Source organism: Platalea leucorodia (assembly GCF_965183815.1).
Source record: "Platalea leucorodia genome assembly, chromosome: 6".
Taxonomy (NCBI): Eukaryota; Metazoa; Chordata; class Aves; order Pelecaniformes; family Threskiornithidae; genus Platalea; species Platalea leucorodia.
The window spans coordinates 32,818,548-33,106,905 of record NC_138828.1 but is presented as its reverse complement, the minus strand read 5'-3'; positions in this window follow the sequence as shown (position 1 = coordinate 33,106,905).

The following is a 288,358-nucleotide window of genomic DNA, read 5'->3' as shown; positions in this document are numbered from 1 at the left end:
TAGTTCCCTTGAGGTTCATCTAGAGATTTGAATTCATTGTGTATTGAGCTGTAAGAGGAAATCTTCAAAGTGAGTCTATCTCTGCTCATTAACTTCCCACTTCTTTCTCCATTTTCAAAAGTTTTATGCCCTAGTTATGCAGATAAAGTGTGAGAGAAGACGTGTTTTGATGGGCGATTGCTCTCAGGCTGTGAAAATGAAGAAGGCATGCGAATTCAGCAGTTCTTCAGCTACTCAGATTCTTAGGATGTTTTTATTCATGGGCAAAGGTTTATGAATATGTCTGACTGTTGACCCCAGCTATAGATAGGATGCAGGTATTCTTCTGTGGATTTGACTATGTAGTGTAAAGGAAATTATTACGTCCCCCTTCAAATGGGTATTGCGGTTTCTGAAAAGCTTGGGATCTGCTAATGAAAAGCCATATAAAGAACAAGTATTGCTGTAATGACATGCAAGGTCTGAATTTCAGGCATATTGTTATTGGCTGAATACAATTGTCTATTGCCTCTTTATTCCCTGGATTATCCTTAAGACTGCATTTCTGTTTCAACACTCTTCTTTCTCCCCGTTTGTGAGGCAGCATTTCCATTGGCTTTTTTTTTTCCCCTTACCACTGTGAGGATCATAATTAAGCAGCCACAAACAATTGCTTTTAAATGCCCAGCAGAAAATGGTTTGCCTGATGATAAAAAATAATAGTTTCATTTTACCTGCCTTGCAGATTGGACTTAATTGTAGTTGATGCAGAATAAACCTTTTAAAAGCAAAAAAGCCCCCAAAACCCCAAGCCCTTAGTTAAAATGGAATTATTTGTGCTATAATCCATTAAAATGAAGCATCATTTGATGACAAAATTGCTATCTAAACTAATAACAGATTTCTCTGCTGTAAGTAAGTTTACATCATTTAAGTGTTAGAAAAATTCTAAGGTTAGGAAAACTTGGTACCATCTTTGTGTATAAACCTTCTACATAGCTAGTAGTCTTCAGGCTAGAGAAATAACTTGTATTTTAAATACAAAATCCCATGAGAGAATTGCAGCCACTACGATCTGACTGTATCCAGGATCCATAGGGAATATGTGACCATCTTCATGAAAGTCAGGGTTTTTTCAAGCTGGCGACCTTGTCCTTGGAGCATTTCCTTCTTCCCCCTCGTCATGACTCCACCAAAAAGAGCTACTATCAGAGTGGTAGGCTTTCTTCTAGAGGCTACAAGCTGGCATGGGAATGAAGGGAGACCAAGCTTAATAGTTTAGTAACATTTCATTAGAGTCCCTGTGAGATACTGGGCCTATTTTATAGAGCCCAGAACAAGGAGGAAATGGTGTCCTAGGCAGCTGCGTGTTTTCTGAGTATAGGTCCTGAGGACTGATGATACCTTATTCAAAATTGTCCTGCCACTTTTCTTTGTTTATGGGTGGTTTGTGGGCCAGTGTGAATAATCAAGGCTTACTGTACTCAGCAGGTGAAGTGGGAATTGTGATTGGAAAGCTATGGCAATGTTGCTTCAGAATAATTTAAAACTAATTATTTTGTAGATTTGGTGAACTGAAACTATTCATTTCAGACTTAATCCATTCAAAAGTTAGTTCAATTTTGGGGGCATTTTAAGGGCCAAAGGCAGCTACTGCAGGGGGCTTCTCAGTTCTGTCTTTGGATTGCTCAGGGCTTAGGACACTACCCCATTCCACTGCAGTGCAATTCATTGCCCACACAGATCCTTTCCTTGCCATTGGAGGTTGTCTAACTTCCAAGGAACTGATAATCTGTCCAGTTTAAACCACTGCATTTTTATAAAGTATGAAAGATAATTAAATCTAGGTTGCTCACTGATTAGGTGCGTGTCTTTAATGACCTTCATGTGCTTTCTTGTCTCTCTGGGCTACAAAATGCTTAGTTTATATAAACTAAACTATGCTAGGAGAGTCCTATCCCCAAATTCCCTGGAGCCCAGTGGTGCATGCACAGAAGGTGTGACATGTCAGTTCAAATTGTTGTTGTGGATCAGAGAAGAGTTCTGAATCCAGGCCACCGGCATCCTACTTGTCTCTGAGGTTCCCAGACTGTTATGAATTATTACAACTGTTTAATCTTAACTGTTAAACCAGTGTATTTCAATATTGCCAAAATGAACATTTTGGATATTGTTTTCATATAGGAAATATCCATTCAAAACTATTGGCTGAATTTTATCTGAATTTATGTCATTCTGTGTTGATTAAGTTTAATTTGTTTGGCGGATAGTCTTCCCTCTTCCTTTCCTCCTACCCTATTATAGCTCAGCACTTGTGGTTTGACTCATCAGTCAGCACAGCATGGGTCTTTTCTGAATCTGATGCAAAAGAGAATAGCTCTGTCCATCAGTAAACGGGCTCATCATTATTTTCATTCTAATAACAAACAATTCTTATCATGAGGTAATACTGTCTGCAGCATAAATATTGCTGGTTTCCATATGATCCCTACATAGGAGTCTGGACAGAGGCAGAAACCCCACCTAATTCTCTTGTGCTACAAACGCGAAACCACTATACTAATGACTGGCGCTTCCACAGCTGCTGTGACTTGCGTCAAGTGCTGTCCTGGTGCAATGCCAGGCTGATCTGATGGAAACATAAAGGTTGGTTTAAGGTCCCTTTGCACATTCCCTTTTCCTCTGTCAGATACAGTCTGCACTACTGAGCTGTGATTGAGGTCTTAGGTTTATGAATATATAATATTTTATTTGCAGATGCTATGATTAAAAAAAAAAGGACAAGGAAGGATGGAATATGTGCTAATAATATTTTGTTTCTTCTAGATTAGTAGCAGCTTGCTAAAGTGGCCTGCCATCAAACAGTATTTATAGCAATGTATAAAACATATTAGTGGCATCCCTTTTAAATTCAAAAGCTTTAGCTAATATTACTGTTTGCATTCAAAGCAGAGCTCAGTGCCTAAAAGGTGGTCAATAAACATTTTAGTACTGCTCTATTCCAGTGATCTGAATTCAATAATGTTACCTTTCCAGAAGCTGCAAAATGGAAAGTGAAAGAATGATTTATGAAGCTTAGCTATGCATGGCCAGATAAGAAAGCTTTAACTGATGCTTGCAGGATTATCTTTAATGAAGTACAAGTTGCCAAGATAAGTTTAGGTAAATGAAGCCTCTGTCACAATATGTTACAGCAAAAGAAATGACAGACACAGCAGAGCAGATGGAGGTTATTACAGAACAGTGGTGTCAAGAAATGTAGTCTAGGTAACTGCACAAAGACAGAACAGATGCATTAGGTTTGTTATTAACAATTTCATGATACCAGCGAATATTTATAGAATCTGTTTAAATTAAGCCTAGCAAGCTTCTTTCCTAAAATTGTCATTTAGCCTTCAATGAGATCATATTTCTAAGCCATCACTTCCTTTTAAGTACAATACTTCTCTTTCAGTACCACCCTCCATTTTTGATGTTGTCATTAACTGCAAAGCCCTGGTGCTTTTCTCTTCAAAATGTTTTGGCATTTGGTTTTTTTTTTTTGGTCTTTTTTGGTCTTTTTTTTTTTTTTAATACCTGCCTTGTTGACAATTTTAAGCAGCATTAATTCAAATGAGTAAAATTCCTGTTGTCCTTTTTGAAGATGCTAATTTAACATGTAACAGCCTATTGTGAATGAAATAAGATAGGTGAGTCTATGCTTGACTCTTGGGACACAGGACCTAGAATTAGCAGGCGTGACAAACTTATCTTGAATTATGCCCTTTTCAGGAAAGAACTGGAACTAAGTAAATGCTGAGTCTGCATTTGCATTGCATTCTGTCCACTGCTGTTTTATACTGAGTAGGTAAATGATTTTTAGGGAAAAAGATGAATCAGTAGGGAGCTAATCCTAATGTGAATTTTGAGACTGTACTTGAACATTAAGCTTGTTTGGTGATTGTTTCTTGAACAACATGCTCTCTGCTTCTAATATTCTTAGAAGTTAGGGCATTTAAAAAACATTCCATTTATAAAGGCTCTCAAATTTCAAACCACAGCATCAGGAAAATACAGTTTTGTTCTTTGCATCCTGTCAAAAAAGCTATACTAGCTTCTGAAGTGAGGTCTATCAGACCTGTAGGATGAGAGCTTCTGTGCTGGGCAGGCTGCCAGACAAATAGGTTGGGTTTCTCTACAAGTATGCATAGGATCAGATCTCACATGGTTGTGTCACACCATCCATCTACTTTGCCAGGGTGCTTTGTTCTTGTGTTCACTCTGGCTATTGAAAACCTAGCACCGAAGGCACGTACTATCTGCATGCACTGATAGTAGGTTAATTTCATAGACTATTTTAATGCTGTGTCTTTTCAAGGAGGAGAAAAAAGCTAAAGGAGAATGTGTTATGCGATGTACCCTTTTTACAATTTGAAATACCTCCAGAAGAACTAATATTAAACTGATCAGTGAAGACTTTCTCTTTGATACAATAAGATATAGAAATACTTTTTGTTCTCCTCCTTTATATATCAAAAAGTTTTCCCCTTACCTTCCCACACTTAAGAATTAATGGCTTGGTCTTGTTTCTATGATCACCCCTGTTCCAAGGCTTCATTTTTTCCACCTTCTGTGATGGTAAAGTCTCTTTTCAGCATATTTCTTACATTAGTCAGTGTGGGAAGAATGAAGGAAAAGGAAGAGTGGAGAAGGTGAGAGAGTAAAAGCAGGAAGAAGCAAGGAAACCTACAGACATCAATTTTTTTTCCCTGTGGCTAACAAAATAACAGGGAGGATCTGCATTTGCTCTGGTTAGTTCAGATGTGCTTCTCTAACATTGCGGAGTTGTCATTCATTTATTGAGAAATGGCATTCACCTACCCCGCTGTGAAATCTGTGTATTACCAAAGTTTGGTTTTTGTATTTCCATGCTGTCTTCAGCTCTAGTCTGATAATTTGCGGAGAGCATTGTCTAATGAAACATGAACTGATGCCACAAAACTCACTTAATATAGATAAATTTTGTGTTTTATTTGTTCAGATCTGAAGGTTACTAGCTTTTTTAATTAAAAGTATTTTCTGCTGTTTTTTTTTTCTTTCATTTTAGACAAAAATCTTCCAGCCTACAAAGAACTAAGATGTCTCTGTCTTGGTTTTGCTGATTTGTTATGCTTTTTGTAACAATTTAGCCTGTATGTAAACAAAGACAGATTCCACTCAGATGCCACAATCGGCTCAGTGTTCCTTGTGGTGTTTTAATAATAGTTTCAACAGCAGTACCTTTTTATCCCTGCAAGTCTTCTTTCCTACTGCTGTGTTTATAAAGTGGGGCGGGAGAAGCTTTAGAAAGAGAGTGAGAGCTAGAGACAGCGAGAGAGAATGAGAGCAGTAATTCTGTGAGGCTTAGAATTAGCTTCTTGTATTTTCTTCATACATTATTTGTCTTTAGGACTGTTACAACTAGGAGAGTGTAATAAAGTCTGGGATTTATTTTTTGTGTTCACAAAATCTGAATGTTATCTGGGTTCTCTAGATCCTGGTAAGCTCTAAAAGAAGAAGGGAAATTAGTTTCTGCATCACTTGATCTACACAATGGACTAGTTAGAAATCAATTTGTCTTTTAGTCTTTTAATAAATCAGAGCAGGAATCTGAACTTGCAAAACAAAATGAGAACTGGTATTACCAAAATTCAGTGAGTGGTTGTGGGTTTCTTTTGTGCCTGAGGAGAGAGAAGATGGGTAAGAAGTACAATCCTGTGCACCTCTCCTCCCCCAGCATGTTTTACAGGGATTTCAGAAATTGTTGTCACAATTGATTAGTGAACCTTCGAGGAAAGGAATGGGTGGCTTGGCTGTCAGTTTCTAGCCTTTGTGCTCACTGGGCTGCAATCTGACCAGGCTGGCAGAAGGACCTGGAAGTATTTAAGCATCTAAGATTCCATAAATACAAAACATTTTCATTGTTTGTGTCTTTTTTAAAGCAAAAGAAGTGTGTGTTGTCCCATTCTTTTCAGCTGCCAAATGTTTCCTAGGAGAGGTCTTAGTTTTTGGTAGATGAGGGATATACTGAGAAACATGGTGTGCCTTTGGGACTAAGACATGGCAAATGCATCTGGTAGACAGAACAGGTTATTTTCTTTCCTTCAAGGTTCAGTGGTGCTCTGAGTTCTGTGAAGAAGAGCTACCAGCCCTTCTGTGCTTTGGTGTGGCAGGGACAAACGACGCTCCCAAGCACTTGCTCTGTGTTCCCAGTGTCTGTGTGCGGAAAGAAAAGTTGTGCTTTACTCCTTCCTTCCTGCCTGCCTGCCCCCCTCCCTCCCATCTACCCACGCACCCACCCACTCTTACCCCTATTGGTGCCAGGGGCGATCATGGCACCATAGACTCACTATCTAGCAAGAATGGAGACTTCCACAGAGCTCAGACCCTGCACAGAAGGTTACTTACGCTGTTAACTTGGCAAATCCTAACAAGTTGTTTCTGCCACTCTATAACATGGTCTCTCAAATGCACCTCAGAAATATCAACATTATTCAGGTCTGCCTCAGAGTTTTGACCTTCAAAAGTAAGAGCTGAATCACATGTAATTTTTCATATGGTTTGGTTTCAATGGTTCATGCAAGATGCTTGACTCAATTAAATAGAGAATTAAATCATAATTAGTTCAGAGTTAAGGGAATCAATCTTATATTGTATGGGACACCTAGAAGCTTCAAAGTGAGTAGCATTTCTTTTCAGCTACAAGGGAAAATGAAAGTAAGACAAACATAGCTTTCTTTTGTTTTTATTTTTAAGAGCAGGTAGATAAGATTTAAATAAAGCTCCTAGTAAGTAGTGAGAGTGATAATAAACTAATTCATGATAGATTTACCTTGGGTGTTCAGGCAGCTGTAAGTTCAAGACAAATGCTTCTACTCAGAAACTTATAATTAAAAATATTAATAATATACCAAATACCAAAGGGATAGTCATGATGGAAATATGTAATAAAACAACTTTATTCCATGTCACAGTACTGACATAAAAGAAGGATTCAAATGAAGAACTTTCTGCTTTGTTGAAGTGACATAAGTCTGTCTCTCCAACAAAAGATCTCATCAGAATTAATCCCATTCTGTTCGAATCATCTGTCTCTGCCCCTCTCCCTAGCCAATTTATAAATATCCATTCAAATCTACCCAGGTGATGTTCTTCAATTGTGTGTGTTTGGTGTGAGGGTTTTTGTTGGTTGGTTGGGGTTTTTTGTTGGTGTGGAGGTTTGTTTGAGGTTTTTTTACAGAAATAAATCTAGCTACCTGGAGTATACCATGCAACTATTTTTATTAGGGGAGTTTAAACCTCTTCTGTTTCTTTAACTTTTGTTTGATTAATTTAATAGCCTGAGTTTCTGTGTTCCTCTGACTTAATAAATTTTTATCTAGTCACATTTTGAATAAAAAAATCTTCAATTTGCACTTGCTTATTCGAGGCTGTAATTTAGTATACCTGTGCTAGGGAAACAGATGGAATTTGGGCCCAATTTGGGCAATTAAAAATGTTTCTTTCTGGGTTAGTGGGTTAAGTACATACTTCAGAATTCCCTAGATTTGAAAGGTTGATTGAAACCCAATTTAAAATTTGACCATGGCTGATCAGCTACATTCCTGGCTTCACTAGAACATGTTCTGTTGTGAAGGCAAGCTTTTAGAATAACTGTCTTTTTTACAAGCTAGTAGAAATATCATTAATTTTGTATAAAACAGTCTTTTTACAATCCCTTTCTCTTTACATGTGATAAAGTTACAGTTAATATTCTTCTTCAAGGGTGCTGCTCAGCAGTGGGGAGTAGTCACTTGAAATGAGTGGTGTGTTGCGCGAACTGTCCAAAAAACTGCAGTGCTTAGAACTCTCCTTGTGGCACTTTGCCTTCAAGGGCTTGTGATTTATTCTTTCTTTATGCAGCATGATGCCAAATGTCCAGGCCCAGCACTTCTCTCAAGCTAGTTTGAAAATTATGCAGGGAAATGCAGAAATTTTATAGTACAGTTTTAATTACCTCTTGCCTTTTTTTTTTAATTAATATGTAAGGCTTGGATCTTCAAGATACTGTCTTGAGACTGTATACCATAATCTTTGTTAGACTTCGATCTGCCAGTGCAGGTCTGTAGTCAAAGTTCTGACCCCTCAATTGTGAACAGCAAAAGGTGTGACACTCCATGGTATCTATATGCTTCTCTTCAGTTTGCACAAGCACTAATTTTGTGTTTAACTTTCTTTCACTAGCACTTCCACTAGTTGTGTGAATGGAAAAATAAGCTTTTAGAGGTTTGTTAAATAATGACTCTTTCTGGAATTCTCAGAATTAAAGAAGTGAATAGCAGAGTGTTTGTGAACTTACTTTTTTTTAAAAACATACACATATGTATAAAAATGTCTGAACAGTATAATTGTATGTCCAGACTTCAAAAGCAGATAAGAGTCTCACCAAATGTGAATCCATTTTCCCTGGTGATAAATTTTTGCTGTGCATAAGATAAACTAAGTTATGGTACCTCCTGCAAACCAACATTTTCCGTTAGCCTAAAAGCCCCAGAATTAATTTTTCCCTTAATTTTTAAAGTGATATATATTAATTAAAGTAGTGAAAATTACTAGTAAGACTAGCTCATGCAAGTTTTGCTCTTTGAAGGCATTTGTGTAATGTCTTTACTGGTTAAGAACACAGAGAATTCCTGTTACTGATACCAGGGGTTTTTGGATATAAGCAGATAGAAAGAAGAAGCCATAATACATGCACTGCTGTGGTTTGGTTTCTTCTTAAAAGATTAGGTATTGTGCCTGTTATTTTGAAGAATTTAATTTGATTTTTTAAGAAGCTTATGTCTGAACTACTCTCAGTTTTATTAGGTCCCAGTAGTTTGTGGTATTGATCTTTTAAGTAAATACTAAGTGATTGATTCAAATGGAAGCTTTCCAAAACCTAACTCTCAACTATTTTTTATTCCTTAAAGATAAGCATTTATCTTAGATTTTCAGTACATTGAAAGAGCAGTCCGTCATTCATTATGCCCCTCATCTGGTGACCAGTGAAAGGCTAAATCTGGTGAGCTAGCCCTCTGCGCAGTGGTGCAGCATCAATGTGGGGGAGTCAGTTATAGAAAGACTTGTTCCAGGTTCTCTGGATGCATCTTTCCACATTGATGAAAATTCTCATCAACTTGATGAAGAAAGAAACTTGTCAATGAAAATGAAATTTGGCTTTATTTTTTACTTACATGTGTATTGGTGGTGACCTTATGGTTGGTCGTAAGTGGAAAAGTTCCAAAACAAAAACAGTGGACGTGCTTTTTTTTTTTCTTTTTTATTTTACATTTTCATTGTTAGGAAGGATTTAAGTTCTTATTTTTAAGATATTGGCTACAGCATATCTGGCTTTCAGCATGGTTTTAAGCAGTTCAGTTGTGGACAGATTTGCAAGGGGAACATAGATTTGGTTGAATATTCAGACATTCATAAGTCTGATTCCTCATGTGTAATACTGGGCACGGTAATCCTCCCCTCTTAAACACAGACATTAATTCATTGACTAAGCAGAAGCTTTCACATTAGGCAGGCTAATCTACAAGTGCTGGGTTGCTCTGGGTAGAAAACTGTGACTGTCTCCAAAGCACCTGAGGACTAGCTGGAGAGTAGCAGGGGATAGAGCTGTCATGTTTTCAAACCTGAGTAAGTAGGTGCTGATCTCTGCAGGTTTCCCCAGCTCAGAGCTCTGCATGATGCGTTGTTGCACTACATGAAGTAGTTCTCTTGTTGGAATAAGCAAAGGGACATAGGTGTGTTTTAAAACTTTGTCATGTCAGTTTCTTTGGGGAAAAGAAGAAAATGCTAAATATACAAATAATAGTCACTGGATATCTTTAATTTTTGCCCACCGTATTGCAGATGGAAGGTATTTATTTCTGTGTCCTTTTTGGAACAGCTCCATTAGCAACTAAATAATTTGCTTCTTATGTGTTTACTAGTCAGAATACTGCTGTGCTCTTTAAGCTTTCCCTAACTGGAACAGGCTAATAATATAATCGTAGTGGGCTGATGGAATATAAAGTGAGAAGAGTTTGGCTAGAATAAAGTACTCTTAGCTGTCTCTCTGGTCTTTGAATGTAATAGTGTGATAAATGTATTCTGTGAAAGTGTTACATCAAGGAGGATAAATAATACTCCAAGAAAAATCCCTCACTTCTGATTATTGAAGTGATTTGTGATACCTGTATTGATCTCTATCCCAAAGGCATAACAGATATTTTCTGCTGGATTTCTTACAAAATCAATACTAACAATTTTCAGAGAAGGAGTTCAGATCAGATGGGAAATTTTTGTAAGCTATGACTTGCCTTTTGTTTTCTAGTTATTGTTATTTACACCAGCCTTGGAAAGATTAAAAAATGGGTGGCTTGTGTCACAGATAGTCTTCTCTTTCTATTACAAGCCATACACTATTTTAATTTTTTCCCTTAGGCTCTTCTTTTCTCTCCATTGTTTAAGGATGGTGGATCTTCACATACATTTAGAAATGAGGTTCGAAAGCTTTTGGTAAACATCATGAGGGGGAGTGAACTTAAAACCACACTTCATGTATTAGGTAGGATCCTTTTCCCATGTGGTGAGCAGGTTTTTTTCTATCCTAAGTATACTTCTCTCTGAAATACCATTTTTTGAATGGGAAAGCTTCACACGATATCCAGGATGATAAAGAACTGAGAAAAGCATAAAACTGTTTAAAAATACATCAGCGCCTTTCCTTACCACAGGAGCTTTGACCACTGACTGTTCTGAAAATCTTGTTCCTCACTTTGATAGAAGCTACCTATATACTGCAGAGGGAGCAGAGACGGATGCTGCCAGGACATAAGCTAACCTTTTTACAAGTTCTTCAGGTGGGCACTAACAGTGAACAATTCTGGAAACTGGCACAATATGTTATATTATAAAATCACATGTTCCTTGCACACAGTTGTGATTTTCAGAAGAAAACCAAATGTGTGCCTGTACATGTTTGGACCTATACAGGTTTTGACCTCCTTTATGAGCAAAATGCAGAAACTTGCCTCTCAGATCACAACTGTTGAAACTTCTTGAATTACAGTAGTCTACTGCTACTACAGCCTTAAGCACATACATGCTTTTTTTTTTCTGTGATGCATTTAAAAATTAAGGCCTCAAATATGCTGTCAGATATACTGATTCTCCATGGTCATATCCAGCTAAATACAAATATAATCTTCCCCTTTTTGTAATCACAAAAATCTTGATGTTCCTGGCTGTATGCTCTGACATGGCAGAAGTAACTAAATCTTTCCTTCATGGACAAGAGAAAACAGGTAAAGGCAGGCATGAAAATAAGGGAAGTTGCTCCATAATGAGAACTTGATTGTTTTCAACTGAAGGCAGGGAAGTAGTGCCAGAGCAGGGAATGAAGCCTCAGCTGAAACTGAAGAGGCAGAAAAGTTCAGGGGAGAGCTGTGGGAAAGATAAAAGCATAGCAGATATACCAGCCATGAACTGAACTCTTCTGAAGACAAAGTGTGATTACTTCAGCCTCCAAAATGGTTCCTTAAGACACTTAGGAAGAAAGAATAAGATGTTCATAAAATCAAATAGATATTAGGACACATAAATATCTCCATTTTTGTAGAAAGAAAAAAAATAGAGGAAGGATAAAGTGTTTGAATGCTTTCAAAATGTTCTGAGAGATAGCAGCTCTTTAAATGCTTTTATTCTATTCAGAGATGCTTTCAAGGTAATAATCTTCTTGTATGCTCTTAGAAGAGTTTAAGTCATCCCTGAAATATACTTCCAAAAAAGAATTCTTCTTCCCCATTTCATAATTCGAGGGGGGAAAAAAAACCCACCAGATTTCCTGAAGTTTGATTTGGCTTATCTCAGAGTGCAGTAAGGAATTCTTGCCTATTCTTTTTTAGTTCCCCCTGAGATGGTAAAAGTTTTCTTGGTATTGAAAATCCAGTTTCCTTAGTTTTAATTTTCTTTTTAGTGCCATTTTACTGTCTTTAAGTTATTCAGAATAATTCTGTCTTTATTCCAGGAACTTACGTTGTTCAAAACCTTTATGGGGGAAGAAAAAATACTTCCACTATTTTCTTTCTAGTTCTGTTCCCCACATGTTTAATCAGTCACATTATGTGTCTTGGACTTATTTTTCATCCTAGTATTTGATATTCTGTCATTCATTTTTGTTAGCACATTCTTTGTACAATGATAATTAAGACCTGTATAGGTAAAAACACCACTGAGCTTTTCAAATAAGTTTGCGTTGTGCATCTGCCTCTTAGTGTTTTATTTAATCTTCTGGTATTTTTTCAGTTGTCCGCCTGCAAAATCATATTTTTAACTCTGAGCTCAGCTTAAGTGTTGTTGGAATTGCAAATTCATTCATATTTCAAACTCCTGTTCAAGACTAGGTCCCTAGGGCTATGAAATTTTGTTAAATGTCAGAGCTTCAGTTTATGTTGTATTATATTTAATTTGGATTCCAACTAACATGCTTTCTTGAGGTTAAGTCTGCATGACGACAAGAAAAAAAAAATCTTTTGCGCTAAAACTTTGGTGGTATTAAGCTCCAGAATATCAGTCTTCTGCACTATTGAATTACACGTATGTACCAAACTTTTAAAATTTCTTTAGCAATGAACATTAATTAGGTATTAGCTGAGTCATAACACTACTCTCAACTTAATGTGTCTTAATAGATGTATTCTGAAAACTGCTCCATACACGGAATTACTCAGGTTTACCAATGAATGTAGAGATGTATTTTTTACATTTAAAGAGTGAACATTACCACAGTAGAACACTGTTATTAATTTAGAACTGAAATTCAAATTATGGTTGACATAGTAGTTCTGGGTGTTCAGCATTCACAAAAAACAAGAATGAAGCTTGTCGCCTTAATTAGGTAAAAAACTAAACCAAAACCAAACCAAAACAACAACAACAAAAAAGACCCTATGAAGTTTCAGCTTTCAAAGGTCTTTGTGTGTGGAAGAGTGCTGTTTAAGTGAAGGACTTTAAAAAGGAGCCCTAGTGGCAATAGTTTTTACAGTTACTGAAGAGCTGTTTTCCTTCGTTGCCACTGAAAAATGTATTTTTGAGCACAACTTTCCTGTCATTTGTACCAGATGCATCAGTACAAGAAGTCAGTTATTGAAGTTAGTCAGGTTCCCTCAACTTGTGTGTGTCCTGCAATCAGTACTCATGCGAGCCCGAGTACAAGCCAGGCTCTTTCTGTGGGCTCTTTGCGAAGGCTTGTTCTCATTTGCAATAATTTCTGACGCTATACAAATGCACCTTGGATAGCAACGTAAGGAGGACTTGGTCAATTGGGAGCAGCAGGGCAGAAGAGGTATAGCACTGATTTATCTCCTTGTAGGAAGTGTTTCTCTCTAAAAAGGTATTTCTTGTGTAGCTTATAAGTCTTAGGAAGTTTGTTTTGCCATTTCTTAGGCTTTGGTTTGGTTGTGTAAACTGACCCACACGTCTTACTGCTCTGCAAAGTGTTTGTTAGTTGATAGAAGAAAAAGAGCATAGTATATGTATATATACCATTTGTATGAATAAGCCTCCAAAACAAACAGAATATAGGGATGTAAAGTTCAATTTATCTGTTACAGGATCGTTTTTCATTTAAACTTGTAACTTGAAATGAATTATCTAAATTCTTAGCTAAACATCTGATTTCTGTAGGTGGTGAGAATGCAGTGCTCTGCCTGTGAAGTTGATTGTTGTAATCTAGAGTATGCTGTCGGCACAGTGAGTTCCCCACATCAAAATTTCAGCCATAGAAATACATCCTGCCTTTCTTTTCAGGAAGCTTTTTAATTAAAAGCAGCTTTGGAATTATCTGTCAGTGCTCTGATGAGGTGGTCTGGTAGGTTGAGGGAAGTCCTACCATTGATGCTTCGAATCCTCTTAATTTAGTATACCTCAGTATTCAGTTTCTGTTCCACCTTATCCTAAGAACCAAAGCATTTTTTTCTTTTTAAATAGGAAAAGTGGCACGTTCCAGATTCAAAGTTAGATTGTACACCATTTCAGGAATTTTCTTGAGAATTTTTTTGTGATTGTTCCTCAGCATACCCTGTTCCTTCAAATAGGAGTGCTGGATAACAAATATCAACATTTAAAAGGACAAAAAAGCAAGAGATGGAAAAGAGCATTTATTGTAGTAGTTTCAGACTGAGTTTCCTTTGACATGAATGATACTGGTGCAGGTTCCCACTGCTTCTCTGCCACTTAAGTGAAAGCTGGCAAGTAAAGGATAAGCAGGTGGTGAAGGGCATTGTGTTTACTTTCAGATGGACTAAATTCAATTAATGATAAATTGAGAAACATGGTATTTTCCTTTCTCATAAGGGTATTCTAAGGGTAGATCATTACAGAGCATAAGGTATTCAGGTGCTGAGTGTGAGGTTGCCATAAATGCGTCATCTGTAGCCTCTGTTTAATCCTTTTACTTCCTCCTCAGTCCTCTACGCTTTGAGAAATGCTGCTGTTGAACTTTATAGTAGGATATTTGCTCTCCTCTCTTGTATTCTGATGAAAATAACTATTTGTCAACTGATTTAGCACCGGTTGAAGTAGGCCAGTTGAGATCTCAGAACTTTTCTGACTGGGTCTTTGCAAATTTGTGCAATTGCATTCCTGCACCAAGTAAGACAGTCATGATCTTAAAGGATATTTTTGGTTGGTTTGTTTGTTTACAGCAATTAGAAGCTTACCTTTTATTGAGGAAAATTAAATGTGAGATGAAAGAATGCGGGCGTATCTGTCTGCATATCTCAGCTAGTTTCATGCCTTTATTCAGAAGACAATGTAAAGCTATTTTTGGTAACCACTGCCTTTAATTTTAAACTATCATCTTCTTTGCCACTAAACATCTTAAAGGTCATTCTGTCTTAAAATTACTAATTCTGCCTTTTGTGATACTCTTACTGACTATGCATGACTTCTGGTATTGTCTCTTGTTTTTATCACAAAATCAAGGGAAGAAAAAGGCATCTAGTACTGATATTTAGTATACTTTAATATCAAACAGAATTTTTGGGTTTCCTTTGCTTAGGCACTTTTTCCCCAGTGAATCCACCAAATCTGTTTAGTCCAGGCCAATAGACTGTACCGTCTCTAAAGCTTTGACTTAGTCTGAAAGGAAACAAGCTCTGTGCTTTATTTAAAGCATGGTGTCATCACAAGCTGTTGCAACGTGGCATAGGATTACATTATTACTACAAATCTGTATTGTGCTGTCTGCTGGAAAGCCTCTCCTGTTGTTTGGTGGTGGAAAAATTAAAAAAAAAACCAGTCAACAGGTCTGCAAATGTGGAATGTTTTTTCGTTAGAGAGTATAATGAGAGTTTCCAAAATTTGGTTCCTGAATTTAGGTTTCTATGTTGAGGTTTACGAAATGAACTTCAGAGCTCAAATGCCTAACTTCCATTGAATTTCAATAGATATGCCAAGCTGCACTGAAAATCTCAACAGTACTTAAATTTGGACATATACATGAGAGGAGAAGTTTTTACGAGTGGTGGGAATATGCAGCTAAATATTGAGGACCTCAAGAAATCATTCATTAATGTCAAATTGGTTTAATATCTGTAAAAGTGTTTTAAGAGGCCAAACAATGTTTGGTAATGTTTGCTATGTGGTTGAAATGAAAGAATACTGATTTTAAATTGCTGACTATGTTTTTCCTCATTGAAGAGTCCTAAAAGGATTTGGAAAAACTTAGAAATACGCATTTTGGTAACTGTTTTCCTGTCCAACTTAATGTCAGTTCTGGCTGACTGGGATGGCTAAACAAATGATAATGCTAGAAATTTGTTGGTCTTTTATAATAGTTTTGAATTTTATCAATGAGCAAATAATCTATGGTTGTTGATTCCATTGATAATCTGTATGCCCTAATAACATATATAAAAATAGCTGGGTTTATGCTGCTAATATTTATGGGCATTCTGGTGGTTCTGATGAAAAATTACAAATGCCCATGAAGTAAGTCAGCACTGTGTAGTTGCTTATGTAGAAATAATCTTCCTACCAGCCATAGGCAGTTCATCAGGCGTGAAAGTGCGATAAAGGGTAAGGCAAAAAAAAGAATTATTATGGCATTTATCAGTAATGTGTCTGATATTGAGAGGCTGTGCAGATGGATATGCAGATGTGTGAAGACAGAAGATTATCTTTCCATCATCTGGATTAATCTCCAGAGTAGCTAGTAATTTCCGACAGGGGTTAGAAGTTGCCCCAAGCCTGTCCCTTGTACGCCATCACTGACAGCAGAATAAAGTGACTAGCCACTTCTTTGATGTGCTGCATGAGCAATGAGATCTGTGTTAATCACCATTCAGACTTAGAAAAGATGAGTAAATACAGTATTTTTCTCAAACATTTCTCACTGTGAACTGTCTATTTCTGTACATGATATACTATTCAGGCAGAAAGTGTCTGTTCTAGTTAATGATTCCCATTGAAACTCCCTGAGTCTGGTTAACTAACTTAATGTGGTGTGGGTTTTTTGATGAAGACAAAGTAGATAAATATTTGCCATGGTGTTTAAAGTACCTTGCTTTAGGGATCTCTTTGTACAAATAATTTTTGTTGAAACCCCCAAACAGATTATTTTCATGCTACTGTATATAGTACATATTTATGAAACATACAGAAATTAATATCACTCTATATACACTGTGGGTAAAAACAATTCTTATTCCAGCAGTCAAATTAATGATCTACTTAGTTACCATTTTAGTGAAATTGCAGAAAGCAGCGATTCATATTATAGTTGCTTTAGGCTTCTCATCCATCCCCTTTCATGGATTGTTTTTCACAATCTAATTAGCAGTCAAAGGTAGTATAGATCACAAAATATATTATGAAGGTATCTTACAATAACTAACGCTATGCTTTCCATCTCCATGGAACAGCGATTGGGAATCGGGGCACTGTTCAGAGGGGAACTGTGTGAGAGAGGGCAAATAAATTCACCTCTCAGTTTCACTCACATTTTTACCTTGCTTGGCAAGACTGTAAATTACTCAGAACAAACAGTGTCTTCTAATATGTAAGCATATTTTATACGGTATCAAGTATGATGCAGGTCTGATCTCTGAGGCATCTATAGCTAGAAAAAGACAGCTATGCTGTCTTGATCAGCACTCTAAATTTTCAGTGCAGTTAATATGTTCCTATTTCTCACTTCTCATGTTTCAAGTGCTTGTTGGTACTCTATCCTGTGCAAATAGTGTTTTGGGGTTTTGTTTTGGTTTGGTTTTGGGTTTTTTTAAAGATAAGCAAGTTTCAGTATGGTAATATTTTTGAAATTCACTATGGGCTAGTAGAAAGCCAAGTAATTTCATTAACAGTAGTAGGTTTAGGAATGATTCTGTTAGATACTGTGTGATTATTTGAGGCAGATGGCACCATACAAAGACATTTAAAAGTATTTGCCCAAATCTGGGGACCAATAATGAAATATAATACCTATAAGGAAATGACTTCAATAGGACTACTCTCATATATGTAAAATTAAGCACATGTGGAAGTGTAATCAGGTCACACATAACGGTCAATATCCCATGATATCTTTAAGGTAATAACTCAGATTCTCAACTTTACTAGCAGTAGTTCTGCATACAATTGAAGATATTTATGGACATAGTTAAAACTAAGATTACATTGTTATAAGAATGTACAGAATTAAAGACGCTTTTGGCTTTCTCTGGGTTCTTTGGAAGTCAAGAGAGAAAGTTCTGTAAGAAACAAAATGTGACACACTTGATTGCTAGGCAGTTGCCGCTAGTTATAAGTGTTTCTAGGATGACATTGCACAGGGCAAAGCCTGAGCACACACAGGTCTTTATATAACGGTGAATCAAGTTTTGATACTAGCTCTTTAGAACAAAGACCCATAACTTTTGGTTGCTCCTGCCTGTTTGCGTTCCAGTAGTTTGTAGTCATGCTGCATAGGAATTGGATCCTTGCTGTGACTAAACCTGTTTATTAGGGGTAATACGACTGCACTGAAGAGTATGACTCTCTGGTTTTGAGTGAGGAACACGAATTTGATGAGCATTTCCAAAATTCCATCTTGGGAACAGTCCCATTCCATGATTAAGCCGCTATGGTGCTATGGAATGCAAATACTATTAAGAACTACGTGTGAAAATAATCAGAACGTTTCATGGAGCAAAATCTGCCGAAAGCAGGAATTGAATTATCCGAGGTAAGTGAAAATTGGATTTTGTGCATTTCTAAAATGACATCACAACGGCCTATCTGGCCAAGTGTGTTAAATGCATATCGTAAATTTGATGCCTAATGTTTTCTTTTTCTCTAAGGTGGAACATTTTAAAGACATCTTAAATGTCCCCTTCCTCCCCCCACCAACGTCTTGAATATCTCGTCATATTTAAATTTTATCAGGATAGGCATGAAAAATCACTACTCATCTTAGAAAATCTTGTCCCTGGGTTATAGTTATCTTTGGTTTATATATTAGGTATATAGCTGTGACTTATATAAACTCAATAATTTATATGGAATGGATCCTCATCCTTACTCCACTGAAGCACTGAATGTAGCCTGTTAAGCTGAGATGAATGACTAGTGACATCACCTACATTCCTGTGTAGAGAGAGGGTTGTCACCATCTGTTGTATGAATCATGTTTTCCTTATGATTTTATGGGAGAATAAAAATAACAGGAAAGAGAAAATAAGAAAAAAAAAAAGGAAAAACTGTTGGATATTATGGTCTGCTAAGAGGATTCATCTTGTTAGGAATGGAGTACTGCTTGCCTTGGCTTCTTTTACTGGCACTTTTGTACAGCTAGCTATTTTGCACCAGCTTGGGAAAAAGTGAGAGTAGTGGTTATCCTACTACAGAAGTACAGAATAGTTGAGGTTGGAAGGGACCTCTGGAGGTCATCTGGTCCAACCCCGCTGCTCAAGCAGGGCCACCTGGAGCTAGTTGCCAGGGACGATGTCCAGACAGCTTTCGAATATCTCCAAGGAGGGCGACCCCACCACCTCTTTAGGCAACCTGTGCCAGTGCTCAGTCACCCTCACAGTGAAAAAGTCGTCATGTGGTGAACTGTTTGTGGATTGGGGCTTTTTGTTATATAAAATGTATTTGTTACAGCGAATCAAAACCTTAGCAAATTCAGCCAAACCGCTTTCTAGCGACAGGGAGGGGGAAGCATTACATGCAAGTAACACCCACAAACCAGTAGTCTATACGAACTGGCATAATCACAGTTTACTTTCCCAGATAGATTGAGATGATAGTGCCTTTCCTGCCTTGCCCAGAACAGATACATATGTGGGTGAATGAAGTAATGTTCTAGAAAGCATTTCCCATAAAATAAATTCTCCACATTACCTGAAGGACAAGCTGTTAGCTCATATACAGGTTATTTTTGGTTTCGAACAAATGATGTCAGAAAGAATCAACAGTATTAATCATTAAAGAAAGACAGGTTTTTAGAAGAAAACTGAAGCAAACAACTGGCGTTATTATTGCTCATTAACTGTCTTTGGATCTTAGGCAATTATCAGTAGATGCATATGGAATGACTACTGTCAAAATATAGCAGCAATTAAATCCCATTAGGAGAATTCCAGAAGTCATTAACCCAAGTGGAGGGCAGTCCAGCAGCACTGGCTTTCTGTTCTGTTATCAGGAATTGTTACAAAGGATGGAGTGGCCAGCATGTGATAAAATGAGTTCACAGTAGCTACTTAGAGCTAAGAAACTTCAGAAATGCCAAGCCATTACATTTTCTAGGCAGCAATGTAGGTATAAAGGAGTGAACCGACACTGTGCTTGTGTTGACTGAGCTGTATGACGATGTAGCTACAACTCCATGAAGGACCACACTGCTGGGGTCAGACTGGTGCATGGGTGCTCCAATTCCATGTTGATGGCCCTTCACTGTGTTTGTTTTTCCTACCAGGTTCCTTGTTTTCTCCCAGACCCCGTGATATCCCCTCCGCCTTAGCACTCTCTTCCTCTCTTCTGTTTTAATCTTTATTATTCTGCTTTTGAGACTGCGTATTGCTGGGGACTTCTCCAATGGTATTTTCATAAAGCTCTCTGTTCGCAGTGCTTTGGGACATATGTTAAAAGCTGGCAAGTTAGTAAGGGAACCTGTATACTCTGAGCTGTGTAAGGTACACTGGAGATCGTTTGAAACATCCACCTCTTGCTTTAATCCGGGAAGCTGGCATTCATGGTCTATGAGTGGCAGGATAGAAAGCAAGGTGTGTGGCATTGTACAGTTTTCATTCCTTTCCTTCTCAGCTCCACAGCACCTATTCAGCCTTGTATCTCCCTAAAGGGAGAGACAAAGGGAGAGAGAAAGATGGCAAACATTTCTAGATTTAGAAATTTCCATATCCAGAGAAGAATTTCTAGAAAATAATTTGCCTATTTTATTTTTCCAGTCTCTTTATCTGATGGGTACAGGAGGGTGGCATCAGCTGGACCCACATCGTTAATCTTTATACTAGTCTGGAGGAAAAAATTGCTACATTAATATGCTCAGATCATATTGATGTTAAGTCATATGTCAGATCATGAGACATGATTTCAAATGTTAATGAAATCATCTTTCCACTCACAAATGGCACAACCTTCAACTTTTAATGGTTTTGGGGGGAGGTCATGTCCAGCTAGTCATTTTTATGTATTTGGGAATAGGGAGAAAGTGCATCATTTTTATTATCTGGTTTATCTATCACATCATATGAGCTAGTTAAAGAACACTGAGTTAATTACTAAAATAAATTTGTAACGTATATTTTGTGCTCAGATTATTGTAATGTATTTCTTATTAATGAGGATACTTTTGAAACTGACAATAGATATGAGTAACCTTCATAAATTGTATTTGGATAACTTACTTTGCATTGAAGTAAAGAGGTTAAAATGCCAGCTTTGAATGTGACCTATTCACATCAGACTCCTCAAAATCAGCAAAATCTACCATTGACATGAACAGTCTTTGGATCAAGCGTAAAAGTAATTGAGGCATATATCTTAATTATTCATAATTTTCTTCACAATGAGTCACCTCTCGCTCTAAGATTTTTTTGGGGAGGGGGCAATACACATACAGGTCATACCTATTTGTTTTCACATGCAATATTTTTGTTTTAACATTACAGTAGGACCCGAGTTACAAGGAATTGTTGACTCTAAAGGAAGTCCATAATGATGAATCATGACTTATTTATCTTTAATTTTAGTGTAATATGCAGTTCATTTAATGTTCCATATATGATAACATGAATATGGGTTTATAGAAGAAATTTCTTGTAAGAAATCAGGGGAGAATGAAAATTAGTTTGGCTGCTGTGTTCTGTGTATTAAGCCACCCCCTGTGCCCAGCCCAGCTCTCTCGCCTGTTAAAGATAATATTTTTCCAACTTCCAGTGATGAAAAGAAGAAAGGTCTGCAGCATACAGACTTCAGAAACAGGGAGCGTTTTGGCATACTTATTAACACACTTTGTTTTGCAGATAATGAGAACATTGCAAGCTGTTTGGGTCTTTTGTCTAAAAATTCCCACCAGAGGCTCTTGTAAGCTGCCATGGCTTTCGGTGACTGATTCCTGTGGAGCCTAAGTCTGATTTAGCTGTTGTTGTCAGCTGTTTCTTGTGCCTGTTGGTGCCTGTTTTCCTATCATCAGGCACCTCGCCAAAGTTCTGAGAAATCTACTGGCTTTAAGTGTCCTTTGCTTCACTCCCTTCATAGTGGTTGCAGTTTTGATCAGCTCCTCATCGAAGAGAGCTGTCATTCTGAAGCACATCACATGATGACATAGATTAGCTTGCATTGCCCCGTCCTGGCTAGAAGTGACATGGAACTAATGACTGGCATATGGAAGCAGAATGCACAACCACAGCGGATGAAGTAGATCAGACCTTGCTGTCCCTTGAAATTTTCAACAAGCCAATAATCAGCAGTAATTGAGATTTTTAAATTAATGTTCCAGTATATGTTACAGACTAGAATAGCAGCTTTTTTTATTCTCGATAGTTATTAGTCATGTCATAAATTCCATTTCTCAACGATTGCAGCTTTTTTCTAAAAGCCAATGCACAGCAAGAGGCAACAGAAATTATGTATGGAGATCAGAAAATCACAGTGACTATCCTTTGAATCAAAAGAAAAGAGTGGAAAACTACTTGGGCAGGTTTAACAAACAAATGGAAGGTGGTGCTGTCTCAGCAGAAGACCTGTTTTGGGTTTTTTTCCTTAATCTAGCTCAGTTTAAAGCAGAGAGTCTTGTAGGCCCATAAGGAAAAAAATGAGGGTGGGGGTTGGGGAATATGAAAAGATTTCCCTGTATACCATCCACGTCACACAACGTAGATGGATAGCAATGTTTTGAATCTTGGAGTGTCTTCAATCTCGAGGATCATGAAAGGGCTGCAGGCCGCTAATGAGTAAAGCCCCAGTTTTGAAGTGGAAGCTGCCCTATGTTTCCTGATAGCTGAGAAACAACCTTTCCTAGAATAATAGCTGGGAACTCATAACGTATTTAGAAATATGTTAGATTTGTTTTTAGAATCCTGAGTGTGGATACTCAGGAATCTCTGTGCTACCAGGACTCAGCTGTACTGCTTCTGTCTGGCTCTTCGGCTTAGGTGCTTTTGCAGTCTGGGTCACTTGAAGACTTTCATCTGGAAGAGATCTCTGATCTCTTGAAGATTGCAATAAGCGGTAATTTGGTGAAATACAGAAACGGATCTTTGTGACGGCCTGGTGCCCGGTGAGCACTCTGATCAGAGTGCTTCACAGTCCTGCTCAGTTTCCTCCTGTTTCTGGCACAGTGAATCTTAAATTCTTTTCTGTAGAGTGGAGCAGCTTCAACATAAACAATATAAAAAGGGGACTGGTGGGGTGAAAAAAAAAAAAGTAGAGCAGCAGCATCATTGCTGCTGATAGATTGTTCCCAAAGATAGTATTTTTTTCTTAGATTTTTAAGGAGACAAGGGAGTATGAGCATTTTGGAAGGCACTGGAGAATATGAGAGGGTGTCTCCTTGCAGCCTGAAGGATTTAAGCATTCTTAAGGATTCTTAAGCATTACAAGGAGATGAAATGTAACATGATCCTCAGTCCACAGCATTTCGCATTGGCCAGGCAGTTGCCCACTCAGCCTGTGCAGGGTAGGTACATGAAATCCAGGTGTTTCACAGGGAATGTAGGTTCCACCACATGGACTAGCCCGAAAGCAGATGATGTGGCAGTCAGCAGTTAGCAATGCTAAGTCTCCTTTTGAATTCAGCCCCAAACATATAAACTCCCAAACATGGTTTTTGTGGGTTTTTTTTTTCCTGTTTCCAGTATCTGAGGTAGTGCTGTGCATTCTGATACCGTAAAGCAGTGGCCAATGAATAAGAAAACATCAGCCTAATGAAATCACTTGATTTCCAGAGAATTTTCAGAAACAGTTTTTTATGCATGGTATAGGTAACCATGTGTATTCTTTTCTAAGAATGTGCACCACTGAACTCCTTAGTCACAGAAAGATAAAGCAGTGCTTTTGAACATTGCTTCTGTCACTTTGATCTCAATGAGAGGTCTAGCTCAGTCTCAGATCTGTATTTTGCTTCTGTGCTCATTTTCCTCTCTGCTTACAAAGTATGATTTGTTTTGGTTTATACAATAATTGTCTCCACTAACATTGATATAATTTAGAAATGTCCTTTGTTTTTTTGTTTTTGTTTTTTAAATTGGGAAGAGATATCTTTGTAAGAATCCATATTTCCTTTATATAGACAGTTTTTGTCCTTTACAGATGAGCATTCTGGAAAAGCAGAGGTTGCTTTTTAGACAAAGCCATGTATTTGGGAATAGCAAACTTGAAAATCCATACATACAGTCTCTCTGCCTCTTGCTTTGACAAACCATTTCCACAGTAGAGATGTGTCCCTTACTAGGATTGTCATAGGTATGAAAGATACCACCTAATGCTCTAATCACCACACTGTAAAAGCAAGCAGGGCACAATCTGTAGGAACATGAAAGCATGTCAGTTTTGAAATCAAATATAGCATCCAAACTACAATGTGAGGAAGAGATGCCTGTATTAAAAGCATCTGCTACAGACTTTTCACAAAACAAGTATAATTGCTGGTTTCCAGTGCTATTAAAGGTTTAGAAAAAGTTGTTATTTCCCAGCTCTATCAGTCTAATAACAGATACTACATCTCTCTCAAATTTCGCCTTGCTTTAAGGACAGAACAGTTTACATCTGAGGCTGAAACACAGTCCTTCAAACACACATTGCGATTTACTATGCTCATTGCATAACTAACATTGCAAATTAATGACACTGCTTTTAATGTAGAGTGGATTAACACTAAATTATATTAATGAGCTCAAGACCAGTAGAAAGACATTTATTTTCTTATAAGACTGCAAAAGAAAACTGATATTTAGGAAATTGTCTTTGACAAAGGTCAATCAAAGACAATGAGCATTTGTATTTGGTTTCATGTGCAGATTGCAATTGTGTTTTATACTGTTGAAATTACATCTGGAAGATCACTCAACAGCCCTAAAAGCAAGGCTCTTTAAAAGTATGATAGGTGATGAGATCTCTCATCTATTTGTTTGATATAAAGGTATTTAGGAAATCTTTCCAGCCACAGAGTAGCATATTGATAGAACTAACCTGTGCAGGAAGAGAGCTGATGAGAGCGCACTGGCCTCACCAATGGAGCTCATAGTTAGCAAATAATGTTTCTCGAATCTCTTAAGCATTGTTTAAAATCTACTTTGTAGTAAGATACTGTAGTGGGATTTGTGTTGCCAATTTTTTTTTTTTTGTAATTATGTTTACACTGACAAATTTCACTTTTGAAGGCTGGCAGTAAATAGGGATGGAGGACAATCCACTTATGTTCCCCTAAAAAGTGCAGTAAAGAATGGGGTTGCTCTACATGATGCAAAGACAGAGCAAATCCATTTCAGTCAATATCCTGCATGCTCAAAAAGTATTTTTCAAGTATAATCATAGCTTAATAATCTTCAGTGTCTGTAGTGAAGCAGTGATGTACATTGAAAATGCAGTATATGATGTTGTTTGGAGGTGGGGTGATGAGAGGAGAATAAGAAAACAGGAAGGGAGAAGCAGCAGCAGCAGTCTCATACTAGAAATTTGAAATTACTTAATGGAGACTAAAGCAGTGAGAAAAGGGAAAAAAACAGCAAACCATCTCAAGATTTTGAAGAGAAATTTTCATAAGGCTTCATTCTTTCAAATGGGTATACTTTCAAATTTACATTAACTATATTACTGATGCTAAATATGGTTTTAATCTTAAAATGTCTTCTGATAATCTTATGTGCTTTTTGTAGTCAGATCATTTTTTATACATGAATACTCTCAGTATGTAATTAGCTAGAACCAAGTCCAAAGACGTGAATTTTCCAAAGTGAGAGACTCAACCCTCTCAATATACATGGGTACTAGATCAGACTCTCTCTCAGGTGGGTAATTCGCTGACCTGTGGTGGTCAGATGGTGCTCTGCAGTAAAGGCTATCTAAAGACATACAGTTTGTAACGAGGGACAACATTTTGTATAAACCCAGGTAAAATTATTGGGGAGAGGAAGTGAGAAGAGAGGAGGAAAAAGGATCCAGTGTAGGGAACATGTCCCCAGAAGTTTCTCTGTGTATTGGGGCCGGTCTGTTCATTGGGTCTGCTGCTTCTTCCCTCCCCACCCCATCTTCTTCTCTAACCCTACCAGGCTGTCTAATAAAAGACAGTCTCTCTTCATAGGAACTGTCTCCTGTATTCTTAGATCATCTTGGCCGTAGTACAATTAAGATCGCCTAATGTTTATCTGGTCAGGAAAACAATCTGTCACTTTCCTGAAGCATGGTTGAGGTTTGCCAACAATTAAGTGCAGAAGTTCTTTTCTTTTTCCTGCCATAAGTATTTTTGAGATGGAAACTTTCTTGATGGTGTATAGTTCAAAAGATGACTCTTTTTTCCTTCCCCCCCCCCATTTTCTAGCTCAGAGTTTGTTGTTTGTTTTTTTTCTCTTATGCCCATTAATGCTTCACAATCCAATGTTACTTGAAATAACATAACAGCACTGACAGACAAAACATACTTCAGCCAACTCTCATTAGAATGTGTTGCTTCTGAACTTTTTCACCTGTTTTCAGCCTTCTTTTAAGTTCACCTGAAAGCCACAAGGAAACACCTTCAATTTTAGTATTTTCATCTCTTGATCTCTGTGGATACTGTTGATGAGGGAGCTGCTGTTCTCAGTTGGTGACTGCAGAAAACTGTCATAGTAAGTTAAGACAAAAACTGCTTATGTATTGTTTTCATTTCTTTGGCTCCAACACCAATCAGCTTTGAACATCTTATTAGAATGAAGTATCATTTAATGCTATCAAAGTCAGGTATTTACGTAACTTTCTAGCAGCAAAGAAAATACAACATACCTACAGGATATGCTTCCAGTGAGCATTTTTCTCACTCCATCTTAACTGAGTGGCAACAGAAATAATCACCGATGTACAAGTGTGTACATATTTAAGTTGCTCCCAATGTTTTAGTGGAAACACCTTGAATTTTATTTCCTTGGGATCCGTAATATCTGTAGATTCCAAAAGATCAGAGAGACAGTGTGAAGTTCACTGTGAACATAGTGTGAAGTTAACTGGCCCAGTTAACTGAAGACAGGTCTTCATAGCTACCCTTTTAGAGGCTAACCAAATCTTACCTAGCCTTTCTTTAATGATTATTGTGCACATTTACATTATGTCGGAAGCTCAAATAGAATTAAAAAGGACATCTGCAGAGAAATGCAAGGTTTTTGGTAATGGTACCTGATGATTTTCAATTGAGAGGACATTAATGCATTAATGCAGTGAAAGTCATATGCAAGTAGGTAGACAGAGCAAGTCAGTATTGTACTGCAGTGTGTTCCCCTTGGTTTCCATATAAACAAGTTTTTTCAGGATTGGCAACAGGTTTTCATTTAGTTTTCTGTTTTACAGCATGAGGTTTATCTGGCCTCCATCCCCCTCTGTGAAGAGCAGACAAAAATCTCCCCAAGCTCTGACTTACCAGCGGGTCTCCCCAGGCTGTAGTGAGGCCTGCACAGTGCTAGATAAGAAAAGAGTATACTTCAAACAGCTCGGCATTCATCAGCCAGCAAGGCTTCGAGCTCAGTGTTAGAGCAAAGGAATGCAGTTCAGAGGCTCACTTACATGAAATGAAATTAAACGAGACAGACTCACTTAATTCCTGCTTTTAAAAAGCTCTTGAAGTGCTGTTTTAAACTGGTTACTTTGTGATGCCACTGAGCGAGGCGGTTAATCTGGCTCATCGGAAGGGGAAAGCGGCAGACCCCGTGGGATTCTTTTGGGGAATTGCTGGGCTGGCCTTTGAAACAATTTCCTTATATCTTATTCATACCTTTCCAGCATAACATATTGTATCATCTGTTATCTTTAACTAGAATACTCAGCTCCGCCTTTCGTATCACTGTTAGGGCAATCCTTGTAAGGAATGTAGATGGTACCTTAATTGCTCTATGAGGCAACACTTTGCACCCAAGAACTACACTTGTGTGATTCAAGGGCAACCTTAGCTTGTGACTTTAAGGGAAGTGAAGGAGCTGACAGTGAAACTTTACTTTGTAATACACTGCAAATTGTGCTGGGGAAGGACATTGGAGAATTTGAAGAAATCAGTGTAGAAAGCTGAGCAAAAATTCATCCTTTACCTAATCTTCTCATTTTACAAGTTTCAAAAATTAGAAGAAAGTCAATATGCTCTGTGGTATAGTCATGATAATACAAGATTTTTGAAAACCACATAGATGGCAAGTAACAAGTAGAATCTAAAGTCTAAACAGAATGTGCCTAAGAAAATCCTGTACTTATAGAAACTATTCCAAAATGGTTCCATATTAAGGATCTCTTTCCTAATTAAGTGATTAGCCAATCAGAGCAATCAATTTATGCTAATGATAGGGCTAATAGTGAATTCCCAGTTGGGGTTTAAATCCATGGCTGTAAGCTCAGAAGCATCTGTTCTAATGATTAAACCATTTGCTCTGTATATATCTGATACTAGCTCCATTAGCTAAACCAATGATAACTGTAGCTCTTTCACCTTAAGCAGAAAGTAAAGCATCTAAGAAAAAATCCTGAACTGACAAACTCTTAATAGGTATATATTTTTGTCATTGTGTTCTTTGAACTATGCTGCAGCAAAACCAGGTCTGCAGCACTTAGAACTGTATCCTTTGCTCCAGCAGAAACAAAGGTCACCTACCAAAACCATGGAAGACTCGTGCTGAGCATTGGAGCCTTTCTGGAGCTCATGTGTAAACTTGACACTGATGTATGTATTTGCATTTATAAAATAATAGCCTTAAATACAAATAGTCAGGGGATTTGTGGAGATAGAAGAAAGGTCAGTAGGATGCTGGAGGAGTTCTATGTGAGTGAGAGGGAAGAGGGCTTTCAATAAGCAATGGACATCAGACTTTTACGGTCCCTACCTTACCAGAGAAACACTTTAAAAATTAAGATAAATGAGCATTTATAACTCTCTGAAATGAAAACAACACGTTTTATCTATTTGAAGGCCAAATCTAGATCTTGTCCTCCTGTCCATCTCTTTCTTCTAACTAATATAAGTAACCTCCTTTTAAAAATGAAGCTATATAAAATAAGATTAGATAGGAAATTATATATAATACAATTGCCTACATACAATTTCCCATCTCTCTTGGAGATTTATGCAATTCACTTAAACTATGTTTACTGGCATTTGTATTATGGAGTTGGATTGGTCGATTCAGTCTACATTAAAGCATGCGGTTGTTAGTTTTCCGTGCAGGTGCTTTTTCTGGAGAGCATTAGGTCACTGTTCCACTGACATATTTTTTTCAAATGAGAGAGATTGAAATCAGGCGTTGTTGCAAGAAGAAAAATGAGGTTTGGAATACTATGTTAATAGAAAGGAATTTGTCCTCAAATCACATTCTATGCTAATACCTTGTGTTGTTTAAGTGATGAACTGTTATACAAAAGAGGGGAATCATGCATTTTTTTAGAACTGAAAATGAAATATCTTTATTCCTGAAAGAAGAAAATATTGTACTTTCCAAGCGTGTCCTCCTCTGATGTCACCTACAGGAGGGGAGCGGGCAGTTATGTTATGGGCCTGTTGTATTTGGTTCGGCTACATAGCATCAAAAGAGACCTGAGAATGAGAACTGAGTATGTTATGATGCCTGCTATAAGACTGTCTTCTGTGTTTCATCCAGAATGACCCATTATCATTTGGACTCCAACTAAGCAATGTTAATTTTTCATTTATTATCTTTATTCCAAAGATAAAATTAAAAGGGAAAAAAGGTTCATCGGGGGATTGAGGGATGAGAAGGCTGATGAAGAACCACAAAGGGAAAGAAGAGGCGAGGAGTTCCAGTGAAAACAAGGAAAAGGTGGCAGAGAAAATGTAAGGGAAGTGATGGGAGGAGAAGAGACAGGCAGCAAAGTTTGTGAGGCAGGGGAGGGGCTCTTTTACCTCTGTTTTTTAAGTGAAAATTACCATGTGGTTAGTAAGTGGAACTGAATGCAAAATCTGGTAGGTCAGAGATTAAGGGACAAGCAGGCTTAGAGAAATGCTAGTACATTAAGTGTTTTGTCCTGTCCAGTCACTTCCCCACATCTAGTGTCACAAACTGGAAAACAGAGACCAAAGGCAATTTCATGTCAGACCTGTGCAGCGGTCCAACAAGCTGAGCAAAAGGAAATAGGTGAGGACCATATTTGTATGAGGAGAGAAAGACACAGCAGAGCATAGCACTCCAGACAGCAACAATATGTGGCAGGAAAGGGTGCTGATTTGCTTCCATAGCAATGATCTGATTTGCTTGCATATCCTGCAGATGAGAGAAATAAGGATTTTTTTTTTCCTTCCCTCCCCTCTTATTTTTCCCCCTCCTTTATTTCACATTCAGTCATCTGTTCTGCAGTGTGCTGTTCTCTTCAGTCAAGAATAGTACACCAACTATTGCCAATTCCAGTCTTCTGGGAGATGCTCTTGCATTGTGCAGCTGTCTTCCCAAAGACAGGGGCATCACCTCCCTAAAAACCTCTTACTTTGCTATTCTCAAGGCTGCAAGCTTGAGTTTGTCCCAGAAACCAATCATCCAGTTGTCACTCAGCATGCTATCACCATATGCTAACTTGATGGGAAACTGTCTTCAAAGCAAACATGATTGTCCACTCTACCACTCCATGATTGTGTGGGTGCATATGTGCCACCATGCAGGTAGTGTCTGTGTGTGTACGCAGGGAAGCAGAGTTAGCATGAAATGATTCAAGTGTCAAACAACAGGGAGAGTTTGCTCGTCACATATGCTGTGTGAAATCTGGCAGCACTTAGTGTTTTCCATTTTTACTTACAGAGGATCAGAAGCCCCATAGGTTGTTTAAAAAAAACCCCAAAACACAAAACCACAAGTAAAATAAGCAGGGGGAGGTTGGGGGGAGGGAGGAGGTATTGGGGTCAGTCCAGTAATTTCAGACATGAAGTTCATATAAGTGGAAACACTGATTTATTCACATCTAGCCATTCTCATTTTCAGCAACTGGGATACATCTGGAGGCAGAAACATGATAAAGAGTCCCCAGATACTGGTAGTCTTTGAGAGCAGAAACTATTTTAGAGCATTTAAATGACAATTTTTTTCAAAGTTGTTAGCTACTAAATCAGCTTATTAGGCATGCTTCAAAACTCCACTGGGAATCATGCTTCTTTCTTTCTTTTTTTTTTTATGACACAAAGACACAAATCTTTCTTTTAAAAAAATATGTAAACACAAGTGAATAGCAACATACTCCAACAGTTATATTTTGCAATTCCTTTCTGTCTCACTGAGGACACTTAATTCAGTGGCACTATTCACATCAGCGAGGCGAGGACAATAATGGAAAGAAACTTTAAAAACACCATTTAGGCTTCTGTTTGGAAACTGAAGGGCAAATCTCCCAAGGTTCTGTGTGGAAACAGAAAGCTTTGACAGGTTTCTTTTCTGTTGGATCCAGAATCACTCCTTGTATAATCTTTTTTTTTTTTTCCAAAAGACAAGGCCAGTAACAAGCATTCTTCCTCTGTGACTTGAGAAAGAGGACAAGAGTATAAAATGATGTTCCCTTTCACCTTATATGAGGTGAATGGGTCAGGACAGATGGCTGGTTTTGTGTCTGTATATAGACGTCTGCCGGCCTGCCTTGGGAACAGCATTCCTGAATGAATTTCCAAAACAGGTACGTGGTACATCTTCTCTGTGTGGTCCTTAGGACGCACAAGGAAAGACGTCCCTCTCTGTCAGAACAGCAGTTTCCTACCTGTTTTCTTTCCTGCTGAGCTTAGAGTAACATTATTGGGATTGCTTGAAAGGTTCTGATACATAAGGAAACAAAATGATCAAGCTCAGTTTTCCTGTGGGTTGGACAAACTGTAGCTAGGAGATAGGGATGGTTTTGTTGTTGTTGGCCTGAATGGGCTCTTAAATAATGGATTTAACTAAAATCCCATCCCTGAATGGGATTTGAACGAGTGGCCGTTGCTGAGGAGAGGATGAGCTCTGTATCTCAGGATTCTCTTGTGTGGAAGGGCTTCCCTTTCTTCATGTTAACTTCTGACTCTTACATAGTAATAATGAAAAATAGTTGTTGCTGTTGAACTAAATTTTGCAGTGTCAGTTCAGTGGTTACTGACTTTAACTTCAACTGTTAAAAAATAGAGAAATAAGGAACAGAAAAGTTCTAAAGTTAAAAAAAACCCTAAACATCTTCAAATTCTCAGCTGTCAATGCAATTTCTAGTTATATCACTGAAATAAAAATGTGTTGCTGTAACTAAAAGAAGGTCTAAGCAATACACGGCTTCTTCCAAGAAACACTTTAAAAGTTGATAAAGGTTTGGTTTGTTGTTGTGTGGTTTTTTTTTTTTTTGCACTGTTGTTAGAGTATCATTGAAAAGACATTTACTCCTTTTTGTTATGTAGTTTCCCCTATCAAAATTGGTTTATATGCATACAGATTCTAGAGCTGTACAGTTCTGGACAGTTATTGAAGCCAGATTGCCTAATTTTGACAAATGCACATGGATGCATGGACCAGCATATAGTGCACAAGTACCTATGGAGCAGTTGTGTGTGGTTAGTAAGATGCTCACTTGCCATGTTTATGCACAGGTTGGTGATTATGATGTGCAAATGAAGTAGTAGAGGACATAAATGAGAGGCGTATGCATATGTGCGTAACATAGTTACACCCTCCCCTAAATTATGATCCTTATAAGAAGAAGTGCTAGCAACGGTCTGAAGTCAGCCGGGGACCTTAATACTGATTTTTACGTAGAAGGTGTTCAAATAGTGTGGTGAAGGCAGTGGCAGAAGACAGAGGGGGAAATTGCTGTTTATAACTCCTACAATGGTGGTATAAGATTATAGCTGAGTGAGGAAAATCTAATGAAGCCTCACTGATGCCTGCTGCATCTTCCTGAAAGGATAGCTTCAGCAACAATAGAAACGTCCCAGAGGGGAAAGGTAGAGGCAAGCCTAGAGGTGGCCTGGACGCTAGAAGAGACTGCTGTGGCTCAGAGTTCACTGTCTGCATCTGGAAATCTCGTCTTCTTTCTGGCAGTGAAGTGGAATGTGATTCTTCACATAGCACCAGGATATACACATGTACAGAGCTGTAAGAATGCATAGAAATCCTGAATGACAGGAATTTTCAAGGAAAATTTGCAGTGAAAGCAGTCATTTAATTGAACAGAGGCTGAGCAGGTAAGAACTTCTCATTTAGTGTGAGCTGCTTTTCTAAACCTCTGCTTTGAAAAGGCATATAGCTGTTGCCTGTCAACTAAATTGGACTGGTGTTTTGACACCACACATTTTTATGCACCAGTGGAGCAGAAATGAAAGCTATCAATAATAAGCTTGGCCATACAGGTGTACGCCCACTTACATTCTAATCTTTATAAAAACCTATTCTATACTTCACTGCTGAGAGGTGAAACTAGTGACAGAAAATGTATGAGCCTTCCAGAGCCTGTGCACTACAAGCTCACATTTCCTCTTATCAGGGAAGAAATTCTATTTTGTTTTATATTCTAAGAACAGAGAAGAAAAAAGTCCAAACACTAAACACATTGAGTGTTCCTCTCAGTGCCAGACTGCACTGGAGGACTTCTGTGTGACATGAAATCAAAAGCTACTGTTTTCTGGCAGCCCTGCCTGTGGTTCAGTCTGCTCCAATAAAAGAGAAAAGAATGTAAAAAGTGGCAACTTCTGCAACTGTGCAAATGATGTATCTTGTTGCCAGTAGGCTTGTGGCTGGGATTCAACATATGCACCAAGTCTAGGGCTAGCCAACACCTAGCATGTTTGTTTAGGTACGTTATATACACTGGAAACGTATGGTCTTTGCAGTTTATTGCTTCCAAAGGGACTGGCTTGTGCTCTTCCAGAACTAGATGAAACCATATGAAAAACACCACAGAGGAACTAGAATCTGATTGACACAGATGTTCCACATGACGTATGAAATGCACCTTCCCTCCATAAATTACTAGTTTTAATCTGAACTTTCCTCTTGGAGAAATATGTATTTGCAAATGTAATTACCGTGCTTTTTAGTAGTTATTGTATTATTTGCATGAAGCAGACTTGAAGTACCCCATGCATCTCATTTTCCTGTGTTTAGTGTTGTCATATGTGGCCTTTGGATGGCAAGTGAAGTGCTCCCAACTTCCCAGTAGAAGCCTTTCTTTCAGTAGTATTTCTAGCCCTAAAATGATACTAGATGTCAGAGTTCAAAATGATAAAATTGTGCATAAAGGTAAACACAGTTATAGTCTTCATTTGGCAGGTGAGCTATGATTATTGATAAAATTTCACAGACTTTTAATGCTTTTTTAAAAATACGTGGAAATAGGAACTTCAGCTATAGCCTCTTGCCTTCAGTTTTCCCAAAAGATTTTTTTTCCCTTTTAAAGGATGTAGGAACACAAAATAATTTTTAGTATGAGAGACATAGTTATTTTAAGAGGTTATTTTAAATTCCTGCATTGTCCCTACCCTAGGGATTATTTGCAGAGGGGGGAGAGAGGGGCTCTATGTGTGAGTATATGTGCACGCATGTCTGTATGGACACTTGTAAGTGTACATGCACATACACACACAGTTAGTTGGCCTGTCACAAATTTGTCCAGCTGTTACACAGTATCTCTGTAACTTGAGGTTTAAATGAATAATTACCTGACTGAATGAGGCCTTTTGACTAGGTATGTTTGATATTTCATGTTTCAGGTTTTTTTTTAGTAGTAGGATTCAAACAACTTTGGCAAATTATCCTGTTAAATTACATGACACTGAAGCTGGCAACCAGTTTTATCACCTGCAACTGTTAGTCCAGCACATGGTCACATGCATGTTATGCATTCACCGTGGAGCTTGTTCTAGTTAAGATTCTATTAGCTGAATTACTTTGCAGCAAATTATAAACATCACTATGATTACAGGGACCAAGCGTGTCTCTATTAATTTCTGCAGAACAGTAGCTCTGAGCATCAAAGCTACCATTCCAATTACATCGAAATTGGGTTGCTGCACTGTATTGACAAGCAGCACTATGAATAGCACAGGTGTGAATACCTGCTCTCGTGGGGGAGGTCGAACACAGCAGAAAGGGAGTCTCCACGGATCACACGTAGGCTAACTGGAGGGACTGGTAATTTACACTGGTTTCTAAGTAAATTAAATCAGACAAACGGTGGGGTGAATTTCACAACTCTTTAGGATGCTTCTCTTTCATAATTTGCTGCATGCATGTAAACACCTCCTAAAATGCCTTCACTGATCTAAGGAGCAAACTATGCCCTGCGGAGGCAGACATGCATGCAGCCCCATCAGAAATGACGGCGGTTGTGAGAGTGGCATCCAAAGGCTGAATTTGGCCTGACATGTAAAAACTGACATAACTACACCTGAGATAAAAGTGTTAGGAATACAAAATGCATCACTCTAGTAATTCTGTCTCGCTTTTTCTGCTTCTCTACTGTCAGGGTATCTGCTGGAGTGGGAAACTCCTTGGCACAGAGCAGATAAATACTGTTTTTCTCATAAATGAGCTATTTAGACTGCCTTCTTAAGTTACTTTTTTCCTTTTTTTTTTTTCTTTGGGGTATTTTGAACACTGCTTGCTGCATTGTAAATTATTGCAGTGACTTTCAGCTAAGTTTGCTAAGCATGTATATAGCAGTTGTTAGCTTAGCCTGGTTGGTGTCTCCAGAGTCAAATCTGAGGAAAAAGTCGAGATGGTTGTGCCCCCCTAGCAGCAGGGCATGGCCAGGGGTATCAGTGTCCCCTGTCATCCAGAGGGTCAGCAATTTGTGCCAGCCCTTTTGTAGCTCCTTTTTCAGAAAATGTCCAGTTGATAAGAACAAGCAGATTAGGAAAATCTGATGTCAGAAATAGCATTTCTGCCAAACCTTGTTCAGTCCTTTCATCCCCTCTAAGATGAGAAACTTTTGTTAGCCACTTCACCCAAACTTCTGGTGTTAGGTAGTCATGGCCCATCCCTATATCACTCACCTCCTTGCTTCTTAATTTACTGTCATCACTGATTTTAAATATATTTCTTTTCCAGATCTTGAATTAGGGAGCTGCTTATTGCAGCTCTACCGTTAGGGAGCTCTATGTTGTCTGAGTAGGAATGCAGGGGAAAAACAGGGAAGGGATATTTCTTAATTTTATCAGTCTGTATTGCTATATATTTATTTAATTTTTTTATTAAATTGTAATTTTGAGAACAGTTGTTTTTCATTTTTCCTGTAAGTCAGGAAGCATGATAATTTTCACAAGAGCATTTGAAGTGAAACAGATTATAACAACTCAGTAATAGTAACTGTTATCTGCTGGGTTTAATCATCACTAAAATGCCAGAAAGGTTAAAAAAATCCTCAGACCCTGATACAAGAAAGCACAGATACGCAGCAAACGAGTATAACGTGTTTCTATTTCGTGTTAGATCAGTTACTGTACAGAATTGGTGTTTTAAACTCCCATTTGTACTTCTGCTGATAAGTGAATACCTTAGATGGAGCATTTTGCATGTGGCAGCCGCCTTCAAGGACAAGCACAAAGGCTTGTCATAGGACTCAGCACATTGATGTAATGCTGCAAAAAACATCAGGAAATTGTGAAGAAATAAATAACTTGAGCCCCGTCATTATGATAGTTAATGGCTTCAGGGATGGCACTAAAGCAGCCAATATGGTCAGAATGAAGTCTCCATCTGTGTCTGTGCTGTCAAGGGAAATAGTTTTACATCATTTCTTATCTCTCTTTTGGTCCCTGTGACAAGTAGCCCATGAGGTGTTCAGACCCTGCACTGAACTGACTAATGAAAGATGATAGGATGGGAATTGATAAGTGAATTTAGCTTGACTGTAAACCCTGCAACGTCAGATGGCAACTCCTCCTCTTATCCCTTTTATAATCTTTCTTTTAGTATGGTGCCCCTGAAAACCTTCCTGCATAACTCTGAAATGTCGTTTCACAGTGATTCAGAAGTGATCAGAAAGGCAAGCAAAATGACATAGAGAGCAGGGCTAAATTAATGGGCTGTCAAAAAAGTATTCTCACTTGGAAGGATTTCAGGCTTCTCTTAGATCTGATGCTAACCCAGAAAAAATCTTGACAAAACTGAATTCTATTAATTTTCAATATAAAAGTTGGAGTGTCTTTATTGAAAGTTTTGCAATATACTTTTAGCTCATAACTAGACTGTTTGTGTTTATTCCCCATTCTGGTGACAGGCAAACTAGAATACAGTTCTGATGCCTGATCCCAGAGAGAGGTCAAGAGGGTTACTCATGTGAGTGAAGTCGTATACGTGCTTAAATATGAGCACAGTGGGAGCCACAGTTTAATGATCTGATTCACTCTGAGTAAGAACTTTGTTCATTTGAAATAGTCTGAGCTGTCTGCAAAAAAAGCACAGCAAATTAAACAAACCTCCCTTGACAAGAAGCCCCTGCCTCCCAACCTCAACAGGGGTGTGTTGCAAGGTTGCTAATATATCTTGATGAAAATCACTGCATAAAAAGTATTTTGGAGGTAAGTTGTTATAACTGTTTCAGGCCCCAGTTACAAACAGAAAAGCAAAATCTCACCAAACAAGAAGACAAAACAACTCTTTAAAATTAGGTTTACTTTTTAAAAAACTGTCAGATTGACTAACTCAGTTCATTTTGTTCCAATCTCGCTCTTGTGGCTTGGGAATATAATTCATAATTGTTCCATTTTTCAAGACCACACTCATGAGTGTGTAAAGGTAGTAAAGCCTGATCCTGTTTTGAACTGACTTGACTGTGTCAAGCGATGGCTTAATCCTTCTTCCTCTTCTGGAATCAGTTTTGACTTTCTGTAAAACTTGCACCATTTTATTTTCTTAATTTTCATGGTCTCTAATGTTGCGTCCTCCGTACACTGCAATGTTTAGGCTCTGAGCCAATGTCATTGAATTATAACAAAAAGCTCATACCCTTCTAAATCCTAAAGCCTGATTATTTGGATAAACTTTGACTGGTTGCTTAACAGTTTGAATACTGGGCATAATGTCTGAGCGATGAATCGTACCTTAATCTCTATTAACTCCAGCTACCAGAAGGAGGACCACCCCAAACTTGAATGCGTGTGGATCGTGGATGGGATGAGTTGCTGTCTAGAGTGACCCTGGAGGGAACAGGGAAAACTAGCTGAGATTTGATAGATGCGTAGCATTTTATAACACAAAGTGAGATGAATCCTATCAAATATGAGCAAACAAGTATCAGTTTCTACAGGTTCATAAATACAGACGTAAAACTGTTCACCTACTTGATCTAGGTCACCTATTTGAACCTAATTTAAAGAGGTGGCTGGTTTGCCTTTTCTTCCATAAAGAAGGTACTAACTATGAGGAGGACAAAATGCTGAGGTACTGTCTAAGGTTCTCTTATTTGTTTGATGTTGGTGTGGAGGGGAGAAATTGAGAACAGAACAAAGAGAGTTGTAAACCTGAACATTTAAACTGTATCACTTATCATTTGCTGGAAATCAGGGCATACTACCCAAGGATACAGCTGTTCAGTTTCAGGTAAAGAGCCAGAGCTAGATCTTTGTGATAACTGTATTTTTTTTCTTTTCAGGAGTGAAAGTGAAAATTAAGGGGAAAAGAAGTAAAAGTTGTCCTGAAATTATTTTACTGAAAAAAAAAAAAAAAAAAAAGAAAGAAATACAAATTTATTATTTTGGGGGAAAAAAAAGGCCGTTCTTTGGAAAATGTTCAAATAGAATCCTTTGGATTCACAGAGGTTTTTCCCTATTTTGGGGCTGGATGGGGAGAGTTGGGAATGTGTGCATATATTCTGAATTCCTGGACTAGGGCTTGTGAGAAGTTATTAGTTCTCTGTGCATGAAAACCAGCTCCCCCCCCTTGACTCCACAAATAGAATAAGGGAGTAGGAGTTTATAGTCTCCCAAACCTTTTATTTTTGGAAGAATGAGTCAGTCCTCCTACGGATGTCAAAACAATTAGCTATGAGGGGATTGCAGTAAGTTTGCTGGATAATAAAGACTATATGTTTCATATAAGCATGGAGAATTAGTTTGCACACTTACACATACGGTTTGACTGACCGCAACTGTGCTCTGAAATAATTAAGGAATATAGGTAGGGGTTAGTCCTACATCTGAGATGAATCAGGATGCAAGTAGTTCCTCAGCTGAGTCTGTTACATGTTCTATTCAAAAAAAGCAATGCTTAAGTCAGACCCGGCAAACTTAAAGCAACCTCTTTGCACTGCTTCTAGCTCATCTTTTGCAATATGCTTAAATGTGCGCTTTGTCTCTTTTTAAAATGTATTCCCTCCATAATGGCAGTTCTGGAAGGCAGGAAATAATGAATCGTCCAAACATGGAAGTTATCAGCCAAATTAGGACACCACCACCGTGACCACAAAGCTGCCAACTTCCGCTAGAAAAAACAGATTCTATTGTTGCGAGTTTGAGCTGCTGAAATAAGCAGTTGTGCGCCTGCTTGTATTGCTTTCCTGTCTTTGTGCTTTGCCATTCTGTACTGATTTTTAGTATAAGCCATGGGAAGTTTAGTTTCTCAAGATTCATCTTGACTTGGATCCACACCTCAGAGCTGGATGATGGAGCTCTACACAGGTGTGGTTCAGAGCTTCTAGGAAGGTGAAATGAAACCCATCTGTGTCTTCCAAGTTCTAGCTGTCCCACCCACCCGTACTTTTATACAATATGCTGAGACTGCTGGAGGAAGATGCAGAAACCATGTGCAGCTTCCATCTAAACTTTCCTTCTCTAAGACTTCAGGCACAGGTTCAGTGAAGAGAGCTGGACAATACATGAGAACAGCTCTACAGTCACCTCTGTCATATTGCCTGCTTCCAGTACTGGAAATTATTCTGAGGCCTCCACAGACTTGTATGTGTAGAGTAAGTAAGGTTTAAAAGTCACTTGCTTTCTTTCCACGTGTCCAGAAATTTCAGCCAAGACTTCCATGACCTGAATCTCCTGGTTATGAATAATTATATACTTTTTTGGTTTAACAGTCCCTTTTGAAGCCTTTGGATGCTCTCTGTTTTGTCTTCCAATGCATTTATTTTGCTCAGAATGCTATGCCTACCCTGTAATTTTTCATAACTAATTTTGGAAATTAGATTTTATACCATCTTCCAACCACACACTTCTCCATTTTCTTCCTCCATCTTTTAAATCTTTTTAACAATATCTCTTCATTAGCATTCACTCAAAACCTCCTCTAATGTTTACAGAAGTAGTTTTCTAAGGTGTCTCTGAGGAAGGCATACCTTATATATCATTAACATTTGTAGAATTAGGTTTTAAATATTAGATGTGAGGCCATAGATGCTGATACTTATTTTGGTCAAAACAAAAATTGCCCCAATCTTAACCTTTAGAGCAGTAGAAATTCAGGGATCTTCCTGTTGTGAAACAGTACCACCAAAGCTATCTTGATTTTTTTTTTTATTTTAAAAACATACTTATAAATAATCAATATGTAACCTAGATAAAGATTCCTGTAGTGCGTATTTCAGTTTATGAACAAGATAACCTACTACTACCGTGAAGAATTTCCACTAAACTGTACTGTGCTGGCTATTTAAAAAATACCAGGCCAGACAATGATAACTCAGTGTAAGATGTGTGCATGCATTAAGCATAGCCTCTACGCATTTTTTTAATTACTCTGTGTAGGTGAGAATATTTTTTGAGGTTTTGGATAATAAAAACAGCAATATTTTTAGATAGACAAAAAAAGAAAAAAAATTCACGTAGTCATGTTGGAATTGATTAACACAGAAGACTAAGTTGAGATTGAAGGACCCACTGGGGAAAACAAAATAAAACAAAACAGAAACCGAAGGAGTATATATTAAAGGGGAGGCAATTTATTTTCCATAAGGTTGGGTTTTGCTTGTGATGAAAAAATATCTTTAAAAGATACCAGAAAAAGAGAAGGGATCTGAGTGCATTTCATGGATTATGTTTTTCTGACAGAAAACAGAATGGTCCTGTTGTAGGTTTGTCAAAATAAATATAGAGATATCATTTTATTTTTTGCTACTTAATGTTACTCTAGTGCTTCCTTAAAGAGGTATGTTCTGTTGCTGGATATGCAAGTAGAAACACAATGGCCACATATTTGACTTTTGTAAGAAAAAAAAATAAACACCTGGTGACCTGCTGTTTTCTGTATCCTTTTTGGTATCTGTGAAAGAGATTAGAGATTTCCTCTTTAATTTATAAAGCCTTTGGGCACTGAAATATAGCATAATTAATTTTAATTCTCTAACTCAATACGGAAGTAAAACAACTTTAAGAGAATGGTTACCAGATCTTAAACTCACAACTCTCATTGGTTTATATCTTCTGACTGAACTCTGATTTTTTTATTTTTTTTTTCCCAGTGACATGCTCAAATTTGATCTTGTTTCCAACATCTATTATTTAACTTTGATAAACAAAAATAAAATGTCCTACCAAAAAATGCTTCACATATGTCTCGGCTTCCTCATTCCTGTAATGTATTCATTTGGAAAGCCAACTTTTCTCAAGGTCATGGATTTAAAAACAAACCAAAATATATTAAAAAAAAAAAAAACCACAACCAAAAACAAAACACAACAAAAAACCCCAACAAAAGCAGCAAGCACTGAACAATAGCTGGCTCAGGCTTGTTTTTACTGGGTTACAGAGTAAGTCACGTGTGGGCTTTATTTGTTTTAAATTTCGTGCCTAACAATTTCTTAGGCAAACAACCTTGACAGTGTCCCTTTAACTTATTCATAACAACATGCAGAGACATCACAGTGAATTTATTTACATCTTTAAGTATTTCAGGGGCCTACAGCTTCTTCACAAAATCTTCTGTGCTGAGCTTCAGAATAAGCTTTACTGTCCATTTGGATGGATTGATTGATGGGCCTGTGAGCCCAGTTACTCTTCTGACAAGCTGCGCTCGCAGGAGCTTAGTCGGGTAAATAAACAGGTCAGCGAAGTGAGAAGTATGTAGCTTTGTAGTACGTTTTGTGCAAGCAGGCTATGGTTTCACCACAAGATTACCTAGAGTATATCAGATGGGCAGTTGTTGGGACTGGATGTTGCTTAACCTCGCACGCTCTGGAATACACAGAACAGTTTCCGAATGCTTTGAAACAAGCTTGTGCTAACCAAGCTATTAAATGATAGTTAATACAAGATTCTGAGAAATAATTTGAATTCATGAACTCATCAGGCATTATTTAGATGTAAGTTTTTTCATTAGCATTTATATTTGCCAAGCATCTCTTTTTGCTTTTCATGTGTACTACAGACAGGTTCCATTTCTTTTTCTAAGTGTTAGCAATCATTGGCATTGTGGTTAATACTAATCTTGGATTCATAATGACTCTTTCCATCTTTAGGTCCTCTATGAGCCGTCTGGAATCTTTGACTAGGTTGCTCTGTGAGCTCCTTTTAGGCAGTGCCATAAAAATGTAAAAGTCCTGCTGTGCTTAATTAAAAAAGAAGCATCAGTATCTCTTATGTACAACTAATGGCATTTTCTTTTAAATTGGGAGGAAGTTATAGCAAGGCTGGTCCAGATCCTCAGCTGATAATTTACATTTATTAAGGGTCTGGCATAGGGAGTCTGCCTATGGAATTATGATTACATTTATTTTTTAGTTAATGCACACAGTTTGAATTAGGTACTTCAATCATTGCACTGTGTTTCAGTAATGAACATCATCATTGATAACCACGAATTACAGCTCCAAGTAAAAGATAGGCACATTCATATCCTTCTTCAGGCATTATTAAACTTTTCTGACATTTAGAAAATGCAGTTTGCTTTCCTACTGTTATGCATTAGAGTTTTAGGAGAACTCAAATGGGATATATTTGCACTGTGCATAATCATGGTTTGAGAAGCGATATATTCAGGGAATCCATTTAGAAGTAAGTAATTCTTCTGAATGGCATCCTTCAAATGAGGGTGTGTCTGCACTGTGCATGTCAAAGATCCAGCCTCGCTTTTTCTTCTTGTCATTGCCAGAATTACTCTTCTGCTCTTTTTCTACAGCGTGCAGCATGCTGAGTTTTCGTTGGCAGTTGCCTCCTCTGCTCAGAGCTGATTCCATTTCAATGGGATGTCCACATAACATCGTGAAGCACTTTGGGAGATAAGATGCTGTAGAAATATAAACAAGTAGGGGAATTTCTAAGCGATTGACCCATTACCTGAGGTGTGCAGAGGGACTCTAATGCTGGCTAAGGCAAGCAATTGAGGATCCCTGTGGCATGGAAGATGCAGTTTAAAGTTGATTATCACTGATAGAGGAGAATAACTGAGGTTAAAACTTCATTCGCTGAACTTTTGCTATTTCTTGTGGCCAAAATGCTTTTTGAGGAGTGCTGTGAGCATGACTAGACAGAGCCTAGGGGTTACTTCAGATTGTTTCAAGGCTCCCACCTGATCACAACGTCAAGAAATTACGAGATCACCAGGCTATATTCTCTGTCGTTTTTTGAACCAGAGGATCTGTATTTATGAAAAGATTGTTATGTGGAGACTAGCCAATTAAACCATTTACTTACACAAAAGAGAACTGGGTGAATCTTGAGAAGTCATCTAGTTTACTGCCTCAGAATAAGGTCAGATGCTTGTCAGGTGCTAACAGACGCTTGTCCTACATTTTATTTAAAATACATGATAATGGAGGCTCCATATCTTTCTCAGATCAGCTCTTCTATTGGTTCACTGTCCTTATCTGTAGAAAGCTTTCCTGGAAATGTACTTATACCTTCTTTTCTGCAATATAAGCCCAGTTTTGCACTCTGTTCTGTCTGTCACAGATATCAAGAACAATCCATTCCCTTTTGTTTTTTGCACTATTCATTCACAGTCTATTACCATTCTTCCTTTCAGGCTTTGCTTTTCTAGACTAAAAGCCAGGTCTTTCAGCTTTTCCTTGTGGGTTCATATTCTCCAGGCCTTTGAATACTTTGCTCTTCTCTCGGCCGCCTTCTGTGCATCTGCGTCTTTATTGTAGAGCGTGCCCAAACCAAGGCACCCTGCTTAAATTTAGCACTGCTGGTGCTGGATGGTGCAATAAGTCATTTGAAGTTTCTTACAGCTGTTTGCATTCACACAGCCAATGATGGTGTTTGTCTCACACCATGGCTGGACACTGTTGATTTAGGTTCAACTTGTACCCCACTATACTGCTGCCTCATTGCTTGCCCCCCTTGGCTGATAATTTCTGCCCAATGATATCTTTAAATGGTCCTATCTGAACTGAATTCTGTTTTTTCCCAACCCATTTTTCTAGTTTCTCAGCAATGCAAATCCTGTCCTCCAGCATGTGTGTTGTCACTTAATGTGGTGCAATGTGCAAGCTCAATATTCCACCATTGTGTTATTTAAAAAGAAGACGAGAAAAAACCCTTTGAATTTGGCAGCAATAGGTTGAACAGGTGAGGCTGACTGTTGAATGCCAGCAGTAGCCCAGCCTGCCAGTCTATTTAAACAACTGAGTAAATCAGCTGCTGCTGAGCTTGGGGAGAAGGGAAGCAGCCAAGTGTGTAAGCCCAGTCTGCTGTCGCAACTTCAGTCTGATGGTATAGAAAATAAAATGCAAAAGAGAAGGCAAGGAGATATTTATGGCTTTTGGTTAGAATCAAAGTGATTACCAATTTAATCTTACTAGGGTGATAATAATGAAAATAAATAATATTTTGCACTCATTTGGACATGAAATTAATTAACCCTCTGAAAAGTACGAGCTGGAAGAGGGTTAGTAGAGACGTGCTGAACTGTAAGGATATACCATAAATTACAGCTGAAGTAAATTTTACTTACTGAAAAGAAATGATTGGGGTACTCATTTTTAAGCCAATGGACTTAGTTATAACTGCAGTTCACTTGTTAATTAAAATACCTTTGAGAAAACTTTATCACAGTTTAAAATGTCTATTATTTTCTATTTTCTTTGGCATTTCTCTGTATTTGCATTAGGAAAGGTATCTGCTGATATTTTCTTTGTTCACTGTAGGGACAATAAATACTGCAACTTGTCAAATAACAAAAACATCTATTAGTGAAGAAGGCGTTGCTAATATACAAATCAACAAACATTATTAACAGTGAATTAGGGAATAAATAGTAATTTTGAAAAGCTGCTCCTACTCATTAGAATTAAAAAGATCTTTTGCTTGTCTCATGAAGCATACGCAAGGTTTTCTATGGGGTTTTGCCATATGCCCTCAGTGAGGGGCGTCACTTAGTTGTTCTGGCCAAACTGACCCATTTTCCTCCTGCTCTGTACCAGCACTCCCGCTCCTTCCCATCGGAGGAGGAGGGGAGGAACCCCACGGCAGCGCTGACTGCCCGACATGCTGGCGCATCCATGCAGCCCGGGCTGTGCTGATCCTTTCCCACGTGAGAACGGGCTGCACTGGTGCAGACCAGTGGTCTGTTCAACCCAGTAAGCGGTCTCTAGCAGGGGCCATAAGCAGGCACTGAGGGAGAAGTAATAAGAGGGCAATCATGTACACTTTTCTGATTCTCTCTGAATCTCCAGCTGTGTCCAGCTCAGAAATTTCCTGACCCTGTTGTTGCTTAATTAGTAGCCTGCTCTGGATCTTTCTTCTCATTGCTTCTGCAGTCTTCTTCTGAGCTCTATGAATTGCACCCACACCATCCTTTGTCATAGAGAACTACTGCCCCATGCATGGAACGACCTCCTTCTGTTTGTTTTGAGTCTGGTTCCTGCTGCCTTATTGGGATAGCCTGTATTTTATCCAAAACTTCATAGATTTCTATATCCTCATATCATCACTTTCTTTCCTGATAGGACAGGCCTTGTTCACACCTTGTATGGAAGCTGTTTGTTACATTTGACAATAGCTTTAAAATTTGAGCAGAGTGTATCACCTGGATCAGTCTTGTCCACATGGACATAAATATGTTCAAAGAACTCTCAAGAGCTTTGTAAGGTGGGGTTTCTGTTTAGAGAAACCGTACTAAGTCTTCCCAAGCTTACTATATTTATCAAATGTCAATAAATCTGTAACAGAAACTAAACAGTCAACTAAAACTATATGGTAGCTGAATCGCTATACTATAAATAGCGTCTACCTATCTGCCTTATATACTTGCCAGACTTATAGTCCAGTAGCTCCTCCACACTACCCCAAAAACCTGGTTTAAGACTGGAGTCACATTTGACATCTTCCAGTCTTCACGTACCAAAAATTTGGCCCCATACATTCTCTGATGGAGGTTCTCTAGTGGAGGCTTGCTTAGGAGGTACTAGAAGAAGGGGTGGATGCTTCATTGGAGGGCAGTCACTGACCTATAAAGTTTTTTACCTCTGCTTAGCGTCCCCTACAATGTGCGTATGTTACATTTGCCTTGAGTTAATGAAGATCACTGAAGTAACCCCAAATGGTTGTATTTTCTGCCCTCACACTTGGTCTTTCACTGGGGTCATCATCGAGGTTAGTCAGTAACACAAACCCATTATTATATTCGTATTATTTAGGACTGGAATTTAAATTCATGCAGATTCATTTGTTGAGATGGTTAGCTTATTGATGAGGCTTACTTCTAGACTGTCATAAACATGTTGATCTATTCTGACAGCAGCACGGTTTACTCTTTCTTTACTGAATATTTTGTCATGGCATTACAGTACTCCAGTGATTGTTTTTCTGTCACTGGTTTTCTGATATGCTTAGTAAATCAGTGTCTTCATTTAGAGATAAACATTCCACTTCTCCCATTTTATTTTTAGCCTTCTAGCATTTGTGTAGATGTGTTTACCTCTGTCTTGATTCTTTGCCTGGTTCTCCTTAAGTGTCACTCCATTCGTTTTGTACTTTACTTCCAACTTCTGACCTATCTTAGCTTAGGCATGACGAATTTTTGCATTTTTTTTCTTAGAAGTGCCATCCCAAATCATATGCTCTTATGCATATGCCAGTCTTTCCTCATTACTCACTTTCAGTTCACTGACACCCTTCCTGGGTTCAAGTGATAGCAGTTTCATTTCTTTACAGTTTAGTGTCTGTATCTTCTCTTTGGAGTGTTTTTCCCGCCCCTTTCTGTCCCCAGTGTGCATATAGCAGGTACGAGGTGAAAAGAAACCTGACTACTATAGAAACCAGGTCACATAAATAAAGGGAAATGCTGTATTAACTGCACAATTTATTCAAATTGAGCATAATGAATGTGAAAAATGTGCAGAAGTAATACCATGGGTGTCACCATTTCTGCTAATTCCAGAAAATTTATCTCAATCTGATAAAAGCCTTAAAAAAAAAAAAAAAAGTAAAAGAAAAAAAAGCAAACCACAAAGTTTCTGCTTGTGAAACTGTAGTTATCTCAGCATCTCTTAAGGCACGTACACCCTAATTCAACAAGGTTCTTAAGCTCCTGCTTAATTTAGAAGGACTAGCTGATTTCAAGAGTATTCAACTATGCACTTAAAGTTAAATGCATATTTAAGTATTTAGATGAACCAGGATCCTCCTGAAAGGTAGATAGAGGAATGAACTTGTAAAAATATTAGATAATATGGTCAAGAAGCTTTCTCAAAGTCATCAAAGCAGTAGCTGTATGTTTAAGTCCTGTAAAGGTACTAGTAGATATCCCATTTGACTGAACAAAAACCATGAAGGGAACAAGCTGTAGTATATAAATTACTACCAAGAAATTATTAGGGCAAAGAAAAGGCATTTTAGCTTGTGAATTAGATGATGGAAGAGATATGTAAACTGCTAATTAGTTTATATAGTAACTAATTATGCATAGAGAAGGAATAGACATACAGAAGGAATTTACAGGGATTTTAAGTCGGTGTAGTGTAAATAACTCACATATAGAATTTAAAAAGTAACCAAGTACTTTATAGCATATACACGATGTGAAATATGTAACAAGTGTTTTATTAATTGTACTTTCCTACAAGATGCATAAAAATTTTATAGTATACTGTATTACATACTTCATCACTGTAGAAGCTTGTTTATTCTTATGTATTTTGTTCTCTGAGGTCCAGCAGACATTGCCATTATTTTGATTATGGTCTTATGTGTCCTACTCATAACTTAGTGTCATAATGGGTTTGTTTAAGTGAATCCAGTGAAATCAATGGGAGTTTTGCCTACATCAGGATTAAGTTAGGAGGTGCCTCAAATAATAATCTGAGATAATTTAAGTAATCACAATTAGAGAAGATCTCTGGCACAGAATCTGAACACAGAATAAAAAATAAATAAAAAAAATAAATCAGTGTCAGGTTCCTTATTTTACCAGTAATTCTCACATGACAGAAAACTCACATTAGTGGGTACTAATTTTGCATATTTAATAAGCTCTTTGAATCTACACGTAGATGGGACCTTACGTTCATGGCTCTCTTTTGTCATATGAAAACGTTTTCTGGTAAAACTACTGGAAAAACATAGAGTAAACCAATTTGAGCTTTGCATAAATCACATAAATGCTTGCATTGGAGCAGAACAAAATACACGTGTAATAGTATGAGAGCCTTAGTAGGCAAGGAGACTGCTGGAGCTGGCCCTGGCCTTTAATGCGCTCTTGTCACTTAATCTTCTTCCCATCAGAAAGGCTTTCCCTGAAAAATACAGAAAGTTATGTAAACTGTTTCTTTTGCCCTACTGCACATCGTTGAAGGCTACAATTTTGTCTTCAGAGATAAGACATGACTTCCCACAAAGGCCTGTCTGTCACTAAAGAGCAAATCCTCATAGACAGAAAATAAACACTCGCCTTCAACACAAGGTTATTCTCTGCTGGTGATTACAGGTAGAAAACTGACCAAAAAATCCTCTATCATCTTTCTGAGTAGAGAAATACTGAAGTACCTTGTGTAGTTTGTTTTTGTGATTGTTTTAGATCACACATAATTACCTGTCTACTGGTGGTCTTTGAAATGAACTCCCTGTCACCTCAACCATAAGATCAGTAGGTGAGGGAACTTGTTTTAAAAAAACCCAACACACAAACAGGCAAAGAAAACCCCCAAGCCATTATTTGCTTCAATCATGTAACCAAACTCATGGTTCAAAAATTTCATTGGTAGTTGTAGTAATGAGCAAAGTATGCTGCTGAACCACAGTGGGACGGCTGGAAAGCAGACAGGTTTGGAATGCTTTCTGAACTCCTCGGTGATTTTGCATCAGTCCTTTTACACAACTCTCAAAGGATACCGTGGCAAGATAGTATAAAGCTCAGAAAACTTCAGATACCGTGCTTTCAACACACTACATATCTGCATTTTTTTATTACACACTAGCTATGTCTCTGAAATCTTGAAACTGTTGATACAGCACTCTGAAAAGATATCATCTGTACTTGTAATATGTTTTTCTTATGATCTAATGGGTAAAAGGGAGGTATTTAAATTGTAGATTAAAATGATGGGTTTTTTTCTTTTTTACTAACTTTACATTGGCAACACCTTAGGAATTTGGTGTATGCATTTAGGTATCTCTGGAAGCAGATTATAAGTTGAAGAGTCTGTTTCTGACTTTTTTCACTGTAATGTTAATATTGAGCATGAGCCTGGAAAAAAATTGGAAATAATTGTTGTTGTCATTATGGATACCTAGTGATAGTGGTTATTGCAGTTAACTGAAAATACATTCCCCTCCTGCAGCAGTTGACTCTAATGCTTATCTGTGACTGTGTTATTGGAAGATGGAAAAGATGTCCTTTTATATATTTACCTAAAAAAAGCACAAATCAGATGAATGAAAATACTCGGTGAGTTTTTTTGAGTGATGTGCAATAACAGGTGAAAGAAATGTAACAGTGAGTGGAATAAAGATAGCTGGTGGATGTGTGCGTGTGTCTGACCATCTCTGGGTATAAAATAGTTTTCAGGCAATGTAAGGGAAACCAAAGTATGCGTAGTAGGAAACTTTTGTTGTGACAGGTTTGGACAGGAAAATGAATCTACCACTGTCAGGAGGGCATTGCGACTGACTGGGGCTGTATCTCTGTGTCAGGCAGTGAGACGTCGCTGCGGTGGGCATATTTGAAAGATGGATGAATCAGGCCGGTTGCAAACTTCAGAGCACCCCTCTGCTTGACCGACATTCATTAGCGATTTGTGCTAATGGTTAGCTCTTACTCATTATCAATCATTACCGCTAAGTATTCAAACAGATGGTCCTTAACGATCATATCCCACATTAGCTGTGCATGTACCGTCCCACAGAGTGGATGCTGTCATTAACGCCGGTGGCTGTGGTCTGCACTGGTCTCAGTCACTGAGGCCGAGGGACCAGGCTCCAGCCCTCTTTGAGGGGAGCTGAAGCCGAAGGGCGACCTCTTCCTTCCCCATTTTTAAATGCTCATCATCGTTGTGTTATGCTCTTTGCCCCCTCCTCAAAAGAAAAATGAGGCAGTTCCTGTTCTGGCTCCACCATACATCTTTCCTGCCAGTACTACATCTTATTTTTGTCTTGCAGATTTTACTGCTTACACATGTTTTCCCGTACCCTTTTGTGTAGTTATGCTACAGGTTTCCCTTTCACCCTTTGCAGTTATGTATTACTTATATACATGTCTCTATGTACAAAAAGCCTAGCTGCGGTACAAAATGCTCACGCGTTGTCTCTGGTTATGTTGTTAGTAAGGTTACAGTATTACAAAGTGCTTATACAGTAGTAGCTTCTCATGCTGTTTTAGAGTCCTTAATGTCTGGTTTCAAAGCAAGTAAATATTCATTTTTAGCTTGCTTAGTGTACTACTTTGTGATTAGAATGGGACTTTGCTTTGCCTACAAGGGAATCTGTAGTTCAATACTACAAGCCCAAAATGAAACAGTACAGCCTATATATAGATCTATTTTATCAATAGTCTCACTATCAACTATATCTTTTATTATATTGAATAAGACATACCATATGAAGGCTATGTTACTACCTGCATTAATGAGTGAAACGAAACCTTTTACTTTTTTTTTTAATACAATGTAACTAAAAATCAACATTGGCCAACTTTTGCCTAGGTGACGGAAAAACATGAAATATGAATGAAATACAGTATTTCTGTGCTATATTCTTTATTTTTTGTTTTGTTTTTAAAATCAGAAGTTCAGTCTTCTTTTTGATATAGCAATAGCTGGATTTTTTGGTTAATGACATTACTAACTTATTTCAAAATTTCTGATTGTGGGAAACCAGCAGGTAACTGAATTACGGATCTCTGATTTCAGTGCAGGGTCAGGTGACATAAACTACCACAGCGTTTTATATGCCACCAGAACCGTGGCGGGCTGGAACTATAGGCTCATAACTCAGAGTTTTCTTGGTTTTTTTTTTTAATCTGATGTTATATATACATCCAAATCCCATACCCTGTGCAGCACAGCCTCCAGCTCCTTTACTGCTCCAACCGCAACCCCATTTCTGCTCCCTTTGCATCAGTTCCATGCTTGTATCCCTTTCAGCTTTTGGCATGGCGGTGCAGAGGTCAGCTCCATTCACTGATCCATCAGACGCAGAAAGGGGCAAGGGGTGAGGTGCAGGGTAAGATCTGTTCAGGTGCCACCCGTATCTAGTCACTCGTGGATCCGTATACTTTCTAGGGGAATTAATAGCCTTTTGCTGAGATTAGAGCAGCAGGACTCTGGGGTTCAATTCAAAGCTCTGTGAGGTGTGTACTGCAGCAGCATTAAGCATTTCTGCTACCTCACTCATCCGGATCCTCATTTCCGCAGCCCAGCCAAAGGTCTGTCTCCCTTTTCCCCACGCTCTCCTTGTCTCTCTCCACTAGACTGGCCTTCCGCTTTTGATAAGACAACAGTCTTTTTCTCCCCAGGCCTTTCTGTTCGTCCCTATTGCTCCATTCCTCTTCTCTGTACTCCTTTTGGTTATATATTTACCAGGTATTTCCTCTCTTGGTACCAAGAGTTTAAAAAAAAAAAATCAATTAAAAGTGGGGCACACTTGGGCAGGCATCCAGTGTAGCAGTTTCAGCTTAAATACTCAAGGTTGGAGAAACATCTAAGGAACTAGAAGCTAACATATCTCTTCCAATTGTAGTGAGAGGTAGAGAATATGGCTCTGTTACTGAGAGAAATGTAGAAGCAGGAAGAGTTGGTCGAGATAAGTATTTTCAATGTATAGGACAATGTATAGGAGTACTTGACACCTGGGCAAGGAAATTCAGGAACTGAAGCACATTTTAGAGGACCTGGAAGAGAGGCTGAAAAGTAACAAAAGGTTATTCCAGCTCTTCATAAGCTCATCAGTTCACACAACTTCTGGTAGATGTGAACTGGCTGCTCCCTGGGTTTAGAGAAGGGTGAGAGCACTGAGCTTCTCTTAACTCTCCAGCAGAAGTTGGGGGCAAAACTGGAATTAAAACGGCACTGGAAAAGTTTGTTACGGTGATAATACTTGACATGGTGCCCTTGCAGCAGCAGGGAATGGGACTTGATGATCCAAAAGGTCCTTCCTGGTCGTAGTTTCCTAAGTTCACTTCTAGATCCTTAACAATACTTTTAAGAAAATGTACTGGCAAAGGGTACCAAGTAAACTTTAATACAGTTCAGTTAGCTATCTTAAAAAAAGAATTGGCTGTGTTTGAATGGATGGAACTGAGGGCATTTTATCCTGTTGCTATGTAATGCTGCCTTTGTGGATCCAGGCAAGGTTTGTGATGTTTCTGAGGAAACACCAACATTTTCATTGTTTTTAGGAAATACAACAGATCTGCAAAACTGTATTCCTACTCAGGCTTTTAGAACATTTTCAGAAATGGATAAGGTTTGAGCTGTAAAATACTTCTGTCCTGCTCTTTTTTTGAGAAATCCTTTTTGAAATTACAGAGAAGGGGAAATACAATTTGTATAGATTGAGGAGAATGCATCTTAATGGAAATAGAGAGTAATCTGATATTCCAGGATGAAAACCAGCCTTTGACATACTGCTCATGAAGCCCAATGATTTATACCCTCAACAGAAATACTCTAAGAAAATATCAAACTATTAAGTAGTTAACACAAAGGCATTCATTTTACTGAAAAATATGTTTTTCCTGTCCTATTGACTTGCAGTTAAAAAAAGAATCAATATGTTATTTATAAACAAAGGCTGTTCTCCTGTATTACTTACAGCCTGCTATCATGTGCATTAAAGATATTCCTAAGATTCCACAGACTTTACTGAATTTTAACTTAGGTCTTTACCCAAATGTAAGTCACAAGTACCTTCCTAAAAATCACTGGTGTTATGCTAGTGTGAACCGAATGATAAGATGGACTTTGTTTATGATGGAAGCCAGTCCTGGCTGCCCTAACTTCTCTAACTCTCCTACTTCCACTAAACACTCAGTCAGTGCAGCTGGTGAGCTAACCCCTATATGGGGAAATTACACCATAATAGCATATTTCACCTTTTGAAAATCACACCTAGACTCCTAGTGACTTTAAAAAAAACATTTCACAGCCGTATGAGTATGGAAGTTGCAAGACCAGCTGCCCCTGAATGTGATGGCTGTAGTTATCATGGGCCTGGGAGCTCTTTCCTAAAATTTAGGCAGAGCTTCCAAAGAAGTTCTGTATTTTCAGAGCTGGCTTCTCCATGTAACGGCCTCTCTTTCATGGTTGGATGCAGTGCTGGTAGCTAGGACATGTGTGTATCTTACGCTTGCCGTATTTCTGTATACAGGCAATCTGTTGTACTGCTTTACATAGGTATGATGCTTTTTGGAGCATGCATACAGATAGAATCATTATAAAAATTTCAAAAGCAATGGATACATTTCTGTAATTGTCAGAATTAGTAAAAAAGTGCTATGTAAATTATTCTTTTCCATTCCTGCTATTGTACAATGCTCACTTTCTGCAGGAATTCTTACCCCTTTCAGTTAAATGCCTGCAGAAGCAGAGAGGTTTAAATGTTCCTGAATTACCCAGGGTGCTTCCTGTAATTACATGGGGTCTGGTTTGTCAGTGCAGAGCATTTTGACAGTACATTTCTGCCCAGCTGCCTTCCTTCTCCGTATCTGCCACTTCATAGATTGCACATCCTCTTTGCTCAATGTTTGCACCATGCACAATGGAGTTTTAATCCAGAACAGGGTATAATTTCCTCTGTCACAATACATATCACACTGGTTAATGAACAATATCTTTCTCCAAAGAATATCAGAGAACAAGCCCTTTAATATTGCATTTGTTATAAGAGTTACAAGACTGAAAAATGGAGGTAAGAATTCTTTCCACACTTTATTTCAGTATAAAGGATAAAGCCTTCTTTTAAAAATGAATTCATAGGCTTACATTATTATGAAAATGTATCTGAAAATATTATCTTAAAATGATAGGTAGTGGGTAGTTATTTGGCTGCACCATTTATTCCTGTGCTGCGGTGAGATTTTTCAGAAATAATATTTCTGGTCTCCGAGGGTGAGTAGGACACTGACAATTTTTAATTTCAGTGATCGTGGCTTTTTTCTTTGGGAGTCGTTTGGGAGTTTTGTGAAGGCGGAATTCATTACTTCATGTAGTGGGGTTCTCTCTTGTATGAACTAGATTGTTCCTAAGGCTTTGTAAACATACGGTTTTCCAAAGAACATAATATATTGATGGCTTGAAAAAAAGTATATTGACAAAATACATATACATAGAATTGAAAGCAGAGCAAAAAAAAAATCAGTTCTGTAGTGATTCTAACTGAAACACAGCTTTGATACCTGAATATGAGTTCGGGATGTCTCTACACTAGCAAGAATTTAGTTTAGGACAATGTAATGTCCTAAACTGTCCCAGCCATCAGAGAAGAGATTAAGTGCCGCCTCGGATGTTACTTTACATTTAGATTCTCCATTGAACTGCAGTTACTTTGTGCTGAGAAAGTGTTATAATTCTAAATCTGGCATAGCTGCATAAAGGCAGACTAACTGTGAGGGGGATCTTCATGCCACAAAACCAAGTCACATCTTTGTTCACCCTTCCTCTATTCTGTCTTCATATAGTAGATGGAAAACGATGTATAACCAGTGCTGCCTTCACCCTGCTGGATGCTGGTGGCTTATTAATTTACAGTAGCCCCTGACTTCTGTGGCATACATCTGAGGATTGGTGGTCACGAATGATACGGACAGGTTTTCCTGTGAGTGAATGGTTTCAGAAGAGTAATGGTACAGGTAAGTCAGGTAACATGCAGCTACCGTGCTCTGAACCAATCCAGTCCAATGTGTTTTATACTCTTGCTTTCTGCTGACGGCTCTTCTATTAGACTTTAATCTATTTCAGAGTAAGCATTCCGTTTTTCATGACTGAAAAACAAAACACCATAAAGAAGCTGCTGTGAGACTCCATCCTATCCCTTATTGCTTTTTTTTAAATGAATGCCCACTTCCATTTCAGCAGAGGTTTTTGAAGAATAGAGACCTTTTCTAAGGCAAAGGGGCATTTTTGAAACATAGAAAGTAAATGAGCTGCCTGCTAGTACAGGCAATATGACTGCTCTGTGCTGTCACCCATGTTTTTTGAAAACTGAATGGGTAAAAAGCCGGCATTGTTTAAAACGGCTTCTGACAGAACAACTTTTACATACTCAGCAGTGTGTTTGTTAAGAAGCAAGTACATTCAGATTGAACAGAATGAGCATCTTTATCTGATGTGAACAGATAGAAGAAAGATGATTGGAAAAAAACGTAGAATTTCTCCCACAGAAAATGGCTTCTTGATCTCTGAAAACAACAAGCTTCTTGTGAAGTGCAGTCAAGGCTTACAAACACATTGCCGTGGTACACTGAGTTCGAAATCCCAGCTGACATTTCAAATGGTATTTAGAGTTATGACAAATCTGATTTATTTGGGTCTCTCTCCAAAGCTGCCATAAAAGAAGTGCTGATTTGGTGACTTATTAGTCATAGCACCTTCAGACAGCTTCTTTTTCTAGTTGTGGAAATTGCTAGCAGATCTGTATGTTCTTTCAGTACCATAGTTTAATATTTTTTGTAAAGATGCTGTTCATTTGGCTGGACTCTTCATTTTCTGGTGAAGTCTTCACCAGAATGTATGTCTCCTTAGAAAAATATCCTGTCAAACAACAATTTAGGTGATTGAGGATAATACCTAGCAAAATGCTGATTTGCGTGATTCAGAAGGAACTTCCTTCACCTCTGCAATTAAAAACTGACCCTTGTGGTTTTATAATTTCAGTAAAATGGAATTGAAATGTATCATTAAGTATTATTGCTTGAACAACATTTATAAAATCTCTTTTCAAAAGTAAAACAAAATCATTAATTACAACAAACATCCTCTCAGTAATGAGGCCCTTCTTAACAAACAGTTGCATTTAAGGCAGTATTTTAATATAAAACTTGATTCCAGTTGCGATCTTAGGGTCTGACCCAAAGTTTGAGTCACTAAGGATGCCTGAGTAAAGGTGTCAATGAAAATATTTTTACCCAGATGCTTTCATTGATTCCAGTTAAATGAAGCACACTTTTTTCCTGTTTCACCATACATTTTTTTACTGTTTACTGCAGAATCTTATGCAATCTGAGCTGTACACTGGTCTCTAGACTTGATTTTAGAAAACACTGAAAAGATGCTTTAAATTGGGGAAATCTGGTGTACAGATTAAAATATAATTCTTTCTTGGCGTGGAGGGGAATAAAGGATTTTCTGTGATTTAGATGCAAACATCTTTGTGGATTGTTTCCAAACTTCTCCTTGCAGATAGAATACTTTTTTTTTTTTTCATTTTCAGTCCTAATAGCATAACAGTGAAGTTTGAATGTCCTAATTTTTCATGTAAACAACAGTAACCACTGGCCGTGATCCTAAATATTTCATGAAAACTTAAGAGGCTGAAGTACTGAATTAAGTTCCTATATCTTAATGTTCCTACTGCTTTAGTAAGTTCTGATAATGTATAAATCCTTGTTCCAGTATTTGCCTTTAATTTACGTACTCATTTTTTCATCTTCCTGATGTGTTTGTACATAAAAGATGTATAACTTCTCTAGCATGAACTTAAAAAGTTCAATGCAGTTCATGTTTTCTCTTCCATTTGTTCACTGAAGTGGTCTTGCACAGTGGTAGATGTCCAGGTTGTACCAGTGTGAAGCTTCAGGTGTGCTCTCTGCAGAGTATCTTGCTTGATACAGGTAGATCACTTTCTTTTCCTTTCTCACTTGGGTAGCTCTTGACTGCCTACAACAGCTGTAATTCTCTTATTCTTCCGCAGGTACTTTCCTTTAATGAGATCCAAAGTTACAGAAGATTTTTGTCCCTTAATGTACTACTACTGCTTTCATTAATCCATTTCGTAAGGTCATGAAACTCTTTCTGCCTGTTATTCCTATTTCTTACACTTGGGATGCCTGTTCAGTGTTGAGGGTTGGTTCCCCCCCCCCGCCCCCGTCATCAAGATGGTTAATTATCACAGCCTTTTTTCTTGAAGAACTAAATGAAATCAAGTTGAAGACTGATCCTTGAGAGACTCAACTCTTGTTGCCCTTTTCTTTTCCTGGCACTACACATTGTCACAGCCTCTCATTTTTGCCCCTTGCTGGAAATTCACCTTAGCATTAGAAGGGAAAAAAAGGAATTTCTCTGTCTTGGCCAGAATCCTAGGGTACAGCTGTCTGTGCCATAAAACAATCATACAGCTAGTCCTAATATAATGAAACAAATTTAATTTGTTAGTGTTTAGCAGTGCCAGTGCTCCCAGTTTAGATATGAGACCAATATGTAAGGACTTTAGAAATGGCTCGCCATTTTAGAAAGTCCTGTAGCAAAGCTGCTTTCTCTTTAAAATTGCTCTGCATAGCTATTGTTTGTCCCTTGTCTCTCTAGTATGAGTAACAGTTAACAAAAGCTATTGTCTGCATAAGCTGCAAGAGTGACAATGCCAGTGAAGCCAAGATTTTTGCCTTCTCCACTGATATTATGCACGTTGTCTCTGTAATGCATTGTGTGTGTCGGTTCACTGCTGTACATTAAGTAGACTCCTGACAACAGCAGACTGCCAACTGTTCAACAGAAGGGGACCAGAGATAGTTTGGTTGGTTGGTCAGTCTGTCTGTCTATCTAGCCATCCTAATCTATTCTGATCCCCTTCATCCCTGCCGAGGCAAGAAAGCAAAGGCTAATGTAGATAAGCGGGAACTTCTGTATTTTTGAAAGGTTTCCAGGCTTGTGTCTCTTAATGGATGTGCTTAGAATACTCCTGCTGTATTTTCCAAATGCTGCTAACACTGTTCTCTTCCATCAAAAATTGCAAGTAGCAAAATCTCTATAGATTTTCAGATGAGAGAAAGGAATTTAAACGTTAAAAAAACGTGGAGACTTCCTCCTTTTGCCATTATAGATGTTAATTCTATCAATAATTCTGCATGTTGGGTCAACGAATAAGCTATTACTTTGTGTCTTAAAAATGCAGACAACAGAGATTAGTGATTGCTGCAAATTGATATGTTTAGCATGTCCTTCACAGCGCTTGACCTGACCTAGGTCTGATCCTCATTTATATGGCATAACAAAAATCTACTTAACAGATGCTCAGAGGATGCATTTTCATAGATTCTGAATCTCTCTGGTGTTAATTTGCTTACGTTGCTGAAAGCAGAGGGGAATATGTCTGAAATGAACCATGTGCAACCAAAAAGAAAAAAAAAAGAATGAAAGAATGTGTTCATTTTGAATTAATGAATCAATGAGCTGGTAGGCCTGTTAATTGTAATACTCAATGGAAAATCACCACTTCTGCACCGAGTAGCTTACCAGCGCAGCATATTGGGCTTCACGAGATTGCAAAGTAATTTGAAAAGTCAAGGAAGTAAGGGAGGATAATAAAAAGTCAGAAAGCCTTTGTCTTTGTTATTTCAGCTGACATGGAAAGCGTACAGCTCCCCCATTGCCCTGGTCAGTAAGGCTTGTGAGCACCGAGTGCTGCGTTTGGTAAGGGAATTGTGTGTATTAAATCTTGGAATAAGATCCACTCACTTTTGCAGTGCGAAAGGCACTCATCATCACCCAGTGCCTCTATCATAGAATCATAGAATCATTTAGGTTGGAAAAGACCCTTAAGATCATCAAGTCCAACCATTAACCTAGCACTGCCAAGTCCACCACTAAACCATGTCCCTAAGCACCACATCTACCCGTTCTTTTAAATACCTCCAGGGATGGGGACTCAACCACTTCCCTGGGCAGCCTGGTCCAGTGCCTGGCTACCCTTTCGGTGAAAAAGTTTTTCCTAATATCCAACCTAAACCTGCCCTGGTGCAACTTGAGGCCATTTCCTCTTGTCCTATCGCTTGTTACTTGGCAGAAGAGACCACAGGCAGAAGATGATCATGAACTAACAAAGCCTTTAGAGAGTCAGTTGTTGACATCAGCCATGCTGAGCTTGTGGTAAAACAAGAAAAAAAGAAAGCCACCATGAAATATTTTTGTCAGTTTTGCAGCCCAGCTTGCTGAACATAGCATGGGAAGCCCAAAAAAAGGGGATTCCTTCCGACTTTCTTCAGCAGAGTTGTGGCTTCCCATAGACTGATTATGTGGTTTTTCCTTCCCCACCTCTTGATGCTGCTGATTCTGCTGTGAGCATTCAGATTCTTACTGCATTATTTCAAAGATGGAATAGCTACAGCAGGGCTAGACTATCCGTTGGTGTAAATTGATATTGCTTCACTGAAGCCCTCAGGGGTAAGCCATGTTGCATCAGCTGAAGATCTGCTCCATAAGATGTCTTGGGAGTTGCTTTTTCACTGTTCCATAAATTACCAGAACACTGCTGTAGGAGGAGAAGTATCTAGTGAGACGATACAGTATTTTGCTTTTGCTGAAGTGTTAAGAAAACAAAAATAAAACAAAACACCAACACACAAGTGGCACGATATAATAGGTGGCAGATTCTAAAGACAAAGTATTTTTTTGAAAAATATTCAGGGTAGACATACTGGGGGGGGAAAAAGGATGATTGATATAAAGAACAGCAGATGGACAGCATGTACTGCCTGGGACTCCAGCAGCTATCAAGTGAAATCAATCTGACTTTTGTTAGGTTCATGGCTGTTCACCACTGAATAGAGGGGAGAGAGTTGCAAAGATTATGACCACCATATGTCTTAATCCAGAGCAGAGACATTTCTGGGTGTCCAGCTTCCAGGACCAGCTGACTCGTGAGCTCCCTGATTTGGTAGCTGGCTTCACCAGACTGCAACATGCAGGTAGTCCAATAGACAGCTGTCCCACAAGCCTGAAAGCCTCATTTTTATGAGTCTGTGAGATAAAGTTGCCTTGCAGATTCTGACATGAATGCATGGGCTAGGACTTCAGACTTCTGGATTTTTTTTGGCAGGAACCTGAAAGACTTGAGAATCCAGTCAGATGCACATTGCTTTTAAAACCTGTCACCACATCAGGGAGATGGGAAATCTAACGAGCCCTTATTTGAATTTGTTTTCAGTGCATCCACCCTTATGACGCAAAGCTGGACCTACAGTCTGCTTTGGAGTGGGGCACTCAGGTTTTTGTGTTAGCGACTGCAGAAAATGCCAAGTGCATGGGATGTCCTCTCCCCTCCTGTTTATTTCCCTCCTCACCCAGCAGTGACAGGGGTGCTCAAGTGGAAAACTTAGCAGTCTTGCCATAATAAGACTGAACCATAATAAGACTGAACATGTGTCTCACCAAAGAATGGCATCACCCTAATATGTAAGAAATGCTGAATGCATGAAGAAAGGTACTGGGGATGAGAAGGGGGAAGTATTCTTAAAATGGTAAATTGCTTCTTCAGCACATGTCAAGTTCATACTAATTCCTACTCTTTTTTTCTTTAGCTTATACCCAGCTGAAAGCCATTTTTTTTTTTTCAATGCTACATCACAACATGCAGGCATTCAGCTTCTCATATAAGTATGCCTGCCTGTTCAGTGACAAGAGTGTTATTTGGTCATCCATACCTATGTAAAGCAAGCATATATTGATCTAAATATTTTCACCTTTGTATGATAGTTCCATCTTCTCTTTTTTTTCCATTAATATTTGGCTAATGCTACTTTTTTTTTTTGTATCATATATTGTTCTTCTATCGAGTTTACTTGCTACTGTGACAGACAATAGACTCTTTCAAGAGTCTGTCATTTGCCTACAATGTCTAAGCATTGCCCTTCCAGCAGCCTTCTCCCCAATGAGTTAGTGCAGGGCCAAATCCTCCACAGCAGAGGTGCAGCACTCAGATATTTTTTCTCCTGTTTATCCTTTTACTGAATGCCAGTATGTCCTGATCTCTGCAGAGACACTGAAGCACAGTTTAATGGAGTGCTGTAACATGAGGGTATTTCCCCCCCCCCCCCAGGTGTGAGGAATCACTTCACTCAAGCCAATGAACCTATTGCTGAGTTATGTTGCTATGAAGAAGAATAGATTCCCTTTTACTAGAATGACAACTAAATACTGGAAAGAAGCTGTAGAATCATCATGAAGGGAACCAAGAAACAGCAGATTTTAAGGGATTCTTCCCTGTATGGTTGATAGTGTACGAGCAGTGGTCTAGTGGTACACATGGAAGCTGACTAAACAGAAGGGAGGATTTAAGGCAATACTGCCATATGTGAAATGCTTGAATCGTTTCAACATTTAGCACCAGGGGGGAAAAAAAATATTCCTGAAATGTTGATTTAGCATCAGACAGGACATAGTTGGCTCCACTGCTAGTCATTCAATTATTCTTTGTAATCCTGAAACTGTTATCTGAAGGGCTTATAATATATTGAGATCATCGCTTTGGCACTCTTAAAACAAACTGAAAAGGAGGAAAGGAATAATACCAGAGGAAATTGTCCAAGAAAATTGGCTCTCACAGACCAAGGAGGATTTGGAGGCTCAGATCCCAGTCATGCATCTGACTGCTTTGGGTTGCTCTAGTGACACCAGACAAGTAGAAAACTGGCCCAAATGGCCAGTTCAGAACAATCCCTGGAAACACAGCTGCCTCAATGCTGTCTTCTTCCAAGCACAAAGGGTAGACTGGTGACAAAGCTTTTTATTTTGCTTTCTTTAGAAAAGCTGTGTTCAAGTCAGAGGTTGCTAGCAATGTAGTCCTGCGTGCCTGAAATGAAATGCAAGTTCCGTGCATCACTAAATAAGGTTTAACAGACTAGATGAGAGCTCTGATTGTTAGCTTACGCTTGCAGTAGTAATATTTACTGTTTATTTGTCTTTGGCAAATGAATCGTCAAACAGTGACTATTCCAAAATGAGCCCTGCCTTCCTGTGTCCTGACCAAGTGTTGCAACATCAAGTAGTTACATCAAGATGAATTAGGTCCAGACTAAATTTCAGGTATGTTCAGGGAGGATATAAGAATTAAGCGTTAAAATTACCACAATTCTGTTAATAGGTGAAACAAGTAATCTGGCATACCTTCATCTGTTTTATTGACATTAAGGAACCTATGTAGCTAGGCTTCCCTTTAAAAATAAGGAGAGGATTAAAAAGTGCCTAGTTTACCTGTAGCATCTATGACAGTTTTTAACATGTGATTCACCAACCAGAAGCCAACTCTTTCTTCTACTTTCATTCTGAGCAAGCTGTAACAGTAATGGGACTGATCCTAAACTGTCTATGTCTGGCAGTATCCTACTTTGGAGTCCCAGGCAAGTGTGGACTCTCGGGAAGAGCTGTAGCATTAAATGTGCTGGGATCATCAAGCACAGGTCATGTCCTATTTCCACTCCAACACTAGATGTTGCAGCACAGCAAAAGAACAAGGAAGATATAGCATTTCTTTCACTATGTGCAGAACTTTTGTGATATGTACACACAGCCTGTATTTTGTTTGACAGCATCATCTAGGACACCATCTCAACCCTCAAACCATTGCCAGGCCATTCCAATTTCTCATGTGTTTTCTTTTGTTCTGTGTCTCCATAACACAACACATTGAAGTCTAATCTCCTACCTCTCACTGCAGTAGGCAGTTCAGAAGTTACAATAAGTCTCATAAATGTCAAGTATAATGAAAAATAAGGGAAACACACAGGAGAAAGTTGTTCCTGTTCATTCCACTTGCAGACACAATGTGCACCATCCTCTTGCTCATCAGTCACTGCAGTGTAAGGGTTCTCAGTCTATTTTCTCTGGTACACTTGTAGCACCAAAGACCTACAGTTCTTTAAGGTAACATCTTTTGCAGAAATAGCAGGACTTGCCACATCCCAATAACTAGAGCAAATGCAGCTTCCTCCTTTTACAGATTTCTGTTGTAAATTTCAGATTTTTTGCAGGGAAACCAAAGGCCCCAAAACTGAAATGTCCGATTTGCATCTCCTACTACTTAGCAGTATTTATTTGTTCGCTCAAGATGATTGCTTTCTTTATGGATCTCCATAGAAGTATTAGAGTTTTTCATTGCAAAGTATGCTTATTCTTCTACACTAAAACCTATGTCCCTTAAAAATTGATAATAATAATAATAAAGCCATTGACTCATTTAGGCTCTGTTTTTTTCTGTATTTGAGGGATACTTAATCTCATCCAGCTTCATAGAATGAACTGTATAGCTGTGTTTTAAATAATACCTTTGAGTGTCAAAAGAATTGTTTGTTTTTCCATCAAATGCCGGCTTGAAGAACTGAGGACCAAACCAGTATTTTCTCTAGAAGACTACGCTTGTGGTTTAACCCCAGTCCACAACTAAGCACTGTGCAGCCGCTCACTCACCCTCCCCCCCCCCACAGTGGGATGGGGGAGAGAATTGGGGAAAAAAGTAAAAGCAGTGGGTTGAGATAAAGACACTTTTAATAGGACAGCAGAGGAAGAGGAAATAATAATAATAATAATTATAAAAGAATATACAAAACAAGTGATGCACAATGCAGTTGCTCACCACCCACTGACCGATGTCCAGCCCATCCCCGAGCAGCGATCACTGCTCCCCCAGCCAACTCCCCCCAGTTTATGTACTGAGCACGACGCCATACGGTATGGAATAGCCCTTTGGCCAGTCTGGGGCAGCTGCCCTGGCTGTGCCCCCTCCCAGCTTCTTGTGCACTGGGCAGAGCATGGGAAGCTGAAAAGTCCTTGACTGGTGTAAGCACTACTTAGCAACAACTAAAACCTCAGTGTGTTATCAACATTATTCTCATACTAAATCCAAAACACAGCATCATGCCAGCTACTAGGAAGAAAATTAACTCTATCCCAGCTGAAACCGGTTGTAATTCTGCCCCCACATGCTCTTACAGACTTTTGGTGAATGTCAGAGATCTATGGGTATGAGTTGGGCTATCAGTATCAAGTTTTGGGTGTTATATGCCAAAAGTAGCATGTAATTCCTCATACCCACTCATGTATTCTGCTTTATGTATAGAAGAGAGTTTGCAGATTAAATCTTGATAGATGTTTATGGAGCATTACAAAGTTTTAGTAAGGCTCCTTTTTCCTACCTATTTTTAAAATGTATTTCCCTTATTACCTTATTCCCTTATTACAGTAAGTCTATCTTTCGAGGCAGCAGGGAGCGATAGAAAGATACAAAAGACTTAGTATTTAAAAATGTATTATTATATCAACGTGAATTACATGAGTGAGAGAGCAACTAGCTTTTGATTTTTCAGTTTATGTTTCAGATCTAGAAGCAGGTTCTGTGCATTGCTGGAAGACGAGAATCACTGTTATCTCTTGGCAGATACCATTCATTTCTAGCCTGGCGGTCTTGTTAAATAATGGCATTCAAACCTGTCACTGCTCCAGTGCTGATTATTGCCCATCTTTGGTCACAGGCCAGTGTGATTTTATGGGGAAAGTCCTCATTTATGATGAAGAGAGGAAACATTTTGGCAATTTTTATTTTTAAAACTGCAGTCATTGGCAGCACTCTAAAGTTTGAAATATTATGGGTATTATAAGAAATCTCAGGATTGATGGATTACTGAGCAGCATGAAAGTGAGATAGTTGAAGCTGTGCGGTAACTGCAGTTTATTGAACAAATCTCTGCGTGCATGTGTTCTGAATAGTACATTAATGACAACTGGCTTGGAAGGCATTTAACAGTATCCTTCAATGTATAGGAACTGTATTATGAAGAACATCACTCCCTGAAGCACCGGTGTACGTGCCAGTCTTTAGCAAATATTTTCGGATCCCTTGAACTGTAAGGAAAAAAATTGCTCCAGGCAGCCTGCTTCTTCTGGTGGGGTTTTAGAATAGCCTCATGCTTTCCTGCGTGGCCTTTCTGAGGCTTGGGTTCTGAAGTCAGGTATAGTCTGTGCAGATCAGAAGCACAGCTTCTGTTTCTGTGCACTGCTTGTAAATTGGAAGTACACCTTTATGAGAGGACAGAGAGGTATTTTTGAAGCATATGTAGTTTAATACTATTTTTTTCAGTGTTGAAAATCCATTGATGGCTAAGTGTCAACAGAGAATGTAAGACTTGTGACTCATGAAGATAAAAAGGGATCGAAAAATTTGATTCTGTAAATATCTCAGCTGAATAGAAGTCTCACTCAGGGGCAGGTATCACGTAGCTAAAAAGTAAACTACACAGAGCAAGTTATGACTTATTTCCTTCTCTTTGTATCGCTTATTAAAAAAAACGAAACACAACACACAAATGCCTATAATGATTAGAGTCGGGAGATGCAGTGCTAAGGAAGTAAGTAGTCTTAGCTTTCTATCCAATGCTATCATATTGTAATATGTATATGGCATATACTATACAGTATGCCAAAGATCATTATGTCATCTGCTGCATAAATTGCACACCTAAGGAGGATGGAGGAAAAGCGGTCGTGTCACTGGGAAATGCTAATCTGATAATGGTTTATGCAGCATTATCAGTGTTCTTCCCAGAGGACTCAACAACCTTAATAGCTAGCTTTGTAAGTTTATGAGTTATTCTAGAAATGAAACACAGCTGGTTGTGGGATAAGGTTTGCAAAGAGCTGAAGTTTAGAACAAAAAACAAAAGAAAAGGTAGAATTTCCTTTTGCATCTGAAAGGGGAATTTTGGGAAGTAGAATGCAATTACTGTAATCGAATGGCTGAGCACAAAAAGCCATGTGCTTTTAACATTAGTGGGTTTTATTTTAACCTAAAGCAGAAAAAGAGGAGGCTGGAGGGAGACGGTCCAGCCTTTAAAAAGAAGCACTGCGTGTGTCTGTACAGCATGCCACCTTTAGTGTTCCAAATGCAGCTATTTTTTAAAGATATTATTTTGTAGAAGGTGAGGTGCAAAAACATTACAAAGACCAGTATATAGTACATTTGTTCGCTGTATATCAGCTAAAAATGATCAAATAATATGAAGGAGTGTTTAGGATTCTTTTATAAAGCTGTCAAAGGGAAGGAAAACATTAAATGAACAATTCCTTCATATTATTTTTTATAAAATGGTGATGACTGGAAAACTATAAGTACAAAAAAGGCTGAGAAGATTGAAACATAAGAGCATCTGATGCAGATGATGAGGTATGGTGGCAATATATTGCAGGATTAGATTAGGATTCTTTTGCTACAGATGAGATGACCAGCCAGACTAATGGCATATGGCTTGCTTGCTTGGATGTTTGAAAGTGGAAGATAGATTGGCTTGTGGTGTTGTGATAGGAGCATTTGGAGATTATTGCTGACAGAAAGGAACTTAATCTGCCCCAAAGCAACAGAATTAGCAACTCCAGTGGAAGCAGCAGTGAATAACTTACAAGATTTGCATGTAGAACCAACCCAGAGAATGCAAAGCCAGCTGAAGGCAATCAAGCTCAGGAAAGGTAGTTTTGAAATAGAGGAACTTATTTTTTGTTTGTAGACTTAAAGTGGTCCAGCATTATAACTGCCATAACCTGAAAAAGCAAGGGCAGTTATCAAATTCCATCCCAAATCCAGGAGGTTAGTCCCCAAAACACTGAAAACCAGGGAAAATAAGTGAGCTTTTTTATAGATAATATATATATATAAAATATATTTCCTATTATTCTGCACAAACTGCTGTGCTCCAGGCCTGGCTCTTACATGGGCCTCTCCCTAGCACCAGCTAAAAGGGTCCTTGATCCTCCCTAATCATGGGGTAACTGCAAGAAAGGCTGCAGGTACTCTGAGTCAAGGGCAGCTGACCAAGCTTGTTAGAAGCTGCTAGAGCTTCCTCTTGGGTACGCTGTTGTGGCTCCCCTTACCTTGTCCTCACCTGGCAGCTGGAGGCACTCTCAAGTTTCTCAGAGAGTTCTCCGATGATCTTGGACCCTATGCCCAGAAGATCCAGAAACTCCCAAAGCAGAACCCAGAGCCTGCTGTGCAAACTGCTGTACCTGTTGGCTGCCTCTGTTTGCTGCACTCCTATGCTCTCTGCATTCTCACAAAATGAAGCAAAACATGCCTCTGATCTGAGTGCATAAATAAAGGGTTACTAGAATTAGACATTAACTTCTCAGATTATACCTTAGTGGAAGGCCAACCTTCTGGAAAAACCTTGGACATACCCACTGTCTTTAAAAAGAAGTGACGGGAGGGATAAGGGTTACAGTTTGTGTCCAGGTTGAGGTCCAGCCAAATCTCTGAGAGCAGGAGCAGTTCTCTGTGCTCCCTGAATAAAGATAGAGAGTTGAGGGTATTACGTCACCTGCGCAATTTCCTGAATAAGCTGTGCTTTTACTGCCTTTAGTTAAATCAGACAAAAATATCTATGGTACCTATGATTAATCTCACCCTCCAGTGGAGGGTCACAATTAGGCGCAGCAAGTTGTAAGCCCTGTCAGCACGTGAGACCAGAGGAAGACAGGAAGACATTTACCTCTCTAAAACTATGAAAGGACTATTTGAAATGTAACGGCTTGCCGTATGAAATGTTGTCACCACCTGGAAATTCCTAGAGAGCAATGGAAAATCTGTTGAAGGTTATCTTTCAACACTGTGGTAGAGAGAATTGACAACATTCCCAGAAGAGACAGAAGTAATGTTGAACATCTGTCCACTCTGGAAAAGATATTTCCAAGGTTGGAGACAGTGGGACTTAAACCGAAGAAAATTCCTATACATGAAACTGTGTATTTGATTGTCACAGCAGACAGGGAGAACTTAACCTGCAGGAAGGGTCATAGCAGCTGAATGGACCTCAGCTCCCTCTTACTTTATTGAGCAACGAGTATAGTGAAGTGTATTAAATCGTGATTACACAAATGAATAGGCCTTTTTATCAGTCTTTGAAGAATGACACTGCTGAATTTTGAAGAAAGAGACAAAGCAGAATTTTTCAGGAGTCTTTAACAGTAGCTTAAGGTGTTAGAATCTGTGCTTGCTTCAACCTAGGCAAAGAAATTCATCTTGTCACAGAAAGTAGCACTGTATGGCATGGGGAAGTTTTGTCATATACCCTGAGAAATTTTGGAGAGGAGTCAAATGGATGAGTCTTCTGACTAAAAATTTCTGGGAATGGGATAATTCACAGCTGATGGAACAAAGCAAAAAATATTCCATCAAGCATTGGATGAGAACTTTTGACTTGTATAATAGGTAAGAATTTAAGAATAATTAAAGCAAAAAAAATAATACTATGGCATTTCCCTCTCAGGTAGAGATGGATTCAATATGATTCTGGATATAAAAGAGGAGACTGTATACAGAGAAGTATATGTGGAGTGCAGATCTCTGTGTGAGGTGTAGACGAAATCTTTGCTGAATAGCATAAGACTCGCCCTGCTATTTTTTGCATAAAATCTTTGGCTCAGAGGTATGACTAAAAAAGGGAGAAGGACCTGAAAAAAGTAGAACAAGAAATACACCGTGAAGAAAGCTGGCAACCTTTATACTTGCCTAGCTTGCCAATAGACTTGTGAGTCTTATGAACCCAATGTAGAGGCTCATGGGTTGCTGGGAAAAAACATTAACAGAATTGATTTTAATCCTTTGATGAATGAAAGGGAAAATGCTAGAAGAGCTTGTTTTCTGAAATCAAAACTGTAGCTACTATGTGAAAGTTAGAGTTGGGCCTGAAGACTCTCCCGGAAGTATCAATATCCTTCCATTCACTTATGTTGATTTTACCTTGAACTGAAGTAGAATCCATTTCTTCTTGGCCAGTCAACTCATTAGATCACTCCAAGAGTTCATTCAAAGGGACAGTGAGACACTTAAGTCCAGAGCTGACTTGGGTGGAGGTAAAGCTGAGGGAGGATGGGAGGAAAGTCAGAAAAGAATGTATTTACTGCTGCTGCAGAGAGGCTCTGTCCATTTATGGACCCAATGCAAGTTATCTAGTTAAAAATTGGTATTAAATTTGAAAATTAAGAGAGAGAGAAATGTAATAGCATGGAGTTAAAGAGGTTACTTAGGATATTGCCTACATGGCCACCACCTGCTTGTTTCCTGTTGGTTTCTATGGGAGGTTTTCCCCTGTGCAGTTTATGGTACAATTAAAACAGAACAACACGTTCCTGCATGACTGTGAGTACAGTTTGTTTTAGTTGAAATGATCGATCTATTTGCACAACTGTGGTTGTTTTGTATATATCTGTACTGTTGATTCTGCCTTGTATTGATTAAAAATTTTTTCGTTACATGGAACCAGATTCTTTTCCATGCTTATCATCACATGGAAAAATATCTTAGTCTTGCTCACTTGTTTAGGATTAAGTTTATCTTCAGATTTGAAGTCAAGCTGAATTTTTCCCCCCTCAAGTGAAGCTTGCAGGGATTTCTGCTAGTGCCATTGTTACTTTTTGACTGTAATACAAGGACCAGTCTTCTCCAAGGATCCTTTTGGAGTTTTATGTAACATGTTCCCTGCTATTTCAGGAACCTCAGACATGGTTCATGCAGCCTATGACCTTGTGTATTCTTTTTGTAAGTTTGCTATGGAGTGGCGAGAACTAATTTCTACAGAGCAGGATAAAAAGCAACTGTTCTTCAGACCCAGCTGAATGAAACACTTACTGCCCAGTCCTTTGTCATTGTGGAGTACTAGATTTGATGATCAAGGCGTTCACTTCCAGTGTCTGTTTCTTATATGCAAGATACTAGATTAATTTTGGTAGGAAACTTTGTGGAGCAAGGTACTACTCAGTGTAAACAGAAGTGGCATTATCATGCCTCAGTATTTTCAGATGCACTGGGTAAATGAGTATCTGGATATAAAGGCGCCACTGTTTTTTATGGATGTGATTTATATTTCTTATGCTCTGTTGAAATGCCAGCTTCCCACACTAGGAAGCTTTTTTTGCTACTCTAAAGAGAAAAAAAAAAAAAAACCAACCAACCACCTAATCACAGGTAGGTGTTGTCTCTTCACTCCTACACTGCAATGTTTTTAAATCCTCTGTAAGGCATGAAATACCATTAGTCAATCAAAAATCCTTGGGGAAGATTCCTGTAGATTTCAGCACTCTCTAGGACTGTCTTAGTTGACTAGTGCCTTCCACAGGGGATTTTATTGTCTTGTTTGTTCAGACTATTATTGATCAATGAAGGTACCCAAAAATTAATCAGAATATTATTAGCTGATTAGAAAGGATGAATAAATGTGCATTTTTCCTGTGCTGACAAGATGGTACCTATCCGATTATCCTCTAGCTGAATGGGAACAATGCAATCAAATGGACCTTGGTCGCTGTACATTTTAAATAAAGTGTACTTACACATTATTTCTCCTTTGTTACTAATTCTCCCTATTGCCTCACCTTTTACGCTGTGCTTAGCTTGAACGTGGAAACTTCCCAATAAATGTAGCTTAGTCTTAGCTGGCTATTGAGAAGACATGACTGGCTTGTGAATCAGGAGTGCAACTGCATTTTTAAAAAAATCAATCAATTTTAAGACTTTGATGTGAAGACCGTTAGAATCAATGGAAAGTACTTCCCTGAAATCGAATGGAGTTTGCACAAGTATCTGTAATGATTTTCTGATCTAGGGTGCTTCGATTCCAGAAACTTTGTCAAGCACTTTTTTTTTTTTTTTTTTTTTTTTTTAATTTTTGATGAGCATGTAGTTAGGGTATTCCTTCTTGCAACTTCTTGATAAAATCAGTCCCCACTTTCTGAATGCATGCACTACCAGTAATGTATTATCTAATGGTACCATGATTAATGCCCACTCCCTTTTGTGCATCAAGATATATCTAACCACTTTCGTGTTAACAGGATGGGAGAAGGAGACTTGCTGCAAATCCCTGACTGTGGCCAGGAGCCACAAAGCATGTCCGTATGCATTTCTGACATCAGGATTTGCAAGGAATCTTCATTACCACCTTGCAAATTTCAGGACAAAATCAGGGAGTTCTGGGCAGCTCATGCTGTCATCTGGCTTCTTTCTCTGGCAAGAAAATTCAGTCATGAGCCATGGTAGCATTAGTGGCCTAGCTTGAATTGTTTACTCCCTCACCGTGCATGCCCACAGTGAACACACATTAATGTGAGCAGAGCCAAGAAGCCAGAGGTAACGCATCTCCAATCAGCATTTATTTCAGTGGATTTTCTGGTGGATTATCGACCAGTTTGCCATGGAACAATGCCACCAAGAGGGGCTGCTGCCTGGCTCCATTTCCCCCTGGCTAGACATATCCCCTGAAATTGTGCGATCCCTGGACCATGCTGTGTTCATCCAAAAGAGAATCCACAAGTTCAGAGGGAAGAAGATTATGATGATGTGAAGGCTCCACTCTTCATCTGTGCTTGTTGGACACATTTGGCAAGGATTATCACCAACTGACCTCCCTCATGCTGAGCAGCTGGAGGAATGATGTCATCCTTATTTTGTAAAGGAAAAGATGAGTCAGTCTGTTCTTAGCTGTAATACTTAATGTTGTTTATCTTCTCTTTCCTGAAGAACAGATAGTACCCAGTAGGTTCTGGAAAAGCCATAAGCAAGCAAGCACATCCTTATTTAGTTGGAAGATAGAAAGTCTTATAGCATTGGTGGGTTTCTTCCCTTTAGATCTTCACATCTTTAAAAATTACTGGGGTATGTCACCTTCTGTGGCTATCTAGGTAATTAAATGCTGTCATCACTTCAGTTTTCATAGCAATTATATACATTCGCTTTACTTGTTTTAATTCTGTGTTTGACCAACAGTGAGGAACAAGCCATTGTATGCTATTATGCATTTAGTCTCTAACTTTATCTTTCATCTTTTGTGAAGCTGGCCAATGCTATAAACTACAAGTTCTTGAAAAATATAGACACAAAAAGAAAAATGCTAGCAAATATTTAGTTCCTAACTGGGATTAGTGCTGGCAATAACATAAACTGTTCTAAGCAGAAGAATGCTGCAGTGTATTTTCCTTAACAAAAGCCAGTGTCCAATTTGAATTCCATCTCCTCAGTAAGCAGAATTGCTGACAGAAGCGTTGCAGATTCTACTAAATTGTTACTATCTAAATTCTAAACTAATTGTTACTATAAAACAGTGCTGAACATACTACAAAGTTTACTGTAGCCCTCCCCCCTGCAACCTACAGTGCTAAAGTTAACTTAACTACAGGTTAAGTATTAACCTGTAGTAATAATAAAGTTGTAGAGCACTCCTGATTTTCAGTTGTGACAGGTGGTTATGCTGGGAACGTTGCTGGGTTTGAGGGGTAGTTACCGGCTTATTTGTTTGCTGGTTTTAGAGTCTAAATAATCCTTCTTTAAGTAACATGAAGAATAAGATCTTTGCATGCCATTACACTACTTTATCTTGGCACTTTTAAAGAGGAAATTGGTACTCATTTACTTTCCTTTCTCTCCAAAGTTCCCACCAAATATAAAAGTCTAAATAGAGAAGTCCAAAATCCAAAGTGAAAAGTGAAATGAAAATGTATAGTAGTTGTCTTTGCTCTCTCTCTTGTGCCCCCCAGATTCTGCAGTCGTTTTGAAGACGAAGTTTAGTTACTTGTACAAGAATTAAAGAGCAGTTTTAGCCACATGATGCTTAATTCAAACTTCAGAGCTGGCATTAGAAATGTTGTGATTACGATACCAAATGTTGTGCTAGAGTACATTGACATATCATGCTCATTTATTTATTTTTAAATAAGTTGGGTTGGAAAGAAATATTGATATATCTTTAATAGGCTATCTGTTCAGCTATTACCATGAGAAAGGTGCAGATAGATAGCTGGATGATGAAATAGCAAGATAATAATCAGGAAATGTTTGCAACAATAATGCATTTCTTTGCTCCTCCTACCCCTGCCCCCAAGTTGTTAATACAAAAAAATAATATCAAGCTACTGCATCTTCTTCAGAAGAAATTATGTGTTTCAGGCACTGGTGACAAAAAATTCCTTACCTAATGCTAATCTTCAACAGTAATATTCTGAATTTGTCTCTGCCAAAATACCTGCTGCACAAAAAAGAATTTTTTTTCTGTTGATGTTGCTTCCCAGAAAATAAAACTCCTTTGTGTTGATGCCTGTTTCCAAATACTGTACTTCTAATGGTGGGGTAATAGAGGGTAATAGCAGAAATTTTGTATAAACCATAATAAATTGGACAGCTCATTTTAGAGAGATCCGTTGCTGCGTTGAGAATGTGTGTTTCTCAAATCTCCTGTGTGCATCACCATCTGTTTCTAAAGAGTAATATACCTGTCTAGCCTCAAGCTATTTTGCCAGTGACTCAGGCAATTGGATGAAGCATCCAACAGCTTGATAAAGATAGCACTGCTGTCTACTTTAACCGGAGGAGCAATTTAAACTTTCAAATCGCAGGAAAGCATGAATTTCTGCATGGAAGCCATACAGTCACACCACAATGTTTTGTTGGGTTGGGACATACGAGGCTTGAAAATGAGAACGACTTCTGGACTGTAAAGTCACTGGTCAGTGGTCTGCCAGTGTCATTAGATGTAGCAGAAAATACATGTCTTGAAGGTCAAAAATCTTTGTTTATATAAAGATTACTGGTTAAATTAATCTGTCCTAAGTGGGGACCAATGGATATAAAAATGAGATATGTGATATCTTCTATGAGGCTGTTACAAAAGATTAGTCTGAAGGTAAAATTTACCCCAGCACAAGGTTTACAGAGGTCACTTACTTAAGCCCTGACCCTGAAAGCCACATCTTAGACCTTATGAGGTGTAAAGTTTTGTGGCTGAGCTTTGCATTGGTAGGATTTCATACATGGTGCATTTAAATCCATAGAAATCTCACTGAATTTATTGCAATATTCCAAAGTAAATGAGAGAACAGAATTTGGCCTCGTTTAACTGATGATATAGGCACTGGCCTGTTTGGATTCTCTGTACTGTATTACATGTGAGGTGGCCAAGAAAACACGGTGTTTGCCGATTAATGTGCTGACTTGGAAGTCTAGAGGTCTGCATTCGGTTCTTAATTCTGTCAGGAAGTATTGTGCATCCATGAGCAAATAATTTATACAAAAATGCTTCTCTGGTGTACGTGCTCAAAGAAGCGGATATCTGAGATGTTGTCCACAAACATTTCTGATCTGATTTGCATACTTATTTGAAATTTTTTCAGTTCAGATGGAAATGTACTTCAGTGTTGTCCCTTTTCTGCAGTATTTCTCTACCTTTTATTCCAAGCTGAGATGCTACATGCACAGTCCTCTGGACAGTGGATGCATCGTAACTCCACAGCACACATCCACAAAGATGCACTCCGCAGCATCCACAGTGGCGGATGCTCTCTGTTGTCCACTGTGTACCATAGAGTTCTTCTTTGGTCTCTGTCTGCATGCTATTTTCCAAAGGCACAGTAGTCTCTGAAGAGTTAGGCCCTTCAGCTTGTTGTGACAAAGCTGTCTTTTGCTTGGTGACAAAAATACAATTCACTTTTTCTCCCAAGGAATCCAGTGATCCAGTATATTTAGGTTAAGAGTTAGAACATCCACCAAATCTTCAAAACTGTTTGAGAAACATCCGTAAGTGAAAGCTTGGATTCTTAGCTATGTCTCAGCTGTTAGACAACTCTGAAAGTTATTCCATCTTTGTGCTTCAGCAGCCCATCTATAAAAGGGGGGATTATAATATGTTTGCATCAGATAGAACTAGTATGATTCTTATTTCTGCTACTTCTACTACAACTCCTGCTACTAACAGTATTTATGATACTATTTACAGAATCAAAACTTTTTGTGTCACAACATATACTAGTGTTTGGCCTAAACAATGAACCGTCTAAGTAACCGGTGGACAGCAGCTGAATATAAAGATGAGGTTTGTGTTGTTGAGAGAGAGACAGTGTAAGTTATATTCAGCAGGTCCTGAGCAACGTGATGAGAACAGTATCGAAGCTGCTTACTCACTCTTGGTTTAAATAGGCATCATGAAAGGAGCTAGTCACAAGGAGAAATTTAAAGGAGGACAATACATTGTCTTTGCTTATGTTTATGAGGAACTTGTTCCATGCATAAACAGCAGCATGAAAAGGCAGGCTGGAAAATGTGATATAAAGCACCATTTGCTGGCATAATTGGTAGAGTGTATATCCATTTATTTTCAAGTACAAGGTATTGAGATATTCTTGAAGTAAAGGCTGAGAGAATACTTAGGGAAAAAAATGCTTTTCCTTCCCAAGCACAATGTGAATTATTTTGAACTGCATTATTAGAAGCAGTAGGTCCAGTCAGATACTCTGTAAACTGGAGACTCATGATTTAAAGTACACAGTAGAAAGCACATTTTTTGATTCATTTGCCTTCAGAAGCAATTATCAATCTTAAACAGGCAAGAAGTCAAAACTGTATTTAGGGACCTCTTGCTCTGTGTGGAGTGATTGACGTGGTTTATAACGATGTTGGATGACAGAACTAATATTTATTTTACTCCGTACTGACTGAATTGTATTTCCTTTTTATATTCAGATGCTGGGTTTCTTTGCTCCTAAGGCAGTCTCATAATGCAGTAGTGAACATAAAATCAATAGCCCCTATCTCAAAGCAATGTAGATCTCTCCTTTACTCTGCTCTCCAGATTGAAGTATCAACAAATTATCCTATAAGGATGTCATAAAATCTGTGCCCCTTGCACAGCCATCAAATAACTTGGTGACTAAGGACAACCATTTAAATTTCATGTGCGTCTTTCACCGATCTCACTCAGGGGAGCCTTGAAGACTACTGCATGTTTGAGAAATGTTTTGTTGTCCACAGGTATAGGCTGCTTGGTAAAGGTAAAGTAGGAAAAATATCATATGCTAAGGCACTATTAGGGCTTCGTTATCTGCAGTGCTTCACAGCTGCAGAGAAGCAATATGATGCCTGAGGTGGGGGCGAGCTCTCCCTTTGCCACGGCGTGTGCTGCTCCCCAGGAGCTTCTTGGTGACCCTGCCCAGCACAAGTGTGGGCAGAGGAAGCGAGGGCCAAACCGCACGGGTTCTCACCAGCCCCGCCACCAGCAGCGGGCTCTCTGCCCCAGGAGGCATGTCCCATGTGCACTGAGAGTAATGTCATTACTGGGAAGTAAGGACCAACAGGGACTTACGTTTCGCTTTCTTCTGTACTGGTCAGGTTGTGGCAACCAGTTTTGGGATTTAAGATCTTAGTGTCTTCCATATAAATTAGCAGGAGCTTTAAAATTGGCTTCAGTGTAAAAAAGCCCCAAACAATCAGGCTCTACTTGTACATTATTGAGCTTGCAACTGTGAACTTATTACTGAAATCAACTGAAAAAAATCTGCGCTGAATTTCAGTGGGATTTAAATCTAAAATTTCATGGGTCAAAAGGTAAAAACCAAAAAGACAAACCCCAGTAAGCCGCCAATCAACTGATAGTTTTCTTTAAAGCATCATAATAAATATAACACGTTGTACAAATGCATTTTAGAGGCCTTGATGATGATAATACATGTCTTGGCAAAGGGCAAGAGGAGCATTCCAATTTCGTGAAGTCAGTTTACTAGAGCTCTGCGGTGTCAAACTCTTGATTTACAGCTTATGATATACAGGGCTTAAGTAAGCTTGTTGGGAACATCTATAGTGGAGAATAAGCTGGTTTATAAATCTATACATTGTACAAGTATTCCTTAATGCAAATCAAAACAATATTGACACAAAGTACATTGATTGTCCCTGAGCCACTACGAATTTTAATAATAGAATTGCTGCAGATGCATGTTTGAAGTGGCTTTGTTTAAAGCCCCTGTTTTATTTACAGCACAGATGAAAACTACTCTGCAGTAATAAGCTTTCCCTTCTTAACAGAGTGTATGTGTTTGTTGATGTTGGTTACCCCCAGGTTCCTGATTTTGAAAGCAACTTTGGCTTGATTCATTGAGCAATTTATGCACCATTTACATGCAGTTCCCCAAGTGTTATTTGAAGTAATTGAGTACATATTTTTATGATCTATAAAACAGTCCTTTAAATTTGTACACATGAGGAAACTCTTTATGATGAACCTAAGAGTAACCATCCAAGAATGAATAGCATCAAAAAATCAGGGGCAAAATTTTCCCACAGCACTTCAAGTGCTTAAAAATTCATAGTAATTCTTTCTTTATTGCAGTTACTTACCGTGCATATGATACTTCTCATGTGTAACATTCTAAGTGTTTTATCAGCAAAAGTGGCTATTATTTTCCCTTCCCACCTACCCCTTTTCACATATGGCGAAACCAAAAGTAGAAGATTAGGCAATTTTCTGAAGTGATGTAGAACATCTGCCATGAATATCGGAATAAAATTGCAAGAGAGCAGTGCTGATCCCACCTCTCCAGACACAAGACTCTAGCAAGAAGCCTACATGCTTTGAAGGGGCAGTGTGGAGTGGTGCCACTGGGAAGGAAGCTGGTGGGAGTATAAAAGAAGCAATTTCAGTGGCTGCACGTATTCCCTGAAAGGGAAAATATGACCAGACAGCTTTGCTAAATATTTTGAGAGGGCACAACCTGGCTGTATTAAAGGTTTGCCTATGACAAGGAAACAAAAGTAATTCTCTTAAAAAAAAACAAAAAAAACAAAAAAAACAAAGATAAAATCAAACCCCATACTCTCATGAGCTTTTTCAGTTCAAATTTACAGCCTTAGAGGTTGTCAATGGCTTTTATTAAACATCTGAGTGGTTCTCTGCATCGCCATTTTCTGTACTTGTTTGACCCTTCTGAAGAATTTCCACCACTATGTAGCTCTCATGGTTTCTTTGGGACTCATACTGATAAGCTTCTATGTGCTAGTCTTTTCTCTTTGCCTACTTTATTTTTTTTTTAAATTGCTATCTTTGCACTTATTTTATTAAGAAATACAAGTGTAATATTCTTTGGGAAGGAACTCATTATAAATTTCCACTTCTTTACCAGTCAGATTTCATACGAATAAAGTTGTATAGATGCATAAAGAAAAACGTGGGTGTGAATCCATATAGGGAAGGAAAGGCAGTATGTGTTCCATTATTGATTCTTTTCTTTTATTGCATTTTGTTTCCTCAGAAATATGGCTACCTGATGTTATAATAAAAAGGAACTCTTTCTAAAGTCTCTTTTTTCCCCCCTTCAGAACATCATTTTAATAACCTGGCAATGTTTTCTGAAACTTATTCACTTGTGCTTCTTGACAAAAAACCTCATCCCTCGAACCCATTGTATTAACCTTTCTGTTTCCAAGAAAACCTGGGAAGATAATGTTGCATATATAGTTTTAGGACCCTCTGGTTTTTTTTACAAATTGATGGAAATAAAAAAGAACTTCACCTGCTTCTAGAAGGATCTTTGTTTTGAAGAAACCCAGCTGGCACTGTGAAAGAAAGAAATCCACAGCAGGTTTCTGCACTTCCTGTTATCTGTCCATCTCCTTTCTGTGCCAAATGTGTATGACATTACTAATAAAAACATTGAATACAAACTGAGTGAAGACCTGCTAGTACAGTTCCTACTCAGATATTCAGGGACTAGGAACACAATGCAGAAGCTTAGAAGAGGACTGCATTGCTTAGTAGTCTTGTTGCCTTCGGGTGATCAGACATGGATTATCAGGATGATATCAGATGATCAGGATGCTTAAGACCGAATATTTATGCAATTCCTCAATGTACTACTACTTCAATAATCTGCTACACCATTGTTTCCTTATAAACTGCATGAAGAAGCAACTCTAAGAAACCCTTGCATCTTAATAAGGACATGTGCTTTGCACTTTTATTTTTATGGTGAAATTTTAACATATGTTGATTTTAAAAAAAAGTTTCAGATCTTCATATGAAAAGAAAGAAAAATTGCCCACACTGGGAAGATCTATAAATTAGAACCCTACTGCATACCCAACATTAAATGAAAACACAATAACTAAACTGAAGTCCAGTGCCAGATTAACATTTCATGTTTGAAGTGTATGACAGGTTTATTACTAAATTGCAAATTCAAGAAATTACTCAAGACCACAAAAATTACTTAAGTGCATCATGGAGAGGATAATGTTTTGGAATCATGAATGACAGTTACCTCCCTTACATTAATTAAAGCAAGCCACATTTTCTTGGTTATTAAAAGCGTATGCAAATTACACAGCTCACGTGAAATATCAACATGTACGTTTGTGCACTTATCTGTGTCAGAGGAGCATGAGGGATAACTGCAGCATTAAAAGGAACAATATTTCTCCATCCTGTGGCACTGTCTGCATTTCTGTTCACGTGTACATGCATGAGTATATCCAGTGCTTGTGAATAGGCTTATGGATAGATAAATACCAAGAAAAGCTCCTTCAGTGTGAAATATATCCACTGAGTGCTGGAGATAAAACAGTAACTTCCTATTAATTTTTGATCTAGGGTTTCAACACCAAGATCTTCAGTTAGGAAAGAATAGATTAGGAACATTTTAGATGTTCTTAAATCTACTGAGCTTGATAAACTGGATGATGAAATCTCAGAAATCTCAAAGATAACTATCTTTGAAGTTAGTGGAGTGGATGAGATGATGGACAACTAGAATAGAGCAGATATACTATTAAGAAAAAAGAAAAAATAAAGGAAAAAAGCAATTATCTGTAGTTGCCTAGGATATAAGAGGGAGAATATTAACACCCAACATGTTTTTTGTAAGAATGAATAGCACCATAATCATTGCATGTACACTGTGGGATGCTGACAGGCCTTGTGTGCAAGGAAAAGCAACAGATAAAAAATTAAAAATTTACTAGGGATTTTGTCTCTCATAACATTACTATAAGCAATTTGAGAATCCTAATCTGTTTTAATCTGGTATAAGGTTCTGTGAAAAACTAGCTGGAAAACTGTTCCCAGACAGCAGTTTTCAACCTTGCACCATCAAAACTGGTGGAGCTCAGTGGGATCTCTTCAGATTCCAGTGCTATTCAATATTTTTCTTAATGACATGACTGATGAAATAAAGTATCCTTCTCACAGGTGCAGCTGACACCATCCTAGGAAACCTGTCAAAATGTTCTAAGAGGTGTACTTCCAAAATTATCTTTACAAATTGGAGACGTGATCTAAAGCCACAGTTAGGCTATTTCAGTAAATGCATAATATTACATTTAGGTAGAAATAACCAGCTGAACAAGAATGGGATGGAAAGGATATAAATGTTGTAATAATGTTCTTATAGCTATTCTTGATCATAGATTAAATATGAATTGTCAACGTTATCATGTTATAAATATGATAAACATCTTACAGTGCTGAGTATAAAAGAGTATAACCTGCAAAACAAGTGAATTAGTAACTGATCAGATCTGGTGTAAGTCATGTAGTTCTTCAGTCAATAATTTACAGTCTCATACTTCAGGTCTGTGTTTGCATGATGAGCTAAGAATAGAGGGGTTTGGCTTTTGATATATTTCCATAGGTCAGGGCTTTTAATCTACCTTCTCTCACAGACACACACATAACTAGATTTTTTTTTCTTATTTGCAATGTTATCATGGTATGAAATTGCTTTATTTATTGAACTGCCTCCTTTATTTTAGTTTCAAAAAAATATTAAACAAGTTTGGTAATTGGTAACAGTAGCTAGTTCAGACAAGGTTGAGCCTGGAGAATTGTTTTGAAAGCCTGATGTAACGTTATTGAGAAGGGCTGGATTATAAGCCTCCCACTTGTGAGACTACATACAGATTGTCATTCCCCATCTGGAAAAGTTGTGTTGTGCAATTTGGTGGCCACAGATCAAGCTGTAAAGCTCAGATTGTCTACCTGAAATCATCAGAAGGAGTGGTATTCAAGTAGTACAGTTTCTAATGAACAGAATTTGTGAGGGGACAAGGCTGATAAACTCCATTTCTTGTTAAAAAGCGCTGATGTGTTCAAGTTCAGTATTGTGATTAAATAGCATCAAATTTGGCAAACATTTTGTCTACCTAGAACAAGAACAGAGTGGATCATTTTGCTTTACCTCATTTTTACAAATTAGTTTCATTTCAAATGTCCAGTTTAATTTTGGCTTTGTCTGTTTGATTTGATGCTGGAAAATTTTGTTATCAGGTATGTTTATTCCTTGGTGTAGCCATGTTGTTTTCCACTTGGCTTAGCTCATTCAGTTGCAGCCATATTTTAGCTTCTCAGGGTTTAATTGCTGATACAGTTCCTATTCATATAGTGCCTGTGTATGGCCCAGGAGGAGAATGTATTGTATCTTTTATGGACAAAACAGAAAATAATAGCTCTTGAGCTTCTGTCTCTATCTCCCAGCACAGGACTCTTCCTGTGCTGAGTGGCCTGTGCCATTGTTGTTTTAAGAGACAGCCATCAGGCCTTGAATTTAACTCAGCACCACAAGGCCTTGGTTTGTCCCCCAGCATCCAAATGGACAGGAAAACACAGTTTATATAATTAAAAAAAAAAACAAAAACCAAACCAAAACCAAACACCAAAGAAAAAGAAAAGAGATCCATCTTACACAATTGTTCTACTTCAAGTGCCAACATCTCTGTCTCAAAACGGAAATCTGAGAGTTGAGTTAGTTGTACTAGGAGATCACAGCAGATGGTTGCTCACAAGTGTGTTCTTTGTATGGGCCATTTTAGAAAAAGAAGCAGGTTTCGTTCTTCTGGAAGCTTATTCAATCAAGGAACAGTTGTGGAAATTCTGCAAAATGAACCCTACTAGTAGACAAATGTGGCTTTGCTACAAGCAGAGAATTACTCTGAAAAGGGTCACAAAACTCAGTTGACTATTCCAGGTTCAAGGAGTAATGATACTTGTGTAGGAAGAAGAGTTTAGAGCATCCTCCTTCAGTGCAACAGTACATGCAATTGCTTTCCTTGAGTCCCTACAGCTGCATGCTACTGTCCAGAGACACAAGTTACTCAGGGACTGTGCTTGATTATTTTTAGTTCTGTAGAGGATGTAATTATTCATCCCTATTCACAAGTGGAGAAAAAAACCTCTGTCCCTTCACCTCTAATGGACCTCATTTGGCTACATAAACTAGGGAAAGATTAGGCAGTGCCCCATCCCTGTATGCAGTTCATCAGCAACTCTCATTATGCCAGGCTGCCCCTTGATAAGGACGGTAGGCAGCCTCCTGGATTTTGGACGCTTTCCACTGCAGAGCTAGAAGCATTGCAACTATTTTGTCATCTGGATAGGTACAGAAAACCGTCCTGGAGTGGTGATGACATTGGGTCCTATAAAACACAGAAAACAATCATGGAGAAAACACACTGTAAAAATGTTAGCTCATGAGAGAAGCAAGCAGGCAGGAAGTCCAGTAGAGAGTTAATCTTCCCATTACCACTGCTTTCCACGGTTTCATTATCTTAGTTCAAAAACTTTGCTTTGCAGACTTTTTCAGAGTCTTTTTCAGATCAGGCAGAAGCAGGAGTCATAAAAGCCCACGGCTGCACATATATTTATTGAATGTATGAAGAAGTACACATTGACATGAGCCATTTCTCTGTGTAGAAGGCTTCATCTTCTACATAGCTACTCCCTACTCAGGTTCACATGGCATTGCTACTCCCAGCCAACAGATCCATAGCTGTACCTCTTTCACTAAAGTGCAGTAGTCAGTTTTCTGCTGTGTGAGGACTGCAAGCACACTGAGGTTGCATGCAAGTGCTGGTGTGTGAGGGCCAGGGACCAGACAACCGATGATGTGCAGGTTATGAGAGCTGGATCAATAGAGGAAGACTTAAATGCAGCACTGGCGGTGGCAGCAGCACATGGCTCTTTACTGTTGCGTGTTGGAGAAACAACACAGCTTTAGTAAATCCTCAGCAAACTTAATTTTATCCTCCTGCATTTTGATGAAGTTGTAGAACAGCCTCTTTGCTAAAGAAAGAACTGAGACGTACACAGACCTCAGCTAGGAACAGATGACACTACTGAGGCATCCCTGATACAAACCATGCTATCTGCTATCTACACAATCCCTGAAATGTCTAGCAGCAGACATGCTGGCGTACATAAACCTCAGATGTAGAAGTACCAGACTTTTAGCAGAAAAGAAATAATTCTATTGACCTGAAGCTGAACCCATTATCTGTGCTAGTTCAAGACAGCATCTGTACTTAAAGGCAGCACCAGGTAAAAATACCATGGGTGCTGTCAGGACAGACAGCAGTAAGTCATCTTCCCTTTCAAAATGGAGGGAGGGCTGTCAGCTTGGGCTGTGATCTCTTGAGAAGCAGCAGCCTGCTGCCATTGCTGCTGCAAAGTGCAACAGATAATAGCCTTTTCTAGAACAGGATGCTAGTTTTTACTGATTCCCATTCTCCTGCAGTTAAAGGAGGGTGTGTAGCCAGCCCTGCATTGGCTGGCGCTCATCTGTCTCTCCTGCTTACTGCTCTGTATATATTTGGATGGTCTCTTCCATGCCCATACTGCTCATCAGAGACTGAGAAGAAACTCTCACTTATCTCGGTGAATAGTTGTTGACTTCTTAAGAAATGCATCCAGTGTGACATCCCTTCTGTCAGGGAGATGTGGATGAAAGCTGAAGGGATTTTCATTTACTAAATTCTCTTTATGACACAGAGAGAGATGGAAGAATTTGAGTGAAAAGTACATACCGTCTGTGCTTTGCTTTAATATTTCATTTCCAATGCTGGAAAGAGTTAAAAGATTGGGACATTTCATTTTTTTCAGAGTGAAGTCTCAACTTTTCTTGTCCACCAAGAAACAATTTGAAAATTGTTGTTTTCTCTCTGAGCTTGGGCAAATACTGGAAATGAACTAAAGCCTCCTGATTCATTGTTAGAATTACTAACAATCTCCTTTATGATCTCCAGCGACAGGGCAAATTAGCTTTCTGAAGTATTTCAAAAGGCAAAAAGCGTGTTCACATACTCATCTTACTGCTTGCCTGTTGCTGGGCTACTTGCTTGACTGACACTAGTGCTGTCCTTGAGCAGGTGCCTAGTTGCCTGGCTCCAAGTAGAGCTTATGAATCTCCAGGACATGGCAGGAATTTTCCACTGCCTTCATTTAAGGATGGCCATGCCTCTACAGAGTAAGTGGCCACAGATTAGACAGGTACTTTAAAAAAATCATTATAGTAATGTGGAAATAGAATTAATTTAAATCCAAAATATACTATTTAGGTTTCTGGAAATAGAGGTTCATAAAGACATGAGTGACTAAAGGGAAGAAAATCAATCAATGTAATTAGCGTTTATCTAACGACAAACACTTCACTTTTATTGGCTACTTTTCTGCACACCTAGTGAGGAGAACTGGCCAACTAAATTGCAGAGTGGAATTTAGAGGCAGCAGCAGCCAGCACAAGGAACGTGACCATCTCTTGGAAGTGGCAATGCCCATTTAGTACAGCAGGTGTAACTTTTTCTGTGCTTGACCAAACTACCAGGAAGCCATTAACCCACTGAGAGGAAAAATGCTTTTATCATGGGTAAGGCTATATACATATTTTCAGGCGAAGTTTTTAGTGCACTGGAGCTAATAATTCACATAAAAATTTAAGTCAACAACTCTTCACGTAAACAAGTATTAATGAGGTCAATGCGTGTGGCTCATTTCTGGTTTATGAGTGAGATAAGACTGTTGCCTTTATTTAAGCTGCTTTAAAGTTGATCTGTTGATTTTCTGACCATAGCACAAGGTTTGATATAGATTCTTCTGTTGCCAAGAGCTTAATGACTCCTAAAGATACTGACTGGCATTTAGTGAGTCTTGAAAACAATTTCCTACTTGGTCTCCTCTGAATCAGGGTCTCCAAGCACCTTAAGTCAGTGTGATATGTCTGCAGAAAATGATCTTGGCAATGCAAAAAGAGGCATGTTGTATTTGCTGGCCTTTAGAAACAGCTTTATCTGACTGTGCACATGCTCCAGATGGACAGTCTGAAAGTGCTTGGATTACAGCGCCATTGAAGGTCAAGCACTGAGAATGAGTAGTGAAATTGTATAGTTTACAAGACATAGCTGCATTTATTACTTACATAATTAATTAGGAGTAGTCAGGATTTGAATGTAAGTTTCTTTCTCATGCTATCTCAAAAAAATATTGCTTGATAGGATGCTTGTTTACTGCAGCTGTCTTGGTCTTGATTAAAAAATTGACGTCTGAACTAAGAATAGAACATATATTGTGCTACATGCCACATACAAAAATACTTCAAAAATTGTGTTCTTTCCTTATAGTTGAACTAATCTCATCTTTCCTGGCTTCTGGTTGTATGAAATAGTTTTATAGTTAAAAGAGAATTTGCATAATGCTTTTAAAAGTCTTAATAGCTATAATAATTTTAAGCTACTATGGAGTGTTTATAATATATAGTAAGCTGAAGCATTTAATTGTGTAGAAAAGAATATTAAGGCACATCTTCTAATCAAAAGTAATGAAAATATTAAGTGTGATTTTTTTGTTATTTTTCCCTAATTGCATCTGGACATCCAATTTTATTGTTTTTTTCAAGGCCCGAATAACCGTGAAAAATGAGGCTAAATCTTCACTATCGGAGATACGCTCAAATAAGCTCTATGCAGGTGTTTTATTTTGTGTCCTTTCTGGGATTGCACCAGTTGGCTATGCTGAGATCCGATCCTGCTCCTAGTCAAATCAGTTAATGTTTTGCCATTCACGTTATTGCAGCTAGGTTCAGGGCTTCTGTTGTGATTGGTGGGTTTTATTTATTTACTGGAATATGAAAGAGAAAGAATATGAGTCATTATCTTCAGTGTGCTATTTAGTCAAGGATCAATCTCATCAAGAGGTGCAGCAGATCTGACATAAAGAACCTGCAGCTGTCGCAGAACAAAACACACATTGCACATAATAACAACCCCACACAGCTTTCCTCCCTCAAGTGTCCAGGCAAGATACCATAGCATACAATCAATGCAAATCTCCTAGCAGAATGTAATATAGCCATTTTTCAAGGATTTGATGCAATTCATCTTTTCAAACGGGCTAAATTTTTTTTCTAATAAGGATTTGAATTGGGAAAGTCTTTTCTTTGGTAACTGTATAGAATTTTATGATGACTTTGTCAGGAAAGCATCATTTTGGTTCAATCTTGCAATCTTTGCAAGATTAGGTAAAACCTTATAACTACACAATGAAGCCTTCAAGACTCTGAGGAAGAACAAGAAGATTTCTACCTGGCACAAGCGATGCCGTATGTTTGTGCTGAGTAAGCTTAGGAAAATTCTGCTGTACTGGCTTTGTTTTCAACTAATACGAACTGAGAATAGAATTTCCATTTTATCAGGAATTCTAACATGTAAAAAATATGTTCTAGACTGAAACAGAAAATTGATATTTGTCATTTCTCATTGTGGTGGGTTGACCCTGGCTGGACGCCAGGTGCCCACCAAAGCTGCTCTACCACTCCCCTCCTCAGCTGGACAGGGGGGAGGAAATATAATGAAAGGCTCGTGGGTTGAGATAAGGGCAGGGAGAGATCACTCACCAATTACTGTCATGGGCAAAACAGACTCAACTCGGGGAAATTAACTTAATTTATTGCCAATCAAATCAGAATAGGATAATGAGAAATAAAAACTAAATCTTTAAACACCTTCCCCCCACCCCCCCCTTCTGCCCAGGCTTAACTTCACTCCCAGTTTCTCTACCTCCTCCCCCTGAGCAGCGCAGGGGGACAGGGAATGGGGGCTGCGGTCAGTTCATCACATGTTGTCTCTGCCGCTCCTTCCTCCTCAGGGGGAGGGCTCCTCACACTCTTCCCCTGCTCCACCGTGGGGTCCCTCCCACAGGAGACAGTCCTCCATGAACTTCTCCAACGTGAGTCCTTCCCACAGGCTGCAGTTCTTCACGAACTGCTCCAGCGTGGGTCCCTTGCGGGGTCACAAGTCCTGCCAGGAGCCTGCTCCAGTGTGGGCTCCTCTGTCTCCACAGGTCCACAGGTCCTTCCAGGAGCCTGCTCCAGCACGGGCTTTCCATGGGGTCACAGCCTCCTTTGGGCATTCTCCTGCTCTGGTGTGGAGTCCTCCATGGGCTGCAGGTGGATATCTGCTCCACCGTTAACCTCCATGGGCTGCAGGGGGACAGCCTGCCTCACCATGGTCTTCACCGCGGGCTGCAGGGGAATCTCTGCTCCGGCACCTGGAGCACCTCCTCCCCCTCCTTCTTCACTGACCTTGGTGTTTGCAGAGTTGTTCCTCTCACATATTCTCACTCTCTCCGGCTGCTGTTGCTGTTGTGCAGCAACTTTTTCCCATTCTTACGTAGATTGTCGCAGAGGCGCTACCACCATCACTGATGGGCTCGGCCTTGGCCAGAGGCAGGTCTGTCTTGGAGCCGGCTGGCATTGGCTCTGTCGGACATGGGGGAAGATTCTAGCAGCTTCTCACAGAAGCCACCCCTGTAGCCCCCGCTGCTACCACGCCCAATACACCCATAAAATAAAAAGTTTTGAGATTTTTGGGTTTGTTTTTTTTTTTTAAATTTAAAAGTCAAATTCTTCATTTTAGTGTGATTATTTCTATTATTTTTCCTTAATATTTTCACTACATTGAGGGATAAAATATGTAGCATATCCACAAATTAACAGAAGGAATATTAACTGTATTAAATCTGATTTTGATGCAAAAATAATTTTTTCATGAAATATTTAATTTTTTTATAGAAGACTGTGAAAATAGCCTGAAAATTTTTGACATGATGGGAACAGGTTTTGATTTTAAACAAACGGTTTATCTTTACTCTTTTCACTAACTTTGTATCTTGCTTCTTGTTGTCATTGTGCTTATCAATGTGATTAATTTTCTTCATATTTTAGTACAAATCAATGTATATTGTTGAAGAAGTTTTCTATTAATCCATTGTACAAATTCAGAATCTACATCTCCACAAATTTTCCCCTGGCTCTGTTCATAAGGAAAGATTAATACAAACATATGGGTTTATTTTATTTAAATTATATGCTCTTTAATATGAAAATAATATGATCTATGTTCTGCAGCTAGAATTTGCTAGGTTTCACCTGGGAAATAATATATGTAATTAGGGGATGATGGTCTTGTCTTTTATCACTGAAGGCAAGGCAGGAATTTTTTTTGAGAGACAATGATGATGTGTTTTATAGCATTTGGTATCAGTAAGTCCCTTAAGGGCTGAACATAAATGCAAATAAATTAGGAGCTTCATTGCGTATTTGCAATTTATGAGCTAGTCCAGTTTCACCTACCAGCAGGAATACCATAAGGAAAGTAATTCTCTATTAGATCCCTGGCACTTGCTTTGGGACTGTAGAAAGAAAAACTACCCAGGCATAACAGTGTTCCTGTTTGCTCCAGAAACTTGAGATTTGTGCTTTTTATGAATGTCAAGACTGAGTACCATTCTGAGTTTCTTCCTTCTCCCCCTCTCTTGCCATTCTCACTATGCATTTTTGGAAAGTAGAGTTGATGGGTTCCTGAATACACACATGCTACAGAATTTCTGTTTAGAAAGCTGTTTATTGTAACATCCCTTTATCTCATTTATCTGATAAAATTAAATCTACTTGCATACTTAATAGTATATTGTAGCTTATAGCTCAACATGAATTTTTTTTGTAGTAATTCTTATCTTCCGTAGTGACTCAGATGCTTTGCCCAAGGGCATGAAAAGGATGTTTCTCCATGCCTTCACAGTATAAACAGTCTTGCATATGCTTTGCAGTGGCATTGATGCAAGCGAACACATTCAGTGATGCTCTTCTGTCCATATGGCATTCAGTTCCCTGCTTGTGTGCTGCTGCCTTGTCTTTGTAGACAGAATCAGCTGAGCTTGCAAATCTTTTCATCATTTCGTATTGCACTGATGTCATTATTCAGCAAAGAAAGCTACATCTTGGAACACAGAGAAGCTGGGGTACAAGTGAGGATTCCCAAAGTCAAACTCAGTTGGCTTGTGTGAAGGAAATTAAAACAGCAGCATCCCCTACTGGGAATGGCTTTGTAAAATCAGGTCTTACAACCTGGGTGCTTGGGATTCGAGTATTTTATTGAGGTTATGGTGGAGAAGTTTTGGAGACACCTCTGATAGTTTTCTGCCCTCGCTAACTTTCTACTGTATGAGACTATTTATTTATTTATTTATTTACAGGAGCTGTTTTCCTGCATGCCCATCTGTTTGGCCTTTGAAATACTTACACCAAGCAACTATAACCTGTAAGTAGCAAACCTGTCACAAGCTGCTGTTTTCTGGGTTTTCCAACTGATACAGACCTACTTTGTTTCCTCTCCCTCATCTATTTTTTTAAGAGAAATTACATTCTTGTAGAAATCTCAACCTGAAAATATTCATGTTTACCGTTACATTCAATTGTCAGATATTCCTAAGGATTTTAGTAAACATACCTCTGCTTTGAGAATAGCCATATCTAGATGGAAAGATGTTTTCAGGTTACAAGACCTTTTTAGATTGTTTCTTTGAATACGGGTAACTCAGAAGTAGCTTGTTTTTATTTCTTCAGCCTGCAGCAAGAAGAAAAGTGCCTTTACACTTGGTTAAGACATAACATAGTTCGAAGCATTTGAAAACTGCATGCTGAAAATCCTCCATTTCTGGCTTCCCATTGAATCCAAACAGTGTGCCAGTGCATGGTGCTCCAGATACATGCAAATATATGTGCACCTGTCTGCAGTGGAGCTCTTCACATTGATAGAAATGTTGCTGTTTACTTCAGTGATTGCCCATTGAAATAATGATAGTACATTTATATTTAGATAGTAGCATTTATTTCAAATGATCCTGAAGAACCTTATTATTGGAAGACTTTCTGTCAGTCATGAGGAATCCCTAGGGATTTCAGTGCATCATGTTGTTTGGATTTTATCACAGGAGTGGGGGTATGGAGATTTGGGGATTTGCGTTGAGTCAATTTGCAGTCTTCATCGCTACAAATGGAAAAATTGTTGCAAATTGTTGAACTTTTAAACACATTTTTAGTAACATGAAGCAACTTCGAACCAAAGGGGGTGACAAGACAGGTGAAAAATGGGCTGGACCAGGGAGCTGAAAGGGCAGTGACCAGTGGTGCAAAGTCCATGTGGTGGCCGGTTATCAGTGGCATGCCTCAGGGACTCAGACTGGGGCCAGGACTATGTCACATCTTTATAAACAACCTAGATAACGGGATGGAGTATCCCAGTAGATTTTCAGCTGATACCAGATCATGGGAAGTCAGTACAATAGAAAGAAGGGCTGCTATTCAGAAGTACCTAAACAAGATGAAAAAGTGGGCTGACAGGAACCTCATGCAGTATAACAGAGGCAACTGCAGAGTCCTATCGATGGGATGAGGAACCCCATATGGAGACCAGGCGGAGGGCCAAACAGTTGGAAAGCAGCTTGGCAGAAAAAACACAGGGGTCCTTGTGGAAAGCAAGTTGAAGGGGAATCATCAGTGTGCCCTTGTAGCAGGGAAGGTCAATGGCATCCTGGGCTGTATTAGGAAGGTTGAGGGAGAGAATCCTTCCCTTCTGCTCAGCACTGGATCCAGTGCTGGGCTCACCAGTACAAGATAGACAGGGACATACTGGAGTGAGGCTTCTGTAGGGCCACTGAGACAGTGTGAGACTGCAGCATGAGGTGTATGTGGAGAGGCTATGAGCTGGGGTTGTTCAGCCTTGAGAAGATGAAGAAGGATCTTAGTTTCTGTCTACAGCTACCTAATGGGATGGTGTGGAGGAACTAGAGCCTGACTCTTCTCAGAGGAAATCAGTGGAAGGATTAGAGGTAATGGGCAATGTATGAGATCATTGCAATGACTTCTCCAAAACAGTCATAAACACATACACTTTTGATCCATAAATGCCTTCCAAAAGTTGTGTTTTGAAGGAATTTGGGACTATATGTATCTAAGGAAACTAGTGCTTTCTCATCAAGTAAAGTTGAGACTACATTAATATCACATACATAAATATGTATGCTAAATGAAAGAGTTTTTAAAGTATTTTACATATGTATATATAAAATGTATAATTTTATTTAAATACCTTAAGTACAATTATTCTGCATTTAGAAATTACTGTGCTCTTTTTGTGTGTTGAATGTTCTTCTATTTTAATTTAAAGCTTGCTAATCTAAACCATGAGAATCCTTTTCACTGTCAACTAATCATTTCTAAATATTTTTTCTAGAATATAAGAGATGAATTTTTTAGCAAACCCAATTCTAAGCTTATCTATTTGTATTTGCTCATGTGCCAAATGACTGGAGAAGAAAATATAAAATTATGTTTGTAAAGACAATTCAGAGTTTTTCCTACCTCATGCAAATGGAGATTTTTGGTATAAAAGTGTGCACAAGATTTTAAAGAGAGGGGAAGAGAGGAGCAAATTCTGGGATTACAGCTGTTGGCAGCGATTATTAAAGAGCTTTCCGGAGCGTTGTCTTTTTAATGTTGGAAAAAAGCATCCTCCAGATCCAGCTAATATTTTTTTAGTCTCATTTGCTTTTTAAAAAGGATTCAAATTTTTAAAGTTACAATAAATACTTCTAAAGCCATCAATAGCTGTGGTTGTATTAGCAGTAGAGCTGCAGGGCAGATATTGCACCTGATAGTTGTTCGCTGTAACTCACAAGTATCACTACAGAGGACAGTGAGTGTGGGTGCAACACTGGCTCCCTTCTCCATTGCCTCTAAGGGGCCCTGGACAAAGGTGACAGCTTCCACAGTGTTGATGGAAGTTTGAATGTATTGTACTGGTGGAGAGGGAAATCCATAAGCAAAGGCTGTGTTTTTATTTTGGAGATGCTCTGCCCTGTCACAGCCAGGCCTCATACACAAGCTCTGTGCCATACATAACAGGGTCCATCCTGCCTCAGCAAGAGTAAGGGCTGTAGAAAGCAAGGTTAGGGTAAATAATGCACGTCCATCTTCCATATCCTAACCGTGCCTCTTCCATGATGGGCAGAAGAGCACAGGGTGCATAAGTTAAAAAAGTGGTGATAAAATCTTCAAGTGAATTTCACGTAAGAAGATTACTGGGTGATTTGAGGTATTCTGCTTCATATAATTTACAGAGGAAAAACACCATTTCATTATGCTCTAAAGACCAGTTTCCTTTTGATGCTTTAATTCTTAGCACTTTTTGCCCTTTTGTATTAAATTGCAGCAGTGTTTTTTTCAGGCGACTTTTCCCTGTCTTAGGCCTTCTTTTGGAAATGGCAATATTTCTAGAGAAAATACATGATATGTTTTATTCCTGCACCAACTTCCAAACTCCAAGGAATAGACCACATCTAGACTTTTGGTAGCCTAAAGTAATGATTTCTTAGAGACTCGTTAGCAGAACTGAGAGAAAACTGCAAAATATATCAACAAACAGTTGGCAAATGTAAAAATGAGTGGTTTAGCAGCTCCCTTGCCCCTCTTCTTCTAGCTTTTAGCTAATGACAGCTTACCATTGCCGTTAGCTCTGCAGAAGAAGCAGAAAAATGCTTCGTACTCAATGACATTGTGTTCTCCTCTAAGCTATGCCTCTGAAAGAGTATTTTAAATTCCCAGATTTGAGTGCTTATACCAAAAGTAGTTTGCATGGGACACCACTGGAGAGAAAGTGTTGGGTTCCTTAAAATTTCTGTGAGATTTCTGAAAGGGAACCCCTTAAAAATCCTAGAACAAACATCTTTCTGCTTTCTTTGCATCTCGGACTGCGATATCACGAGACACATAAACAATACTGAAAGAAAATTAAATTTAAATTAATGAATATTATAGTAGCCTATTTTATAAAAAGATGCCTCCAGGAAAGCGTGTAGGTGCTCAGAAAAAAAATAAAACCACTCACACAATATTTATCATCTTCCCTTACTATGTTTGGATAGATCATTCCTTTTAAGTAGCTTCCTTTTCATAGCAAAAACAGATTCATTGGCTTATTTCAGGTCTCTCTCATGGATACATTCATTCATTCAAAGAATAAAAACTACTCTGTGATTCTCACACCACTCAGATACCACTAAAATTGTCTTCAGATACCACTAAAATTTATCCTGCTCCCATAAGAGATTAGGGAGGAAGCAGTGAGGAAGCCATTAACACCCAGTAGCACAAAAAGCACCAATTACATGTTTATGCCTTCAGCATTTGTCTGGCAAAGCCAATTCTAAGAGCAAGGAGCCTTCCGGAATAGACTGCAATCTTCTGGTGTGGAAGCATGCATGCTCTTGCATAAGCTGCGCTTCCAGAGTGATTTCCAATGGCTTTTAATTCCAAGAGATTGGGCAGTCTTTTCCTACCGTGTTCAACTTGTAGGGGAGAAACATCAGGCTAGCTGCTGAGGGACCAAATTGACTATTCAGGTGTAACGCTGTCGTAGGTAAGAAAACCTACCCTCGATTTACAGGGTTGGACCACAATGTACCAACTTAAATGATAAAGGAACCCCTGAGATCTCATAAACTGTGGGGATGGGGTTTGACCAGTGTAGTAGATGGAAAGGCTTCAAGAAGCAACTGTACACCAAAGAAAAGGGTTAATGTAAGTGGTACTTTTTGCATAAATATTCAATACTAAATATGTGCCTTAAGGTGTGTTAAAAATGAACCATATCACCCATTTTACAGCAGCTTTCATCACTAGTGCTCAGTGAAACCCTCCCATGTATTTTTATTTTTCCCTATAGAGCTCTTCGGGCATTTTGTTATGGCTGAACACTAATACTTTGCTACTCAGGATTTCTGTACTCCCTTCCAAAAGTGTATGACGTGATCCATATATCTAGGTCTTATGTGTTGTGAGGGCTAATTAAAGAAAACTTTTATTGGTCATTATAATCCATACTAAAGAACTGCCATATACAACCATCATTAAGGCTGAGTATGTAGTTGAGTCAGAGATCTTCAATCATGACAGAAAGTTTCTCTGCTAAAGAGGGGTGGAGACCAGCACAATCTTTGAGATTGGATACTGAGTGTCTGCTGTATTGAATTGGGATCTAAATTTGCTACATTTTCCTTGTGTGGTATTGTCACATTCCATCAAGTGCCATGAATGCTCATAGGAAAATAGCAAAATGTCTTTTATACTGTACAGGATATCAGTGTACTGAGAGATAATTTTGGGAAAGCTAAGCCTGAGAAGAAACACAACATAAAAGCCAGACCGCCTGTTGGGGAAAGTTGCCTAGCATTCAGAGGTCTTTCCCCTGCTTTCAAAGTTGTCATGCAGTCCCCATTTACTTTGCTATTAGAGGAATCCCTTTGTAGACTCCTTCAACTTGTCAGTATAGTAAAACCGTGTTGGGTTGGTGAGGCTTTTTTTCATTTTGAGAATATGTGAATGCGCGTGCCTAATGGAATAAATTTGGTATGCCAGTTCTAGGGTGCCTATTCATTACTGTCCTCCTGCTGTTCACATTTTATTAATGAAGCAACCCATCACCCCCCTACCAGCAGACACTTAATTCCTTCCCAGAATCCATCTGCTTTCCATGGTCCTTTGAAACCAACTTCTTATGGAATCAGCTTTAACAAAGTCTTATTTCCATGGGTCAATTAAATATCAAATATTGTTATTTCACAGCTACAGCTCCTTTTAAAGTGTCTCTTAGCTGTGATTAATTCTAAGATGATTTCTGGGGAGGGGATTGGACAATCAAGATCCTATTTTAAAAGAAATTTATTCTTAGAGCAGATCGTGATCATAAAGGTGGAAAATGAACTCAAAACGGGAAAACTAAGAGTGTGATCCTGCAGCTCTCCTTTATTTAGGCCCTGCTTAGACAAGTAATCGCACTGGTTGCTTATCATGGGGTGCACAATATTTTAAAGATAGTTTTTAATTCTAATGACGCATATTTCAAAAGTAATTGGAGAATGCACGTATCCATCTATGATGCTTATGTTTGTTACAAGCTTAATAAAGAATGACTATACACATACAATTACTTTAGGCACAATGGAGAATAAGTGTATTTACAATAATACTTTGAGAATATCCATCACTCTTTCAAATACTGAAATAAATTATGCTTATAGTCAGTATGTCTTGTAATGGCTTATGCAGTATGTCAGCTATAAAAATATATCTTTTTAAATACTGTCTATATTTCCAATTGGAAGTAAAATTTTTACCAAGTTTAAAAATCACTTTTTCTATCTTCAGTATTATGAATATATAAAAATACATTTTAAGCCTTTATTAAATATTAAAAGGTGTCACTTGTATGACCTATCTACTTTTAAAGGTCACTTTTATACTTCAGGTTGGTATCACTACTGAGGTAATAATAACACTTTAATGTATAGTGGGGCATCACTGAAGAACTAGCGGCAGAATGTTTAACAGAATGGATGTTGTGGGACCTGAGAACCAGTAGGGTTTGCATTTCATTTGTGCTGAATGCCCAACTTTATCTTCCAGCTCAACATCTGCTGCTGAAGTTGGGGGAATATGTAAGATTTGCAGTTCACCTCTAACTTTATTGAATATGAATTATTAATTTAACCACTGACATTCAGTTTATCCCTCTCACGTGTTTGCACTGTCTGGGATTTTTTTGAGTTGAGACAACCTGATCCATGGTATTTTAGATGGTGGGTAATAGATTGTGAACTGTCTCTAAACCAAAATGAGGTGACCTGTAACTAAAGAGGAAAAAAATTGCTGTACTCAGTAACCATTGCATATGTGTAACTAATGCTTTGATGGAGACTGCTTCATCTTCCTGTAAAATCTGAGAGTCGTGGCATTTGAGACCTATGAAACACTTATGCAGCACAGATATAACTCACAGTTCTCAATAGAGGGTGAAGACATTTGAGTGGTGGAGTTGAATGTACAATTGTGTTTTGTAATACTGCCAGTGGGTTAGGTAAAATTCTCTTCTCAGGACTAGTTTGTATGTTTGTACCTAGACAGGACAGTGACGGTGGTGGTGGTGGTGGGAATTGTTCTGGTTTTTGTTCCTGTGGTCACTTCTGTCACCTGCTTCACAAACTGTAGTGGTTGTCTCCCAGTCTCAGCAAGGAACTACAGTTTGGAAATGCCTAGCCTGAAAAATCAAACATGATTTTTCTTCCTTGAGATAATTCTGTCAGATAGGGTGAATGTTTATCAACTGGATAAAAGGGAAAAATGGTAATTGCTTCTGGTTTTATTGTAAGAAGCTGTACTTGGGCTAACAATTTTATGCGTTAAATTTATGCTATACATGCACACGTGCATACCTATATGCTTTATATAAGAAGAAGAGACAAAGAGCTCTGTTTTTTAGCATCAGGTATCAGTCATGATTCTCTGCTCATAACAAAAAGATACTGTGGCTTTCAGCCGTTTGGTGGAATTACATGGATGCATCTTTCAAGTGCTTTTTTGCTAGCATTTGTCTAGCTATCCTTGCTGTTAACGTATAATTCGGTAAAGCTGTTGCTAAAGTGTTAGAAAGGAGAATGTATTAATTCCACATCAAGATGCATAAGCAATATCGGAAATTCACCGTATCCAGGCCTGGTCTAGGCTATTCTTGTGTTTGTTTAAGCCATTAAGTTTAAAAGTGTTTGGGAACAGAGTATGAGCCATGACCTCTGGTACAAATATTTACATTCTGTTATTACAGTCTATAAACCCAGTTTTTTGTAAGTAGCACCAAAGTGCTACTCCTTCTATGTACACTGCTGCTTTATGAAAAGCTACAACTTTGAGGAGAGCATTCAGTTGAGAGTAAAGATTCAGGTTCTTGACCTTCAAATATATAACCAACATCTCAAGGTAAGCTGGAGGATTTATCACTACAGGAAAAAATAATTTCAACTCCATAAACATTTACAAACAAATCCTGAATGTAGATCTCTGATCTGAATCTGAATTCTCTCAGTGCCAGGAGGCACACAAGGCGCAAACATCGTTCTTCCACTTCGATCGGTCTGCGGCTGCGTGCTCTGGAGTCCCAAGGGCCACAGCGCAGTCTTCTGTTGGTTTTTTCCTCAGGACATGACCGATCCAGTTCCATCTCCTCCTCCTCGCTTCATTACTGATTTTCTCCATCTCCGCCATTTCGTTTTTTTTGAAAGTTGATGCTCGTCGTTTCTGCAACGTTTTATTTTTTTTCTGGGAGGAGGTAGTTGGCCTCCTGCCCAACCCCCATGACTTGGAGGGCCAGTGGTTTTTCTGTCAGGGTGGCCTTCCCTTAGGCTGCGTTGGTTCGCGGCACCTTCTTCAATTTTATCCGGTGCACCCTCCAGAGAGGGATCCCCTATCCAGCACCCAGGGGACGCGCCTTCTTGCCGTGCAGCCCCAGCCGAAGGCCTGAATGTAGATGATAGGGAAATAATGAATAGATAGTCTTAAACAAAGGAAGGATGGGACTTTTGAAACAGAGGGAGATGTTTTGATATGTGCCCAATGTCTAGAATGTTACATTAACATAAACGCATTTCGCTGTACTTTAAGTAGACCTTGATTTTCTACACACTGTGAAGGTCTAACAAAGTAATACCAGGCTGCACAGTATCATAATAAAAATTAGGGTTGGCCATATCTGGGATCCAATGACCATTCAAGCTAGAACACTAGATATTTTTTTCTCCTTCTGTTATTTTTTTGTTCAATGCATTTCTAAGAACATGCTTTTTCTTAAAACAGCCTAGTCCTGGTAAAACTTGAAGGCCCAGCTGCACCGTGTGTCCATACTTCCTTTCAAAAAACAAGTATGTTTATTAATCAGCTATTAACTGATAAAAATTAAAAAGGAATTTCTAGTCTCCAATGTTTCATTCTGGGTTGATATAAAAAGAAGAAATATTAACATTTTGCATTGTCTGAAAAAGTTCAGTTTTTAAACAACGAGGTATGTTATCTTAATGTCATATGTTTCAATTTAATAAGGAAAATATTTCTTTTTAATAATAGGAGACAGTATACTGGAATATAAAATAGTAAACATCATGGTATAATCAATACCTGGAGGTGAATGTTGCAACATAAATCATGTAAATGACAAGCTCAAAATGGTGTGTTTACTGTATTGCAAGTAGCATATAGCATAGTCCCCTCAAAAATTTCAGTGAGATCGTCATATTCCTTTAAACATTTTTTATATTAACAGACTACCATTTTTTATTTGGTTTAGAGGCGAAATACATGAACATTTTAGCATCTAAATACTGATTCATCACCCAGCAGCGATTGGATGAATCTGAAAAGAAGGTGCAAGTGAAGTAACTGTGAACACAGTGGCTTTACTGGTAGTCTTTGGCTATTGCTATGTCACTGGCTTTTGAAATAATGCTATTTTTCCCCAGTTTCCATTCTTTCTTCTGAGAAGACCCTTCTGTGCACTTAGGGGAATGAATGTGATATTTATTCTACAGGTTTTTTACTGATAGCTATCGGACAGATAGTAATTTGTATGATGACTTCTGTGTTGCAGCTCGATAGACTGAACATTTATTTCTGTTTGCGTTTTCTTATTTTAATATGAAAATCATCTTCAAAAAAAATTAGATTTTTTTGTTCTAATCACAGTAATGCTGTTTTCTTTGTAACAAAGTGCTCTACAAAAACTGTAACTTCAAATGTAAACATGACTCCCAGAGCCCCCTGCCACGTACACAAACAAACCACCTAATCATCAACCTGAAATTGCATTTTAACCATAGCAACCTGAACACTTACCTTCTGAAATGCTTCATTAATGAAAATACCAGGAGAATTCTTTGCATCTAGAAAATTACAGTGATTTAGAAATATTTAGTATTTCATTTGCAAGCTTCTAACCTGTAGGGAGTCATTCACTTTGGTCATTCAGCTTGCTTTATATTTGCTTTTAATTCTTTATGTTTCTGCATTGATTTTAAGTTTGCCTTTATAAACTCTGGGCAGAACCTGAGTCTAAACATTTTAAAAGGGAATCTTCTAAATGTTCTGTACTTCAGGGAATTTCGTTGTTTGTGGGTTTTTTATGTCTACAGCTACATGAAATATAAACCTGAAACACGGTACAACCATGTAAAATGTAAAACAGCCAAAATCTTATTTTCCTTTTATTATTATTCAGCCTTTCTTGCTAAAGAAAAAGACCAACTCTGGATTCTTCTCTTGTGCCTTCCCACGAGTGCATGTTCCATGGCGCAGTTGAGAATCGGGGCCTCATGCTCCGGACGGTATGCCAAGAGCATGGTTTTAGTAGTGCAAGCAGTTTGGCAGCAGTATCAGTTTTATCATCTCCCACATCCCATGAGTTGTTCTTACCTCTTGCATCAGCAGCATACCATTTAAAAAAGAAAAAGTAATCCGGTGTCCCCTCTCCCTCTAAATCCCCAAAACAGTAATGCAACAGTTCAGTTTAGCCACTGGAAGGGAAATACTTGACAATGAATTCTTGTAGATTATTCAGCTGTGTTCTGAAGAAGACAATATGGTAGATAATGCAATCAGTGTAAAGTATGCATGATGGTATCATGACAGCACACAAAAATTTCACCACGCGCAGACGTAGCAGTATTAGCTAATGTGTGGACATGGGCAACTAACCACCACAGTTTGTAATAGGATTTCCACTGAAAATAGTAACAATTTTTGTATGCTAGGAAGCTACAAACAAATCCACAACTCGTATTCCTCCCTCAGGCCGTGCTTCCTGGCATAAAAATAAAGCCTCGCTCTTTGTTTCAAATCTTTAGTAGTTTTTCCTTCATAAGGAAGGCTTTTGCGGAGTACTTAGAAAACAGATACCAAATTTTATTTCTTTATCTGGTAAGGTAGGAGGGAAATTCAGTAATATTCCCTTATTGTCCTTGTCCTAAAACAAGCTCAATTCTTCGCTTATTTGAAAATGAAAATAAAAAACATGTGTTAGATGTTAGAGAAAGATTAATCAACTAGTGAGAGAACCCAAATAGTCAGGTCATAGATTCCACTGTTGTTCTGCTGGTGGTGTTCCTGACACTGCAAATGCCTGAAGAGATCACAGCACTCCTGTTCCCTTGTTTTAGGGAGAATTAAGTTCCTGCCTCTGTATAAAATGTGTTTTCTTTGGGAAGGTATCAGGCTCACAGGGCTGGATTTTCTGACTCTTCAGTGTTATGTCTTCATATTACTTTTGATAATAGTGAATGTAAATTGTACAAACCCCATTTTTTCCGTGCTTGAATGTCTGAGGGAGAAAAAGTATTGATACACGTATGAAAAAAAAAGCTCCCGGCTGAAAGAAGCTCCTAATGGAAAATATTTTTTCATGCTCCCTATGAAGTATGGGATTAAGAAATCCCAACTTTCCTTCACCAGCCGTAGTCTGGACTTTTGACACTGAACAGACACATTTCCTTCCTTCAGTTTAGTTTTTCAAATAACAAGAACCTCAAGTGGAGTAGATGAGAAGTAGTTTAAACATTTTTAGGAGTGCTTTTTGTCGAGAAGAGATGTGGACTGCTAGAGTTATGCTGAACTCTGTGCGGAGGAACCGCTGATATTGCAGGTCATCAGTCCAACAGTCTCTGTTGAACTGTCCCACCTGGATGAAAAGTGGTCAAGGGGAAGCCTGGTTACTGAGCACTTGGCAGCGCAGAGCTTGTCGCTGACTGTGTAATGTGACCAGCTTATGTTCATCTCAGTGGTGTGTGCTTTCCTGAATGAGGGGGGAATAAAGCTATGAAGAAGACGAAATTGCTTTGGAGCTATCTTATGAGAGATGAAATTGATAACAGCTAAAACGTGAAAAGAGTGTAATCAGAATTGAATGATGTATCAGGGGGAAATACAACAAGAAAGCAAATACATGTGAAGAAAAGAAATGAAAGTTATGTTTTCAATGGCTAAAGAAAAGTGAGAAGATGATACTTAGGCAGTCTTTCTATGAATTTTTCATCACATCCTGAGAAAGAAAGCAGTGCCACAGCTGTTTGGATTTGAAACTAAGAAACTTGTAATAGCCATGATGCCATGGGTGATGCACGAATTAGATGGAGGCTCCGTGCTTGATTAATACTCCATTTTTATCATGCTTTAATCCTATTCTTATTACTGTTAAAAATAAAGAAATGAAACCAAAATGACAAAAACCAAGCCATCGTAATCTCAGAGGTTCTGAAAAGTATTTTCCTGTGCATCTCACGCTCAGAGAGAAAGACTGCCTTCAATATGGACACCCTATTTTTTAACATCACCTGCAGGTCCTGTGCTGCTCTTCCCCAATCCCCAGTTAAATTCCTTTTGACTCCTAGTAAATACAGACCTCAGGACCCTTATTTCTTCAGTTCTGAACTGGGAACTTCAGACATAAGACCTTTCAAAAGGGGAATGATGGTTATTAGGCCTATTTTATCTATCTTCTGTTGCCACTCATGCTCCTCATGATTCTGAAAGCAACCCCATTGCTCGCAAAAGAAAATGAAGCAAGAATGAAATTGCACAGGCCTTTTTCTTTCCAGTGTATAAAGCTAGATATAACGCTTGTGTTACACAAGTATCTGCATAGGACAGGAGAAGCCAGCAGATTGTGGTGTGTACAGGAATAGGTGAAAAGCTTTCCCAACACAGTGACAGTGCAGAGGCTTTTACACAGCTCAGGAAGCAAGCTCCAAGCTTCTCTTGGAGCTTATTCATGGAGCGTTCACTAAAGCGAAAATAAGTATCCCGGCACATCTTCTTAGAACCTGGAAATTATGTAGAGCTGTATAATGTTAGAAAGTAAAAGATTAGTCCAGTTAAATGCTGGCCACAATAAAATGTTTCCATATGCTTTCAAAACTGAACCATTTTCTACAGACAGAGATGTTCTCTCAGTTACTTTTTAACATATACTTTTATGACATGAAATTTAAAAGATTTAATATGAAAAAGATTTGAAAAGCATTATACAAGTATTAATGGTTCCCCTGACTTTGTTAAACTTATACCTTGTTAGAGGCAATTATGATGTATAATGCTTGATAATTTCTGAGAGAGGACATAATTTTAACTTCAGCTATGTCATTTTATTCTACAAAGCTGCTTATTAGTAGTAGCAGTGGAGCCTTGCATGCTTTATGCATTATAAAAAACAAAAAATATGAGCTGCTGTCCAGGCTCATAATAGTGCCTGACGTAACAAAGTGTAGGTTGTAAGGCTGTGAAAACCAGTACCCATCAACTCAACAGGAAAAACACAGATGCAACAGCTCAAAACACTGATTCATTATCTCTCCAATCTGTAACTAATTTGCACTGCATAAAAATCATTTAAGTTAAATATGAGCCTTGCAGATCATCATAGTTTCGGTGTGTGAGCAGAATTCCCAGTTTCCTGAGAAAACCTTGGTCCTGCTAAGCTGAAAAATTTTATCATAAATCTCAGTTTGTCTTCTTACCTGCACTCCTACACACACATCCAAAAGGAACTCTGGTGAAGAGTGTGAAGTTTTGCTGGTGCAAATGAGGGGCAAATATTGCCTGATGCATTTAATCAGAAAAGCACTGGTTTTCAGATTCACCCAAGGGCGATATGTGTTACTTTTCTGGCCAGTGTGACATTGCACGTATTTTTGCATGCCAAGTGCATCAGGCTGCCACTGAGAGCAAACAAGTGAAAGAACAAGTCCCCCTGGTGTGCCGCGGTACAAAATCTGTGACGCAGATTCTCCTAGCTCTGCACGTAGCACAGTTCAGAGCTAGAGGGGTGAAAAGACAGCCTTCTGCTGCTCGAACCTGGTCTGCTTAAGCCAGATCCTCAGGGAAAATAATCGGGAGCTCACTTGTACTGGGACACAGCAGCTAGGAATCACCAGACCATCAGAAACTAGGCCAGTCCTTTTTGCGAGTGACCAAGGCCACTTTCCCACCTGTGTACCTGTGGGAAACAGTGCCACAGCACATTCTTTAGGGGAACGCCTCTGAGAATAGCAACACCGGCTTTGAGGCTGTGGGGTTGCACAGTATAAGGTATTGCTTCTAAGCCTCAGGAAAAAATGGGGGAAAAAAGGGCATGTGTCATTGCCCTTCTCCAGTGGAGTGCCAGGATACAAGGGATGTATTGCAGCAAAGTCGCCACATTCTTTCCAATAAGCCAGTAGTTTTTTCAGACATGGACATTTTTTGCATCTAACTCCTCATCAAATAGTCCCTACAAGTTGTCCCAAAGTAAAGCCTAAGGGCAGACAGACTCATCCCTCTTGATGTTACCAACAGAAATGCTCTACCTGTGCATTATCATTTCTTTCAGGGAAAAATATGAGAAACCCAGAGAGGCCAGAGTAAGCTCTGGAACGTCCTTGGCAGGAAGGATTGATGTCCTCTGTGTTGTGGGTATTTGCGTATTTTCATCATTATTAAGGTCCTGATCCAGGAAGGTAGGGAAGCCTTTTCATAACTTTCAGCACAAGAGGATGCCTAATTTTGCAGTGAACGACCTCAACTAGAATACCTCTCTGAAGTACTGGAGAGCATCTGCTACTTCTTTGTTATTCCCAGATGGAATAATCTATAACACCTGAAGTGATATTTGTGCTTAAAGTGCCTGGCAGCCCAGCTAAGTCAGCTGTAGTTTAACTTTCAGATTTGGATGCAGTTTGTGTGACTCCCCTGCAGTAAATTTTTAATACGCATAACATATTCAGAGAGCTTTGGTGTTAGTTTTGGTAAGGAAGGCAACAGGCTCTGCCAACATAGCCAAGGTGTTTTTATCACAGGAAGGGGATGATATGAAAGCATGGCAGTATTAAAAGTGCATTGTAGTTAAACCTGGATTGTGGTGTTGGACAATGAGCTTCAGGATTCTCATTGTAAATATAACATACTGTATTTGCCTAAGCTTTCTAACAGCTTAGCGTACAGGTGATTTCAGTTACAATATAAGGGAAATAAAAGCTCTACCTTACAGGTCATTCTATACCTCTGCATACTGGCTTTAAGAACAAAAAGCCAGCCTCTAAAATAAGTCATTCTGAATTGTCCTTGAAAATTGTCAAAGACTAATTATTCTGCTAATGTTGTGTGACTTACTCAAAGGCTATTTTTACCATGAAATTTTCCTCACAATGAGAATGCTTCATTCTGCTTCAGTAGTTAGTGATATGTCCTTGAAACATACGTCCTAGGTTTTGAAATTATCAAGGGCTTTCTAAAGTGCAGACCAGTTTACTGTGTAACTGAACTGGTTCTCTCTCTTTCCGTCTCATTGCATTTAACAAAAGCAAGTTTTCATAAGCAAATGCAGAAAATTACCACAGTGCCTGGATTTGAAACCTTATGCGCTTATAAATATATGTACATATGTGAAATAATAATTAATAGTATTGTATGAATTTGCAAATATCTAGATCGTCTGTACAAGATATCAGAACATAAATGTTCATTAGTAGATCCAAATATAACTATACTAGAGCGTGTTGTCCTTCTCTTCTCTTTTTATTTAGTGCAAGTGTTTGGTTATGAAGGTAGTAGTGCGATGTCTCAATGTCAACAAACACTCGCTGAATGGTGCAATCAAGCATAGCTATGCTGCTTTCATACAAAACATGTTGACTCTCACCAGCTGAAGGCAATTTATAATTTACTTTTGTAATGTGGACATTCTGTAAGATACAGAGATCTTTCTATTCTGTAAAATACAGAGATCTTTCTGGATGATAGAGAGTATTCGCATGTTTAAAATAGGGATTAAAAATTCTAGGAACATTTTGGGAGGAACTTCTGAACAGTGATCGTGGTTGTTCTTACCAAGGAAGTACACTGTTGCATTTGCTTGGACTCGAACGGAGCTTACAGTATCGGAGAAAAGCAGATGCATAGTGCATGTAAAAAAACTTCTTTCTGTTTGCAGGGCTCTAACTTTAGGCAAGGATTTCTAGATAAGCCTCTCCACCTAATTCTGTTGAACTCCCATGAATGTCCTGGCCTTATTTTCTGTTCCTCTCAAACTCTTATTTACGTTTCTTTGTGTATGTGGGCGGAATGGAAGAGTACATGGCTTACCTTTATCCAATAAGTTTTCAAGAAGGAACTCAAGTGGGAAATAGCTGTTGATCCAAAAATTCTGAGTCAAAGTAATTTATTTCATTGGCATCTTTTTCTTCAGGCCTGTTACTTCGTGCCCGTACTACAGGATAGAAAGAATACGGTGGAGAAAGGTGATCCTTCTTCTTTACACTGACATTGATGTTCTTCTGGTAATACAGGATCCCTTGATTAAGAGTTTGTCAAGTCCCTTTTGAAGTTGTACAATAAATCAGTCTCTCTCTGGAAAAGTTTGAAAGGGTGTAAGCGAGGATGCTGTACACAAATACCTGGGAGATATTTACTAACCTCTTCTCTCCAGTCATCAGTCACTTCAGCTGGGCCAAACTGACAATGTCTGGAGGTCACTTGGTTAATGAGACAGCATTAACCCTTTCCAGCATTGCGTTATACCTTCCAGTCATTAACACCCATATCAGATTCCCAGCTACCAATTCTTATCTTTAGGAAAACATCCTTAGAGACTTCTAGAGGGACCAGTGCGAAAGTAGAAATTATAAATGGATGGCTTGAAAGCTTGGAATGAAGAGGAACGATGAATTGCTGTTGCTTGCCACACTTGGTTGTAACTGAACCAGGACTTACAATATTATTACAATATTATTATTATGATATTATTATGATATAATTACAATGGTATACCAAGTTGGAAGGGGCAAGCAGATGTTAGGTGTAAGACCTGTTTTGGAAGGATGAGGATTGTTTTTGCAGGAGGCCGTGTATGAATGAGGACACTTGAGAGGGGGGTTGCAATATGAGTATTGACATATAAAACAGTGGATTTATGGGCCTTAAGTTAAGATAAGCAATATTAAACACCTCACATTCTGCAGTTCAGATAAACAGAGCAATTTTTGTGTTATCTGTTTCAGATAAGCAGGCCTCTGAGAAATGTATTGTTGCAGTCGTCTGTACTGATAGCTTACAGCTATGGCTATCCATTTGGCACTGAACCATGTGGTGCAGCCTGTGGATCCAGAGGACATGTAAAACTGAGTCGCAGTAGTAAAATCTTTCCCATTTTGTCTTAGCGTGGCTCAACAGTTCATTTAGCACTGCGGTCTCATCAAAATGCTCATCTGTCTTTAAGTTGGTTGGATCACTTAGCTCTGTCATGGTTAATGTCTCTGTTTTCAAAGGCTTTTTTTCCGAGGTCAACTGTAGATTAATTTCGTGGTTTCTTACTTTTAAAAATTTTTTTAAAAACACCTCTTCTTTAAAGGTAATGATTTTTGATTGAACTCTTAGTTTAACAAAATGTTTGTAAGGGAATTTCCTTTTTTACTTGTAAAAATCATGGAAAGAGAGGACCCTTACAGATATCCTAAGATTCTCACAAAATTGTAGCTTTGATTTTCTGGCCGGTCATATTCTTAAAGCCAGTCTCTGCTCTGTTCTCTCAAAGAAGTACATTTTGTTCCTGCACACCCTCTTATGCCTGCAAAAAGTGGAAAATCTGTATTTCAAATAGAAGGAGTACCTTAGATCAGTCTTCATGTCCTGAGCAGCCTAGAAAGACAAAAGCACAAGATAAAAAAGCAAACACCTGTAGTCAAGATCAAATGTTTGGGGAGCATCTGTGCTTCCTTTACAAATACCACAAGTACCTAGATGTGTAGTTAAAACTAGCCCTAGTAAAAGTGAAAGCTAGCCTTATGCTAAAAGCTCAATTGTAACTCGCTTCTGCCCATTGCAATCCATTGATATGGGTGAAAAGACTGACTTAATTAGGAAGCTTTAAAAATGAGCCATTATTTAATCATGGCATCCTAGAAGGAAAACAAACAAACAAAAAACAAGTAAGGGAAGGTGTTAAAAATATTCTTCAAGGGTTTGTAAAAGTTTTATCAGCTAGGTGACATCTGTGAGGATGACTTCTATTTGTTTACTTGCTAATTTATGTTGCTTATATTTTAATTTCTTATAATCTACAGTCTTCAGCAATTTCTTCCAATAGAAGTCCAGCCAGGGATCTCCAAAATAAGTTCTGATTTGCTGTTGTGTTCACATTGACTAGCTTCAAGTTTTATTGTACATTATTCAAAATGCGAATTTGGTTGAAAGAGTGGAAATGGTTATAAGCCTTGCTTTGTGTAACACATATACCACTGGCTTCCTTTCCAGTGGATGAGAACTCACTCAAGATTTCTAGAGTATGGATAGTCATCAATACCAATAAACTACTTGCTGGCAATTTGTATGTGGAAGGAATTGGCGTTTCTAAACTCTAATTAAATTTTACTTTCCTTAATCCACACAAGACTAAAGAGAGGAGTTCTCTCTTACTCAGGTAGCAGGGAAGGCTGCAGGCTGTGAGTAGGATCAATCAAACTGCCTACTCATCTTCTGAAAGCTGTTTCTAATTTATTGTAATGAACGTGGATATGAAGAAGCCATGTGGAGTGTGCTGAGCATGCTGATGAAATATGGTCAAATCGTCAGGATGATAATGTTTATGTTTGCAAGAAATATGTGCATTTCTTAATTGCAGCCTAAACATTACAGCATTTATGTGGAGATTAATACATCGAAGAAGAGATTCCTGTAAAGCTCTGGAGGTTCAACTCTTAAACGTCCCATCATCACCATATCTCCATTTCCTCAAATGCAGAATAAGGAGTATCCGAAACCAAAAACCGAAAAGCATCTAAAAGAACTATAAATTGCTGTTAATATTGCTATCTACTCAGAGGAAACCAGTCTAGTTTGACTGTTCAGTGATGTGTTTCCATCATACTCAGACCTGTAGGAAAGAAAAAGGCATTTTATCTTCACTTATTTTTAAAAACCAGAATAGTTAAAGAAGCACAAACTGCATCTATTTGTAAAAAAAGGGGGAAGATTATATGTTTTAATTAGCTAATTTGAAAACAAAGGTGTGTTTTATGGGTTTTACTGATAGAAAGTAAATGAAACCACGGTTTGTCTGGAGGAGGCCATTTTTTACCTCAATAAACTGTTCCTACATTTACATAGAAGGAATACAGTTTGATGCCCAGATAGAATAAAAAATCTGTAGGGATCAAGTTAGTAAACTAAGCTCTTTACTGGCGGATTGAGGATGTTTTGCCCTGTTGTTAGAGGTTCAAAGCAGATCTCACCACTGGTGATGCTCATGCAACTTTGTTCTAAGTTTGCTACACATCCTTTTTACCAGGTTTCTCCTCTCTTTTGAAGTCTTTGTCTTGTCTTCTACTTTTGATTTTGAAGCCTTTAGCAGGAAAGGTACCCCAGAGTTGATGGCTAAGCAATACCATCGTTCAACATAGATGTTGGCATCGATTTTAATATTGTTTAATCATAGATAGCTCTGTAAAGTGACAGAAATCCTGGAAATTATCCTGATTTCTCTCTCCTCTGCCCTACCGCTCCTTGAACTGTACCTTGTGAAATGTGTTGATTTGAACTTTCCTGTGCTAGCTTGCCAAATTGTGTAATCTAACTTAGAAATGTTAATCAAAACCAAAGGTGTACATTAAGGTTTCAGTCCTGCAACTTTCAGTTGTCCTCAAGTCACTCAGCCAGAATATTCAAGGTACAAAACAAAGTGGTAGTTGCAGGAGGAACCTACAGAATATAACGGGCTAATGTTCCTGAAGAAAAGTAGACCTGACTCTGCTTTTCTTGAAATAATTTGAAATTTTGCAATTATTTAATAAAAACATGGTTGAGGCTATGTGTGAATAACTTGGAGCAGACTTTAAGATACTGTAATGGTGCAGTATTGATAACTGGTAATCTTCCCCACCCGCTCCTCCAGAATTCTGATTATTTCTGTCTCTGGTTTTGATTTTTTGCTTCATTTTTAATGTAGCAAGAGCATCACATTTCAGTCAATTACAACAGTATATATTTTGTTTCCTTCTAATGGGTTTTCATATCTTTCCAATGCACAGTAGCTACATGATATCTCTTAATGGCTTGAGGTCATAGACATACAATACCAAGACAGACAGGCAGGACTTCGCATTAAAAATCTAAATTACATACATCCACATGAAATAGCCGAGAAAAGGAAGATCTTATTTCTAAGCTGCATAAGAATTGTCATCTACCTCCTCTTTGTTCTGTTAAGACTTTTGTATGTTGCTTAACACAGAGGTGGTGGAAAAACAGGAAGAGATCAAATAATTTCATAGTCACAATTCACTATGCCATTCAAACTTTCATATTCTGCAAATGTCAAAATGGGTTTGACTCCTGTTTTACATATGAGGTCATGTTTAATGTTCAGTGAAATTAATAAGAGCCTTCATATTAGTTTCAACACGCATTGGATCAGATTATTAGACATTTGACACATGACATTCAAAATGGCATATATGTGATTGCATGCTAGAATAATCATGAAAAATATCATACCTTCTGCCAGAAACACCAGGAAAAACAAACAAACAAACAAACAAATATGCTTCCTAATGCACATATGATTTTAAATGCTCCAAATTACATTAACTCAATCAAATCCTTGTCAGGATAAAAGCCTTGCAGGTTGTGGTTTCGGAGATAATTAATATGTTCAGGGAACTGCTATACTTCAAAGGCAGAGTATTCTCCTGTATTCAGGGAAAATATGTAGTATGTATACACCATGCATACTATAATATTGTCTTAGATGACAGGAATATCTCAAAATATTAAATAAATAACCTTTACAGGAGATGAAACATTCCAATATCATTATTGGAATTCCGGGTTGCACTCAGTGACATTCTGTTTATATTTGCATTTGTCTTATGGAGAGCTCAAGGTCTTATGAGGAGAAGGAGGTTTTGAATCCTAAGTTACCACCACTAGAAATATGTATTTATTCCTCTGGTATTTCAAAACATCAAAGATTTTCTTTTGCAGTGACATACTGTAATGATGTCAAGATCTTAGAAAAAGACCATGGCATTAACAAGACGGAAGGCTGTTTTAATGGAAGAGCCATTGATAAAATGCCATTCTCACATAGCAAGTAATTGTTCTTAAGATATTATGAAGCACTAATGCCTCAGGTGCTTGCTCGCGTGGGCGTAACTAGAAAAAAATCTGAAATACTACAAGTTGTTTATCACTAATCTGTGAAACATGAGAAGTGACTAGCTTATTAATTATTGTAATTCACTGACTGAAGTCAAGAGTTATGACAGGCTTTTAGATTTAAAAATATTTTGAGTAAATCTCAACTTGACATATTAAAATCTTTTAAAATGAACAATTGTATAGAAAAAAATACCACAGATAGCCTGCTCGCTTTGATGGACAAAGAACTGCAAATAATGAACCTTTACAAATAATTCTTTTTCCAGCAATATCTAAAGGGTTTTACTGTAAGAAGTAGCCCAGAGTTGAAGAAAGCTGGCAAATGAAGATCAGTCTGGAATAGCCATGATGATTCGCAGTTTGAAATTCTCCGCTGAAATTCTCAGAGGCAAGGAATCCCTTTAAAAATAATGAGGGAAGAAACATGAAAAGGTGATTTAGAAGCAGGTTTGGTCTGAGGTAGGCATGCATGGGAAGATTAATTTGAGGGAGAGGAGAGGCTTGATTAGGTTTTGTTTTGGAATTCCCAGTATTTTCCTCATTTGCTGCCAGCTGGAAATACTACAGGGAAGGGGCTGCTCTTCCACGGGGAAGCTCTTCCATCCCCACCAGAACCTGACTGAGCATCACCTCTGTAACAGCTCTCTGAGTTGTAGCAGTCGTCTCTTGCAGTAAGCAAGGATGGCGGGGGCTCATACACCAGCACCGTGCCCAGCACCACCGCACACAGGAACTGAAAGTACAGGTGCCTGTGCAGTAGCCCTTGGCAAAGAAGGATCCCCAGCAGCTAAAAAGTATTCGAGCTGACGCTGCTAAAAAAGTAATCCTATCCCTGTATTTTGTCAGTTCCTGACCCAGTTTCAAAGCTAAAACAAATGCCTGGTTTAGGCTGGTAGGCAGAGAAAGGAAGTTATTCAAGTGGTTTAGAACCTTAAAATGAACAGATCAAGCTCAATTAAAAAAGTCATCTGGGATTTGAGGGAAAAAGATTTTACTTTTATTTAAACTTTATTTGCCTTAGAAAAGATGGAAAATTCCTGTTCCACTGCAGATAAGTGGGATGTTCTTCTCCATTCTCATTTATCTCAAGTACCAGAAAGGGTAGCATCACCAAGAGGTAAATATGTCTATTGAAAGAAAGAATATAACTGCTGAAAAATTACGTAAGGAAACATACAATTTAGTCAAAAAGTAATATGCAAATGTTGCTTCTGTACAGCTCCATTGATGAAGAATTTCATCACTCGCTTGTGAAGAATCGCAAATTCTTCATTCTTCCTGATTTGAAGAATTTGTTACAGTACCAAGTCTTTTCAGAACCTTTACAGCACATTTCTAATCTGATCTGGTTGCAGTGCTACTAATCTTAGTCTTAATGGTTAATTTTTGGGTCATAATGCATGTTTAAGAACACTTACAACATCCCAGTAGTGTATTTTACTCCAAATCATAGACATGTACATTCTCCCCGCCTTTTGCTTTAGCACAGTTTCTTGAGGGGAGTTTTTTGGTTCTTGCTAGGTGAAAAACAGTGTCCCTAAGCACAAAATAAGATGGAAAACCAAACACAGTGTGACCACTGATATTTTCAGTAATTTGAAATAAGAAGTATCAATCTTTCATCAACTTTTTAGCATCGTGGGTTCAACAATGCATTCTAATTTTGTTATCCCTGCACAAAGCTGCCAGTGCAAACTTGCTGTTTTAACTAGATTGAGGCTAGTTTTTCACTTTCTTCTGTACTTTAGAATGCTCCTGGCTTTTGACCCTTCTGGCTTTCTTTAATTCGTATACCTGAACATATACCTGTGCAATCATATCTCCACAAATAGAGACAGTTTGTTGCATCCTTGAATTTCCTGTGCAGCCACTCTTCTGTTTCTCTCACCTGCTGCATTTGTTTTTGCAAGTGTACGTACACTGTTTTCTCCCCCCCTCCACCCCAGACGTGATGATAAGGTTCAGTGGATAGCTATTCAGAAATCATAGATTTGAAATGAATGGTCCATTTTTGCAATTATCATCTCAAAAATGGTTCTTTGCACAAGAAAGGACTCCTTTCAGAGTGATCAGTCAGCAGTGCCTTGTGTTGTCAAAAGCTGTATCTGCACTGTTCAGTGGAGCACAGGCTAAGAGCAATCTAAAGCATAGTGTGGTGTATAATCTGCTGTGCATCCACATACCTTACCCCAGCGTCTGACAAGCACGACAGTCTACCTACAGCACGGTATGCTGCTGCACACAACTCCAGGACCTTCCCAGAAAGAAATCACGATCTTACGTGCTGCACCTTTGCCACAATATGGCACTACAAAGCAGTTTAAGAAACACACTGTACTTTCAGGCCAAGGAATTGCACCTATATGTGTGCCCACCATATTCAGAGGTAGAGATGACTAGGAGATACATTACTTGTGTCTTGTTAGGTTTTTTCTGTGCAATCTTGGGTTTAACTTCGGTGTAATGCTGAGCTGAAAGCACAGTGTGAATTTAATCCTAACCGAGATACACATAGGGAGCACAGTGGTCTCCTGAGCTGTGAGGGTGTGGAGGCTGCCATCCAGGCTTTCTCGGGGTGGCTAGAAGAGGAGCTCAGCTTTGGTTTCAGTCCCACTGGGGAAGAATAAGAGATGACAATCACTTTAGAAGAGGCTGTTCTTCACAGTATGATTTGGAGTCGACTATTTATCATTTAGAGTGCAGTGAATAAATAACTTTTTGTTACAATGAATAAAAAAGAATGGAAGTAAAAATGACCCTAACTCTGAAAAACTGTAATGTAGCCTATATCTGTAACATTTCTCTATTTTAACTATATCAGAAGCCTGAAGCTTCAATGTTATTGTTACTAAGATTAGGCTGGCATTGAGTGTTAAGTATCTTAAATTAATAAATTTTAATTAATTGTAATTCCTAAAAGAATTAGCAGATTTCCGATTCATTCTGTACAAAGTCATTTCCTAATGAGTCAGTGTGGTAATTTTGGGAAGGGTACATTTTAATTTTCATGCGTATCAAAAGATAGAGTCCCTTTTAACTGCAGTGCTGAAACCAGTTAATTATAGAGCTATCTGCAACCTTCCTGTACTCTGTGTGTGTTTAGAGAGAGAGAGAACATAAATGCATGAATCTATGCTTAGTGTTACTTTTTACACTTATTATTTGAAGATAACTTCCAATATACCTGGTTTACAAATAAGCAATTACGTATTTTCTGGGGTTGCCAGATGCTTGCCCTTAACTCCCCAAGATATGTATTTCCCTTTTATTTCCCTGTAAATTCATATGTATCTGGATAAAAGCTGTTTTCTAACGGTATATGCATTGTCCATATGGCTAAAAAGCTGTTAAATGTCTGGAAGATTATCCAGAGCAGCAGTGCAGTTAAGCTTTATGTTCAGTGAAGTGTCATTATTTTTTCAGGATAGTAAAAATCAAGGAATATTAAATGGAAACAGATAAAAAGGTGTTATTACAACAGCTCCTTAATTAGCCAGTTTGATTTCCTTTTTGATCTTTTCAATTAGCCAATAAACTGTCTTTAAAGTTATGTTATTGGGCAAGTACATCATGGAAAATCAGTTATTTGAAAGGATTTTAACAAACTCAGCCATTTTTACAAATGTAAATGTACTGTAACCCTTAGCCAACTGGCTAAGTAGCCATCTGCTGTATAGATGATCGCTCTGATTATGTGCAAAGACAGCAGGTCTCCACTGCAAGACTTTATTTTATTTATAAGGCTATATACATTGGCTTCCATTCTAATTAGATTTTGCACAGCTATAGCAATGTAGGAGGCACTTTAATAAATGCTCAACAATATCTATGTCTCTGCCAAGTTGGCTTAGTATAATGAGATGTCCTTTACAGAAATGTTCCAGAAGGGATTATAAAGGGATTGTTTACCGCTTGATCTTATAAGGAGTTAACCAGGATTCTGTAACGGCAGAGGTTTGTAGGTGAAAATCACATGCTGAATTTTGACTTGCATTGCACTATAAAACTCACATAAAACTATCAAACTGTGGAGATACATGGTTTACATATTAATCATCCTTGGGCAGAACTTCTTGTCTCAGATAACACCATCTCAGATTAATTGCAAGTACAGGAAGTGTTTGGGACCCTAAAAAAAATATTTTTGAATGTGCAACCAGTAGCTGCATGACTGTTTTGACTCTTTTACTGCTCCGGAGGTATGCAATTCAAGCCTCCAGAAGTCACTGCTGCAAGAGGTCCTTGCAGGGAGAGACGTTCTGATGACTCTACACTGAAATTGTAATGATTGTTCTGTGTCAAAGCCAATAAGCCTAGACTTCATGTTTCTATTTAGCTGGCTTTCATGCTAGAAATCCCGATTCTTAATGAGGACAATTTATCCATTAACTGGAGTAATTATACAGTTTCAAGACCCTCTATCAAAAAGATTAGTTGTTAAAGAGGCAGTGTCAAGCAGTTGAGGACCTACATGTCAGTTTTGTTAGACAGAAATTTTTCCAGGATGTTTGTTATTCCATTGACAACCATGTTTATCATTTTTCTAAATGTCATTGAAAATTTCAGTGAGGTCAGCGTCATGCTTCTGAATGTGAGGAAGAAAATGCAGTTGCACATAAAAATGGGTAACTGACCAAACAGAATGAAACATCCAAAGCAAACAGTGTGCTGCAGTTATTACATTTTTATATACTATTTGTTTTAGTAAGTAAAGGTAAAAATTGCTAGTGTACTAAAGAAAGAGGATGCCACTTCCACAGTGAGATTCACATGAGTGAATACTTTATAATAGCTCACCACAAAGACATTATTAATGATAATAAAATCCATTCACATAATTAAAGGTGATCTTTTCCCTTTAAGTCCAGAAACAAACAAAGAAAAAAGGTCAAATGAAAATACATGCAAGCCTAGCAATGAGAGGCAGATAATAAACACGACAATCAAATCTATAATCTGAGTAATGCTATTTAAGTTGAACATGTCTAGGTATTAGGTAATAGCCCTAATTTGCATTAAAATAGGTTTTAAAACTATGTTACAGAACTACTACATGATAATTTCATGTAAATTGTCAAGCAGGGAATAAAAAGGTTTAGGAGGTTTACTACTTATTAGGAACTGGCTAAATGGCAGCATCCTCAGTTTGCCAAGAGGGAAGCAACGCCACAAACATGTGATACAGTATGATAGAGTGTAATCATAGCCGAGACAATATGTAAGCCTCTTAAAGTAACAAATACCTGATTGCTTTAGCATTGCTGCCAAAAATAAAGGCAGCGTGGGCTTCTGGGTAATCTGGCTGTGCAAGCAATGGAAAAAGGAATGCATATAATGGCTCAACTGTTCAAAGAGGTGCCCGTTTATTAAATTTTAAAAACCATTATATTGTTTCAAGTAATTTTTCCCTGTACTTTTCATTGTCTTGCCTTTCAAAACTATCATTTTGTGGTAATCATCCCAATCTAATCACTTCTTTGTGTAATTATGCCTTTTCCACTGTCAGAGTTTGACCGCCTCACTCTAGAACGATAAGTCATGTTGGAGAACTACGGAAGAGGGGAGCATGCCGAACTCTTCCATGCTGCGGCACATGCAGCGCGGCGTGACGGCAGCGTGTACTCTGCAGTCCACGGCCTTAAACACACACAACCTGTTCAAACACAATCACTTTATTTTATAGCCCTATTAGTTTAATAGGCAGCTTGACTCTGGGGAAGGAAAGAGCAGGGGAAGAAAGAGCAGAAACAGCTTTCCAGAAGAGAAGTATTTCCCTGGAGATGTTTTTCTTTACATTGTTTAGTTTAATTGTTTCTGTAAGACACCAACAGGCAGATTCAATTTACATAGAACATCTCTGTCTTCTCTTGATTTTTTCCCCCCACATCTGTGTCCTCACCAACTCAGATACCTCTTCAGCTATCCTATAAATGCTACCATGCATTGCAGTGAGGCAATTGAAAGTTACATCTGATATTTAACTGCTTTCTGGAAATAGGCAGAAAGTTAATAGGTTAAATGAGTGAGTATGTTTCAAAGAACAAAAGGGAAAATGTTCTGATGAGCATTTTCCAAACCCCAGAAGCTGAGTGCAATTGCTGATATTATTGCAGCTGAATAGGAGGGTTTTTTAATTGCATCAGTGCTATTAAGTGCTTATGATTAATTTTTTCTGTTTAGTGTTTTATCTCTAAACCTAGCGTAATTATCTCCACCTCTGACATGAAATGCATAAACTCCTTGGAGGGATAGATTCAAATGTGGGCAGCACGGTTTCATCTTTCAGGGACAGGAAATATTATAATAAACAGATTTCACATGCGAATCTTTAAGCTGACACTGTAAAATCAGAGATTTTTGTATGAACATTAGAAATTCCTGTGTGTATTTCATAAGGAGCAAGAACCATTGTGCTGCAGGCCTGGTTTTTAGAAGTGTTCAAAACAGAATTGTAGCTGAAGTCAGTGGGAATTGTAAGTGTTCAGACCTTCTGAAAACTGGCCCTGGGGTTTTATTGTTGGGAAGTAACAGGAAAACTGAGAGAAAATAAAGTTTCTGATATAATAGAAAGACAGCATTTTTTTTTTTTTTTCTCAGAATAGAACATGTTAGTAATTTCAGCAATATCTTGTTGTTATCAAAGGAAATACAACATGTGAATGAAACAGTTCAAATCCTTCACCTTCCTGGGAAAAAGTTACTGCAAGTGACAGTAGATGTTAAATGTTTAAATGGCAGTTTCTGTCTCTGCATTACAACTTCAATGTGCCATTGCTTCTGTTTTCAGTTTGCCCATTAATTATACCTCATAATACTCGTTATGCATTATTATACACATATGAGGTTTGCATACTGCATTTAATCCAGTGTGTTCAGTTAGTTTATAAAAACTGTCCACATCAGCAGTCTTCACAGTGAAGTTAGCAATGCACAAATAGAGAGCTGGCTGAAAACCAGTGAAGAACTTTGGCCCTTGATTATCAAACTAGTCTTTGCAAATGACAGTCTGAGACATGAAGGAAGGACTCAAGAGGCTCTGAGGAATGACAATAAAATTCCCCAGTGAAATTATTTGATAAATAGCTGAAATGATGCAGGTTCTAGAGGGGTGGAAAGCTATGGACTGTCTTCAGTAAAATACTTTCAATGAGAACCCCAGTGACTTTTTCTTACCCTTTTAAGGTACTTAATGCCACATTTTTGTCCAAGGTCCATTGGTTTATATTAAAAATTATTGAAGATTCATGGCGCTACAACATTAGTACAACATAGTGTCAAAATATTTTTCATATACTGGAGATTATGAGATACTTGTTAGAAAAAAACTACTGTAAGCTTGAAGTTTTAAAATACTATGCTTACTGAATATTTCCCCTTAAGATAGAAAATGTCCCCTGAGCATTATGTGGTAAGTGGATATCTCAGAGCAGACCTTAGAATTTCAGCTGCAAAACCTGTTGTTCGAGTTTTAAAACCACACTGGACCATTACACCGAGGGACGATCAATCTAACACGACTGAGATGGGCATGAGTGTATAAACTGGTTGGTGTTTTCTGTCTTCACGTTCTTTGATTCCGTGCTTATACTTATAAAGAGAGAAAGAAATAATATATCAATTTATTTTGGGAATGTCCCAAATAGAACATGAATATTACAGTGCAATTTTTAGCTAACTTGAAATTCCTGATGTATGGCAATGTCCAAGACTAGAAAATAGCCTTCTATCCATTCTGGTGATTTCAAAGCCATTTTGGATATCACTGATTATTTCTCTTGATTTATGACATATGTGTTGCTGAATTTTGTCATTTTGGCTTTGTATAGAAGAAAATCTCATACATGGCATGAAAATCAACATTCCAAAAATAAATACATTTTCTTCTTCTCTTTTTAACTTGCACAGCAGTGATTGATGGGCTAAGTCTGTGGGCAAATTTTGTCTGAAGAGAAACTTTTATTTACTTAGAATCTAAACATTGTTTCTGAGGGCTCTTAGCTACCAAATGCACTTCTTGTGAGACATGCCGTCCTCAATGTACGTACAGTCCTTGGCAAACATCCTGGATAGATTCCGGGAAGATATGATTTCGCTTCACAAAGTCAAATATGCATATAAAGAGACATTTAGGAAATAACTAGACATTTGGGAACATTCTGAAAAATATATTGGTTTAAACTTGTTCTCAATTCTGAGGTGATGTTAAAACCGTCAATTTGGACCCATGCATGGATTGTATAAAAAAGAAAAACTGTACCATGATAATAGAAAGTGTGATACTTCTCGGGTATTGGCTTTTATGAGTCAATTCTGAGAGAACAGGTAATGATCTCTATCTCCAAGGTGCGGAATCACTGAGATTTGTCCACAAGAAAAGGAACTTATTTACATATTTATCTGCAAAACAGCAAAATCACAGTATCTAACTACACAGTGATCTGTGCATTTAACTGATAGATTTGCACATTTAAATAATAAGTATTTTTATTTTTGCTTCCTGATCTTGGTGTTTAGTTTGACAATAGGTATATCTGAACTGAAACATTTCAATTATAATGATGACACCTCATGGTTTCCTTATTTTGACCTAGAATATCATTCAGCAAAGGTCTTCATAGCTGATTCTCCCAGCCATGCTGAACATAGCTGCTGCTTGGTAATACATGCTTCCGCTGATTAAGTAGGGAATGAATGTGAAAAAGTTGTCATAAAAACAATCTGTGAAGGAATCTCTCAGCTCTGCATTTTCTCTTGAGTTTCACGTCCTTTTTTTCCTGTTACAAATCATTTTGCTTGCCAAACACATCAACTTGTAAGCATCTTACAGCAGCTTGATAATGCAATGGATGCCCCACTTTCTGTAAAGATGGATCTAGTTAAAAGGAAACTTAGATTTGCAGAAATGATAGGCTTGACCCTCACCTTGGTCTCACACAGATCATTAACATAGAGTTTGATTTAGTGGCATCAATAATCTTTCTACTGTCCTTCCAGTGTGGAGGGAATTAAGTTCCCAAATCAGCAATTTCTTTTGGACAGCGTACCAAGCTTTTCTCATCTATGTAACATTTTATATCATCCCTTTAAGATCATCTATTAATGGAAAGCGGCTGGCACAGTGATGCATCAGATGTATCAAACTAATAGCTACTACTTTACATCTTTTTTTTGTTAAAGGATTTTTACATTTTGGCACAGCAGTCAGGTGACTTTCGAGTGAAGATGTGATGGGTTAGTGGAAGTTCTACCTGATGTAGCAGATATAATCTACAGTTTTCTCTAATAAAGTAGATCAACCACCGTGACTTAAACAGAAATATAAAAAAGCTGTGGGTTTTATTTTCCTTTTGGTATAAGTATTTCATTTTGGGTAATGTATAGCCTTGCATTACCACTGTTACACAAATAATTGATAAGTCACAAGTAATAAGCTTCAATTATTTAAGCTCTAGTAAAACCCATATCAAACTACTTCCAGATGACTCATATTGTATGAAATTCTCTCAGTAGTTGCTCATCTGTTACTGATAAGGGATAAAATAAATCATAGCAATATGATTTGGGTAAAATTTTCTAATGCACCTAAATGGCAGAAGATCTGATATTTAGGGCATTGAGCTATGCAACTATGTGGTCAGGCATTGACCAGAATGTAAATGCAGATTCAAGTAGGATTTAGCACTTTATCTTCTTACAAGCATTTGAAAATTCTGTGATAATTGCTCTGCAATTTTTAAACGTATAAATACTTTTGTAAGTCTTGGATTGTAGAAGTAAAAAGACATAAAGATCTGCAGAATTATTGAAGAGTATAGAGTTTGATTCAAGAGGAATTGAGGGGCTGAGATTTATGATTAAAATATTTCAGATGCTTAAAACCCCAAAAATGTTAGGGCCAGGATTTCCCCAGGTTCCTGAAGTTCTGTTCTTCTGCATGCACAGAAGACCTCCATCTTATACTGAGCAGCTTAGGTCTTATATTTTTCTTAAACTGCCTTATTTCTTTATCTGCATGATATCAAGGAACCTGAAACATAAAGCCATTAATTCCTTTGGGTTTTAGTTCAGGCTTTATTTCCCCTGGCTGTCTACAGTCTCCTTTCATAGTAAAGCTATCACAGATCCTGATTACAAGAGTATGTTTTCTTTATTTATAAGCTTGCAGAAGCTGCTCATCATTATTTTTCTCATCACCTTTTGGCATTAATGAATGCTGCTTTAATACAGAATATAGAAATATATTCTCCCAATTCTGAAGAAGAAATGAGGTACTAAGAGGTGCAGGGATTTTTTCTGGTCACACAGTCAGGCACCACATCAACAAGATTTTGAGCCAGATGTTTACATGGCCCTCACCACTGCAGCACCTGAGCACCTAACCATCTTCAGTGCGCTTGCCCTTCATAACACCCTCGTGAGACAAGGAAGTACTATAATACTCAATGTACAAATGAAGAATTGAGTTACAGGAAAACTAAGGGTCCAATACTAAAGGTAGTTAGAGGTTTCATATCTTGAAAATTTCCAGAAACCCTATAGGAAGGAAATAGCTGGAGCAGGGAATTAAACTTAAGTCTCCTAAGCCTTGAGCTAAAGCTCAAACTGGTGGTGAATGGAGTCAAATCCAGCTGGCGGCTGGTCACAAGTGGTGTTCCCCAGCTGTGTGAGATTCAACAAGGCTCAGTGCTGGGTCCTGCACTTGGGTCACAACAGCCCCATGCAACACTACAGGCTTGGGGAAGAGTGCCTGGAGAGCTGCCTGCCGGAAAAGGACCTGGGGGTGTTGGTTGACAGCTGCCTGAACATGGGCCAGCAGTGTGCTCAGGTGGCCAAGAGGGCCAATGGCATCCTGGCCTGTATCAAGAATAGTGTGGCCAGCAGGACCAGGGAGGTGATAGTGCCCCTGTACTTGGCACTGGTGAGGCCGCACCTCAAATCCTGTGTTCAGTTTTGGGCCCCTCACTACAAGAAGGACATCGAAGTGCTGGAGCGTGTCCAGAGGAGGGCAATGAAGTTGGTGAAGGGTCTAGAGCACAAGTCGTATGAGGAGTGGCTGAGGGAGCAGGGGTTGTTTAGTTGGGAGAAGAGGAGGCTGAGGGGAGACCTTATTGCTCTCTGCAGTTACCTGAAAGGAGGTTGTAGCAAGGTAGGGGTCGGTCTCTTTTCCCAAGCAACGAGTGATAGGACGAGAGGAAACGGCCTCAAGCTGTGCCAGGGGAAGTTTAGGTTGGATATTAGGAAAAACTTCTTCACCGAGAGGGTAGTCAGGCACTGGAACAGGCTGCCTAGGGAAGTGGTTGAGTCTCCATCTCTGCAGTTATTTAAAAGATGGGTAGACATGGTGCTTAGGGACATGGTTTAGTGGTGGACTTGGCAGTGATAGGTTAACGGTTGGACTTGATGATCTTAAGGGTCTTTTCCAGCCTTAATGATTCTATGATTCTATGAACTGCCGAACAACCTTCCTCCTCCTACTAGGAAAACTCCTGCTATTCCATATCATACACTATCGGGGTCATATCCTGACTAAGCTTGTTTCTTTTTTCTGCTGCCATGCTGCACAGATACCCATGCACAGACTCTTAGTTAAAGAAACTGATTTACTGGGATCATCTGCAAAGGTTAATACTCACATTAGAGAATGCCATTAACAGGTTGGTCATTCACCATCTAGATGGTCATGGGAGTTTCCATCGCAGACATCTTTATGACAGCTTCTTCACCTGGGTCAGGTGAGACTCCCTGAACTGTTGTCCAGTGAACTATTGTAATTTAGCTACCTGTGGTCCTACATGACCACTCTGTGGTCTATTCACTATCTCAAGCTATGTACAAAACATATCTTACGAAAACATATTATGTTATGAAAATATATCTTAGACATCTACAAAAAGTATCGTATCCAGTAATAAATACATCTAGCATAATATAGACCAGGAACCAGAGTTCTCCATCAGGGGGTTCCTGTCAGTCAGCTGACAATGATGCCTGTGTGAGGCCAGGACTGCCTTGCAGGGGTCCCTTATCTATCCATCCAGAACCTCACCTTGGGCAGAAATGGGCTGGGGAGCAATTGTTACTGCCCTGTTAATGACTGAGTGTGCTGAGCGTGTGCACAGGCACAGCCCTTACACCCAGCTGCATTATTGTAATAACTAAAGCATACATTTAAATCCATGGGTTTCACCACAGGCAACACCAACATATCTTTTTTACCTTTTTATCCTTTAAAATTATCCACATTCATATCCCTGGTTTTGGAGGGCTTCCTGCCAGATAGCCATTTTCTTACTCAAGGCTCAGCCGGTCCTTTCTGGGAAGCACTATTTCTGCAGAGCCCAGCTTTTCAGCGGCACCCGGGAGAGCGGCAGCACCTGTTCTTTTGGCAGAAGGGATATGTGGAAAGAACAAGCAGAAAGAAAGCATTGTTTCCTACCAAGTTTCCCCTCATGTTATTGTTTCCAGATGAGTCAAATAAACAGCGAAGATTCTTGAATAACCGAGTGACTTGCATGTGCTTTTGCATATGTTTTAATGTATATTCCTGGAGAGAGGAATCAAGTGTTGTGCCAGCCTTTTGCAACACAACTTTTTTTTTGTTCTTGTTTTTGTGTTCAGCATATTTTATTAAAAAAAAAAAAACAAAAAGAGTGCTGAATTGAACTCATTACGCCTCAGACCTCAGAAATTGCTCTGTTTTCCTGACCAGAAACCAAGAACTTCAGAACTGGGCCTAATGGTTCTGTAATTATAATGTCATATTATCAGTGCATTCTTTAAAATGTCAGCATGAGGAGAAAAAAGGCTATGGGGTATTATTTTCTCATTATTGTGGTGCTTCTTTGAATACTGTAAAAAACATCAAACACGTATTAGAAACAAAGGCGGACCGAGTAAATGAGATCATGCTGAGGTCTTTGTTGCTCTGGCTAGATTGTTTTTGATGTCCGAACGAGCTCAGTAACTGGCTTTATCTCTGTCTGGGACCGCAATGCAGGCTGCAGCCTGCAGCATCAACACGCCTGGCCAGACAGCCCATAATCGTGGCTGAGGTTCTGACCTTTTCAGATTTCCTCACAACTAATAAGCAGTTAAGTGAGAACTGTTTTTCCTCTCCAGAAGACACTTCTCATACAAAGCAAAGTACTAGAAGTGTTATGTTTATGCAAAATTCAACTAAAGTTTCATTTGACTTTTCTTCTTAAGAAATCTTGTTATGGAAAGCCCCTGAGTGCATGAAGAAACGCTTCTTTGTTCAGCTGCTTTTCACAAACCGCAGGCACGGTTGCCTCGCTGCTCTGCATTACAGAGTGGCCTTTTCAAACAATATGTGTAGATTTCCAAAAGCATTTTAGGAAATTTTCAGTGTAGAAATTATGTGTTCAGTAGTGTTATCTCCACTGAGAAGTATCTGGATTTAATCACAGGAATTAATAGATCGTACTTTTAAGACCGACTGATGTGCAAACCAGTTAACCTGTTTCCTCTGGTTGCTGCACTCCTGGTGAACAGTTGTCACTTATTTACTATGGCTTTCAAGGATATCATCTGTCAGTAATTTGGTCTCTCTGTTGGCTTTTAGGTAGGAGAACATCTGTCTTCGATTCTTAAGGATCCCGCTTTGAGCCCTGCATCCTTAAACATTTGCAAATACCTTCCCAGTAATATTGAGCCTCCAGGGTTCTTGCTTTACTAACTGATAAGATCCACTTTAGTGTCTTGTAAAGTATGCGTATAGACATAATAGTCTGGCCAAAGCTAACATTTTTCACTGGATGTTATATGATGCCTTGAGTGCTATAGGCCTAGAGATAACAAGGGTAAAAGCTGGTATGCCAGATTTGAACATGAGAACTGAGAAAATGCATTCAAAATCTTTAAGAAGGGAGACTTGCCCAATTGCATAAGGAAACACTTCTCATGTGCTTAATTCTCAGCTTACAACTTGCAAGTTTACAATGACTTCATGATTAAACGTGCCTATCAAATGCTTTGTTGAAAATCTAAAATGTCATAACTAAAATCCAAGTATCCCTTTCCAACATTATTAACAATAAATGCTACAGAAGAAACCAAAAAAAGCTGTAGAATTTCATTCCACTGTCTGCAGCTGGACCTGCACGTGAGAATGATGCATAAGAATTAAGAGATTTGCTTTGAAGCCTTTTTTCATCTATGGTTGTTTATGAGATGGGTGAGATTTCTTAGACCTTTCTTTACTTGACCGGAATGCTTCATGGAGTAAAACAAGCAACTGAAATACATAAAGCAATCTTTGGCCAACACCATGTATTTTCAAATATTTGTAGATTTTTGTAAATGCTTGTCTTTTCCAAATTTAAAATTCTTTCCATTTATTTCAAAGAATTATTCCTTGATAATGCAGAGATTTTTTTCTCTGTTTCTGTTGATTGCTGGTGAATTGTAGATGTGCATGAGTCCTAGATGTGTTGAAACATTGTTGTTCAACATGGAAAAACTCTGGCTTTGAATAGAATGACTGACTTGAGTTGATGGCTGAGTGTTTGAGGAGAAGGGGAAATTGTGGAACCTTTTTTGCATCCAGACTGGTGGCTTTGAATGACTGTGGAGATTGAGACATTCGCTTCGGAGTAGCAGTTAAGGTACGAAGCTGAAAGAGGAAGAAACTTGCTCTTTTTCTCTGTGTTCATCATTTGAGCTCAGTTCTAGTCTCTTAATCTAGTGTAAATCTGCAGTAACTATGTTGAAGGAAAGGTTGTCTGCCAGTGTGACAGAACTGAGGTCAGGAGCTCAGCATCCATCACTAACGCAGGCTCTCTACATCTTTCTTCCTTCATTTTGACCAGGAAGACCTGTGGCAGTTTTCATCCAAAATTGCTTTTCTCCTTCCTAAAAATTATAAGTAGGGGGAATAGAGGAGAAGTGGGGGGAAAAAGAGAGGGAAGGCCTTGCTTCTGTGTTCTTTTTAACAGATGTTTTTCCTTCTAACAGTGATGAAAGAGATTGTGGTCAGTCAGAAGTATCAATAAAACTTTCATAGAAGATGGATGCCTTTTTTTCCTTCTCTCTGACATTTTCAGATCCTGTCTCCTAACTTGAGAACGAGGGAGGGCTACAACTATCCATTCACAGCAGTGGTGATTCTACGTGATCTTTCCGATACCCAGTACCCATGGCCACCTGTCGAATCTGTGGCTAGCTCCTCTGGGTGAAGATAATGGTGCCAGGAATTGGTAGGAGCAGAATCCAGAACCTTTCCATTAAGTTCCAGAATCATTTTGCAGTTACTGTGTTCAGATACTCTTTTGTTTGCCCTGGGGATATTTGCCTGTACTTAGAGACTTGGGGTACAGGTTGAGCTTAAATCACAAACACACCATGCATGAACCCTTTCCACAGGGCTTCATTTGTGCAAACCCGTTCCACAGGGCGTCATTTGTGTAAACAGATATTTGATGAAAATGTTGTTTGCACACGTGCAGTGCAGGATGGTTTGCAGTTCACACAGTGTTTATCACAAATATCACAATGCCTCTTTGTATGAAATATGTATGTTTGCAAGGTAAGGAGCATGTCTAGTAAAAACAACTTGCCTATTCTGAATTTGTGGATTAAGAAGAAAGGGTGTATGTAAAAGGCACTGGGCCGGGGGGAAGTACAGCGATTATAGAATAGATAACTATTGTATAATATACATTTTCTATAGCGTACCTGGGTATAGAAATATTTTGTATGATGATTGTATTGCATATTTTGATTATACAATGAGGATATACTTGGGGGTACAAGAACTAGCACTGCTAAGAGATTATCCCTTTAACGCAGTCCAGGCACGTTGCTGTAGGAGTTGGCTGTGTGACAATGGACAAGCTTTTGAGTTAGCTAATGTTGCAAGTCATTTTATGGATAGAATAAAGCACCATAACAGTGTAATGTATTGTTATCATTAAAGAAAGAATAGAAATTATTTTGTTTAGCTCTGCCAGAGGAATTCTTTTCTTGCCAGGACAGTCGGTACAAAGGTGAATCTGAGTACTTCAAACTGTGTTGCCATAATGGCAGGCTGTTGTTTTCAGTAGCTGGTTTCATAGCTATCCCAGAATGATTAAGATTTTTCTTCCCTGGTTTGTGCCTCTACTTTTCATCAGACCTTTTCATCTAACTAGGAAGGGTCCTCACTGACTATTTGTTGAATGAACCTCTGCAATGAGGCACCTGTATTTGCTGCACACTGAGAACTCAGCTGTGTGGTGTGCTAATTTTGGCTACGTCTTAGATCCAGCTCTATACCTACCTTCAGGCACCATAGACCGTGTGTCTCCTCTATGGCCACGTTATCCAACATTCCCATTTCTTCTGCAAAGGGGTAATGTGAATGTTATTGTCTTGAGCAAGTGATGCCATAGAGAAATGTAACGGTATTTGCGGATTACAGCTATATTTCGAAGTTTGGTGAAATTCTGTGTTGTTTTTCTGTCCATCCAAGCAGATCATGTAATCTCTATTATGAGAAAAAATCATTTGCACCTCTTAAAGATTCCCCCACCAGTATATTTTTTGAAAGATGACATGATTAAAGTTTCAATTGCTTTTTATGGTTTAATACCAAGATAAGGAGACAGCTTTTTCACTTTCCTCTTCTCCCACAACTCCTCTCACTCATCTGATCTGTCTCTGCAGTGCAAAATGCCAGTTGTTTTAACCTTGTGTAATAAGACACTTCCGATAACAGTGCTAAAGACACAAGAAATGTTTTCCTTGGAAGTGTAATTTTCTTTTTGAACAAAAATTAACACTACAGAAGACATGTTTTCTGGCTGGCTGGCAGCAATTAATCGGAAACTCCTGAGTACTAATTCATTGGAATCAGTTTGGAGTGTGTTATCTGATTTATTTTTAATTGAGTGATCAGACTTAATTTCTTTGCACAGATAAAGTTACTAATGTTACATGTTAATTTTCTTTGGTTTGAAGAGGAACATTTTTAGCGTTGGTGGGGTTTTTATGTTTTGTTTTTTTTTCCTGATTAATTACACCATTGAGGTTCAGGCAGTACTGGGGCTAGACGAGAAAAAAGCCTCTTTTCGTATTTGCAGCATTCCAGTCCAGACAGCTGTGCCCTGACTCTATGTCTGTTCCCTTGCCATTCTCTGCTAACGTGAATGGGAGGAATCACTTTCTGCCTCCTTTGGCTCTGTCTTTATCAGCACTGATGCTTTGAGGGCAGTAATAAAGAAGCGCTATCTTAATGACATCAGGAATGACCTTAATGGACTGGGAGGTTGTTAGAAGTAACTTGCTGCTTGTCATTAGTTTTGGAGTAAGGGTAGGGGATCTCATGCCCGCAGCTGAGAATAAGCCAGGGAACTAGTGGCTACCTAGATGAGGGAGCAGGGGGAAGGGAGAGTGAAAGGATTCAGTAGAGCCTTAGGGAAAACAGCTTTCTTGAATGAAACTAAATGAGTTAATTTTCTTGAAACTTCAGGCTCTTTTGCAGGGACTGCATGTGCAAGCTTGAGAATGAAGACAAACGTTATAGGAGACCTTGATTGATTCCACTAGTACCAATTGATTCTGCGAGTGTCATTTTGGTTTTTATAGTAGAGGAAAGAGATTCTTTTTTTCCTTTCACCTGATAATTGCTTTGCTTGGGTTCTCAGGTTCTTTTACGGCATCTTTTACCTAGTACACATATAGGAATTATTATTTTTTCTGACTAAACCTCTTCTAACCATGTAGATCCTGTGCTGATAGCTGAGGGTGAATTCCTTAGGTCATACGAATATACCAGAATAATATTCAGTCTAGCAACAGATCCAGCCCTCCCTGAGTTGATATATGTCCACCTTTTTCTTATAATTGAAGAGCTTTGGGTTGTCATCACTTCAGTTATCCCCCAGCTTACAAACAGGCGTAGGCCTAATTATTTTGCATCTGGCATGTGATTATTAGAACTCCTGACGTGATGACAAGATTAAAAAATTTAAAAAAAAAAGAAAAAAGTAATGCCTAAGCCATTTACTTTTTTCTTTTCCTATCTGAGCTGCTTTAGAGGTGTTATGCTGTCAGAAAGCAGAAAATAGATCAAGGGGAGGAAGAACACCATTTCAGAATCTATAGTTTCCCTTTTTTAAAAATAAATAATTACAGACAAATAAAAATGTGTTCTTCAGTATAAAGTTGGGTGGCTTAGGCATTTTACAGTGTAGGCATTTATTGGTTTGTTGCCAGTTTAAATCTGGCCCGGTGTGGCAGAAATTGAAGATAAGCTTCGGGCTGGCTTGTATGAAACAAATCAGTGCTGTCAGGTTTGTTCTTATTGCTGAATTGCTTTTAATCAAGAGCGACGATCACGACAAGTAATCTCGTTCATCAGAACATCTGAGAGGGCCACTGTCAATTGCGAATTGAGTACGAACTATGTCCTCCCTCTTGGAAGAAGCCTCTTGGCCACAACTGGTGAGACAAATGAGTGGGTCATTGCAAGGGAACGGGTGCATAAACTCTTGCTGTCTGTGGGTGAGGAAAAGACATAAATCGCCAAAGATCCCAGTCTGGCACCTGGCCTAATCATCCCAACCACTTGATATTAAGAAGAACTCTTGTGTGTTTTTGGAAATCAAATATCTTGTCTTTACCAATGCTACCACTCCAGTGAAAAGCCCTGTAACCTGTCTATATTGTTCACTGAAATAGTTACAGTAGCCTGAGAGTAAGAATATACTTGATGATCAAACTTATTGCTAGCTCTGAAAAATCCTGGAAAATTTCACTGTTGACCTACTTTTCTGTGAATTTGGATATATTTATTTAGAGTAACACTGCACTTTAGAATTTGGGAGAGCTGTCACGTGGTCTCGTATCTTTTCAGTCCGTCAGGGGGATACACAGTCTTACTCATTTTAATATATAGCCCTGTAACTGCTTTTTCCATAGCCGATGTCCCTTTGCATATCACCTTGAAATGTGGCCAACAGACTTGTGTGTATTCTAGAGAAGAGGTTACATCCTAAATTAATCCTCAGTTAAAGCATGGTAGTTGTTATATCATCCTGCACACTGCCATTAGGAGCTACTCCAGCTGCACTGCGATGAGAACTCACTTAGGCAATAGGTGAGCAAGGTAAGCTGTTGTGGCGCAGTAAGTGACTTAGCATCGCAGATTATGAGACTAAAAATTATCTACTAAATTTAATCTTGCTTTCCCCCCTCTGAAATAGGATCTGACTCATTTACTGGCCTCTATTTGACCTTTTGTCAAAGCTGGGTTTCCAGATGCGACAAGCATGAGCCATAACTCCCAGTGTTGGAAGTAGGTCTAGAACATACTCCATCTCTCTGAAAACAAGATTGTACTTTCTAAGTATAGCATGTAAGTCTACAGTAAACTTTGATCAGTAGAAAAAATTGATCTGAAGAGTGAGGTGTTTTTTGCTAGGTCATCTCCTTATTGTACTGACTGTTTTGAAGCTAGCTTTTATTTCATATTTTACCTGGTTCAAACAGAAAAAAATTCATTATTATCTGGTAGCATTATAGTTGTCATCTAAACCTGAAGAACCATAATTTGTCTTCAACATCAAATAATCCACAGTTCAGAATTAAAAACCTTAAACAGTTTTTTGTGTGTTTTCTTTCCCTACAACTTTGTATTATTTACTTATGAAGCAAGAGTAGTTACATTTGTAAGAAAATGGAAACGTTTTTTGCACTTGGATAGTAACCTTCAGATTCATTGGATGAAATTCCAGTCACAGGAAATTTTGCTAGGATTTTCAGCAGGGCCAGGACTTGTTCATCCTTAATGAAAGGCGTATTGGTTTTGCTCTGAGGCAAGTGTATGAAGGCAACAATCATGCACAAAAGAAATTAAATGATGACCAGATTATTCAGCTCCTTACCTTGGCAGAGATTAATCAAACTTTAATAGTTCCCTAAAGCCCAAAACCTTGTTCTTGTAAGTGTTCACAGTTTGCACTTTTGAGCCTGAGATGCAGTCCCTCATACTAAGCAGTAGTAGACATCAGGCCTTTTTCAGGATTACTCCATGGAGTAAAAGAACACAGCATGAACAAGATGCTTTGAGGAGACTGGAACCACTAAAGCCTGGTTTTACTTTGTGGGTATGGTTCATAAATTCGTAAACAGTGTAGTAAGGGGCTTGAGCATGTACTGAATTTTTCTCCTATTTTGGGATCCTTAATGGCCAGTGAGCTTGAGGCCAGGCTGTTGTTCTTCCCTCTGGCAGGGTGGTGACCATCCATCTCCACGCAGCTGCCTATGGTATTTAAACTTGTGTAACTTCATTTATCCTTGAGACCTTTCATGTTCTGTCCTGCTGAGCTGAAGTTGGTCTGTGAGGTAGAAACACACACATGCAAACTCAGACAGGCATGCAGATGCACAGACACATGATGAACACGATCACGTAAGCCTGCTGAAGCTGGAAACCAGGGTAACAAAGTAAGACAGTATGGGCAGAGAAAAGATTATAGTGGAGAACTTCTGGGCTTAACTGCAGTCTTTGTCTTATTTTTGGTATTGGGCAGGAGAGAGTCTAAACGTATTTCAGTCTGGCTCATCACTATATTACCATGATTTTATATACTCTCTCTGTGTCTGCCCTGGGCAGGACTGACCGCCTAGCACAATGACATCTCCCCTCTGATCCGCACTGTGATTGTACCTCACTTGACAAGGGCTTTCATGGATATTCTTTTTCCAATGAAATTGCTCTCTGAACAGCATGTTCCCCAGCATGTGTACAGATTTCTGGATTTTGTCTTCAATGCTCTCTTATTACTGACATTGCCATTGCTTTCATTTCAATTTTTATTTGGGAAAGTGCCAAACGAGGTGGTCTCAGGAACTGCCCTGAAAGTTAGTAGGAAAAACACTTCTCCTGGGTAACATTAAAGAGGAGAACACACACATCCAGTTCTGTGTGGCTTAACATCAAAGACCTGGGAAATCATCAAAAGCCTTTTCCACCTTCTCTAGCCCTAGGGACACTTCTTGGGCTGCTTGTGAGCTTTGGCAGAAGTTGTTAGCATTGCCCTGAATGGTCTTCCTCATACTTGCCAAATTCTTTGGAGTTTAGTAATATAATATCACTGTTGACTATATGTAAAATTTCTTGCTGTCATCTCAGGGCTGAAGTTACAGGAAGCAAGGACTATAGCACTACTTAAACACAGTAACTCCTGCTGTTTTCAGTGTTGTTTCTGAACATTGTGAGTTTGTGTATTTTTTTGCCTTAGATCCGCTTAGCTCTGGGAAGAAATAAAACAATTTAAACTTCATTCACAAAAGCTATAATTCCATAATCTCTTGATATCCAATTTAAGATAGTGTTCTGCTGTAGGTACAGAAAGGGTTCCAGAGGTCAGATGTGATAGCAGCTGTGACTGAAACCAATAAAAGGGAGCTGAAGGATTTATGCACTGATAAGTCACTTTCCTTCAAAATAAAATTATACAAAACCTTTATCTATTGGAACAAGGAATGGATTTCAGAGATGAGAGATTAATAAATGTTGTGTTATACTGCTAACGGTTTTGTGTTTCTATTTTTGCTACACGTTTATTCAAATCTGCTTGTAGATCTCTACTCAGAATTCAGTGATCCTGTGTAAGATTCCATAAATAAACCAATGCAAGTGACATTGCAATTTACCAGTTGTCCTGTGATTTTCATCTGGTTGTAACCATTTCATTCCACTTAATTAATACCTAAAATAGCACATATTACTGCTGCCATTCCTATGAAAGAGTATATGAAGAGATTAAGCTTTATCTTTTGTCCAGAATTTTCCCCAACCTGATAATAACCAGATGAACAGATAAGCATTGACAGAAATGCCAATTTCAATCACTTGAAGAGACTTTCATGTCTTTTTTTTTTCCCCCCTTCATTGTTGCATTTATTACAGCCTTCACCACTGCATTGTACTTTGTGTAGTCACTGCAGTAGACATCCAGCTGGTAACCCAGTCGGTGTGCTCCCTCAGAAGGAAGCACTGTGTGAGCAGAACAGGGGTGAGCTGAGCTGTGGGATCTGAGGAGTGGAAGACATGAAGAAATCAGTGGTGTTTTGGGCACTGGGAGATGAGTTTAGATCACAAATCAATGACCACTTTATGATACCATTGGGGTAGTTTTAACTATTAGAGAGAACTGCTTAAGTTGAGTACGCTACTGTTTGCATTGATCTGGGGACTGACCCAGACCTACTCGAATCATTGGTGTACATCTATATGATTCCTCTGAAGAACAAGACTTCAGCCCTGAGCAGAGGTCAGAAACAAAGTATATGCATGACTAAGTAATATTTTCAGACTAGCTGAGTTGCAATGCAGTTATTAACTGAACTTGAATTAATGGAGGTGGAGGAACCTGCTTGGAAGGTGTTTCAAAGTGAACCTAAAACAAAAAAAGAAATAAAAAATCTTGCATCAGGCGCTCTCCTATGCATCAGGAAGAGGAGGTGAAAGGAAGCAAGGAGAGTGAACACATCTCTGCTTAAATGAGCAGTGCTAGAATAGGGTGATGACGATGACATGACTATAGCTCTTTAGTAATGAGAACATCCTTCATGTGCAGTATATGTTTGTCTGTGCTGGGCTGAAGTCAAGCGTTGCTTCAGTAGGCTTTTAATGCCCTGGCTATCATACAGAATAGAGGGGCTGGGTAATGTGCAAAGTGTTAGATTTCTGAAGTGACTAGGCTTCAGGTAAGTACCACAGGATGATAAAACACAGGTTTACCAAAGAGAGCTATTGATTATTTTCTTTTTACATTCCTGCCTAATTTGCTTTGCTGGTGTTTGGTCTACAAGAAGTTTCACATATAGGCTAGAGACTCCATTCAAGAAATTTTGGGATGTTGAAACGAGTCTTATTTATCAAAATTTCTGGCAGGTCTTTTCTACTCAAAGTGAGCTCACATCATCTGTTGCCTGCTGGTGAGCTGCAATAGGAAAGCTCTCATCTGTGGAGTGTTAGGCATCTGTGCGAAAGCGGGGATGGAGAAGCCCAGTGCACTTTTACTTTTTAATTTGTGGGAGAGTTACTGAAGTCCTGTTCAGACTTGAGGTGGATCACAAAAAGCTCCTTGTGCTGCTTCCCCTTGTTGCTTCAGTGTGTAGCAGACATAGGCACTGTTTTTACGAAGTGACCAGAATTTAGGAGAAGACACAACGTCAGACTTAATCATCCTACTGCAGTGTCACCATGGTGATTTTCATTTATAACCAAATAAATATTAGCCTAATTTTTTCGTGGTTCATTTTTTTTGCCTGCTTGCCTGTATGGAAACTTCACAGTGCCACAAAACAAGTCCTTGGGCTACATATTAATATAAACTTAACATCCATGAGAATGTTTCCAGGCACTGAAGCCAACCAAGGGGGAGTAGTTCAGGTCTAGTAAACTGTCTTAGCCTACAATACTGAGTGGCTTCATGCAAATTCCCTGCTGCGATGGGCCCCTGGACAAGTCTAACTGCCAGTCAGGGCTCGGGCCCCCTCCAAGGCAGTGCTAGTTGTTAGAGCTGGCTAAATTTATGTTGGGGAATATCATCCGCAGTTTGCTAACAGGGAGGTTCCCATGCCAGTGCATTCCAGGGTGTATGAAGGGGAAGCTGAGAAACATCTGAACTCGTTGACTGACTACCCACTGGGTTTGCTCTGTTTGGCATTGTATGTGAGACGCGCATATATTTCTTATTCTGGGTGTCATATGTGAACCTGAATGGACAAATCTGATTCTTCAATTTGGAATATGCACACTTCAGTAATGACGAATAATCGGAGTTCAAACAGTACAGCTACAGACCTTTTTGCTGACTGGATTTATTACTGAAAAATATTGTTCCTTTGCATAGTACTGTTGTCAGCTTGCTACTTGCCTGTATTTGTTGTTGCTGTCGTTGTTGCTGGTTTTATCCAGTGGTGCAGTTTGTACCTGATATTTGGGAGAACTGAACTATTTGAGTCTAGGTTTTAAAATGTAAACCAGTCTTTCCAATAAGAAAGGGGAGAAGACAGACAAGAAATGACAGGCCCCCACAGAAAGGCCTAAGGTCCTTCAGGGCTATCTGCAGTAAGTACGGCTTGCTCCATAGCACTTACAAAACACAGCTGTTAAAATACATCATCCCTTGGGTTTTTCTTTTGCCCATTATACAGCATCCAGTCTCCCATTTTGTCTCTTTTCTGTACTTAACTTACGGCTTTCATGGCTTGTTACAGTTTTTCTCCATTTATACAGACGTTGCCAAATATGTCTACAGAGACAGTAATTGCATTTTTAATTCATTTTAGTAATGCCACTTATTTTTGGAAACCCTTGTGCAGATACCACACACTGGCTTTTCTCTGAACAGCGGGCCTATTTGTTTTATACATGCATTATGAAGAATATGACACAGCGCATAATGGTTTTAGATGTTAATAGTCAGAGATGTCTATAAATAAAAAGCCCTTGCAAGTAATGTTGAAGATCATTGCTTATCCTGCCAAGTAAAAGGCCACACTGTGATGAACACTATTTACAGGACAATAAGATCAGGAGGCAGGTCTTTATTAAAGCCTCAGCTAACAGCTCTTCAGGCTTTTATCAGACCCTTGATCTTTCTCACTAAGTTTTGATGTAGGCTACAACAGGTTTCACATGAAAAGGATTTTTGACCTTTCCATGCATTAAATAGTAACCACAGAATATTTTATCGTGGTTAGCTTGAACTATTAACGCATGTCAGTTCAAATACTGTAGCTCCCTGCTAGCACTTTTATAAGCAGTTCCTTCCCCTGTGTCTACATTATATTAAAAACAATTGACTCTCGTACAAAAACCCAGCCCGCTCAGTACCTCACAAACACAACAGAGGTCGATTTTAAGAGTGTTGCTTTAAGCAAGGTATTTCTTTAACTGAAGTTATGTGTGTCATGCAGATGTCTAGCAAGTCTCTGGACATCAGAGAAAAGTGTTTCTGCATGTGTTCCTGACACATAGGGAGGAAGGTCTGGAATAAGTTTATTCTATTTATTCTGTACCATTAGCACAAGACACTAATTACAGTAATGTAATAGGAAGTATCAGTCTTCACTTTTGTCCCAAGTATGAGATGTGAGTAGGGGTACTGCTGCCTAGAAGGGAAAGGCTGATAGTAATTTATTCATTTTATGAATCTATCTAGAAGTGGAACAAAAGTGTTCATTTAACTACCTGTCGAACCACTAGCACACCACTTTCTGAAACAGATCCAAAAAATGTTCTTTCTAACAAGTACCATTAGAGAGATTCCACCTCCGGTGAGTCACTGTAGCAGACACACGAATATGTTTTGTGTGCTATTTTCTAAAGCGCTGTTCTGCAAATGTTAACTGGGGTATGGTGCCATTCTTAGCAGCTTGTAGAAGTGCAATTATTAGAAACATCCAGCCATGGAAACATGAATGGAGGATATGAGAAAGGATAATGCATGATTTCAGCATTGTTTAACAAATGTAAAGCTCTGTTTAGCTTGGACGTAGGTCTTGTAATAAGTAAGGGCCAATAGCAGGGCTTATGGTGGTGGAAATGCTATTGTTGGTTCTAGCTAGCAATTTTCTTCTCTGCGATGTTGTAGTCTTTTTAAGAATATACTTCCAAACCCATTTCACAGAGCACTATATGTTTAACTGCCAGACATACATGCCAAGAAAGGAGTAAAATGTAGGCAAAATCTCAAATGAAGAATTAGATAAAGAGCCCAGGAAACCTTCGGCTCCGTAGATTCAGTCTTGGATTCGTCTGCATCGATCTTGGGTGTCTGTTGGTGAAAGCCAGCATAGTGTACAGGTATGATTTTCTGTGGCCCCTGTTGAAATTCTCTCTCTCTTGAGCCTCTTTGCTTTCCTCTGTGGCATGCAGAGAAACAAACAAAATTGGGAGGTCCTCAGTGCTGAGTTGGCAACTGGAGAGAGCTGAAGTTGAATTTGTGGCAAGATCCTATCACTTCCTAATTCCATTTAGGCCAGAACTATTGATGCAACAGCCCATCTTGAGGTCTTTTTCAACTCCCATTTCTTGATGAAATAAATCAGGAAGTATGATAACAAATAAAAGTAGTAATAAGAAAGAAACCAACAACCCTGAATTCACGAAAGGGTAGCAAGACTTTCCTGTAATATAGAGCAGGAGAAAAACTGGAAGTTGAGCTTGAATTTTTGAACAGAGGTTTGAAACAGCCCTAGGTTAATATATTGTGTAGACCAAATTCACAAGTGGAGTAAATGAGCATAGTCCCTGTGTTCTCAGTTGAGCTGTAACAATGTGTTGCTATATTTTGACCCGGCTTATTCTCACAGTGCTGTTTTACATGCTAGCTTTCCATATACACTGTTGTAGACTGCATTAAAAAAAAAAAAAAAATCTTCTCTTTTGGTTTCTTAGCGATTTACATCCTCATTGTATGTGTAGAAAGACTGAAAGGCAGATTATCATCAGGTTGGTATCATATTATCATATGGGAGGATGGGCTTTAGGGTCTGTTGTACTGAGACTTGTCTGAAGGAGATACACTTTGGTTTTTCCAACTTATAGTGGTCTATAGTTAATGAACGTTGTCTGTGAAGCAGCTCAACTCCTAAGTTTGAAACAGTCTTCTAATTCACTGCATTGAAAATCAGCTAAGTCATATGCACTTTTGTAAGAGCTTGCTAGTTGCTGAGGTCTTTTGGATTTTTTTTTTTTTTAATATAAAATAAAGTTCTACATTTTAGACATTTCAAGTACTAATTAAATTTTACTGTTGCTTGATGAGCTCCATACTTTTGTACTGTGAGAGTTCTTTTTCATTATGTGTCAAAACATAATCCATTAATCTTTCCAGTGCAAATGTATTCATTACTAAGAAAAAAAAAATCATAGGAAATCTGAGGAGCACAGACTGCCTTTCATCTTAAGCTAAGTAGGTGTTGTCTAAAAATTTTAAAATAACTCAATTGACTTCTCACTGCCACCACTGCCTTTTGACAGAGAATATTGACCATTGTGGTTGAAAAGGAAAGAGGTGAACAAGGGTGCCATTTTTCTGCTTTCTGTCTTGTCAATCATTTCATAATAAATAAAATGATCAAATGAGGGATCATTTGGTGGCAACCAGTCAAGCAACAAGTAATAAACCCTTGAGAAAGTCGTCATGACGAACTCAATATTTGTGAGTACTTTGTCCAGTGTCAAGGGTGAATCAATGTTAATACAAGTCCTGGCACTGAATAGTGGATACGATGACATAATTTTTTGCAGATAGGCTCTCTAAGAGAAACTCATCAAATCATGGCAATCTGCCTGGGGTTAATATTGAGATAATTCAGTGTATCTGTACCAGCTCACCTTCCCAATCAAGACAGGTCCCACTGGGAGGAGAAATTAAATAAGACTTTTATTTTCTTCTGTCCTAAAAGAAAAGAATTGTTTTGTCTTTTATATGACTTACTGATTTAGGTTTGCCTAGTATGTTTTACTTTCAGTAACCTAACAACTCACGTACACAGATAATTTGCCAGGAAACTTGACAGACCTGGAAAAACATCCGCAAAACTCCTTCTTTTAATTATTTTATTTTTTAGCAAATTGTTCATAGCAACTTTGGCACACTTCTGCCTAGAACTTTAAGTATTAAAAACATGCTGTGTTTTGGAGAAAATTGTTGATATTCACTGATATAATTTGACATATCAAAGGGTACTGTAAAGTTTGCTTCATGTCAAAAGCGTATTTCTTCTAGCAGACTGCTTTTGAAACGCTGCACTAGATATGCATGCAGGAGAGGTTTCCAACAGAAAACAAAAAAAAGCCTGAAAAGATTTGACCTAAAAAAGAAACACCTGCCCTGCTGAGACCTACCTGGCCTTTAGCCAGCAGCGCGGTGCACTTGTGAAGAAACGGGGTCTTTCCCACTTCCCGGCTATCACTTGTGCCAGGGGCAGCAGCGGTGCCTGGTGCCTGGGAGAGCTGGGGCTGGGCTTCATCATCCTCCCACTGTACCCAGGGCTCTGCCAGCCTTCTGGGAGGAAAAGCATGGAGTACGCGCAATGCAGTGCTTTGACTCTGCTGCTTGCATCTCTTGGTACAGCATCCAGCAAACTGCTTGGCTGTGCAGGGGAATGGGAAAGGCGAAGATGAATGTGTCCTGACAAAGGAGTGTTGTTTTGGCAGTGTGCAGCCTGTAGGTTCCCAGATGCTCAGAAGCCACTTCCCGCACCCCTGCTGAAGCTCTCTATTTCTCAGCTGCTCTGTACTGCCTTACAGCTACAGAGTGCCGTCTTCCCTTAGATCCCAAATTGTAGGGATGCTGACTCCCAGATTGAAACTCATGCTCATTAGCTTACCAATAAACCTTTTTTTAAAATGAAGATGTAAGTCGGGCATGTGATCCTTTCTTCCATTTCTTTTTCTTTTTGTTGTTTAAAAAAACATCTGTGTGAGAATACATGTTTAGCTGCTAATTAGATGTTCAGTAGCTAATATTGTTACAAACTGCTCAATAGCGAGATGTAAACGGCAGTGATGTAACAATGTTCTGATAATGGAATATCAGTGACCAGCAAGAATATAGGGAATTTTTAGTGTACAAGGGACATGGAGTTGCTGTGAAAAGCAACTTAGTTTCCAGGCTGTCTCATCTTAATGTATGGAGGACTAGAGAGAGTTAGTCTTTTTGTCTTTTCCCTTTGGCTGAGAGTGCACTGGCTCCAGTGACAGCTACACAGGTGCAACAACAGCCAGAGTGGGTTCATTTAAAAATTCAAATCAATATTAACAGAAAATGTATACATTATTCGCTCAGCTCTAGTTATTACCCAGTTCTGAACAGGAGGCAGAGCCCTGAAAGTAGGTTTTGGCAGGTATGTAAATCTCTTGGTCTTTTTGCATGTTTATATGTTTGTTGCCAGAGTACACAAAAGGATGCTGTTAGTGTGCTGCTGTGCTACGTAGGCTCAGCCCAGCCCAGGCAGAGCTGCCCTGCTCTAAAAATCAGGGAGGGGGTTGTAGGCAGAGGAAACTAGGTCTAAGGCTATCCCTATCTGGGGCAGGGCTCGAAAAGCAGAGACTGCAGAGACCAGGGGCGTGGGGGCTCCTATGCACAGTTTTTTGTGTCTGATTTCCATTCTGCACACCATTCCATTCTATGGCCCTAGTCTGGATGTAGCATCATTTCAAAACTTCTTTTTTTGCAAATATAAATATTGCACTGGATGAAAGCAATAGATTCCCATCTCCACTCTAGGTGGGCAAAGGTGGTGAAATGCTTATGCACCATGCAAGGAGATACTGAGCAGCGTGGAGCTTTCATAGGTTGCGGCTACATGGACGGCAATTGCACTCCATGTCATACCCTACATTTTGTTGGCTGCAGTGATGAAAATTATATTTTTTTACCAATTTATCAACAATATACCTGATCATGAACGATTAAATCCTGTGAGACATTGGCTAGTGACTCCCACCCCAGAATGATCAGAAAAATACAAAGTTTGAAGCTGGTCACTGGGCTTTATTATTACTTGATACTCACAGTATTGAATTTACTTATAGTGTAACTGCGACGATATTTAGAAAATATGTCTGGTTAGCACAATAGGTAATTTAAGAGCAGACACACACTTACTGCTGTATTACACAAAGCTACACCATAACTTCAGGCTCCAGAATACTCTCTACATTATTCTGGGCATCATTAATCCCTTCAGCCATGGGATCTTTCCTAGACTTCAGTGACCATGGGATCAGGACTTAGGTGACTAGCAAGAAAGCTTTACTAATGTGTTATGATTAAAGAACACAGTGAACCTTGCCAATATGATGCAAGTCTGTAAGCACATTTCTAAATAACACCCATTTAGCGATACAGAGTCTTCAAGAAATGTTAAGGGTTTTATTTCCCTGTAGCACACTGTGGGATATCAACAAAAGAAGTCATTAAACATCTCACAGATTTCTGTAAGCTGAAAATAAAAATGTTTCATTTAGGCCATTGCAAAGTATTTCATCTTAATTTCAAACTTTTTCCTTCTCATTTCATTCTCTCTCAAGAATGTTCATGTCCAATTAATTATCCTTCCAGGTTTTCATCTTGAAAATATAAAAACGGGATGGTTTATTGGTTTAAAACTCTTTCTCCAGACAAAGAGAAGTTTAAAGTAATGAAATTTATCAAAAGAGCTGAGATCTGCAAATTTCTCAGTTCCAATAAATTGACTTTTTTTTTTTTTCAGTGCAAAAACCTTAAACAGCTTTTATTCAAGCCTCATACTGTTTCTTGCATGCACTGAATTCTGTTGGTATGACTTTTGGGTTGTTGTCATTAAAATGAGATTCAAATTGGAGTAAAAGAATCGTAAGTTTTAGGACTGCTGCAGTTTCACAGGTACTTCACGTACTGTGCCCCTTTTTGAATTCATGCTTTATTATGTTAGGGCGTTTGAAGGCCCATCCTTTTTTTAGCAATACCTGTTCATTGGAGCACAGCAGTAATGCGAATAAGCTTGTGAAAGAGCTACAATTTAGTAGCTAGAATCAGCAGTAAAAAAGAAAGCGTTCCTTGGATTTGTTGTGTTGTAGTGATGCTTCCCTGTGCCTAAATGATATTGACTGTTGTTCTTATTGAAGAGGAAATAAGTATGTGCTCGGAGCTACTCAGACAACTATTCATCATTCTCTCAGGCGACAGAAAGAATCCCCATGCCAAAATGCAAAATCCAGCAGCAGCTACAGTTGCAGAAAATCAGAAGCCTGTATTAGAAAACTCAGAGGCTAATCAGAGCCCAATTTCCAGGCATGATGCAGTTCTTCAGAAATGTTGCTTTAGGACATAACTCAATTCTCAGAACATCACAGTCTGCAACTTAATTCAAACATTTAGGGGAAAATGAGGGTCTTTAAAATATACATTTTGTTCCTTATTGCTTTCTAGTGAAGCTTCGGTGGAGTACTGTAGTGAATAATGATAACCTTCGTTCTTAAAATCTGATGCTGGCTCAGTCATTATGGCAAAATAGGATGAGGAACCCTACTGTGAAAGGCGATGAGATGCCATTAATAAACATCATTTTTTATAAGGTAATAGTGAATATTGTTGCTTGGTAAACCCACTCTTAATATCTGTAGAGGTAAATGACTATTGCTTGGTTACCTTAATTTGTCGAAAATCATGTTGGCATGTAACCGCTGACTTAAATCTGACTGCTAGTACAAAAAAATAGGTTAAAACCTACGTCACTGAATTTGTTGTCCTAATTGGAGTCAATTGGAAAAACTGGCTATAAGAAATAAAGAAAGTAGGTACAGACTGGCAGATTGAGTCTCAAGGGTGTCTAGACTTGCAGAGCTTACACAGTAGGGTCAGAGAATCACAATAGGATCTCAGGGTGCAGGGAAGATAGAAATCATGCTAAACTACATTCTGGCCGTGCCTTGATTTACATCCTTTTGGCAGCATATGGAATATGCTTACTCTTATCTTAACCTAGTGTATCTATATTTACCCCCAAATAGAGACAAATGCAGCAAAGGATAAACAAACACAACTCTCAGACAAGTGCCTTCTACCTTGACCATGAAAAGTAGAGTAACTGGGTTAAGATTAGCACCTCTCTTATGGAGTACACTTTCTGTCATGGTGGCTCAACCTCTCATTCATTTTTCATAGACTTCTATTATTTGAATTTTCTAATGAGAAACACTGTTTCTACAAGATAGTGCCAAAATTAAAACAATAAAAGAATGTAACCATTAAACTATCTCATTCTTAACCGGATTTGAAAACACTGTAAGATACTTGTCATTGCTAGTTTTTGTATATTATTAAAAGCTTCATATTCTTATTGTAATGACTATAGGAAATGTGGAACCTAATCTGAATTCAATAAAACCTGGAAAAACAAAAGCTTTATCAAGAAAAATGAAAACACTACTTGGAAACAAAAGCTAATTAAAAAATTCTTAAAAATGCCCTAGAGAGAGACAAATGTACAGATAGTAGTCACAGTCTGTTTAATATTGGCAAGTATGTCTAATGTGACAGCACATTCAAACCAACCTTTGCCTGTACAATCCAGCATCTGGCATGGTTATAATGATTAGACCTCATAACGTTTATTAGAAATCTTATGCCTATTAAACTACATATTAAAGCATGTAATATTGAAGTATTACTGCTATTTCCATTTATCGATAAATATCTCACAAATTTTTTAATTTATTGGTTTCATGTGTTTAGTCTCATATTAATCTGTGAGAGTATTTAAGTGATATAGCATTAATGAGGTTTAATTCTGTAAAGAAACACAAGAAATTTCTTGTTCCTCCTTGAAAAAATAGTTGAAAATAACTGGGTTAGTGTGAATGGTTCATATTGCTAAAAGAGAATTTTTTTAAAATTCAGATTTTAGGACTTCTCTAATAATTTCTGCTTTGATATTTCCTTCTGCACTGGTCAAAGAATGGTATCTTGCTCCATCTTTTTTCTAGAAAATATACAAAATCACCCTATGGGACTATATGAAATGTATTAACATGGTACCTTACGGCTTACTATCTCCATGATTTTATATTCAAATGTAGAATAAAAGAGTTAATACATTTTTCAATCTCTAGCCTCCATCATTGGGTGGATAGATGTAATAGAGAGCCATATTTTGTGTCTCTAACAAAACATGTTTTCCATTGCCAAAATACCACCCACAAGCTATCATCTGCAGCCACTGTGGCAAAAATGGAGTCTGTACTGTTCTCCTCAGGCCTCTTCTGCAGAAAAAGAAGTCCTCTTTAGAAAAGGAGTTAACATACTCTGTAGTTTATGATGTGGCATCTGCCCCACAATAATATAGCATATCAAATCGTATCGTCTCATACTTCATATCAGTGTAACACTAGCAAGGCATACAGATTTTCTACCCAGTGAAACCATGAGTTGAGGCCCTGAGTGCACTAATAAGCCTTAATGGCCCTGACCAACCTCACCTGGGTTTCCCACACCCACGCCCCCCTGAGCTTTCTTTAAGCTCAGCCTGGGGCTGCTGGTCCCTTCTTGAGCTGTGCCCTATGAGTACTAGTCTGCCCCTTGAGCTAGAGCTCATCCTGTGGGCTGACTTCCCATCTTGACTGCAGACCTGCTTTGTCACCACGATATTGCCTTATGATTTGGACTCTTGGTTGGACCTGGCCACCATTTCCAGGGCTGCGCTCTTTGCCTTGCTTGGGTGCTGTGGGCCGCATGCTGGCCAGAGCGGCCCCTGCCCCACCAGGCACGGGATGCCTTCTGCCTCAGGCTGCCCTCCTCTTAGGGAGCAGTGCTGCTCTGGCTGCCCCCTGACACGCTGAACTGAGACAACTTCCCCCAACAAGGAAGGTGGGGCAGGCATGGGGCTTGAGCATGCTGTCAGGGAGATGCAAGAGGTAATTTTATGTGCTTTTTCTCTTCCCTTTCTCAAAAATGCATTAATAGTTAAGCTGGCAGCCTTTCCACAAAGCAAAGCTGGGAAACCCCTTTCTTTACTTGTGTGCCTCAAAAATACATAACTAATTATTCTAGCTCTAGTACCCATTCTGTAATATTAAGAGATAAAAGTTTCTCCCCCTCATCACGTATCTGATTGCAATCCCAGAATCTGACTGTTAAGTTCTGGAGAATGTTATTTTCCTGTGGAGCACACCTACCTGGCAGTTTACCCATCGACAGATGGGTAGGTGGATGGATCTCTACCTGTCCACCTATTTCTATATATCTTTGCGTTTTTACATCTAACAAAGCTTGTTCTTAAGTAACTGTATAAAATGAGTTTCTTTATTGTTGTTTAAAATCATTTTATGTTAGATATCTTGTGAAGAAGTTGCTTCTGACTTGGACGTGACAGTTCTTTCTGAGATTAATGCTGATAAACATACATATAACAATACATTTATTTGGGACTCTATTGATAATTATTAAAAACCATGAAATCTATTACTGGTAATTTGCTGTGACATTCAATGCATTTTCAAGATTTCCATGAGCTGAAAGTGCTGAATTAATACAACTTGGTTAGTGATGGAAGTTAAAAACAAACACAGAAGTTATTTCAGGCCTTTAAAACTTCAGTGCTTTGATACCTGTGGTATAGTATGTTTTCCACTCTCAGTGGTAAGCAAAAGGCTTATCTGTCCAGACTGTCGAAGTCTGCTCTGAGGGCAATATAGATCTAATTTTAGTTTTTTAAATTTCATTTTTGTTGAAGTGGTTAAAAAACAATAGAGCAAAATGAAAGGTTTTGACTTCAGAGCCAGATATAATGCAGCAAAGAAGGGAAATGGCAAAACTACAGTTACTATCAAGAACTTAACTGTAATCATGGGCTCTGGAGTCTTACCCATAGACCAGAAGCTGGAAGAGGAACAACTATATACTTTTCAAGCTAAAAACCTGATTTCAAATCCTGTATTTAATCTGTAATTCCTGTGCTTGAGGAAGCAGCTCAGCTCTAAAAGTATTTTTCTAGTACAGTAGTGCTGTCAATAGCAGTCCATGCATGCTTCAGCAATGACGTGTACAGACATTGCCACTAACCGATGTGGCACAGATCCTACTGTCAGTCGTTTTGCTCCATCTCTGCAGTGATGGAGCTAGTGATACACATGGGATAGCCACTGCTGCTGTGTGCATGCAATGCTGGAGTGCTCACTGGAGATCCAAGCCACAGGGGTTTTTATTGGTTTGTGTTTTTTTCACTGTGTGTATTATACTCAGTGTTTGGAAAGAAATCTTCTGTACTTTTTCCAGTCCCTCTCCTTTTTAATGAGAGAAGGTGAAATACACTCCCACACTTCACCTTTCCTGGGTTTTATGTGTTAAATTTACTTTTGAATATCAAACTTAGGATTTTACACTGAGCATCATGTCTACGCTGCCAGCAGCTGAAGCTGGGTGCAAGAAGCAGAAAGCTCTGTTCCCAAACTGTAACCTTTCTTCTTTGTAGCACTCAAGTAGGAGGGGAAAGGGATTGAGCAATAACAGGTCACACATCCAAACCAGATTGCAGTGAACTGTGTTCTTTATTTTCAGAGCAACATGGTGACCTATACGTAATAAAAAGAAAAGAATAATATTCATAAATCCAATGAGTTTGTTTCATGTTTTGTCAAGCATGACAACAGACTTCCTTGTACCTTTAAGAGAATATATTCAGCATTGCAAATGTCACATTGTCATTCTGCTAAGGAGTTCCTTCGCAATCTCAAATAGAGGGAGACTGGGAACAGTCTTTCTCCTTCAAGGTATAAAAATGAAAGGAAAATCCCCAACAGTATAGCTATGAACAGCTTGTTCCTGAAGTTAACTTTGGAGTTGCAGTCAAATCGGACGTGTGTTGTCCAGTACCTGTTCTTGTCTATGCTGAGCACTTTCTTTCTGGGTCGTGTAGAAATGATGTGGTTATAAATTAGCTGTAGCTTTAAGGACATACTTCTGCTAAGGAACGTACTTCTTGTGGTTATGAATAGTCTGTGACTGGGCAGGCTACTCTGGGTAGTACCTAAGGTCCTGCAAAACCAGTAGACTTTCAGTTCAACACTGAATGGTTAAGTCTGCAATTAACCTTATGCATAACTACGGGCAAATCACTTCACTGGTCTGTTGTTCTGGGTTTGTTTGTATTTTTCTGTCCAAGATTTCTCTGTATTGGAAGTCTTCTAGAGTAAACTCTGACAGTCACTATGTGCTGTGCATCACAAAGTGATTGCAATTGCCCTTCGAAGCCCGAACTAATACTGGGGGCATAAGCAATATCTGTTTATCCACAGGAGTTATTAGTTTCATGAATATCAAAAACAAACAAAAAACCCAGCAGCTGCCTCCCTCCTAACTTCTGCACATAGTTAAAAAAGAGAAAAATACTGCAGAAAGTAGATTGTTACCTCTCCCTCCCCACTTCCCAGTCTTGTTTCTGTGACTAATAGTCATTAAAATGTCAGAGTTCCTCTGCAGGTAGAATAATGTGGTAACGTTCACAAACCAGGGAAAAATATATGTTGAAAGGCAGTGGATAAATTTAAGTGCTGGCAAGAAGCTGGATCTTGTCAATGTTTAAAATAACCTACCATGACTTGGCAAGCTACCACTGTCATTCATATTCACTACTTCAGTTTCTTGTAAAACCAAACAGCAACAAACCATTTCAGGCAAATGCTTGTGTCCCCCCATCATTAGTAATTACTAGAAGAAAATAGGCAGTAAGCATTGGCAATTACTAGAAGAAAAACAAACAAACAAACAAACAACAACACCAACAAAAAAACCAACCAAACAAAAAAACCTACAACCAAACAACTCAACACTTTATTCTCATTTCTGTTTGCTTGTGTGTAACTCACAGGATTCTTTATAGGCCCAACCACATTTTCCTGATCTTAGAGATTATAATCCCAAATACGACACAGCAGGCACCTGAAGGGAAAAGTAGGGGGGTCCAGTGGCAATACTGGCTATAAGCTTGAGTCATTTAACAACCTAGTGATCAAAGAGCTACTTGACCTCAGGAAAAAATAACCAGACTGTTTCGTGTTGGCAGCCAAGGAACACCTAATAATATGTAGCACTTGTTTTCATTACTGATAGTGGTTTTGGTGCGATGCTTGACAAGGAACAAAGCCAGTAGTTTTATTTGAGTATCTTCTGTTTGTGCTCTAGGAATGGGTCTGGCAAGCAACATTGGTGTGGATGACACGGATGCAGTCTGGAAAGGGAGGTAAGCACTTATGCTTTGTTTTTAAAGGACATGAAATATACTTTATGGAAGGTCACTGGATTGCTGCTTTTAGAAGCTGAGTGTGATTCAACATGCAATGTGATGTATTTTCTCTTAAGCCTGCTTTTAAGTGTAGTAGTCCTGTTTCTGTATTAAAACTATCCATATGCTCAATTATATTTATGCTTAGAACTTCTTGATCAGTTGGAGCTTTTACCTCCAATATTTATCACTAATTCTTAACATTTATGTTAATCTTTCTAAGGTTAAAATATTAAAAATATGAAACATTAATCTCAATCTACTACATTTTTAACATTTTTGAAGGGTAACCCATGATATTTTGAAAATAGTTCTACATATCAAGCCTTTGCTAGCATGTACACAGATGAGATTTACAAAGCAAGCCACCCATTTGCAGAAAGAAATAGAAAATGAATATCCTTTATTAAAGATGCTTCTGTAGATACTTCACAGGAGAGGAAGAAAAAGCACAAAAGATAAAAGCAGAGAGATTAGTTCCACAGATTGGTAGTGAAATTATAACCCTGTATTTACTGCACGGAGTTACAAGCTGGAATGGAACCCAGGGAGCTAATGCTACATTTCTCCATGTTCTTAATGGCATTAGCTCTTAATGAATCAGGAAGCCAGATACTAGACTGTGCAATAGCTTTGTCAAGGCTGAGAGTTTCACAATAAGAATGTTTGATTATATTTGTGAAATAATTTACTCATCAAACAGTGCTATTAAATGTAGGATGCCTTTACAGCACTGTTTCTATTGTTGTTTTCACATCCTATTTTGCTGGCAATAAATCATTTTGAAGCAATTCATTTTTTACACATTGAGAGATAGACAGCAGATCCTGAACTCAGCAGGTGACACATTAAATTCAGAGACATGTCAGTCACATTTAAAGCATATGGCTAACTCCTCCAGCAGATCACTCCAGCGGAAAAAACAGTTTCTATGCAATTCTCTATCCATGTCAAGCTGAAATAGAATTTTATTTTTCTTCACCTAGATAAAGAACTCCTTATGAATATTCTGTCCTTTGTCACATGGTAGTAATAGAAGACTAACTGGTATCCGTATATAAAGTACAGAATTCATACCTTGAAAGGCCAGTCTAGAACTTGTGATCGACGCTACCTTGGTTAGACAATATTTGTATTTCCCAACTAGAAGATATATTGGACAAACGAAAATCAAGAATGTTATTTCTTATTACAATAAAGAAACGTAACGCTGCAGACATCCCCACCCTTGGCATCCACCTTTCGCTATCAACTGGGATGTAGGGCAGCAGCTTCTGAAGCCTTCAGGCTTCAGTCTGAGAAAATGCAGGCAGACTTGAAGTAGCCTGGAGCTCTGCTCTCCTGCAGATTGTAACACTCACTGCTGAACAGGACTGACACCTCCAGCACTGTTCCTCAGGGCCAGATTTGTTTGTAGGAATTCGTTTTGATACATAACCATACATAAACAAGACTATTTCATGAAGTAGGAAAATCCCATCAAAGATAAGCTTTCACCGACACACTATGATGTTTGCAGTTCTCAGCAGGTAAGAAAGTTAGCTGCATCTTCATTTTAACATGTTTAAGGAACTACTCCTGCACTGTGGTGTGCAAGCCTGACTTATTCAGATTGTTCAGTATCTTTTTGTTTTATGCAGTCAAAATTAGGCTGTGGCATGCAGTTGAACTGGATTTTAGATCTGAACTGTCCAAACCAGTTAACATTAAGAGGTAATTTTGCACGTTGGCCTGCAAGGGATGATAAGTAATGTCTGCAGCAATTGCATATGTTTCCTCTAAGTTTCTACTGTCTCTGTCATTTAGTGTTCAAGTTTGGACTGCAGAGGACTGTGCACCTCTGCAAATTTTCTCTGGATCTTTTGCATCTCTTATTTCAGCTAATAGTTTTAAAGGGAAACCTTACAGTATTACATGTTGCAGGGCATCGTCGTTGGAGTTTTTATGAGTATTGGGCAGAAATTCCGAACATTGCTGAGAAGCAGCATGTTGTGATGGTCAGTTGCCATTTGCTATGCATCAAGGATGTTCAGATTTTAATAGGTGATGTCCTGAGTATTTCCTTTACTGTAATTATGATTCTAGTGGGAATGTGCTTTTTTTCTCCAATGCAGCCTTCCTCTGCTGCAAAATTTGTGATGAGTATATTTCCTTTCTTTGATGCTAGTCATTAGATTTATCTACAAATGGGAGTAAAAATGGACACAAATGTGACAGATGTGACTTTCTAATTGACATTTATGGTGGAAGCTCTTTGTACATTTTCATACTAGAACACCACCAGTATTTCCCTTAAGTAACGTGATGGCTCTTGTCAAACACTTACCCGAAAGGTCAGTCGTGTAGGCTATAGCTCTCGTTCTCCCCTGTTGCTGCTGCTTCACATTCCTTCACCAGCTGACATTAGAGTGAAAGCAAGTACCGCAGCCAGGAGACCTCTGCTTCACCATTAAAAGATCCCCTAAAGAGAGTGGGGATGGGACTTCTCGTGTCTGTGGTGTAAGGTGTGACTCAGAAAAGTGGCATAGCAGCCCTGTGACTGCTCTGTTTGTCAGGTGGGCTTTTTCAGCATATGAGGCAACCTGCAGGCTGCTTTCCTTTATGCAGAAAATTAATCTGCCTCTCTTTACGATCCCTCCAATGTGCAGCATATACTCTTTAGCCAGGTGTGATAATCAAGGCGTTGTCCCATGCTGATGCTGTGTGTTTCCTGGGGTGTGTTTATAATACTTTCTGTTAAAGCACATTGAACATTAAGCATAAATCAGAAAAAAACTGTCTGTATCTGTAGTAATTCTTCTATGCATTTGATTTATTGCATGTTATTTAAATGTCATACATACCGAACCTCTGCACAAATTTCTGTATGCATCTTTTCCCATTCCTTCATTAAGTAAAACTGTGCAGGATCTGCGGGCAAATAGGAAGAGAAAGCAAGAAAGTTTCTTGTCATTAAGCTTTATGCACATTATATTATAAGGGAGGCTAAATATCTCTGTAAAATAGTCCACTTGTGGACCCAAAGAAAAGCTTTCATAATTCCATCAGAGAGAAGTAAGAGATTCTGCAGAAGAATAGAATTGTACAATCTGCTGTCAAATGTCCAGAGAGCAAGTAAAACTAATGTGGTCAGGCAGAAGGATCAAGGACATTCCTTAAGCTGTGTAAGTAGAGTAAGGTACATGCAAAGATTTCTAACTGCAGGCCTGAAAAGTGCAGATGGGTGCATCTATATCCAGTTTTTGTGATTTATGTTGACAGGGCATATGCTACCAATGCTGGGAATGATTTTCCCCTGACATAAAGGTCTCTCAATAATTGAAATTTGACCCGAACCTGAGGGATTGGTTGGGGTAGTTCAGTATTATCAAATTTTCCATAAATTTCTTGAATGGATTGACCTTTAGCATCTTTTTGAAACTCTAATGTTTCCCACTGCATCTCTGTGAAGGCCTAAATTTATATCTCTATCCCTGTGTAGCAGGAGATGGGGTTTGAATGTGTGCTCATGCTTTCCTTCTCCTCCCCACTATCCTCCCCAGTCAAGTTCTGGAAACATTTGCTTGTAGGTGAGAGTTTTCAGCCTTCTTTTAACAAGAGAATTGGTGAGATGATTTCCATCTATTGCATTGACATTTTATGATAAAAAAAAAAAAAAATCTTCATTTACTCTCTGAAACATTAAATTCTTGTACTTTCTTTTTGGTGAAGGTGTTGATGGCCCCCCCCCCCCCCCCCCATTGTTACTGTTGTTGTGATATACAGAAGTGTTTTTCCTTTTAATTGGCACACATCTCTCACATGCACGCAAACTATTTCAGTACAGCGCTTCTCCGTTTGTGGAGTTCATGGCACTTTCTCTCTCTCATGGTGAAAATATTCAGTAGGTGTTCATATTTGGATCAGGAATTTCTCCCTCTGCTGGTTTTCCGTGAGTGTGTACATTGGCATCCCATATTTATCCTTGTAATTTTTTAGTGAACTTCTCTGAGGACCAGAAATATGAGTTTACTTTTTTTGGAAGTGATAGTTAATAAACTGACTGCCTTCCCCTTAAACTTTGATCACTGCTGGCTAGTGCTGAAACTGTTTCATCTTAGCTGTATTTCTACACAATGAAGGACTTGCACTTTTGAGAAATTTTAAGCAGGCTCATGCTGGTTCGGATGCAAAGGCATCACCAGTATGATCACTTCTTTGGGGTTTTCTGGCTTCTCGAGGTGTGTCTGTGTGCACATGTTCTCCGTTAGCTTCTTGCATATTGTTGACCTCCGCAGGTACCTTCCAACTTCAGTTTTTCTTGCAATCTGTGACTCCGGTGATATCAGGGCAGTAGGAATGGTATGTCAAGCATCATTCAGTATGATTGATATATATATATATAGCTACATATATATATATATATATATATATATATATATATAGCTACATACATATAGAGAGAGAGAGAGAGAGAGAGAGAGAGCTACTTTACAGATACACTGAACACTGCTTAGGTAATAGCACGAAAACAGTATGAAGCTAAGCCCAGAAACTAAACACACCACTTTAAATGTAAATATATGCTTTTAGAGTAGCCAGTTTTAGAAGGCTAAAAAAAAAAAAAAATGAACCAAATCAGCTGGGGGAGAGAATTTAATCAGAAAGATGAGAATGATAATGGAGAACTCTTTAAAATAACTTCCTGTCGGTAATCGTATGTCTCTTAAAGGCTTAACAAAAAAGAAGTGCATACTGGTTCACGTCTGTTGTTTCTGGGAATGTTCAGTGCAGTTCTTGCAGATTTACATATTCATAGCTTTGGACAATGAAATACATTTTTTTTAATTATGTACTTTTTTCTATTTGTGGTTGATGGTGTTTGGCAAACATGCCATAGTACAGTTTTGCATAAATGTATGTAAAAGGTGTTTTTCTTATCTCTCTGAATATATCTATTACAGTGGGTTTTAATCATTCTTTGGTAAAAATATTTGCGGAAGCTAATGTCTGTATGAGTCATGTATTGTATATCTGTTCATCTTGGCAATATGCATCAACAACTCTTTTCCCATTTCACTTCAAATCTTGAATTTAGGCTTTTTTTTTTTTTTTTTCTCCTATGAGAGAATGCTTCTTTCTTTTGAAGTCCAAAGTTCCATGGGCAGGTTTAGATCAAAATAAACATACCTGGGTTAGAAAGCCTATCCTTCATGTTTGGTGAAATATGGCATAACACAGGAAAAGGTCCATCTGGAATAACTTGAGATTTAAATGTTTACTGTTACTCTGCTTTTGGTGGTGATTTGCCCTCCAGGTTTACAAGATGCTGTAATTACTATTGTGAATATCTGGTTTTCTTGAGAGACTTCTTGGAAGATCATAGATACTTTTTGATTATTTCTGTATCACTGGATAAGTAAATATTTCTGAAACAATCTATGCCCTTTGAACTACAGTATGTTTTACCATCTTTGGTAGCACTCTGGGTGGAAGATTAGAAATGGATTCTTTCTTAATTGTGTACTAGAATGGCCTAATCTGCTTTATGATGAACTGAAAGTGAGTGTCTGTTGAAAGCAAGTGGCATTGGAGCATACCATTATACATGACAATTTTTAACACCTGAAATCATTTAGCTACCATTTATTATTTCAGAGACAAATTTTAAACCTCTTTCTGAAAACTTAGCTAGGTGACTATTAATATATGGAGAGTGTGTGTGTGTTATCTATCTATCTATCTAACTATCTATAAATTGCATTTTATAAGTCTGTTATTTGTAAGCCAGTAAACTAACAGCCTGGTCCAAGCATCATTTATAGTTGCCATAAATTTCCTATTTTCATTAGTAGCACATAATATAAGAAAAAAAGAGACTTGACTGACATAAAAATTTCTGTAGTTTGATTAAATTCCTTGTACAATTGCTGAACTTCAAATCAAACAACAAAAAAGAAAATTTAATATATCTTTGTTGTTCAAGCAGGCTCTGCTCAGGGTCATGAAGTATTTGAGAATTGCCTTATTTGGCAAGCACTGATTAATAGCAGATATACTTCACTTTCCCTATTTTTCCAACTGTGGAAGAATGTTCTCAGTAAAAAAAAATCTGTTTTGTTTTAAAGTGTTAGTCATTGCAACATATAGATTATTTTGTTCCTTAAACATAGACAAACCTTTGCTACATATATGGCAGGAGCGATCCACTGCAGCCATTACTGACTGTATCAGTAGGATGTCCAGAATGTTTTTCAGCAACAACTTTAAGTGATGTAATTCTACCCTGTGAATCTCTTTTACAACTACTGTTCTCGCTTATTATGAACTACGACACAGTTCCAATGGAACACAGTTTTATTAACTATAAATGTTAGTTGCGTATGATCTCCTCCTGGAGAAATAGTTTTTTGGCACACTTAAGGTTTTTTTGTTGTTTTATTTTTCTCATATTTTCCCAGAACCCCTTGAGTTGCTTGGAAAAACAAAGTGGTTTCTTATGTCAGTGATCAAATGTCCATGTAATTGATTTAGATCTTCTTTATTTTATCCTTTCTCTAGAATAGAATTGGGGAAGAGGATGAAAGGAAATAAGAGAATCTGGCAGTTTTCTCCCTTTTGACTTGTATGCAGGGTAATGGTCCATTCTTTTACTATTTTCAGTTCAGTGTTTTTCAGTTGGAGTTTGATATATTTCACATCTTGCTGGCAAATTATCAAAATTAATATCAAAAGTTGTTCAGATTCTCTTCCCCTAACCCTCCCAGGGAATTTGGCAGGCATTATTTTAAGTTTAAACACTTGTCAACAAACTACTGTTTAGACACGTCATTCATTTGCTGATGATGTTTTTTATATCAAACCAATATACAATTCGTGTATTCTTGATTCTTACACACTTCTGACATTTTGTATTCCTGCAGATACAAAAATACTTATTTCAAAGCAGTAAAAAATATTTTACTGTATTGTAAATCTGTGCCAGCTTTCTTTTGTTGTTTGATTTTTCCAATCCCTGAACAGAGTGTGGTTGTTTTCACTGTTTTCTTTTGTTGCTTGTTCTTTCTTTTGCTTTTATAACCTTTTTATGTGGGGCATTTGTATTTGCCTTGGAATTATGTCTCTCTTTTTTGCTTTCTCTTATCTGTTCTGTGTAGTATTGCCTCCATTTGCTCTGTACTACATATTGGTTTTATTTTTTCAGCTCACATATTCCATCTTCCTCCTAGACACTTCTTATCCTATTAAAAAAAGAAGCAAAAAAAGCCCTGTATTACATTAGTATACTATGGTATAACTTTTTTTCATATGATCAAAGTTACTCCATGGCAAGGACTATAACTAAATCTCTTCTCCCTACCCTAATAAATCTCTCTCTAATGTACACAAAAGAACAGTGTCAACAGAACTTCTAGGTTCAAGTCAGAGTGAGACTTCTTGCCAAATTGGAAATGAACTTCACAATATCACTCCTGCATCATAGGGTTTAAAGTAGGAGGTCATCTCTGTCTGATAGACCTGCAATAATGCTGCTTCCTCTGTTGTGGAAAATGTTACTAGTTGTTTGCTGATAATTTATTTGGGGGGGGGGGGGGGGAGGGACGGGAGGGACACCACAAAACAACAAAAAAGCAAATGCCATCATCAATACATTCTTAGTTTCCATCTTGTTTGTTGAATGGAAAATTTGTAAATCTGATAGATAGGGAAAAATGTCAATATCAAAAAAAGGTATACAGTGCCTTATTCAATAAAAGCAGTAGTGTTTTAAGATGATGACTTGATTTCTCAGTAATTAAACATGGCCAAGCAAAGATTTGTTCCTTAAGTAGAAAAGGAAATCAAAATATCAAGCAGAACCTTAATGAGAAACATACATTTAATTAAACTGCAAGTCTTCAGGGAAAGAGACCATTTTGTTCATGTTTGGAACTGTTCTTAGCTCAACTGGATCATGACCAAAGATCCTAGCTTGCTACTGCAATACCTCCCGTGATGGACTTGGTCATAAATAAAATATTTGCAGGCATGTGTGTGTAAATGTCCCAGATGTCTGGAAGTGGGAAGAACAGAGGGCAGTGATAGCTACTTTTCTGTGTCTTTGAAGAAAACAAAATCTCATTAAGACTACCCAGTTTATCATTTAACTCCAGAGAGCTGAGGAAGTGTTAAACTCCTGCCCTGACTGTAATTGCAAGTGTGGACAGGCTTAGAGGTGTGTAAGTGAGGATATAAATATGTATATATATATATACACTGGACCAGTGCTTCATTGCTATGACAGATGACCACTCAGAATCAAAGAGGACATTTAGTCCCTTCATTAGCAATACACACTACGGTATTGCTGCAGTGGGCTAGTTACTGATCCGCATCCACCTCCTAAATGAGTAGGAGAAGGACTCTTCTTAATCTTCCCCTCTGACTGAGAGGCAGGGCGTCTTCAACATCACTTTCTTTGAGTGTTAGACCACTATTGCAGCCTTCTTCACAGGGCTGTGGTCCTTTGCTGAAATCCCGGTAATTTCTTTGAGTATGTGGGTTTAGCATCAGATTTGCAACTGTTTTGCACAAGAATGTCTGGCTAAAATGCTGCCTTGCTCAACGAGGTTCTCTCCTTATGAGGTTATTTATTTCCCTTCTCTCCAAGCCACATCACCGTTTTATACCTGGAGGAATTTACACCAAAGTCCTGCTTGTGATCACGTGGCTGTGTTGCACCATGTCAACACAGTTTTTGAAGGAAAGCGTTAAGTATACTAATACAGAAAGATCTTTGAATTTATATTCTTCTGAAGAATCAGTAGTAAATTAAAGACAGATAGCTTAACCGATTCTTTGCATAATTTAAAGAAAGAAAACTTTCCCCTTTTCATAGCCTTGTTGCAAATGTTTAATTCTACACTTCAAAGTTTGAGTTTTCTGAGCTATATTGAACAATATGAGTAACTGATATTTGAAATTATTGCTATTTTTCAGGTAAAGTTGTTTCTACCAGGACTATCCCTAATCTGGAAAGAAATACATTACGTTTTTTGTACAACACTTCTAAAACAGATTTTGCTATGCAAAAATGCATTTTAGAAGATTAAGCCAGAATGTCACCTTATCTAGTCTTCCGTGACCCTCTGACATGTGCTAATCTGAATTTATTCCTATGATCTCATGATTTTACTAGTCTATAAAAGCAAGTTATTATCACTGTACACATTCAGAATAATAGCACTTAGTTTTTAGGTAATGATTTATCATTTATGTCTCTCCACATTGCACATGCTAATTCATGCGGTCTCATTGTGTGCAGCAGAACAGTGTTATTAAAACCCAACTTACAGGCAGGTAAACTGGGGGACACAGAGTTTGAGAGCTTTGCCAGCTGGCTGACAGCAAGTCAGCTTTAATGAGGGATAGGCTCAGACTTTCTTGATTTTTCAGTTGGTTTACATATATTACCCCATCACCTGAATAGAGTTCACTTGAATTTGAAGTCATGTTGCTAAAGAAAGCTCTCCCATGCTTGTGTGTGTGTGAAAAAATCATGTCTTCTGGATGTGGAAGGTTTCCTTCACTGTGGTGAAGGAAGTCGGGGCTTGGCTATGCGAGGTACTCCATTGAATAACTGGAAAGCTTTACTCTGTTTGTCTGTGAGACTGTAACCTGTATTATAGATGTAACCCATTATATAGTTACTCTCCAGTCTTGATGGCAGTGATTTTCCTCTCTTCTTAAAGGAAAGTTATCTTTCACTAATCTCAGTCATGCTCCATTTAGAGCATTGCTGGTGTACTGGTAGGTTGTGTTTGTTTGGTTTTTTAAAGGTCTGCCTGTAATCTGCACACTGCACAATTTTCTAGGTCATTGAAATTTTCTTGTGGAAAAAAGATAATTCAAAACTTGTACATGCATAATACTTCAGAGCAACACTGCTGCTTACAATCTTACTGGAAGCCTTGATGATAACAGGTTTCTGGTGAGCTAGTTAGGCTGCTGACAAGTAAGAACAGCTATGACCCTATGCAAATTCCTCCCCTATTACCTGCCAATTCCACTTTGTTCACTAAGTCTCAAACCCAACAGCTCTAAAGCAACAATTCAAACCAGCCATTGCTCATGTGGAGCTATTATGTACACCCCGTTATCTGAGTACCAGCGTCGTAGCTCTGTTGTATCCAAAGTCTACTGGAGTAAAGCTGGGCAAGCACATTAGAAATTGAGAGAGGTGGTGGGGAAATATTACATTTATGGTATGATATATCTCACAGTTTTCTGCAGACCGCGTTTTGTCCTCAGTTACCATTTCCCCTGCCAATATCCACTACTAAAAGTGAGAATCATGGGTGAGAGAAGAGAAGGAATTAGAGTGTATTCCTATCTGCTGAATTTGTTTCCCATGGAGCTTTGCTGCAGCTAAGGCAATTGTCAGTTAAACTTGTTCTTTGCTCTGCCAGAAAGAAGGAAACGGATTAATCTGAGCTTTCCAAGGACAGCATTTGACCACTAGGTGTATTGATCTAACCATGTATTGAGTTTACTCAAGGATAAATATCTGTCAAGTGGACTATTATTTTGATAGGATTGTAAAACATTCATTAAAGGATCATATGCCATAGATTTCTTCATATATATATATAAAATAGAATTGCAGGATGAAGTGGAAGTTTTAGCTCAAATCTTCCAGAAAGCATGACAGTTTTTAGCACAGTTTCTTAGGGAAAGAAACACATTGCACTCTTTTCCTCTGAGAATGATGAATAAGGAATAACGCTTTCTGGCCATTGAATACAAACGCTTCTGAGCTGGTTGTAAAAGGGACATACTGATCACTTCTGTACTATAGAATATCTGAGTGTCTGTTCTTGGACGATGTGTAGTTTGAAACTGTGTTCACAAAACGCTGTCCACGTTTCCGTGGTGCGCTGTCCACAGGTCTTGGAAGACAAAGGAAATGCTTTATTCATTTTAATAGTTTTTCAATAAGCTATTTTATGGTCACTTCCCTAGTACCTGTGATTTGCCCTAGGTGATTTGAACTGACTTCATCAACCAAAAATCTAGTTCTTGCTGCAGTAGCTATTATGGAAGCGAAGCAGATAACGTTTACATTGCCCTGGGTCAGTGAATGCCAGCTCGGGTCTGCCTCACTTAGAGGTGGCACAGTGGTGCTGCTATCAATGCTCTTCAGAAATTCTGTTTTCATCTGCCTGAAATTTACTTGGAATTTGACAGCAGTATTATGCATCTTAATCGTTCAAGGCTACTTAAGAAAGTATTTTGGGAGAAAGAGCTTAGGAAGTTGGCATTCCATCTTTGCTTGGAGATACTCTCCTTGTTCATTTGGCTGTGTGATCCCAGGATGCTTTTTCTAACACCTCTGATTTGAGAAAAATATATTTATACTAGACCTCCCTTGTGACTTGCATGTTTCTGCCAGCAAACTCAATGCTTGTAAAAGACATTATGTATGGCACTTTACTCTTGCCTTTGGAGAATACTGTCTTTGCTGCTTACATTATTTTTTTGCCAGGAGTCTTACACTCATTTCCTGTGTCAGTTATAGCCTTCCTGCTTTTTCTTATCTCAGTCATTAACCATGATTTCTGAACTAAGTTTCAGTCAGAATCAGAGTTGTATGTCGCTTTGTAACTTCTGAAAATGTAATTCGGTTCATGTTGTGTTCCTCCTTCCTGATAGCAAAATCAAAACATGAGTTTTCTATTAATATCTCTTACCCAAGATCCACTTTTTTTACTTCCTCTGAACCCCACCATGGTTATGCATTTCTATATTACTCTTTTTTTTTTTTGTATGTATGTTCACTGAGCTTAAGAATTATTTCACAGAATACTATTTTTGGATGAAGGTAAGTGAGAGACAAATACTGCATCTCTCTTGTTCTCATTGTTTGAATTAATGACTGACCTGTAGCTATCCATCTTTATCTTCAGTATTCTGACCCCAGTGAAGCGGTCCTTTTTGTTTTGGCCACCCTGGGGACTTATCATGACACTTCCTTTTCTTCCTAGTGAGGATGGTTCAAGGGTATGACCATACATTCAAGTTTCTGACAAAAGAATAACTATTGGAACGGACCTCAAACTGTGGTCGAATCCTTGAAAACATTTAAGATTTGGAGTGGACAGTTTTGTATCCTAAAAGTATGGGAGGGAAAGTGAAGCCAGTAAGGAACTTAATGTGGCAGTTCTGCAGGAGTCAAATCTCTTCACTGATGTAGAGGGGCTCTTGGCAATAAGTAAACCCCATGAAAAATATACGAACCATATTGGCTAATATCAGCTGGAATACACCATTTCTCATGAAAGAATTGGCTACTTAGCTATTAGCTGTTTACAGGAACTAAATTATCATTTTTTTATAATGCTTTCTACATTTGTGTCTTTTCTCCCCGCCTCTTAATTAGTCTGTGTGCTGCAGGCATGTTAAGCAGAGTTAATCTTATGGTTTATCCTGTAAACCTAAATTCAGAGAGGTAAGGTCCTTCTGCTCTTAAATTCATAATTCATATAGTTCAATCCCTATACTTAATTGCCTTACCTGTCAGTCTGCCATCAGAGCACAGAAGAAGCAGGTTCACAAGCCTTCTCTCTGCAGGTGCATTCTGCACCTTTTTAGTGATACAGGGAAGAAACAAAGAATACTGAGAATTAAATTATGGCTGTGCAAGTCTGAAGAAAGTTTTGTATGCCCTCCACGTCCCTAAATCAGTAGATGGCAATAACTGCAAAGGAGGTTGCTGAAGTTCTAATTGGTATTTCTACTACCATCCGTTGAGGTAGAAAAAGTGCATTATTTTCCTGCTGCTGACACATAAAGGTCATTTGCAAGAGCCACTGACTCAAGAAGTAGTGTCATCACTAATGGAAAGAACAAAGAGGCTGATACTTGGGGATATTTTTAATAGCTTTCCTCAAATTTCGTAGGCAGCTGCAATTTCATTATTTATTCTCAACTTCTGAATCTCCAATTGCGTTTATAGAGGCAGATAAGGATTTTCAAAAACAAAGCTTAAAGCAGACTGGACACATTCTGATTTCTCCAACAAAGTGCCATTTGAACTTTTGAGGCAAGTTTCAGTATTTGGTAGTAGCAAGACCCTGTAAGGAACAAAACACTAGTTAATGAGGTCTGTGTTTCATTTCTCTGTCTTTATATGGCACCCCATGGATCTAAACATTTGATATGTTATTAAACATATAAAACTGACAGTAGTATTCCAGCTCAGTAATTATAAAACACCCGTTTATCTCTACACAGCTCTGAGTCTGTAGCAGGATAAACACTTAAGAGAATGTTTCATCTTCAACAGAACAGGCAATTTAATTTCAGTCTTGTATGATATATTTTCCTACCCATGGAGTACCAAAATGCTTAACAAAACAATCAAATAAAGTAGAAGAGTGTATATATGGACAAACAGCAATTTGTATCGTGCTTAGCAAAGCTAAATGACTGTTTCACTCCAAAAAGTGGATTAAATTCTTCTTGCTTAGTGTTTCAGTGAAAATAGAAAACTCATGGATTTCCCTTCTGTTTGGTTCACTTCAAGCTATTCCTTCTTACTACGGCACAGAATGGCTTGAATTTTTCACACAGTCTGAAACTTAAAGATACAAGGAACAGAAATCAAAAGGCTAATAGTTTGATAGCTGGCTGTATTGCAATACAGTGCTAGAATTATTCACAGCAACTATTAAGTTAACAATTTAAAATATGAAATAAATCATAAAAGCCTTTACCACATTCACCAATAGAAAAAAAGGACCGCATTTATGAGGCATGTTGTCCACCATTATTTACTCTCAGCTCTTTCTTCAGAGACTAGGGGTTTCCTGTGTAAGTTTTAATCCCTTTAAAGCGTAACTGGATATTCACCTTCCATGTAATCAGCTGCAAAGAGAACGGAAAAGGGAAGCACAGTACTTGAAGCAGTATAAATAGGAGTGCTGTTGACTGAGATAACAGGTATGGTCATGAATCCTCAGGCTTAGGGAAGAGACTGGTAGCAATGAAGTACACTGGAAGGGAGGTGAGACCAACCTCAGATGTATTCATGCAGATGTAAGTACCGTAATTTGGAGGAAAAAGTCATAAACCCATGCAGATTTGCTAGACATGAATGTAACTTAAGAAGAACTGGTTGTTACCTTTATATGAAGAATGTGCAACAAACTGTACCAGGAAAAAAAAACCAACCTGCTTCTAGCAGATTATTTTTTGGACGTTGAGAACTGCAGGCTTACAAGTGCAGCTCTGCGAGTTGATCACTTGCAGATGGGCAGCACAGTGCAGTCTGTGGATTGTGTTATTGCTGTGGTGTGGATGCTGCTATGAAACAGCAACAATACACAAGCCTATCTTCAAAACCAAGACTTTATGAATGAGCTGGCATGAAAATCCTTGATTTAAAAAATATTATTCTCAATGTGCCATCCTCGGGGGAAAAAGATACCGTTTGGTAAATTAACAGAACAACCAAACTTGGCACACTTATCACACAAATACTTGTGGCCAGTATTTTTTGCAACACTCTTTGGTCTGAAAGGACTCTCATCAGTTGAGAGCCTAGTTCACAGTGACTTTCAGGTTCAGGTGGCACCCAAAATATAGAGCTTGATTATTACTGAACTATTATGTAACTGATGAAGTGGATTTTTTTTGATACCTTGGTTAATCAGGGACCTCAGCCAAACCTTACATTAAAGTTATTGAATTTCATGTTGTTTTTCTTTAAAACCACACAAACCAGAACATTTTTTTTATTTGGTTGTGTTATGAACCCTTAAGCTAGCTCCTCTGTTGGCCAAGCATGTGCAGCACACCACAGGAGGAAAAAAAAAAAAGGAATATGTTGCTGATTTGTATCTGTATTTCAAATACAGATTACCACTCTCATTTTGAAATACAGCACACATGTGAAATAAGAAACACTGCTAACGCTATATTGCTTTATTTTGGCACTGACCTTAGCGTAACACCCAATATACTAGAGCTGTAGTGTCATCTGCACTGTAGTGTTTTCATTGCTGTTCAGCATCTGATGAGCAATTGTATAGAAGTCCTGAAACTGCGATGGAGAAATGATCTAAGCTTCGTATAAAATTTCAAATGGTGTCACTCTTCTGTGTCTGAGGCTGTCTGAATTTTTGGTGTTGTGCATTGTTTGTCTAGAAGACATTGTGACCATTTTTACAAAAATTTACTGGAAATGAGTAAATAGAAGTTGACCCCAGGGATTAAAGATTAAAACTAATGGAAAATTATTAATAAAGTAACTTTATTAAGGAGCCTGTACCCTCTCAGCACTATTTGAAGGATCTCTTCATATAACTGCATGTACTTGAAATGTACTGCATGTACATGAAAGCTGGAGATGGACTTTTACAAGGGCATGTAGTGACAGGACAAGGGGTAATGGCTTTAAAACTGAAAGAGACTGATTTAGATAGGATACAAGGAAGAAATCCTTCACTCTGAGGGTGGTGAGGCCCCGGCACAGGTTGCTCAGAGAAGTTGTGGCTGCCCTGTCCCTGGAAGCATTCAAGGCCAGGCTGGATGGGGCTTTGAGCAACCTGGTCCAGTGGAAGGTGTCCCTGCCCAGGCAGGGGGGTTGGAACCAGATGAACTTTAAGGTCTCTTCCAACCCAAACCATTCTATGATTCTAATTTTAAAAACAGAGAATAGGAAAAAGGTGGAGCCTTTGCAAGGAAATATAGTCTCTCACATGACAACTGAGAAATGTGCAGTTTCATACTCCTAACACTGTCAAGTAGAATCACTTACTCTGCTTGTCACTATTTAAAATACTTCGAAAGCTACTGCTGTTCACATTCAGGATAAGGATATGAAAATAAAGTATTTAGTTATAAAACAGGATTTGATCTATGCTGGCATCAGAGAAAGTACTCTGCTCCTAGGACAGGTGTTGTAAATTTATATAGCTTGCCTTTAAATTCCAAAATTGCAACTTGTGATTTTAGATGCCCGACTAAAGTATCCAGAGATGGATGCTGAAGTGTCTCCTGTCTTTCACAATACCTACTCTTCTTCTGTAAAATCACTACTCATTTTGACATCTTAAATCCTACTGAGTCAATAAAAAACTATACACCACTGTCCAGCTCTATATATATTTGTAACAACTTTCTCTCTTCTGGAAATGTTTCTCTCCTGTACCGAACTTCTAAGCTGTGCCAGCCTGATTTATGATTTTTATGATTTCTCCAAGTGCCTACAATGGCCTAAACTGTGGTCACAACACTGTTTCTCTTTCATGCTACATCATATATGAATGCAAACTATTGTTTAAGGCAAAACAAAAATTATTTCATCCATTTTAGTACCTAAACCTGTATTATTTCTTTGGACACTGTTTACTTTCAATATTGATAGTTTTCTAACAAATTGTCAGTGTCCACATGTTGAGTTTCCCTAACGGGCATCAACTAGACGCTGTTGCGTGGCAGGAGAAGCAAACCAACAATTTCAAGTTGTAGGAATAAAATATGAGGTAAAATGTGGTCATGCCAGTGATATATTGAATGATAGTGCTGACAGGATGTGCCATTTCTGAACCACTCTTGGGGAAAAAAAAACCATTTTTTTCTTTTTTTACACTACCTACCATGGTTGTGGTAATATGAACTGCTCTGTGGGATAAATAACTATAAAACCAGTTTCACTACATTAATTTTTAAAATGTTTATTGTTCATTTTTGAAATGAAGTATAAGTCTTAGATTAAATCTCAGCCTTTCTGTACTGATATTCAGATCCTGGCATATAGTGCTTATAGCATTACTGTTGTATCTATTAATCAATGATGTATTTTTAAAAGCATTTAATACATTAATTCTTTATTCTTCATCAAGACCTCCTTCAGTAATTTCCTGGAGTGATAATTGTGTAAGCACCTCAGCAATAACAGTAACACTAAAGTGCAATTAATACTGCATAAGAGGTCAGATTAGCTGGTATTATTCCTTCTTGTTTCTGAGTTTTCTAAATATTTTATGAGTTTCAACTTTGCAATGTTTGAATTAATCTATCTCTAATATTCTATATTGCATTCTGTGTGAAACTGTACTTTTCTTCCAGGAAGTTCAGTGAATTTTAAGTAGGTAGGAAATATATTGTTTTCATCTGTCAAATTAATGTGCAGAGAAAAGTTTGTGCTGGGTGGGTTTTTTGGGGTTTTTTTGTTGTTTTGTTTTTTTTTTAAATCCTGAAAATAAGATGAATCAGCATTTTTTAACATATGGATTTAGGATGAAAAATCCTGAATTACTGAAAGCAAGTACCACTCAGGCTTTTGTGACCCTTCCTGACATCCCTACATTTATAAATGGAGCCATCTTGCCCTTGGCTTTTGTGAAGCCTCATAATAAATGTGGTTTCTAATAACAGCAAGTATAGAAGTTAGAAGAAGGGAACTTTCTGTTGTCTTATCAAAGAAACAAAGCTGGTGGCAGATAAAATCTGTGCAAATGCAAGCCTTCACCTTCAATAATTAAATAGTAGGAATAGTTTGAAAACAGCTCCACAAACGATAGGATCCCTGCAGAGTTTCTACCTGCTCGTACTTGTAATTTTGTTTAGGAAACATGTTTCCAGTATTACATAGAAGTGACTTTTCAGCACAACCAGTAATTTTAAGTGAAATGATCACTAAAATGGAGGCAAAGACATACATATTTAAAGCTTCTAGCCAGTATGAGGGGAGGTATATGTCAATAGGAAATGAAAATGGATGCTAACTAGCAAGCATAGCAACAAAAAATATGCTACAAAAGCCAGGTAGTTAATTTGGTATCACACACTCCTTTATTGTCCATGCTAGTGTATTTAATTGCTGCTATTTATAAGTCAATGTTGAAGAATTAAAAATCTACCCACACCTTTTTATTTCTACTAATGTTCTTTATAAAGGAGGGATACAGTCTTAGTTTGTTACTGCACTATCGTCTCGTTGTTCTTTCCTGCAGGTGAAAAGTACCACACCAAAGGCTTTGCACTGGCCAAAATAAGCTTTTCCAAAAAATTATAAACAGTAGAAAAAAGACGAGGAAAATGAAGGAAGCTAAGAACTGAGCTTTCTAACCTTTATCACCTCCCTTTCATAATTCTTCTTCCGGTTCCCATGGATATAATGAAGAAAAAAGCCTAGCAGAGGTTTCTTTTTTCTTTTTTCTTTTTTTTTTTTTTTTTTAAATACAGAAAGAAATCACATTGGTTCAAAATCAATAGTTATCACTGCTGGATTCAAATGACTGATTTCTTGTAGTGAACTCTACATTCTTAATCATGAGTCTAAATGCCTCGCTGCCAAAAGTATGCACATGATGGGCACTGTGCAGCTTGCAAGGAGTTGCATTTTAAGATCTGCAAATGACTGTGCACTTAAGAGAAAAGGTGTCCTCTTGCAATTATTCTTCCTGATTACAAAAGTACTGTCTACCAGGTAGAGACAAGAATCTTGCTTCTATGTGCTGGCCTGTTATTTTCATAAACTATTCGTTGCTTGCCATTACATTAACATGGGCTTAGGATTCAGCGGAGTCAGAGCAGAGTGCCACTTCAATCTGATTTTTTGGTCTGTGTCCTGTCAACCGGGTTAGAAAACAAATGTATGTCTTTTTTGAAATGTATAGCAGTGTACACACAGTATGACAGTCTCAAATTACTCCCTTTTAACTCATGACATTCTCATTAATTTTTTAGTATATGCATTCCATGACATCACTGGGGAATATGTTTTGTTGAGTGTGGTAACTCTTATCTAACTTTTTAAAATGGATTGGTTTGGGGGTTGTATTTTTTTTCCAAAATTTATAGAATTAATAAAAAACTGAGGTAACTTTTTAATGTTCTAATTAAGTTCTCTGAATACTCAATATTTCAAAAAGTTTTATCCTGGTAAGGTTATTTCCTATTAAATTCTCTAGTGATTTCTGTTATCTGTGAAGTAATTCTTACCATGTTGTTAAGGAAAGCATGGAAGATGTGTGGTCTTCAGCTAGAATACACAGGTGTGCCTTTGTTAACTTCAAAGGCTGGTGTTAGTTTACAGTAACTGCGGATGTGCTCTAGTGTCATACAAAATACTTTGCACTAAACTGCTGCTGCCTCTGTAGAAGTGCGGGAAGCAGTAGAAATACAAGGGAAAAGGTTGTATTTCATACAGTGGTGGAAAAGATGTTATGTGAACCCCACAACAGCACTGGTGCACAATGCCTTGCAGGGAACGAAGTAAAGCCATCAAAATATTCAGAGAAGTATTGACAACTGGCTGCGTAAACTGAGTGTTCCCTCTGTGCACTACAAGTAAAAAGTTATTGCATACTGTTTCCTGATAGAAATTTGTGTTTCACCCCATACACGTGATGCCACCTGCTGAACTGCTTATTGTTTTTCCTGGATAGCTGGGAGGAGTAGCGGGGGCTGGAGCTCTTTAACTCGATTTTCTTCTCTCGGAAGTGTAGTAGGATGTGCGTACATATATTTACGTCTACATGCATACCTAACTCATAACCAAGTGAAATACCCGTCATTACTGCAAGGGTCCAATGTTTCTTGTTAAAAGCAAACTGTAAATCAAAGAATTTTATCTTTTTGGATGATACTATTTGCAGCATAGCATTGTGCATATTTTTAGCCCACCAACCCACAGCAGTAATTGACTGAGAAGGTTTCTTTTCTCCCTGGCATTTTTGCCAGTGCGAATGCAGTTCTGAATGACTCGTTTGTTCATGGTTGCAAATGAGATGCTGTAAGAGAAAGGGAACGTGAAAGGCAAAAGCTAAAACAAAAAATCAGAAACAGCAGAAATCTTGACTCTATTAGAAGTCTGCAAACACCCTTGTTGAATATAATTATGCTACTGAAAAACTTTTTTGGTATAGTTCATAGGTCACAAGATAATTACTGAGAAAACTTAGTAAAAGAAAAAAAATTTGAACTTTTTTTCACTTTTCTTATCTGCTTGTGGATTATGCTTATGCTTCCAGGTGCTTTACACTTATAAGAGCTGAAAGATCATTGTGTTAAAACGTCACATGGTGCATTTGCCAAAGCAGTACAGCAATGGCAAGATGTTGATGGGCAGCATGTCTAGGGCAATGCATCATATCCTCTTCCAGCAGGGTAGAATGCCAGGCACCCTTCATTAACCTATTTACTCTTTGGCACTTTGCTGTAGTGGGGACCTCAGAACTGGGCAAGAATGTAGTCCTCGTGACAGGATCCCTCAGACACTGAAATAATTTCTTTTGATCTCCTGTCTTTCCTGTGTACATCTACTGTAGCCTTTTTCTGTGTTTCTCAAACCTTTTTGCTGAAGTGTTTTTTTTTTGTTTTGGTTTGGTTTTTTTGTTTTTTTTAGAAAATAAATAGTACTTCTCCCTCCCAAGCTAATAGCTTTGGAGAGAATAGTCAAAATTATTCTCTGATCTAGCATTATGTAATTCAAACACATAGTTAGGCCATTAAAGACCTGCAGCTAATGAGACAGTCTTGTTACACTCTCTTCATGAGATCCAGGGTCAGCTCACTCAGGGGACTCCCTCTGCTGCACACTCAAGAGCCCAGGTTTTGTACTACTCTACATCCTGTAGCACAGTCCTCTAAATAACGGTGTCTATTAGCATTTTGATCTGACCCTACAGGCTCCCTACTGCTATTTCCTTATACCTGTCTCCAGACGCTGTGACATTCTGTGCCATCACACACCCTCCAACTGTACTGCCTTCTGCACACCGTCTCAGTCCATGTGCACGACTCCAGCAATTCACGGTATCTTTTGACCTTCAGCTTTCATTTTGTTGCACCTAGACCCATGCTTTCACCTATTGTGTAGTTTTCACGTATGTCACCCTAGGAACCTGCCCATCAAATGCCCGTTTCCCTCCTACTGCATGCTCCCAGTTCCGCTCCCCTCCTCTTCTGCCCCGTGTCTGCAGGCAGGTGTGCAAGCCCTGGCTCTAACCCAGGTGCCCAGCAAGCAATGGCTCAGCTGGGGCTGTGCCAGCCTGGGGGCACTTGCTTTAGCGAGGGGAGCGCACCACTGAGGCCAACTTATCACAGGACAGCAAGTTGCTGTGCATCACTTCTGCCATGGTAACCACCCCAGTGCAGGCTGCTGCACTTTGTGGTAAGTGCTAAGTAGCCAGCGTGTGTCAGTTTGACTCTTATGTAATAGAGGCAGGAGCAAGTGCTCAGATGGTTAACAAGATGCAGCTGAGGAATGGTAGGTCATTACTAGGCGGTAGCCTGTTCAGGCTGCCTTGCACAATCAGTGGCTCAAACAGCCCAGTCTGCTGGGGGCGGGAAGCGTGCTGTATGGCACTGCTCCTCTGCTGCAGGAAAAAGCATCATATGAACAGTGACTGAACTGGTACCAGTCTGCTGGGCTACTGCTCCTAACTCTTGTCATTGGCCTGGTGGATGACCTTGGCTAAATCTCTTAATCTACATATACCTTGCTTTCCCTCTCTGTGAAATCTGGGTAATGCTATCAAATTGCTTGGAAAGCACTCTAAGATCTAGTCATAAGTAGGCAACGTAAGAGTTAGATCTTACTACTTTGTCATTAATTTGCTTTCCTGCCAGTTGTAACTTCAGGGGTTACTTTCTTCTCTGTTACTTTGAAGTTTATTGTTTTACTGGTGTCATGCATTTGTGTGGCTATAACTTTAGATGTCGGTGCATACCCAGTATCTAAATATAAATACATGCTTACTGACCTTACTTTTTAGAGTAAACTTCAAGTATTTGTTGCCTGCCTAAGGACTTTTTATAAAGTCTTTAGTTATTGAAGTTGTTAATTTTCACTATGAAATAGCACAAGGGAACACAGAAATATTATGTCCTCGAGTCTCTGCATGAATTTTAAAATATGCCTTCATTTTGTTTTCTTATGAACTCTGTCCTGCAAGGTGATGAACAATTTTGTCCTGATGGTTTCAAATGAACTCTTCACGTAGTTAAGTGTTAATGAGATAAATATGTGCTTTGTTGGATTGGCTTCTGCTGGACGAAGCCCATTAAAATTTAGATCTTTTGCTACACTGAGATGAAATTCATTTCATACTGAAGATAATGACTGAAGTCACCAGGGGCAATACTTAAACACTTGCAAAATGATACATTTAACTTGCACCTATCCAACCTTTTGTAATATAGATGATATTGTGTCAGGGTATTGGTTTTTTTTGGAAGGACTGTTAGCATCCGCAATTACCAAAGAACATACTTAGGAATTTTTTTTCCATAAACTGATATGAATCTAGACACCTACCTTATATGCCTAATTTTAACCTAAAACTAGTTTTTTACGTCTCATGGAAAAATAGAGGTCTGTAGCACAACTGCTGGCACATTCTTAACTATAGTGTTGCTACTAGGAGCTGCTATAATACAGTACATATTTCTTTGTGAAAGAACTGAAAGCTGCAATAATAAAGCTTAACTTTATGGTATCGAAATTCACTGTGTTTGTACCTCCAGGGAGAAAAACAATTAGAGAAAGACAATCTACCTAAATAGGCTGGGAAACTGAATTGCTCTGTCTATGCTTCATTACCCTCCCTCTTTCTCATCTCACACTTTCCACAAATAGCATGATTATGTTTACCTGACATCTTCATGCTTCCCTGCTGAGCAGGCTGAGGAAGCCTCGCAGCTGAGATCAGCAGTGTTTTCTGTGGGGAATGACTTATATTTTTTTTATTTAAAGGGTCCAATTGTTAAGTGATTTCAGCGAGGAGCTTCAGAGTGTCCCTGAACTCAGGTAGGGAGCAGAATACATGAAATGCCAACGGGCATTTTTAAAAAGTGACCTTTGGCAATAACAAGCACTAGCTTGGCTGACATTATGTTGATACATCCTTAGTTGCTTGGTAGAAAGGCATGGTCTGAGATACTAAATGTAAACTCAGTGGCGTTCATAACTGGTAGAAAGCCTGACAAATTTTTCTGGAGGGTATCTCTGAGCACCGAAAGAGTACCCCCTTGGAGTGGCACTGAAATAAAATGCCCTTTTGTGGGTAAAAGCCTTAATAGAAAGGAAAAAGATCTGGAATAAGGCATGCAGCGAAGTTACTAAATGGCTTTTCAATGTCTCCCTTGGAGTACTGAATCATAAATCCAGAACAGCAAAAAGACTCAAGAAATATACAGGCTGCCCTTACAAGGAACAGGTATTTTATTTTTCAGACTTCTCAGGTAATGGAGAATTCAGCACTTTCTTGTTCTGAGTTGCCAAGTTATAAATCTGAATAACTAAACTACTAAATTGGACACAATTCCTCAAATTAGAAACCAATATTACATGTGAGAATTAATGATATTTCATTATGCATTACTGTCTACATTAATAAACTATGACTGTATTAGTCTTAGCAGCAGCATACAAACCTCTTTCTTGTAGCCCCTGGGATCTTGCTCTAAATCTAGCTCAATCAAAACACTATCATGAAATATGTAGATACTTGTGTATCTACGTGTAAATTCAGAGTCTACACAGTATAGGCCTAATATCATTAGCCTAAAACCTTGCTACTACATTTGGGTTCCTAACATTTGCAAAGACATTGGCTGGAACAAGGATTTGGTGTTTCTGGTTTTCTGCCTTTGCGTCTCACAACGAACACCACCTGAACCTGCTCTTCAGGTGCCAAAAGCTGCCTCTGGTCTGAGAGTCCCAAACAACTAGAATTTAAGCTTTGTTCCACATTTTACAAAATGTCATCAAATGGAGAGCATGGCATTAATAGGTACCCTGGCTTTTCTGCCCTTGCACTTGTACTGTCTCTTGCTTGTTACAGTGAAAGGCACTTCACTAATACAATGACTAGGCAGCTGTCCTGAACTGTCCCTGAAACATGCACTATGTTAAATTGAAAGCTGCAGGGTTTGTGGGTGGGGTTTTTTTGGGTTTTGTTTGTTTGTTTGTTTTTTGTTTTTTTGTTTTTTTGTTTTTTTTCCAAGTGAGCAGCAATGTACTGGATCCCACCGTCACATTAGTGAAAAAAGTAAGCCAGGCTAGTTGAGATCAGAATGATTAGCCAGGGTGAAGGCAGGATTCCCTTTCTGACTGCCTCTGAACTCCTGCTCCACCATCTCAAGTTAAAACCTTCTGCAAAATTACAAGAAGTTGCTGATGCTACTGGCCAACAAACCTGAATCTGTTAGCAGTCCTGCATTAATCATTTTGTGTGTCACATTATTGGAAAAGTGTGTGTAGACAGGCAGATACCTTACAAATTCATACCTTAAAGGATCCTGGAATTCATGTTTGTGATTTGTTTTAGGATAAACGCTGCAGGACCTAGGCAGCAATCGTGGCCTTCTTTGACCTCAGACAATCATAATGACAGCGTGGTTCCCACACCCAAAAACTCATAACATAAGGAAAGATGTCTCAGCAGACCTGGAAATATCAGCAAGGTAGTTACGATTCATTTCATGTGCAATGACCACAGCCAGGCTATTGACCCCCTGCGTATGTTACAGCAAGGAAGTGAAGGGTAGCTATGGCAATACAATACACTAATGTCACACAACTTGATCTCATTCAGTAACAATACCTGGAGGTCTACATATTTTATACTACACTGAGCTAGGCTCAGATCCTTCAATCACTAATTCAAGTAAAGGATTGAACAGCAAAGAGTATTATTGCATTTTACATTTTAATACGTTTGTATAAAAGTGTAACTTATACAAATAGTGTTTAATACCTTTGTATAAACAATACAAAACAATGTAAGGGACCAGACTGTCAGCTGTGATTTGTATGTCTGTGGCTTCTCTATTCTTAGTGCTGCTATAAACAATAATAGCCATTTACGGTTTCAAGGGGTTTTCATGCCAGCTAGCATTACCTGGAATGCAGTGACTCTTTGGACATATGCCCTGTCTCCATGCTTCGCCTCCTAGTGCCAAGAAAGTATTGATAGGAGCCAGCACTGTCATTCACAGATTACCTTAGATCTTGGAAACAAGCCACTTAGACAATCTCGTTAGCCTTTCCTCTGCTTTGTTTCCAGTGCAGTGCAGGTTTGCCAATGCGGAGTGTGGCCTTACGTTTTGTTTTTTTTTGTTCTCTGGTGGAGGTTCCTTTAAAAGTTATCACATTTCTATCATGGAATTTGACAGCATTGAATTTATTGAAACTCCTTATTATCCAATGAAAATGAATGCTTAGAAATGCTCTCAAGTCAAATACAGACTGCAGAGATCTTTGTCCATGAATGAAGTTAACTTGTAAGTGAGACTTAACAAATGTGGATCTCTCGACTAGGCATGGAGTCATCAGCTGAGGGTCTAGACCTTAAAGTGGAAGAGCGAGCACTATGCAGAGGTACAACCTAGCTCTGAAACAATGACCTCTAGAACTAGAAATGACAGGGCTGCCTTGGTGGGGTGCTTTGCTGACCCAGTTAGTCCTGGCAGAAGGCAGCACTGATGTAAATTCGCTGCTTTTAGAAACCAAGCTGACACTTCTCTGTGGTGAACTGCTCTGCCAAGTGGCTATATCAGGTCATTCAGAACTAGCTCAAAGATTTTTACATTGCACTACATCTCACAGTGCTAGGCCTACCTGGAGGCATGCACTGTGTGCTAAACTAGGGATTGGTTAGATGCACTGAACATTTCTTGGTTTTCTATTGCTATTAAAAAGAAATGAGAGGGTAAAAAAAAAAAAAAGAGAGAGAGAGAAGCTCACCTTGCCAGCCCTGTTGCTTCGAGAAGTAGCAATAAACAAGTCCATTATTAATCACACAATAAAAAACTCTTCTGCACTAAATATATTGGGTTAGTGTTGTGATGGGTGTCAGTCTGCCTGGTTCCACTGATTAAAGTAAAAGTGCAGTGATTTACACCTGTGTTGACTCAGCACGCTTGCCCTTGTAAGTAGCCTGTGATAAAATAGACAAATAAATAAAATAAAAGCACAAATCCTGTACTATATAGATATTGCTTAAATAATTCATTATAGCTGTGGGGATGGAAGTAAATACAAAGAAAAATGCTTGCCTTTTGAAATACTAGCTCGAGTAAAGTCTTTTATTTTTTTCAGGCTTCGGTAGCTTATATTTTCTTGCTACATACTCTTCAAGAACTTATAAAAGTGTACAACTCTTTAGGGTCTCGCTTATTTATGTGGTGAAGCTGACATAGTCCCATAGATCTAAACACTGTTCACATCTCCTAGCAGTGAAACAAATGTGGCCATGCAGCATATAAAACTGCAGTTCATTTATTAAGTCAGAGAACAGCTCTGTGCTATTAAACCCCCATCCGGCTTCTTAATGATGGCTCGCTGTTGTCAGGTTGCTCAGCTTTCTTTAGCGCTGTGATAGAACTGCACTTCAGCTGCATCACAAATGTGGCCCTTGCACCTGAATTATGCAGTATTCAGTAGATGGCCGTTAAGCACCATGTGGACTTAATGCTAAATGGTTAGTGTTTATTGAATAGTAAAATAGAGAGGGGGTTCAAATAAGAAAATTACCAGGCTGTGCTTATGTGCACCCCGTTTTTAGAGATAAATGGCTTAGCTAAATAGAAACCAATCATCCGTATGGCTCTGCTACTTTCAATAGGTGAGAAAAGCCATCTATTAAGAAAACAAAGTGTTAATTTATGACCTTGTAAAAACAATGGAAAATATTTGTATAATAACACTTCAAGAATTTGAGGTTTTTGGGTGGGTTTTTTTTTTTTTTGCAATCTTTGCATGCCTGAAATGTTGGTTAATTTGTGGTGGTGGTTTGTTCCCCCCTTCCCCCCCAATACCGATTTTCATATTGAAATATACAGTACTTTATATATTCTCACTGTAAAACTCAGAAACAAATCATTCCAAGTTCCCACCCTGAACAAACCAACTGATTGGTTCTAGCATGTGAAGAAAAGAAAGAAAGAAAAAAAAAAAGTTCTTATTGATGAGATGCTTTTTTTTTTTTTGAGGTATTTAGAAGGTCTCTGCTTAAGTTTATGGATCTCATTGATTACTTCCCAGTTCTATAGGAGTCAAGCATAGCCAATAAATAAACCTACAGTAGGCTTTTTAGTGATACTTAACATGTGGCTTCAAAACCATATGCACCTTCAGACCTGAGCAAGGGACTTGGGACACTGCTGTTTGACCAACAGCCTTTTTTCTGCCTTGTGTTGAGGCGAAGGAATTCAGATGCTGTAAGCACTAATGGATGAACAGATCCTGCCTCACCCTTTCAAGCAGTTACAGAAATGATGGGATAAAAGAAACCTTTCTCTTTCCAATAAGTGGGAGAGAAGACGCTGTGTGTCAGTGGCATACACATTGCCACAAATGAAGTTCAGGGCGAGATGCTGGCATTTCTTTGTATTTGTTTGTGATTGTATTTTCCATCAGCAATTCTTGTATAGGTATCTGGTTTTTAGGAAATAAAAGGTTTAAAATGGAATTCTCTCTAAATAATAAGTTAGCTTTAAAGGTGGCATGCAAAGCAATGTAAGTGTGACCCTCTTACACGTGCAGGCCTTTATTTTGTTAGGCTTTTTTGTCATACTTATGTGCAGAATAGCAGCGTGTAAAGAAGTCTAGACTGCTATAATTTACATATCAAAGCATAAAAAAGAAGATGTGAAAATATGTAGTTTAAGAGCTGCCACATTGGTTTAGACCAGCATCTTGTCTCTAGAAGTGTCAGAAGTGGATGTTTAGAGAAATAATCTAACAGCACAAGGAGGTAATGGAGCTTCCCTTGTTGGGTCTTTCAACAAGGAAAGATTTACTGAGCTCCTGAAGCAGAGGTTACATTTGGAAGACCATGTTTAAAAACCACTAATCTATGTTTAATAACTACTAATCTAATTGCCATCCCTGAATTTCTCTCATGGCTTTTTGGCCATCAAAATATTCTGAGGCAGTTTAATTATGGTCTGTATGCAAAAATGTTGCTTTGAATTCATTTGAATACCCTCTGCTTGTCACATTATGAACAAGCAAAAGACCTTCTTCGTCTATCATTCACAAATCTTCAGACTTCTGTCTTATTAGTCATCCTGGTCCTGGTTGAAATGTTTTAGTCTGTTTTGACTTCTTTCAGAGGGAGGTGGATGAATACCTCTGATCATCCATATGGTCTTTCTTGTGCTTTTTCTGACTAAAGAGGTTAAAATATGCAGATTAAGCAAGGCAGGGGTACCTGCACAGCATGCTTGTCTGTACTCTGCCTGGTCTCCAAGGTGTGCAAGAGCCATGCAGCCAGGGCGCTGAGCTGGGGCTAGCTAGGCTGCTGAGCCTTAGCGTCTTGCTAACATCATCGTGCAGCCTTTGGATTTGGGGTGGGTTGTCATGAGTGGGTGGGGTGTGGGCAGAACTGATCTCACCTTCATAGGTGCCTGCATACCCTTTGTTGCTGTAGGCTGATGTTATCCTCCATCGGATAAGTTATAAGGACAGAATCCTGAGGCAGTTTCCTATGTGAAAGTGGTTTAAATGCAGTGAGATAAGAGTCCTCAAGCTCAGAAAACTTTTAGGTCCCTGAACCAGGACTGTTGAGTCTGATAGAAAAGTATTCCAAGCACCTTCTCTTTGTCTCCCTGGGTTTCTTTCTTTACTGCTGTAAAGGCAATACACTTAAATAATGGAGGTGAAATCCCAGCCCTGTTTAAATCAAAGCAAAGAATTCCGTGGCTTGACTTTGGCTGGGATTTACCTGAGGATATTTATTAACCTATTCTGTATTCCCATTTATAAGATCTACGGTAGAAGAACATCACTATGCTGCCCAACAAGGTCACAGTAGCTATAAGATGTATGTTTTTCCAACACCAATACATGTTACCTGTAAATAATTACAGAAAATTTGCATCTTGTTGCCCGCTATATGCCCCTTCCTCCTCCAGTAGTGTTGCTGCCAGCATCTTTCTTAATTTTTGTTTCTCTGCTTTGCTCTCTAATACGATTGCACAAAAGCAGCTGGGAAAGAGAGTGAAGTCCTCCCATTTAGCTGGCCCAGCAGTCACTGGAAGAATAAAGATTTGGCTGTAGGAAGCTTATATTCTTCACTGTAAACATGGTTTCATTTTAAAATGGTGTAACATCTGCAGCATGGAAAACATTTTCTTCCTACCAGGTGGCAATGATATTTCCATGTGCATAACATCCAGTGGAAGTCTTCCAGTCCCCAGAGAAGGAGGGCAAAGGCATGGCAAGACAACAAAGATGAACAGATGGCTCAAGGATAAATGCTGGGAAGAAAGTCTGAGGATGTCTGACCATCGGGAAGCAGTCATGGAACAAGAGTTCCTCTGGACTGATGGACTCCACTGGAGTAGCTGGGCTAATAGCCTTCTGGGGTTGAGCTGAGCACGGCTGATAAAAATGCTTCTTAAATCTACAGAGATGGCAAAATAAGAAGGATGTAACAAAGGGTGAAAGTATACTGAAGAGTAGAAGGTTGAGCATCAGCGAAAAAACAGTACTTCTTGTGAGTTGTGATAAGGCAGACGCAGCAAGAGAAGTTTCCTTACTGGGTTTCAGAAAAAACTGAAATGTTTTTGTAGTGATGCAAGAAAAATGGCCAAGAAGGTGGAAGAAGTAGAATTGATGATGGAAGATGTGAAATTGAGTATCATGGGGTAACAGAAACATGGGTTCACAGTACTGGTGGATACAGTTTCTTAAGGAAAGAGAAAAATAAAGGTAGAGGTCCTGCTGTATATTAATACAGGAATAGATTGTTAGCAATACCACCTATCTGGGTCAAAATCACTTGCAGCAAGAAGGAGATTAGGGCATTAGGGAAGTTCAACTCTAACAATTATGGTGACATAAATGATGTAGGTGACAAAGGCAAATCAACTGAACTTAGTGTGACTTGGAGGAGGGTTGATACTTCCTGAAGTCTGGAAAGTCTGTTGCAAAGAAGCTCTAGTCTTCATAACAACCTACAGAGATATTACATGAGAGCAGAAAGCTTACAAAAAGCATATAAATAGAAAAGAAAGCTATGGCTTGTTGAAGTCTACAGATCTAATAAGACCTGCTCTAGGTCTAACTTGTGGAGGAAATTAAAACAGGCAGTGAAAGGCATCTATGTGGAATAGAAGGGATAATGACTAGAGGTAAAAGTTTGGTATGACTCCAAAACCAAGTGAACTAGTTGCCTAGGATATCTCATATGACTAATGAGAATGTTGTAGGACATGAATGCAGGGATGGATTAGGAAATTAACACTATCAAGTCAAAAGCAAAACTGCAGAGCTAACGCCATCCAGTTCATGGAAAGCCTACATAATCTTCATTCTATGACTGGGAGAGAAGCGGTACATAAAATCACAAATACCATCCCCTTTCTTCCCAGCCTTCCTCTTTGGATATGGTTCTATGTAATGCTGTGCCACTGGGGCTTTCGCTGGAGTTTTCTTTCACCAGCTGATCTCTTTTCCTTTAATTGGAAAGGAGCAAAGCCTGTGGGTTATGTAAAATGCCTTTCTTCTTAACACCTCGTGGATTATACCTTGAGAGAATCTACATGAAAAATAACCTTCCTGAAGTTTTCCTTGAAAACATATCTGATTTCAAATCATCATCTAACAGTACAGTGCGTAGAATTTAACAGAAAGCTTATAAACGCAATGCCTGCTTCAATGTAATTTTGTCCTTGGAGATATCATTTCAACCTAGATTCAGAGTTCTACAGCTTTTGTCTATCCCCTCTCACTCTCAGCAATATCCTGATCAATCAAAGCAAGCCTGACTTATTTAAATCTCTGCTGTTTCCTTTCTGCAAGCTCTGTAATGATACACTGTGGTTTGCTGCTCTCAGATGACTGCAGTCATACCCGTAGCAAAACATTTCCTTACTAAAAGTATCCCCTTTCTCAGAGTTAACAAGACCACCCTCAGGCCAGTGGAGTGGCAGAAGTACTATTTTATGAGAGTCACTCATTTGGGCTGAAATTTACTCCTTTGTAAAAGGCGAGTTCAAGCCTCCGGGCTTGTGTAGCCAACGTGCAATGTGTTAGTTTTGGGCTGGCCCTCTGGAATATTTTCCTCTCTATCTTTCAGGCAGTGACTATATATTTTTCTGCATATGTACTGCATGTTGCAGACATGTTTCCTGGGGCTGGTTGCTGTTACTGGGATATAAAGTATAATAATATTGCAGCTCTTCATGCATAGTGGATCTTCTCAGTCTTAGGGGAAGGGGCCAACATTTGACATTTCTGATGAGAGAACAATTATTTGTCAAAAAGCAACCTCTGAGACTTTAAAGACACGGGTCCACAAAATGAAGCTATATCAACTGTGTTCATGCTGATAAGGTAGTGACATAGTCAGGTCATTTTCTGGAGTAAGCTAGGTTGGTGTCTTTCATGGTAATGCGGTTGCTGGGTTTACTTTAGTAAACACTTACTTGCAGCGTATCAGCTTCCTCATGTTCAGGTGCATTCTTGTAAACGTTTGTCAAAATGCTTTCATTTTGTGGTTGAAGAATTTGAAGTGATGCAACAGTTTTTACAAGATATAGTGTTACTTCCATAGTAAGTAACGTAAAAGTTCATTAGTGGTTTAAGTCACTTAACAGGAGATAACTGGGCATGTGGTTCTTGGAGAAAAAAAAAAAAAAAAAAAGCCTGGTATGCTTGGCTGCTGCCATGAAACAGAGCTGTCAGGCTGTTCTGCAGCCTCTACCTCTTTTTCTCAGACAAGAGCATGCAAGCATGTGTGCACATGCCTGCGTATGAGAGGGAGAAAGACAGACATACTTCCTTTGTATTTTGGCTGAAATTCATTGTCTTATTGCCAAATAACGTAGACCAGAAAAAATTTAGTCAGAGTTTTTCTCACCAGCTAAAAGGCAAAATATGAAATTTTATTTTCAATTTCTTAATCTGAATATAAGTCTCATTTTGGACCCAACACATTGTGCACATTTTCACACGTTCATCCCCATCTCTCACTGATCTGTTTTCAGAATTGTGTTTTGTAGAAATGATGTGGACGTGCCCAAGAACTAGGCTGGGTCAGGAGCTGCCACAGCTATGGAGGGAGGGAATCGAGAAGGCAAATTTATGACAGTTTGACATTTCAGATAATAGAGGTCAGTCTTTCAAGTCACGGTCCCCCTGAGATGAGTGGATTTCTGCCGGTGAATGTGGGAAGAGCTGGTACCATTAAATTGTCCCTTTGCTGCAAGTGAAGCATGTGGTGATAGGCTGGAAGAAAAGAATTCCTTTAATTATTGCAAGGCAAATTCTGCTCCCTTTCTGATGCAGATGAATGATCCCATTCATTTCAGTGGTTGTACCTGTAGCTGGAACAAGAACAGGATTTGAATTTCTAGAATAAAGTGTTATGTTGTGAATGAACTGGAATGAGATGTATTAGTGCATCAATATGCAAGACTTCCCTTTCTTGTGCTCTTGCAACTAAGATCTTGAAGGATTGTTTACTGTGAATACTATTTATGACATCTGAGACCAAATACATTTTTTCCACTTATTAACAGTTTTTGTGCACTTTTTCACATGAAGATTCAATACTGCTTAGCCTTCAGAAGTACTGATGAGCCCTATCCCCCTAAGCTGTTGCATCTCTCTGTCTCAGGCCCTTTTCCTAGCAGTTGCAGGAGCTAGCGATATGCAGTGTGATAACAGTATTGGTGCGAGGTTTATCATGTAATATTTGCTAAGTGTTTTGAAACAGGGACTTGGGAAATGCTCTGGAAGAGCAAATAAATTATTATTTGTGTAGTCATTTTCATTAAATGTTATGAGAACCTTTTTATAACTTGATGACAATATCAAATTTAATAAATTATATTGGCCTTTTTTCAGAACTGGGGATAAAGCCCCCAAGTAAACAAACTAATGATAGTCCTCAAATTAGAAATATGGCTTTATCTGTTTGATTTTTTTTCATTAAAAGTAGATTTTTTTTTTTTATTTCAGTTTGTTCTTGGGACTTTTTCCACTAGTAGTATTCTAATTACACTGTCAAGAGCTACTCAACTTACTGCAGTTTGTGTGAACTGCCATATTTCTTAAATATCTATTTTTGAATTAGCAATGGAGAAAGCAAAGAATTAAAAACCTAATTTCTGTAGAAAAAGAGGGGAAAATTAACTCTATATTCACTTTACCTTTTCGATATCTGGACTGAAATCTTTGTTCCACAGAGACTTAAGAAATAACTTAACATAAAAGGTTGACTGTGAAGTGACCCAGTGGTAACTTGCTATAAAGAAGCAAGAAACCAAAACAGGAAAAAAAAAAAAGTATGATAGTAATATTTGTGATGTACATTAAGCTGAACTGTAGCATCAGCTACAATAGCTTTTCCTGAAAAAAATATAAGCTGATTGACTCCCTTGGTCTTTGAATTTCTATAGATGCTAATCAGAAAATTTAAACAGGTCAGAATTGAATCTGAAGGAAACTATCAACCTCTTTTCTAATTGAAGACAAAACATTTATTAAATCTTGTAAGCTTTTCTTTCTTAGAATGAAACTACCATATACAAACCTCTATTTAATGTGCCACTTCCTTTATGTTTCCTTATGAGAAGCAGTCTTGTGCTTAGCTAGATTATGTGCCTGGGAGCCAAATATGTTCCAGTAGCTAAAATACGTGCCTGAAAGCTAAAAGTGGGAGACTCTACTGTTGCCTAATTTCTTTTCGGAAGAAGTGATATATGAAAATAAAAAACATATTTGTGTGGTAAATATACAATAGTTACATTGTGTATATATATTTATACATCGTGTATAGCTGTACAACAACTCCTTAAATACTTGAAGGAGAAATGAAAGAGACTCTCAACATGTTTGCAAACATGACTCTACTAGGGAAAAGGGATACTGAGTTTTCTTTCTTGCTGAACTGTGGTTGAATCCTTAAGGTCAGAGAGCCAAACTTCACAATTCTGCAGTCATCTAAATCTTTAGAAGCCCTGTGTTACTCAGGGCAAAATTGACTCTTACCAAGATGTGGATTTCCCTCCAAGCTTGGAGGGAAAATATAGAGTTGCTCTCTGAACCCCCAAATTGCACATGTACTTTTATTTTGTAGAAGGTTAGTTCGTTAGCCTACAACCTACCTGTACACCCTCTTTTTACTTGTGTGATCTTTCTGTAAGAATTATTTTATCTCTCCTTTTGGACTTGCAAAAAGGGAGAGAGGAATCATGATGTTCAGGTGATGAATTTGAAGAGCTGGGGAAAGAAGAGCATTCATTTCAATGAGCTCCCTTCTTTCCCTGAGCTCCCTTCTTTCCCTACCACCTTCCAACAGTGCCAGCATCCCAGGCGTGAATCCTTGCACAGCAGCCTTGTCATCCAGCCCTCGCGGGCAGGCCGACTCCTGCAGAACGTGAGGCCTGGGAACGATGGTTATTCGGTTATTTTGTTGGATCATAATTGTCTTCAGGGCAAATTAAAATTTGCAGGAGTTCTCAGCATTTGCTTTAGGGAAGAGCTAAAGGTAGAAGGAGTAAAGCCAGGAATTAGGGCAAATAGAATTCTTGTATTTTGTAAAGACCTTCAGGTGACATATCACATCGCATTACTGCATTAATGACTACACGCATCAGGAATTTCCTATGGGGCTGACTTCAGTGAAATTAAAAACTTCAAAACCAGAAAAGTGTTGAAAAATTAGGAAATTACTTAGTATGAGAAAGAGCAACAACTAGAAGAACGTAATATTTCTTATGGAGGGCTGTGTGATTACAAAGCAAAGCTACAAAAAAATCCTTTAAGAATAGCTGCTATCTATGGGTTAGTAATGTCTGTCTGTCTGTTTATCTAACATTCATTTCTTCAGTGTGGTGTTGAGTTGTTTTTCTTATTGTACTCTCACAGCAATTATTTATGGAAGGTGCGCTTTACTAGAAATATTGTTCCTGTAACTTTACTGCTTTTAAAGGCATGCTTTAATGATGGACAATCACAAACACAGTGCTGGACTCCCTTTCTTTTGCACTTCTTGAGAATTTTTATTCTTGTTGCTTGTCTCTGTCAGATCTTCTCTGGAATTGATATCCATACTTGTTAAAAGTTTGTTAGCAGAATACTCTCATATACTACAGACACACTGATTTTGTTCCATAGATACTCCTTCACTTACCTTTTACTTTTTAAAATGGGACATAGAAGGAACACTTTGTGTACTTATTCTGAAAGAAGATTTCAAAGGGAAGAGAGAAAAAAGTTATTATATATCTCTTTACTTTGATTTGTTACAGTGGAACTGCAAACAAAAAGAGTGAAAGAATAAGTGTAACTTTATATGAGAATATTGTTAAATCTCAGAAAAACATTGATATATTGTGTATTTGTACAGAAGGGAATTGTGTTAGTCTGACATAAACTGCTTTTGCTCAAAGAATCCAATACTCTTGAGGCCAAAAGTTTAAAATTCGGGCCTGATGCACACAGCCCAGATGAGTTTTCATATTGGCCATAGTACTGGCTGGATCAGGGTCAATCAGGCATTTTTTATTGTAATTGGTTTCTATCTTTTTCAGCCAAAAAAGGAACTTAATTGTTTTTGTAAATAAATATTACTTTATTGATTTGAGTCTGTAAACTGTGTCTGCAGGAAATTTATATTCTAGAAATCTGTATGATTAAACTGGGGAACTGGAGGTGAGAGCTCTTCTGTAGTTCAAAATGCCCAGGCTCTGATGCCATACTCTGCAACATCAAAGGCTGGTGATTAACATCTCCTGTCCTGTGATAATACTGATTACACTAGCAAATTTCTTTACTCATTAAATGGTTTTATTTATTTTCTTTAACCCAAGTCCAAACACGAAAGTAGCCTGAATTCTCGTGTAGTCGTATAATCTTCGTACTTGTTGGGGTCAAGTTTTTCCAGAAATGGTACATCTCCTTGCTGTCCTGACTCTCTGTTGCCATATTGCTGTCACTTACGTTTGTTATTTAATATTTGGACTTAGTACATGTAAGCTATGTCTATTTTAGCAAATACTGCAGCCTGTACAAACAGAGTTGTATAGCAAAAAAGATGCATCTGAGAACTCCAGATCCGTGGTGTAAGTATTTAAAGGGATTTACTTCACACTGGTTCTAGCCCCAGTCCCACAACTGCCCTTTAGTGGCTGGAGCATATCAGGTGAAGCCTTGGAGCCGTTATTGTAGTTGGATTCAAAATAAATCCAGTTTGTGGTGAGACCACCCTGTGATATGAACTGAAGCAGGGACAGTTGGTAGAGGTGCTTCAAAATGCCCTGCTGAATGCTGAGCAGTAATGTAGATACGCCCACAGGTGACTGAAATGGGAAGAGCTTGCTGTGAAGCAGGTGCACAGAGATCTTGTCCAGTTTTCGCATGGTACATTATCATTTTTAATCCAGCTTAAATTTCCATTGAGCCTGCTGAGATCTTTGTGGTTTGATAGACTACAGACTTTGGTGTGCCCAGTCTTCTGCCACCATTTCTTAATGAAACAGAAGTTCAGTTCATTGGGATGAGGTGCGAGGAGTAGCTCTATTTGGTAGGACAGCAAACGCAAAGGTGTTGCAGCACCAGATTTAATATCAATATATGAATATTTTGATATATTTATGATTTAAATTAGCAAAGGATTTCTATTTTAAATAAGCGGAATGATTTACAGTAGCTGACAATCTGGTTGGTAATTTCAAAATATTCTGCTGTGCATAGTACAGTATCTCTCCTAGGCACACATATGGTTTCCTGCTGAGGAAACCATCATAAAAAAGAAGATCCCTTATATAGTGTGTGTTGTGGCATGGATTGCACAGGTTTAGTGTTACTGCTCACTTCACGAAAATAGTAATTCATCAAAATGACTGGAAACAACAGGTTTCACAGCAGCCTCAAGGTGTGGGGAATGACAGGCTGCATCTTAGGTACATTGCTATGACTTGAGTGTGTGTGAAAAATCTTGAGATTCTTGTGTGAAGGTCCTGAAAGAGATCCTCCTGCAGTGAAATTTGGCCATTAGAGTATGCAAAAAGGTACAAAGATGATAAAAATATAACAGCAGGTGCTTAATTTAGCCCCCTGAAATCCTGTGAATAACCCATTTCCTATCCTCTGGCCAGGCTACTAAATGAGGCATGCTCGGTAATTACTGAATTATCCCTTTCAGCAGGAGGAAAGAAACATCGGTGCTAGGCTTTTGTTATTTTACATTCACCCCCATTAGTGTTACTTGCTGCACCTAATAGGCTGATAAATGGGGTATTGCTACTGTCAGTGACTAAATGGCACTTAATATTCCATTTTAAAGTTCAGGAAATCAGAAGTAGGAGGAGGGGCTTTTGATGGCCATTTGCTCAGTGACACAGACTTATAATCAAGGAAATTGATGTTGAAGGTTCAGTTATGCAGATCTTACCACAAAATGGAGCTGTAAAATTGTGCAGTGGATGCAATGGACTTCGGCAATATAACCCTTCACCTTATTAGGATTACCTCTAAAAATAGTGTTAAAAATTAGAAGTAGACCCCAGTGTCTCATTCCTGTAACATTACTTCAGTATAGGTAATGGAAAGAAAAGAGTTTGGAGCAGAGTGCTGCATTTTATTGCAGAATGTAGCAGGCCACTGAAGAAGGTTTAAGGTGGCAATTTCTGCTTTGTGGTGCTCAAAGGCTGTGAGCAGGCACCTTTGCTCAGGATAACAGCTTAAAACATTCACACCAGCGAGTCTGTGGACTCGCTCTGGGACAACTAATCTGCAGTTGTTAAAGCCAATACACATTTGATAAATCCTTTGTAACTTAGTGATTGTTATCCCTAGGCATAGTTTTCTCTTTGTAGCAGTCTAGATGACACACTGCAGAACATTAACCCGTGTGTACTGCTCACAGTTCAACTGTATGTAGTGCTGCCAGCACAGAACAAGAAATAGCAAAAGTCTGGCCAATTTGCTGTTTGGCTGGAGGAGAAAGCCACTCGGAAGAAAAGGGATTCAGATCCAGACAGGGAGAGCTTCACAGCTGGATGTGGATGCAAGTCTGGGTTTTAAACATTCCCATTATTCAGGGTTGTTTGTATTTGGACAGCTGGGTCTGACCTTTTCTGATTCTCCAATGCAGAAAGATATTGTCCATTGATTCATGAGGAAAAGGTGATGCAGCAAGCAGCTTAACAGTAGACAGAGAGTGGCCAGTATGATGTATATGCTGAGGTTTTATAGTCCGAGAGAAGTGGCTTGGCCTCTGCTGAGTCACTGAAGTCCTCCTCTTGGCCTGTGACCTCTTTTCTGACCCAAACATCATCACAGGATTAGGTGGATTCGGAGTCTCCATGCCCTCCCTGCTGCTGGGCCTCTCTCTCGGTCTGAATTTCACCAGTGTTTTGAGAGCCACCTTCTTCGCAGCCCCTACCATCTGGAATAGCTTCACTGTGGCTCTCTGCCTCATTGACTCTCTTCTTCATTTCAAGTCTCAGTTGACCATTTATCTTTTCTACCTTGCCAATTTCTTTTAATTTTCCTGTCCATCTGCTTGGTCTATTTAACTCTGTGAAAGCTTTTAGATTACATATTTTATAGTAGATGCATGGGAAAATGGTACCATATTATATATGAACAGCTTCCCCAGCTTGAGCAAGCGTGCTGTTAGCATCAGCTGAAAAATCCTACGTCTCCCCGATGTGCTCAGTGTTACACTTCACAAAGTTAGAGGGGATGTTGAGATTGCGTTGACAGCCAAAAGAATAAACTTACTTTCCTAGAGCTGCAGCAAGTAGAGCAGATGGTATTTTCCCCCACTCCACATCACTCTCTGTCCTTTCCTTCCTCATGGCCCATTGTTCATTTTTCACACCTCTCTGTCGGTTTGGTTCAAATTCAACACCCCCTGAAGTCAATGGAGAATCTCCCACTGACTTTATTTGGCTTTGCATCATGCTTCCTGTGATCTCTCCTCCCTTCAGCTATGCCTGAACCCAAATCCCTGCTCTGACCTCTCAACAGTTTGGATCCTGTCTGTGCATCATCTCTCTTCTCGCTTCCTGCACTTTGCCAAGAGCCTCAGCAGAGCAGTGATGGGGAAAGCTGTGTGGAATAGATACTGCTCGGGTCAGTAGCTGGAAAGAAAACCTGTGAAAAATTTTCAGTTTGGATTACACTGAAACAACATTTTCTCTAGCTTTTTCCTCACTGAACCAAAAAGAAAACAGGAACATAATCTTGAGCTAAATATTATGGGAATGAAATTGAAATCTTTTGTTTTACTTAGGGTTTTATTTTTAATTAAAATGAAAAATCATGTCAAAACAGAAATTAAAACCCTCTGTTTTGAAAATGTCATAGTGAAATATTTTGCCTTTCATGAAATAATGCAGACAGTTCTCCATAAATAATTTTTCCCCAAATTCATTGCTTATATTTATTAACCCCCAAACATATTTTTCTTTTGTGGTGAATCAATTACTCAGTTATTTGATGCGATCTCCTCTCATGGTTTTTCTCTCTATTTCAAAGCGCTAGCTACCCTTCCTTGCTGAGATCCTTCCCAATCACCTATTTCTTTTGTAGGCCTAGAAATGGAAGACAGGGAAAAAAAGACAAAAAGAAAAAGAAAAAAAAAAGTCAGGGTTGCTGCATCTCTACCACCAACTTTTGTTTTATCATTTAGGTTGGGTGGTGATTCCGTTGATTTTTCAATCTAGTACAAGACCGGAATAAATGTTATTGCATTCTCCAATTAATGCTGCCTGCAACCCCACTGAGCTTGAGAACACTGTCTTGTGACCCCCTGTACAGTGTCTTACTTCAGTCATGGCTTTGACTAAAGTTTATATGATTTTCTTCCATAACAAGAAAATCAAAGACTTTACTCTTTTTCTGAGTGTTCAGTTTCTAAGGACAAAAATCATTGCCCCAGTGAAGTAAAATGAAAATTTCCATCAACTTCATGCAGTCACAATGGCTCCTTGTACATCTAACAACCTCTGTGTTACTTGGCACTTGACTCACTCCAGAACCAAAAATTCTTCTTACACTAATGTTATGGTTGTCATAAGCAGTACCTCAGAAGCAACTCTGTGCTTTTTCTAGACCTAGGAAATGTTTTGTGTTTTAATTGACATCCCTAAGAGTTGTGAGATTTCTCAGCAACTTGCAGGATTTAGCCCTAATAGTATTTAGAGTAATTAAGCACACTAATTAAATAACAAAACAACTAATGACAAATTGATTCAATGCCAAATAAAGGACTCAAATAAATGCTTAATTAAAGATGCTAATAAAATCCCCCTTGGCCCTTTACAGTCCACTCCCTAGGGCTAAAGATGACTTTCTACCTCAGAAATCTTCATAGCCCTTTACAAGCCCAGTCTCTAGGGTTACTGCCTTCTTTAACCTCTGGATTAAATGCTTGTTAGCTAAGCACTGTATAAAACCATTTAAAACTCCATCAAAATAATTAAGTTGGATCCAGAATGCTCTGTGTCCTCCAGATATGATATGCTGTGACATTCCCATCTTCATGCAGGTTCCCATTCACTAGGGTATGCAAGGTTGTGTCTAATTTTGAGCACCTGGGCAGGAGGATGTCTGTCTGACCATCAGACCTCCTTAAGCCAATGGCACAAATCACATGCTTAAAGTCACAGGCTAAGTACCTGTATTGGGTTTGCGAAGCAAGGTTTTGGTAGGGAGGGTGCTACAGGAGTGACTGGAGACAGAGGAGCCCACACTGGAGCAGGCTCCTGGCGGGACTTGTGACCCCATGGGGGACGCACGCTGGAGCAGTCTGTTCCTGAAGGACTGCACCCCGCGGAAGGGACCCACGCTGGAGCAGTTCGTGAAGAACTGCAGCCCGTGGGAAGGACTCCCGTTGGAGAAGTTCATGGAGGACTGTCTCCTGTGGGAGGGACCCCACGCTGGAGCAGGGGAAGAGTGTGAGGAGCCCTCCCCCTGAGGAGGAAGGAGCAGCAGAGACAAGGTGTGATGAACTGACTGCACCCCCCATTCCCTGTCCCCCTGCGCTGCTCAGAGGGAGGAGGTAGAGAAACTGGGAGTGAAGTTAAGCCCGGGCAGGGAGGGGTGGGGGGAAGGTGTTTAAAGATTTAGTTTTTATTTCTCATTACCCTACTCTGATTTGATTGGCAATAAATTAAGTTAATTTCCCTGAGTCAAGTCTGTTTTGCCCATGATGGTAATTGGTGAGTGATCTCTCCCTGCCCTTATCTCAACCCATGACCCTTTCATTATATTTCCTCTCCCCTGTCCAGCTGAGGAGGGGAGTGGTAGAGAGGCTTTGGTGGGCACCTGACGTCCAGCCATGGTCAACCCACTGCAGTACCTTGACAAATTGAAGCCAAAGTGAGAAAGAGCATAGCCATAATGCAGTCCAGTTTAAGTAAAGCAAGACAGCTGTTTTGTAACTCATTATTGATTCTGTTAAGCTTTCTTATTTATCACCTAAGTAGAACCTAGCAATAAAAATGTATTTTTTTTTTTTAAATAAATGCATTGGAGAATGGAGCTGCCATAAAAAATGGCTATTAAGCAGCACTCGAAGAGGAGAGAGTTCTTTAAGTTACTATTCAATATTTCTTTCATGTGCCAGGAATCTCTTTCTCACCCTGGCAGATAGCCTCATTAGATACTTCTCTTCTTATCTGTACATATAGCTTTTTACATTTTGTGTCAATAATGATAAAACAAATGCTTATAATAGTAGAAAATGAAGAGTAATTTCCCAGCCTTTCATAGAAGGTTTGCAGAAGAAGATTCGAGCAGACAGGCTGCTGTGATCACCAGGTACACAATATATAGTGCATGGCAGCGCTTTCCACTTTTGTATGTAATGTTGTTTTGTGATGGGATTGTTATCTTTGGGGTTGTCAACAGATAGTCGATCTCAAAGTTTTCCTTTCTCCCTCTGATGTGTTACATCATTTCACATTATCTCATCTAACAAGCCAGTGTGATTTCAGATAACACTGTATGCATTTAACTTCAGAAGAAGCTCTGAGGCCAGCTTGGGTATCTCTTATCAGCTTTGGTATTATCCAGCTCCAAATGTGGGGCAGATGGAACTAAATGGGGTGTAAGTGAGAAGGAGAGAATTCCTTACACTGGTATAAGCCGCCTCTATCTCTATGCTATTTGCTTATAAAAGAAAGCAGGTTGTGCAGCCTGTGAGGAAATAATTGCACTGATCTGAGCAATATAATTTGGATTCTGTTGGAAATATTAACAACATGTATCCTTTATGCCACCTTTAGTTTTGGGGGAGGGCAAGGAGTGGAAATGGAGAAGGAGCTAATTCACATGAAGGTGCTTCTTGCAGTGTGCCAAATTGCCTGTTGGATATCTGAGTACTTGCAAATATTGCAGATAACTTGCACTTATCCCTCTGGAAACCAAAGAGAAAAAGCCTGCATGGCTGGCAAGTTAAGTATGAAAACAAATGAACATGAAAGAGGCTTAAGAAAAAAGCCCCAAAACAAAACACAAAACACTGAAGTGTGAAAAGAATAGAATTAGAATTAACAGCCTTAGCTGAAACACAGTTGCTCTAACCACTGATCTTTCTAAACTGCACTGCTCTGCATCCTCCAATTATGTCCGCATGCTGCTTTCCATCAAGAATAAAGAAAAAAAATCCAATCCTCCAGGCAATGGTATTTCAAATGATTCATCACATCATGAAACGATGTGCTACAGTGTCGAATCAGTGTTATGCTAAGTCATGTTCTGACCCATCAAAGATTCTTCTATTTCCTTCTTGTTTGTTCCTGGCCTTTAAATTATCCACTCTTTGTTTATGTCTTCAGTAACTTTAATTAGCTCTTATTTAGTGTCATACTGGCATTTGTGCTTTCCGCTGTTATCCTTCAGCACATATTACAGAGTTTGGGTGGGGTTTTTAGTCACAATAATGTGTGTGTATTTTTCAGACATTAAGAAGGGCCCAAAATCTTCTCTAGTGTTTTTTAAACTCGAGCAACTGTTCAAAGAAAATATACTACTTATACCTATGGCCTTTTTATTGGTTATGGCCTTAGACCATCATGACTACGACAGTAGGATTGTAGAGCATTTTAAAACCCTGTTACTAGTCAAATGCTATTTTGATCCACTGTGAAAAACTGAGAGCAAAAATAGAGCTCTGGGTCATGGCTTGTATCTGTTAGAAAAAATATTTAACTTAATTTCCCTCAAAGTTTGTGAAGCAAAAGAACAACAGCAGTGCTTCTCTGCCAGGAATTTGTTTTGCTGGAGAAGAAATATGTGGGGATCATTGAAAAGCTCAAAAGCCAGGGATCCTTCTGGAGTGCTGCATCCGTGTCTGTAGGAGTTTTGTCCTTGGTTGTTTGAGATACAATTCTGCAAAGTGAAACAGGGAGTTCAAAGCAAGACGGAGACAAAGCTGACAAAAATAGAGCACCTGCAAGCCCTCCTTAAGGGACATCCTAATATTTGTCTGTGTGTCTCTGTCTCTGTCCTTTGTTATTGCTGTTGATGAAAATAGTGATGGCTGTTGAGGTAAATCTATACAAGCGGCTTCACATCCCTGGAGTGAAAGGGGCTTCTATTCTTTACATAGCCTCAGGAGAAGTTGAAATACAGTTCCGAATCCTAAGTCTTTGAGCAATTATTTGCATTGTTCTCAATATCATGCAGTATTTCCATGGCTAACTTGAAAAACTGTTCTATTATCACCGCGGAAGTAGCCTAGAAGGGAAATGCTACTCTGTAATAAACAAGACACTGTCTGGCATGGCTGTACCAAGATGAAGAAGGAAAAAAATCACCATACAGTTCAGCAATACTTAAAAGAATAAAAATGATTCCAATCTGAGCAAAATGTCACGGTTGTTCCCAGAAGTGTCACAACATGGGAACATGGGAGTACACGATAAAGCTCTGCTGAAAATGGTTATGTCTCTTGATAGCTTTCGTCAGCTGTGGCAGGAAAAACAAAGGCATTTCTTGCTGTGCTGCAGAAACGTATACTGGGCAGTAATAAAGGAATAAAATTAGGAAGTCACACTGACATAATAATGCAATGCAAATTTCATTTGCTTCAGTAAAAGCATAACGAATTCACCCTATCCTACAATAATTTAAGTTATTCTTTTAATGGCAGTAATTCAAGATTCTTCCATTGAATAGTAAGTTGCAATAGTTTGAAAGGTGGAAATTGCATCATCGCTGCATAAGAATATAAAGAAGATGAAATTAAGCTGTGTCAATAAAAGAAGAAAAAAGAATGTCTTTCATTTTTAAAAACTTGATTTCAATAATGGCATAGAATAGTTAAATATTTTACTGGAAAGAGGAGAAATAAGAGGCGGAGAAGGACATTTTCAACAAATGTGGGTGCTGAGCCATTGTTTTCAGAACTGAAGTAATTTTGATTTCCAAAATTCAGAACATCTGGGAGATCTCACCTGTTTACAGTTCAGTAGAACAATTAAGACTTGGGAACTCTTACTTAAAAGAGAGGAGATACAGATTAGTGCTAATAATCTAAATTGAATACATCCGCAAAGCAAATGGTCAAAATGACAAGAAGTCATGCTGAAAGGGGCCAGAGGAAGTTTGGCAGGAGACCTTAGCTAGTCTAATTCCTCAAGGACATATCATGGAGTTGTTCTGGTTTAATGTTGGTGTGTTAGTTGGTGTGTTAGTTGGTATGTTATTTAGAACTAATGTCAGTGTCTCTGGGAGGTGAGGTAGTGTGGGGAAGTGTGCTGGTGACACAGTGTTAAAGATACCATCAGTACAGAGAAGAAACTGGGCATATTTCAGAAAGAACCAGGTGATGTGGGTGATCACAGTGATAAAAATCTGATGAAATATAATCGTGCAAGTGTAAGGTTAAATAGTCAGTAATGTATAAGCAGAATTTCTCCTATATCATGGGAGCTCATTAGTCAGAAATTATTAAGGATGAGAAGAATCTGCATCTAGCAGTTGCTCATACAGTGATTAGGAGCTGTTCCTATCGTGTTGCCATTAGAAAGGCAAATGAAATTCTAAAATGCTTTTGACAAGCTGTTTCCAGGAGAGCTAGTAATGCCAGTGGATATCTCACTGGTTCATCTGGAATACTGTGTGCGCCATTCTGTGCACCTGCATGTTAAAAGAAAGAAGAATTTAGGCTAAATAGGCATAAAGAAGGAGACTAGAATAATGAAGAAAAAGAAACTGAGGTTGGGTGGCTTTGTTGGCCTAGCAAAACAAACACTGAAAGAGAATGTCATTTGCTGGTGTGAACGAATTGAGAAACAAGTACCAAAGAACCTTTAAAGGTAGAAAAAAAAAAAGTTACAAGAAAAATGTGTATAAATTAATGCCATTAAATAAAAATCATAATACTGGGGTTCTGGATTATTCTTCTAACAAAAGAGGAAGAAGAAGCACAATTAATATTTTTAAGGTGAAGCTCTGTTAGTTTATGAGGGGATAGAAGTGGCAGCAGGGTGCTTGGCCTGGATGGAAATGGAGGGTACATCTATTGTAACATTTTAGTTGGAATCAGAAGTGCACTTTTGAGGTGGGCTCCCCAGCATCCCCACGGCTGTGCTTTGTTTCACAGTGCAGCGGTCTCACGCTGCGCAGTTTCCTTTCAGATGAAGCTGAACTGGAAGACAGAGTCCAGAAGCACACTGGTGCGCAGCTGCTGATGGCTTCTCAGTTGACAGGACCAGGCTAGAGTTCCTAGGAAGTAAAACCCTGGGAAGTGCATATGCTGTGGATGTCAGCCTCTTAGCACAACTGTTTCACTGTCTCTGTCTGCTACTGTTCCTGTAACCTGACTGAAAAGGAAAAATGCTGAATCTGTGATTCAGTTTCTGTTAAATTTCTTGCTCATAGCTCAAAAGGCTAAAATGAAATCCATCTTAATGCCAAAGGAAGGCATTTTATGTTTATTTATATGTTAGTGGTTTACTGGTATTTGAAAAGTAGGAGAAAGACAAGTTTTTAATGCTTTCTAGGAAGAACCATCTTTATATATATAGATATGTATTTATACACAGAGAGAGAGATATATATGCACAGTACTTGCAGAGCAGAGTCCTATATCAGATTACAAATGCCATAAAAGAATGGCCACTAGTATGATCTCATTTACAGCTTTTTATTTTTATGTTTATTGTATGCCGGTATACTATATTAATTGCAAGGACAGCCCTCATTTGCTCCATTAGGAGATCACAATTAATACAAAGTCTCAGTCCCCAACTAGCTTACATTTCATGCCTGCCATCTCTGCTTTACAAAGATGAAATTTTCCTCATTGCAGTAAGTGTATGAGGATTTGCTGTAATTTCAAGGATTGGAAGAAGTCCAAATTTCAAACTGGAGGCTGAACATACAGCCCAAGAAAAGACATAAACTTCTAAACTTAGCAAACTTTGTTTAAAGTAGGAAAAATCACACGAACGGTAACTCTGCAATGAAAAAAATATTTCATCTCTTGTCATCCAAATAAGTATCATTCCATTATAGCAGTCCAATGGTTTAGCAAGAATGTTTAAAGTTGCTGTGAATTAGGATTAGCATGGTTTTGTAGTAGTTTTTTAACTGATAGCTTACTGAGTGGAGGGCTTAATGGGAAAATCAATTTTTTAAACTCCTATTGTTTCTGAAGATACCATTTAGCATTCAAAATCTTACTAAGCACATGTTTTGCAGAAGCAGTGCTCAGGTCTGTTTTGCTCTGCTTTTTTTTTTTTTTTTTTTCCTTTTTAGAGAAAACAAAGTTGTCTTTCTATTCCATCAGCAGCAATGTTTCTCACTTGTATATTAAAACAACAATTTTTCTAGCCTGGTGCGAGCCTCTGTAACTGAACAGGGCAGATACATTTATTTTTAGGCTTCATTCTGGCAGTTTGACTCCCACTTTAGAGGTGAAAACCAATTCAAGTTTCAGGTTCAATTTGACCATAAACTAATCTAAACTTAATGGACGTTACTGTCTTCTAGAATGTTGAATCATAGTCAAAATTGTGAAGTTAGACTGGCATTTCACGGTCAGAGTTTTGTTAATTCAGGTGGCTATAGCTGAATGTATTGACTTCCAGAATAAAATAATTTGCCTGATGTTATAAGAGCAAAATTTGACAGCCTGTGGCTAGCCGGGGACAGAGCAGTCCACAGAGATGAAGAAAATCACCTTACAGATATGTACAGCTTGAATGACTGGTGTTTAGAGAGTGCCTGGTGGCATGATCTGCACTTAAACATCTCACTGCCTCAATTTTCAGAGGTACACTCAGTACCTGTAACTGTAAAAATAGTTGTTTCTTCAGCTAGCTAAGTGTGAATAAAAAAGGCCTACTGTCAGCACCTTTTTTAAAAACATCTGAGTTATATTCTAGAGAGAGTGTATGTATGTCTCATCTGTGCACCAGGTACATATGCTATAAGGTTGCTAATGTTCAGTAAGTATTTTGCTACTGATCCATGAGAATGCTGGCCAGCTGCAAAATGTGAGGGGTCTGTGAGAGGTAGATGTATACGTCCAATAAAACTTCACTCTTCCGAAACTTAACTGCCATGCAATGTTTATTCAACCATTTAAAAATGAGAGGCACTGTGCAAGCGTTCCCCACTCCTAGGTCAGTGTCGTTGGCAGTGGGACGGTGTGACAGGCTTGAAATGGGGGTGCCCAGAGCACAGGGAGACCAGCTGTGGGGTTCTGCTTTGGGCCAAGCCATCGGAGAGCTGCTGTTTCTCCAGCTGCCCCACTGAGCTTGCTTTCTGCAAATTCCTCAGGCTGACTGGCTCCCCAAAACAGGAGATCAACAGGTGATCTTTGTTACTGTTGAACAAACAGCATCTTGCAAACCGAGGCCTTGTAGGATAATGTAGCGGAATACACAATTGCTCTTGGTGGCCCAAAATGTTTCTGATGAAGTTTTATTCAATGTAGGTGGACAAGTAAATCGAAGCGCTTGGGCAGCTAGACAATTTATCCCCTAAAATGTCTATAATTCCTTCTAAGAAGAGCCTCGTGTTTCTGTCAACAATTGATTTTAAGCATTATTTCTGTCTTGAAGAGAAATGATCAGACTCCACCCTTCTGCTGGGAAGAGGTCAATAGCACAGGCAGCCACAGAAGACTGATTTTTAGTAAAACTTTGCTGGCTCATTCAAGTACTGTTCAGTTGTTTTGTGTTTTTTCTTAAAGAGTCAAGAGCCCATAGCATGTCATTCCCTCACTTTCAACTCCCACGTGTTAAATATGCTCTGGGTTTGCCGGAACATGGACAGTGATGTGTTGTGCTGTTTCTGATTGGTTCTTCTGTTTCTATTCGGGCTGTTTTACACTTTGCAAGTAGGCTACTTTGGGAATGAAAGAAAAGTAAAGATCCCACTGAGTTTAATAAGGAGAGATTAAACCAGCTTTTTAAATGTATCACTCTTCTATGTCTCTGGTACTTCACTATGTTGATCAACAAGGCACTGTCATTTATAGTAGCTAAAAAAGGGAGCCATCACTGTCAACTTATTTTTGAAGTTGCTGCATGCAGGACTGTGGACAGCCTTAGACCACATAGGATAAGCCTTTTTCATATAAGGTTGTCAGGGCAGCCCTGTCTCGGTCAACAGCAGATACCCCCACACTGGTAACAGTCGCTGTGCAGTTAAGTCTGAGTCTCTTTGTCAGAGAGAAAAATCTGGGAGGCTTTTAGAGATGTACAAAGATAGTGAAACCTTCACTCAACCTGCACCTGCGTCTCAGCTGGGTGTCCTGTGATTGGCAAATCTTTTGTTAAGGATTGCTGAATATTGCAATGCTAAGCTGCATTCAGTCACCCAAATATTTCCAGTATTAATTGTAACAAATGGTATTCAGCTGTCAGAGCTCCCACAGCATTCACGTCAAAATCTGACAGGCTTGGGCTTGGGGACTGTGGCTTGCACCACAGTACCGAGACATGCTATATGTTAATCAAGGTTGCTGTAGGAAGGTTATTAACAGACTTCATAAAGTCAGTAGCATTTCCTTTCTTTTCTCACTTTCAGGCAAGTTGTAAGATGGCAATTTGCTTTTCTCACAGTTATTTGGGGGTGAGAGAGCACTGTGGTAAGGAAACATTCTGTTGTATAGGGGAGCATTTAGAGAAGGTGGCCTGATACAACCATATGACAGGGCCAACACTGACTTTCTTCTAGAAGTGGACTTCAGAGCCAGGTTACCTTCATAAGAATAGTTAAAGGGGCTAACTGAGTAATTTTGAATCTCTGAAGAACATTCTAGCAAGTCACTGACTGAATCTAGATGTTCATTCATGTGTCCTCTGTGATTCAGTCACAGCAGGGCTTGGGAATTTGAGTATTTAATAAATGCTTCTAGTATTTACAGAACCATTTACCCCTTTGTCAAATTAGTGTCTTACACTCATACACTACATTTTGGTCCTGTAAGAGCATTTGGGAGGCTAATAAGTGCTTTGAATTGTTGGTTTGATAAGAACTATGTATTTACTCCTCAGAATTTGCAGTGTGGTAAACACTCATTGCAACAAAATGAGAAAAGATCCTATTTGTGATTGAAGGCTCTTCTCATGAATGCAAACAGACAGGCCAAATTCACCCCTCACCTAGCTTTTTTGTCATCAGGGGAAAAATGAATAAGAAAAAGTTTGACCTAGCAATAGTATGACAGATGTATACTGCCAGGATTCCTCTTGGTGATTGTTAACTCTGGGGTCTAATGCTCACCTTACCTATATTGATGCTCTTTGTACTTGCTGAACTATGTAGATGGATGTAGAGAAGTGCTGGAGATCATGGGTTATTCTTTGTTTCCATCCTGAATACCAGATTAAGCCTCTTTTACATACCTTGTCATTGAACAAAGAAGTAGGCATCAGTCATAAAATCAATAGTGGGAGGAATATTGCTCTTCCTTACCTCCCCGCAGCATGGACATCTCCTCATGTCGTCAGAGATTTGAGCACAAGTTTTCTCCTTGTCCAGTTCAGGAACAGTTTGAGTCAGTAAACCACCTCCAAAAACAGTCTTCACTGGCTTTAGGAGCTCCACATTATTTTTCTTTAGTGGATTCTGCTAAATCAATTCAAATGCACTAATAATTTTAGATCATCTAAAACTGCACCTAAAAAGCGGTATGTACCAAGTTGTTATGATTGTGCAGACACTTTCTGGGAATAATTAAAACAAAACACAGGTGTTTCAAATTCTCCCCAAGATCATTTGGTAACTGCTAAGATTTACAGAAATAATAAGAAATAAATCTTCTCATATCTGTATTTCTACCACACTCTTGAAAAAGTCTCCATACAACATAAAATAGAGCTAGGTCAATACAACATCCATGGGAGACAGGCTAGAATTATTAAATACTCTTTGCTCCTTGATAGCCTGTGCAAACATGCAAGAGAGCATCCCCAACATGGTAAGCTTCAAGTGTAATTGCGGAATATGATAAGGCACTGGGCTGGTTATAGAGAGGCATATTAACCTTAATTTGTGCATTTGGAAAGGAGACATCTCCAGGTGGAAGGAGAAATTTAACAGAGAGGGTGTCTGGCACAGAGAGGGGAAGGGAAGCAAGAAAGGCAAAGCCTATAAACACGGAAAGATGTTGAGGTCTTTTATTTATTTACTTACTTACTTTCAGGGATATAGGTTTACATAAAATGGCCCAGTACTAGGACGAGCTGAAACTGAACTTGAAGCACTGCTAAGATAGAAAGCAGATATCCAGGAGCATTTACAGTCTTCAAACTTCAGTGAATCCTCTAACTGCATAAGATAGGTGTACAGGATTTTTTCATCTGATCAATGAAGCAACTGATTGTGTCAATAAAAATATTTCGGTCCATCTCTGTTAAGATTCTCAACATAATAATAGGTTTCTGGTTTACTGCCTGATATTCTTTCATCTGTTATATAAACAAGTAGTCAAAGACAAAGCAAACTGTGACATCCTCTCTTGCAAAGATAAATAAAGATCAATCTTTTCTGACATTCTGCCTAATAAAAAAGCAGCAAACAAGTCAGAGGAAGAAAGTAAACAAAAAATGTTTTTAAAAGAGAGAGAGAAGAAGAAATAGGGAACAACTGTCTGGAAAGATATATGTTCCTCAGGAAAAACAAAAAAATATTGGCTGAAACTGACAGCTCTAAGTTTGAAAGATATTGAAAATATTTATTTTCTTGTGAATTTCAACATATATTGTCCTAATTTCCCCCCCCCCCCCACCCCCGTTTAGTTGCCTGCTTCTGAACCCAAAACTCCTCTCAGTACCAGCATTGTGAATTAAAGCAGATGAATTCACAGATGAGTCTTCTTCTAAGTGAAGGACAGAAGAAAATTAGCATTTCTTTCTCAAGTGATTTAAAATCAGCTTTTTGTTTCCTAGAGCCTGCTATATTTCTTGATAAGTGTATGTTGAAATAGGATTAAAAATAACTTGTGAATATTAATTGATTAATTAAATTCCCATTCTGAAAAACTTTTAAAATTTGGGAGAAAATGGATGTGTGATTTAAAACTACTCTTTGGTACCTTTGTGAATGCCTAACGAGAACTGATTTCATGGATCAGTTTGACCTTGGGAGAATTAAAATAATGTAGGTAATAATCTTTTATAACAGCATTGCTCAGTAGATGTTGAAATTAATCCTGTCTCTGTAGTACTCCTCATTATCCTGTTTTTCTCTGTTAATATTCTGTTTCCTTTTGGTTGTAAATTGTTCATTCTCTATGTACTCTTAGGCTGTGTCCCAGTGATGAACTCATTTTAAAAAAGTTAAGCAGTACAACACTGCATCATGAAAATTATCATCCTTTTGAGGTAATCACCTAATATCGTTAATCAGTAAAGGTACTGCATTGCATAGTGTGAACTATGCAAACTAATCCCTCATGTGGCAAACAATGAAGCATGCACATAGTTTTTGCTCACATAAGTAAATATATGTACATACTTAAAAGTTTGCAAAACCTGGCACTATATCATGGATCATATCTGGAATTGAATTTCTGCAGATCTTAGAGGAGCTAAGAGTACAGAAATCCCTACACAGGTGTAATGGCAATTCCTTTTAGTGCATAATCAAAGCATTGCTAATTTGACTGAGCTTGGGAGAAGGGTAGTGATATCCTACCCATAACAAAACAGAAATGAAAATAACTTCTGTCATATCCGGCTGCCAAAGTCATCGTCATATCTGGCTGCCAATGATTATTTTAATACTGATGAAATTTCATTGTATAATGGGGCTTCTAAAGCAGTGAGTATGCTTTGTTTTTTAAAACATTTTACATTTTAATAACTAAAATAAGGATGAATTCTGAAGAACTTTTCTCATCTCTTTGTCAGTCATTGTTATACTGAGGTATTGCTTTATTTTCTTACAAAAAGTCCTTTCAACGTCATGAAATTCCAAACCAGAAAGATACTTTTGTCAATTTGCAGTTTTAAAGTGAGAAAAGACTGTTTTGAGAAGTCCATAAAAAATAAAACCTCATCATATCATGAAAGATACTGGCTTGATCTCTTACAGGAGACCTTTCTGATTCTCAAAATGATGTAGAATGCCATTGAATTTGGAGGTAAAAGGTAAAATAACGATAAAAAAGTACTGTTGACTCTAGATAAAAGTGCCGACTACTTTGAACCAGAATTTAATGCAAATTTATCTTGATCTCTAGGTAAAGTTACACAACAAGTAGATTTGCCAAGTATGCTTTCTTTTTCAATATTAGAAGTAACAGGTTCATATTTGAGCTACATTTTTCAACAGAACATAGAATAAGGATTGTGTCATGGAATGTGATGAAATAAAACTTCAATTCTTGAAAGACATAAAATCAAAAGATTGTACAAGGTTCTTCTCCAAAATTTTATGCTGGGCAATTCAATTATGTATTGTGCCTTGCAGTTGCAGATTAGCCCTTTAGTAGTATGGAAAGACTGTGCAAACATGGATTCTAAGTTAATGAAGTGCTTAAGCAAATAGTCAACTTTGTATATGTGAATAATGCCATTCAATATATGAATATATATTCATGAATATATGGAAGACAGCTGCAAGTTGTCGCCTTCTGTTTGAATCATGAATAAGACAAAACCCAATCACATATGTTACATGCTTGGCTCTGCCTTTCATTCCTTGGTGTCTCAGCCTGGACCAGGAATTTCCAGAAGAGAAAAGGAAACACATTCCTATGCTTGCCCAGTCCCTAAGTCCAGATATTTTAGAGCAACTAGTGATGATAGAAACCAGTCTTATATCATCTTCCATCCATTCACTTCAGGAGCACTAATGAGTTAAGACAAAAAGTGTTGTTAATCATGTTTTAAAAGGAATTCAAGTGAACACTATGAGAAAAATATGTAGCAAGTCAAGAACACCAAGAAGAAAGAGGGTAGATCTAGATTTCATACACAGTCTACATTTAAAACTGTTATTACTGAGAAAATGATCTCAGGGGTATTTAAAAGAGAACCTTTCGAAGGGACAAAGGTGCCTGATACCAGTTAGCTTTCAACAGGAACTGGACAACTAACTCCACTTTCTGACTTCGAGAAATTCTTGCAAGTAGAAAATGCTATGGAGCATTTTTCAAATATATTCTTGAGATGTCTGTCTCTTGCTCTATTAATTTTTATTGATATCTGTATAGTAGTTTTAAGCTACTGTAAAATACTTTAAAAACAGGAAATGACATCTACTACCACAAGAAGCATATGAATTGAGAGCTTTCCAAACACCATTACTGGTCTTAGCAAATCAATAAAAGTAGTATATACTCCATGAAGTTTATACGATCTATTCTCTAGCAGTGTTTTTAGCCACAATATTGGGTTAAAATTTTAAAAACCTCTCTGATTTCACTAATGTATTTGTAAATTCATAATTAAACTAATTACAGGTTACAGCAGAGCAGCTATTTTCAGAATGTGGTCTCATGAGGTATTACTGGTGTGCAGTGAAAATGAGTCAATGACTTACCCTTCTTAAAAAACAAAGCGTTACAGTCCTAATGTTTTCTAGTCAAAGTAGGCGGTAGTTTCTCTAGTTTGTTATTACAGGTGTGATCTTAATTAAATAGTCAAGCAGTTAATTAGGGAGTGTCTCATGAAGGTTGTGCAATGCCTAAATAGACCTGCCATGACAAGTGGCACACACGTGTGACTGTAGTCAGCTTTCCCAGCTAGGAAGCCATCTGAAGATCTGTTTGATTGCCTGATCTATCTTTCAAGCTTAAAGCTATGTTTTCTTTCTTCAGCAATTGTATTTTGGAATTATGCAGGGAAAGGAAAGATTCTTTAGTAGTTAGGCACCCACTGAGTTTCCCTTTCCCTAGTTGAGTTCAGAGCTCCAAGAATCAAACTGCAGTTTATGCATGCGTTGTGCAGAAGATGATAGGGGAAGAACAAAAGTCCCTTTGTACCAAAGTTAGTCATGATTTCATGTCTACCAGGTCCCCTGAAAGCTGAATCAGTCACCCCTGGCCAATATTGCTGCTCAAATGTTTTTGATTACATCTAGTCTCTGTTGAGAATTTGCAGTGATCTGAAGGCATCATTCCCCTTTATATGTTCCTACGAACTACACTTTATATGGTTGGAGGTTATATGTTTTTCATAGCAGAAAGTTGCGTTCTGATGTTTCAGCCGGTTAACTGGGTTGTCTATCCATTTCCCTCTTAATGAGGACACTAATGAATAGTCATTTATGGTTGTACCCTTGCACTCAACCAAATTCAGTAGTAAATTTTCCTTATGTTTGAATGGGAGACAATTTTAACTATCCAAATTCAAGGGATATCAGTGTGTCTAATATTGGGGGGAATCAGAATGAAAAATGGAAAGAAAAATTAATGTCTTGGGAGAAGTGTTACAATTTGCTACTTTGATTAAGTTTCAAGTTTGCAAGTCAGAGGAAATCCTAGGCGAAAGGGTTAAACAAGGTTCTGACTGTAATCTCAGACAGAAATCGGCACATACTTATACCTAGGTCAGTATTCCCAGTAGCAAAAGCATCATCCATAGTGTCTTTCCTGAAGACTGAATCCCATTTATAATGTCTGGTAACTTTGTATTTGGAAGAGACAGAAAAATCCCATGAAGATGAATTGATATTTAGTTATCTGTAAGTGGCATTTTTCTTTTCATCTCTGTTCATATCTTTCTAAGCATAGCAGTAGTAGTCTTTCTATTTTAATGTAGGTAGAGTATTTATTTGCATTTGCCTAGTGTGAAGAATAGTTGCCTGGTAGCTGGTCCATCCCAGGCATGCCCGCTTCAAGTCAGGGGTATGTAGAAATACTTGATCTTCTCTTCCCTTACTCAAACACAGGCTGAAGACTTTTTTGCTGCTAAAGTGCTTTGTGTAGTGTTTGAAAGTGAGAATGCTGCGTTAGGAGTGTCATTTTTCAGGGACCAGCGTTACTTATCCTTGTTACGCAGCTGGACAGTAAGAAAAGTACCATAATCTAGAGATCTTTTGTGAGTTTGCGACAATACTCTTTTAAACTCTACAAGTAGCATTTGTGAGAATATTTTTGCATATATTCCCTGTATAAATGTTGCTTTTCCAAACTACCTCCTTAATTACATTACAGATGAAACATCCTGGATGAAATCCTGGTTACAATAAAAGCATTTATGTTCTTGATAACAAAATAACCCAGCCAATTTCTATAAGACCTGAAAGCCTGCAGCTATAAATTAGTCTTAAATAACACAGTGTGATGCAGAAGACAAAATATGAAAGAAATTGAGCTTAGAATTGGAGATGAACTTTAATGTTCTTTGGGGACAGCATCCAAAATTCTGTTCTCATGGTAAGTTTTTCAGTAACTGCTTGGCACAATACTTGTAGCATAAAATACTGTTATGGATGGCTTTCCTAGACTTGTGTCTTTAGAAAATCGCACCTGTAGGAGGACTGGGCTGTTTTTCCTAGTCAAAAATAGAATGAAAAATTCTAATTTACAGACTTTTTTGTTTTAGAAAATTACTTCTAGCAGTTTACGCAAAATACTTAAGCTTCCATGAAATCCAGCAAGCAACATTGTCTGCATCAGATCCCTCCTTTAAAGAAAGACATTGGTATTGTTAGTGGTAATTGGTATTGATAGATGCTATATGCATTCTTTTGCATTAAGCAAACATAAATCCATACCATCAAAAAGAAGGCAATTAATAAGTTGCTTAGATCAGACTAAAACAGGCAATGGAAGAAGAAAACGTAATTTCTCAGCTTGTGTTTTCATTATTCATTTGGCGGCTGGTGTTAATAATACATTACAATACAGAACCAGGTAATACAACTCATAAAGTGCCTTATTATCAAGTATCCTCAAGGCACTTCACAATAACATCAAAAAGGAGACCAAAAGACAATAGCTCATCTATAAGAAAGGCTTAAAGCTTTTGTTTAACATGTGATGAGGTGGGCTCCCATCAACTTCAAAAGAATTTTGTTTAGGGCTATGTCTGTCCCTTTCTTTTTTGGTGTATGTTTTTATTGTTTACTGTGCTTCACAGGAGGAATAGTATCAGAAACAGAGGAAAAACCAGCCTTTCTAGTGGTGATCTGCCGGGCAGTGTTTGCAGACTTGTGGGAAAAGGAGTTTAGTGGGAGTTCCAGGGCAGTGCACTGCCATCTCTGTGTTTGGTGTGGAAAGGAGGCCTAGGTTGTCGCTTACTAAACACTGTCCGTAAATATTACAGTGCAGAGCTGTAATAGATGGTGTATAATTTCATGAGAGAGTACAGTTTTAGGGAGCTGCCAAATCCAGCAATCCTGAGGCAAGACAGCCGCAGCTCAGTGGGTCCAACCAGTAGCAAGGCTGAGCATGTATTCCCAATAGGCACACGTGCAAAAGCAGCTGTAAAATACACATATACACAGGCGGCCGAACAGATCAATGCAGACAGAAACACGCAGTGTTCACACAGAAACAAACTGCCCCAACAGCCTCCTCCGGTTCCCCTCTCTCACTGGTCAGGATGAAGAGCTGTTAGTGCGAAATACATACGCATTTACCATGTGGATCGCTCCAGCAGCTGGGCTTATATACGCATGTATCCTACTTGTTGGCTAGTCTGGCTTGGTCTTCATTAGCAGTCGCACACTGGCTTATGTACCCTCACTACCTTTACTTGCTGGCACCCCATACGCATGGTCCCCACTGACTTGTAGTCCTCAGTCCAGCTGCTGGCACTTAGACCTCCGTGCACGTACATGCACATAGAATAGGGATTTCCCTCACCGAGGAAAATAGAGTTTAATAAGACAGGACTGACTGTGCTGACAAGCATGCTGACCAGCACCCTGCTTACAGGTAACTGGCCCCTTTTATCCCCGTATCCCTCATTTCCTGCACTTGTTCCATAATAAGTCTTGTGCAATTCCAGAACGCTCTTGCCTGTGTCCCATAATGTGCCCATACCGCTCAGACTGTGAGGTGCTGCAGAGAGCCTCTCCCATTGACTCATGATCCTGAGTTTCCCAGCTGGATCATGGGGGGCTGATGGCTCTCTTGGGAGAGCCCTGGGGAGTGCTTGGGCAGGGGCTCCGTTCCTCTGCCTGTGTTACTGAGATTTCTCCACCTGCCAATGTGCCTCACTGTATGGGCTGATGATCTCCTGTGATGGGCCTGGGTGGTGCCAGGGCAGGGTGGTATTCGGGTTCCCCACCTCCTGTTGTGCCTCTAGTCCTTTGCACATCTGCAGATGAGCTATTTATCACACAGCCTATCATAAAGGAACTTGTGTTTTAGAGATTTATTATACTTGGCACTGAATAGGAATACAAGTAAGGAGACAAGGGAGCAGGTCCAAGGTGCCACCCTATTTCATACATCTGTATTAGCTCTACACAGTGTAAAACTGAAGTCAAAGCTATTCTGCATGTTAGTGCTCCAGGATTAATGATGATGAGTCAGTCTACACTACAACTGCTGTCATCACTGCAGCTCAGTTAAAATATACGTAAGCCCTATTTAAATTAGCTGCAATCTTGGAAAAGCTGCTCATGATGATGTATAAACTCATAACTAGTGAACTAATACTGCTGGTGAACTTGAGTAGTGGTGCCACATGACGTAGCAAGGCTGCTGAAACTGTCTTTGAAGATCGTGTTGTTACGTGACATCTCCGCTGAGTCAACTGGGGACAACTTCACTAGCAAATGCATCCATTTAGCAGCAAATGACATGAAGTGATTTGTAGGTTACCAAGGGCTTAGACCTCATTTTGCATCACTCAGGGAAGCTAATATAGAGGCTTTGGCTGACTAGTATCGCAGAAAGGAAACATCACTGGAATATTTCTAAACATATTTTCATGGAGCAGAATGCGTGGATAGATTTTCAATAGACTTAGGTCCAGATTGCCAGTATAATAAATTCTTTACCATTAGCCAAAGCACAGTGAGGATATAAGCTCATTTTACTAGGCACAGGCATATTTAGTCAAAATACTGTTTACATGGGTATTGTGGTGATTGAATGAATGAGATCAAATGTATAACCATTTTCTATTTAATTAATACCCACAAGAAGATAAAAGATTTTACAGCCCATATATCCACTTTAATTACTCCATTTTAGCCAGAATATTAAGCTGGACACTTCTGTTAGATGTCTAATAGAAGTCTAATGACAAATGTGGAGGCTTACACTGTCATATAGTTTGGACAGGGGTAAACTGCCTGAACTGCTCTTTATGCTGTTTCTTAACCAGAATTCCAAATGCCAATGACATCAAGCGAGGGAACACAACATAAGTGAATATAAAATGTACCAACAAATTAGTCAGGATGCACAGACCAGAGAATTTTGCTGGAGCCTTTAGCTAAGAGCCTGTCAGAAATTTTTATTGGAAATTTCCATTCCAGGGCCCCTATTATATAAAAGAAACTCTCTTGGGTAATTTTTGAAATTTGATATAATCTTTTTGACAATATACCTTTCATGAGTACAAAAAGAAAAGAGAAATTTTGAGGTGACTTTGGTGCACGTGCAAACTTAGTTAACTTCATTATGTTTTCCATGACCAGCAGACAACAGTGTGGACGAGACATGTCTGGAACTTAATGAAAAAGCTGCTTTGATTTACTCTGGGACATAAGGGACAGAGCACATTTTGTCAGTTGAAGCCAAGGGATGAAAGTCAATATGACTCAGTTTTAGATGAGTCATAGCTTCTCTGTCCTTCAATTTACCCACCTGTAAAATGGAAATACTGGAGAATGGCAAAAATACTAGTTTGTGAAGATTTAAACAGTGTTTAAATAACTGAGTGTTTAAAGTTTGTTGCATTGAAAATGGCAAGGATTTCCATTAATGCAGAAGTACTGCCAGTGGTGGTGCTTGCTAAGAACTTTATCAGCAGTTAACAGTATTGTGTTCGTATAGGAGGGCTTCCCTGTAGAAAAGGTATCTTTTCAAAAGTCAGCCATAAACCGGCTCAGAGCAGGCTATTTAGTCCTGAGTTTATCTACCCATTTCCTGGTCCCACCTTATCATTAATGAATTTCAAAACTATTTCCAAAAATAGGGAGCAAGTGATGGAGCCCATTAAAAAATCTCTCAGAAACCTTGATACTTACGATGGATATCTCATCAGATATGACTAACGCATACTTCACTATGAAACTTGTGATCTCATTTTGTATTAAGGTACTGTATCACTGGCCTTGGACATTCAGCTTCCAAGGTTTTCTTTTGGTTAGTATATTCAGACAGACCTCTTGTAAGCTGATAGGTGGAGCTGAATTAGTTGAAGAAAATAACGATCCCATGTGCAGTTTAGGAAAATATTACTTGGAGAATATCTTTGCATTCATCTAGATTATGCAAGGTTGAAATGGGCCAGTCACATGAATCAAAACAAAATGCTTTGATAAGGTAACATTATGAATCAGCTGTCACCTTGTTCATGAGATGGATGGGCAGTAGAGAAAGTAGAGAAGGAATCCTATTTATGAGGCATATTGCAGGGCAATTTCCTCAGATTATGCAGGACTTGAGACGTTCTCAGAGACAACCTTAAAAATAAGAGAAAATAATCAGTTCTGAGCATTGCAGGTAATACTCCCAAACTTTAATTAAATCTTTACTTTCCCCTATCAGTCCTTTTCATAATGTCCAACTAAATGAGTTTCTTTGTAATTACCTCTTATTTTCCAACTTTCCTTGCTAATGAAGGAATTTTCCAATAAAGTCTGCTTTTACTTTGGACAAGCTGAATGGCAGGTTTGCTGGAGCCTGCAGGGTAGAAGACATTGTTCCTAGATGAGAAAGAAGCTGATCTCTTGCCTCAGCATTATCTGATTCAGGCACAAAATAATAACCTCAATAGAGCAAAGGGTTGTAGTTACTCTCCGATGCAAAAATATGCCCTGGAAGGGACTAACTTGAGAACAGATGCAGTCAAATGGCATTGAGGATTTTAGATTAACTTCAGTGAAATTTATGTTCTTGTTACTTAAAATCTTATTTTCTCATGAAGATGAGAGTGACTGATACACGGTGCCTAATGAAGAAGATTGTTCATTATTTCCCCCTGCATTTGACAAGCTTTCAAAGCCACTGCTAGAAAGATGAGATTTCTGAATACCTCTGTGCTCTCAACAGAAAAGCAAAAAGTTATGTGTGAAGGTGAACATTTTAAATTATTATTTAGGTTCTATATTTTTTTTTTAAACTTTATGCTTAAACAGGAGAGATTTCTATTGAGGAAAATACAGTTACTGCTACTCAAAATAGTGATGCCTTCTTTCCGTGTCCCTCTGGTGGGTAGACTTAACTCCATAGCTAGGTTGCTGAAGGATTGAGGGATATTTTAGAAATCCTTTACAATTAATGCACAAGTCTTGCCCAGGTTAGGTTCCTATTTATCAGTCTCAGATTTTCAAACTTTACCAGAGTTATCAGTCCCCTGTAGGGCAAGAAATTGTCCCTGTCAGCTTCTTTCATTAATTCAGCCAGCCTCACACACACCTCCTTCTGCTGCGTTCAGGTGGGGTTCTCCTTTGAAGTGTTTATTTTTGCACTGCATTTGAGTAAGAACCTTTTATTCTTTCAGGACCTAGGGTTCATGGCTTGGATCAGTCAAAAATGAAAACTTTCTATTATAGCTTCACTGTAGGTGTGTTTTATATCCCACTGTGCCACAAGTAAAAATTAAGAACCTTGCTCAACTTTAACTTCACAGCATTATAGAGACATTATACAAATACGAAATTACTCAAATCCCCAAAGCGCACAGTGAACCAAATTAGTGATTTGAAGTTCTCCCATTTAATGTTAAGTATCTTTCGAATATTGATTGAAGGTACCAGCTGAATGCACTCAGCGATAGCTTTTTGAGCCCTGTTCTTAATTTCTGTGTATTATAAAGTTTTTACCACGTTTTTATCAATTGTTCCTTCTCTTTGGCTCAGCAATATAATAGAGTAATTGAAATAATTCGCTAGCATGTAACCACTTTACATTAAAAGATACTAATGATAACACTTCTGACTTATTAAGGAACTATTTCTTTCCTTTCATAGTCACAGGGCTGTACATACTAGGTTTAGAGCCTGTTCCAAGTGAGCAGTTATCTCACATTGAGTCCTTAAGTTGCAGGACTTAATATGAACAAATTTACATGTAATTTCTCAATATAACTCCATTGAAATGATTGTGTAATTCAGTGTAACTACATAAAAATGACAATATAGCTGCTTCCCAATTACATAATGGTTCCAGGGTAGTCAGTGTTTCAGTGTAAAATGTAATTGATTCTTAATTATTCTATCTTGGAAGAAAGACCACTGCTTGTAATTTCATTAAAGTGATAAGAAATCACTCTGCATAGGGAAAGAATCAGCCACATGTATACATGCTTATTTTCTGTTTTCTGAAAGTACCACTTTTTGATTATATCTGTTCTTTCAGGTGTGGTTTGTAGAATAGTACTCTGTTTTGAAGTTGCAGCAATATCAACACCAGAAAATGAGTTTCAGGGCTATTGCCTTGGTGGTTTTTTGTTTGGGTTTTTTTTTACTTGATATACACTTACTTACTGTCCCAGAAGCAATTAGAAGATAAAGCAGTACTATTTGGCAAGTTATTTCAGGAGAAATAACCATGTGAAATAAAAACGAATAGGCAGCTTTTCTAGCCAGAGTTCAATCTTACCAATTACAAACTCATTCAGCAAGCAGAAGTGGGCTACCCATACTACTGTCAGTCAATTCACTGTTTTTTCCTGGCCCCCAAGACTCTTCCTCTTCTCTGTCCAGCGAGGACTTGTGCAACCTTCTTGTCCCCGGCTCCCACAGGACCCTGCTCCCTCCGCCCGCAGTCAGGGCACATGGGGCAGAGCGCCCAAGGTCACAGCTACAGCTGTGCTGTCAAGGTGGTCTGGCCACTGTACAAGTCAGGGGTCTTGCATTATTGGGGTTTTGATAGAAGTGGAGAGTCAAGCACCACGGACCTGGCCTGGCTGGTACTGGATGGGAAGCTTCCTGCAGAAGGGCAGTTTTCCCTTGATTTTCTCTTGATCTTCACCACCTTTGGGTTGTTTCATTCCATTAACATGGTAAATGGGAGCCTTTGACCCAAGGGGTAAAGTTATTCTCCATGGTGGAAGCTGGATCAGGTCTGAGGATACCATTTACAATGCCTAGAATAGCATAAAAAATATTTTCTCTGTTATTTGTCTACACTGAATGTGAAAATGTGGCCACACTGCATGCCTTTTGATGTCCCATAGTAACTGTTATCAATAGGATAATTCAGCTATGTACACTGTTCAGATTACAGGACTCTTATTCAAATGGAAAATTTCATTTTGACTGTGCAGCCAGGTTTCTGCCTTTCTCTTAAGTCCACATCAGAAAATAATTCTAAAGGCCACCGGCACAAGTTTAACAAAAGAGAGTTGTCAGGTGAAACACTCTTCCACGGAAATGAAATACCTTTAAACAATAAGTGAACATCCTCAAGGAGAAGTGGCCTTCATGGATGGTTGCCTAGTGATGAGATCATCCAGTGCGAGGCTGACTGACTGGCGGCTCACGTCTGGAAGGCTGTAAAAAGTCGAGGTTTTTTCCAGCTTTGGATAGGGAGCTTTAGCTAAAAGTGAGAGGTGCCTATTGGGGGGTATGGAAGCCCATCCCATCTACATATAGAAATTCCTATAAGGACTCCCTGAAGCCGGCCAAGGCAATGGTGGTCGTGGGCACTATGCCTAGCGCAGGTTTTCCTCATTTTTCTAACTTTTTCATTTACATAAGTGTCCTGGTTTCAGCTGGGATAGAGTTAATTTTCATCTTGGTAGCCGGTATGGGGCTGTGTTTTGGGTTTAGGATGAGAACAATGTCGAGGATACACTGACGTTTTGGTTCTTGCTAAGTAGTGCTAAGCTGTCGCTAAATAGGTGCTAAGTGGCGCTCACACCGGTCAAGGACTTCTCAGCTTCCCCTGCTCTGCCGGGGGCACAAGAAGCTGGGAGGGGGCACAGCCGGGGGGAGTGCTGGCCCAGACTGGCCCAAGGGCTATTCCACACCATATGACATCATGCTCAGTATATAAGCTGGGGGAAGAAGAAGGAAGGGGGGGACATTGGGCATGATGGCGTTTGTCTTCCCGAGTAACCGTTACGCGTGATGGAGCCCTGCTTTCCTGGGGATGGCTGAACACCTGCCTGCCGATGGGAAGGAGTGAATGAATTCCTTGTTTTGCTTTGTTTGCGTGCACGGTTTTTTTGCTTTGCCTGTTTAACTGTTCTAATTTATTTTACTTCAATTATTAAACTGTTCTTATCTCAACCCGCGAGTTTTCTCCCTTTTACCCTTCTGATTCTCTCCCCCATCCCACTGGGGGGGAGTGAGCGAGCGGCTGCGTGGTGCTTAGTTGCTGGCTGGGGTTAAACCACGACAATAAGTTTAGAGATTGACTGCAAAATTTGTTTCAGGCCGTAGTTAAAGCCCCACTGTAGCTCATGTGTAAACTGTGCTGCTGCTTAAACATATGATTTGTGATGGTCTCCCTGCACACAAACACATGTGCATAGGAAAGAGAGCAAGATTAAGTAGAAGGGAGAGCTCTGAAGTGATTTTTATTGGGGTGGGGAAGGGCAGTATTTGGAGTTGGAGGGCATATTGCAAGTGGCTGTGTAACTAAGGTCTCATTGTGTTAGCACATACGTTGTGACCCCAAAAAGGCAAACCATAAACCTCCAAATACCCAGGTGAGTTGTGTTCAAAGAAATGTCTGTATTTTGCAGAAGATAGGAATTTGACTGTGGTCCCAGTTCATAAAATAAACTGGAAGGTCTTCCGCATCAAGAGTGACCCCGGTGGTCGCTGCTCAGGGTCACTGACTGAGCTCTGTTTAAACTCTTGGGAGTTAAAATGCTTGTATTTCCATTTGAAGGAGCTTCAAAATCAAAGATGAAGAAGTTAAATGACCTGAAAGTTATTACATTATGTTTTATTTTTGGGTTGAGCAAAATGTTTTAAGTTGACCATAGGTTAACCTTTTTTTCTTTTCTGAAAAATAAAACAGCCTTACCCCAATATCGTAGCATACTTTTCTAAGTAGGGTCTACAACTGTATTTTGATGATCTGGGATTACATTTACTATGATATTTAGAATCGTAGAATCACAGAATGTTTGGGGTTGGAAGGGGTCTTTAAAGATCATCTAGTCCAACCCCCCTGCCATGGGCAGGAACATCTTTCACTAGACCAGGTTGCTCAAAGCCCCATCCAGCCTGGCCTTGAGCATTTCCAGGGATGGGGCAGCCACAGCTTCTCTGGGCAACCTGTGCCAGGGCCTCAGCACCCTCAGAGTGAAGAATTTCTTCCTTATATCTAGTCTAAATCTACCCGCTTTCAGTTTAAAACCATTATCCCTTGTCCTATCACTACAGGCCCTGGTAAAAATCCTCTCTCCACCTTTCTTACAAGCCCCCTCTATATAGTGATAGGCCACAATAAAGTCTCTCTGGAGCCTTCTCTTCTCCAGGCTGAGAAACACCAACTTTCTCAGCCTTTCTTCATAGGAGAGGTGTTCCACTCTCTGATCGTTTTCATGGTCCTGCTCTGTACCCACTCCAACAGGTCCATGTCCTTCTTGTGCTGGGGCCCCAGCGCTGGATGTAGTACTTCAGGTGAGGTACTTGGAGTATTTGGTAAAATATTTTAAGAACAGAGGTGCAATGACCTTGCTTTATAATTGTAGGTATCAAATGTTCCTTTGGCAGAGCAGTGTGCAGAAACTGGCAGTGACTTGTTATTCTAGTTAGATCAATGCAGACTGTTAGACAAGTTTCACTCATGCTTTGTTATCTTGTGTATATTTCCTTTTTTTATTATTCATTGATACTTTAGCAGCTTAAGCCAAAAAAATTTCACTCATTCAGACAATATCTGTATTTTCTTTGCATTACAAAAGAATCACAGAATTAAGCAAAAACAACTGTTGCACAATGTCCATCAAATTGTTTTGGTTGGACAACAACTTTGTAAGTTGTACTGCCAGAAAAAAAAAAAAAAAAAAAACAACAAAGAGAGAGGAAAAATACCTTCATTTACCCAAGTGAGGTGTAGAAATCTGATGCCTTGTCATCTGAGATATGTCTTTCTTTGCCCATGTGACAGCTGGTGGAGTTGCCAAATCTGAATATCCAATGAAATTTCCACTTAGTACCTCACAGAACAAGACTACAGTGGTAAACTTATTTTCATCCTGCAAGAACTAAGCTTGACCTCTTACTGTCCCAGTTCAGTCTTCAGGTATCTGCTGTTGCCCTCTCATGATAGCCCATCTCCTGAATCTTTTATCGTGTTTTTGATCCCTGATACTCATTTCTTCAAGATATCTTGAATTACTTCTAGACCTGATCTGACCTGTCTGCAGATACGTGGTGATGGTGTTAAGTAGAGTGGCTGACCTGCATGGTTGGTGATAACACGTATTTCTTGTTGTTAGTTCACCGGCATCTTTCAAGGCTGGCAGAATTTTCCTGAGGAGCAGGCAAGTCGTGCCTTCTTGCCACACCAAGTTGCTAGTCACTCACCAGAGTGACAAAACGTGCCAATAAGCATGCTTTGCTAGCGTGCCAATAAGCATGCTTTGCTAGCATGCCAATAAGCTTCTAGAAGCTCTCAAAAGAGAGATGATTATCTACGGAGAAGTAGGGCATTGCGTGACAAAGAATATCCACAGATATAAGTCTGTAGTGATTCTTCTTTATCATTCTTGTTGCATTAGAATTAAATCTGGAGAAAAAGCTCTGGCTATCCTGAGCTATAAAGTGCTGTGACTTTGAGGGCTGGCATATTTTAGTATTTTCAGGTTGTTATCTGGAGAATAGAAGGACAAGACTTTTTTGGTAGTTTCAAATTTCTTCTGTAATTTGCTGAGTTAGGCCTTTTGCCACGTACTGCTTGGTATCCCTGAGTGATAGAGAGTACCACATGAGGCAGAAAACAGGCTTAGAGCAGCTCAGCGGTGGGACGGGAAGGCTAGGTCCCTTGGGGACTTCATGGTGGTAATACCTGAAAATAACCACTCAAAATACATTACTCCCTGCCACCTCTCCAGCCATCGCAGGGTGATGGCAGGTGTCAGAAAGTGGGCAGAAGGAGGGTGGCTGCAGGAAGGGTGCTGCACCAGTGGGGAGGTTGTTGGCTGTCAAACACGCTCTAGTTGTATGAATGCCTGCTGTGTAAAACTTGGCCCCTTTGATCGCACTCATCCACCTGCATCAAGGGAAAGATGAAAATTTAGCTCAAAGGCAGCCTGGGTCGACAGTGACGAAATGCAGAAGTAGCTGATAGCAGCTCAGCAGCCTGTGCAAAAGATCATTACCTTGTATTAGAAGTGCGATGGATAGGTATCAAAACAACCATTGCTGCAATTAGAACTAATTGTGACTGTTTTTCTGGGCAAACTTGGCGGTGCATCACGAACGATGGTAGGTCTCGTGCCTGCGTTACCGGTGTCACCTCAAGGGCAGTGCTCCCGTGTCGTACCTGCGCTGTGAGGAGAGGTGGAGAAGGGGCTCGGTTTCTTGTTCTGTTGTGTTAACATGTAAGCAGTCAGTTATCAGACAAACTGAAGGAATGAATGTCCCTTCATCCCAGAAACCTTGAAAAGGTATAAACAGTAAAAAATCATATCTTGTATCAGAAGACTCATGCTTTTTCACACGTATTCAAGAGCAGTCCTTTTATTTGTGTGTGTGTGTGTGTGTGTGTTCATTTTTGGATGGGTGCCCAGATCACTTAAAATAATTTTGTCCTTTATTTGCATTTTTGTAAAATTTATTGCTTATCAAAATATTTTCTTATTTAGCTGAAAACAGTGGATAAAAATCTACACTTAAAATGAAGGAAGTCATAGTTGGTGACTGTAATTGTATTTTCTTGTTTAAGCATTTATGAATCATACATAATGATTTATCCAGGACATAATCAGTGCAGAGCAGATATCTGTCACAACCTTTCAGATTCAATAATTTTTTACAGCCGCTTTGCACTCATGGTCACATATTTCAGTGCTTCTCTACCCCATACACCATACTGAATGAGCAAGTAGGCAAACAAATCAATATTTGGCCATTCAAATGCAGAAAGTGATTTTAGTTGAAAATTGTTCATGAATTTGAGGCCCACGATTTTAAAAAAAAACCAACCCTGTTCAAGTTCCTCACATTGTGGGGAACTTGTACAATCTAAAGGAGTAATGAGCTTTTCTTACGCACAGTCTGCTGCTGCACAACGCCAGTCCCCATCCGCTGACAGTTAAAAGCAGCTCGCAAAGTCCTTGCACCTGACGTACACACGGCGCTGCAGGCGCATCAGGTGCTGCAGAAGATGCAGGGCACGGTCAGCAAGTGGTTTTAAGCGTTTTGCCGTTCACTCCTTCACCAGGTGAGACTGGAAGGGTTTTGAGAGCTCTCAGCACAGGGGAGCGGGGGCTGGCTGCAAGGCAGCGCTCCCGTGCACGGAGGGAGGAAGACAGCAGGGTTCAGCTGGCTGTTTGAAAAGCCCAAACAGTTTGTAGTCGATCTTTTCAGCCTGGTGGCTGCCAGCTGGGGAAAGGGCACTGAGAAATAGAGGAGCATCTGCATGTATCTGGGCATTGTCCTCTGAATTATCTGAACCGGAGCTTGAATTTGGAGCATCACTAGTAAGAACTGTGTTGCGCTTAGTGCTGTGTGAACACAAAACAAGATGAGCACTGTGCATTGGAAATGGTTTTAATTTTTATGATTATATTAATTCCTTAAGTCATATAACTTCGTATAGCAGGAGTTCGTTCAGAGACAGTAAAGACAGTTCAGAACAAAATCTTTGAGTCTTGTGCTGCTTTTTGCTCTGATCTGTTGTGGATGTTATTTTTTTCCCCTCTTTTAAATATATTTTAGCAGGAGAAATTCAAACGTGGCAGCAAGTCTGCAAGAGCAATTAGGGTAGCAGGAGCTGTAACTTTTCTGACTGTGTTTGTATAAGTTTAATTCAGCTGTAGCATACTGTACATATTATAGATAAAAAGGGACTTTACTTCACTATCACAAACTGCCAATTCCACCTGTCATGTAATTCACAGTTTTTATATACTTTATCTCAATTAAGTTCAATCTCTAGAGCACACTGCTGCATATTACTGATCTGCTAATGAAGCAATAGCTATATGGCATATCTTTCTGATTCCAGCAAACAAAGAATAAGCACAAGTCAAACATTCCCTTGACAAATTGTATGAGCCAGGCTCTCATTTCTAGCCAGAAAACAATCAGTTTAGCTAAGATGAGAGACATCAAGGTTACTATACATCTCAGCTCTGAGACTTTGTTGGTCTTGGTTGATTTGCCGGTAGAATTATTCCAAATGCCAAAGGAACTGAGGAGGTCTTATGGCAGGTGGGACCCTCTAGGGGCCACGAGAGACCAGAAGGTGCAGGGGTGGTCCCTGCCAGGACGTCTTGCCCCAGGGCCTATGGAGAGCCAGAGAGTGGCTTCCTGCAGGTACCGCAGCCCATGTCCAAGGCAGGAGGAAGGTGAGGAGAATGGTGATCTGCTGGTAGCACACACTCTGGCATTGGACACTGAGTTCAAGGTTGGCTGGAAGAAAGGTGATAGCATTAGAAGGAAAGTGTCCAGTAAGACTTTTCCTTTTGCTCTTCTCCGCTTCCAGCTCCTGATGCAAGCCAGTATTGTTCTCCTTCACTCTGCTCCCTTCCAGTGGTGCTGAATGCTGATGAGCTAATACTTGGCTCAACACCAGCAAGTAATTTCCTGGTAATTAATTTGTTTTCTCTATACCTGACCTGAATTTTTTTCAGGTAATTTGCAGGTTGGGTAACCCATCAGAATCAAACAATTTTAGGGGGTACCCAGGAGTACAATGAGTAATGGTTATTTTGACTCTGGCTTCCCTCAGTCTCTTTCTCTCTCTCACTCTCTCAGCATTAGGGTTTCATTGCTATTATAGCACTTTGCATATAATTACCAACAGCTTTAGGTTATAATTATATTGTCATTTAGTACATTTGTAATGGGAAAGAATGAACAAAGCAGTGAATTAAATATGTGATGACTGTTGGTGTTGTGTGCCTTTTGCTTTCTTAACAACTTCATTAATATTTTGCAATGTTTATGAGGAGCTACCTGGAAAAACAGCCATTGCATGCATTTAAACATGTCACAACTCTAGCAGCTAAAAGGAAAAAATAAACAGGATGAGCAGAGACCCTTTAGGATTTAGGGTTTTTTAATATGGATTTTAAAAAGTACTGCAATCATTTGCATATTTATTTCACACGACATTTTCAAAAGACAGCAGCAGTGGGCTAATGCTGCAATAAGTGGTAGAACTCCTGTTGGCCTCAGTAATAGCAGATGTAGATAGGTACCGCTCACTCAAGAAAATACCACAGGGTACTCGCTGTTTGTAAAACAGTTCGAAAGTTAAATCATACTGAGTCTCTGTCTTTGTTCTCGAGATAACACCCAAACTCACTGTCTGTTTAGTATTTCTTCTGCTGTAACCAACACAAAATATAGTTGAACAAGTACATTTTGCCACCATATATGTGGAATAAACTTAATGGTTGTCTCTAGCAAATCTATAATGGCTCCAGTTTACAAACAAATATGAATCAACGTGTCATATACACTTGTTAATGTTGCATAATTTGTATGTGTATACACATAAAGGTGTACTCAGTTGTATTTGTATGTATATATAGATATACACAGTTACAGAATGAAGAATCTAAATTACATAGCACAGTAATGGCAAAGACAGCGCTAGGTCCCAGCTGCCTGACTCAGCGGGTGATCATAGGTGTCAGGGATGTCAGGGCGTGTTTCACATCCTTGTCCTTCCTCCGATGTACCGTATTACATCTGTGCCACTGACACTGGTTGCAGCACAGATCACGGTGATGGGTAAGCACAACAACCAGTTTAGCAGCAGGCTGAGGTGGAGCTTATTGTAGTGTTGGTGTCTGCATGGGTAGCACTGCGGCTTCACTTGCAGCCTAATTTGGGTCCCCTTCAGGGACTTAGGACTGCAGGTTTCTCGTCGATGTGGGTGAGCAACTTTAGAAATTAAGACAATGCAGCTAGTTTTCAAATTTCATGATTTTTTTTAATATCATCTGAATATGTCAACACCACCTTTGCAGGGCACAAAATCATTGCTAAAAATGATGGTCAGTTTTTTCCATTCCTATGAAGTCTAGGAAAGAAACGACGTCTCTGAATATCTAAAGAATTTCATGCTACTGTGTGGTCACAAGACAGCTATCAAACTTAAATCCTTGAGTCTTATAGGTAATTCCACAAATCTACAATAAGGCAAACATAATAGATTTGTTTTGTTAAATAATAATGCCTCAGTACCAGGCCTATCTGTCTCTGATCTCTAGCTAGAGAATACTGGCAGTAAGATATTACTGAATATATGAGATAGCATTGTAAAGCATAAAATATATCAGATCCATTGAGAACATCTGCTATAAACTCTCAATGCCATATAAGCCTGTGTAAAATACACTTTTCCTGACTGAATTCATTGAGCTTGTAGTTATCAATAAAGATGATGAGTATTTAGTAAAATAACTGGTGCTTGTAACTTATTTCAAGTCAGTATGAAAGGTTAGAATTCGACAGTGTGGATGGAGATGTTTCTAAAGGTTGGTCTTTCTAGTGATTTTGTCTCTAGATAGGATAGGCATCTCTGTATAGTGCAAGCATGGGGTTTACAAGTGAAATCTGAGCATTGATTTGTAAATAAAATAATTTACAGAGAAGGAGAATTTGGTTTAGAAACAATTGTCAAGATAAGTGAATCGGCTAAAAATAATTAGTGATTGAGAGTGTATGTACAATTTCTTCATATTCAAATATTTAGGATTAAATGCTTTACAATGTAACCCTTCAGTCCTACATATCTTTGAGCAGTGCAGAAGAAGGTGTGAGGGTAACAGAAGTCAAACACATGTGGAAACACTGGTTGACGTTTGTCAAATGCAAAATTTGAATGAGATTCCTCTCAAATGTTTCACATTAATAGAAGAGTATTAAAATGAAAATGTATCATATCTTATGTCTTTTCCTGGCCAGCTAGAGGAACTAGAAGTTGAGATGGGTATGGCTAAGTAGGAATCATAATACTTTGTTCTATGTAGAAGCCATAATACTCTCTGGGCAAAAAGTTACTTGCAAAAAGATGGAATAAAAGAGTCTTTGAATTGGAAAGCCAAGCTGTCCACAATCAGGGAATGCCACAATTAAGCTTGTGAGCATATACTTCAAAGTCACTCCACCAAATTGTTTACTTGCTGGGATTTCTCAGTGCAAAAAAGGCACACGGATTTGTTTAAACAGGGACAAAACATTTGCTCCCATTTCCAAGAACTGCTGATACAGTAAAAGCTAAGAAAGCACCCTTCAGTGGACAAAAAATATAGACAATTTCAGGCCAGTGTGTTGAAATTTGGCAAAATTCTATGTGCAAATGAAGTATTGTAAGGGGAGAATTCACTGATTTTGTCATGCTTAACTGTCTTAAACGATCTGGCCTAGGGAGTTCAGCCTAGGTGACGACTTAAATTTCTGAAGTCATATAGCCATCAGTAAGATTACAGTGTTACTTGTCCTGGAGGTAGCAAACATCCTGCATAAGCACTGGTAAATGCCAGCTAAGTGCTGGACCTGATGCCTTAACCTTAGCAGGATTCTCAACACTGAAATTTCTTTATGAATCTTTTCTGTGAAACCTGATGAAGAAGGATTTTCTGAGCGAATGAAGTCCCTGTGAAGATAATGATAATGAGCCACCGAGTAATCTATTGCTTAGAATAATAACAGAGTGTGATGGTCTCCAATTCAAAACTTTCTGTCTCTACCCAAATTTGAAAGCTGGCTCTAGGTGTGAATCTGAATATGAAATAAGCACCTGGAGCAAGGCTGGAAAATGGATTCATCAGTTGCTTCTCCTGACAATCAAGTTATAAAATTGTTCACACTCTTTTTCCTCTTTCTGGATCAATGAATACATAGTATTTTAATGTGATCAAAGTTATTCTAAATTTCAAAATCAGTTATTAATTAGCTAATCAAAGCTTTGTTGGTTGGGGTTTTTTTAAATAGAAGGGGAACAAACCCAGAATTTTTGAACTATGTTCTTTTCATGAAAAGAGATTAGAGAAGTCATTAGCTTATGACCGTTGCATACCAGCTAAGAGGCAAATGATACAAGTTTTCATTTTTCAAATTTTATGTATAAGGCATAAAATTCATTGATAGCAGCAATATCCTGCCAGCATGGTCTCTTAGTAAACAAGCTTTCAGAAAAACTATGATAAATAAAGTATCTTTGATAGATAAATGAATGCTGTGAAAGCTGATGCTCTGCTTAATGGATGTACAACTCTACCAGCATCCACTAATTTGTATATGAATAAGCTGTAAGTATAGGTGGTCTTCAAGTCAATTGTACTTCAGCTAAGCATGAGATGAAGAGCATACAACGAAACAGCCTCCTTGAAGATGCAGTAATGGTGAACAACGGGACAGATAATCATGAAGGATTATCTTACTGGCTCATAAATCCAGATCAGTGCTGACAAGACTCAGCTCTGGGGATGACAAACTTCCTCTTTCTCTTGTGATGTTGACTCGAAGATGCCAGGCTAATGATCTTACTCCATTAAGCTTTTTGCAGTGCCATCATTTGATGGTGTCTTGTTTGAATGTTGATATTCATCTTCTTTTAAGTTACCAGATGACTTTTCAGGCCTTGGTACCTCTGACAAAAGTAATTGGGCAAACTCTTTCCACTGAGAAATTTGAATCCAAACATTTGCTATTTTTTCTAGCATATTGTGCTAGTCAATGGATGATCATCCCACTCTCTTTTGAGGCAGAAGTTGTGTATTTAATTAGGACTAATTAAAATACAATAAGAAATCAAAATGACACCACCACCCCCCCAAATGTTACTGAAATTTCAGAAAGACGGTTAATATTTTTGTTAATTCATCCAACTGTTCACTTTGTAGGTTGGTAGGGGTTCAAAATGAAACCGCTGAGAGGTGTTTTTCTTGTGCTTTCTTCTTGCCCTATTATTAACAGAAGTTTGATCTAATGAACAGATCATTGTCAAATGTTTCAGAAGGGATTTTCAGTCTTTCCATGCATAAAATCCATATCTCTGATCACTCAGTGTCCTTCTCTTACTTATCCATGCATATTGCATCTGTTTAAAGAGTGTTACTGAATATAGTATTCAAGGTAGAGGAACACTGCCATGTATGTTGTTACTAATGCATTTACAGATCATTCATATCATATTAATGTGACTAGATTGTCTGCATTTTCTCACGTATTCTCTGCTACCCTTCATTTTCTCACTAGTGAATTTCATTTGTCCTTGTGCTGCCCAGCTGCCTATCTTTGATAGGTCTTGCAGCAGTACTTTCCTGATACCTGTGTTTTGCCTAGTCAAGACAACTTTATTTTTATTTGCAATGTTCTAATTACTAATATATATTAATCTGCTGAGCAATAAACTAATAACAGGAAGGTTTTCTATAGTCCCTTTTCTTCTAAACTGGCTTGAATTTTGGAGCTGTATATATACATACATAACATCTATGACAATTTTTGTTGTTTAAAAGGTCAAGTGGATGGTATCATGTTGTTGTGCTCTCCTGTTGTCATCTGTTTGTGAACACCAGCGTTATGCAGATACTGTATTAGTGTCCACTTTAAGTCAGTGGATATTTGTCACTGGTCCAGTGGGTAAAAGCTTTGCTAATGTAGCTAATAGGTAAGCTCCTACTTTCTAGAAACAGATCAATATGGCATTAGGGACCTATTTTTTTTCCTTCTGCTTTATGTGCCCTCATCTATTTACATTGTCTGCTTCTATTATCTGTACGTTAATATGAGGTCTCAGGAGTGAAACTGAGCTATAAATGAGTCCTAATGTCCTGTGTTTAAAAAATCACATGAATCACAGAATTATGTGAACTTTTGGTCAAAAATTAAATCCCAAATGATCTTACTGGCTTCTGTGTACTTTCCTTTCATTTATTTGCATACTATTAGAAAGTAACACTGAAAAGAACACATTCCCAGAAAAGGGACATTTTTCTATTGTCATTACAAAATGTAACAGGACAGGTCCTGAATTTTTTAATCTTTATTTATTAATCATGCAAACATTGGCTGCTTCTTCAGTATGAGAGCTGGTTGAAACTGGACAGTGAATTAGCAGGACAGGGGAGTTTGACCTTGTATTTTTATTGATACCAAGACTATACAGGGTAAAGAAACACGTACGTGTTGATATCTGTAAAACTTTTTTGTTTTAAATAATTGAAAAATATGATCCTAAAAACTTTCTTACTTGTTCCACTAACTGTATTAATTTAGTTTTCCCTTTGTATATACCTCAAGTTTCTGAAAAGAGGAACAGCCTACACACTGCCAAGGGGAGACTATTTGTGAAAAGTCTTGGATAAGTCTGACTTGAAAAGCTGCCATGAGACTAGCATGTGAAGTATTCTGTTCTGGGATCTTGACAAATGGAGAGTTAAAAAAGGGTGCATTACTTCCCATGCCCATTCATTGCTCAGTTTTGCCTACAGAAAGATGAAATGATGTAAGTAAGAGTCTAGAAAGGTGGATAGCTTAGCATTACAACACAACTCCTTTTCTTTTACATTTGCATGCAAATTGATCTAGAAATCCATCAGCTGACTCTGTTAATGAGGTCAAGAAAAACATGCAGAGTTAATCAAACCCAGCCAGAGCTTTTATTGGTTAACTGTCTCCAGGGATGGAAACTCAGGAACACAATTTTTCTTCTGTGCTTGCAGAAACACCTTGCCAAAACAGTGGTATCAGAATTTAATTTCATCGAAGAGCTGCCTCTCTTTTCCCTTTTGCACAAAAGTTACCCATGCATGTCAGTCTTGTAATTTTAATTGAACTTACAGGCATGACTGGCATGTGGTGGAATTTACTCTGTCAGTATAACAATAATAAATTATTGCAGAAGGTTTGATAAAGAAACCTGGGACTTTGCAGAGAAGAATAGTAAGGAACTGGGGGTAGGAAGGAAGAAGTTTCCTGAAATACAGCTTTGTCTGCCAGTCGACTTCTCTGTTTTACCCATTTATTCTTGTCATTTTGCTGCCTGTTGTTGCTTAATTATTCCAGACACTATGCCCATCATATTCAGCGTTATGGGTGTTAATCAAATGGTTCGATCTTTTCCAGTGTGTGTTTCAGACAGGATAATGTTCCTAGTTACTTTTACAGCTCCTCTGATTTTTCCACCATTTTGCTTGCACTTTGAAATGAATTGTAGAAATAAGATTTATCTTCTTGAATCCATGAAGGATATTAGGGAGGAAATTAATTTTAACTTTGAATCTAATTATCCCTAAAAGATTAATTGACATTGGTAGTTGTGACCATGTGGCCTGAATAAAAACCATCATGGGAAATGCGTGGATTCATAAGTATTCTAAATAAAGTCCTGCTGTAGTACATGTATTCATGAGAAGTGTATCCATAGGGGCCTCCCAAGTTTGAGATGCAGCCAGGGGAAAAATAGTAGGGTACTCATTTAAGCATGTGTGTAACTGAAATTGGTACCAAGAGTTTATGAGAGGTATGATGGAATTATGCAATGAAAGGCCATCCAAATGAGCAGATAATGCCTGATGTGGTGGAGAAGAAAGAGTCAGAGTATCTGGAAGAATAACATTGTTTGTCTTTAACAACTGTTGGCCATCTTGTGTAGTTTTATGTTTTAAGTACTGAGGACCCTGTCTTGTCCCCAGATTGTGATAATAGGACATAGTAGCTACTTTTTTCAAAAGTGTATATACCGTTTTTGAAAATGGAGTACCAAAAATATTCTAAAAATACCTAGTTAAGGCAGAATTTAGACTTCTAAATCAAAAGTAAAAAGGTACACGGATGTCACTGCACTAGCAACTGTCAGAACCTTTAGAAGCCTAAATGAAGGCTTCCACATATGTAGAAACGTCTTAAGCTCTTAGATGCGCCTTTGCTGCATGCCAGATGTGAGGTGAAACAGCACCCAAAAGCAAAAACACTTGAGAAGCCTGACTTTATCTGCTAAGTGTGCCCAGAGGAAATTTACTCCACAGCAACAGTTCCTGAGCAAATCACAGCATCCCCAGTCCCTGCACTTTTCATATGGCCAAAGGATGAAATGATGATAGTGGATTCTGCCTCAACAGTTTATGCATTTTCCATTAGATGAAAAGAGACATAAAATGGACTTAGTCTCAGCAGAGACCAGACTAATAGGTTATCCCTCACCAAGGTGAATATCCTAACTGCTTGGATACTGAGTAATACTTCTTGATTACTGTCATGAATTTTGTCAAGTTTAAGAGTATTATTTAGAGATTTCAGTGAGTAAATGACTTCACAGGGGCTTTCTCAAATTGTAGAGATATCACCAAGAAAGCACAGGATGCCAGTTTGAATAAGTGAGTCACTGAGATTAACCTGAATTAATAGGCAAGGGAAGATCTTGGAGATTAGCAGAGTATGAAGAATAAGAGGTAGTGGGATGATTTAGATTAAGGTAACATCCAAGATAGACATTGGACAGGAAGGACTGCATTTCTGCTGAAGAGAACAATATTGAAGTAGCCAAGACGCAAAAACAAAAGTCCCCAGGAAATAATTTTCTCTGCATGAATGTGTAAGGAAGGCACAATCTTAGCAATATTACTAAGAAAGAATGTGCAAACTTTGTATTTTCAGATTTAGAAAAAGGTCCAAACCAAAAATGACATCCAGACAGGTGTGACAGTAACAGGCATCGCACTGTTGTTCACTCTGATGGAGGGTATAAATGGAAAACTTGAAAGGCAGAACAGTATTTCTGTTTTAGCCATACTGAGCCTAAACTAACAGCTGCACCACTGCAAGAGATGTCAAAGAGACTACTATAATTTTAGTTTAGATGGAGAGAGAAAATTTTGGAATAGCAAAATGGATCCATGAATTGTCAGAATAGAGAAGGTACTTAAATATGTGCTTCATGAGAAGAAATTGCGGTCTTTAAGATCTGGGCCTGTCATATTCATTGAATAGATTTGGGAAAAGCTGTATTTTAAACCTGAATTAAGTAACCAAATATTATTTAAGGTCCCTGTAGTTATTAGGAAGAAGAATAGGAAAGGCTGTGGTTTCCTACCGCAGAGTTGTAAAGCAAAAATAGTTCCTCTTTCATCATTGGGATTACCTTGGTGTTAATTTTTTAAGTAAAAGAACATTCAATCTCTCAGAATCCTTCTAACAGGTATATATTTGAGTGATACACATGCAAAGTTAAGGTTTTTGTTTCATATTTCATAATTAGAAACTAAAGTCTTTGATAATGTGATAAGTGGTCCAAATGGGGGTTGCAAATAATCATGTCTAACTAATTACCTACTGGATAATCAAAAAACACAAGAGGAACAGACACCTGCATAATGCAAGCCTTTGGAACAGATGTGCCCCTATTAATAAACATGAGTTGCCTATTAAAACTCTGTGGTGACACAGAATGTTTTCTACTTTATGAAGGATACCCTGCCTAACCTTCAGTTTCTATGTAATTATAAACAAGAAAAATGTAGAAGTGGTGTGGCTTTCCTCTTTTCCCCATTATACTACATGAATGCTTAGCCCTCCAAGGTTTTAAAGGTACCGCACTGCTTATCCAGTTGTCTTTGGTTAATTTTATGGAATATGTATTGTCTGAAGACATGACAAAAAATATCGTTCATTGGGAATATTTTGCCAGTAAAGAAATTCAGCATTCAAAGTCCATTACAAACATCAGACAGATGTGTTGTGCTGACGATTATGGATGTAACAAACAAGGTAGTGTGGGAGGGTTTTCTTAAAGATACCAAAATAGCAGTTTCAGAACTGTATGACAATTAAAAAAGTGAGCTACTTAAAAATATACTACAGGGAACTGAAAACTCATAAATTTATTCATTAGGATAATATTTTAGATATTAATACCTGTTTCCTCACCCCAACATGTTTCACTGGACATGAGCTTGAGTTTCATTCTCCGTAGGTGCAGGTATACATATAACATTATACATGTGGCTTGTCCTATAGATTTTAATGATATTCTTTACATGCTTACAGCTAGGTGCATGCATATGCATTTGCAAAATAGAGGTTTTAATGGTTAGAGATGTAGCCCACTAAATTCCCTGATACAGGCAGCTAAAATTAACCAGACCTAAAAACGAATGGTTTCCTTGATGCCAGTGGTCATGAGCTAATCTGACTTGAAATATTTTTCAGAGAATAATTTTAAAAATCTCAAAGATTAAAACAATTTTTGGAAGAGTGAGCAAAGTGGAGGAAATTAAACACAAGAATCTGATATCAGTTGCCACCTTCTTTTTTTTTTTTGTGTTGCCCATGAACAACAAAACTAAATTGTTATGAAAAAGCAACAGAGCACTTGCCAGTTATTCAGGCTGCCTAATTCTGCATCCTTAGACTTTTTTCCTTTTAATATTTTCTAGAAATAGATACTTTGAGAGAGACAATACTTTAGATATCCTCCAAATTTTCTTATTTGAGATACCCAAAACCAGTAGTGTCAGAAAGCAGCTATGTGAAGTGAAAGTTTTCAAAACCTTGCAGGTGAGAGAGAAATCCTTAAAGCACGTGTAGTATTGGGGCATTTGCATCCATGGTCTTTCTTTTGGATTCAGCTCTATTGAGTTGAAGAATTAAACAAAGATGAAGAATTTCAACCTTCCTTTTTTACAACCCATTTCTGAGAGCTTATTGACTCCTGCAAACCACACACAGTGTTCAGTGTCCCAGGACTGCAAATGCAGGTGAAGATTTTGGGTGCTTCCCAGCAGAGGACCGGGTATGCTGCTCCCCTACCCTCCAATTCCCATTTTTCCAGAGCGTGGTTAAGGCAGAGGGACTGGTGTCCTGGGGAAGGGCCCCAACACCTATGGTCATGCAGTATTAGCTGATTTTTTTTTTTTAAGGATTAAATATTTCACTTTCATGGGTGGAATAAAAAAAACTCGAAACTGTGACTCGTACTAAGATAATCTGCTTGAGTTTGCGGGGAGATGGAAGCAGAAGATATGATGAATGTGGGTTGTCCCATATGTCCCGAAGCAGAGCTAATGGAGCTGAGGGGGTTTTCTCCACCCCTGCCCAGGGCAGGCCTGGGCTGACTGCCGGGGAGAAAGCATGGGGAGTCCAGCCTGCACCTGCATTACCACCATCAAGGTTTCTCTGCTGCTGGTTCTGTTTATTGGGAATACAGGAGAGGAAGGGTGGCTTCTAGTCCTGAAAGAGGAAATCCTGGTTAGAGAAACATGTGGCGCTTTATGCACGACAAATGGAGAAGCCTGGATTGTACTGGCCCAAGACTATGTGGTTAACGTGTCCTTTATCTACGCCCTTGTATGTATTACCCATCCTTTCCCTGTTGTTAAACACCGTGTGAAGCTTCTAACTTTCAGTAATGCAGACCACTTTCAAAGTGTTCTTTTTAAAGAATACTTTACTTTTTCCTTGCCAAAATTCAAGATAAGCTGAATTTAGTGACAAGATACAATGATCACTTTAGAATATATAAATGGAAAATGTTGGCCACAGATTTATCCATTCAGGGCAACAGGAGTTTTCCTTTGGAATGATGTGTTATGCATTTCTAAAATATATTTGACAGCATCAGGGCACTACAGTGAAGCCAAAAGGCAGCTGAGGTTTAGATATTTTCCGCGTCTAAAATATCTTTATTTTGATGAGTAAAGATTAGCTTAAAAGGTCAAACTGAATGTTATATCATGTACTGTAGTAAATGAAGAAGGACATTGAAAATATATTCATAGAGAGTGAGAGCATGTGTATATTCATTCAGCGAGAACAAATATATTCAAATATTTACAGAAAATCTACTCCATCCATCTAAGTCTCTCACACCTAAAGTACTCACCATTAAAAAGTCAGCAGTTGTTAATGTTTATCACACAGTGGGAATGAGATTACCTCAGCTTTTCTTTCCATTTAGGATAAAAGATATTCTATAATAACTGTAATTTTAAAAAAAAAATTGCATTCGTGGAGTTAGCAGCTCTCACAAGTTGCTGTAGCTACTTGCACTTTGCAATTTTAAAGGCTGGTAGTGCTAAATTATGTGTGTACATGAAGCTAATGTGGTGGCCATTGCTTCTGTGCCTGAAGGTCATGCTAAGGATGACATTATGGATTAGAGATCCATTCTTCCCCTTCTTGCTGTTCATTCTGGTAGTAGCTCTGCTGCTGACCTACTTCATATTTGACATTTTTAGGGCTGAATTTGCTTCTCCGTATAAGGCAACTAATGCTTTTTAAGATTCCCTAGTGTATTAATAACATCCGCATGGAGCGGACAGAAAAAGACATAAGACATGTGAGAGACCTGTGTCTTCTGAAGTGGCAGCCAGAATTCAGGTGAAGTATCTTAGAGCAACACAAGCGGCACTATGTCAAAGTGGCACTTCGATATCTATGTGTGGGAGCCTAAACTGAGCCCTTTTAGTGACTTTGTTTTGTGTAGTGAGAGGTAGCTAAGTTTCTACCTGCTTTCTTTCATAGAATCATAGAATGGTTTCGGTTGGAACGCACCTTAAAGATCTTCTGGTTCCAGCCCCCCTGCCATGGGCAAGGACATCTTCCACTAGACCAGGTTGCTCAAAGCCCCATCCAGCCTGACCTTGAACACTTCCAGGAATGGAGCATCCACAGCTTCTCTGGGCAACCTGTGCCAGTGCCTCAGCACCCTCAGAGTGAAGAATTTCTTCCTTATATCTAGTCTAAATCTACCCGCTTTCAGTTTAAAACCATTATCCCTTGTCCTGTCACTACAGGCCCTGGTAAAAATCCTCTCTCTGTCTTTCTTATAAGTCCCCTTTATATACTGATAGGCCACAATAAGGTCTCCCTGGAGCTTTCTCTTCTCCAGGCTGAACAATCCCAACTCTCTCAGCCTGTCCTCATAGGAGAGGTGCTCCATCCCTCTGATCATTTTTGTGGCCTTCCTCTGGACTCACTCCAACAGGTCCATGTCTTTCCTGTGCTGAGGGCTCCAGAGCTGGACACAGTGCTCCAGGTGGGGTCTCACGAGGGCAGAGTAGAGGGGGAGAATCACCTCACTCTACCTGCTGGTCATGCTTTTTTTGATGCAGCCCGGGATACGGTTGGCTTTAAGCGCACATTACTTTCCCTCCTTTCTCACCTGCTTTTGTAGACAGAAATAGCCTTCTTTTATGCTCAAATCAGCATAACCCATACCACAGGGGTAGCTTTATTGGATATATTGATGCATCTCCTACTGGCAGCAAAGTCTTAACTCCTAGTATTCAGGAGCATGCATGTATGTATTTTCTTTTCTGTGTCCTATTCACTTTGTTCATTGCTATTGCCCTCAGGGACACATTCACTCACAAAGATTTGTCATCTGTCATCCAGAATTCATCATAATTCTGTTGCACATTAGATTTGACACAACTATGATGAATACCCAGGGTATTGCTTTCCCATTCGGTGAGTGCCACTTAAATTTGTACAATCTGTGTTATCCTGGTGACTCATTTCACTTTGATACCATTTTTTTAATCTAGAAGGCTGAACAGCATGTCCTGACTTTGGTCTCTTGCCAACTGTAGTGAGCTTTGCTTTCCCGCATCACAGAAGATCCTCGCCAAAAAGCAAATGGGTGCAGCTAAGAACTCAGCTGATCAGAGCAGCCCTGTCCTTTCACATAGAGGTGGGAATAGGCCATTGAACACTAGAGGAAAGCATTTAATTAATTCAGATTAGCCCTTCCTCTTCATCATTCTGGAAGAATTTCTTTCATCCAAATCATTTCAGCTGTATTTTGCTTAAATCAATATATCAAGGATATAGGACCTTCTTTCCCAAGTCTGCCCTGGGCCCACCATGAATGACTTCAGAAAGTTACTTCATTCTTCATGATTCTGCTTCCTTATCTGCAAATGGGAATAACATCCACTGTAAGACATATGAAGACTTTTAGATAAAAAGAGAGCTTTTCTGAAAACTACGATATGTTGCTGTGATGAGGTCTGATGCGCCACGTATTCTCCATATAGTTACATAAACAAAGAAGTTTTGTATGCCACCAGAGCCAGTTATTTACCTTTGCAGCATGTGATAGCATACCTGAATTGATTTTATACAAGTCAAAATTCTTTCTGAATTAGAGATGCCGTGCTTCTAGGTGCCAGCAATCGCCAAATTGATACACTATATAACCACAACTGCCAAGAAATGTGGGATCTACATTATGCCAACTGGAGAATGATCCCATGGGTTCAGTGCTTCCTCAAGTGTAAGGGAATATATATTGACACTGCTGACTGTCAAGTCACCCGCACTCAAAGCCAAAAATGGGGGTGGTCTTCTCTTTAAATAATGTGCATGTCAGGTAGCTAGTCTGTCAAGCAAAAGAGAGTAGGAACCCATCAGCCAAAAGCAATCCTTCTAGAGAAGAAAGGGAATACCTTCCTTTCTGCAAAGATGATTAAGAAGATTTTATTTGGGATGATATTTTCTTTCTCTCTCCTCCTCATCCATTACACAGACAAGAAAGAGAAGCAGGGCCGAGTGTGGGTTTGTGATTCATTTACATCCTACACACACAGAGCAGTCCCATGTACATTTACTGCCGTCACTCACACAGAAAGAGACTCCGTTCTGGGAAACTGAGCACTTCATCACGGCTTGGTTGCAAATCTCCCCAGTTTGCCCATGTAATCACAGCCAGCTTATACAAAAACATGAAAACAGTTTTAAACTTGTAATTTCTATGGTGAGCTCACACCACCATTTTTGTTATTATTAATTTATAATGACATAATGAAAAGCCTAAGGAATTTGGAGCACAGAACTGCGAGTCTGTGTTCACATTATGAAAATTCATGACAATGTTTTTTTCTCCTGATGACTCAAAATACTCAGAGGCTTGCTATTTTCTATAACAAAATAGCATCAGAAGCATTCTAGCTACAAATATACAGAAATGCTCAAGTCTGAGACTTCTGATCCGTAATAAGTGTAGACTGAAATGATATGCAAAAGACAAACAGCATGTAACAAAAGCTTTATGAAACAGAAGAGTATCAAAGTTGAAAAAACAAATAGCATAGATGAGGCTTTTAAGGTGGCCTCTGAGAGACAGGAATGAGCCTGTCTTTAAAACAGATACAAAATTTGGTAGAAAAAGAAAGTTGGAACAGGCTGATTTGGCAGAAGAAATTGAATGAATTCGTTAAATACACATTTTATCTACTCTGACTCATAACATGTATGCAAGTACAAAATAAATTAACCAGCCTACTGGACAAACACACATCCAGCGCTCCAAGGTTACATTATCATGAACTTCTGTCACATTTCACCTTCTGTAGGTAACACGAACTAAGTGTTGCATATTTTTGAAACCAAGATTAGAACTACTCTTCACATTTATTGAGCACTTTTATTACTTTGTTTTTAATTCTTATAAACTAAACAGATATTACATTCTTACAGTATGTTTTTCTAAGTATGGAGTGCAGTACAAAGTTGTTCTTGCCTATATCTGGTATAAGGAATAAGCTATTAATTGCAAATCCTCCTCTGTTTGTAATGATGATTTATATTATCTAGATTTAAAAATGCAAGATTAAACATCGCCATAGTTGATTACACTGAAGACATTGGTCAAAATCAAAGCAACAGAGTGAAAAGGCTGCTTTCTGCTTGAAGGCACCATTGTTTGTACCAAATATATAGCTCTTAAGGCGTTCCTAATGTCTTACCCTTGGGGTCAAAGCAGTTAAGGCAATTCTCCATGGGACTAATGCTTTTCTGTGCTTTATTTTTTCAGTACAAGGTGTTAAAAACTCTACGGTGTCATCATCTGCATACACAGAAAGATCTTTTTTCCTGAAGGGTTAGAATTAATTTATTGTATGCGTTTTTAATGCTATTGTTAATGTTAACATTCTGACATGTATTTTTGGACTCGCAGAGTCATCATCAGGTACATCTTATGGCTTCTTATCTTTAAAGAATGAGAGAACAGAAGATTCAAACCTCCTGCTAAATTCTGTGTTTTATAGCAATAATATGCTGATTATACTGGTAATAGCTGTTACAACCAAATGGGAGGATAATGTCTACTGACATGTCATCATAATGAATTAATGTGAATTCTGCTTAGTTAGATATCTATATCCAGATTATATTTCCAAATGAAAGTCATCCTATATTTTGCATGGCTTGGGTTCTGTAACTGAGCACTGTATAAATCAGTGTCTCTTGCATAACAGATATGTGATTAAATATCACTGAAACAGGAATTTTTCAAATAATGAGCCTGATCCTTCTGTCCATCTCAGACAAAATTCCAGTTGACTTGGTGGGCAGTTGGTTTGCAGACATTTTGTAATAACTTTTTTTTTTTTCAGTGATACAAAGAGGATAGTTAACATTTCACTTACAGAAGAAAATTGCACAGTGAAATGATGGATGTTTCAACAGAATCTGTAAATTTGATGAAATTGTAAGAGATGTGGTTTTTCTCATCCATATTCTGTCCACATTAAAATAATCTGGGAGTATAATAGAGGCAATAAATTAGTTCTTTGTAAATCAAAGGTAGTGCCATTGAACTCATTGTAAGCTGGAGGTGTGATAGAAATTGTGCCATAGTATTTCAGTTGAGTCCTGATTTCCCTTTTCTGTCATAGAACAACAGGTGCTGTTCTGTTTTCTTTATGAAGCCAGACTTTCAAAGCAACGAGAATAGCATAGAGACATATTTGACATGTCAGAAAGTGATGCCTGCCATATGAAAGAATAATCAACTCAACAGTCTCACCTAAAGGGCCAGGTTGCCAACCCCGTGCACTCTCCAGGTAGGCATGCTGAGCCCTGAAGGTACGATACGGGAAAGGAGGAGGACTTCTCTCCAACACTTTGCACAGTACTGGCAGGTCAAGGCTGTGATCTCTACTACAGCCTGGGGGCAGCAATAGCTCCTGTTGCTTAAGAGACCCTGATTCAGCGGCAGAACTGACTGCTACTTTAGCCGTGGGGTAACAATAAGTCCTGTGGCACTTGAGACCAGACCCCAAATCCCATGAAGGGAGAATGGCTGGTGTAGCCGTAGGCATCAATTCAGAAAACATGCCCTTCCACCTCTTTCCACTCTCAGTACATAACTCTTGCTGCTGGGCCCTCAGCATCAGTTCCTTAAATCCTGCCCCCATGTCATGTACTAGTGTGATCAGATCTGCTGTGGCTCACTGTGCATTCATGTGTGCCTGTGTCTGTGAATGTGCAAGCATGCAAGAAATCATCTAAAAGGAGTGTAGGTAAAGACAGAATTTAAGAATGGCATCACTAGCTACAGGGATTACTAGCTTCAATTTTAATTGTACCATTTTGGCCGGGCCCAAAGAGGTGCGGTGAATGGACTTAAATCCAGCTGGAGGCCGGTCACAAGTGGCTTTCCCCAGGGCTCAGTATTGGGGCCAGTCCTGTTTAATATCTTTATCAATGATCTGGATGAGGGAATCGAGTGCACCCTCAGTAAGTTTGCAGATGACACCAAGTTGGGTAGAAGTGTTGATCTGATGGAGGGTAGGAAGGCCCTACGGAGGGACCTGGACAGGCTGGATTGTTGGGCCGGGGCCAGCTGTGTGAGATTCAACAAGGCTGAGTGCTGGGTCCTGCACTTGGGTCACAACAGCCCCATGCAGCGCTACAGGCTTGGGGAAGAGTGGCTGGAGAGCTGCCTGGTGGAAAAGGACCTGGGGGGGGTGCTGGTTAACAGCCGGCCAAATGAGAGCCAGCAGTGTGCCCAGGTGGCCAAGAAGGCCAATAGCATCCTGGCTTGTATCAGAAATAGTGTGGCCAGCAGGACTAGGGAAGTGATTCTCCCCTTGTACTCGGCACTGGTGAGGCTGCACCTCAAATCCTGTGTTCAGTTTTGGGCCCCTCACTACAAGAAGAACATTGAGGTGCTGGAGCGTGTCCACAGAAGGGCAACAAAACTGGCAAAGGGTCTAGAGCACAAGCCTTATGAGGAGCGGCTGAGGGAGCAGGGGTTGTTTAGTTGGGAGAAGAGGAGGCTGAGGGGAGACCTTATTGCTCTCTACAACTACATGAAAGGAGGTTGTAGCAAGGTGGGGGTCAGTCTCTTCTCACAAATAACAAGCAATAGGACAAGAGGAAATGGCCTCAAGTTGTGCCAGGGCAGGTTTAGGTTGGATATTGGGAAAAATTTCTTCACTGAAAGAGTAGTCAGGCACTGGACCAGGCTGCCCAGGGAGGTGGTTGAGTCTCCATCTCTGCAGTTATTTAAAAGATGTGTAGATGTGGTGCTTAGGGACATGGTTTAGTGGTGGACTTGGCAGTGATAGGTTAACGGTTGGACTCGATGATCTTAAAGGTCTTTTCCAACCTAGACAATTCTACGATTCTATTTGAAAACTAAGCAGGCAGGAGTCCTCACCACTGCAACAGTTCAACAGCCAGTCACTTAGTTAAGACTTACATTCCTGATGTCCAAGGTAGAAGAGAATCCAGCCCACCTTCAAGTGTGTGGCTGGCAGGATGAAATACAGCATGTACTTTTTTTTTTTTTTGGAATTGAAGAGTATGGCTTCAGGAAGCCATAGACTTGAATTGCAAAGGCTTATGGAGTAATAAAGGGCATTTTTAGAGAGTAAGTTTTAAAACCGTAAGCCAAATTCATTTTAACGTAGGGCTTCTGATGCAGAAGTGTCCATCTGAGCTGTGTTGTAACACTGTATGTTGGATGCAAAACAGAAAGAGGTAGGTGGCCGATGCAGGGGCCACAGGGGAAGTCACTGTTGTTGCATCTTCGACTGAGGAGGCTTTGAAAAAGCTACATGTTCCTCCTATCAAAATCCTGAAGAAGGCAGATAACACTGTTACTCCCTCCTACCATGTGAGAATCCCATAATAAACTAGGCTCATCAAGATGTAGTAATCTGTACTTTTTTATAATGGAAAGATTCAATCTCCTTCTATAATATGAAGTTCATTCAGACAGTCTCTCCAGCAATATTAAATCTCCATTCTCTCTCATACACTGCTGCATTTTTGGATCTTCTTTTTGTCAGAGAAATATGTCTGGGTTCATTGTGGACACTGTGTTGTGGGATATCACATTCACAGGCTTCATCCAAGAAAACCTCTTTAAACTAATGAGTGGCGAATCATGCTTCTACCTAGATACTTGCGTATTTGCAACAGTCTCACAGACAGGCTCAGTTCTTTTATTAAGAATGTTGTCAGCAGAATTACTGGTGCTGCAGTTTGCTTTGTTTTTAAATATTTCAGACTTCCAAAACCAAGAAGCTTTCTGCTCTGCCTAGGGCAACATTAGCATAACCTTGCCTCCTCAGCAAAAATGTTCCCCTTCCCTGGTTGCAAAAGTTGTGACATTTAATTGATGCTGTTTGAATATATGTACTTAGCTGGTGTAAATCAGCACCACTGCTCTGCTTTCAGTGAAGCAGCACCAGCTTACATCTGATACTAGGCTTCTTTGATGAAAGAAGGCAAGTCCTTCAGGGAGGCATTATACACAGGTATGAAGTGTTGTGGAGAAGTTACATTGTTCTGTGCTTCTGCATTTGATTTTTGAGCAAAAAATATCATGGATAATGAAAGTGCTTAGTATATCCACAGTTACAGTAAGTTATACTAGTTGGTTAAAAAAGGTATTATCCCTCCTACAATTTGCTCTAACTTTAAATCTATATTTCTATTTCTACAGCTTAAATACAAGTTTTAGCAGGGAGCTTGCAATGAGCTTTCCCGTGCCAAAGACCATTAATAATCAATATTTTACTATTTGTTGTCAAAAGCCAGTGAAAAAGTGGGTACTTTTCCTCCCTTTCTCCTGCATTTTTCCTCCTCTTTCCCACCTTGCAATCCCCAGACCCTTGTCTGTCAGCCAAGGAGTAATTACATGTATGTTTTTGTTATCCACAAATCATTCTAAACATGTAGCTATAAATTCAAAATGCCTGGGTCACCTATTTCAGCAAGCCGTGTATTCAAGGCATTGTTTTATTGCTGCGGCTTTTAGTCAGATAGCAGGATCCAATTAGGTTTACCTTCATCTTTATTTTTCTTGTGGAACATCTTTAGAGCTGACTGGAGAGGGGAGAGGATAAATGGCATAAAACTGGCCAACATCAGAGGACATCCTACATCAAGATACTTTCCTGGATGATTTGTACTGCCTGAGAAGAGTAAAAATCTCATTAAAAGAGAAAAGGAGCTAGGCAGGTTTCTTTTGACGTTATATTTCTACCTAAGGCAAACAGCTGTGTCATTTTAAGGTTGTCCAGCTACATTGCCTTGTGTCACATCATGCTCTAGTGAGTGTCTAATGAATCTTCCATTGTTACCATTGCATATAACTTCCCATGTAGTTTTTACTTAATTTAGTGGATGTATTTTGAATACCAACTAAATCATAGGCTTATACATAGATTCAGAAGGCAAGTGGACTGTATTCAGATTACTGAAAGAGTGAATATCCCAGATTTTTACAGTTGAAGTAGTATAAGCAGGGGCCCCATATAATTTTGCATTACAGCTGATGCTTGGAGTTCTGTAGAAACAGTAAAACTTTGCAACACATTTTCTCTGCTTGTGTTTATGTTTTGGTGTGACATCTCCTTTTACAATTCATCACCTTTGTAGCAAAAATGAAATCTATGTATTTGTAACTTCCATGAAATATAAAGTTAGTAATGTGAGCTATGAGCTTTAAGATGCTGCTAGACTGAAGATATCTTACCCAAAATACGACATTATTGGATTATTTCTAAATCTGGCAACATTCCACATATTGCTTGAAATTTCTGGATTTATATTCCCAGTGTTTCTGAATTTCTTAACAGCTACAGTTCTAGTGAGAATGTACTAAAATATAATTTGTCTGTAAATCTCCCCTGTCATATGCAAACACCATAAGATCTTCAAGGGAATTGCTTTTTTTTTTAAATACAAAAAGACACACTTTGCCTAGATTGTCAGTGTAAAGCCCTGTGTGCAAAATACAACGTAGAGAAAGCCTGCCCCAGATATTGAAATAACTTTGTCTATCAGCAGTGTAAAAATCATAGTGTAAGTATTAATAACGGAGAGGCACAGGGCCAGGGTCTGCCGTCAGTGGTTCCACTGACATCAGGGACGCAAGTAGGTGGAGCCAGACAATTGTCACCATAAGTGAGGACCTAGCAAAATTTGGATAGTGATGAGTAAGCACTCATCACTTTGTGTGAAGTTGCAAATAAGAATTTTGAATGGTAAATGGCAGCTTAGCAGAAGGGAAGACAACTCCCTTTCCCTACCTGGTATCTTCCTCCCATGAAGGGCAGTTTCTTTCTTGTTCCCCACAGAGTTCTGAAGGAGGGTAAGTTGTGCACCTGTATTTTACTAACATTCAGTTTCAGTAATATAACTGTACTAGCTGCAGTAAAATCCTTGATTTTTAAATGTGGCTGATTGGATATCTTTGTGAAACTGAACTTGAACCTGTTTTCTGAACAACACATTTGGGAAGGAAAAATGATGTCTGATATATTCCTGTTAAGAACTTGCTATTCTCTGTATTAACATGTGGTGAGATTTATGGGTTCAGGCAGGCATCCTCTGTCTGTATATTTGTATGCATGTGCACTTGTTTAAACGTGAGAGAATGACAATAACTGAGAACAACAGCCTTTAAGGAGAAGGCACATGGAGTAACTGCTGTTGGCTCTCCTAGGAGTCCACTGGGGAACATGTTATTCCATTTACAACTCCAGGGGAAAACCACTGGCAAAAGCTATCCAGAAGACATTTTGTTAAGTTGGGGGAACAGTGACTGCTAGGGACACACAGCCTGGACTTCAGGATCTTGCATAAGCTCTGCCGCAGAGGTATGATCTGATAATAACGACGAGAGAGAGAAAGAGAAAGAACTGCTCAGTATTTAGGTATGACAGTGCTTTGGGGCGAGCATACGAGTGTCTGTCATTCAAAACTCCTGGCATTCAGGTCTTGCAGAGGTTCTTCCTTCAGCATATCTCTGGTAACGTGCAGAAAACCAAACCCACAAGTCATGATGCAGAGAGAACAAGTTGCCCTGTTCTTTGGCTTCCCCTGCACATTGTGCTCCTCCAGGAGAGACTGATCCCTATTAAATGGTTTTGTCATTCACCTCTGACCAACTCTGCTCTGTTGACTAGGCTTGAGCAGGAAATGTTCCAGCAAAACAAGCTCCAGCTTGTAATGAGAAAAAATGACCGTGCAGCTCTTCCCTCGTTCAGTCGCCTTTCATTGCTCTCCTGTCTAGGCTTTCACACCTGTCACATCTCCCCTCTCGTGCTAAGGTCTCAGAAGCAGGGAAGCATGTTTTTGTTAGTGACATTTCTGTCCATTTGAGACATTGCTTCTGGCCCTCGGGATACTGTCCCAAGTGGAGTCACCTCCATGACTTGGCAGGGGAGGGAGGAAGCTGACTCAAGTGACAGCTGCCGCATTTCCAAAAGAGGGACTCGCTGCCTTGCCGCTCTGTGTCTCGGAGCTGATGACTTCAGGAGTCATTGCACGATTCAGGTATTCCCCCAGGTTTAACCTGAGACTGAAGGGGTTGGGATTTGGCTGACGAGGCATGACTGATATCATGGTGGTAGCCAAGACTTTTAAGAAATCTGTACGCAGGATTTAAGTTTAGTTGCTGTAATCGTGTTGGTTCACTTTGTACTTACCCATTTTCTATTATCTGTAGTCATAGGTTAAGGAAGGCTTATTTGAAATCGGAATGGGTCGAAGAACAAGGGGATAGGCATGACAGATCTCACAACAGAAATAATAAAATCTAAGCTATGGCCAGGGGCACGCTATTTGAAAAAGTAAGTGGCCTCCAGCCATTCCTGCTGGGGGTCACAGGCCATCACAGGGAGAAGAAACTGAGGGATTGCTGGGCAGTACCATGCTGTCCGTCCCTCCAAATGTCAGAGAAAGCAGCAAGCTGAGAGGTGGTGTGGTGTGGCATCACCCAGCTAGGCTCAGGGGGACTGGACTGCTTTGTACAACTGTGCTTGCGATGCCTGGCTCCAAATATGTGCTTACTGCGGAGAGCACTCTTCCACAGATCATAAATAACAGCTATGTGGCTGTTCACGAATTTCTGCGTATTCTCTTCATCTTCACCATCCATCCAAACTACTTAACCTTGACATGTGAAGCTAATGGGGAGTATACCTTGTTACCCCTTAATTTTAAAGAATCCCCTTTAATGGCTAATTGAGGCTGGGTTATAAATTCCAGAACCTTATAATAAAGTACAACAGCTCCAGTTCTTCAAAAAAAAAACCAAAAAACAAAACCAAAAAAACCAACCAAACACAAAACCAAACAAAAACCTGCACATAGTAGGAAGGTCAGTATTTAAAAATCATCAGACTGTGGATATTTTCTCAAAGCGACCTAAAGAGGAACCTATAGTTTTGTGAGGACCAAGGCTTATAAAAGCCATCCTTTTTAACACAAAAACATACTTTGTCATCTGATTTATAATCCTGGCTCACATTTCCAGCCACTTGCACTATATTAATTTATTAAAATAGCTTTAAAAGCTGGCTATGGAACGATTTGAAAATACTTTACAATGGTCAAAATACCAAGGGACTTCTACAGTAGTAAAATAACAAAAAGAGCAGTTGTGAGGCGGAGGAAGAGTTCCTACAAATATCTGTCTTGGTCTAGAAACAAAGTAATAGCGTATTTGTGTGTGTGTGTGTGTTTGCATTGTATAAATGAGGTGTAAAACCTGGGATACTGGAGAGGGGAAGGCAGGAAGTTTGGAAACTAAATTTCCGCAATAAATTAAATTGCGGGGGGAGGGGGAGGGGGAGGCTTTTTTGTCCGTTGCAAAACTTGAAGTCATACTGTAAACATACAGAAAAATAGGAGGAGTTGGAGCCAGGATGTTAATAAGGTTTGATCTTTAAAAAAAAGCAAGAGCGAGCAAGAGAGGAGAAATATAATAATGTTTTGAATTTGAATAACATGTTAGCTAACAGCAATGGAAAGAAACATCAATTCAGAGGGAAAGAGAGTGGCCAAAATTGCATTATGGAATATGAATCATAGAGTAGCTAGAGAGCAAAATATGTAAGGAAGCAGCAGCAACAAAAAAAAAAAAAATGGACACCTTACAAGGATTCTGCTATTGAACAAATTATCTATTCCTACAGTTTTTCTACCAACAAAATGTAATTCAGATCTTCTGGAACAGAACAAATAACTATATAGAAACTATGATATTTAAGAAGCAAATGATTTTTAAATATGACTTTGACTTTATCATCAGCCTTGACTTCATACACTGATGCTAACTTGCACTGCGCTTCCCTTTCCTAGAAGATCATCTATCATGTCAAAGAAAGGTGTCAGGTTAGTATGAGACTACCTTTAGTAAATACATATCCTTTTAATCTCTTTTTTAGTTTTTCCCTGAGAAATTGTTCTCCAGCTTTGCAAAATTTGGAGAACCTAACTCTGGCCAACAGATAGCTGGTTATTTTCTTTCTTTTCTTAAATAATAGCTCTTCTTTTGTTATCTAAGCAAGGTAGTATTATCCCAGTTTTGCGAGGGCTTCCCAATTCAGAGCCACCCTGAACTGTCTCCAGTGGCCCACGTCACTGCCGTTTTAGAAAACTGAGGTGAGATGTTTAAGTCTGGTTTTTTTCATTCATACCCACACTATCTTCAATTTCTACCCTGTTTCTCATTACATAAGATCCCACTTTTCCTCCCTAACTTTTAGCATGTGTCTGAAAGACATTTTTTGCGTACTTCTAATCTACTTGATTGCTCTAGTTCAGCTCGCCTTTTCGTAATTCTCACTAAAACCTTCAGCATTTTGCCCCTAAAGACACAGCTTGTTTTTGTCAATCAGTTCTTTTTTCCCACTCTTATCTGTAGATTCTCTGCTGACTCCCAGTGTCTTATTTGATGTAATTATTCATCCAGTTATGTGTGGAGCCTTTCCCTGCAAGTTCTTTTCCTCCTTTTAGCAATAGATTCTAGCCAGTTTTATACCTCTCACGCTGTTCATTTTCATGGTAAAAATCACAAATTAGTTCTCCCAAACCAACAGCTGTGGAAGAATTAAGGTTTAATATTATCAAATTATTTCATTTTTTCAAGTCCATTGGCAAAAGGAATTGAAAGTTTTTGCTGGAACTTTCAAAAAGTAAATCAGACTGAAGTCAACAATCACAGGTTTTTATTAATTTAATAAAGTCCAAGCCCTGGGACTTACCTTTTTATTCCAGACTTTTTATTCACAAGGTTCTTAACCTGAATGCAAATTATTGTTCATATAGCTAGCTGATAAACATTTAAACCCGAAAATGACTCTCAAAGACCATCTGCCAGTGGTTACAACGGAGACTCAGGCAAGCTTCTTTGAAAGGAGTCACCTTAAGCCAGGTGGTTACTCAAGGCATCTGCCCTGGTGAGTGTCCCTGTGCCCAGGGCAGAGGTTCAGAGCTATCCACCTAGTGCTGTCTATCCATAGGAGTGAATTAAGCAGGTCCGGGTAATGTTCTCAAGTGCTGGACCTGGATTATCTGGACTATTACGTTGTTAGAGCCATCTCCAGCACGACTTTGGACTATCCTCAATGGGCAGTTTGCCTGAAGCCATGCTGTAATGTTAGTAATATAATAAGTAATATAATAATAAAAATGTTAGTAATATCAATGTGATTATTGTCCACACTGAGCGTCTTTCTCAGGTGTCCCCCAGAACCCTTGCAACCTTAAGACAATTTTGTCAAACAAAAACATTTTTAAATTCATAATACCTGAAATGATGCAAGTATTGTGCTGTACTCCACCAGAATGATGTCCTTCTGTTATTGCATCAGGTGCAGAGTTGCACCTGCATTTGCCTCAAGGATAAATAACTAGCCAGTTCATTTCAAAAGACAGCTGGGAAGAAAACTAACATAGATGTAGCATGGCCAGTCAGGGGACTGAGGAGCAAACTGGGGAACCAAATTACCTGGCTGAGCAGCTGCAGCCACCGAGCTTTCAGCTCTGGTGCCCAGCCTCTTGCCTGCGTGGTGATGTTCAACTTTGCCAGCATAAGAACCTTAGTTAATAGGGAAGAAAACCTGTCGTAGGAAAAGGAGCATGTAATTGACCAGAAACTAGGGCAAACAGCTCTTCTGTTTGTGTTTTCCCTTTGATTTGTTTAGGAAGTTCCAGGCTGTTAAGTAAAGGTGGCAGCTGTGAGCGTGAAAATGCTGTAGGAGCAGGGCAGAGCTTAGATCTGCTGCGCCATGCTAGCACCCTGATGTGCTCAGTTCAGACAGTGACTGGGAGCACTGTTCATCAGCTCGCTCGCAGTACCCTCAACAATACGATGACTTTTTTGTGCTAAAAGTACCTGGGAACTCTCTGAAACTACAGCAGCATGCATAATGTCTATGCAAACAATCCAGGTGCCTGCACAAGTGTCTAGCGTTAGGTGCACGAACAATCTTCTTGACTTGAAGGGCGCTTTTCATGCGTGTACAATAAGGCATGTTCTTGTGCCTGCGGCTGAAGGGAGCCAGAAGCCAACTTCTGCAGTCACACCGTGTTATTTCTGTCTTTGATGCCTACCGTGATTTCCAGAGGAAGAGTTTGCAAACACTGGGCCAAGATCAAATATGTTTATTTATGCTGAGTATCATTACCTCACTCTGTTGGCATTTCCTTTCACTTCAGTGGGGCCATTTGCAAAGTGGTGCTGCTTGACGTGAGTAAAAACATCGGAGTCTGGGTAGTGATGTCTGTTTAACAGCACAAATCTCAGTCTGAGCCGTTTGGTTCTGGCAGTGCTAAAACAGACCTAGAATCAATCTCCCTGTCAGTAAGTGCAGTGTGTAATAACACTTATATTACAAGCCACGCAATATTACTTTTCAGCTTCACACCATTGCTAGTAATTAAGGGATAATAGTAACCGCTTGCTGGTTTATGGGACAATAATCTTGTTCCCAAAGGGATAAACCACAAGACCAAAAGGAACCAAATTATTGACAGGAAAAACAGGGAGTATATTGTTCTTAGAGCTATATGAAGAAATACTCATCTCAGATGTTTCTGAGAACTGCTTTTTCAGTTTTAAGATAACAAACCACCTATTAGGAAGAAAAATGTCCATCTTGCTGTTGATTTGCTTTTATCCTGGCATGCTTTGAGGGCTGAATTAATAAATTGTTTACCTGGGAAGTCTGGAATCCTCTTTGTTAAGGACCTTATTTTAGAAAAAAACTTAGTTGTCTCTAAGATGGTGATTCAGCTTCAAAAACTGGAGCTACTGCAACAAAATCAACAACTAAACTACTTTTCTTCGTGCTGATGTAGGCATGGCTTTTACAACCCACAGATTTCATCCTCAGTTTTCAAATTGCTTGTAGTTACTTTGTTGTAGATAATAACATAATTTGGAAAGTAATGGTTTATAGGTAGTTAAGAGGGAATATACTAGAGTGCTTTGGTGTTGTTACCACTCACGACTAAGTGCTGTCTATCCAGAAGAGACACAAAAAACTCAGAGACTGGTAGCAATCCAAAGCTAGCATTATTTAACAGAGAAATTAAAAGGCAAATGAAAGAGGCCCTAAACAGAAGCTAAGCAAAATAAATGGCTATCTTCCCAAAGCCTATCTTACTGAAATGAGAAAAGTTAAGCTAATGTACAGTGATGGAAATCAGACCCATTCAATAAAAAAGACCAAGGAACATATTCCCTTCCAGATGGGCAAGCCAAAGTGAAAATGAAGGTCACAAACTGAACAGTGCATACTAATTAGCTCAAACTCAGTAACTACAATATTCTTTCTCCCATCCTAGTAGAACAACCAATAATCTTAGGCTGACAATTACAGGCGTACATGAAAAAACAAAAACCCTGCAACTAAATCCCACTAAGAGCTTTGGCCTAAAAACGCATAGAGAGCTATTAAAAAGTAATCCCTGCTTATGTAGTCAAATGAGTTTGCCTGAGGTTCCGCTCCACATTTTCAGCTGTGTGCTCAACAGATTTAGGCATTACTTTTTCCTATATTTGCATGTGCAAATACCCTCTTGGGCATATGGACGTGTACTTGTTCATATCTGTATGTTACCCCTAAGAAATAAGGTGTATGAAAAAAAATGACACCCATAGCAAATGCCTGAGGAGGTGTCCAGAACTTGTGAAATAAATGTTTTGATTAACAACAGTATTTGGAGGCATATTACCTGCAAAGCTGGGAGGAGCGTGCAAATGCAGGGAGAGCTTCTAGTGGGAGAGAATCGGGGTGGTTGAAGGTGGCTCTGTATGCTGCACCTGCCCCAAGCTGCCGCCCGCTGGCACGCAGTGTTGTTGGAAGGAGGAAGCAATGGGTTTTGGTCAGGATGGAAGAGGGATAGGGGATGAAGCAGACACAGTGTCTTCCCTTTTGGCCTTCTGAGGTATTCAAACTGAAAGAAGTTTGGGAGCTTAGCAGACAAAATGAAATAACTGAAATGGAAAAACCTTGGTTCACGTGGCCGGAAGTAGCTATGAGAAAAACACTGATATAGCTACCAAATCATTTGCTTACAATAAATCACTAAATTTTAGTCTTCTATAATTATGAGCCAACATCGTTCAAAACCACATTACCCTGATAGAAAAATAAGCTGCATACAAAATAATTGGGGAATCCTTTGGGCATCTGTGGGATGTAACAACTCAGATTCCTTCAACAACATCATCCCAGCAGCTGCAGAAGCTAGTGTAAAATTTAGGATAAACAGATAGCTGCTCAGTGGCTCCATTCTGCTTCCCACAGACAACAAATGTTTCCTATCTTTTTATATCACACTAATCCATCTGTAAAATTCTGGCTATGTGCAGGGAACAGGGCTGGGCTCCGAATGTGCAACTGTGGGCACTGTTTTCTAGCAGGATATGTGATGGCAGCTAGGATTTGACTGCTTGTACACTTTAATTGTAAGGCCTAACTGTTCACAGTCTCCTTACTGCTCATTTTCTAGTCGTCGTCTTCTGAATATTTGCGACATCAGGACAGACGGCAATGGAAAATGCAACTTCATGTAATCTATCCCCTTATTCATTTTGTGCTATAGTAAATATTCAGGCAGAGTCAATTATAGAAGTAGAAAGGGAAGAATTAAAACCTAATGAAAGTTAATCAAAGAGAAGAACTTCCCTCAGGCTGGCCATGCATGTCTGTAGTTTGTCTGTCATTTATAATGCTGCAGCCTCTGGTTCATAGTCAAGCTGTAATTCTGCCAGTTAATGTATCCAATTAACCCCACTAATGAGCTAATCAACAGTGTAAAATCTGTGTAAAATCACTGAGGGTGTATGATGAATGGGAAATGCACTGAACTCTCCTGGTATAAAAAGTGCTTTATTGCACTTGTTAAAGTGGCACTGTCTTCTCCCTCTCTAAAGGGTAATTTATCACTAGGGTCTGTAACAGTGCCATGCCCTGATAAGGGAGAGGTGGCAATAAACCCATCATAAAATGATTACTCAGGAATGCAGAGCAATTAAAGTGTCTCTGCATATCAGAGTCATAGGCTAGAGAGCAAAAGTGGTATTTTTTGGTGTAGGCTGCTAATAAAAGGTAGGCAGTTGCTTGAAGGTGATCCACAATTTGGGAAGCGAGTACCTGTCTAATACAAATAGTTTAGGGGTAAATAATCCACTGAACCACTGTAGGTTATGATTTATGAAAATCATTCAAGACTAGATTTTGCCACCTTTTTCAGTATGAGAAATATTTGCTGCAGTGATAATCCTGCTAATTTCAAAGAGATCGCGTAAATAGGAAAGTAATCCTCAACCCAAATAAGCATGACAGAATCTGGCTGAGAGAAAAGAATCAGATGAAACTATACTTTCTTTCCTACAGTAATGCCTAATCCAAAGCATTGATAACAGTAATTAGTTTCAGTTATTGTTTTGTTATTTTTTTTCAGTATCCTTACTATCTTTCTTTCAGCATCACTTTTTGTTGAGATACAGTTTAGAGAAAAATAATACATGATAAGAGAAGAAAGGAAGGAAAGAAAACTGAAATGCTGGTATGCAAGAAAACCCTATAGTTAAGTAAAGGACAATAAAGAGAGGAAAAAGTCATCATCTTAACCTTTGAAGAAAAAAAAAAAACCAAGAAAAACAAACTTTACCAAGTAGAGAGGTGAGACAAATTATCACAGTATTTGGGGAAATTATTTCAATGGAAATAAGCAAGTTAGAGCCAGCTATCAGAAACTCTTATAGATAACTAAATTTGTGCTTACCTGGTGCAAAGGAATGGGTTACATGAGCTGCTAGAGATCCAAATTGTTCTGTGACTAAAGATGAAACTATTATATTTTCCAAGTAACAAGAAAACCTTTTCTTTTAAAAAAAAAAATGCTAGAAGAAGCAATGATTTTAGTAGAAAGAAAAAGAATATCAAGGGTTGTCTGGCATATTGAGGGATACATACAGCTTTAGCTCTACAGTTTATACTACAGGAATAAAAACTAGATTGCAATAGGCACTGCTAAAATATAGCCTTTGCAGTCGGTTTGTTTTGGTTTTTTTTTAATGTAAAGGCCAAATGAGTCATTTTCAAAAGAATTCTATGAAATATATGTTAGACAAGGTTTATACAAAGAGTGTTTGTCAAAGCATTCTGCAAAGAGACAAACTGCAGGACATTTTTTCTTGTGGCCTGTGTGCCAAGTCTTCACAACAGAGATAGTGTTTTGGCTCTTTTTGATGTTCCCCGCCACTCTTCCACTGATAAAAAATAGGAAGTTTACAGAAATATTTTGTGTAGAGTGTTACCCCTATTCTCTGTTGGTGTGATTATGTTACAGGATGTGAGGACATGTCCCAGGCTGAGCTCTATAGGGTAGTTATGTCCTCCTCCCACTGCCTCTCTGTGCTTTCACACTTTGCAGTCTTACCTGTGGAAGGAGGAAAGGCAACTGAGTGAGCAGAAAGGGGATTGGTGAGGTTGCCCAGGTAGCCCTGGGCACTCTCCATCACCACCTTGGAGCGGCTCAGCACCTCACTGGGATGGGGTGGGAGAGGAGCTCAGGAGATCGAGGGACACAAGGATTTGAGAAAACTGTAGGGGGAGACACTGATTAACTTTAGTTGCTAAAAAGAGAACGATAAAAGGAGGCAAACTAAAGTTTAAGTGGGACATTGTGGGGATGGGAGCTCACAGAGGGCCTGGGAGGACTCAGAAAGGAGATCCCTGTGCAGTACACAAGCTGCAGGAGGCATGGAGGTGTCTGGAGAATAGGAGGAGGAGGTTAGTTTTGAAGAGGCATTGGCATAGAACAGATGTGGTAATAAGAAGTGTTTAGAGGGCAAGAGAGAAAATTTAAATGGAGAAGAATAACATATTTATCAAGAAAAATCATAGGGTCTTTTACTACAGAGACATTTACAGAACAACGGGCATCTATATCTTCCCATTTCCCTGTTCTCCACCTTCTCTGTGCCCCCAAATTTGCTGGCAGAATTATCTTAATTTCTATAGTCTTTATAATTTGGGTTAATAATGCTATTGCTATGTTGTGAATTAGCAGGAAAATCAAGACTGTGGTTACATTGCATGGATTGTCCATATGTATGTTCAGTTATCTGACGGACACACAGGATTGAGATAAATCTGCAAGTTATTTCAGAAACAGGTCATATAAACTATTATTATGATTATTCTTATTATTGTGTTGTTGGGTTTCAAGGAGTGCATCACTACGGTGACTAGAAACAGTTCACATTGCTTTGTTGTTTTCTGGTTTGCAGACTCGGAAAGGCCGTTACATGCTTTGAATTACTCACTTCCCATTTGGAAGGTTTTGATGGGGTCACAAGGGATGGAAGTAGAAAGGGGGGGATGCCTTCTGCTGGCACTGGGGCAAGCGATGCACACGCACTTTGGGCCACCAGACACCAGTACTGCCACTGAACCCGTGGCTGGTGTTTCTCCATGCTTCCTCTGCATCAAATACTCCTGAGCCTTCGTTGTGAATTAAGCTGAGGAGCTACTCTGGGTTAAGACTATTTTTCATGTTTTAGTTTTAACCCAAGTCAGTTGCTCACTGTGCTGCTTTGCAAGGCACAAGAAACAGGGCGGCAGAGGAGTAATCAGCCCAGGGCAAGGAGAGAGCAGGATGCTGCCTTTCACCATCAACGCCAGCTCATGCTGCCTTTGTGTGCTAATGCCAAGCAGACTATACACATGCCTGAAGCAACCTACATCCTTAACATTACTACTGTAAAAATACAATGTTAAAAATTGCTGTCTGCCACTAGTCACATAAGGATGGCTTCACAGATACTACAGCATGCTTTATATCTGGATTAAAAAATATCACTGCATTGCATCTGCTCACTTACCTGGAAAAAATGTTCGCTTTCTAAAAAGAAACACCCTGAAGCAGAGGTTTCGTATTAGACCAACAAAATAATCCAGAATTAATTTTTTTTTTCAATGAACTCATAGATGAAAGCTGCAGGAATATTGTGTACCAAATCCTGTATCTAGAGTCTGGTAAAACTGATTCATGATGCAGCCTGAATTTATGTCTAGTGGTAAATAAATCACTTTTTTGCAAAGTTGTCTCAGGCATCAGACAAACATAAACTTAAAAATATTATCTTCAAGTTCTTTTTTGCCTAGAGTTACAGCCAGAACCATATTCGTATGCCTGAGGATAGGAAATGTCATATGGACGGAGGAGTTGTAAGTCTTTCTCTTCCTGGATTGGGCGTGGGGGCCCAATTCTGCTCTCTGTTCAGCTCTGCTGAATTCAATGGCATTGCATTGACATAAATGAGAGCAGAAAGGCAGCTTGGGAGTGCCTTTCACAATCAATAGAAATAATTTCATATGAAGATGAATTTTCCAAGTTGATCAGAATCAATTAAGATACTACTGCTGCTAGAAGTACATTTGCCATATGCAGAGTCTGTATGCATTTTCCTTTCCCGGAAATTTGACTTTTTGCCAGAACATTTATATGAATTGTGTTCTACTAAGTGGAAATAGAACTCTTATTCACATTTTATGAAGTACCTGTTTAGGAGCTATTCTGTATTTTCTACAAGTTTTGAGTATATTTTCCTCTTTGTATTAAACTCCTTTATCTCCATAAATCTTACCTTAGATAATACTTACCTGTGAATATTGCCAGTAACGACACAGCAAAATAGCTGCAGGGTCACCTGTTGATGTTAGAGCTCATCCACATTTCAGGCTCAGTAGAGATGTACACTGATTGGTATAAATGTTACCTACTACACTTTTCCTATCTCTTTGTGTCCATCTGCCTTCTATCTGAACGGTAATGTAGAGTCAGTGCAAACCAATAGGTCAGAATACTAGTGCCCCTGTCCCACAACAGGGAAAAGCTACACAACAGACCAATTGTAGAGCAGCAGTGCCAGCCCCTCAGCCCTACATCTCAGCTTAGGGCCCCTAGTAGAGAAACAAAATCTGCCATTCCAGCATTTCTAAATTTTAAGGATCAGCACCTGGACCCAACCTAATTGTTTTCAACATTCAGATTTTTTGAGTCAAGCTTTTGGTGGAATTAGTCCAACATGAAAAAGGTTTTGGGCAGGAAAGATATTCTGAAATCCTTCTTACAGTTGGGTTATTTCTGCAGGCCACTAAAGGCATATCCCAAAACTGAGTGTACTTCATTGGCAATTCTGACGGGGAACAAAAATTTGGCAGCTATTGTCTAGCTCCTCCTTTGATACCATTAATAAATTTGAGGTAGCGTAATTTAGCAGCAAGCTTTTCCAAAATGATCCTTAAAGCCTTTAACTAGGAAGTGTATTAAAATAAAAACAAACCAAAATTGGACTTATATCCAGCTTTCTCCCTCTTTAACCATATCCCTAGATTTAGCTATAAGGGCACAGATGCCTGAGCCTCTTTTTTGACTTAGCCCACTACAGAACTACATTATGTTCCATATAACTGTGTGTGGTTTTGGGCGCCACAGTATAAAAAGGATACAAAGCTACTAGACAGTGTCCAGAGGAGAGCCACGAAGATGGTGAAGGGTTTAGAGGGGAAGCTGTACGAGGAGCGGCTGAAGTCACTTGGTCTGTTCAGCCTGGAGAAGAGGAGACTGAGGGGACACCGCATCGCGGTCTACAGCTTCCTCACAAGGGGAAGAGGAGGGGCAGGCGCTGATCTCTTCTCCCTGGCGACCAATGACAGGACCCGAGGGAACAGCAGGAAGATGTGCCAGGGGAGGTTTAGGTTGGATGTTAGGAAAAGGTTCTTCACCCAGAGGGTGGTGGAGCACTGGAACAGGCTCCCCCGGGAGGTAGTCATGGTGCCAAGCCTAACTATATTCAAAAAGCATTTGGACAACACCCTCAGACATATGGGGTGAATTATGGGGTTGTCCTACGCAGGGACAGGAGTTGGACTCGATGATCCTTGTGGGTCCCTTGCAACTCAGGACATTCTATGATTCTATGATATATTCCATTCCAGACCCTACATTATATTCCAGGTGTACCTACATGGTTCAAGGTCAAGCTCACTTTATACCTTTTGATATTAAAATATATTTTTCACTGTAGGGATCTAATTAGAATATATATTTAGTCTGTAAACAAGTCACTGTGCAGCTGAAGGAAATTTCTTTTTCTTTCCCTTCATCAGTGTAAGGATTTTAGTTAGAAGCCGATATGCAGATCAGCCAACCTTGTAGAAAAGGTAAGCAGTGTGAAATTATACGTGAGTTATTAATAATTACTAATAGGAGGAAAAGACCTGACAGAAAGGGTGAATTAAATGACTGTAATAAGCACAGAGGTGCATTACTTGGGATTCATTTAAGCACATTTGTGATGCTCTGTAATAGGAGAGTCAACTTTTAACTCCGCAAGAAAGCATGTTGTTCTTCATTAACAATATTTCCTCTTGAATTTAAATTCTTTTACTTCACATTCATACAGTGATGCCAGTACTACACTGGTAGGATGGCTTTTTATTATAAAAATGCTTGTCTAAATACATCCATTAAACTACAGTTCCCAAAATATGGAACAAATTGTTTATGTCTATTCTCAGACTGTTATCTATTAATCTCCTTTTTCACTGAGTTCCAAGAAGGCACTAAAGAAGTATTTGTTAAATACTGCGTAATAGCAAAAGGGTCTCTGCAAGAAAAACAAAAGAAAAGAATAACATGCTACACTCTGCAGAAAAAGGGTGGGAAACTATTTGGTGATCTTATTATGCTAGCCTTATCTGTTTGTTAGAAATTTTAATCCTGCTTTGATCCAGTTGTCTTTCTTACAACCGATTTTCAGATTATAGTCTCTCTTTCCTTGTGCATATGTTTTCAGGACAGGGCTGTCTATATGCTGTTTGACAAAGCAAGATCATCTGGATAAGACTGACAAAAGATTGAAATATTTTAAAGAAAATGCTTTTATTATAGGCCACTAACTTTTTCTCAAGATCCTGCATGTATTTCTAAAAGGGCTTAGGTGAGTCAGACAAGTGTGCATGCATATGTGCATACACACACACCACCACACACCCGCTGCACACACCCAAACCCAAAATAAAGGAAGGCCTTTTTTCTAATAAGGAGGATACATGAACGTCAACAAGAGAGGTAAATAATGGACGTTAATTTGAGTAAGGAGACAAGAGCTGAGAGGTAAATTAAGATGAATAGCTATGGAAGAAGCCTTCATAAAAGAGAAGTGAGGAGAAACAGTTGAAATAGGCTGAACATGTATACGATTATGGAGAGCCTAATGCTAGAAACTACATGAAAGAGGAAGTATGCAAAACATCTGTGCTGTAATGTATCAAATTTCATCATAATCCAGTTTTGGTTTAAATACCGGTATGAAGTACCATACTAGTTTACAGAGAAACTGGGACAAAGCTTAGAAAACAGGACTCTACCACACAGTGAATGACTTCTGTTCTGTAACTTACACAGAAGATGAGTAGGATGTTAGTTGCAAATGTACATACAGTGTTAAATGATTCTTTAAAATACAAAATTACTAAGTGAAAATTACTGTTCCTGTTTAAATTAGAACAGCTGGTGTCATGGTTTAACCGCAGCCGGCAACTAAGCACCACACAGCCCCCCAGTGACATGGGGGAGAGAATCAGAAGAATAAAAATGAGAAAACGCCTGGGTTGAGATAAAGACAGTTTAATAGGCAAAGCAAAAGCCATGCATGCAGGCAAAGCAAAACAAGGAATTCATTCACTACTTCCCATCAGCAGGCAGGTGTTCAGCCATCTCCAGGAAAGCAGGGCTCCATCACATGTAATGGTTACTTGGGAAGACAAACACCATAACTCCAAACATCCCCCCCCTTCCTTCTTCTTCCGCCAGCTTTATATGCTGAGCATGAGGCCATATGGTATGGAATAGCCCTTTGGCCAGTTGGGGTCAGCTGTCCCAGCTGTGTCCCCTCCCAACTTCTTGTGCACCCCCAGCCCACTCGCTGGTTGGGGTGAGCAGCAGAAAAGGCCTTGACCCTGTGTAAGCACTGCTCAGCAATAATGAAAACATCCCTGTGTTATCAACACTGTTTTCAGCACAAATCCAAAACATAGCCTCATACTAACTACTGTGAAGAAAATTAACTCTATCATAGCCAAACCCGGCACATTCTCCACCCCTTATTCCATACCATTTATGTCACGCTCAGGTACCACACTATCCAGCCTCATTAACCTCATTAACCACCACCCCTCTTCCCATCCTTTGATATAATACACAGATATCATTCCCTTGGTCTATGGACCACCCCTGTGAAATGTCTGTAAAATGTCCATAAATGTCCAGAAAATGTCCATTGAGTTCCTTTAGTCCATGACTTTGGGTTCCATCTGTTATGGTGGTCACTCAGGAGAAGTGGTGCGTTGTGTGGAGTTACTGGGCACCAAAGCCAGCTCAGGTCAGGTCACTGCTGTACTTGCACTGCTTCTTGTAAGGCTTGTCCTCCATTGGTTCAGGTAGTTCCTGCTATTGTAATTCCTATAACATGCAACTCAAATCATGGGTTACAACCATTTAAGGGTATTTCCATTACAATCTCCACCTCTGGTCCCTTTGGACCAGACCATCAGATTTAACATTGCAGTAAATTCCTGCCCTTGCCCCTGCTCCAGCTTGGACTTATCCACAGACTGCAGTCCTTTAAGGTTGTACCTGCTCCAAGTGGGGCCTTACCTATGAGCCACAGTCTCTCCAGGGGTATACCTGCTGCGGCATAGACTTACCCACAGCCACAGTCGCTTTGAGGTGCACCTGCATGGCCTTCTCCATGGGCCACAATGCCTTCAGAAATATACCTGCTCCAGAGTGCCCGTACCCACAGCCACAGTCCCTTCGGAAGTAAACCTGCTCCAACATGGCCTTGCCCATGCCTGCAGTCCCTCCAGGGGTGTACCTGCTCTGTTGTGGGCTTATCCATGGCCACACACTTTGAGGTGGGCCAGCATGATCTCATGCATAGCCACTGATGCTTCAAGGTGTACCTCAACTGGAAAATACCAGCATGTGTGTGGGAATTTGGGGGTGCCGGGGAAAGGAGTTAGTTATTTACTGGTTTTTTTGGTGGGTGGGTTTTCTTATGTTTGTTCTTTTTTATACTTAAAAAAATTCCACTGTAATTTATCTGTGCTGTATAAATTAATATTAGAGAATTCATATTTCTTTATATTGCTTGGCTGGTCAGTACCTTCTTCTATTAAATCGGCAGTATGTTTCCCTCTTTTGGCTTTGCTTATCTGTTGAGAATTTTTTTAGAAGCTTTGATGAAAACACAAACATCACAAGAATATCATTGCATCCAATGATCAATTTTCTGAGTTTTTAGATCTTCTGAAACTGAGAATAAAGTTACCATTCATCGGCATTTGAGAACAGGTAGATGTATACACTGGTTAGTCATCTAACAAAAAAAACCAATTACTGTTGCATCTTTTCTTTTTGAAAAATTGCATTTTAATCATTGCTTACATGGTCTGTTTGGTAAGATCAAACAGCAGTGATATGTTCCTGTCTTGGAAGTCCCTTCTATTTTTCTCAGTAATGTCTTAATATTAAGGGGTTTTGTCTAGGCCAAACACCATCAGGATCGTTGTGCACAATTCATTTTTGTTAAGTAGGCAAACAGAATACCTCCCAGCACTAATTCTTAGAGCTTGTATTCTACTTTGATGATGTTTTCCTCAGTGCAAACAGGGAAGCAGAAAATGCATACGATCTCTTCCTCATCATTTGAGATCAAGCACGTACTCCAAAAAATACATATTCGGAAGAGGAACAGGTCTTATGCTACTCCCTGAGTGGCAACAGACCATGCACTCTGTAGATGTTCCTTGGTTCACTAATCTCAGTTATTTCAGGAGATTACTAACATTACAGGTTGTACCATTAACCTATAGATTTGCTTTACAGCAAAGTCAGGGCTGTTGAATGAACAGAAAAGAGACGACTTTATACATTGTGCCTTGTCTTACTAGGTACCACGTGGTGATTTTTATTTAAGGCTGTCCAACATTGTGCACTGTAAGTTAACGTTCTCAACTGCTTTTGAGCTTTAATTTCTTTAATATGGAGATTGAGATTTTTCTACGTTGATCATGTTTCTCTTTGAATACCTTGGGGAAAATGTCAAATCAGCCAAATACTTCTGTTTTGGAGGCTTCACTGATCTGGTTTAACATGGGGCTTAATAAAGAGTTGTGTCAGGACAATTGAGGGCGTGGAGAACTGTGGTACAGGACAAGCTGCCCAAGGTTATAAGCTTTTGAAAGCTTGCACGTCAGAGATCTGTTCTTGAAAATGATGCATCTGTTCTAACTTCAGAATGGAGACATTTTTAAGAACAAGGTATCACAGAAGATGTTAGAAAAAAGGGATCAGCTATTGCATTCAAGGAAAAGGAGGTAGGAAGAGAAACTACGATAGACTGGGACTGGGTTTTTGTTGAATGTGGGTGTTTGTGTAGGACACACAAAATTTAATCAAGATAGGAACTGGATGAATGGGGAAAATGCACGTGAGAATAATGGTACGAGAAGATGAACAGAATCGTGCAGGGTATCAAGGAAATGCTGGGACTGGGGAAAAAGAAAGATGAAATAGCACCCAGAAAGAAAAGAAGACTGGACAACTAAGAAAAAAGTAAGCCAGAAGCCAGTGGTAAGCAGCCATGACAATGTCTGTGTGACTAATTTGTGTCTGTCTGTAAAGAAAGTCAGAGTATACTAAGGGTAAGGAAACAGCAAATTGAAAGAGAAGAGAAAATGAAGCTGAATGCAAGGGTCTGAGGGACTGTGAAAGGCTGAGTATAGACTGTGGATTTTCAGGGGATAAATTATGTAAGCCTAAGGGAGACAGATCAAAGTCTTGGGAAATGAGCAGAAGTGCCTGTACTCACTAGACCCCCCTGTACCGAGCAGCAGCAGTAGAACTGATTCCTGTTTCTCTCCGTTCATTTGCTATTGTGAAATATTTATGGTTCTCATTTCCTAACAGTGTTGATCCACATATAAGATTACAACTGTGTTACATAGTTGTTAGTTGTGCCATTAGCCCAAAGAGCAAGAACCCACGTGGCAAGTCTCCATCCTTAGAGATATTCAAAAGCCGTCTGGACGTGGTCCTGGGCAGCTGTCCCTAGGTGTCCCTGCTTGAGCAGAGGGGTTGGACCAGATGACCTCCAGAAGTCCCTTTAGCCTCAGCCAGTCTGTGATCCTGTGAAGTCACAGCCCAGGGTCAGGCAGTACGAAGGAGGAGCAGGGCCAGAGGAACAGCTTGCTTTTTCTGAGTCTTGTGAAATGCCACTCACACCTCTCTTTCTCTGACCTGCCCATACACAGCAATCTCTCAAAATTAAAGAAGTGCTAGAATTAAAACTTCCTTCTGGGCCATTATTTCCGCTCCCATATATACTATAATATTTTCAATTACATAATTACATTCTATTTGTTTACTGTTCCTTAAGACTTGAGAAATCATAACTGGTTTAACAGACCCTGATTGCCATAATTCAAGAAAATTATTTGTAAACACAATGATTCCTGCCACTGAAAGAAATACTATGCATACTTTAGTTTCACTAATCTTCAAACAAATGGGAAAGAATTCTAAAAATCATACAATATTTATATTATATATTTAGGGAACATACTAGTTACCCTGACTTACATCTTTCCTGAGCACTGTTATTTTTGCAGCTTAAAGAGACTCACTAACATTTCTCTCTGCAGTTTGCAATAACGACCATATAAAACAGATGCTAATAACACTGCATTTTTGGTATAGTGGTTAGTATGAAAATGAACATTCACAATTTGATTATGTGCCTGTTCAGAATTTATGGAGACAAGCAACCTTATTCTGTAGAAGAAACAGCAATAAATATTGACATATCTATGTGAGAGCTAACAATGTGACAGGGGTTGTATTGACAGATAGAGTGGGGTTTGGTTTTGCCTGGTCATTTTTGCCCACAGCCACCAGCCCTTTGGGTGTAGCTTGTTCTGGTTCTGGCACAGCTTGTGCTTTCCTCTATGTTCCCTTCTCCCACGGTCCTGAAGCTGTGTTGCAGATGCCCACAGGAGGAGAAATACACTGGCCACCACTGGGAATTTTCAGAGGCCTTTCAGTAATTGTCTGTAAGAACAGTTCAGTGATGCAAGGCATCTCCTTACAAGCAATTTAATTCTTAATAGCTAGGACTTTGAGTAGGAAGAAATGGAAGGTTATCATGGGAAAATGCCAAAGAAATATGGATGAGGTCTAGGAAGATGTAGGGGCTCATTTTCTGTCATCTTCTGTGGTCATTTTCACACACAGCACAGCCGTTAAGTGCTGGCATACAGTAGTGAATGATGACAAGTTTCAGCAGAGCTGTAGGATAATGCAACTGCTTTTAGATCATAACTCCATGAAATGAAGGGTGAAAAAAGGCATGACTTCTATCCATATAGACTGACCACAAGCAAAGCAAAATTTTAGTTCGGTTTGTTTTTTAAACTTGGATAGTTCTTCGCTTCTGTGTTAGAACTGGTTTTCCCTCTGCCATGCCCTGCTGCTTTCCTATTCCCCTTTTAGCCTGAGAGAGCATCTTTTCTCACAAATACTGACTCTGCATGCCTTGAGTCTGGTTGTATAAGTGTCCCATGGGCTTGCACAAAACGTGGTGCTGTGTACTCACAACTTTGATTCCTGAGTGTATGAACAGCCCTCAGTGTGAGCTGCCAAGTCCAGTTTCTACGTGCTGAACCCCACGTAGGGTATGACATTGATGGTTTGAGAAGCACATGCACTCTCACATTTTTAAATGTGTACTGGTGTTCAGCAGCTCCTGAATAATTTCAGATATGTGTATATATACTTCTAAATACATATATATGGTATATATGTGTGCGTATACTTCTCAAAAGACCTGAACTATGAGCTTAGAATGTTTTTTAAAAATCGCTTTCTGAGAAAATACACAGTAACTGATGGCACTATTGACATAATTCATAAACGGAATAGTTGATTACCTGTTGTGTAACTGAGCCAATGAATATTCATAGTTCCCTTGGTAGGGAGCTGGCATATTCAGCTAATTAACTCTTCTGCTTAGTTGGTGCATATGCACACTTTTTATATGATACCAAAGTATGTTTAATTGAGGTTTGACAGATAATACCAAAGGCAGTTTGCAAACAAACAAACAAAGTTGAATCCGCTGTCACTTCCATAAAAGGGATGGTATCACTTAATGGATACTTGTATAAAAATCAACTTTGTCATCCCATTTCAGAAGGGCATAAAATTCACACTCTTAGGGCATGTTTTAGTTAGAAATTGGCAAGAGAAACACTTTTTTTAGGTAATATACTTATTTGAAAAGAACATACAAATTTCTACTCAGAGTGCTGCTAAATGTTGTTGATATTGACGTTATCCCCTTTACTGAATATATTTGAGAATACTGTGCAGCCTTTGAATTAAAGTTTTAAGATGTCATTTTTCCTTTGAGAATCTTGGATGCAAGCCAAGGTAAACTAAAGATCAGAAGTTGAGCTGCTTTCCCAAGCAGTTTCTTTTTTAACTTCCTACTGTCTTTCGCTGGGAACACACATAGTGGCTGGCAAGGAGCACAGCCTGCCACAGGGTCCTGGTCCCCACCTTGTTCAAAATAAGATGCCTAATAATACGCCCTGAGGCTGGTTTTGGGGTGTATACTCAGGTACCCTTTCAATGGCTTTGCCACCTTGCCTCAGTGGTAGGGCGGTTGGATCCATGGGTCTTGGTTGAGTGTAGAGTCTGGACACAGCTGAGGTGTGTCCCCAAGCCAGGAACTTGGAGCTTTTGTGGTCTGAGAGCCTAGAGATACCCTAATATCCAATCAGAAGAAACTGATACAAGTGATGTGCTCTGCTACTCTGCTTCCATGGAGCCCTTGCCTGGTGTGTCTTCCTCTCTTCCGGTCATCTTTCATCCCTCCCACAGCTGAAGGATTAAAATTTCAGTTCAGTTCCACGTCAATGGGGCACATCAATCCACCCACTTTTCTTGAGTTATTCTTTTCTGCCTATCAAAATGATAGATTACTGATTTTTAGTCTTAAATTATATTTCCCTCTTTTTCTAGTTTTTCCTGCATCCTATAACCTTATCCACCATAATGGCATTTTCCCATGCTTTTTCTTGATATCTGTTATTGCACAGAAGACTTACGTGAGTCCACCATCTGGAACAGCATCTTTATGTCTAATTGACTCTTCACTCTTTTTGGATCCCACCCTTTTCTCTGACCCATGACTGCTAACACCTTCTATAATAAAAAATAGCTAATTCTGGAGTGTGGGTGATTTAAGAGTTGGTTATGAAACAGAGCTTTATATTCAAAGTCGTTACTTCAGACCCACTCCTTGTTATACAGGGCTGGAGTCCATCTGGAAGAATCATACTGACATAGGTTTAAGGGAATAAACTGTGTTTGCTCTGTAGCTGGTGAGAAAATGTTTCCATGTATACAAGCTCTAAGGCATCCACAGCAATATTTATATCAGATTAGATGTGTTGCTGAAAAACAAGGAAATCAAACCACCAAGGAAAATTCCCTGCACTTTGCGCTAGCTTAATATACGGTGGCATCAGAGTTAGCTATCATGTTAAAGTATGTGGTTCTCTCTTAATTCAAGTGAATGTGCTTGCTGCCTAACTCAAGTTTACATAAGCAGTTATCAGAAACTCATCTAGACCTGTCCCCTAAGGAAGGTGTGGCTTTACTTATAACCCAAATTATGAAGTTCTGATACATACTAAATTACATTTCTGATCTCAGCCATTAAAATTTTATTCAACTCAATGAAAATAAATTCTACTGTTCATTTTTTGAAATGGCATCATTTCTGTGCATACTCTCTAATCTCCTCTGAAACACTGTAGCACTGTTCTGTGTATGAAGCTATAAAAGAATATAATCTCTTATAATCATGACCAATATAGTTTTTATGTTCTTCATACAATTTATCAAAGAAGGAGTAGAAGATAGAATGTGATCTCTTTGAAAAGTAAGGTCTGAACTATATTTTCATTATTTCTTTCATGTAACCAGCAACAGGCTGGCTCATGTTCTGCTTCAGTAACTTCTCATGAAGAAAATACATTTAAAAACTGATGAGTCTTTTTCCTTTTCATATTTGTTTTTTCTGTCTGCAAAGCTTTAAAAAATGAATTACATAATACAATTATTTTATCTGTAAAGCTAAGAAGTTGAGGCTAATTATACCTTACCTAGGTGATGATTTTATCATAAATATCTAGCTATTAAGTCATAATGGCCAATCAGATTGCTTAATATATACATCTCATTCCATAATAACCTTTAGTAGATTTTGAAGCAGCAGTATGTCAAAAGTATTTGGAAAATAACTATTTTTACAGGTGTTAAAGCTGTATCAGACTTGTTTTTCTATTGTCAACCATGCTTCAAGGAGCAAAAGTAATTTTGCATTCTAAAAAGGCTCAGTTTGGAATTTTTCAAAAAATTGAATTTAGCATTGGGTTTAGTGTGAACTGTTTTATTGTCTTCTGGTAGCAATAGGGGACAGTGGCACATGGGAGAATCTTCTAATGGGCTTTTAACATTTGTTAGCATTTTTTCCCCATTTTACCCCAATGCTAGTGAAAAAATAGCTGAGTTTTTAAAAAAAAATAAGAAAAAAAAAAAATTTTCTCTGTATCTCATGATAAATCAATTCACACAGTGCCTAAAAATGAAGGAGGTATTCAAAATCCAGACTGGTCACAAGAAACCTAGCTGATCTGAAGTGGTCTACAGGGTTTTACCAATGCCCACCATAATAGAGACTGCAGAAATAAGAAACAGATGGCTTCTCTAAAGACTATCCTTCCCCTGAAAAGGTAAAACAGAAAATATTTAGTTGCCAACATTTCTCTATTGCCTGGGACACCAGCTTCTGTAGATATGTTTATACCTGCACCTAGATGACTCTCCTGGTGGCGAGGAGTAGCTATGCCCCTAGGCTTACACTGCCTGCATGGCAGCAAGGGCAGCCCAGTTCAGGGGAAATGACAGGAGCGTGCAGCCATGGACGTGTAATTCCTGCTCCCCAAAAGCTCTCCACAAGTAACCTGGAATGCCTATTTTGGTTTTGAGCCTTTGAACCTCACGAGATATTTTTGCTTTTATAATGTCATCATTTTAATTAGTGTAAGCACTGAAATAATCTGATAGCAGTACTGTAATGACCTCAGCTAACGCACCAGTTTTAACACTGCATTTTAAAATGGGATAATGAATCTGGATGTGGCATGAAAATATTCCGATGGGCTTTTTATAGTGTTTCTGTGTAGATGAAACTGCAGATTTATAGTAATGAAAATGTTCTTGTAAGCAGGTAACATTCCAGCTCTCACACCCCTCACAAGACTATTTGGACTAATGTTAGCTTTTAACACTATGATTCTCAAGCCCATATTTTTATCCAGACCAGAGCATGATCCACTTTTGTCTAGTTTAATCAGTCTCACAAGGAGACCCCCTGACCTGCTTGCCAGAAAACTGAGAAAATAGAAACTCACTTGATAGTCCTGTGACCTGGAGTCAGAAATCAAATTGCAGTATCTCTCACGAGCACTAACATTCACTTTCAAGAAGCCACGTATTTAAATGCACCGGCCTAAGTTCCTATTAGAAGGTGAGACCTGAGACAAGTAACTCATAAATAAAACAAATAAGATTATTTGTATGCTGCCACCCCAAATTAATTGACTTCAGCAGAAGAAGATACATAATGGACTTGTTTTGACTTTGGTTTTCCCTTACGTAGCCTGGTGGTAACTTCACAGAATTTGTTGGAATTACGGGAGCGAGAAGTGGGCAGAATTATGCGTGCTACTTGTTGAGCACTCTGTTTTCTGTTTGCTTTACAGACAATCAGTCAATAGAGTGGCTAGTTGCAGGGAGGTTGCAATGTTCTCCTTTCATTTTCACCTCTCCTGTATAGCGGAAATGAAATATGAATTTTTTAGCTTGCTAATAAAATATTCCTTTTATGGTAAGTGGTATATGTCCAAAGATAACGCTTTACTGACAGTGTGTCCACTTATTGAGTCAGCTATGTATCTAAAGACCCATCTGCTAACCAAAGGAAGAATTACAAATATTTTGTCTTGTTCCCTGTGGGGCAGCAAAACATCAATCAGTAGATCTGATCCAGAATAAACTGCAGTGATTTTTTTCCTGCAGAATTTAAAAGGCAGATTCCCATCCTCTTGATTTTATGGAGGCAAAGACATACTACAGTCGAAATTAGTTAAAGTATTTATGGACTAAGGCAATAATGTGAATAAGACTGTCAGAATCTAACCATCCAACATTAAATAATTAAAAGTGAGATCATCATGAAATTCCCTTTTGCCTTCAGGTGGCTTTTTTTCTGTAACCTTTTTGTTACATGCTAGGAATAAAATGTAAATAAAACAGGCAAAGGCATTAAGTTGCATTATAACTGCTTTTAACTCTAATAGCATTCCCTGGATCTGAAATAACCACTGTTATTTAAAACTTGACCTCTTTGATCTGGCAGTAACTTAGCCCCTTAAGCTAGAAGGTAACACGGTCAATTATACTTCAGCACTGTTTTCACAGGAGACTTGGCCTTGCTAATGCAGATTCAATAAAATTGATAATGTTTGCCTTAATTTTGCTTTGGCATAAGTAGAGTGGCAAGTGATTTCATTTATATTTTTTAAATCAAAGGTGAAATAAGAATATGCTTCCTGATCCATTGACTAAACTCCTAGGACATATTTTCACCTATTCTTCTTTTACTCTAGTGCTACTTGTGTGCCTGCTCACTTTGCTAATCATTACTGTTTCAGCATATGATGATGTTTAATCTGGAAGTGTTGAAGTCCTTTTTCTAGCATGTCCTGGACAACAAATTTGAACATGTGTATGTATGTGTGTTTAATGTCCATTAAAAAAGAATCCTTGATATTAACTGAGGATTGAAATATTGTGCAAAGCTACTGGAATCTAGAATATTTTACTTTCCATAGAGCAGTGGAAATGCTTGTCCAGCAGATGAGCTCAGTCCTGTCCTGAGAAGATCAATCTCTTTCGTGTTTGCTACAAAATGCCAGGCATTTTAGTGTGTGGATGGATATGAGCAGGAGTAACATCCTAGGAGTAGTTAAAGCTAATTATCAAATATTGGATATGAATGAAGGGATTGAAATGAGCAGATTAATGATACTTTATTTTTATCACAGATATGTACAGATATTTCATGATGGGCAGACTGCGCTATTTGTGCTACAAGTAATTTATAGATTTATTCTTGACTAGAATTTTTTGTTATTATTCGCTCAATTCTGATTTTAAAATTGAAACCATAAGTAATATCCAGCATACCTCCTTGCGTCAAGTTCTCTGCTCCACCATCACAGGGCTGAACATGATGTGGAAATGTGAGTTAAAGTCTTCTCTGCACAGCGCACCCTTGAAATGGCAGTGGTCCCTCGGACTGCCTCAGCCCAGCCTCTGAGGGGGAGACTTAGGCCTTCCTGTATCCCTTACTGACAAAGTCCCTTTCGATGTGGTCACAGAACATCAGGTTTTAAAACTGCAAGGAAAATGCCCAACAACTGGCATGCTGCAGAAAGTAAACACCTTGCAGGTCACTTGATACCCACAGGTTACCCAGGCTGGCTGGCAGCTGGGAAGGCACAGCTCCCTTCTGGGGACAGAGAGCCATCAGAAAGGATCACTCCTTTCCCAGGAAGGGCCAAAATCAATATCGGCTGCATTTATGCAAAAAGTTTACATGAGTATATACAAGCACAATGTATTTCTATTCACATATCAATGATGTTTCATCTCTCCCCTATGTGCAAAATACACAGAAAAAAAGCTATGTGGTGAATTCAAATATTGCTTAAAGCAATCCAGGGGTGTGTCGAGAATGTGTGAGAGTGGTGCATTTACGTTACGTTAAGTACAGTTAAGTCCTTGTGACTTGAGTCCTACAGCAGATGTTACAGAAGGAGCTGAAACTAACATTTGCTTGCAGACTGGTGTGGCTATTTGCCTTATGACAAGAAATCTTTCAGAAAATGTCAGTCACGTTTCCTACCCCTTTCTGCCTATCTGGGACTTTCCTTTTTCTCTCACTTCCCACCAAATGAACACCAAACAAACAATGGCACATTATTACTCGAAGTTACTGCCTGTAAAAGAACCCAGAGAATTCCTTCCCCCTTCTGTGCTGCAGCTCGGGTTCAGGACAGTTTCTCTCTCAAGGCTGTGGGAGCTACTAGGTAGCTATTTCTCAGTTTTCTCTTTGTTAAAAAGCAGTCAAATAGGGCCACTGAGCACCTTCTTTCTCCATACCCTGTTAAAAGCCTGTGTCTCTTGAAGCGGAGCAGAAGAGGTTCATTATACACGTACGAGGCAGTGCTAGAAGATGCCCAGTTTGCGTCCACCTTCTACTATGTTAAAGCTTAGGAGTGGAAGAAGATCCTTAAAACTACACATGGTAGCTAGGGGACTTCAGCAACCTTACCCTGACAAGATATGATCATATAGTTGCTAAGGTATCACTGAATGGCGATAGTTGCCTGTAGGCCTGGTTCTGCAGATGGCAACAGGAATGCTTCACTCTTCCAGTCCGCCGTGGAACACAGATGGATCCCCCAAAGCAGGAAGGAAACCCTCCTGTCTTTCAGATCCTCTCCAAGGAGGCAAGATGTGTGTGGGAAGCATCCAGGACTCGTTAGAGACAGCAAGGTAGTTTGCCACCGGTAGCAGGAGATAATTTTCTTGGTGGCAGAAGAGAGAATTTTTGTGAGAAACGAGAAAGAAACTCACTGTGAGAGGAAAGTAAGTGGGAGGCCAGGTGTGTTTGCTTTTTGCAGATTCTTGTTTTAGTTTGTAGAAGATATTAGGTTTCAAATAGTGATTAAAGGAGGGGAAAACCCAACAGGGTCCATAGATCAAGGAGTAACAGAACGCTTTCAGAAAGCTGCTTCCTTTAGAAAGATGAAGCAACTTGCAGTCTTCAAATATAGAGACTTTCTGCTTCTAAGGACAGTAATTTTCAAAACTATTAAGCACTGGCCAGATCCCAGAACTTCAAAAATAAATATGGGGCTTTGACACTTTTGAATGTTCATTTGTTTATGAAAGGAACCTGTATTTTGTCTCCTGCTCTTGAAGAGAATAGAAAGGTTTCCAGGAACTTTTGTGACCATCCAAGCTTTAGAAAAAATATCTAATCCACCTCAGAGTCGGACTGCTTCTCCATGCTTGTCTTTAGAGTGACCTCACCCGTGATTAAGATTTGCAATTATATGATAGCTGGAAGGATAAAGCACATCAGTGAAAGCAGAACCAAACTGCAAAGCAACCTGAGGACAATGAAGTAGCCAAGCCACAGGGAATGAGAAAGATATTCTCTAGTAAAAATATAAGCTGTTATGAAGCCTTTCAGTTCTGCTTCTCACAAAAAAATGCACATTCCTATTCTCCTTTTAATCTGGAAGGAACTGAGGCACTAAGCATTGAAATGACACAGTGAAAGGGCCAAAGCAGAGAAACATGTCATAAACGTGGAACAATATGAGATAACATTTGCCATGGAAAACTTTCAGAAGTGTGTTGGGAGGCACTTTTTAGTGGTGAAGCTATATGATATTTCTTATTTGCTTTCATTTTTGACTGGAACAAAGCTACACTTTTCAGTATTTCTCTAGGAAGTACAGCTCTGGAGGGAAGAATAGTAAATTTGGGTTATTGGAAATATTTTGCATTTATTTTGATTTCTGTTTCAGAATGTAGTACAGAAATGGGATAAAAAAATATTTCATGGAAAAAATGAAATTCTTTATTCAGAAAAGACTGCGATATGACACTTTGATATTAAAATTTCTCTTTTTTTCTTTGAAATAATACTCAGCAAAATCAACACAGTTTAGCAAAGTATTCTAAGTTTTGTCAGAACCGTATTTTCTGACAGAACATGGTTCCCTTAAATTTTTTTCTGACCAGCTCAATTTCAGAGCCATCTATCTAGACTATCCTTCTGCTAATGCAGAATTGTCCCCTGCAGTATATTTTACCAATGCTTTGTCCAGTCTTGCTATAAATGTCTCAGACAATGAGACTCCCACTGAAAGATTACTCCGTAGTCTAATAGATCTGTCAGAAAGATTCTCCTGAAACTCAGACTATATTTTCCTTGTCTTAATTTGGGATGTCATGGAGCAGCTCATGAAATGCAAGCGTAGTAAATCACTTGAACCAGATGGTATTCATCGGGGGGTTCTGAAAGAAATAAAGTGCGAAACAGGGAAGATACTGGCAATAAATCATTAAAAATAGCAGCTGTTCTCTTTAAAAGGGAAAATCCAGCCTGATGCCTGTATTTAAAATAAAAGTTATTATTCTTTTTTCACTGAATAAAAGATCAATTTCAAGAATTGCAGCCTGATGAGCTTAATCTCAGCTTCAAGGAAATCTACTAACAATCTGACTACAGTCCAAGTATTACATGATTATAATCTTAGACCAAACCATGGCATCTCCCACAGGTGTAAATAATGGCTCTCTAGTGTGAGAGAAATCTTTGGAAGAAAAACAGCCGCAATTGTATAGGAAATTCCAGTCTAGAAAAATTTATAACTGAATTGCTCTAACCTTCCTGGATTTTTTTAAAAAAGCTTCTGGAAAGGAGTCTCCAGGAGAGGGGGTTCATTGGAAGGAGAATTTGCTATTACTAAGCTGGATAATGTAAATGAAGGCTCGCAACTCTAACAGGAGCTAACGTCTGGGGAGGCAGCAGGGAAGGAGTTTATCACACCAGGTGTCCAAACCTGCGGTAGTAATGTCTGTCATGATAAGATTTTTATTTTGCTTTAAAATGCAATGTGCTTACATTACAACAGGGAAGGTGAGGGAAATACACCTTACAAATGGAGAGCGAGTTAAGATTTGTAATGGTCCCTAGGTCTGGTGGCAACCCTTTCTTCTCCATGGCCTCTGAAAGAATCCTTTACCTCAGCCAGTAACCATAGGAAATTCAGTGCATCCTGCTCTGCTTTGGATAATTTTTCCATCAGTTGAATTTAAATAACAAACAAACCTCTCCCTGTGAAGTTTGTCTGAAGTATCTCGTAGGTAACTGAAAATGTAGCACAAGAAGGGCACATTTCTGTTTTCCTAAGAAGCAGATATTTGTATTACAAAGCAGGAGCAAGACAAATTGGTATTTCCATATAGAGATGAAAATTACATTTATTATTATTCAGATCTTATCTGCAATTGTGTTAAAAATTTAGCAGGTATTCCTGGGGCTTGAACCACCTGTTGAGAAAACCTAACCGATTACTGTTGCATGAGCAAGTTACAGGAACAGAATTGTGAGCAGAGACAGTGAACGTGGTCACAGAAAGAGGAACACACACTCAGCAAAAAGCTGCTGGGAGTTGTGTAAAAAGCCAAAGAGGACTGGCAGCTTTAAAAGCGTTATTCATTCATCTGAATGCTTTGGACAGGGAGAGATAAATTATTTGTTTCTTTTCTGCTGTGTCATTGTGGTGCCTACTTGGTCCATTTCGATATCCTTTCTTTAGGTCTCATTCATGGTGACTCCATCCATCCTGTCCTGCTAGATCCATGTCAGGAGGACCAGCCATCAAGGGTATCTGCAAAACCTCACTCCTAACATTCATTTTGTCTTTCGTAGGCATCGCACGTTCAGTCCTGGCTCAGGCTGCCTGCATATCCCATCTGCATTTGCATCAGATAGAGTCTAAGCCCCCATAGAAAGTACACTGGAATCCCTGTGTGGAAGGACTGGATATATTTTCTACAGATGACCCAGGAGGGTACAGCTAAAGGCCTACTTTATTCCTACTGCAAGGGCTTGGGGAAGAAGCGATTCTTGCAAATACTGACCACACCAGAAGTTTTCCTCAAGCAGTCCTGGGAGGCTGCCCCAGAGCCAGCACCAGCACTGTTCCTACAGGAGGAATTTTAACTGTAGTTATTTTGACTTCAAAGCTGTCAGCAGAAGGAGTGGAGAACTCCACCTAGGCATGTAAGGATTGCTACTGAAGTCTTTGAAAAGAATTTCGTATCCACTTAACTAGAAATTTATCCACAGTTTTTTCTCACTACAAACTCTGTACTCTACAACAGTAGTTTTTACTGTTCAAAATGCTCATTGAAAGACAGACTCTTACAGCTTTCCTCTGTTTGAAGAAACCCTTCTTTCACAAGTACTTTGACATAGCACTGCTATATTTTACATTTGCCTGCCCTTCCACAAAGTGCAACAGCTACAGAGTCTCAGGCAGAGGTGTAGTTGAGACCCTGTCCCTATGTCACCTTGGTTTAGGATTCTTCCACAAAGGAGCAATCTTATGCAGCTCAGCTGACTGAGGCACCCTTCCCACTACCAGCTGATGCCCAAATGCAAATCTCTTTAAGTAAGAAATCCAAATTCTGGGCCACTGTCCACACAAATCTGAGCGTATTCTGCCTGGATTTAATAGTATTAGCACTGAAATCCACGGGCGAAGGAACTGGACATGGTAAAGAAGACAATGCGTTCCATTTCTGTGATTTCTCAGTAAGAGGGGTAAATCTTAAGAACAAAAAAAGAAAGAAGAAAACTCCCCAAGCAAAGACTTCAGTTTCTTTTGCCGAGTGTAACAATTCATGTGAGTCACCTGAAGCAGGTGTGCTCTGTGATCTCCATGCAGTCCTAATGCCTTGATTACCCTGAGTGAGAGGTGCACCGGAGTGCTCCTTATGCTGTTCACACCTAGGTTTCTCTCCATTCTGCAAGGGGGTGCAGCCCCTACAAGGCCAGGAGGCAGCAAAGGTTTACACCTATTGCCAGGACTGCAAAATGCACTGCAGAACAAAGATACAACCATTGCGATCCAGTCTGATCTTTATTTTTATCTCGTATTTTCCTTCCAGTATTATAATTATATGGCCTTCAGCAGAATTTGTTTGATATGCAGTGGGCTCCCAGAGCAGCATCAAAGTCCGAAGTAGCCTCTCTGATTGAAAGCTATCTTTGGAAGACTATCAAACCACTCACTCAAAAACGTTGAGATTAGCTTAGAGATCACAATTTCTTGAAATAGAATACATTTGTTTTTCTTTTCATTCCTATCCCTTTGAGGTTTGCATGTTTACAGAGTAATCCCTATACTGTGAGTGCTGCATAAGCATCTCCTTCGCATTGCTGTAGGAGCTCAGGCTGTAAGAAGAGCTGTAGATATTCAGAATTTACCATAAAATGGCTTTTGTTCCCTCTAATGATTTTTGCATTAATTATGCTCTGCTTCTCAGAGGTGCTATCTGGAATTTCTACCAAGCTATCATGGAAAGCAGTGGACATGTAAAACAACTGGTAATCAGGTTTTTGGGGCAAAAAATGGGTTCTTCCCGGTGACTCGATCTGTGGTAGGCTGTTGAAGGTGATATATAGTCATACTATCAATTTTGATTTAGAACTAAATTGTTCATATTGGATTGTGTTGCTGCCTTAATAATTAACATAATTTTAATGTGCTACTTTGCTGACATATTACACCATGGTACAAAGCCCTGTTGGTTCGTGTCTCTTTGAAGATTGCTCCCAAAGGTGTGCCATCGTTTCTTTCCAGGGAAGGAAGTATTGTCTTGCTATCGTTGGAGTACTGTGGTAATGAGGTCCCACCGTGGTATGGCTCACCCCCATTTATCTCAACATAGAGCAGGGTCTCAGATCCAAAATTCTTCAGAGTTTAATGTATAATACACAAATAGGGTGAAGACGTCACTGTTTTCAAAGACACGGAAGAAATCTTTGGTTAGGAAAAAAGGCTAAAGACTTCCAATATAGGGATTATATCATGTGAAAGGAAAACACTGTGCTTTTTCTCCCCTTTTTGTAGATAAAACATTAGTGGATAGAATAGGGGATCATATTCCTCTTTTGAAAAACTTACTACTTAGAGATTTGAAGAAAAATCAATGTGACATTTGAATATACTTTGAAGTTCTTTCACAGCTTGAAACTTCACAACTTTTGTCTCTCCCTTTTTTTATCAACTGTATTCATTACATTTCCATATAAAGCAGCCTGCTTGTTAAATACCATCTCTCTTCTGCTTGCTCTTTTCCTCCCGCTCACTCTCTTTTTCTCCATTTCCCCCCCTCCGCCACTTTGCTCTCCAGGAGGATTGAACACTTTCTCTCAAAGGTAGCAACGCACCATTCAATTAAAGCTCCGGCCTTTGTAAGGACAGATAATAACTTTGATCGCTGCATTTGTATAATTAAGGGACAGGCCTCCGGTTTAAAGGGGCTCCTCGTTCGCCTTTGAAACGGCGAGAGCATGATGAGTTTTCTGCGGCACCGGCACGGTAGGAAAGTCCCAGTCTCCTTTGGTGTCACATCTATCTGCGTCCCCCAGCCTGCTCGTCCCCTGTCCCAGGGATGACGATTAGGCAGCCCCCCCGCTGGCTGCAGATGGAGTGAAGCGGAGCGATAAGGCGAGCTGCCTTTCTCCCCTGCCTCAGATCGGCAGAGGGAGAGCTCTTCTTCACAGGCAGCCCAAGTGTAAGCCGTTTAAACAAGCGTGCAGGAAATATTGGGGTAATTACCAAGCACAGGGAGGGGGTCTCTGGCTATCAGCAGCATTGAGAATGGATTCAAAAACTCGCTCGGCAGATTAATTGATCCTTTTTCTGCAGCCTGTCTTTTGAAATAATTCTCACAGCAGCTCATAGCTGAAAGTTGGGAGAGTGCAGTGTGCCGAGGAGAAGCATCCTCACCCACAGCCGTGCGTATTTACTAGCATCTGCATCTGACTTTCTTCTCCACCGAAGCATTAAGAATTTTAGCAATAATTCATGCTTGGTAAATTTGTTTTCTGTAATAAGATCAAGCCCACAAAGGGAGAATAAAAAGCAGTGCCGCCTGCGCTTGCTTATGGGCGATGATGCCGGCTAAGTGCTCTGATCACAGAAAGCTGCTCTGAGGCGGTCCCGCCTGCTACTTAATTCAGTTTACTTAGAAGAGAGTTTGCCTCGGTTTTAATTTTCAGTTTCGCACCAGCAACGCGGGCCACCAGCTCAGTGGAGCAGCGGTGACCAGTGGGCCCCCAGGGAGAGCGGACAGGCTCCTCTCCGTCCCGGCAGGCCGCTCAAGTGGAACGTCAGCCAAGTGGCAGGTTTGTTGCTGGGGAGATGAGGACCAGCCTCTCGGTCTCCTCCGCCCCTGCCCTCGCTCTTCCCAGCTGGCGGAGGAGGGAAACTGGCAGCAAAGACCTTGGTGCTGTACCCACTTCTCACATTTGCCCAGCGACGGAGGCACCGACAGGAGGGAAATGGCACACGGCGCGTTCCTAGCCGTGCATTTGGGTCTCCTCTATAGCTGCGTTTGTACATTAGCATGCGCTTTGTGCGTAAAGCAGAGAAGTACAGGAGAGGAAGGAGAGTTTGCAAGAGCTATGCCGTGTTGCTCTCCTGGCTGACTAATATTAATCGCTCATTTAAGGAAAATAAAATACTGTTCTGTGATTTAGATGCTGTGCTGCAGAGAGGATTTCAAAACCCTTTATTAGCGCTGTCCTAGCAACTTGAGATAAAGCAAGTGACAAAAATGTCCTCATCTAATTTTGAATACCTATATTTGCGCAGAGTGATCTAGTATCTTGGCAGTTTCTGTCAGGGCACCTATCAATTCAGACTGCATTTAGTCAGCACACAAAGTAAATTGCTATCCTACTAAAAAGCGGTGAACAGAGAAATTAAAATCCATGACTATTATGGTTGCCAGCTTCTTCACACAGGAGTAGAAAGATATTGTAGACGGCCTCTTAAAGCCAAAAACTTAAAAACTGTTGTGTGTTTTGCCTGTCTCCATTTTTTCCTGCCTTCTCCAATATTATTGGTACATCTGTGAGTGTCATATCCCTCACTCCCAAAATACCAAGGGCCAGAGTTTTGCAATTAAATTGCAAACATTTGTGTGAGGGAAATTATGTGCTGACATTATGTGGGTTCAAAAGACCAAAGATTCACATGATTCGCAGCCAGGCAGATATCTGTTCTGCCACTACCGTGTACCCATCTCTTTTGCAGGCACACGCCCAGACATCCGCATGGAAAGTCTGCAAGTGCTTGCATATTCAGGGTTGCACTACAAGGCTCTGACTTCTAAATAATGCTCTCAGTAACCCTTATTTCTTGTTTGACGTTAAGAAGTATTCAAGGCTGCCACAGACCAGGAAAGCACAGAGAAATGTGCTTAAGTACGCCAGCCACTAGTCTTGTAGAGACAGTTACAACAGGCCAGTGTGGAAAATGACATTAGTTGCATGTTGTTTAAAATCCACTTCTCTGTAACTGTGCAAATGACTGTTTGCAAGGAAACATATTCCTAGACCCCAGAAAGGGGGCTGTGGTATTGCTGCGCTGAGGGCTTTGGATGCCCCATATTGACAGTGTTGCACACGTGGGGGCCTGTTTTGTTTTGAAAAGAGCAGAGCGCATCTGCAGCTTGAGCCCTGTCATAATGTACGTGAAGATAATATCCTACTGTAAGTTTATATAGCATAAAGGAAACAAAACCTTTTGTTTCCTTTATGCACATTCTTGAAATTAATCTATAGCTCCTGAAATGTACCCGTTCTGAGGAGAAGAAACAAGGCTTGAAAGCACTCCAAAGAACCATGTTGACACCACAGCTGCTGTTTTTAATACCCCACTGTGCAGGGTAGCATCCTGAAAGAGACTAAAAGCCTCTGTCCATCTACTCATGCCAGATCCAAAGCAGGTGGCTGTTAGAGCTGTCTTTTTCCTGTTGCCAGGCTTTCTTTTGGGGATCCATCATAGAGCCAAGGGCAGTCTCCAGTGGGACTTGCACCAATTGTTTACTCTATTTATATTTAGCTAATTAAGTGATAATCCTAAAGTATCAGGGCACATGTGAAATAATAATTACTCACAAAGCACAAACTGAGCAAATTATTTGTTTGTTTTGTTTTGATTGTGCCTAAAGATAATACGTCTGCCTCTCCAAAGGCTGTAAAACTGCTGATCGAAAGTTGCACGGTTCATCCTGGGATGTAATTCTGCTGGCAAAACTGGAGTTACAGACACGATGAGTTTGGCCACAGAAAAAAAGTCAGAGTTCTGGTTTCAGGGAAGGCATATATCACAAAAATCTGTGGGCTGGACTTAGCTGTGACATCAATAATTTTTTTAAATTCCCTGTCAATGTTAAGTGTTGGAAGGGCCATAACTCCTGGTCACAGGAGAGGTTCAGAGATGAGTGGGACAGCTTTAATGGCTGAGCATCTCTGGAGACGTGTGATCATCTCCTGGTGTGGCTGCTCCAGAGGCACTTTCAGGAGGTAAACCAGAGGATGTGCCCCACCATGGACTTTTCCCCAACCTGTTGTACGATCAGAGAGGAGTACTGAACTGACCTCCTGCACACAAACATGTTTTGTTCTGATGGTGTCTGCATGGAGGGGGTTGATCTTTCTGTTCAGGCCTTTCATACTGTCAGGCCAGGTTAAATAAAATGAGGTTCTTAGTACTCCTTGAGTAGGCGAAACAAGTATAAAATGTGGTAGGACACAACTAACTTACATTCTCAAACTTTTTTGTATAACCAGCAAGGCTGTAAAGGTGCTGCTTTTTTATTTTTAGTAACACTTTGATACCTCTGTTTTCTCACATTCGTTCCCAGGGTTAAATAAAGCATAGTACAAGATTCTCAACACTGACAGAGTGGGATGACCAGCCGGAAGTGGTACAAAAGGCTCTTTAACTGGAATGGCAGTAATTTGCAGCCACTTTGCATGGAAATAACATTCAACTTCTTCTTCCTTTTCTCTTCTGTGCTGTCTTCACTGTCTTGGAAGAAGGATGACTGAGAAAAGATATCTCAGAGATCTTTTAAAACATATGGGGCATATAGAGGATAAATAGGGATGAGCTGTTCTCTGTGTCTTCCAGCACAAGGCACCAACCTGAGTGGTTAGATGGCTGATTCAAAACAAAATTTTGCACCTGTCCAAGGAACAACTGTGCAAGTTCATTGGAGAGAGACTTGTCAGGGGCTGTTAAATACAAAGGCTCTGAACCACAGAGAGAGTAGCCTATGACAGTATCACTGCATGCTTCTCTGCCCTTGTACTGTTCTTCAGGCACTTACTGTTGGCTGCTATCTGAGATGGGATCCTCCACTGGGTAAACTTTTTACCTGACCCAGCACAGTTGTTCTTGTGTTGAGCCTTTTTATTTTTATCCGTTTCTCATGTTTTGTTTTAGAATATTCTATGACTGGAGTTGTTGGGAAGTTTTGGTTGTGCGAGAGTGCTCTTGCAGGAAAACTAGCTCCTGCAGCGATACAAATGTGATGGGCTTTAGTTTTAAATTATGAATTATTGCAATTCCTTTGATTTATAATAAATATTTTAATGAAAAAATAAGAGGAAAAAGTGGTTTTTCTGTTTGACCATGTGATGAATTCAAATTGGAGGAGTTCTATTTTTTAAAAAAGAAGAGCTAAGGCCATAAAACCATTTAATAGCATTGTTTTCCCTATTTCTTTTCCCTTTTATTTCTGAATAATTTGTCAGTTGAAGTAAGTCTGTGTGAAAGCTAACAGCAACTTTTCTCAAGCCAATGAGGACAACCACCTATGATTGTTATTGCTTTAGATAAACTGCCGTAGAGAATAACCAACCCTATGTGCATGGCAACTATTATAGAGCTAAAAGTCACCTTAGTAAAAAAGAATATAGAACGATCTACAAGATGGATGAGTGAACTGAGCAGAACCAAGTCTTTCAGTCTTTTTACATGGGATGTTTATCTCACTGATGGGTCAGGATGTTGGAGCTATATTGTGCAAATGAGTTTGCAGGATTGGAACCTTAGCTAACGAAGAGTGGAGGAGTTAAGAAAAAGAAATCAGGCTTCATTCTGACATTATATGGTTAAATAAAAATATGAAACTGAGTTTTTATGGCATCAAAGGTTTTAAAAGTAAAAGGGAAAAGAAGAAAAAGATGAGGGAGTAATATAGCTGAAGACAAAAAAAAAGCAGAAGAAATCAATTTAGCAATCAGAAAGAAAAAAAACCCCACAATTTAGCAAGGAGATTTTTTTCTTTTAAAGTTAGCTTAAAAAGAGTGATGCACGTCTTTAAATCTGTAGTGGGTCATTTTTTCCATTGTCATAGTCTCTGCCTCTTGAATCATGCAATGAAAACCTGTTACTTGAGATTCAATGACTTGTTTGAAAGGACACTCAGCTTTGTGGGCTTTTTGCAGTGACTCATGCAAAAAAGTAGAATTTTTTGACAGAGTCCTGGAACAGAAGGCCTGCTTCTTTAGTATAATGACTAGTCCTTTTGCCCTCGTTTATGTTTGAAAAGCTGCTGTCCATCCTGCTCCTCTCTGCCTTCACCACTGCCTCTTCTTGCATCATCTCCAGTTTTAATTTCAAGTCTCTATGGCAGTTGTTTCAGGTAAGCACTGCCTTCCAGCGTACTGCTGGCTCGCTGCAGACAAAAACAGAAAAAAAAAAAAAAAAAAAAGATAAGGGAAAGGGCAAGGCTGTTTGGAAGGAATTTTCCTATTAATTACATTTACTTGTAGTTGCCTTGAGGGTTATTTGTAACAGTAGTACATAGAACATTTTTAGGAGATGTCATCAGCAATGTCTTTAAATTACTGCATTTGATCACACAACTCGATGTGTAAGCCCTGTTCATGTGTCGTACGTGCTCGTAAACTGCAGACCATCTTGCTGCAAAATAGAGGGATATTGGTAGGACAGTGATCACTTAAAACTCCAACAGAGTACCTCCAGTGAAGTCCAAGCCCTTGCTGGGTGCCATTTTACTTCCAAAGAAGTCTCACTGAATGTTTCTATTGGCAGAAATGGCCAGTAGGTTTTCACAACATCGTTCCTGTAGGAACATTTCACAAAGGTGGAATCAGAGACATGACAGAACATCCCTCCTCTTCAGCATTTAAATTTAAACAAGTCCTTTTGTCTCTACTCAAGACCACTTATTTGAAATACAGATTTTCAGAAGCCGTTTGTTTCACCTGGCTCACAGACCCTGAGATCCTATTTTCACTTGGTTTAAATAGCCAAAATAATGCCTGAACACTGTTTAGGGACAGTGGGGGCGAAGGCGGGAAGCTATCCAATTTCATCCTCAAATCTCCTGGTTTTGTATTTGGTCTCTGTGAGGTTGGCCCTTTCAGTCTGCTTCATTGTGTCATATCTCACTCAAAATAAGCCAAAATAAGTCAAAACGAGTCAGCTTTCCTTTACCTGCAGCACTGAAACCTAAAGATGCATCAGCCTGGACATGTCAGAAAATATTCTTCTGCTTTATAAAACCTACCTCGCAGTGAAGAGTGTGATGAGGTAGCTCTGCAGTCCCTGCACCTCTGCTTTTTATTTAGCAAAGAGCCAGACACCCCACAATGTCTGCTTTGGGCCAAAGAGTAGGGGGATCAAGCTTGCAAGGTATGCAGTTACAGCCTATAAAAGTATCTGGGTAAACACTAGCAATCTCCTCATGTAAAAGTAAGATGAAGATAATTAAATAGGCTGAACAGTGCATCCTTTCCACTCCACCAGCACCACCGAGTACTTAAATCAGTTGGGATCCTGACGTGCTGCTAAAGAGCTTAGTCTGCCCAGTTTATGCTTTTTATTCATAACTTGCACCTTTATGCAGAGTTGATAATTTCATAATAAATAGTGAATTAAACCACATTATACCTGTCAGACAGAGGCACATACCTGGAGATACTATTACGTGAAAATGATTGTGTATTCTCCATTTTGGGAAGAAAATGGTGTGTGCCAGATTATTGAGGTTATGAGCAAGTGAGCAGAATAAACCAGTAAAATGTAATTAAGCCATTTAGCACTCCATAAAAACAGGAAAACATAAAAAAGTAATGCAAACCACAGGGTGCAGTTAGTTACCAGCCCCAGTATGTCAGCAGAACTTAAAGGGGCACTCATTTTTTTTTCTACTTTCAAGGCAAAAAAATGTTCAAATTGCTCTGAGCTTTCAAAGTTGTCTGTCCATGTCCCATCCCCATCGTGTGTTGTGCCCCCCGCCCTTAATGTCTTCAGAAGGAGGATGTTTTTAATGAAATCACTGAGGTTTTTTCACTCTTTCCAGCTGCAGACACTCCCCCTTCTTCAGCAACTGTTACCGTGTTCTCCCATATATAGCAGGAGATTTAAACGCATCAGGATGCAAACACGCCAACCAAAATTGCTAGTCTGTGATATACTTTGTTTTCTTGCTCCTGCAAAAGTCACTTAGTCAGGGATGCCTGGACAACTGAGCCCTAGGAAGCGCAGTACTGCATCTAGAGACAGCGAGAGGGAGTTAATATGTGTTCATTTTAGGACTGAAATAGACTCTCAGAGATAACCCACAGCAGCTGCAGTTCAGCAAAGATATTTTCATTGCAGCGAACAGACATTTCAAATAGTTGTTGTCTATCAAAGGCTGTAAAAGTAGATTTTCATTATGCATAAAGCCATTTTAAATGCCACCATGTAAGAGGAAAGGGATCAAAGGGAGAGCGCTTAGCATGCTGGCAGGATGTGTTAGATTCCCTCTAGTGGCTGATCTTCCAGAATTTAATAAATTACTATTGCCAGGAGCTAATACAAATATAGTCCCTCGTTTAGCTGAAGTGGTATATGTTCAGACCTTGCAGATGATACCTGTGGGGGATGGCGGTAAGGCACAGGAAGGGAAGAGGTGGGAGGGAGGACCTAGTGTGTTAGCAGAGAACTGCATCTGGGAGAGAACTCCTGGGAGAGACATGGGATGTGATGTGCCGGTGGTGGCTTGATGTGACAGATCAACGGCTCGTGTCCTACAGAAGACTGGATGCAGTGAGGGTCTGAGGATTTACATGCATCATGATAACAGTCAGATAATAGCAGTGAACTTCGGTAAACCCAGAAAATTGTTTGGCAAGTTCTTACAGGGAGGAATTCAAACACAAAGCAGGGAGTTGGAAGTTTCTAGGGGAGAAACCACAAAAAGCCAACCAGAAAACTCTCTATCCTGAAGTGAAGAAAATAGAGTGGTTGTAGTAAAAGACCAGAATGCAACACCAGGTGCTCTCGAATGACATGAAAATCAAAGAGAAACCATAAGCAGAAACAAGGTGCTGGAGGCTGAGTATAAAAAAATACATGGGCATGCGTAGACAAGACCAGAAAGGCTAAGGAAGAAATTGAATTACAACTAGTGACGGATATAAGGAGCAATACAAAATTTCTATAAATATAGTTCCTTCATAGGAGACAAAGGAAAATACAATCTCTTGCCTCATGGAGGCAGGAAGAGAAATATTCAGCTTTTTTCTTTTTTTAATCTTAAAAAAGAATGAAATTGTGGTTGCAGCTCTAATACAATTAACAGCAGTTAATGAGAGGACAAGAACTCCAGCCAAATAGTCAAAGATCAAGTCAAATAATACTTAGATACATTTAGTGTGCTGCAGTCATTAGGTTTGCTGAAATATACTCTTGGAGTACTTAAGGGATTAGGATGACCAGTTACTGGGTAGTGATTAATATTCTGAAAAGATGGGTGAATTCCAGACATGTGCAAGAGGACAGACATAATGCTTACCTTTAAAAAGAGGGGAATGAGGAATAGAGGAGAAAGAAAATTAGAGACCAACAGACTGAATTTCTGTACCCTAAGAGAGTGGAAAGAGCCTTCCAGCACCGAGAGATTGCAGTGATAAGACACAGCAAGCATGGATTTGTCAGAAACAAATCATGTTGAAGCAATGTCTTGTTGAATAGCATTGCACCTCCAGTGGGTACTGCAAGGAGGCAAAGGATGTGATATATCTCCATTTCAGTGAGACTTTTGGCCCATTCCTACATGTCATTCCTGTAAGCAGTCTAAGAAAGTATGGTCGAGGTGAACAATCAGGGTGATGCGCAACTGAAATCAATAACATGACATTCAAAAAAAGACCAGTGCAAAGTGCTATATTTAGGACTGAGAATCCTGTACACAAATGGGAACTGGGGACAAACAGGCTGCTCAGTTACATGGTGGTAGTATGGCCTAGAGTTTATATTCTACATTCTGGGGATTACGCACCAAATGTGAGTCACCAGGGCAATACTGCTAGCCTCACAGAAAGCTTGGGCATGCAGTTTTTAAAGCCTTACCTCTTAATGTTAAAGAAATAGGTAGGTCAGTAGGAGTTGTGAGTCAGTTGTGCCGAGAAAGAGGATAGCAAGGAGCATGGTTGTCCTCTGAAGTCCCAGGTCTTTAGTTCCAAATTCTAGACTATGTTGACTTTTTGAATACGTGATCTCCCTTAGCTTCAGCTTCTTACTCATAACTTATTTTTAGACTGTGAGGATTGAAAAGACCATTTTTAATCAAATAGCCTGACCTCGTATGTAATACAGCCCTTTCCTGAGTTAATTCTTGTCTTAGTTAACTAAAGAAACTCTTTTAGAGTAACCTCCAAGCCTATTGTTAACATTTCCAAATTTGAGAGTCTAGCATACCTCTTTTTAAATTGTTTCAGTGATTAGTAGAAATGTCAACTTCATTTCTACTCTGAGTGTTTTACTTCTAGTCCTGAATATTGTTATATTATTTTATTATCAAAGTTCTGTTTCATATTACTTAAACCCTCTGGTCTATTTATCCCTTAACCTTTTTTAAGAACTAGCTACATGGCTGTCCTGGAGTTTAAAGGCTCGCTTTCCAATCCTGTAATGATCGTCACTGATTTTCTCTGAACCCTCTCCAATTTATCAACATCCCTGGTGAATCATGGACACCATATTTCAGCATAAACTTCCAAACATGAAGCACCAGTGCCAAATCCAGACTTAATATAATTCCCTTCTGTATGCCTGCAGACTGGTTCCACAGAAATTCTCCTGTTTATTCTTTCAGGGACTGTATTTTCTCTTTTGGATGCAGCATCACGCTAGCCACTTATGTACTGTTGATTATCCACTATGATTCCTAAATGCTTTTTAGAGTCCCTGAAGTAAACTCCCCCTGTCCTATAAGTGTGGCTTACACATCGTATTCCTGGATGTATTCCTTTACATTTAGCTGTGTTATAGCACTTAGTGTTTGCTCATTTGTCTAACCTAGCAGGTAATTTTTTCTGTATCAGCCATTTTTCTGGTTTAGCACTTCCCCATTCTTAAGCATCATCAGTAGCAAAGATTATGATTTTCTCTGGTCTTTCAGTGATAAGACTGCTAAACACACAAAAACTGATCACTGTGGGGCTCTGATAAAAACTCAGTCTATCATCATTGATGATTCTCTGATTTGAATCCATTAAAAATGTGCTGTGTTGGTTTTCCATTGCTCTAAATTCTTGATCAAAATCCTACACCAGCTATCAAGTCATCCTGACCAAATGCTGTATCTGGTTTGTGGCTTACTGAGAGGGTGGATGCCAGTCTTCAGATGACACTGCTGTGCGACTGAGTGAAGCGGTGCTAAGGACTTTGTAGTCAAAAGCAAAAATCGTACCGTACATGAGAATTGCTGTCTGTTGGAGGAGGGTTCAATAATTACATTTTAATATTGCAGTGCTGTGGTACATAGTTCATCTTTGACTGTTTCTGCGAAGATCAATATGAGATTTGAGTGAATTAATGCAGGTAAGTGTTTGCAACTCAATAGCTGTAAAATTATGATAGACACCTTAATATTACTATATTGGCTTTCTGGAACATCCTGCAGAGGTTTTTTTGTGGATTTATTGGGTTTTTTTTAAAATCAATTTACTTATATTGGCTACCCAGTTCTGAGTCAGGGTATGAATTTGCCTTACGTATTTCTTGTGCCTTTTTATCTGCTTGAACTTCAGGCATTATCCTCAAGTAGCAAATGGATTTTAAAATGGTCATCAAAATCCCACTAATATTTATGTAGTTTTCTGAAGAAACATTGTATTGTTTTCCTTGATCTCTTTTTAGAACTTGAAAATTCAAATATTTAGTTATACTGGATTAGTCTACATGTCCCGATTTTTTATTACATGTATAAAATGTCACCATACACACAGTTATTACTGATCTAACAGAACTCTGAAAAGGGAAGAATTGCTAATATTCCCACTTTGCAGACTGACCCATTTTTCACTGATGTTTGAGGAGGTAAGGGCGATTAAGTTAACAGATATGTACTACTTTGAGTGTCAAAGTGTAGACAATTACATTTATATTTGACTTTTAGATTAAGTTCCAAGTTTTGGAAAAGTGCTGAGCATTTTCAGTTTCTTCTGAGTGCCTGTGAGTGCCTGCAGAAGTGCACACTGTCATCTCAAGACACTGCTAAGGACAATAAGGAGAGCATCGGCAGCATCCCTTTTTTTATTCTATCGTATATAACATGCTTGTCACACAAAATACAACATAGTAAGGTAATGACTGCACCGAGTGAGCAAGCTGCAGAGCAGGAGGCAATACCCTGGCTGCTATGTGAGTAAAGCAGTTATACTGTTTCTAGGACCTGAGCCAGCAGCTCTCCACGGCTCTGCTTGTGCTGTGCTGCGAGAAGCCAACCTGGGGGTCTCTAACCATCACTGCGCTGTGCCGTGCAGTCAAAGCCACAGACAGCATTTGCAGATTATTCCTCGACTGCTTGTGCATTATTCTGTATCTCCGCTAAACCATAGCCCCTTGAGGCCCCGGGCAGTATGAGGGTACCTTTATCAGGTGCCATACGAGCAGGGAGACGGGGGTTTGCTACCCCCTGCCTAGCAGCGGTCTGCATGTTTCTCCGGCCAGGCGCAGGCACATAATGGCACAGCTCATGTTCCGGATGGAGGCGATGGGAGAGCATGCTGAGAAAAATAATTGAAAACGAAGCCACATTTAAAAGTAATCAAATTACTCCTTGGGATTAAATTTTTAGAGCCAAATTTTAGCACTCCTTATTCTGTGGCGGTGCCTTGCCAGGACCACATAGCTTGGCCCAGCTCCATGCCTGGGGAGAGTTTACTACTTTTCTGAGTAAATAGAACATACGAAGCCAGATTCTCATCGCTTTTATGCCTAAGTAAATGCACCGCTTTTTCAATGGAGTCCTCCCTGATTTATACATGTGTCCATGAAAGAAAACAGAAAGAGAATGGCTCCACAGCTGCTACACCCTTGCTGCTGTCTCTAACTCTGCTCCCAGAGTGCTTAGGGATGGCACTGGCAATGAAAGATAAGAGGGCATGATTGCTTGGGGCCTGATTACTTCTTCAGGGATCCTGGACCTGCTCTGTCAGCTACGAAGGGGACAGTGACCATTAGGATGAAGAGTGTAATTCCAGTGTGGCACCTAAGAAATTTAAAATTCCACTGTTTAAGGACTCCACCCTTAAGAGTGTTGGGGAATTTATCCTAAAGTGCTTGCCTTACTGCCTTTTGCCTTCTTACCAGTGAGAGCAGTTACTGCAACACAAGATGAGGATGAAGCTTTATAGCTCCTGTAAAGGAGAAGCAAGAAGAGGATGTTCAGAGGGCATGGCATGTCTCTGATCTTCCCATCCACTGCAACTCGTAAGAGTCTAGTCATGGAGCTGTCAGGTTTTGGTGCTCAGAAAAATTAAGTCTGCCACTAAGCTGCACTGCCTAAGAGAAAAATCCAAAAGGAGCAAAATGCTGCAGGTACCAACCATGAATATGATTTTTTGTAGCTTATGTCTCTAACAGGCACCTCACTGACCCTGGACTCTTTCCTCTCTTCCTGGGGTGTGCACACACCTGTGTGCAACATGCACAGGTATGTAGGAGTGGGACCTTACTCCTTTGAGTGAGGAGACCTGGTTTCCAGCTAACATCCCTGGCGCCTGCATGAGGAAGCGCCTTGCTTCTGCTCAGTGCACCATGCACACCCACGCTACTATTTTTAGGCAGGAGCTAATAACATGATATAGGCTATTGCAATCAGGTCTCTCGGCATGTGAGCTTGAGCATCTTACATTGTCTTAGGGCAATGCTCTTAAAGCAAATGTGTGTTGTGTTGTGTTATGTGTATATATATATGTATATACACATGTATATGGATGTATGTATATTTTTCTGTGAATGTTTAAGCAGAGCACAAATTAATAGTTTGAGTTAAGCAAACTGAAAGAAAACTGTCGAGGACAGTGGCAAGGTTCCTTGTAACTAACTGTGACAAAGACACCAGCCTCTGTTGCACTGAGGTGTTGCATTATAACATATGTATCTGTCTCGCCCGTTTCTTACGCTGAGCCCATCAGCATGTTATTTGAAGACTTTTCTGTCGTATATCCTACACTGTGCTCTGACAGTATCTAGGCACTACAGAGTGAGTTAAGAATGGACTGACACTTCCAAGACAGTCTCTTGCTGTTAGTTTAGCACTGTTTCATGTGAAAAATATCTTCAGAATGGTTGTTTCTCTCTCAGATAACAGACCTGTCTACCCTCACAAGTGACAGCTCCATCCCTTCCCCTTCAGAAAACAGAGGGTATCATGAAAATGTTGACATTCACCAAACATTTGTTAAATTTATCATAGTGTTTCCTGTTCTCTGTATAAGAATACCACAAAAAGAAAATAATAAAGGTAAATACCAAGGTCTGGTAAATGTCAAGATTTTAATGGCACCCACACTGTTGAAGAACTCAGGACCAACCATTTGCTCTAGGAAAAATTTCATCACTTCTTTACTGTTCTGGTTCTTGAAAACTGGTAGACAGGTTTTACTAAAATTAGATTTGTAACACCCCAAGGTGAAAGTCACCACATCTGTGGTCTCATTAGAGGACTTCTCTGCTTCCACAAACACATCTATCAGAAGTGGTAGGAAAGAATTCAAGTAATGAAATTCAATGTGCTGGCTTCTTTGGAAACTTGGTTCAATATTCACTGAAATCAGTGGAATTTTTTAATCAGGTCCTTGTGCTCAGTTTTGGTTTTGCAACGTAGGTTCATAAGTGACAAGGCTATAAACTCTTTTTTCAAATTGTTTCTAATATGCAAAAGAACTTTTAAGTAATAATGTGTCATTTTCAGATTGCACTAAATCCATGGATGATTTATGACTAAAAATAAGCATTTAGGGGCATAAGAATATCAAAGTTGACAAATCAGATCAGGCCCATTCAGACACTGAAAATGGCCACATGCATGACAAGACATAGGAAATCATGTGCTAGAGGAGTGCAACCATAGAGTAATTTTCTTCCTGGCCTGCTGTCAGATTAGAAAGAGCTCTTTGCTTGAAGTATACATGCTTATTTCCTCCCAGGTTTTGTTGCTCTTCTATATATTTCAATATAACCGTGAAAGGTCTTATTGTCCACAAATGAATAATGTACCTGATGCCAAATTCTGGCTTTTTCCCAAAAAGTGGATACAAAGCAGATACAGGGCTTAGCCTCTCTCTCATTAGTCTGATGGCAAAATTCCCATTATTTGTCCTGCCATTGGAAGAATTTTTTCTATTGCGACTTAATTCACCAAAAATGTCACAGAAGTCAACCGAAAGGATTTGTGAAGGCCATGTTTAATTTCTGAAATTATATCAGGCAAAAATGGGGAAAAACTACAAAGGCATGGAAAATTAAAAAATCCATGGTTTTGATTTTCTTTTTCAAAATTGTCTTGCTACATCTTCATCAACTTATTTTTTACACTGTTAAGAATCATCAAAAAACTACTTCATTCTTAGTTAGCTGAAGTATGCTCCCTAGAAAAGAAATCCTTAAAACTTCTTTTTTTTCTTTTCCCTCTAGACAGTATTTTTGGTCTATCCAAAATTTCCTTTATACCAGATTTTTGTTTTGAAAAAGTATCAACCATTCAAGTATGCCTTTCGTCTTTAGCTGGGAAGGACTGGGGTTAAGACTGCATTATGCAAAAGGCTAAAAATGCTTTCTGTCTCTGATCACTAATTAAGTAGCCCCTTATCAAAGGACACCCATTCATGGAGGAAAGGAAATCCCGTCATTTAAAGGGCCAGTAGTCATTAAATATAAATGAGACTATAACGGTAAGGCTATGTTCTCTTAGTATGCATCATATCCCACAGTGATTTTTTTACTTATAAAACATTAAACTGATTACATACTGTTTTGGTCTGTATCACTCACAAGGACTGCTCTTGGGTAATGCAGTGTAATTAAGAGGAATCGTATGTATCTCTTCATTGAAAGCCAACGATTTCCTTTCGCATTAGTTACACTCTGGAAATACAGTGCTTTACAGAGGTAATCTTTACCATTGATTTAATTGATCCAGCTGTCTTCAGATGTTAGAACTGGGTACCAGTGGCTACATCATTTAGGTGTGCTTCTGCTTAGCTCGGAAGTTAAACAAATATAAATATATAATATTCCTTACCAAGCATCAGGACAGGTTATTAGGCCCAGTGCTAAGCAGTCATTCCTTCCTTTTTTTTTTTCCCCTGAGAAGTTCCTTTGCATTTTAATTTGCCAAACTAAGTGTAAATCAGGTAATTTTCTTTACATTTTTTCTTTCTTGCATTCAACTACTGTGCTTTAGAAGCTAATGAAATATTGGCAGGACTTGGCGATATGTAATGCCTAACTGCTGGCTTTCTGAGCACTGAAAATCTGCAGTACCAGTCTGTGATGTTGAGGTGAAGAGCGCAGAAACTGAGGGGAGGTTGGTGCCCCCTCAGAAATGCAGCAACTTACATTGATGTGTTATTCTGTATGGCTGACTACTGACATCTCGCTTAGGGTAATAATGACATCCTTTACACCTTGCTGGAAATTCACAATCCTTTACTGTGAAATTCTGAAGCCCAGTAATGATACACAGGTGAAACTCAATATAGACACGATAAAATAGAGGATAACCTAAAATTTTCTAAAAGTGAGCTTATGAAATTGAACATGCTGTGATTTCCATTTAGATTTGATAATCCTTTATCTTGGTCTTCTATTATGGAAAGTACCTTTGAGTGAAAAAGTTAATTCATCTACTCTCAAAAACTAATATGGGCAAAAGAAGTGACTAACTGCCACTAAAATAACTCAATTACTAGGCAGCACCGTCTCAGTTTCTTTCAATTTCTTTACCAATAGTTAATTGTAATGCATTTCATCAGCAATATTGATACCTGCCTACAAGGAAGCAAGAAAGGGATCACGGAGACTAAGGACACTGATCTGAAGGAGAAAGTGCTCTGGTTTACGACTGAGTGAGACCAAAGGGAGATTGTTCATTATACAAGTGTTTGTCTAGACTGCAGCTGGCTTTTCACAATGGGATATTAAAGCAAGCCATCTACTTTCCTGTGTAGATGAGATAGGTTTGTAGGATGTTTCATTCTTCATTCCTTCCAGAAAATGATCTATTCCGAAATCACCATACCCTTGCAACATCTCTGCTCTGATCAACAAAGTGAGGGCAGGTTAGTGATGGAGGAGAGGAGGCGTTAAAGGTGTAATCCTGCCAGAAGACACACTCTCCATCCACACACAGTTGTCCAAAGAGAGGTTTCTTCCCATGGGAGGCTGTGGTTTTGCCCTGTACCGTGCTCAGGATTCTGTGAAAGCGTGTTCTTTTGTGTCTGGAAGCAAACCCTGATTGTGTCCTCTGACTAGGGTAAATGGAGAAGGACCCCACAAAAACTGAGGTCCAAAGCCTCCCCTAATTACCATTCTGCCAAAACACAGTGGGAACAGGGTTTGGCCAGTGATAGCCCAAACGATTTTGAAAGGAGGTGTTGATTTTTTTTTAATTTTGGTTTCTTCCAGTCTAACTCAAGGGTAAATCTGCCTATTTACTTCTTTTAGCTGCCTAGAATGACACAAGACCACCGTAAACCTCATGTCAGCCCTGTAGTTTCCTGCCGGTCAGCACTGCCACCACTGTGTTAATGGTCATCAAAGGTCAAGAGTCACTTTCACCTTGAAAAAAAGCTTGGAACAAGAGAATAACGACTAAGTAAAGCTTGAAGCTGAGGGACAAACATGTGATTTATGTTACACAACAGAAGGAAGGTTACCTGTATAGCACTTCCTCGGTGTGTGTATGCACACATAGAGAGGAGAATCTGTTCTGCTTCAGTCACAGTACACGTTTGTATATGTTAAAGACAGGGAACAGATGACTATTTAACATTGCAAAGAACTATAAAAATGTTAGTGGCTCTCCTTTCATTTTCAGTCATCTAAAAAGTGTTTTAATGAAGTATTGCAAACTAGATTCTGAAAAGTCATATTGTATTTTAAATAACTGCCAAGGAAACAGATTACTTTTAAATACTGTATTTTAGAGCTCACAGGAGACCTCAGACAGTTTGTTATTAATTTCAACCTAATGCAAGTATTAGCAAGCTTACTGGATAAGGCTTCTATTTGCTGGAATGTCTTAACTCTCTAATGCTCATTATTAATTGTTCTAATATATATAATTCAGTGCAATTTATTGTATATGCCTGAACATTCTTTAGGAAATCAGAGTAATAGGGTCTCTGGACATTAAAAATGCCCTGGATGATGTATTTTATTACTTCTCAGTTATCTTCTGTTTTGAAAATATAAATTCAAGGAACTCTTCTAAGAGTGGGATCATTAAGAGGGCAAAAATATCAGAGTGGCAAAACAATAACATTCTCTAGCTGCTAATAATCTCCAAACTGCTAGAAATGCTTCCTGCAGCCTGCGTTTTAGAAACCAAGGCAATGCTAATGATATTTCGTATCCTCAGGATCCTCAGTGGTGTCATTAGTACAAACTCGACTCAGGATAAATTCTCTGTGTAGCTGAAGGCGCAGTTTGGGACCGGGCTTCTGCAGTATCCCCCTGTGTAATGTGGGTGCCGTGCAGGGAGCAGCAAGCTGGACACCCCAGGGCAAGCGCCGGGGGACGGAGCTCAGGGCAAATGTCACAGAAGTGACGAGCCTCACCCAGGTACGTGGCACTACCTGCTTTATGGCATGCCAACCCCAGCGGCTGTAGGTGAGGGTGAGCCCAACTCACAGTCTTGTAGCCTAAGTATGCCCACCATTTTACGCTATAGGAGAGGAGATTATAGCTGCAGGTGCTAGCAATCCTAGCCAGGTTTATTTATTGCATTAGGTGAGAACAGTGGCAGCAGTCGTCTGCACCTCCCTACCAGAGCTGCCTTGTGTCCTGTTCTGCCCTGTTTGTTCATAGCATCACATCCTGAAGTTACACAAAGGCACTGCTAGATTAAAGAAATTGTTGTTATCATTAGAGTTGACTGGAAAGCAAAGTTAGGTGTTACAAGGTCTGTGGAAGATAGGAACCATCCTATCTATAATAGTTTTTCCTAATTGTGGCAAATCAGAAAAGCATGTGGTTTGTTAACCGTGGTCCTTTCTTGTGTCCAGGAGCTTTTTTTTTTCCTTATGTTTGAACAGTTCCTAGCGCAGCACAGCCATGGTTCAGGACTTGAGCTCTCACAAGCTACAGTGACAGAAGAAATAAATAATAAATATAGCGGTGCTCGCATCTCCCAAAATACTGATGCTTGCTGATTTTGGAAGCCACAATAAAAAAAATACATCGCATTTCAAGCCCAATAAAACATGTCAGTTTTGTTAAACTTAGGGAGATATAAATTTAGTAGGCCTAATCATGAGGCATCTGGCTGACTTAAACATCTCCTGTTTTATTCTTCAAAAGCCACTGATTTACATGATAGTTTGCCTTAGACAGGGCAGTCAGGCTTTGATATTTGATCCCCGTGGGAGCGTTGATTAATAAGGGCTGAAAGGAAAAGTTATAACTGCAGAAAATGAGAGTAAATGAGAGTCCTTTGTAAATGAGAGTCCTGGGATCTGCAATGATTTCAAATCACAGTTCTGTGTACGTGTGTGTGTGTGTGTGCGCGCGTAGTCAGTCCTTTAGCATGCCAACAGCTCTTAGTGCACTTTCGAAAAGATGCTCTGAACATTAATAATCTGTAGAGCTAAGCTATCTTGGTTCAGATAATTGTATAAAAATAGCACCATCGGGGTGTTACAAATGAAAAGGAAAAAAAATCAACCTGCTAAAAAGATACTGTAAAACCAGGAGGGTAAAGAAAACAAAAGTGCTACATATTACAGCTGAGAACTATGCAATTTCTTCCTGAAGGCATAATAGGAAAGACTTTATTCCTTTACAAAGGAAGATCTGAATTTAGGGCATCAAGAAACATGAGATGTAAACTGTAGGCTTGACACTGGGCCAACCACCTGACCTCATTGCTTTGGGCTGTTCCTGAGCAAACAGAAGTTTCTGCATTTCCTATATTCCAATTTTGAAAGGGTCACTGTGTGGTCTAATAGCCCTGGCTACACAAAGCATCTGACACTTTTTCATG